Source organism: Felis catus, chromosome E2 (genome assembly GCF_018350175.1).
Source record: "Felis catus isolate Fca126 chromosome E2, F.catus_Fca126_mat1.0, whole genome shotgun sequence".
NCBI classification, from domain to species: Eukaryota; Metazoa; Chordata; class Mammalia; order Carnivora; family Felidae; genus Felis; species Felis catus.
The window spans coordinates 1539284-1820000 of record NC_058382.1 but is presented as its reverse complement, the minus strand read 5'-3'; the positions used below and the strand labels follow the sequence as shown (position 1 = coordinate 1820000).

Below are 280717 nucleotides of genomic sequence, written 5' to 3'. Positions count from 1 at the left end.
CCCTGAGCAGTGTGAGGTACAGAAGGTAACAGGTGAAGGCAGCAATGGCAGAAGGTCAGGTCAACATAGAAAGCACTTTGGATTTTATTAGGTAGCCCCAATAAGTATCAATATAGAGAATACTATTTGTAGTAAGCGTGTCTATCACTCAGTGATACACTGGATGTATGGAGGCGTCCATCTGGCTCAGAGTCCACGGGAGGGGAGGAACCATGCCATGTAGGGAGGAGGAATGGTTTACTTGGTGACTACCCTGGGCTGCGTGGCCCCAGTGCTGGGCCCCACCTCTAAGTGCACAAGACCAGAGCAAGATGATGCATCAGTTGGGGGGACCATCCTGGAAAGGGGTGCAGAGAGAGGCCCTGGGGGCCGGTTTGGTGTGGGTGCATCCTGGGCGGGGCTGTGAATACCAGAATCGGGAAGGGATCAAAGGTAGTGGTAGTCGTGATGGTAAGAATCATCACAAGGACGTGTTGCACCCAAGTGACCGGTTCCTCTGTGCTGTGTGACCTGTACATGCTGTGTGTCTTCCATTCACCCCTAACAGCCCTGAAAGATGGTTGCTACAGTTCCCTGTTGTACAGATGAGGTCCCCGAGGTGGGCGGAGGCCGTTAGCATCATGGTTAGATGTGGGAGCCCTAGAGTCAGATCTGCTCAGTTCGGATCCATCACGCCTTCTCTATAATCTCTTCAAGCCTCAGTTTCCTCATCTGGCTAGGGGAGCCCTTTCTGGCCATAGACAGCACTTTGGATTTTATTAATTAGCCTTTGTAAGTATAAATATACATCATGTTATTTATCAACTTTAATGGGGCTTATAAGAAAATTGGGGCTACGGGAACACCTGACAGGTTGCTCTGAGATTAAATTTCGTGTGCAAGTTTATGGTGCATATATAGTATGTGCTCAATAAACACAAGTGACATTTTCCGTAAGAGAAGTAGACTTTTCTTTCCTTTCTAAAGATCGGAATATGAGTAGGCAGGCCACAGGGCTTCAGCGTAGGGTTGCTCAGGCTGTTCACTGCACAAGGATGATAATGGAGGGGGCAAGCAAAAGAGTTGAAATCCCAACCTTCCTATCCCGCCATGCTGTGCATGGTAGTGCGAGGCTGCACCCTCCCAGAGAAAGGGCAGTCTTTGCTACTTCATGCAGAGGCCAGATCTGGGCAAGTTGTGGTCCTGGAGGCCATCACCTCACCTCACCAGGAATTTTGGGCACCAGATCAGGGTAGAACAGCCAGGATTCTTGGCAGGAAGCAGCGGAAGCCAGTATGACTGTAGCTGTGGAGAGAGGTATTGCGGGGATAGCGGGCCGGTCTTAGGAGATCCAGGAAGACCGTAGATCCCTATGTGAGGCTCCAGAGGCAGACTCCTAGAGGCTGGCCTCAAGACTGGTCTGGGAAGGACACAGGTGACACACTGCTCCCAGACTCCAGAATTCTCTGCTGTCCCAATACTGGTCCCCGACAGTAAATAAGGGGGTCTTTATTTGTGGCAAGAGGAGGAAGAGGAAGAGAGAGAGAGAGAGAATGAACATGGATTCTTTTTCAATCTGTTTCTGTACATGAATTTACAAACATACTCAGAAAGTAAGGTTTCACGGGGCACCCGGGTGGCTCAGCCGGTTGAGCATCCGACTTCGGCTCAGGTCATGATCTCATGGTCCATGAGTTTGAGCCTCACATCGGGCTCTGTGCTGACAGCTCGGAGCCTGGAGCCTGCTTCAGATTCTGTGTCTCCCTGTACTCTGTTTCTCCCCTGCTCACACTCTGTCTCTCTCTCAAAATAATAAATAAACATTAAAAAAAAAAACCAAGAAACTAAGGTTACAAAATCATAAAGACTTCTCAGTACATCCCAAGCATTTTACATATATGTCTCAGCTATTAGCATTATTCTCACGGATTTTTACTTTAATTTAATGTAATACAGAGTTTTAGAACTAAATGCTTGATGCCTACAGGGTCCCAATAAAGTCCCTCAGCACAGGAATTAAAGCCATGAGAAAATTAGAGTCAAGATTTTAACCCCAGAGGGGCGCCTAGCTAGTTTAGTCAGTGGAGTGTGTGACTCTTGATTTTGGGGTTGTGAGTTCAGACCCCACATTTGGGTATGAGATTGTTTAAAACTAAAATCTTCTTGAAAAAAAATTTTTAATGTTTATTTTTGAGAGAGAGAGAGCAGGGTAAGAGGGAGAGGGAGAGAGAGAGAATCCCAAGCAGGCTCCCTATTGTCAGCACAGAGACTGATGGGGAGCTCAAACCCACAAACCTATGAGATCATGACCTGAGCAGAAACCAAGAGTCAGACGCACAACCAACTGAGCCACCCAGGCGCCCCTTAAAAATAAAATCTTTTTGGGGAGCCTGGGTGGCGCAGTCGGTTAAGCGTCCGACTTCAGCCAGGTCACGATCTCGCGGTCCGTGAGTTCGAGCCCCGCATCAGGCTTTGGGCTGATGGCTCGGAGCCCGGAGCCTGTTTCCAATTCTGTGTCTCCCTCTCTCTCTGCCCCTCCCCCCGTTCATGCTCTGTCTCTCTCTGTCCCAAAAATAAATAAAAAATAAAAATAAAAATAAATAAATAAATAAATAAATAAAATCTTAAAAAAAAAAAAAAGATTTTAACCTCAACAAAGTAGAGAGAAATTCATTTGCAGCTGGCCCCTGATGTCCTGTGCACAACAAACCTCCAGTCTTCAACCCAGTACAGGACAGTGTGGGAATGAATGTCTCCAGAATACTGGCTACATTTTACTGTTTCCGAGAAAGCCGTTCCCTTTCTGAGTGAGAAGGCAATACATAGAGAGCTTGGGCTGCAGTCTGGCATTTAGTTCATTAATCAGGGGAAATTCTGACGTCGGTTGATTTATCTGGCACGTGGACTGAATGCTGACCTTCCCCGAGCCTCGTCCAAAGGGCCACGGGATTCCGGGACAGACTTCTCCACCACATGAACTACGTTTTCCGTTCAGTTCTGGCTCAGACTCCTCTGTGGGCAGCGAGAGACACGGTTTCTCCCAGGTGCACAGCACACGGTGGCCTCCGTTCCTCAGCTCCATATGCGACTGGACCTGTCAGTGCCCTCAGCGTCATGGATTGGTAAGAATGAGCGGACAGGTCGCAAAAGCATGGAAGCACAAGAACAAAGGCGTGTAAATCTGACCACATAAAACCAGTGAGATGCCGCCTCACCCATTAGGATGGTTTACTATTTAAGAAAAAAAAAAGTAGGTATCAAGTATCAGGGAGGGGGCCCCCGGGTGGCTCAGTCGGTTAAAGTGTCCGACTTCGGCTCAGGTCATGATCTCACAGTTTGTGGGTTCAATCCCCTCGTCGGGCTCTGTGCTGGCAGCTCAGAGCCTGGAGCCTGCTTCAGATTCTGTGTCTCCCTCTCTCTCTCTGTCCATCCCCTGCTCACACTCTGTCTCTCTCTGTCTCTCAAAAAATAAAATAAAACGTTAAAAAAAATTTTTTTTAAAGTATTGGGAAGGATGTGGAGAAAGGGCAACCCTCATGCTCTGCTCATGGGAACGTAACTTGGGCAGCCACTGTGGAGAACGGTACGGAGGTTCCTCGAAAAATGACAGACAGAACTACCATATGATCGCACGATCACGCTTCTGGGTATATACCCCAAAAGAACTGGAAACAGGGTCTTAAAGAAGTATTTGTACACCAGTGTGTGGGGCCGTGTTTCACCCACAGTGGCCGAAATGTGGAAGCAGCCCAGGTGTCCATCAGTGGATGAATAGGTGAACAAAATGTCGTCCTCCCTACAAGGGAATATTGGCTTAAAAAGAAAGGAAATTCTGGGGCGCCTGGGTGGCTCAGTGCATTAAGTTTCCGACTCTTGATTTCGGCTCGAGTCATGATCTCACAGTTCATGAGATCGAGTCCCACGTCAGGCTCTGCACCGACAGAGCGGAGCCTGCTTGGGATTCTCTGTCTCCCCGTCTCCCTGCCCCTCCCCCCTCAAATAATAATAATAATAATAATAATAATAATAATAATAATAAACCAGACGCCAAACCAAACTGAGGCTTAGTTTCCACCACATCAGCTGGGCAAAGATGAAAATATCAACAGTGTGCAGTGACGGGGGGGTGCTGGGGAAGCAGGCTTGTTTCTAGTGTGCGTGGTGGGCACGCGGGGGATACATCCTCTCTGTCCAGTATTTTCGGCAGTGTTTAAAATACGTTCACCCTCTGACCCAGCTCATTCTGCTCCCGGAATTCACAAGAGCACGAACACCCGCCCTGTGGTCATGGTGGTGACGTTTATGAGCCAATTAATTGAGACAAGCGATGTAGTGGCTTTGCGGTTAACGCGAGAAAGCTCTTTCCTCTAAAACAACGTGCCTTTCTGAAGAACAGTTAATGCCGTGCGTGCCGGGGTCCCCGAGACCCCTCGCAGTTTCCACGATTCACTAGTCTGGACTCCGAGGGCTCGGCATGAACTTGCACTCACGACTCGGTCCATGGCACCATCACGTTCTTGCCTCGCACGAGTGTCCAGCATCATTTCCTTCCTCTGTTTATCGAAGGCACTTAGTTCTTTATTCGAGTCTCACTCACCAAAATTCACTGAGCAAGGAACAATAGTAAGTGCAGCTCTCCGTGGAATCAAGTACCCATCACTTCTATTTTTCCCTCGCAAGAAGGACACATTTCTCACATGCCAGCTAGAACAGAGAGCGGGGCAGGACCGGAGGGGGTGGGGGCTGGTGAACGATTTTTGTTCTTTCCACAAACTTGTGTAGCATGTGTGCTAGGACGTTCTTAAATTCACATTTGCCTCTAGAGCCTGGATGTTTCCACGCCCTGAACCCGCCCCCCACCGTCTGCAATTCTGCAGCCTTCTCCCCTCACTAACACCCCCCCCCCCCCCCACACACACACACACACACACACACACACACACACACACACACACACACACGCAGTGGTTCCCATGGCAACAGGCAAGAGCGGCCTTTGTCCTGCAAAGGTCTTCAGGGAGAACAGCAAAGGACAGTGGACAACAAAATTAACAGGCGCAGGGAGGGCTCAAACCTGTGGGACGTCCAGCCCAGGCTGGACATATTCTTTCCTGCAATTAAAATGCACCGCTGGGCGTTTGTAGAATGTCACATAATCAGCCTTGCTGCCTTAGACCTGGCCCGTCTCCCACAAGCACCGTGATGCAAGCATTATCTACCGTACCTCTTCGTTCATGAGCTGTTGATTTTACACCACCAGCAATGACAGATCCTGTTCTAGGATATGGGGATGTGACAGTGGTTTTCAATGGGGGGCAGTTTTGCACGCCACACCTCACTCCACAAGGAGGCCTTTGGAAATATTTTATCTGCCACAAGTAAAGGGAGTGGGTGCTATGAGTATCCAATATGATTTGTATGCTCTAATAAAGAATGAGGGGGGGTTAGCGGAACAGATGGTGACTGGGGTCAGTGATGGAGTGGTCAGAGAAGGCCTTTTCTCAGGTTGTGAGAACTCAGCAGAGACATGAATAAAGTCAGGGATCAAGTCATGGGGAAAGAACGTTCCAGGGAGAGGGACGGCACATGCAAAGGCCCTGGGGTAGAAACACTTTGCACACATTCAAGGGCAGGCAATGAGAGCACAGTGGTTGAAGTGCTGCTAGGTGGGGTGAGGAAGAGAAGGAGGTGAAGGTGGATCAAGAAGGGTCTCGTCAATGGTAAGAACTTTGGGATTTGCAATTTAGCTCTTAAAGTTATCGATATTGTCAGTGTCGTCAGTATTTTTTTTTCATGTTTATTAATTTTTGAGAAAGAGAAACCAAGCACAAGCAGGGGAGGGACAGAGAGAGAGGGAGACACGGAGTCCGAAGCGGCTCCAGGCTCCGAGCCTCCAGCACAGAGCCCGAGGCGGGGCTCGAACCCACGAACCGTGAGATCATGACCTGAGCCGAAGTCGGACGCTCAACCGACTGAGCCACCCAGGTGCCCCCAGTGTCGTCAGTATTAATTGAACATTTACTGTTTGCCAGGCTTTCTCCGGGACACTGTAGATCACCCGGGCACAGAGGCAGACGTGACTACTGCCTTCTTATGGCTCTGAGGCCACTGGGAGAGAGATCAGCCACTCAAAGTAAACTGTGAGAAGAACAAATGTTTACTCAGTGACTCCTCTGGGCTGTGTGGCCACCGGGCTGGGGGCTGGGCCTGCAAATAATGGGGGCTTCGATCGGTGCAGTAGCCAAGAGAGAGGAAGCAATGCACATATTTTGGATGGTGGAGCAATTTCAGATTTGATACATCATCATCATCATCATCATCATCATTACAATGACTATCATTTTTATAAAATAGCATTTGTTATGCTCACTATTTGCCAGGCATGACACTAAGTGCTTTCCATTGAATTTCCATGATGTATCTGCAAGGTGGGTGGTGTTACCTTCCCGCTTTACAGGGGGAGAGGGTGGTCCTATCTCATTCTGTCCAGTTGCAGAGTTAGACCCCCTGGATGGAGTCTGTCACAACACAGCCCCTGAAACTCTCTGAGCCACTTTTCTCATTTAAAAAACAGAGGACCGGGCTGCCTAGGGGGCTCAGTCAGTTAAACGTCCGATGTTGACTCAGGTCGTGATCTCACAGTTTGTGGGTTCAAGCCCTGCCTCAGGCTCTGTGCTGACAGCTCGGAGCCTGGAGCCTGCTTCGGATTCTGTGTCTCCCTCTCTGTCTGCCCTCCCCAGCTCATGCTCTGTCTCTCTGTCTCTGTCTCTTTCTCTCTCTCTCTCTCAATACTAAATAAACATTAAACAATAAAATAAAAATACATATATAAGGGCTCACATTCTTCCTTTGCCTCAGGCTTCAATATGACTCAGCACACACTAGACTTCATTTAAATTTTTGACATTCTGTTCTTCCATCCCGGCTCTTTATTTTTTGCATTCGTTTTGATTTTTGAGCTTCACATGCCAATTTGACATTCATGGAGAGATGTCTTGGAGGCAGAAATTCAAGCAGAAAACCAAGGCTGGAGATAGAAATTAGCTTGGAGATGGTTTTTGTAAACGAGGCTGTGGGTGAGGTCAGCTCAGAGCGATTGGAGGGTGTGAACGCTAGCCGCCAAGGTGGGCCCTAGAGATTCACACTCTTGGTACTAAAGCCCCGTGCGGCCCCCTCCAGCAGAGGAGACGGCTGACCTGTGTGGCCTGTAGGGCATTATGGAACCATCCGTGCATGGTTTCCAAGGCGGGGGTATAAAAGGCCTACCAGCTTCGGGCATGCTCTCTCTCCCGGCTCACTGCTGTGGGGGAAACCATGTCACGTGGGTGCTCAGACCGTGCCCTGGAGAGCTACACTTGGCCAGGAACTGGGGCCTCTGCCGCCAGGCAGCATAGCTTGGCAGGAGTGTGAGGGAGCCACCTTGAACGTGGACCGCCGAGCCCCAGTCAAGCCTTCGGGTGGCCACAATCCTGCTCAACACCTTCCCAGCAACCTTGGGAAAGACTCTAAACCAGAACCACCCAGCTCAGCCACTCCCGATCCCCAGAATCATAGTCGCTAAAATTGGGGTAACTTGTGGGGCACCCGAGTGGCTCAGTTGGTTAAGCATCTGACTTCGGCTCGGGTCATGATCTCACAGTCCGTGAGTTGGAGCCCCACGTCGGGCTCTGTGCTGACAGCTCGGAGCCTGGAGCCTGCTTCAGATTCTGTGTTTGCCTCTCTCTCTGCCCCTCCCCCGCTCTCACTCTGTCTCTCAACAATAAGCAAACATTAAAAAAAATTGGGGTAACTTGCTATGCAACAGTAGGTGACAAATACAGGTGACAGAGGTGGCCCTGGACCCCTGCACCCTGGAGCCTCTGCTACTTAGAAGTGAGCAGAGGAGGTGAGCATCTAAGAGCACCTGGGGAGGGAAGACAAAGACCACGGGGAGGTTAGCGTCCCTAGAGATAACAGCAGGGGGTGAGCCGGTCAAGGTCCTGGAGCCCAGCGATGTGGCCATAGAACTTCGGATTTAGGGACGTGGAGGCTGCTGGCACCCAGGCCCCTGCTTGGAGGAATGGGGTGAGAGCCCGGCTGGTGTTGGGTGAAGAAGGACTGGGGAAGGAGGGGCGAGGTGGGGGCTGCCGCGAGCGTAGATGTCTACACGGGGAGTGCACAGGCTCAGCGCACATGTATGCGGCACCAGCCCACCGGTGCAGACTCCAATCCTCCGGAGGCCTGTGTGGGGAGTTCTGTCTGTCTGGAGTTTGCTGAGCACGTACTGTGGCTGTTCAGTGAGAGCGTGTGGAGGAGACCGCGGGCTCCAGGCACAAATCCAAGACGTGGCTGTTCACAAGTTCGGTGCAGGAAGGAAGGACGGGGCTCCGAGGCGGGGAGGCTGGGCGCCCCATACCCCACCCTCTAACACACCAGAAAGAGAGGCTTTCTTCTGTGTCTCCACTCACAGATGCCCCTTCACAGGCACACAGCCGGTGCCAGGAACCGCCACGCTCTTCGCAGGCCAGAGGGCGCCTCGAACTCCCAAATCAACAGACTTTGAAAGTATAAACTGAAAACGCACCCTGGAAGGGAGGCCGCGTGTACGTTTTGGAAACAAGAGACCCCATAGTATTTCTCTGTTTGCGAGACGAAAAGGGAGCGTAGCATGGAAGGAGGAGGGAGCTTCAAGGACGCGTTTGTTGGCTGAGGTTCCTTCCAGTGCGGGGCATGAGGCTTCGCTGGTGGTGAAGGGCAGGCCTCCTCCTCGGAGGGCGAGTTCTGAGAACAGGTCTGTCTGCGCCGCACAGTCTGAGGCATCCGTGCGTGTGGCCCCAGGTCACGCACACGTCAGTGGTTCTTAGTATTACGACAGGCAGTATTGCACGGGGGTCAAGGCATGGGTCTCAGGGGAACCCCTGGCCCTGTCTGTACCCAGGTCACCTCCCAGGTAGGTGTTCATCCCGTTAGCAGTGGGAAGGCACCTAGGCGGGACCCAAGCAGAAGCACAGGGCGTTCTGGGACCACCCAGAAGGCGGTGGCGACATTTGGAGATGAGCTGGGAGCCAGGGCGTGGTGGAGCGGGATCGGCCTTGGGGGACATCCAGAGCCCTTGTCATCGGGGGTTCCGCAATGGTTGATGTGGAGGGGAGGAGGTTCTGTCTTGCACAAGTGGGTCCTGAGACAGTTCTCCTGCCTGATTCTGCCCGAATGTGCTCACAGGGGCTGTGCTCAGAGAGGAGGGTCCAGAGTTTCCACGGAGGAGAGAAAGACCACCATGGCCAGCACAGGGCTGTGCCCTAACACTCTTCCTTTAGTCTTCATCGTCCCCTGTGGGGGTAGGTGCTGTTTTCACACCCACTTTACAGATGAGGAGACTCAAGTCCCGAGAAGTGAAAGTCCATGAAAACAGTATGGCGGCTCCTCAAGTCACTAAGCATAGAATTACCGTAGGGTCCAACGATCCGCCTCTGGGTGCACATCCAAGAGGACCGAAGGCAGGGTCTCAGATCTTTGCACAGCCCTGTTCACAGCAGCAGTACTCGCTAACCGAAAGCTGGAAGCAGCCCGTGTCTGCGGAAGGATGGATGGATGAGCAACGTGTGATGCACCCACACTCCGGAATGTCAGGCAGCCTTAAAAGGGGACAGAACCCTGGCCTGTGCTACAACGTGGACGAGCCCTGAGGACAAAAGGGCAAATGTCATATATTTTCATTTAAAGGAAGCGCCCGGCGCTGTCAGATGCACAGAGACAGAAGGTGGGAGGTGGATGGCAGAGCTGGGGAGGGGCGAGGAGGAGGGGGTTTATGAGGCCAGTTTCAGTTTGGGAAGAGGCTCTGGAGCGTGTGGGGGGATGTACACAGCGGTGTGAGTGCGTGCACTCAGCCCCACGGAGCCACATGCCTGAACATGGCGAGAATGGTACATTTTACAAGTCGTACGTTTTGCCACCGTGGAACACGTTTTGGATGTGCAGGAACCGTTGGTGACACGTTTGCGGCGTTAAGGGCCTCCTCCCCTCCCGCACGCCCTGGGCCGGTTGGGTGCCAGCTCCCATCCCTGCACCCCACCCCCCACCCCACCCCCACCCCCCACCCCCACCCCCCGCAGGAGCCTTTACCCGTCTCAGCATCAGGAGCTGGCTGAGGCTGTTGCCATGGAAACCACAGCCCAGGGAGGGAGGGGCTGCCAAGGAGTGAGAAAGCCTCGGAGCCTGGAATTTTCCAGGCTCTGAAGTCTCAATAAATGAGTCGATAAAAATGTGGGTCTTTGTCCCCAGTAAGACCGCTGCCCCTGCTTCCTCACTAGGCAGTGGACCCCGTCCCAGGCAGGTACCACCCATGGGTCCTCGTATGGAGATCGCAAGATCGACTCTCATTTTAAGGCAGATTCTCTCCAGTTCCTTTTTTTTTTAAGTAGAAATCTTTGGAAGAGATACAGAATCACGACCGCTCTCCTCCTTTGCACTTTGACTTCCGAAAACAGGTTTTGTGCCACTGAAACTCCAATCGGGAACAGTTCTTGGCCCATTTAACTGTGACCCTAGCTGTGGACCCTCGTTGACCCATTCAGTCTGCTGAGGTGTCTGTTATCGCTGCGTCACGAACCAGCACAAGCTGAGCCACTGGAAGCCACGCGTGCTGTCTGGGCTTGCGGGGTCTCTCGGGCTGTCTTCAGTTCCCTGGGGTCTGAGCCTGAGGTCCCTGCTGGTGCCACGTCGTTTCCTGCTACATGTCCCTGTCACCCACATGGCGGCTTACTTCTTCACAGGCCTTTGAAAAATCGTTCGTGGAGATTCTTTGAGGCTTAGGATAAAGCTGCCTTTTCATTTGCATTTATTTTCATATTTGCACTTCTAGGTGGGGACCACTCCCGACCAAATTCAGGGCTGAGTCTTCCTGGTCCCCTCAAGGTACCTCGTACGGCTCTGTTGTGTCCCCTGCAAAACTCACATGTTGAAGCCCTAACCCCCGACGTGTGCTGGTATTAGGACGTGGGCTTTGGGGAGGTGATTACTAAATTAGTAAGTTCCAAGTCTGCTGAGACATTACTTCAGAGGGGTCCTCCCTCCTCACCTGGACTGGGGAGCAGCTCGCTCCCCTCCCCCGAGCCCCTCCGTTCCCATCCTCCACCTTCACTCACCCCTGCCTCTCCAGGAAGGTATGGCCTCTGTCCCATCCTCACTTGGTTCCCGCATCCTGGGTGGAGTACAGCACCCAGCCCATAGTGGCCCCCCCCCAAATCCATGTTGCGGGAGTAGATGAATGAACGATCCTCCTGACTGCCAAAGGCCTAGGAAAGTCAATTAGGTACCCCTCATTACTTCCCTTTTTAGTCCCGGCCCAGCACACACCTGGACTCGGTCGGTGTTTGTTGACTGACTCAGTGAGCAGATGAGGAGGACAGGTAGCGTTCCTACACTGCTGGGGCTTGGGGCAGACTGGTGGTTCCTCAGGAAGGCTCACAGAGCTAGTGCAGCCCATCACTCCCCAACATCCCGTTACACTGTGACCTGCTTAGAAGATGGACATAACCTGTCTGTGCAGCCAGCAGCCTCCGGAGTTTATGATAATTCTCCCATCCCGGGGACCCTGGCTGGACGCCGTGGGTAAGCCAGCCTCTTCTTCTTGGCTGGCAGTGTCGGGGGCGGGGGTGAGAGGTGGCGGGGGGGGGGGGGGTTGCTGAGGCTGTTGCCATGGAAATAGCTGTCGTTCAGAGGAGGGGACTGAGGATAGATCCAGAGAAGCTCGGAGCCTGGAATATTCCAGGATGCAAGTAAAAACTGTGATTTAATAATTGTGGCCCAGCATACAGCAGGAAGTTAATAAATGTTTGTGAATGAAGGAATACCTGCACACCTCAAGGAGTCCCTCGCGGCGGGGGAGGGGTGTCACATACCATATTTCTTCTCGAACTTGGAATTTTCTTCTCACTTCGGGGGTGGGAATCTATATAGTTGGCATTTGAATTCATCCATCTACTTGCCCACCTGCCTGCTTGCCCATCGACCCATCGATCGACCTGCGTTCATTATGTTTTACTTTTGCTGTCTTGAGATGTTTTGGCATTTCTGGGTGGGTGGGGGTAGGAGGTACAGATCCAGGGACAGACTGTGCCCCCCTCCCCAGGGCGACCAATTCCAAAGGAGATTAGCAGCCTGCCTACAAGCACCTCTTTCCTGTGCAAACCGACTGACAGCCTCCCAAGCCATAGCCCCACCCATCTCCTTTCTTGGATGCTGAGCCCCCATTGCCCTGTCCCCAAGTCAGCGCGGGCAGGTTTGGAGGTCCCTGTAGCCAAAGGGCTCATCGCCAGCTTGCAGGTGAGAGGGCAGAAGATGCTACTTTTATTGGTGGCTTATTTTTGGTTTTTGGTTTTTGGTTTTGCACTTGGGATTTTTTTAGGAGTCCACAGAGACCCAAACAGTAAAATTTTGACCGTGCCCCAAAATGCATTTAAAAAAAAAAATGAGCTTATTGATGTATAATTTACATACAACAAAAGGCGTCTTTTTTTTTTTAATTTTTTTTTCAATGTTTATTTATTTTGGGGACAGAGAGAGACAGAGCATGAACGGGGGAGGGGCAGAGAGAGAGGGAGACACAGAATCGGAAACAGGCTCCAGGCTCTGAGCCATCAGCCCAGAGCCCGACGCGGGGCTCGAACTCACGGACCGCGAGATTGTGACCTGGCTGAAGTCGGACGCTTAACCGACTGCGCCACCTAGGCGCCCCAAAAGGCGTCTTTTGTAAGCATGCAACTAATGGGTTTTGACAAACGTGCAGACCTGTGTTGTCAGCACCGCAATCAAGATGTAGGATGTCCCAAGGATGCGTTTAATTTAATTTAAGGTTTATTTATTATTTTGAGAGAGAGAGAGCACGAGCAGGTGAGGCGCAGGGGTTGAGAGAGAGAGAGAGAGAGAGAGAGAGAGAGAATCCCAAGTAGGCTCCGTGCTGTCAGTGCAGAGCCCCATGTGGGGCTCGACCTCACCAACCATGAGACCATGACCTGAGCCGAAATCAAGAGTCAGACACTTAACCAACCGAGCCACTCAGGCACCCCCAAGGATGCATTTTAACAAAAAACAAAAAGTCTGTGAATCCCTGAAGAGGCACTGGCTACTGACTAAGGTTGACCCACCCGACATCTGTCATCTCGGGGTAGGGGGCTTGTGTTTCTCTTCTTGCTAACCTAGTCTCGCACAGGGTGGAGCGACAGTGACTATCTGTAAGGTACATTATCGAATGGAAGCATCCCCAAGTAGGCATCTGTAGAAAAAAAAACATTGCAGGGGAGGAAAAGTAATTTTTCCCCACCCTTCTGAGTTCTTGGCTGAGATCCTATAGTAAAGGACATATTAACAAAGGCAAAACATAAGTTACGAATTTGTACACCTCATGTATACACAGGAAGTGGCCTAGAATCCTGGAAGGACAGGGGACGGGGGGCCTTTCAGGGGAGAGGAAACGATTTTTAGGAGAGGTGGTGTGATGGTTCGTGATGGTCGGTCTGGGTGTGCTGTCTGCTTCTAGTCACCCATCCTGTGACAAGAGCCAATCTCTCCCGGTGGATGGAGCTCCCGGGATGGACTGATGACGTTGCGGTCTTGTCGTGACGTTGAGGACCTGGACGAGGGGGCTCAGGGAAAGCCCCTCCCAGCATTTGCTCCTTTCCAAAGCCTGCAGCTCAACAGAGCCCTGATCCCAAAGTGACTGGTTTTGAGTGGGCACTTTCCGCTGCCCATCGACACCATTTCTGTGTCCCTCTCATCATCGTGGTCCTGGGGTCTGGCACACTGACTTAGCAGAGCAGGCTCTCAGTAGACATTTGTTGAGTGAATAAGTAAAAGAACAGAGGAGAATACAGCGAGGACACTGGTTTATGTCACTGGCCACTTCAGGTGTGAAAACGTGGGGCTTAGACTCTGTGAGGCTCAGAGTGAATTTTGTGCCCTTGCACAAAAACAGTGTCAAAGGAAAAGCACAGAGGATGTGCGTGAACCGCTGGTGGGGGCACTGCAGGCTGAGACCCCCTCCCTGCTCCCCCCCACCCCAGGACTCCCCATCCCTCACCCAGACTGGCTGGAACCGGTCCCTCCTCAGGGCTCTTTGGTTCCATAGCAACCCAGACAAACTCAATCTGTTACCATGGAAACCATTGCTAGGCTGAGGAGGTGTAGGCGGCTGAAAATCAGCAGACTGAACCTCAGAGGACGGAATATTCTGGAATCTTGCATTAAACCGAGTGTACATTTAAAACCCCGGCCTGGAATCCCCTAGTTTCTCGTTCGTTATTTGTGAATAAGTAAAACCATGGGTCGTTCCCTTGTGCACTGCTGATGGGACTGCACCATGGTGCAGCCACTGTGGAAAACAGTATGGCGGTTCCTCAGAAAAATTGATGATCTAGAAATTCCACTTCTGGGTACTTTTCCCCAGGAATCGGAAGCAGGGATCCAAAGAGAAACTTCTACACCAGCGTTGTTGGCAGCCCAGTGTCCATCGACAGATGAGTGGATAAGCAAAATGTGGTGTATGCATTCAGTGGGATATTACTCAGCCTTAGAGAGGGGGAAATTCTGGCATGGGCCACACCGTGGACGGACCTGAGCCCATGATGCTCAATGAGATGAGCCAGTCGTGGGAAAGCCAAGTACTGTACGATTCCGCCTATCCGAGGTCCTTGGGGTGGTCAGACCCAGAGCGACTGTAGCTAAAACGGTGGGCCGCCCGGGGCCGGGGGAATGGCAATGGGGACTTGGTGTCTCATGGAGCACAATTTCAGTTTTGCAAGACGAAGAGAGTTCTTCGAACGGATGGCGGTGGCAGTCGCCTAGCACCAGCATGTACTTCCCTCCACGGAACTGCACGCTTAGAATGGTTAAGATGGTAAATTTTTACATCGTGTGCACTTGACCCCAAATTTAAAAAATAAACAAGATGCGGTTTCCTGGGCGGTATTTTCCATCTCTCTGAGACTTTGCTGGTCAAATTCCTTATTTGTAAAATCAGAATACGAATTGGTCGTACCTTGTAAGATTATAAAGGTTATAGAAATGGTATTGAGCACACGGTTCAGCATCTTATAAACTAGAATTGGACACAGGGTGGTTGGTGGACTAGCTACAGCGGGCTGACTTTGGGGAATCTTCTCTGAAAATGAAGATTCCACCCGTCACAGGTATCCCTTCCCCCAACTGCTTTCTTCATCGATGGCGTCCCCCTCCGCATTAGCACGTTGTCTCCTAACACTAGCATTGTGCAAAATGTTTGTGTGTATACGCTGGATGCACAGGCTCCTAATTTTGGACCACAACACGGTTGCAAGGAGCATTTTCACCAGGGGAGATCATGGGCTCCGGAAGCCACATGGCTCCCTCCCAAGCCCCAGCCCTGCCATTGACTAGCAGCATAACGTACGAGAGATTGTGCAACCCCTCTGCACCTCCATCCACTTGTGTCCAAATTTGAGATAATGACACCATCCACCTTATGAGGTTTGATGATTCTCTGTGGGTGCCCAGCCCAAACAGAGTCCACAAGCAGAGAAAAGGCTCTAATTGCATACTCGGTATTCTTGGAAGGTGTCTACTTTGTGATGATCTGATTAGTATCAGTATCTCCGAATAACTGAGCTCCTTGAAGACAGGAAGCATGTGTGTTTTGATGCCTCCGTGTACAGCCGGTGCCTGGCCCAGGGTCTGACCCATGGGAGAAACTCAATCAGTAGTACTAGGATTAATGTTAATAATTTTTAAAAAATGTAATGCTTATTTATTTTTTATTTTAGAGAGGTAGACAGAGAGTGTGAGTGGGGGGCCGAGGGGCAGAGAGAGAGGAAGACACAGAATCTGGAGCAGGCTCCAGGCTCTGAGCCCAACGTGGGGCTTGAACTCACAGACCATGAGATCATGACCTGAGCCAAAATCAGACACTTAACCGAACCCAGGCACTTCGACTGAGCCACCCAGGCATGCCAGTGTTAATAATTTGTTAACCAAGCCCAAAGTTTTATGAAGGCGCGCCTGATGTGGCTAGCATGGGCTCCCTTGCACGTGCCAGCACGTTTTTGCCACAGGACATTTGCACTTGATATTCCTTCTGCCTAGATTTCTCTTCCCCCAGAGAGTCTCACGTTTACTCTCCCTCCCTCCCGGCCCCCTGTTCAGCCTTCTGCTGGGGTATTACCAGGTCCCCTAGCACATAGCTAAGACAGTCCCTTTCACATCAATACCTTCCAATTCTCTGCTTTCTTTTTCTGCACAGTCCTAGCAAACTTCTGAGGCTGTAGTAACACTTCTGTTCCTCTCTGTCTCCCTTGCACCCTGCAGACTTTACAAGTGCAGGGGCTTAGCTCATCGTATACCCTGCTGCTACCCCAAGGTCTAGCATGGTACCGGCCTCCTAAGAGGCCGTCAACATCTTTCTTAAGCAAAGGACCCAGCTTTGGGAACAGACGAATGTGTCTCCCACTGGAACAAAGCCCAGGGCAGCAGAAGCCGGGCCCAGCTTGCCGGGCATTTGTTCTCTGCCTGTAGACAAGGCACAAGAAAAGCTCCATCAGTATTTACCAAACTACCTGAGGGATTCTGACTGGAGGCTGCAGATTTCTGTCTGACTCAGCAGAGGCCCTCGCATGTGTGTTTCTGTCTTCTGCAGGCCCCACTCGGAGGCACCCAGAGATGCACAAGGACCACCGCAGGGGCCATTTCGCACCTCTCCCCATCCCTCCCATGCGCACCACCCTGTCTCCTCAAGATTAGTCGACCTGCCTGCATAGCCTGCTCCCTCTAGAGATTGCTTATCTGCCCTTAGCAACAGGGGGAGGCTCAGACCGTCACCATGGAAACTGCAGCCGAATAGAAAAGGGGAGGGCTGGGGAAAGAGCCCAGAGAGCCCTGCAAGCTGGAATTTTCCGGTTTTCAGAGGCCCTCAGGAACTCTGAGCTGACACACAGTAGGTCTTCCTTAAATGGTTATTGACGGAATGAGGGAACCTCAAGGTGGCCTTGCCTGTTCATTTCTATCTCTAGCGAAGGTCTAACCACCTTTGCTGGGCAGATAGTCTTCCCTTTTCATCTTAGTGAAATCCAAAACCCTGATGGGTGAATGTTAACATTTCCCGAGCACTGACTCTGAGCTGAGAGCTTTCTAGGGACTGAATGGTTGTGTCCCCCACTATATTCCTATGTGGCAGGCCTGAGCTCCAGGGGGGTTGTATTTGGAGAGGAGACCTTTTGGGTGGGAGGGGGGTGTGATTCGGTTACAGCAGGAGATCAGTGCCCTCATAAGAAGAGACCGGAGAGATGATCTCTGTCCCCACCTTGTGAGGACACAGGGAGAGGGGAGCAAAATAGAGTCCTCGCTAGAATCAGACCGTCCTGGTACCCGATCTGGGACTTCCAGCCCCCAGAGGTGCAAGGATACCCCTCTGCTGTGGAGGCCCCCCAGCCTGTGGTATTCCATGATGGCAGCCCCCCACCTCCGCCCCGAACTCATTGGGGCAGAACCTGAGCGCCCGGCTCTTTCCCTCAATCCCCCAGCCCCCCAAGCCAAGCCCTTCTGTACCCACGGCGTGGCCGGCGGCGGCACAGAGAAGCAGAATGGTTGCCATGGACACAGCACAGTGAGGCCCGCGTCCCCGAGGCCCATCCATTTGCAAACCGTAGGCTATTTAAATGCTAGCCATCTGTTTGAATGAATCAGATGGGCACATTAAAGATCCCATTCATTTGTCGGGTTTTTTTTTTTTGTTGTTTTTTTTTTGAGGCTGTGGATTCTAAAGTACAGATTATTTCAGTCACCGTTCTACACAAAAATGCTGTCTCCTAAATTATGGCAAAAAGGTCAAAATCCGAAAAAAAAAATGTCTTAAATTAATGAGATCCTTTTTTTCTTTTTTTTCCCCTCACACTGTTTACTTCGTTCTTGTCTAGAATGTCACTGTCCGATTTCGATTTCGGGTGCCTTAGGTCGGCGTCGCCTGCCGGCCTGTCCTCAAAGCTCCCCGCCGTGCCTGGCGCATAGTAGGAAATCCATAGCTGAACAAATGAAGGAATGAATTTTGCTTCTGAAAAATGAGAATCATCATGTTTTACATTGTCTGGCTTTCTGTCTCGTCTCTCTGTCTCTCTCTCTTTTTTTTAAAACATGAATTATAACATAAACATGTCCCAGACTATGAGCTGGCCTGGTACACACATACCTTACCACATTGTATGTTGCTAAGGTGAACACGTAGATGTAGAACTTTACGGTAGCAAGATTCACGCAAGGATTTTTGTCAAAAGACCAGTGCCTAAAACCACAGGAATGTCCTCTCATTTGTTCTAAAGCACCTTCTTTCCACCGCTCCCCCCACCCCCAGATTTTAACATCTTTGCCATAACTTAGTAGATGGTAGTTTTCTTTTACGACGGTGCCTAAAATAATTTACAGCTTAAAAATCCATGGCCTCCAACAAATAAACAACACAACAAGGGAATTAACCTTTGCCAGCCTCTGCTGAAAGCCGACTTGGGCTCAGTCCTCAGAGAACAGGAATGAATACAGGGTTTCAGGATGAATACTACAAGGTGTAAATACATCGAGCAATTTTCTTTTCCAGAGTAACGGCATTTAAAAACCACACGTCAGTTTTAAAGGAACGATTGACCTAGATGCTACCTCAGTTACGACAGTTAGATAATTCTGTAATAAGCGAATGCGTAAATATTTTCTGAAAACAGAGGGCAGGTTTTTTTTTTTAATCACAGTAACTTTTTTAAGTATAAAAATATTTCTTTACGTTTCCCCACTGATGGCAATTAATACACTTTGTAATGAGCTAATTAAGACAAACAAACAAAACAAGGAATATCAGCTATGAATCAAACATGAGTTGTTTAGGAAAAAACCTGAAACCTGTATTGTGTTTTTACTTTTATAATTTTAAATTATAGTGAAAATCTTCTTGCATTTTTTTCACAGACGTCTTGTACATTCACAGTAGAAATCATCACTACATTTAGATAAACACAAAATATGAAATGCAGCACTTCCAAAACACAGAGACTAATGTTACATATCACCAAAAATATGAAATGTCATAAGCACACCTCTTTTTCAAACCCCAAGAGATCTGAGCAAGCACTTTTAGCTTCAGAATAACGAAGGACATGTGTCCCTTTCCTAAAATGTCACATAGCTGCAGAAGATCTCTTTTTTTTTTTTAAATGCAGTGCAATATTTCCAAGTTTACATTGTAAGGTTTGGAGTTTATTAACTATAACAGCACATCTGGAAACTAAATTGTAGAAACTGACATGTCACAGCTGGAAGCATTCAGGAAAAATTACGTTTGCTTCTTTTTAGTTGAAAGTGTTAAGATTCACAGGGATGGATGGACACATTGAACTAGTCTGGAGGTTGGCTTGCCTCAAGATGTGTCTTTATAAGCAGTTCTTGAAGATCCAAAAAAAAAAAAATGTTCCCTTAGAAAATGAGGTCCGTTATTTGTTTTTTCTTCTGACTAAAACTGCTACCCCCTCTATTTATAAACGTCTCTCCTACAGACCGGAAGCGTCTGCCCAAATGCCACCTCCCATCTTGCAGAATTCCTCTGCATCCAAGGAGGATCTCGGGTCCTCCTGTGCGTGGAAACGTGCGGGCTAGATGTGTCCCCATGGCCCTCCGCTGAAACGTAGCCCTACATGCAGGAGCCCACCTTGCCTCCTCCCCAAAAGAGGTTTCCTGCTGGAAGAGTAGAAACTGACCCTCTGCCCATCCCTGCCCCTCCAGGGTGAGAGTGCGTTGCAGGGAGGAAGAGAGAAGGGGCTGGGCTGACTCTTCCCTGCTGAATTTCCCCTACAGGGAGCCCAGAGAACCCCGCCTGTGTCAGCCAGGGACCCCCAGAGTGCTCTGGGAAGCTCTCCACTCCATTCATTCATTCATTCACTCATTCAGCTGATATTCTCTATGTTAAGCACTGGGAATACGGCAGTGGACAAGGCAGGGAAAAGTCCCCACTTTCATGGAGTTTATATCCCAGCGGACAGAAAGTCAATCAGAGAAACAAAGAAAAGTCATTTCTGACAGTGGTCCACGCCACAGAGAGGTGACGTCGTCTAGAGGGGCTACTTTAAGCTAAGATGGTCTGGGGGGGAGGGGGGCGGGGGGTGATTTCTCCACCTAACGCCCTGGAATCCCACGGGAAACTCCAGACAGAGTGAGGGAATGGAGGGAAACAGTGAGGGCCGTGTGTCAGAGGAAGGGAAGGGGCTTCTCAAGGGCAGTGAGAAGCCAGTGCACGCGGAGAGCAAAGTTTCACAGGGAAGTGTTGCAGGATGGGCTGGGGAAGTCAGCTGGAGCAGATCGGCCACCCTGCACACATTTATCGGATGCGTGAGTTTGAAAAAAAAAATTGTTCTCATGAAGATCTCGTCAGACAGATACAAGGGCTGTATTAACGTATTAATTTTCTAGGGCTGCCCTAACAAATCACTGCAGACGGGGGCCCACACAATAGGAAGTGTGTTCTCTCCAAGCCCCAGAGGCTGGAAGTGCCACATCAGGTGCCGTGCAGGCTGGGTGTCCCGAGTGCCCAGAGGAGGCCCCTCTGGGTACCGTCTTCCCTGCGTGTGGGTCTGTGTCCCCATCTCCTCTTCTTCTGGATCCCATGCCACCCATATGACCTTGTTTCAGCGTATTCACTTCTTTAAAAGTCCTGTCTGCCACTGCAACCTCTTTCTGATGTGCTGGTTGGGGGGTTCTTTCCCGGGGGACACAAGCCGGCCCATAACCAGGGCAGAGCGGACTTGCCTGTGACACTCACTGGGTTGTTCAGACCTTGAGGGGGTCCTGCAGGGGGTCCAGCCACATGTGCGGGATGCATGGGTGCATGGGGAGGATGGGCAGAGCCACAGCCACGGGCCCTGGGATGGGAGCATGGTTTCTGACCCCGACCTCGCCCTTCTGCAGATGTCGGCTCAAGTGGGCTCGGGCATCTCCTCAGGTCCTGCCTCCAGCCTGGCCATTGTCTTACAAGAGCTCCTCTGGGCTGGACCCTAGTGGGGGGAGGGGACTCAGGCTGTCGCCATGGAAACCGCAGCAGGATGAGGAAGGAGGGGACCTGGGAATGCAGAGAGAGAGCTCAAGACTGGACTTTTCCAGAATCGGGGTTCAGATCCTCAGCTGGGCACACAGGGAGCACTTCACTTAATTGATGCCCTTGAACAAGGACATGCGCCTCTCTCCAGGGGTCTACCGCTCCCAGAATGCATCCGAGCTGAGACAGCAGACCCTTCAGTGGGACCCCGGAGGCCCAGACGTGGTGGTGAGGACGGGGTTCTCACATCCTCTCTGCTTCTGCATGTTTGTTGGCCAAACCAGGACTTGAACATCTCAGAACTAAGCAGTTTCAATCTTGACCAGACGCCAGGCAGCTGTTTCAGACGACACGGATGCTTCTCACAGCAGCCAGGGGGGTGGGGGGTGGGGAAGCTTCTGGAAGCCTGAGCGGGGCAGTGGACTAGCTGGGAGAACACGGGAACACTGGCTGGCTCTAGGGAACCAGACTGTGTGGCGTCTCTAACCCGCACACGTGTGCACATAATAATAATAATAATGGGGCAGGAGGAATCCCGGGGAGGTGATGCATATGTTTTCGGCTGTGATGGTGGCGACGGTTTTACGCGTGTATACTTACCCCCAAACCCATCAAGTCGTACACGTTAAACATGTGCAAATTGTTATGAGTCAAGAAGAGGAGAGCGAAGGAAATGGTGACAGAGGCAGGCTAGCCGCCAGTGGCATCCCTCCCCAGCCACCTCCTTCCACACGGGCTGTCCTGTCTGAGCCTATTCCCACCTCCTCCGATGCCTGACGAGGTCCCGTCCTGTGCGTGTGAGGCCGAGATCACCCTGTGACAACGCATACTTCTGTGATCACGTCGTGTCGGAAAGCTCTCGGGACATCCACTCAGGCTTCCAGAACCCGCCCAAACCTCCAGACCACCCGCTCTTCCCCTCCTGTTCCTGCAGCCCCTCCATTCCATCCCGGACCCTCCCCCAGCTGCCCAGCCCCCCTGCATGGAGAAGGATTGGGGACCAGTCCTCCCAGGCACTAAGACCCTCTCGGTCCTGCTGCCAGCTGGCCTGGAGCAGAGGGCAGTGTCTCAGGTTACTAGAAACTGCCCCGCCCAGACTGAGGTCCTGTGTGAACAAACATCTTCCTCTGGGACCTGAGGTTTGTGCGATGGGGACCGCGGCTGAGGCCTCCCTGCGCAGGGCCATCCCAGAGGGTTCAGGCAAAGCTGCAGAGACCTGTGGTCAGCCTGCGCTGACTGGAGCTTTTCGAGATGATTAAGCACATTCTTCAAGAAGCATTAAATCACATACTTTTTTTTTTTTAATTTTTATTTTTTAATATTTATTCTTTTTTGAGGGGAGAGAGAGAGAGAGACAGAGCGTGAGCAGGGGAGGGAGAGAGAGAGAGAGTGGGAGACACAGAATCGGAAGCAGGCTCCAGGCTCTGAGCTGTGAGCACAGAGCCCGACAGACGCGGGGCTCGAACTCACGGACTGTGAGATCATGACCTGAGCTGAAGTCGGACGCTCAACCAACTGAGCCACCCAGGCGCCCTAAACCACATACTCTTAAAATGAAATAAATCACACCAAGAAACAGGGTAAGACTCCACATGCATCCTTTCCTGGTTATGTTACCAGTGTCCATGTTCTTGAGACTGCCGACAGGGATCTGTGTGGTGGGGACACGACATGATACGCACCCCGCTGTCCTACTGGGCCCCTCTCTCTACTGGCTTGCTCTGGAGCACAGAGGCAGCCTTAGCTCAGAAGCGGTGGGTGTCTGGGGTACAATAAGCACCGTGTTTGTCAAACCTGCACTTGGGGCGCCTGGGTGGCGCAGTCGGTTAAGCGTCGACTTCAGCCAGGTCACGATCTCACGGTCGGGAGTTCGAGCCCTGCATCGGGCTCTGGGCTGATGGCTCAGAGCCTGGAGCCTGTTTCCGAGTCTGTGTTTCCCTCTCTCTCTGCCCCTCCCCCGTTCATGCTCTGTCTCTCTCTGTCCCAAAAATAAATAAACGTTGAAAAAAAAAATTAAAAAAAAAAAAAAAAAAAAAACCTGCACTAGATGGTCAGCCACCTTGACCATAATGTTCAGGCTCCCAGTCTCCACCCACATTCTCCCTGAGGCCCGAACTGCAGAGTCCCTGGTCTCCCAGCTGGTCCCAAAGCAGGCAGGCGTGCAGCCTCAGGGCATTCCAGTGACTTGCTCCCTTCCTCTCCCCAGTCAGGTTCAAATAGCACCACCTCCAAGAAGCCCTCCTTGACCACCACCCTCTCTCAAATAGTGCTCTCTGTACCTTTCAACCCTGACTCACTGTCCCTCCTAGCACTCACCACCGCCTGAAATCTTAACTTTATGCTCAACATATGATCCCCCAACTAAAATATGAGCTCTGGGGAACCAGAGCCTTGTCCCCTTGGTCCTTTGTTGTGTCCACCACCGTTTGGGGTGCCCCCCGCAGTACTGTTGGAAGACATGGATGGGTGCATGAGGCATGGGGGCGTGGAGAGCCTCCTCTCCTGGGTGTCTCTGAGCTCCAGGAGGACAGACATTTTACTCCCCCTTGTTCTGGGGTGGGGGGAGCTTGTTCAACGTTTCTGATCAGTCAGTATTCTGGGAACACGAAACGCCGGTGTTTAGAAGGTACTCGGGAATTCTGCTCACGACCACAGAGGCCCCTGACGCCAGCCCTCCCCTTCTGCAGGGGCGCTGCGGATGGTGACGCATTTCCACGAAATACGCACTCCAGCCTCTGATGCAGACTCTGCTGTGCTCAGCAGGCCCTCCCCACCCTCTCCTCCTGCGTGTTGCCATGGAAACTGCAGCCTGAGTGGGAGGCGGGGGCCTGGGGGAGATGCCCAGAGGGCTGCAGAGGGTGCCTTGAGATCATGGGTTGGGGCCTCCGACCTCAGCCAGCGCTCTCTCCTCGCCCATCACCTTCAGACCTCCTCCTACTTTGGCCGCCCAGAGTTCTGGATCCTTCCCTCCCCTCACTCCCGTGGAAGCCCTCTCTGTCCCATGCACCCCACCCTCTCTTGTTCATACTCCTTAGGCATAAGGACACCCACCTTGGATGAGTCCACTGCTCATTCTACCAGCCCCCCTAGGTTTTTCTCCCCCAGTTTTCTTTCTTGTGGGAAAACACGCATACCATTTGCCCTCGTGGTCAATTTTAAGTGTGCAGCCCAGTGGTGATAAATATAGTCTCACTATTGGGCAGCGGTCCTCACCATTATCCTTGCGAAACTGAACTTCTGTCCTCCTCAGACGCCGTCTCCCCCTCCCCCTCCCTCTCCCCTGGCGCCCACCCTTCTTCTGCTTTGTGTCTCCGTGAGTTTGACTCCTCTAGGGGTCTCACACAGCGTGTGTCCTTCTGCGCCTGCTGTATCTCACTGAGCATAACGTCCTTAGGTCATTCACACCGTGGCCTGCGTCAGAATATCCTTCCTTTTTCAGGCTGAATAATGGTCCACCACGTGTATAGGCCACATTTTGTTATCAGTGAACCTTTAGGTTGCTTCCGCTTTTTTTGCTGTTGTGAAGAATGCTGCTGTGAACACGGTGTGCAGATATCATTTTGAGACCCTGCTTTCAGTGCTTTGGGGTATATACCCAGAGGTGAAATTACTGGGTCATATGATAATTCTGTTTTTGATTTTTTGAGCAGCTTTGTCACAGTGGCTGCGCCCCCTAGCTCCCCAGTTTTAGCCACAATGAGCAGTTTGAGATGGATTTCTAGGAGTACCTGTGGTACCTTTTAGGGAATCTTTACTGTGTGCCTCCTACTGTTCCTGTGGTTCCCAACGTTGGACCCATTCAGTAATCACAGAAATAAAGTGTTATGTTTAGTTTAATAAACAATACTACACCACTTACCCTATGCCCTCTAAATTCTCACTTCCTCAAAGCTCATTTGAGGTACGTTCTAATACTACCCCAATTTTACCCATAAGGATTTGGGGGGAGCATAGCAGTCAGTAAGTTGTGGAGAGTCACACAGCTAGTAAGTGACAAATCTCAGATTCGTATGACAGAGTCTGAACCCTTAACCTCAGGCTTTGCTCCTGCTTAGATGTCGAAGGGCTACGTGCAGAGATCCTTATTCATTCACCACTGCCATGTACATCTGTCCCAAAGTCATGACTCATGATCTTCACAGAGGAGTGGTGCAGACAGAAAACAGGGGGGAAGTCTCGAATTGAGAATTGACCTTGGACAAGCTTGTGGCATCCATCCAGTCAACCATTTATTCATCTAAATATCCATCCAGTCTCCACTCATCAGTCCTATATTCACCAATCCATTAACCATCCGTCTGCCCACCTGTCCATTTATGGATGCATCTAACCGCCATCCATCCACCCATCCCTGCATCCGTCCATTGATCCATAGATCCATCAATCCATCCCTCCATCCATACACCCATCTATCCATCCATCCATCCACTCATCCATCCATCCATCCCTCCATCCCTCCATCCACCCATCCCTCCCTCCCCTCCCTCCATTCACCCAGCCCTCCAGCCCTCCACCCATCCCTCCATCAATGCACCCATCCGTCCCTCCACCCATCCCTCCATCCATCCATCCACCCATCCCTCCATTCCTCCTCCCATCCCTCCATCCATGCACCCATCCATCCCTCCACCCACCCCTCTACCCATCACTCCACCCACCCATCCCTCCCTCCCTCCCTCCATCCATCCATTCACCCATCCCTCCATCCATGCACCCATCCATCCCTCCACCCACCCTCCACCCACCCCTCCACCCATCACTCCACCCACCCACCCAGCCCTCCCTCCCTCCATGCATCCATCCATCCATTCACCCATCTCTCTACCCACCAAGCCATCCATCCATCCACCCATCCCTCCCTCCCTCCCTCCCTCCATCCCTCCATCCATCCATCCATCTCTCCACCCATCCCTCCATCCGTGCACCCATCCATCCCTCCACCCATCCCTCCATCCATCCATCCCTCAACCCATCCTTCCATCCATCCATCCCTCCAACCATCCATTCCTCCATCCATCCACCAAACCCTCCATCCATGCATCCATTCATCCATCCATCCATCCATCCATCCTCCATCCATGTATCCATCAATCCATCTATCCACCCATCCCTCTCTCCCTCCATCCATCCATCCAACCATCTCTCCACCCATCCCTCAATCCCTCCACCCATGCCTCCATTCACCCATCCACCCATCCCTCCACCCATCCCTCCATCCATCCACCCATGCATCCATCCACCCATCCCTCCCTCCCTCCCTCCATTCACCCATCCCTCCATCCATGCACCCATCCATCCCTCCACCCACCCCTCCACCCATCACTCCATCCACCCACCCATCCCTCCCTCCCTCCCTCCACCCATCCATCTCTCCACCCATCCCTCCATCCCTCCATCCCTCCATCCCTCAACCCATCCTTCCATCCATCCATCCCTCCAACCATCCATTCCTCCATCCATCCACCAAACCCTCCATCCTTGCATCCATTCATCCATCCATCCATCCATCCATCCTCCATCCATGCATCCATCAATCCATCTATCCACCCATCCCTCCCTCCCTCCATCCATCCATCCACCCATCCATCTCTCCACCCATCCCTCCATCCATCCACCCATCCCTCTATCCCTCCACCAATGCCTCCATTCACCCATCCACCCATCCCTCCATCCATCCACCCATCATCCACCCATGCATCCATCCACCCATCCCTCCCTCCCTCCCTCCATTCACCCATCCCTCCCTCCCTCCATTCACCCATCCCTCCATCCATCCACCCATCCCCCTCCACCATCCTTCCAGCCAGCCAGCCAGCCAGTATCCAGCCATCCATCCACCCATCCACCCATCTCTACATCCATCTATCTACCCATCCACCTGCCTATCCATCCATCCACCCACCTCCCTCCCTCCATTCACCCATCCTTCCATCCATCTACCGATCCATCCACCCATCCATCCATCCCTATATCCCTCCATCCATCCATCACCCATCCCTGCACCCATCCATCCACCCACCCATCCATCCCTCCAACCATCCATCCATCCATCCATCCATCCATCCATCCATCCATCCACCTACCTACCCACCCACCCATCGCTCCCTCCATCCATCCGTCCATCCACCCACCCATCCCTCCCTCCATCCATCCATCCATCCACCCATCCAACTATCTCTCTACCCATCCCTCCATCCACCCACCCATCCATCCATCCACCCACCCATTCCTCCATCCATCCACCCACCTATTCCTCCATCCACCCACCCACCCACCCATCCATCCACCTATCCCCCATCCCTCCACCCATCCCTCCATCCATCCACCCATCACCCACCCATGCATCCATCCATCCATTCCCCTCCACCATCCTCCAGCCAGCCAGCCAGCATCCAGCCATCCATCTACCCATCCATCTTTCCCTCCATCCATCCATCCATCCATCCACCCACCCACCTCCCTCCCTCCATTCACCCATCTCTCCATCCCTCTAGCCTTCCCTCCATCAATCTACTCATCCATCCACCCATCCCTCCCTCCCTCCTTCCATCCATCCATCCACCCATCCCTCCATCCATCCCTCAATCCATCCACCCATCCCTCCATCCATCCATTCACCCATCCCTGCATCCATCCACCCATCGATCCACCCATCCACCCATCCCTCCGTCCCTCTATCCATCCATCCATTCACCCGTCCCTCCTTCCCTCCACCCATCCCCCAGCCAGCCAGCCAGCCATCTATTCACCCATCCCTCCATCCCTCTACCCATCCACCCATCCATCCATCCATCAATCCCTCCACCCATCCATCCATCCACCCATCCCTTCCTCCCTCTATTCACCCATCCCACCACCCGTCCCTCCATCCATCCACCCACTCACCCATCCCTCCCTCCATCCATTCATTCACCCATCCCTCCATTTCCCTGCCCATCCGCCCACCCATCCATCCATCCATCCATCCATCCATCCATCCATCCTTCCATCCATCCATGCATCCATCCACCCATCCCTCTCTCCTTCCATTTACCCATCCATACACCCATTGTTCCATCCCTCCACCCATTCCTCCATCCATACACCCTTCCAACCCACCCATCCATCCATCCACCCATCCTTCCTTCTGTCACCCCCTACATCGCCCCCTCCCTCCATTCATCCATCCATCCATCCATCCATCCATCCATCCCCACATCTATCCACCCACCCATCCATCCCTACACCCATCCATCCACCTATGCCTCTCTCCCTCCTTCCCTCCCTCCATTCACCCATCCCTCCACCCATCAATCTACCCACCCATCCCTCATTCGCTCCACCCATGCTTCCATCCATCCCTCAGCCAGCCAGCCAGCCACCCACTCACCCAACCATCCATCCCTCCATCTATCCATCCACCCATCATCCATCCATCCATCCCTCCAGCCATCCACCCAGCCTTCTATCCACCCATCCCCCTCTCTCTCCTTCCCTCCTTCTATTCACCCATCACTCCACCCAGCCATCCACTGACCCACCCATCCATCCATCCATCCATCCACCCTTCGCTCCACCAATCCCTCCATCCATCAATCCACACACCCACCCATTCCTCCCTCCCTCTATCCACCCATCCCTCCACCCATCCCTCCACCCATCTCCCCATCCATCCATCCATCCATCCATCCATCCATCCACCAACCCACTCATCCCTCTACCTCCCTCCATCCATCCATCCATCCACTCATCCCTTCATCCCTCCACCCATCTCTCCATCCATCCACCCATCCATCCACCCATCCTTCCATCCATCCACCCACCCACTCATCCCTCTCCTTCCCTCCATCCATCCATCCACCCACCCACTCATCCCTCTCCCTCCCTGTATCCATCCATCCACTCATCCCTCCATCCCTCCACCCATCCCTCCATCCATGCATCCATCCACCCACCTACCCATCCATCCATCCATCCACCCACCCACCCACTAATCCCTCTCCCTCCTTCCCTCCCTCCCTCCATCCATCCACTCATCCCTCTATCCCTCCACCCATCTCTCCATCCCTCCACCCACCCATCCATCCACCACCCACCCTTCCATCCATCCATCCACCCACCCCACCCATCCATCTCTCCACCTATCCCTCCATCCTTTCACCCACCCTTCCATCCACCCATCTTTCCATCCCTCCACCCATCCCTCCATCCATCCACCCATCCATCCATCCATCTACCTATCCCTCCTTCCCTCCATCAACCCATCCATCCACCATCCCTCCATTCATCCTCCATCCATCCACTCATCCACCCACCCATCCATCCATCCACCCATCCCTCCCTCCCCTCCATTCACCCCTCCCTCCATCCCTCCACCCATTTCTCTATCCCTCCACCCATTCCTCCATCCATCCACCCAACTATCCACCCCACCCATCCATCCATCCCTCCACCCATTCCTCCACCCATCCATCCACCTATTATTCCATCCCTCAACCCATCTCTCCATCCATCCATCCATCCACCCACCCATCCCTCTCTCTCTCCCTCTATTCACCCATCTCTCCATCCATCCACCCATTCCTCCATCCATCCGCCCATCCCTCCACCCATCTCTCCCTCCCTCCACGCATCTCTCCCTCCCTCCACGCATCTCTCCCTCCCTCCACGCAACCATCCATCCACCCCCCCCACCCATCATCCATCCATCCACCCACCCTTCCCTCCTTCACTACCTCCCTCAATCCATCCATTCACACATCCATCCATCTCTCCACCCATCCCTCCATCCATCCACCCATCCCTCCCTCCCTCCATTCACCCCTCCCTCCATCCCTCCACCCATTTCTCTATCCCTCCACCCATTCCTCCATCCATCCACCCATTCCTCCATCCATCCACCCAACTATCCACCCACCCATCCATCCATCCCTCCACCCATTCCTCCACCCATCCATCCACCTATTATTCCATCCCTCAACCCATCTCTCCATCCATCCATCCATCCACCCACCCATCCCTCTCTCTCCCTCTATTCACCCATCTCTCCATCCATCCACCCATTCCTCCATCCATCCGCCCATCCCTCCACCCATCTCTCCCTCCCTCCACGCATCTCTCCCTCCCTCCATGCAACCATCCATCCACCCCCCCCACCCATCATCCATCCATCCACCCACCCTTCCCTCCTTCACTACCTCCCTCAATCCATCCATTCACACATCCATCCATCTCTCCACCCATCCCTCCATCCATCCACCCATCCACCCATCCCTCCATCCCTCCATCCATTCATCCATCAACCCATCCCTCCATCCACCCATCTATCCACCCATCCCTCCATCCCTCCACCCAGCTGTCCATCGACCCATCTATCCCTCCCTCCCTCCATTCACCCATCCCTCATCCCTCCACCCATTCCTCGATCCATCCACCCAATCATCCACCTACCCATCCATCCATCCCTCCACCCATTCCTCCACCCATCCATCCACCTATCCATCCATATCTCCACCCATCTCTCCATCCCTCCACCCATTCCTCCATCCACCCACCCATCCCTCCCTCCCTCTATCCATCCATCCACCCACCCATCCCTCGCTCCCTCCCTCCCTCCCTCCATCCATCCATCCATTCACCCCTCCCTTCATCCCTCCACCCATCCCGCCATCCCTCCACCCATCCCTTCAGCCAGCCAGCATCCACCCATCCATCCATCCATCCATCCATCCACCCATCCATCCACCCATCCATCCATCCACCCACCTACCTACCCATCCATCCCTCCCTCCATCCCTCCATTCACCCATCCCTCCATTCGTCTACTCATCCCTCCATCCCTCCACCCATCCCTCAATCCACCCACCCATCCATCCATCTCTCCCTCCATCCATCCACCCATCGATCCATCCATCCACCCACCCACCCATCTCTCTCCCTCCCTCCATTCATTCACTCATCCCTCCATCCCTCCACCCATCCATCCACCCACCCATCCATCCACCCATCCTTCCCTTCCTCCATCCACCCATCCATCCACTCATCCCTCCATCCCTCCACCCATCCATCCACCCATCCCTTCCTCCCTCTGTCCAACCATCCATCCATTCACCCTTCCCCATCCCTCCACCAATCCCTCCATCCCTCCCTCCCTCCATCCACCTATCCATCCATCCCTCCATCCATCTGTCCACCCATCCATCCACCCATCCCTCCATGCATCCATGCATCCATCCATCCATCCATCCATCCATTCATTCACCCATCCCTCCACCCATCCACTCACCCATTCATCCATCCACCCACTCACCTACATACCCATCCATCCCTTCCTCCATTCCCCTACCTCTCCATCCCTCTATTCATCCCTCCATCCATCCACCCATCCCTCCCTCCATCAATCCCTCCATCCATCCACCCATCCCTCCACCACCCACCCACCCATCCATCCATCCACCCATCCCTCCCTCCATCTACCCATCCATCCACCCATCGTTCCATCCCTCCACCCATCCCTCTATCCCTCCACCCATCCATCCATCCCTCCATCCATCTATCCATCCCTCCATCCATTATTCCACCTATCCCTCTGTTCATCCATCCATCCATCCATCCATCCATCCATCCATCCATTCACCCATCCCTCCACCCGTTCCTCTAATCATCCTCCCAGCTATCCATCCACCCACTCATCCATTCATCTATCCATCCATTCATCCATTGACCCACCCACCCAGGCATCCATCCTTCCCTCCTCCCTCCATTCACTCATCCCTCCATCCCTGTACTCATCCTTCCATCCATCCACGCATCCCTCCCTCCTTCCATCCATCCATTCACCCATCCCTCCCTCCCTCCCTCCCTCCCTCCCTCCATCCTTCCATCCTTCCTCCACCCATCTCTCCACCCACTCACCCATCCATCCATCCACCCATCCCTCCCCTGCTTCTTCCATCCATCCACCCACCCATCCTTCCATCCCTCCACCCATCTCTCCATCCATCCACCCATCCACCAATCCACCCATCATTCTCTCTTTCCCTCCCTCCTTCCATTCACCCAATCCTCCATCCATCCATCCACCCATCCATCCACTCAACCACCCATCCTTCCCTCCCTCCCTCCATCCCTCCCTCTACCCACCCACCCACCGATCCCTCCCTCCCTCCCTCCACACACCCACCCACCCATCCCACCCTTCCTCCATCCATCCATCCATCCATTCACCCATCCCTCCATCCTTCCACCCATCCCTCCATCCCTCCACCCATTCATCAACCCATCCACCCATCTACCCGTCCATCCATCCATCCATCCATCCATCCATCCATCCATCTCTCCACCCATCCCTCCATCCATCCACCCACCCATCCATCCACCCATCCCTCCATTCCTCCATCCATCCACCCATCCACCCACCCATCCATCAATCCATTGACCCATCCCTCCACCCATCCTTCCCTCCCTCCACCCATCCCTCCATCCATCCACCTACCCATCCATCCATCCATCCATCCATCCATCCATCCATCCACCTATCCTTCCACCCACTCATCCATCCATCTATCCATCTACCTATCCATCCATTCCTCCACCCTTTCCTCCATCCATCTACCCATCCATCTATCCATTCACCCATCCTTCCATCCCTCCACCCATGTCTTCATCCATCCATCTATCCCTCCACCCATCCATCCATCTACCCACCCATCCATTCATCCCTCCACCCACCCACCCACCCATCCATCCATCCACCTATCCACCTATCCACCTATCCATCCACCCATCTATCCGTCCTTCCAACAAAGAATATGTATCTCTGAGAAAAAACAGTTGTGAATACCTCCATGACAAATTGAGTTATGTATTTATTCACCAAATGTAGAAGCACCGGGTGCCTCTTCCCAGCTCCAACCCTCCAGCCCTCTGTTTCCTCCCTTTCTTGCTCCTCATCACATGCCCTGGCTTCTTTGTTCTTCTTCCGCATGACACACTCCATCTTCAGATATTTCCAGGTGCTGTTCTCTCTGCCCATAACAATTGTTTCCCCAGTAAGCCAAAAGTCTGTGCCCTCTTTTCAGGCCTGCTCAAATACCACCACCTCCAGGAAGACCTCCTTGACCAGCTGATCTAAAGGAGCCCTCTCCTTCTCCATCCATCTCTTCACCCTGCTTGCACTTTATAGGACTCATCACCATCAGGGACTTCAGTTATACTTGTTAATTAATGTCCTCACTTAGATGAAAGACACATAAGGAGGAGGTTTGACTTGGTGTCTACTTTGTGCCTCGCATAAAGGCCCCACAGGGAGGCCTCAACAAATACTTGCAGAATGAACACAGTTATGGGGCAGAAGGAAGGAAGGAGAGAGGGAGGAAGGAAGGGTCTCCCAGAGGTCAGAAACCAGGCCTTCTCAGGATTCTATTTTCCAGAGCCTAGAACAGAGCAGGTAAAGCAGAAAGAGGCTCAGCGACTACCTGAAGTACCTATATTTGTGCACACACACGCACCAAGTAAGCGTGCGGTGAGAACGCAATCTGCCTTTGTCACTGCTGCTTAGGGCATACTGGGGAGGGAGGCTCTGACAGCTGCTTTCTCTCTGCATCTCTGCAAAGACCGTGCCAATGACGCAAGCGTGATGTGATGTGATGTGGTGCAAGCCCCTTCCTGGAGCTCGCCCCCAGGGTGCAGTCTGACGCCCACCCCTCTGCCCCCACCAGAGCTCCTGGAGACTCAGGCTGTTGTCATGGAAACTGTGGTGGTGGGGGTAGAGTGAGGAGAGGGCACACACAGAGCCCTGCGGGACCCCAATCCCAGCCTGGCACACAGCAGGCCTCAGCTCCTGCTGGAAAGCCAGTGTCCAGCCTCCCTAAAGCGCAGGGATCTGGTCCATCTTCCTAGGCAATTTCTGGCAGGGGGGCTGATGCGTTCAGTCTTCTCTGCAGCAAACTGTGTACCACGACTGATAGTAGGTCCCATTGCAAGCCCTTGGTGCCGTCCCCACTCCCCACGCCTTGTGACAGAGGGGGGACCCCACGCCCAGGGGTCAGGCGCGCAACTGAGCTCTGCAGGAGCTTAGGAGGAAAGGGATGGCAGGGAGCTGGAAACCGGGGTACTGGGGCAGGGGGGACAAGGGAGCCCTGTGCTGGGGGGTTAATTCTCTGCGGTCACCATCATGAGAGTCTTCATTTTATCTCTGAATTTATGTTCTGCAGTAGAGATTAGAGTGCATACCCCTGGGCACCAAGCCTTGCCTCCCAACACCGCCCAACCTTCCTGGGACACCTGAGCAGTCCCCTTCCCCACCCTGCCCATGAGCCCTAAGGGGGGGTCCTGGGCACAGAGTGGGGAGGGTCAGGGTCGCCTGTGAGGGTCTGCACTCACCCGCTAGTACCTATCCTCTTGACCTGAAGTAACAAACAAAAAGCACCATTCACCGATGGAGAGTAAGTCTGCAGAAGAAAGGAGAGAGCCTGTTCTTGCTTTCTGAACAAGGGGCCTGCATTTTCACGTTGCACTGGACCCTGCAAGTTATACTACCCATTGTGGCCGGAGGGGTCAGACCCCATATGGGCCCTGCTAGGGGAGGGTGTCTACTGTGGGAATGATCCACTAAACAGCAAAATAATGCAATTGAAAACCTCGTATTCGCTCTCAAGGGGAAAGGGGGCACTGAGGGGAGGCTGGGGCCCACAGCCAGGCAGGAGCCAGTGCTGCTGGGGCCAAGGGGGTGGCAGAGAGGAGGCGGCTTAGCAGAGGAGCAGGGAGGAAGCCAGCAGCGGAAATAAGTTGTCAAGAAGAGGGAGATGCGGGGGGGGGGGGGGGGGGGGGCAGCTTTCTTGTGCCTGAGGAGAAGCAGATGTGGAATTTGACCGTGGCCTCTGACCTCCAGCCACACACTGGATGCCCCGCCACGGACATGGCCTCCAAGCGGGGAGGAGACCGGTTCTCTCCGAAGCCACGAGCCCTGTTCAGAGCTCTGGAGATGTCTCTAAGCCATGTTTGTGCTGTAAACACCAGTGGTCTGTGCGGCCTGTCCCTCCCCATGTCCTCCAGATAAGCACATCTTCAGAGCAGCTCTCTGAGCCAGGCAGATGCGAAATGAGGAACTGATGCATATGGTGTGTACCCCAAAGTGCTCCTTGTGTCCATGAGGGGACTCCCACTGTAATTGCTTGGCACTTCCACTCTGAGGATGCATAAATGCACACCACCTGACATGTGGAATGTTCCAGCCCTGGGAGCTCTGAATCAGTGGGGAGTCCGGGTGAAAGACAGTTGTGGGCAGAGGGAGTGCAAAGACCCTGGGGCAGGAGCGAGCCTGAGGGTTCAAGAGTGAAAGGGGGGCAGTGGACCAGGAGGTGATAGGGGAAGCCTGTGGCCAGCAGATGAGTCAAAGCCTACCTCCATGGGGAGATTTAGTTCAAGAGCAGAAGGGAGCTCCTGGATCTCCCATGGGTTTCGTATTTTATTTTTGACCTCTAAAGTGAGGGCGGTCCTGTGCCCTCAGCCTGTGGAGTCTGTGCCCCACAGCTGCACCGCACAGCTGTCCTGTCCTCTCAACCCGCGGAAGAACCAAGGGTCCCTGAGTCTCCCAAACTCTTGTTTTATTTTTAAAATTAAAGCACAGTACAAATTACCTCTTTTGAGAGTGCAGTTCTGAGTTTTAACCCGGCCACAGATTCATGTAGCCAGGAGCACAATCCGGACATGGGACAGTTTCCTGTCTCCTAAGAAGCCCCTCATGGTGCCCATTTTCAGTTTCATGTCCCCTACCCCACCCCCTAGGAGCCACCATTGTGTTCTCTGTCGCCATAGTTTTGTCTTTTCAAGAAGTGATGTAAATGAAATCAGTGTGTAACCTTTTGAGTCTGGCTTCTTTCACTCAGCATAACACCCTGGAGATTGTTCCGATAATCTGCCAGGTTTTTTTATTGCCAAGTAGTGGTCCAGTGACACACTAAGGTTTAGCGACCAATTTACCAGTTATAGGGCATCTGGGTTGTTTTTTGGGCTATTATAAATAGAGCTGCTGTGTAGGCATTCATGTATAGGTTTGAAAACTTCTTTAAGTAATGATCTTTTTTTATAAAGCTTTTTTAAAATTTCTTTTTAAATGCACAAGCCGGGGAGGGGCAGAGAGAGGGAGATACAGAATCCAAAGCAGGCTCCAGGCTCCGAGCTGTCGGCACAGAGCCCCATGCGGGGCTCGAACCCACGAACCGTGAGATCATGACCTGAACCAAAGTCGGATGCTTAAGACGACTGAGCCACCCAGGCGCCCCAATAATATTCTTTATTTAACCCACTGTATACTAAATATTGTCCTTTTAATATCTGATCAATATGCAAAATTATGGGGTGCCTGGCTGGCTCAGTCAATAGAGCATGTGACTCTTTATCTCCAGGTCGTGAGTTTAAGCCCCACGTTGGGTGCAGTAGAGCTTACGTTAATATATTTAGATGTATATTTTACCACGATAGAAAATTTTTAAAAAGTTTTTTAATGTTTATTCATTTTTTGATGATGTGTTGCAATGTGATTTATTTATTTTTCTATTTATTTATTTATTTATTTATTTATTTATTTATTTATTTATTTATTTTGTTTATTCATTTTAGAGAGAGAGAGGGAGACACAGAATCCAAAGCAGGCTCCAGGCTCCGAGCTGTCAGCACAGAACCCGACGCAGGGCTCGAACTCACAAACTATGAGATCATGACCCGAGCCAAAGTTGGACACTTAACCAACTGAGCCACCCAGGCGCCCTTCAAAAATTTTTAATGTAAACAATAATGTGGAATTTCTCATTCATATGAATGAATGACTAGCATCTGGATGAATGAAATTCATATGGATGAATAAGAAATTCCACATTATTGTTTACATTTTTTATATTACATTTTTTTACATTTTACATTAAAATTAAATTTTATTTTATTTATTTATTTATTTATTTATTTTTAATTTTATTTATTTAAATTTTATTTATATTATTTAATTTATTTAAATTCACATTGAAATTATGAATTTTCTATTGTGGTAAAAGACACATCACAAAAGTTACCGTCTTAGCCAGTTTTTAAGCTTACACTGTAGCAGGTTAAGTACATTTGGGACATTGTGCAACCATCACTACTACCCATTTTCTTCTTTTTTATAATTTTTTAATGTTTATTTACTTATATTTTGAGAGAGAGATAGTGAATGCAGGAGGGGCAGGGAGAGAGAGAGAGAGAGAGAGAGAGAGAGAGAGAGAGAGAATCCCAAGCATGCTCCACGCTGTCAGCACAGAGCCCGATGCAGGCTCGAACTCACCAACCGTGAGACCCTGACCTGAGCTGAAATCAAGAGTTGGACGTTCAACCCGCCGAGCCACCCGGGTGCCCTGCTACTCTCCGTTTTCAAATTTTGCATCATCCCAAACAGAAGCAATGAGTCCCTATTTCCCGTTCCTGACTCCTGGTAACCACTGTTCATTTCCTGTCTCTGTGGACCTTCTTCCTGCTGTAGAGACCACGTGAAAGTCCACTGAGCCAACACGTGTCATTTTGTGCCTGGCCTGTTCACTAACAATGTTTTCAAGGTTCCTAGTGCCCTGTATCACTCCTCTTTTTTTTTTTTTTTTAATGTTTATTTATCTTTGAAGGAAAGAGAGACAGAGGATGAGTAGGGGAGGGGCAGAGAGAGAGAGAGAGAGAGAGAGACACAGAATCCGAAGCGGGCTCCAGGCTCCAGGCTCTGTCAACACAGAGCCTGATGCGGGGCTCAAACTCATGGGCTGTGAGATGATGACCTGAGCCAAAGTTGGACCCTTAACTGACTGAGCCACCCAGGCGCCCCAGAACCTCACTCCTTTGTACAGCCGAATAACATTGCTCTGTCTTGATGTGTCAGGGTTTTGTGGGCTCACCTGCTGATGGACGGCTGGGTCACTGCCCCCTCTGGCCCCTGTGGATACCGCTGCTTTGGCCACCGCCCCTCTGGCCCCCATCACCTCCGGTTACTACTCTGAACACGATGTGCAAACGTGGGCTCTAGCCCCTGCTTCCTGTTTCCTGTTCCCACCCGCCGTCCATGACATCTCTCTCGAAACAGCTCAGCAGCCCCACGAGGCAGAGACGGGTCCCATGAGCAACTCCAGGGCCCAGCACTGTGCCTGACACCCAGTAGGTGCTCAAGCAGATCCCTGGGGCTGGGGACCAGGCTGTGCCCCCACTCCCAAAATATGCCAGTTTGACACCAGCTGAAGGCATTTGAGTTTCTGACGGTCCCTGATCCGCCCAGAAACAGAGCCTCCAGAAGGTACTCATGTGTCCTTACCCATCCCCGGAGCGGCTGGACCTTGTGGGAGGCGGGAGGCGCCCCAACAAGGCTGCAGCGGTCACACCCCATCTCTTCTCCCCGGGGCCCGCTTCTCTGTCCAAGCACCGGGTGCTCCGCGGTCAGTCCCCGCTCCCTGCCCCAAGTGAGGTGTGGAGACCCTAGATTCTGACAGGTCTGAGCCGCTCGCTCCTCCCCTGCTTTCTCCCAGGAGTCCCACATGCGGGGCATGAGGTAGTAAACTAGGTCGGGGTGGGAGCTTGGGGTCTGCACTGCTGGCTATCCAAGTGGACTGGGGGTCACGCAGGGCCTCTCCTGGGCGGTGCTTCAGGGCGCGGTGTGCATGCAAGTCACGGCAAACCACAGGAGCAGGTGAGCCATGGGCGTCTGTCACTCCAGGCCCAGGACCGGCCAGGACAGGGGAGAGAGCCTTCTGGCTCAGGTGAAAGCTCCGGGTTTTATTATGTTGTCATTAGCCATCACTAATTCTGACCACCGGGGGCGAGGGAAGCATCTTTCCTCCCCTACCTCAGGTTCTCAGGGGCGTGGGCGTGAGATCAGGGCCCAGCACGCAGTAGGCCCTTCATAAATGCTGACTTCATGCCTGCACCCCAAAGAACGACCCTGATAAATTTCTACCACACGACATTATCAGAGCACAGAAAATCTGCCCCAGTCTCGGGGCAAAAAAGTGTAAGGTCGCTCGTCTGTACCAGAATAGAAACATCTTCATTTCTATTTATCAGAAGAATCCTGTCGGTGCAAGTCAGACGGCAGCCAAATGTGTTTTTCCGAGCGGCACCGTCAACCAGGATTATAAACTCCTGTGGGTTTTTCAAGCACATCTCAGTGAATCTCCAGGGCAACCTTGTGGGTACTGTTCTTCTCAAAGACTAATGAGTAAACTTGTGGCTCAGAGCTTAGGACACATCTGGACTGGATGGAGCCGGCCAGCTGTGGGGAGATGTCCAGAGGCCATTATCCAGGAAGGGGTGTTACAGCAAACACTCCGCGCCCAGGGCCCAGGAAGAGATAAGCCACACGCACTCAGGGAATCAGTCACCTCCAGAGGCTGAGCCCAGAACCTTGGCATCGGACTCCTTTTATGACTGGGAGGGTCAGGGGATGAGAGACAAAAAGGGAGGAGGCCCTTATCAGTGGTGCTATCAGGGCAGTTGGTGGACACAGCAGGCAAACAAGATTACAGAAGCCAAAAGTATGCAAGGGGATGCTAATCCGCCTTGGGCGTCTGGCTGGCCCCTTGTATCTTGTTTTTACTAGCTTTTCCTCTCAGGGGGAACAGCAGTGCAAAGGCCCTGGGGCAGATTGGTTTTTGTCCACTGTGTGGCGCAGGATAAGGGCAATAATAGAGAAAAGTGACAGCAGGGATCAGGACAGGATGTGGGGAGGCTGTCAGCAGGCGCCTAATGAGGCTTTTCATCCTGCTCTACCATTACGAAGGGCCTACTATGTGCTGGGCCCTGGTTTCAAGTCTCCCCACCCCCACTTTCCTTTCCTCTACCCCAGCTGTAGTCTCTAAAGTGACCCCTGAGCCTGCCGGGTCCCCACAGCCAGTGATCCCCTCCGAGGGGGAATGGGGAGGCAGGACCGAATTCAGACCAGCCACTCTCCAGGGAGAGTTACTCTCCCCTGCGCCCCGTCTCCACATCAGTGGTTCACACGGTATTTTCTGCAGCTTAAAATGCCTCGCGGGCCACATCTCTCCCTGCTGCAGCCTTTGCTGACATGGACGAAAATCTGAATCTCCTCTGAGCATCATTCTCATCTGCATTCAAGTCAGAACTAAGCGCGGAGGCCCTCCTATGTGCCCGAAGCTGTTCTAGGCTCGCAGAGTACAATGAGACCCCAAAAGGGTCCCACCTGTGTCCCCTCCTGGAGGCCGGGGCTGACGGCCGAGACCGCCTTCCCTCATTCGCTCATTCAAGAACTCATTCACATCCAGACAATGGGGTATTATGAAGCACTAAAAAGAAGTGAGCTTTCGAGCCTGAAAAGAGGAAACTTCCCGGGCGCGCATTACCAAGTGAAAGGAGCCTCTCTGAGAAGGCTGTGTGCCCACCCTCCGTGGTGGGACTCCAGCCCTAGGACGCCCGGGGAAAAGGAGAGCTCAGGAGGCCGTAAAAGGATGAGTGGTCCCAGCATGTGGGGAGGAGGGATGAACGGGGGTAGCACAGAGGACGTGAAAATACTCTCCGTGAGGCCGTAATGATGGATATGGATCCTTGCTGTACGTTTGTCCAAACCCACAGAATGTGTAGCACCAAAAGTGAACCTGATGGGGTTTTGGGGTGATGGGGGGGTGGTTGGGAGCTCACAGCCAAGAAAGAATTCTTGAAGACGTCTTGGGTGCAAAAGTGATTTTCTTAATGCACGAGGACAGGACCCGCGGCAGGAGGAGCTGCCCTGGGGTCGTGAGGGGTAACTCATTATATACCCTCAGGTTGGGAGGGGGTCAGGGATAGCGGAAGACTAAGGAATTTTGGAAGCAAGGTTTCCAGGACCTTGAGGCTGTTGCTAGGGAAATGCCATTTATTACCGTTTAGTAAAACCTCAGTCATGAGACCCTTCAGATGTATATCAGGGGCCATAAGCTTGGAGGATGATTGCCAGCATATACTTGGGGGGGGTTGTTATGCCCAGAATTCGTGATCCCCAAAGACCACTAGGGAGCCGAGTCCGATGCAAAAGCAAAGAGCCTTTATTCGAGCTAGCTCGAGCTCAATCCCCTACCTGCACCGACGCAGCGGTGAGATACCAGGGAAAGAGAGCGAGTTTCAAAAAGACAAAGGTTTTATTGGGGCCTGGGGGCAGTTGGTGAGGTAATGGCTATGGCCTCAGCCGATTGGCTGGGGAGGGGTCCTGGGGAAGGGTCCGGCAGGTGAGGGAGGGTTTACTCAAGGGGAGGAGGTGTGGTCAAGGTGAAGGACACAGAACAAGATGGAGTCAAGGGGAGGAGGTGTGGTCAAGGTGAAGGACACAGAACAAGATGGAGTCAAGGGGAAGAGGTGTGGTCAAGGTGAAGGACACAGAACAAGATGGAGTCGGCTGGCGTAGGCCCGCCCTTTCAGGGTAAAGGTAAAGGAGGTTTGCAAAGGAATTTTTATGTGTTTGAGGAGACTCACGGGATCCTGGGGGGAGGGGAGCTGTCAGGATAATGTTAAACCAAGATTCCCTTTTGCCCCCAGGAAAGTGTCACCATCGAGGCAGCTGAGCTCCTAGAGGGAGGTCACTCCTAGTTTCAAGGACTTGTCAGTGGGCTGTAGGCCCCCATTAAGGGAGTTTAATTTTTCATTTGCTTTCTTCCCCCATCACCATGACAAACACTGAAACCCCTTCCATCTTGGTGAGGGTGATACTAGGGCTCCAGGAAATGGAGTCTGTAGGTTTCTGGAGATTAGGCTGTGGATAAGATGGCCTTTTTTTTGCAGTTTACTGAGTTACCCATAAACTGAGGGAGACTCCTGTCCTGCATGGCTGTGGTCTCCATCAGCCAACCATGTGCTTTCTTTCCTTTCCCAGTTCTTGGGCAGCCGGGAGAGTCTGAAGACTATCACACACATCCCACGGGGGGGGGGGGGTGCTGTTAGCTTGTACCTGCCCCCAGCCTGCCCCACGCCGCCTCATCAAACCCACAGCCACACGGTCCCCCGGTGTTTACAGCACAGACATGGCTTAGAGACATCTCCAGAGCTCTGAACAGGGCTCGTGGCTTCGGAGAGAACCGGTCTCCTCCCCGCTTGGAGGCCGTGTCCGTGGCGGGGCATCCAGTGTGTGGCTGGAGGTCAGAGGCCACGGTCAAATTCCACATCTGCTTCTCCTCAGGCACAAGAAAGCTGCCCCCCTCCCCCCCCCCCCCCCCCCCCCCCCCCCCCCGCCAGCATCTCCCTCTTCTTGACAACTTATTTCCGCTGCTGGCTTCCTCCCTGCTCCTCTGCTAAGCCGCCTCCTCTCTGCCACCCCCTTGGCCCCAGCAGCACTGGCTCCTGCCTGGCTGTGGGCCCCAGCCTCCCCTCAGTGCCCCCTTTCCCCTTGAGAGCCAATAGGAGGTTTTCAATTGCATCGTTCTGCTGTTTAATGGATCCTTCCCACAATAGACACCCTCCCCTGGCAGGGCCCACATGGGGTCTGACCTTCTGGCCTGGGCTGACACCGCCCCCTCAGCCATGATCAGCACTCTGAGGGCCAGAGGGCAGAGGGCAGCAAGGGTTTGGGGACCGGGGGACAGGGGAACCTGTGGCCCAGAACCTGCCCCAGGGAGGCAGGACGGCTCTGGAGGTGATGCCCCAAGCAATGCTCCCTGCACTGTTGGACTCCACTTCTAAACAGAAATCCAGAGATAAAATGAAGACTCTTATGATGATGACTGCAGAGCAATAACCCCCCCCCCCCAGCACAGGGTCCCCTTGGGGGGCCCAGTCACCCTGGTTTTCAGCTCCCTGCTGTCCCCTTCCTCCCACGCGCTGCTCCAGGAGGGGCCTCCGGCCTTCGCTGCCTGTTTTGCTTTGCACATGCTGTTCCCTCTGCCGGGAACAGCCTCACTGAGGTGTTCACTGAGTCCTCAGACGCCTGGGTGCTGGGTCCCGGCAAGGGCCCCGGGTGAGATCAAAAAGTAACAGAAGTTGGGGCGCCTGGGTGGCTTAGTCATTTAAGCGTCTGACTCTCGATTTGGCTCAGGCCATGATCTCACGATTCGTGAGTTCGACCTCCCATCTGGCTCTGCACTAACTGCATGGAGCCTGCTGGAGATTCTGTCTCCTCCTCTCTCTGCCCCTCACTTGCTCCTGCTTTCTCAGTCTCTCAAAATAAATAAACTTTAAAAAAAAAAAAGGAATTTATGTTAAAAAAAATAAGAGAAAGTAATAGTGGAATTTGTATCATCGCTTATTTTGTGCACTCTGGCCACGGTTCCCAGCCTCGGATGGCTTCCCCCCACAGGGAGACAGGGGCAACATCTGGGAGTATTTTCTGTTGTCAGAGCTGCGGAGGGAGTCTGGGCTTCTGACAGCAAGCTGGGGGGAGACCAGGAACGCTGCAGGGCACAGGACAGCCCCCACAGCAAGGTAGGGTCCTGTGTGACGTGTCAACAGGGCTGAGGCTGAGAAAACCCATGTATGGCGTTTCCCTCACCCAGCACATCTCAGGGTAGGTCTGCAGCAGGGCACAGGTGAGGCCAGCTGCGTGCCAAGGCCCCTCCAGGCAGGTAGGACCAGAATCCTTGCCGTCTGATCCTGAGGACAAAAGACAGCTGACCCCAGGAAATCAGGGGCGAGGTGGCTGTGGACGGCCTCAGGGGACGCAGTCTGTGGGCAGACAGCTGCAGTTCGCCCTGGCCCTGACAGGTCCTCTGCCTGGCTGGCAGGCCTCTGCCTGGAGCTGTGGAAACGCAGACAGCCCCTGGCCCTCCGCCTCACTTGCAGCTCACGACCCTGGGAGAATCCAGTGGGGGGGGGGAGGGACGGGGAGGGGGCGGGGGAGGGATGCGGTCACCAAGCACAACCTTTGTCTTTGTCTGAGCCTGGGTGTTCTACCTTAGCATTCTGGGTCACAGAGCCTCAGGGCACCTGGGGGCTCGGGTCATGATCTCACCATTCGTGAGTTCAAGCCCCACAACAGGCTCGGTGCTGACAGCTCAGTGCCTGGAGCCTGCTTCGGATTCTGTGTCTCCCTCTCTCTCTGCTCCTCCCCTGCTCACGCTCTGTCTCTCAAAAACAAATGAATATTAAAAAATTAAAAAAAAAAAAAAGGAAGAAAAGAAAATGTATGTTCCAGATGAGGCGCAAGGGCAGGGAGGGACCCGCCATAATCAAGGCTGGTGGTGAGCTTTTCTCAAGGGCTGTCTGACCATGTGATCACCCAGCGCAAAACCCCCAGTGGATTCCCAATGTTCATGCAACAAAGAGGAAGATCGTGTCTTGTGGGTGGTGGGGGCTACAGAATTTCCTCTGGGGTGGGAGGACGTGGGGGAGGCCACATTTTGGAAGAAGTGGGGAGTTGGGAACATATCTTGATGTTTCATTTGCTTTACCTTCTCGACTCCTGCCGCGTTATTGTAAAAAAGCAAACGGATGATTTTATTACTGTGTGTGTATCTGTGAAAAATGAAATATTCCCATTGTTTTATCCTTTTCATTTAAGTGGGGGATATTTTTCAGGAAACCATAGCAAAGAACATGTAGGGATCACTAGTTACGTGCTGGACGTTGTCATTAGCGTCCAGGATCCCACGCCATTGCATTAAAAATGAAAGGGCAGATTTTCAGCCTCGGAAAAATTGAGGAATAATTACAGCCAGTGGTACCCATGGAAACAATCGGAAAAACAATCTTAATGAATTCGGACACCTTTCTCTCTTTCTTTTTTAACCATGATATGGTAAAAGGCATCTCTTGCATACAGAGTATATTGTGCCGTATCTGAGAAACCCACCTTGTTTTCCTGTTAATGAAATAGCAATGCATACGCATGGACAGACTGGGTCCCCCAACGGGCATTAGTCGTGAATTTGGGGAGCGTTTCATGTCACAGCTTGGGTCAAGGTCCCCTGTGTACACGCTTGACCTGGGGCAATGTTGTACTCAGGAAGGGATTTCAGCCCGCAAATTCTGCTTTATTTGGAACCTCTGTGATCCCGGATCATCTGTGTCTCACTGAAATCCACCAATGAGGGCTGTTTCCATGGCGACCCTGTGCAGTCTCAGGCCATCTTCTCTCTCCAGGCGACTTGCGTGGCCCCCGGGGCATCTCCCTCGTGGAATCCTGCCATGTCCCCTCCTCTGCACGCACACAGCAGCCTGTCAGCCGTGCCCCTGCCCTGCTCTCCGTCCTCAGACCCTGCCCTCAGCCCGCGTGTCTAGCCAACTAACAAAATGGACAATTTTCTCTTGCTTCTGATGGGGTCCCTCCTCTTAGGAGATCAACACATTTGCAGGACGTCTCTTGAATAGGAATCTCATTTCAGTTACTTCTTACTTAACAGAAGCAGGAGGTTTTTCTGTTGAAATAACTCATTTGCCCCACTCGGACCCACTGCCCTGGACTCCACACTGTCTTCACCGGGACTGGGCCGTAAGTGAAGCCGCAAAGCCCCTGGGGGTCTGTGAGGTGTGCGTTCAGTAAGCTGTGGTTCTTCCCTCTCTGGCTGTGTCATCTTCCTTCCTGGCTGTCCTGTCTCTTATCCTCCATGCGTGTGCTGACATCCAGACTTTCGATCTCCCCTCACCGTAACGTGACGTGCCTGGAGACAGCCAGCTCGGTCCCTTTCGCTGTTTCCCCCTCAGTTTTCATCGCAAAATTACTTTGAGCAAGTACGATCTAAAAGCCAAACAACACTGCTTTGTGCATGTGTGACATAAAAAAAGGGGGGGAAAGGAAAATCCTTTATTGTGGCAGAATGGAAGCAGTATTGTAAAGAATATTCTCAATATTTTCCCTAGAGGCCACTCTTTTGGAATCACTCGGGCAGGAGGAGCAGCTGGCTAACGCCACAGGAGGCCCATGGAGGCGGGACGTCCCTGGCTCGATGGCCCCCTTCCTCTCCTGTCCACGGTTCTCTTTCCCTTTGCCTCATTTCCTGACTTTCATTGCAGCCATCAGTGTCTGAATGCGTATTCATTCGCTTGTGTGTGTGCACTGGCCTCCTGTCAGGGCCCCAGGGACAGCATCAGGCCCTGGGCACCGAGATCCTTGCCTGTCCAGTTCACGTCTGCCTTTCCCAGACCCGCCCGAATGATGCTGATCTTCCCCGATGCTACTTCTAGACTAGATCTCGGATATATGCCAAATACTGTAACAGATGAAGTGATTTTCTGTGGCTTTTCTGGAACCAGAAAGCAGTGGAAAAAACTTCGTTGTCCATCGCAGGGGAACTGCTTACGTCAGTCTTGGTGTCTTCATACTGTGGGAGATTCTGCGACAGTCCAAAGAGAATGAAGGTGATCTTGACGTACGGATGGGGAACACGGCCCAAGGTGTTTTGTCACAGGAAGAGGACACGTGCCCAATTGCATAGACTATAATTTTGTATATTATGCAAATATGGGAATATAATCATGCATAACAACATGTGAGTGATAATTTTGCATAAATATATGCAAAACTTGGCTCTGAGGTGAGGCATAAGAAATTGGTCTTACGGGACTTGCCACCAGAGAGGCAGAGGTGGGAGAGGGATTTCTTTTTGTTCTGTCCATTTAGCATTTTCGCGCTTGCCTTCAAAATAAATTGTCAATAGCAGGCATAATTGAAGACATAACTGATGACCTCTGTTTTATAAGCTGGGCCAGAGGTTAACATTTATATGATATGTGCAGTAAGGCTTTCCAAACGATTGCAACAGAGCCAGGAAAGGAAAAAAAAAAAAAAAAAGATCAATAAATGGGGTGCCTGGGTGGCTCGGTTGGTTGAGCGTCTGACTTGGGCTCACGTCATGCTCTCGTGGTTCGCCAGTTTGAGCCCCATGTGGGGCTCTGTGCTGACAGTGTGGAACCTGCTTAGGATTCTTTCTCTCTCCCTCTCTCTTTCTGCCCCTCCCCTGCTTGCTCTGTCTCTCTCAAAATAAATAAATAAGCTTAATTTTTTTTTAATTTAAAAAAAATAAAATAACAAGGTAAAAATAAGCTTTTATTTATTTTTTTAATGTGATCTGTTTTTAAGGTTTTAAGTAATCTCTACACCCGATGTGGGGCTTGAACTTACAACCCTAAGATCAAGAGTCACATGCTCCAAGGACTGAACCAGTCAGGTGCCCCAAAAGTCACCTTTTATTTATTTTTAGATTACGTTAAAAAATTTTTTTAATGTTTATTCATTTTTATAAATTTTTTTTCAACGTTTATTTATTTTTGGGACAGAGAGAGACAGAGCATGAACGGGGGAGGGGCAGAGAGAGAGGGAGACACAGAATCGGAAACAGGCTCCAGGCTCTGAGCCATCAGCCCAGAGCCTGACGCGGGGCTCGAACTCACGGACCGCGAGATCGTGACCTGGCTGAAGTCGGACGCTTAACCGACTGCGCCACCCAGGCGCCCCTGTTTATTCATTTTTAGAGAGAGAGAGAGAGAGAGGGAGACACAGAATCCGAAACGGGCTCCAGGCTCTGAGCTGTCAGCACAGAGCCAGACTCGGGGCTCGAACTCATGAACCATGAGATCATGACCTGAGCCGATGTCAGTTGCTTAACCGACTGAACTACCCAGGCACCCCTTAAATTACATTTTTTTAAAGTCGCCTTTTAAAATAACATTGTTCCCTGCGATAAAGTAGTCACAGGGGCTGATATCCCTAATGTACAGAGAATCCTTAAAAACTGTGAAGCAGAAGACCAACCACTCAAAGACATGGACAGATAGTTCACCGAAAAACGTATGAAAATGATGTAAAAATAAACAAAACTAAAACTGAAAATAAAAGTAATGAATAAAATAAAAAATACATCAAAATGAATGTAAAATGCTCAAACTCTCAACGAGAAAAATGCAAATTGAAGCAATCCTGAGATACCTGTCCTCACCTATCAGACCAAAACCCCTTTATAACATATGGCTATATGGACAAAACAAATATATGGACAACCAAGCGTATAAATATATATGTGTGTTGGTGAGGAAACAGGTACTCTCTTTTTTTAAGTTTATTTATTTATTTTTGAGTTGGAGGGGAAAAGGGCAGAGAGAATCCCAAGCAGGCTGCACACTCAGCACAGAGCCCGACTCTGGACTCGATCCCACAACCGTGAGATCATGACCTGAGCCAACATCAAGGGTTGGACGTTCAACCAACTGAGCCATTCAGGCGTCCCGGAAACAGGTTCTCTTATCTGGTGGGAATGCAAAGCGGTACAATCCTTCAGAGCGTAAAGACACATGCGTGTTTTCCTTTCAACTCCGCCACTTCTGGAAACCTACCCTGAAGGGACAGCCCCAACAGCAAGAAAATGACATTGGCACAAAGTAATTCCTCGTAGGATAGTTTGCAATTGTAAATGATCAGAAACTCCTTAAACACCCCACTTTGGCGGGGGGCAAGGGAAGCAAACCCCCAAACTCAAAGGTGCTCCATTGATAAAGCCAGAATTATCCATTCTGCCCCATGGCAAATTATCTCAGAGCTACTGGCTCTAAGAGTGACCTATAAACACCCTCCTTGGCAGGGGGGAGGGGGACCTGACAGTCATTCAGTATCACAATATTCACAATATCATTTGTGAGATATTGATCTGTCTCCAACTATATGCCAGGCGCTGTTTATTGCCCACACCCCATGGGACAAATAGAGCCAATGGACTTTGCATTGTTGGACTGTCTAAATCTTAATTTTTTGAATAGTTAATACACTGAGTTAATACATAATAGGAAACCCGAATCATGTAAAAGGATAATTATTGCAAAGTTTCCTTCCCGTCCTTCATCCCCCAACTACCGAATCCCCCTCTTTTGAGGCTACCAGAGTTACCAGATTTTTGGTGTATCCTTACAGACATTCTATGTGTGCAAAACAAATGTTTTCTATTTTTTCCCTCCTTAACACAAAACATGATGTTATGTTTGTCAAGATTTGTGTTTTACTCCGCCCGCCCACAGTGATGCAGAGAAATTGACTTCCTTTCTTTTCACAGCTGTATAGTATTCCACCACTTCCTGTGCCACAATTTATTGGATTTGTCACCTGAGCCTGGACATTTAGGGTGTGTCTAATGTTGCTGCAAATTCTGCTGGTGTGAATAAGCTTGTTGGTGAAGGTTTAGGTGTGGTCATAGCTGTGCAGAGAGATGCTCGCCCACGGCATCCTGTGGCCTTGTCCCCGGAGAGTGTGGGCACCACATGCCCAGGCCATCTCAGGAATTCCTGGATATGTCTGGATCTCTGGTTTCTGCTTTCTGTCAATCTCTCAACTGCCCCTAAAGCTCCTCGACTCCCTTTTGAGATAATCTATCTGATCTGCTCAGGGCTACAACATTTTAGATCCAGAATGTGGCGAACATCGCCCTGATTCTGGACTGTTTATTTAAATAAATGAAAGCCTATTCAGTATATTGAGAATATATACTATTTGATAAGGCAGATGTTTGCAACCCCATGTACTGTTCCCATCCACCTCTTTCCTGATTTTGTAGGTGGTGGGCATTTTCCATCCCAGTAATTGTTTTACTGTGCCTTCCTGTCTCAGGGGCTGACATTTAAGTGATAAATGTCATGTCTCAAAATCCAGCATGAAAACACATTTCTGCAGCACGGCTAAGAGCTGTTTTCACTTGCAAATTTCCAACCTGAGCTGATCTCTCCCAGTGCTCTCATTACTCATACAATTTGGGAAATGACTCATCAGCAGGGAGTCGTGATTCTCTGCAGGGCGCGATCTGTAACGTTGCCGCAAAACAGAAGCTCTCTACATCTTTCCAACAAGGCAAATATTCACCTTTTTCATTTTCTTTCGGGTATTACAAGATTGTCTTTGCTTACAGCAAGGGACCACTCAGTAATTTTTAAAACTTTCCACAGTATTTTTCATGGTGAGGTACACAATACAGAAAAAAAGGTTCATCTAGTGCATTTGTACAGATTAACATATGATTGGAGCCATTTCCTGGGTTAATGAGGCAGAGCTGGCTTCCCAGAAACCCACCCCCCCCTCCAGAGATAACCACTATCCCTGCCTTTCCTAATAATAATTTCGTTGCTGTCCTTGATGGTTTCACTGCTTGGGTAACCCATTGCTTATTTCGTCTTTAAACTAGTAATCTTTTTATTTGTTAGGATTTGGGTGATTTTTGTTTCCTTTTCTTTCTTTTTTTCCCCCCCTACTTCTCCACATCTCCTCCCTCCCATTTATGGCCCGTGAAACTGGTTTGTTTTCCAGTCTTTTGTGGGGATTTGAGAGTTTCTCCTTCTCAATTTTTAAAAAAATTTAACTGCGGAGGCACCTGGGTGGCTCAGCCGGTTAAGCGTCCGACTTTGCTTAAGCTCAGGTCATGATCTCGTGGTCCATGAGTTCGAGCCCCGAGTCGGGCTCTGTCCTGACAGCTCAGAGCCTGGAGCCTGCTTCAGATTCCGTGTCTCCCTCTCTCTCTGCCCCTCCCCAACTCGTGTTTGCTCTCTCTCTCTCTCTCCCTCTCTCTCAAAAATAAATGAAAATAAACACTAAAAAAATAAAAGTTGAATTGTGGCAAAACACACATAAGTAGAATTTACCTTCACAAGCACTTCAAGGGTACGTTCTGGGGGCATTAAGTACATCCATATCGTGGTACAGCCATCCCCACGTGCATCCATAGTGCTCTTCACCTTCCCCAGCTGAAACTCTGTCCCCATTAAACACCATGTCCCCATCCCCCACCCCCAGTGCACGGCCCCACCATCTTTCTGTCTCTATGAATCCGACAACTCTAGGGACCTCATAGAAGTAGAACCATATCACGTCCTCAGGGTTCAGCCATGTTGGCATGCGTGTCTGTGTTAAGGCTGATAATACCCCGCCGCGCGGACACTCAGTTTGTTTATCTGGTCATCCGTTGACGGACACCGGGCTGCTTCCTCCTTTTGGCTACTGGGAACAAGGGGCCACTCGCAGCTGGTTCCTGGGACACATGAGTGCAGAGCCCACAGGAAGCCGTCAATCGATATTTGTATGATGACAGAAAGAATGAAGGAGTAGATCAGTGAAGGGCAGGGGACAATTGTCGAGCCTCGACACTCGTACAGCTGCCGGCGGCTGTGACCCTCGAGCCTGCGAGGCCAGACTGGCTCCAGTTCTGCCCTTCTATGAAGCTCTTGTCCAAAGACAGGATTCAACACGCAGGAAACACAAGCCCAAGCCAGCGATTGAAGTCCAAGTGAGTGCCTCTCCTCTGCCCGCGCCACCCCCCCCCTCACCGTCAGGCCACTTTGGGGGTCCCTTTTTCCAGCGCCCACATCCCTCCAGAGCTCTCAGAGCTGTCGGTGATGGGAGCAGACTCAGGTGGTTGCCATGGAAACTAGCATCCTAGGGAGCTGAAGTGTAAAAGCCAGGTCTTAAATAGTAGATGTGATGATGCTATTACTTGCTGTAGAAAGTACAAAGACGTGTGGTTGGAAATTCTCTCTTTCTCTCTCTCTCTACACAAAGAGCTCTGGAATGGCAGACAGACAAAAAATTGTCGGTGGGGATGAGTGGGAAGGAAGGCAGTAGAAGGAAAAGTGAGCAGGTGTGGGAGGTAGATTCGTTCCCACCCCTTCTCTCCCGTTAGCGTGCAAATGCACCATTTTCCCTGAACGCTAAAAATGACACAAGCAAGAACATCCAGAAAATTTTAGCCACTGACATGAAATCCAGTTACAGCCCAGTTTTCAGCTTACACCAACATTACTTCCAAATGAATTAAAGGCAGACACTGTGGTTATTAAAATAACAAATCAACCAAAACAAAACACAAACAAAAAGTTTTAATTCTTGGGGCACCTGGGTGGCTCAGTCGGTTGAGTGTCTGACTTTAGCTCAGGTAATGACCTCACCTCACAGTCTGTGGGTTCAAGCCCCATGTTAGGCTCTGTGCTGACAGCTCAGAGCCTGGAGCCTGCTTGGGATTCTGTGCCTCCCTCTCTCTCTGCCCTTCCCCCACTTGCACTCTGTCTCTCTCTCTCAAACAAAAATAAACATAAAAAAAAAAAACAAAAACAGGGGTGCCTGGGTGGTTCAGTCGGTTAAGTGGCTGACTTTGGCTGTCATGATCTCGCAGTTGGAGAGTTCCAACCCCGTGTCAGTCTCTGTGCTGACAGATCAGAGCCTGGAGCCTGCTTCAGATTCTGTGTCTCCCTCCCTCTCTGTCTTTCCCCTGCTCGTGCTCTGTCTCTCTCTCTCTCAAGAAAAAATAAATAAATAAATAAAAGTAAAAGTAAAATTAAAAAAAAAGTTTTAATTCTTGGAAAAAATAAACCAGGGAGAAACCTGATCAACATACTCAAAATATCCATTGTAAAACATGTAAGAAACAATTAATTGCCTTAATATATAAGGAACTCTAAAAAATCAACTATGTCCATATATCTGTCAAGAGAAGAAAGGGGTGCCTGGGTGGCTCAGTTGGTTAAGTGTCTGACTTCGGCTCAGGTCATGATCTCGCGGTCTGTGGGTTCGAGCCCCGCGTCAGGCTCTGGGCTGACAGCTCAGAGCCTGGAGTCTGTTTCAGATTGTATGTCTCCCTCTCCCTCTTCCTCTGACCCTCCCCTGTTCATGCTCTCTCTCTCTCTGTCTCAAAAATAAATAAATGTTAAAAAAAAAAATTCTTTTTTTTAAAAAGAGAAGAAAAAAACTATGTCCATATATCTGTCAACAAGTTAATCCTAGGAGAAATGCAAATACAGTGGAAACCCCCGTGAGCAATGGACATAATAAAAATGTGTGTGTTCTGTCCCCACCCCCGTGCCAAATTCATATGTTGAAACTCCAGAAACCCCAGTGTGATCGTTTTCAGAGGCGGGATCTTTGGGAGGAAATTAGGTTTAGATGACATCATTAGGATTGGGTCGCCATGATGGGATTAGTGTCCTTGTAAGTAGAGATGACAGAGAGCAAGCTTTCCTCCTCTCTCTCTCCACCTTGTGAGGACACACCAGAAGGAAGACAGTCTGCCAACACCTCGATCTTGGATGTCCAGCCTCAAAACCACAAGAAATACTTGTTTGAGCTGCCCAGCACGTGGTATCTGGTTACAGCAGCCCAAACTGGAGGGTCAGGGGAAACAAAACAGGGTGCTCATGCATTTCCATGGAGGTCCACTGGGGTAGCCCCCACTGAGCGGTGATTTAGTAGGTGGACCAACTGCGCCCAATGAGAAAATGATTTTGTGCAATGTGACTCAGCATTTTTTCCTCAGGAAAGAACCATCTGCGTGCACAAAGATGTTCGTTGTGTCTCCAGTAACATAGGAAGGAATTGGAAAGAACTCTGTGGCTGGCAGAACGACCACCCACACCGATGTCCACATCCTAATCTCTGAAACCTGGAAATACGGTGCCCCCCAGGGGAGAAGGGGTTCTGCAGGGTAGTTCAATTATTTGGAGGTGGGGACAGGATCCTGGATCATAAGGTCCCAGGGAGGCAAGAGGAGATGGGACACGGGATTGGAGGTTGGATGGACAGGGGGTCACAGCCCAGGGATGCGGTGCCTGCAGAAGCCGGAAAAGACAGGGACGGATCTCCCCTTGATCCTCCGGGAGGAACACAGCGTGGAACATGCTGATTTTAACCAAGAGACCCATTCAGACCGGTGACTTCTGGGGCTGTAAGATAATAAAGGTGTGTTTTAAAATTTTTTTTTTAACGTTTATTTATTTTTGAGACAGAGAAAGAGCATGAACGAGGGAGGGTCAGAGAGATGGAGACACAGAATCTGAAACAGGCTCCAGGCTCTGAGCTGTCAGCACAGAGCCCGACGCGGGGCTCGAACTCACGGACTGTGAGATCATGACCTGAGCTGAAGTCGGACACGTAACGGACTGAGCCACCCAGGCGCCCCAATAAAGGTGTGTTTTAGAGCCACTGAGTTTGTGGTACTCAGTGACAGCAGCCTCGGGACACTCGTACAAGCCCAAGTACCCGTAAATGGAGAAAAGGGTTACTACCTTCAGGGATGTTTTCCATGTATGTTTACTGATATGGAAGCAGGCCTGTGTATGCAACATAAGTTTGGAAACTGTGTGGAAATAAATAGGTAATATACACAGTTTGTTTTCAAGCCTCCTTGAGTGGTGGGGGTAGGGTGGGCTCAGCAGGTGCCATGGGAATGGCAACCAGGGGCAGGGAGGGGCTGAGGAAGGGGCAGAGAGAGCCCTGGTGGCGACCGGAAGATTCCGGGGGCTCCAAGGTCAGACAGGACACGGAGGGTTCATGTTGGGACTGCATGAGCAGACGCACGTGCATTGTGCATTCGTGCACGGCCTCTGGCCTCCTTTACTGCCGCGTCTCAGGTTGGGGGAGTGACCTTTTCTGGCTCGTTGTGTTGTTGCGAGAAATCCGATGCTGTGTGCAGAGCTTGTGGTCCTTTTATGGGATTTCCGTCGTGACAGGTAGAAGCACACAGCATGTGAGTCACCTGTGTGGGAGGAGGGCTGGGTAAAAGTGCAGATTCCTGGGGCTTAGCTCAATCCCGTGAAGAAAGTCTCTTAGTTAGAAACCTGCACATCCTCTCCCAACACAACAGGAATCTGTTGTAAGTGATGAATCAGTAAATTCTGCTCCTGAAAACCAAGATCACACTATATGTTAACTAACTAGAATTTAAATGAAAACTTGAAACATGAAAAAAAGAATAACAGGAATCTGTTAGTCTGCGCCTTCCTTCCTTCCTTCCTTCCTTTACACCCATCCCTCTATTATCTAGACATCCATCCATCCATCCCTCTTTCTATCATGTATCTTTCCATCCATCCATCCATCATCTATCCAGCTTCCTTCCTTCCTTCCTTCCTTCCTTCCTTCCTTCCTTCCTTCCTTCCTTCCTCCCTTTATGTCCATCCCTCTTTTATCTAGACATCCATCCATCCATCCATCCATCCATCCATCCATCATCTATCCAGCTTCCTTCCTTCCTTCCCTTCTTTTGCTTTCTTTTGCTTCCTTCCTTCCTTTCTTTCTTTCCATCCATCCCATTATCTAGCTAGCCATCCATTCATCCATCCATCCATCCCTCTTTCTATCCATCGTTCATCTTTCTTTTTTTCTTCCCTTCCTTTCCCTTTTCTTTTCTTTCTAGGTATCTATCTAGATATCTATGTATCTGTCTGAATATATACAGGGATTCTTTCATTCTCTATTATTAGCTGAATTACCTTTCTTCTCTCCTGTTAACTGCCACCCTCCATCTACTCCAACACGTCCCCTGAAAGCAGAGATCTTTCCATTGTCTACATTCCTTTAATTTATGGAAAATTGTTACTCTGGTTGAATTATATCTCCCCCCAAATGCACATACTGAAGCCCTAACCCCCAGAACCTCAGAATGTGATTATCTTCACAGACAGGGCCTTTAAAGAGGTGATGAGGGTAAACTGAGGTCATCGGGGTGGCCTTAATCCTATGTGACCGGTGTCCTCATTAGAAGAGGAGATCAGGACACAGACACGCACACAGGGAGGTCTACCTAAGGACATGGGGACAAGCGGAGGGAGAGAGGCCTCAGGAGGAACCAGCCTGCCCACACCAGATCTGAGACCTCCAACCTCCAGGACAGGGAGAGAGTAAGTGTCTGCTGTTCAAGCCGCCCAGGCGGGGGTGTTCTGTCATAGCAGCCCCAGCAAACTCACACAGTCACCTGTTTGGTTTTTGTTTTTGTTTTTGTTTTTTTACATTACATTTAAAAAGCAAGAAACAGTCTGGAAACATGTGCCTATGATCGTTACAAAATGACTAATTAGTTAACATATTAGAAACTCTTTAAAAAAGAATGAAAACAGACACCTGAAGTGATTAAATGTGACCCTGGAGAGCAGCAGGGAAACCCTGAAACACAAGCTAGGGAGTGCGTTCATCATTCTTGGTTTTTAGTGAAAATCTACCCCAAACTCCTGGGACATCCAGCTGTCCCTCGGGGGTGTGGGCAGAGACTCAGAAGAATGAAAGTGTGGGGCAACCTGGGTGGCTCAGTCACTTGAGGGTCCGACTTCGGCTCAGGTCATGATCTCACGGTTCATGAGTTCGAGCCCCACACCCAGCTCTGTGGTGACAGCTCAGAACCTGGAGCCTGCTTCGGATTCTGTGTTTCCCTCTCTCTCTGCCCCTCCCCTGCTTCTGCTCCGTCTCTCTCTGTCTCTCAAAAAATAAATAAATGTTAAAAAAAATTTTTTAAGTGGCACCTGGGTGGCTCAGTCAGTTAAGCGCCCGACTTCAGCCCAGGTCATGATCGAACACTCCGTGAGTTGGAGCCCCGCGTCGGGCTCTGTGCTGACAGCTCGGAGCCTGGAGCCTGCTTTGGATTGTGTGTCTCCCTCTCTCTCTGCCCCTCCCCCACTCTTTCTCTCTCTCAAAAAAAAAAAAAAATCATTAAAGAAGAAAAAGGAGGAGGAAAGTGTCTGGCACTGGGGGGTGGGTGGGAATCGCACCATCGCACCTGCCCCATTCCCCCCCTGCAGCACCTGAGCCTCCCTCGCTGCCCACAGGAGAGGGAGGGAGATTTTAAGTCGTCAGTCCCCTGCCACTGGACTTCCCAGTTCCCGGTGGCCTCCGCTGGACTCTGAACGAAATCCAAAATCTTCACGACAACCCCCAGGAGAAGGGATTTACAAACATCTAGAAAATTCACACACGGCAGCCCAATGCTTAACCCAAATGCGAACACACAACCTCGAATCTGCAGCGACACCCACCCAGTGCACCCACACGTGAGAGCAGGACTCAGGTGAAGTGACCCATGTGTGAGGACACCGCTCACCGCACCCACGGGCCCGACTGTTCTTACTGTGGAACAGAAACACAGCAGAAGCTCATCAGGGACCCGGTCTGTGAAATCGTGGGGAATCTGCACACCAGGGTCCTGTGACCACATCCATAAGAATGCGCGGTGTCTGTGTGCGTTAGTGTGGGGTCTTCAGCAGGCCGCGGTGTCTGGCAGAAAAGGCACAGCAAGAGACAATGGCGTGCGGGTGGAAGAGCAGACCCAGGCCGGCCGACTCCATCTCGTTCTGTGTCCTCCATATTGAGTGACTATGTCCCCGACATGGCGGCAGAAAGCAGTTCCCGCTCAAACCTCAGACCACGCCTCCTCCCCTTGAGTAACTTCCCGCTCACCCGTTCAACATGAGTTGGGGCCTAGGCCTAGATCTGTGGTCAGGGAGCCATCCTGAGGATGCACAGCAGGTGGAGGAAAGCCTTGAGTTTCCTTGTTTCACCTGGGGGTGGGCTGGGATGAGTCACTGGGGAAAGGAGAGCTCAGATGAAGGTGGAAAGACGGCAAGAGAACCCTACAACCCAGCACTTACTCTCTCTGCACCCCTGAGAAAGAGGCTGGGTGACCTGAGGGCCAGACTCTTCTGATTTGGGGGAGCAGGCCCAAGACCACTGACACTGTGAGAGCAGAAGCTCAAGGACAGGAGGGGGATGGGCTTTCCTCTTTGTAATCACTCCACTTTAAACCTTTCAAACCACGCCGGGCAACCTGCCTGATGGGACTCTGATCCTTCCCCAGCCAATCGGCTGAGGCCAGACCCTTCCCCAGCCAATCGGCTAGCAAGCCAATCGGCTAGCAAGCCAATCGGCTGAGGCCAGACCCTTCCCCAGCCAATCGGCTAGCAAGCCAATCGGCTGAGGCCATGACCCTTCCCCAGCCAATCGGCTAGCAAGCCAATCGGCTGAGGCCACGACCCTTCCCCAGCCAATCGGCTAGCAAGCCAATTGGCTGAGGCCACGACCCTTCCCCAGCCAAGGCTAAGGCCATGATCCCTATATAACCTTTGTGCTCTTGAAACCCGCTCTCTCTCTCCAGTATCTCACCGCTGCGTAGGTGCAGGTAGGGGACTGAGCTCGAGCTAGCTCGAATAAAGGCCCTTTGCTTTTGCATCGGACGCGGCTCCATGGTGGTCTTTGGGGATGACGAATTCTGGGCATAACACAGGCTACTCCTGTCTGTAAAAGGGACAGGAGTGGAGGGAAGGATGTGTATTGGGGCCGATCCACCTATCGAGTAGCTCTGCAAGGACCCAGAGGACTCGGGAATGGGTTTGCCTCTAGAGCCAGAGTAGGGAAAATGTTTCTCTACCCAGCCCTGCCAACCGGGGGATTGGAAGGAGCCTCAGACAGTTCGTGAGGAACGGGCATGGCTGTGTCCCAGCAGAGGTTCATTTATAAACACAGGCAAGCCGGAAGTGGCCAGTAGGGAGGACCGTTTTCTGATCCCTGCTCCACGGCGTGGATCTGGGGGATGAGGCTCAAGCCTGAGAAAGACTCATCGTCTCCGTTCCCTTTCGCAGATTTCATTGAGTCCTCCAACAACACCTATGTGAGAGCGACTGTTTTTATCCCAATCCACACATTTAGATGCCACTCTTCACAAAATCGCACGGGAAGCCAACCAGGACACGGAAGAGCCAAAATGCACACCCCCACGTCTAGTGGCTGCCGCGTGTTATCACACCACCTTCAGAGGGGGACTGTACCTTCTCTTTTACCCAGGAGGGGACCAAAGCACAGAGAGGTTGAGTAAGCATCTCTAGGAGGCACAACGAGTAGGGCGTCACACCCGGCTCTCCCTTCAAAACATGGACGTCAGCCACCGTGTTTTTCCTCTATTTCTGTCGATAGCACCTGGTTATGTCCTCAGGTATCCCCCCCCCCCCCGCCCATCTTGACTGACTTGTCCCTGTTAAGTCATTTTACACCCACCATCCGCCTGGGGCCAGACACAGCAGCATCCCCTGCAAACACAAGGACCTCACACGATGATCCTGCTCCGTGTCCCTCTCTGTCCCTCCTGCCACCACAGCCTGTGGGCTCCATCTCCAGAACACCCCAGATACATCGGTCCCTGGCCAGGCCTCCGTGGGCATACCACCATCTCTCATACCAGCCTCTTAACTATCTTCTTTTAAAAATCTAGGGGCACCTGGGTGGCTCAGTCGGTTAAGCGTCCGACTTCAGCTCAGGTCACGATCTCGCGGTCCGTGAGTTCAAGCCCCACGTCGGGCTCTGGGCTGATGGCTCAGAGCCTGGAGCCTGATTCCGATTCTGTGTCTCCCTCTCTCTCTGCCCCTCCCCCGTTCATGCTCTGTCTCTCTCTGTCTCAAAAATAAATAAAACGTTAAAAAAAATTAAAAAAAAAATCCATCTCACACCTTCATTTAACCGAAGACACCCAAATACGGTAAAACCTTGGTTTGCGAGCATAATGCGTTCCGGAAACTCGCTTGCCATCCAAAGCACTCGCATATCAAGGCGAATTTCAAGAGCCATTGGTTGTGTTGTGATCATGTGCCGTTGGGCGTCTCGCGTGACTGGTATCGCAAGACGTCACTCGTTGATCAAGTTAAAACGGATTAGAAATGTTGGCTCGTCTCGCGGAACCCTCCCTCTCCGAAGAGGTAACTCGCAATCCAAGGTTCTGCTGTATCACCTTTTCGAGACCTAATCCACGTCGTGGTGATGAACAGCAGAAATTACATTGTCTGCTTCCTTCTGTGTTTCCAAGCCTAGTGTGTGTTTCATGGCTGCAGCTCAGAGTTAATTTCACCAGATATGCTTGGCGTCCGTGAAGCTTTCGTGGGATGTATGGTTTCACACCTTGGAGCATCCCTGTAACCAGCCGAGTGTCCCCTGCGCTGGTGACCTCCTCTCTGCTCCCTGGGTGTTCGGACTCCTGCAGATTCCACACCCTGCTGGGACGATGCACCGGGTTCCCTGTGTGCCCGGCGTGCCCGCTGAGCAGCATGTCCTCTGGGTTCACCCCTGCCGCCTCGGAGGGAAGGATCCGCTTTGCAGCGGCTGAATCATATTCCCTAATACTGACACCCCACAGTTTTTTTATCTAGTTATCCGTCTGTGTGTAACCCTTGGGTTGTTCGAGTCTTTTGCCTGTTTCCTGACCGTGTCATTTGTCTTTACCGCGGGTGTTTAAGTTCCTATCCCACTGCTGATTCTACAAGGGGAGGTAGCAAAAGCACAGAGAGGTTAGGTGACTTTCCCAAGAATGCACAGCTGGTAACTGGAAGAGCCAGAAAACAGGAACCCAGGCCATCTCATTGGTGGAAAGGAAGAAGAGAGGCCCTCGCCCCTTTGGACTGATCTTTAAGCACCTACAGTCATTCTGGGTTCTGAGAAACAGCTCCAGACAGCGTTCCAGAATCCGATCATTTAAGGATCTCCAAGTGGCCTGGCTTGTACCCATCTCTGGGCCTCTGCACCCACTGTTGCCCCAAACAGGACAGTCCTTCCCCGAGACGAGGTCCCAGCCCTAAAATCCTCGCCTCAGAGGGCCATTTCCACAATCGCTCTCTGAAATCATGCCTGTGGTTTGCTAACTTGTTGGCTGCCTCTTCCTGCCAGGGGGATTTAAGCTCTGGGGATCAGCTGGCTTTTCTGTGCTGGCGTGGGCCTCCACCGCACCCCCCACGCCCAAGCCAGCCCCGGCTCCCACACCCGCCTGAGCCCTCTCTCTGGCCCCTGAACACTTCTCACGTCTGCAAACGTACCACTGTCCCTCTGTCACTGTACCGCCAGCACAAGGGATAAGCAACACACACTCACTGAAGGAAATAATGAAAACAGCAAAAGCAGGAATCTGGAAATGGACTGCTTTTTTAAAAAAAATTGGCAGCCAGCAGATTAGAATCACGGAAATAGTCTTCTCCTGAGAAAACAGATGTTCTTTCTTCTTGCTCACGTTCTTATTCTTCTCTGGTTCCAGGAAAAAATTCCCTGTACAATATCAGGTAAGTGAGAGGCTTCCTGCACCCCGACAAGGAGATGGGGTACAGGGACCAACCCCCAGGATGGTCCCCTAAGACCCTGGCCAACGGGTGCTCATGCCCTTATAGTTCCTCCCACATTGAAGGGGGGAGGTGCTGTGTGGCCAACAAAATGGCAGAAAGGACCACGTGTGACCCATCCTCTTTTGGGCCACCTGCTCAGAAGGAACCCAGCTGCCAAGCTGGGGAGCCTTCGCCTTACAGCCAGCAGTGACTCACCAGCCATGTGCGTGTGCCATCTTAGACATGGATCCTCCGTCACCAGGCGAGCTTTCAGATGACCACAGTCCCAGCGTACATCTTAACTGGAACCTTATGAGAGACCCTGAGCCGGAACCACCCAGCTGAGCCACTTCCGCATTGCTGATGCGCAGAAACTGAGATCACGTTTGTTGTTGTTCGAGCTGCTAAATTTTGAGGAGCTTGTTATTCGTGGCGGGCACCAACATGCTGGGCTACCTCAGTAACCTCCAGTATTGCTCTTCTAAGCCTCCAGCGAGTCTGCATCACTGGAATAAAAAGCAAAGTCCTTCTGTGGCCAGCAGGACCTCCCATGACCCCAATTCCTGCTACCTCTCCCCTTGCATAGTCTACCCTCCTCCCCACACCTGTGTGAACATCCAGGCATGCTCCCCTGAGAGGACTGGACTTTGCTGTGCTCTCAGCCTGGAGCACCATCCCTGAGATGGCCTCATTTCTAGCCCCTGACTCCCTTAAAGACTCTGCTCAAACTCCCCTTCCCCAGACAGACTTATCTCCCCCAGCCCCTCTGTCCCCCACCTCACTCTATTCCGCCTTCTTCCTGATCAGTACCCCATGTGGCACACACATTTGTTTACAAGCCAAAAAAAGGCATGAAAATTGCCTATGGGCTTCACTGCCAACACACAACAGCCTGAACAGTGCCTGGCACACTGAAAAATTATTGGCTGAATGTTGTGGAGGAAGAAAGGCCACACATTTCTGACTGCTCAAGGAGTGGCATCTGTTTACGTGGCCTTAAGATACCTTGCGGCTTCCTTTTTGCTCTTTGAGAGCCCCTGAGGCCGCCATGCAGTGAGGAAGCCGACCTACCCGCGGAGGAGGAGAACTAAGACCCCAGCAGAGAGCCAGCACTGTGGCCAAACACGAAGGGAAGCTGTCTGGGACCTCCTACCCCAGGGGATTCCCCAGCCAAACGAGGCCACACAGGTGCAAAACCCAACCACAGAACTCATGGAATTGTGAGAAACAATGAGCTGTTGTTTCTTTCTGCCCTTGCTTTCTTTTCTTCTTCCTTCCTTCCTTCCTTCCTTCCTTCCTTCCTTCCTTCCTTCCTTCCTTCCTTCCTCTCTCTCTCTCTCTCTCTCTCTCTCTCTCTCTCTCTCTCTCTTTTCTCTTTCCCTTGCAAACACAAGATCTCAAGAATTTGGGTAAATGCTCAGAATTGTTCCTCTCCATGGAAATCTTTATTTTAGTAAAAGGCAAAAAATGTATACAATCTGAAGAGAAACCAGAGGATTATAAACTGTTGTTTCTGTACAAGATTGGGGGCAGCTCGTTACACAGTGATAGGTAACTGATACACTCAGTAAAGCACCAGCTCCCTAGCAGACCCTCTTCCCTCTACCCTTGGCCCCTGTAGTCCCTCTGCACGCAGCAGCTGGAACCATATCCTGGAAAACACAGCTGCTAATGTCACCCCTCACCTCACTTAAAGCAATTCCCTGTCGCTTTTAGGATAAAGAGAAACAGCCAGAGATGATGAGGCTTTGCGGGCTCCAGCCTCTCCCATTGCATCCGACCTCATCACCTTCCACCGCACACTCCAGACCCTCTGGAGTGTAATTAGCATCCTAATTTTTTTTCACATGCCACTCCTGTGCCTAGAATGCCCTTCCTCATGCCCATCCCTGGTAACACCACTCATGCAATCTTGAGATACCGGCTCCAGCATCATTTGCACAGGAATGCCCTCCTTGATTTCTCCAAGACAGACCATCCTGCTCTAAGCTCTCAGAGCCCTTCCCTCTGTTAACACTTACCATAGGCTATAATTTTTTCTGATGCGCATATTAGTCAGGAGTCACCAGAGAAACAGTGATCACAGGATTATGGAGTCTGGCAGGTCCAAACTCTGCAGGATGGGGCCAGCAGGCTGAAGACTGAAGGTACAGCTCATGTTGTGGTTCGGGTCTGAGAATCATCTGCTGGCAGAACCCCTTCTTGCTTGGGGAAGGGAGGTTAGTCTTTGTTCAGGCCTTTAACTGATTGGGTGACGCCCAACCACATTAGGGAGGATGATGTGTTTGACTCAAAGTCCACCAATTTAAATACCAATCTCATACCAAAAACAACAACAACAACAACAAAAACCAAAAAAAAAAAAAACAACAATAACAACGAAAAAACACCCTCAGAGAAACATCCCGAACGAACAACGTTGGAGCAGATGGCCGGGCACTATGGCCCATCCAAGCTGACACATCAAGTTAACCATCACAACCTCTATCTCCCTTGCCAAGAGGTAAGTCCCATGAGGGCTGGACCGTATCTGTATTTTCTCTCTCTGCACCCCAGCACTGGAGGCCAGGATGGTGACTGACACATAGCAGGTACTCGGTCAATGCTTGTCATGTAAAACTGATGATACCCCTGCCACTTCCTCCTCTCAGGGTCTCAGCAACCTCTTCCCACACCCAGGATTCCTGTAGCATCTCCTTTGGGATCTCATAGCCGCCATATTCCTCTTTTCTAGTCTAACCTCCAAGGTGGTTTTCCAAAACATAAACGTCAGCAGCAGCAACAGTTGATCTGATCGTGAACATCTTTTACTTAAACACTCATGCCAGATCCCACACTGTCTACAGAATGAAGCTTAGCTCAGCCCAGAAATCGCTCTCATTCTGTGGATTCTACATTGGTCCCCAAAATTCTCACTCACTGCGTACACACCCTGTGTAATCCTCCTCAGTGGGGCCGTGAGATCTTGTTCCTGTGATTCCGTTATGTTCTACAGCAGTAGGGAGATCACCCTGGGTGGGCCTGACCTAATCAGGTGGGCCTTTAAAGGACAAGCAGAGGACGCCAGAAAGATATGTGACGTGTTGTGACTTGCCCACGGGAGGCATGGGGCAAGGAATGGGGGCAGCCTCTGGGAGCTGAAAGCGGACCCCCGCTGACAGCCCATGAGAAAATGGGGTGGTTTCAGCCATACCATCGAAAGGAAATGGGTCCTGCCAACAGTCTTGTGTGTGTGTGTGTGTGTGTGTGTGTGCGCGCACACACACACACACACACACACGCGAGTGCTTGGAAGAGTTCCCTGAGCCTCAGATAAGACCACAGACCTGGATAACACCTCGATTTCAGCCTGAGGAGACCCTAAGCAGAAGGTCGAGCCTGAATTTCTGACAAGAAAAACTGTGAGATAATAGGTTTAAGCTGCAGAGAAGTGGGGATTTGTTACACAGGAGCAGAAAACAAATACACCTTCCACCGGCGGCTCCACAAATGTGTCAGATGCTGGCACAGGCTGGGCCCAAGGACCACCACGCCATGATGGAAACGGAAGGTCCAGTGGTCTGGGACACAGCCCTCTCGCCCCCAGACCCTCGCAATGGAGGCTCCAGCTAGAACACCCATTCGGGGGCCTTCTAGCAATGTTGGTGTCCCAAGGACCTGCCAGGGCCGAGCTGTGCGTCTTCTGGCTGGTGTCAGAACCTCTCTGATCCCAAGCTATTCGACCGTAAAGTAGGGACGAGCACCCTATGAAGGTTTCAGAATTGAATGATTGGATTCCCACTTAAAGCACTCGGCACAGGACCTGGAAGCCGTGTGCACGAGCACTAGACAGGCTATCTGAACTCATCGTAGCCAGTCCGTGACCGTGTGCGTAAGGGCACACGCACACAGTGGGGCTCCCACACAGACAGAAGCCCTTCCTGTCCTCATACCTGTACCAGTGGAATTTGTTCAGTAAGCATTTAATTGACACCAACTGGCTTCACAGCACCACGAAGGGTCCCCAGGACAGAAAGCTGCTTCCTTAGAAAACAACGTTGCAAAACAACCAGTTCTCAGAATTGCAGAGGGGGAAGCTGGTTAGAGAGGGAACGCGGTGACAGCAGTTTGCCAAACAGATGGTCAGTATTACTCTTTCCTTCGTGTTTTGGAAAGGGGTGTCTCCCCTGTGCTGTCTGTACCGAGCGCGGTCCAAGACGGCCATTCCTGCCCTTAGTTACATGGACGTGTCTGCTGCTTGGAATCCAGCCTGGCCCTTAGCTCAATGGAAATTCCATGGGATTCTGGAAAGCGGAGGGTCCGTCTTGGCTACTCGGCCTCGTGTGAAAATTCTAACAGCCTCTCACCGGAAAGCATTTCTCGCATCTGTCCCCATTCACCAGGGCCAGGACTGAGGTGAAGCGGGGGTGGGGAGGCTCTCAGCTCCAGTACATAATCGAAGCGTGGGATTTCAGGGGGCGCCAACATCGCATTAAGCAAGAGAAACAATATTTTAATGCAACGTTTCTTTAAAATTCAAAGTTAATGCAGAACAATCGACCATGAACAAAAAAATATCAACATTTTAACTAAAGACAGGATCTGATGGGATCGGGAGGGGGGTCGAGGTGGGGTGAGGGAGCTGAGCCGCACAAAGTGCACAGTCAGGTCCTGTCTTGAGTAAGAATTTAGGTGTTGGATCCATCGTGGGTTATTTCTGCATTTTTATCTTAAAACATATTGCATTTTGGGGGCTCCTGGGTGTCTCAGTCTGCGAGGTGTCTGACTGTTGATTTTGGCTCAGATCATGACCTCAAAGTTTGTGGGATTGAACCCCACGTCGGGCTCTATGCTGACAGCTCAGAGCCTGCTTGGGATTCTCTCTCTCCCTCTCTCTGCCCCTCCCCTGCTCGCTCGCTCTCAAAACAAATAAACAAACATGAGAAAAATACCACCTTCACATTTTATCTTGATTATCAGGCCCCAGGTGGATGCCTCCCCTGGTTACTCTGCACTGTTTCCTTTGAAACTATTTTGGGGACACCTGGGTGGTTCTGTCAGTTATGCATCCAACTCTTGATTTCAGCTCAGGTCATGATCTTACAGTTTGTGGGACCGAGCCCCACATTGGGCTCTGTGCTGACAGCTCAGAGATTCTCTGTGCTTGGGATTCTCTCTCTCCCACTTTCTCTGTCCCTTCCCCATGTCGCTCACTCTCTCTCTCTCTCTCTCTCTCTCCCCCCTCTCTCAAATAAATAAGCATTTTTAAAAGATGAAACAATGTTTTAGTTTTAGTCATTTTATTGCCATACTTTTTTCACTTTTTAATGTAAATTTGTATTGACTCCAGAATAACATGATGTGACTGCAGTTGCCTTAAGACTGAACATTTCTGAAAGCTAAAAACACTGAGAATAAAAACAGGCAAACATAAAAAAAATACAAAAATAAATAAACGGCTCTCAAATCTTTCCCCCTTCCCAGTGCCACCACTCTTCGTCCTCACTGCCATCACATCAAGCTTGAACAAGCGTACCAACCTCCAAACCATCCTGTCCCGTTCTGGGGCTTGTCCACCTCTGAAATGTCACCATCACTTCCCAAGGCGCTCAAGCTAAAATTTGGGATTAAGTCTTCCTTCATGCCTTTCCCCCATCCACATTCCCTCCATCCACGAGTCCTGCTGATCCCACCTGTGTCCCCCACTGTCTAGAAATCTCTAAATGCTGCCCCCTGTCCCCACGCCATCACCTTTGGCTTGGGTTATGACAACTGACTTCGAACTATTTTCTCACCTGTCTTACTCTCCCCGCCCAGAGTCTCCCAGGATGTGGGATGGATTGCCCCTCTGTGATGTCATGTGATGTGATGATTCAGCTTCGGTCACGATTGAATTTCACCGTCAGTGCTGTGAACACAGCCTTGTGGTGGGACCGTCTTATGTACCATGCCCGGTCTCTGCCCACACCCCCCCCAGATGCCAGTCGTGTATCCCCTCTCTATGTTGTGACCATCGAGGTCGTCCCCAGGCAATGCCGGCTGTCCCGTGGTGGACAAAGTCACCCCTGGTTGAGAACCACTGGTTTAGCCACACTTATTCACATTGTTTTGTCGCCATTGTGTTTCCTTTAAAAAAACAAAACAAAAAAACCTTCCTTTTTGTAAACATTTTTTAACGTTTTATTTATTTTTGAGAGTAAGAGTGCTAGCGGGGGAGGGACAGGGGATCCCAAGCAGGCTCTGTGCTGAGAGCAGCAAGTCCGATGCAAGGCTTGAACTCATGAACTGTGAGATCATGACCTGAGCCGAAATCAAGAGTCAGACACTCAACCCACTGAGCCCCCCAGGTGCCCCTAAAAAACTTTCCTTTTTAAAGGACAGTTTCAGGCCACAGTAAGATTGAGAGGAAGGTACAGAGATTTCCCGTGTGCCCCCTGCCCCCACTCACGCACAGACTCCCCATCATCACATCCCCCATCTGAGGGCACGCCTGTTACTGCGGATGAGGCTGCATAGACACGTCATCACCACCTGGAGTCCACACGTCACATCGGGGCCACTCGTGCTGCCTCGTGCCTTCTCTGGGTTCGGACAGATGTATAGTGACCTGCGTCCCACCTTGGAGATCACATCAAGCATTTTCACTGCCCTAAAAGTCCTCTGTGCTCCGTCTCCACTGCCCCCCCACCCCGGCCTCTGTAACACCCCACACACATGGGACACAGACACGACACAGACCCTCGTGTGCTCACACACACCCACTCAGGCTCTCGCACACTTTGAGACCCAGAGCCGTGGGCTGTTTGCTGAGCACCTCCTGGTCCTCATTTAGCTCTGGAGGTGGGGACCACGCTTTCCTGTCTGAGGTGAAGACACGGGGGCCCCGAAAGTCAGCGAGCGTGGCTGAATTCCTCACGCGTGTTTCCGATGTGGCACACGGACATTTAGGCACGGATGGGACGTTAGCATGAATGGCGACTGGGGCACAGCGGCTGGAAGAACATGCAAAGAGAGAAAAATCTGTTCTTCCACCATGAGCCATTCTCGGTGCCGAACTCCTGTAGACTTTCGATCTTGTTTCTTTTGGACTTTTTTTTAAATTTGGTTTGAGAGAAAGAAAGAGCACGAGTAGGGGAGGTGCAAAGAGAGAGAAAGAGAAGCCCAAGCAGGCTCCACACTGTCAGCAAAGAGCCCAATGTGGGGCTTGAACCGACGGACCATGAGAGGAGCCGAAGTCAAGAGTCAGAGACCACTACTGAGCCACCCAGGTGCCCGCGGATTTTATTTCTTTTTTGTGTTCTGCTCAGACACCTTCGGTCCTGCAGAAAGGACACCTAGAGGCTTCAGTCGAGTCCTAGGACTCGCTATTCAGAACCTGAACCATGTCCCGTTTTAGGAAAACCCAGGTGTGTGCTGTAAAGCCATCGTGGCAGATGGGACAGTTGGGTACAGGGCACGTTGGAGGGCGATCAATGGCTCTCAAACTCTTGCTCCCCACGGGAGTGCCTCTCAGAGTCATGCGACAGGGTGTGTGGCCACCGCGTCCATCTGTGACCCACTCGGTGTAGCTCAAGGCTACAAACAGCAGCCCCTCGGCAGTTCGGCCGCAGCTGCCGGTGGTCAAGGCGGTCAGGCCGCCCTCGGCCTCCTCCGCTGGGCCCCACGTGCTGCTCAGAGTCAAGGGCCAGAGCAGCTGTCGGGGGGATTAGCTGTCAGGAAAGCCGATCCCATGACAAACGTTTCAGGTATGTCCGCCCCTGGGAGGCGCGAGCTCCAAGGTCTGTACTATAGAACTCGCTGGTGTCGGAAGACGGAGAACATGTTTGTTTTCTGAGTCCTCAGAGGCCCGTGATGGGGACATCCCTGAACATACCCAGAGGATCGGAACACGCAGGCTGCACACACCATAAAGAAGGGGCCGTTTGGGGGTCTCCGCATGGAGCCCCCTTTCGGTGGTTTGCTCAGAATATGTTGCTGTTGTTTTCTGAGATGTTATGTTTCTTGCTCCTGATTCCAAAGAGGGGCGCTTTGCGGTGAAAGGATTATAGGAGGGAGTGCCCTGTGCTCCTCACCGAGGGAAACATGGGGCCGGAGGCTTTATCAATATTTCATTTTCTCCCTGGGAACGGATAAGCCCCAAAGCCCTGGGTGTGGTGGGAATGAGGCAAAACTAAGAGTAAAGATTATTGGGGCGCCTGGGTGGCTCAGTCGGTTGACTGTCTGACTCTTTTTATTTTAAGCTTATTTACTTATTTTGAGGGACAGAGAGAGAGAAGAGGAGGGGCATGGAAGAGAGGAGAGAGAGAATCCCAAGCAGACTCAGCACTGTCAGTGTAGAGCCCCACACAGGGCCCCAACTCACAAGGTCATGAGACCATGAGATCCTGATCTGAGCTGAAAGCTGAAATCAAGAGTCAGATGCTCAATGGACCGAGCCCCCCGCCCCCTCCCCAGGCACCCCAAGTGCCCAACTCTTGGTGTCGGCTCAGGTCATGATCGCGTGTTTCATAGGATCAAGCCAAGCCTCAAGTCGGGCTCTGCATTGACAGCATGGAGCCTGCTTGGGACTCTCTTCCTCTCTCTGCCCCTCCCCTGCTTGTGCGTGCATGCTCCCTCTCAAAATAAACACATAAACATTAAAAAATAATTTTAAAAAGATAAAAGATTATTAGTCTGTAAAATTAAAGAGCACCTCTTTTCCGACTCTTTTCAGGAGGGCAGTGGGGTTGGAAACAGGACAGTGAAATGGTCAAATACGTGGTTCAGAAAGACCAGTTTGGCTCTGAGTTTGGGATGTGGCGGGGGGAGGGGGGTGCGGTGGGCAGCGTGTTGAAAAGCTTGAGAATAAACAAAAGTGGACAAAAGAGCACAGTGTTTCCTCTTATGCTCATGGTTTCATAGATGATCAGCTCACACCCCCAGCCTCCCATCACACTACCTGCAATACTTTTAAAGCAACTCCCAGACACGATATCATTTCACCCATAAATAGTTTAGTGTCTGGGTCCTCAGGAGAAGCCCTCCTGCATACAACTGACTTTTGAACCCACGCAGGGTGATTTTCACTAAATACGGGGAATGCGTTATACAGACGCGTGTTAAGGTTTGCATTTTCGTCGGGATAACTCCTGCTGGTCTCCATGGTTCACATTTCATTTGAGGGGTCTGGGGTTTTGTTTTTGTTTGGCTTTTTTTTTTTTTAGAGTTTCTTATATGTTAAATAATCAATTGTTTTCATATCAATTACTTTTTTAGTTTTTTTTAATGTTTATTTATTTTTGAGAGAGGGAGAGACAGAGCATGAGTGAGGGAGGGCCAGAGAGAGGGAGACACAGAATCTGAAGCAGGCTCCAGGCTCTGAGCTGTCAGCACAGAGCCCCACGCGGGGTCAGACTCATGAACCAGGAGATCATGACCTGAGCCAAAGCCGGACGCTTAACAAACTGAGCCAAACCCTGTTTTCACATCAATTATATAGGAGTGTTTCCAGAATGTATTTTTGCTTTAATTTTTTTTAAATTTTCCTTTTTATTTTTTTAAGAAAAAATATTTTTTTTAATTAAAAAAAATTTTTTTTAATTTTCCTTTTTATTTTTTTAAGAAAAAAATATTTTTTTTATTTTCAAGAAAGAGAGCGAGCGAGAGGACACACGTGTATGGGCGAGTGGGGAAAGGGCAGAGGGAGAGAGAGAACCTTAAGAGAGAGAATCTCTAGGTTCAGCATAGAGCCCGACTCAGGGCTCCATCCCATGACCCTGGGATCATGACCTGAGCTGAAATCAAGAGTCAGACACTCAACCAACTGACTGACTGAGCCACCCAGGCGCCCCTATTTTTGCTTTTTAAATGTAACTTTTTTTGGTTGAGTGAATGATTGTATGAGTTTGCTACGGCTGCCATAACAAAGCAGGACAGCCTGGGAAGCTTCCATGACAGACGATTATTTTCTGACGATTTCCCGGAGGCCTTTCTCCTTGGCTTGTACACGGCCGCCTACTCCCCGTGTCCTCACATGATTTCCTTCTGTGCATGTCTATGTCCTGATCTCTTCTTCTTCCTCTTCTCTTTTTTAAGATGTTACTTTAAGTAGGCTCTACACCCAACGTGGGGCTCGAACTCACGACCTCAAGATCAAGAGTCAGGCATGCTTTTCCGACTGAGCCATCCAGGACCCACCCTAACCCTTCATTTGAAGTTAATCACCTCTTTAAAGACCCTGTCCTCAAATACAGTCGCATTCTGAGGCCTTGGGAGTTAGGACTCCAGCACAGGAATTTTGGGAAGACACCACTTGGCCTATGAAAACTGGAGCCCAGGTGGACGGGCAGTGGGGAGACGGGCCTGGAGGGCTTGCTAAGGGCCAGATCTGGGGATGTGTTTTAGACCTAGGTCAGTGGCTTGGATTTCACACAGGTTTCAGGAGGGAGCCCCTGACAGACATCGGGCAAAGGAGGGCCACGGTCCGACGTGCATGTGAACAATATGACCCTGGCCGCCCGTGGGGCACCGGGGCTGGAGACCGTGGGGAGACCCAGGCAGAGAAACTGGACACCTCTGGGGTCGGGGGGCCGGACAGGCACGGGCAGAGGGAAGAGATTTGGATCCAGGTCATTAGGCATGAATGGTCTCAGCAGCTCCCACCTCCCCAGCAAGAGGAGACACAGACACAACGAAGGCCGAGGCCGGGCTTCTCCTCTCTGCTGCCTCTTCACCCTCCACAGAGGAGGGTTGACGGAGCCTGTGGCCAGAAGCCTCTTTCTTTCCCGGGCTCCGCCAATTCCTTCCATTTGGGTAGTTTTAAAGGGACTCCGTGATATTCTCGGACGCCCTCTGCTGCCCATTTTCCTCAGCACATGATAACGGTCTGCCCCGGGCAGTGCGACGGTGGGGGGGGAGGGGGGGTTACCAGCCATGGGTGACTACAGAGCGCTGGAGATGTGGCCAGAGCGAACCAGTGTGTAAAACCCACAGTGGATCGTGAAGATTATGTGTACGAGAAAAGGAGGGTGAAATACCTCGTTGACAATGTCTTCTACTGATTCCATGTTGATTATGCGATAATATTTTGAATATATTGCGTTAAATAGATACGATTTTAAAATTGATCTTAGGGGCGCCTGGGTGGCGCAGTCGGTTAAGCGTCCGACTTCAGCCAGGTCACGATCTCGCGGTCCGTGAGTTCGAGCCCCGCGTCGGGCTCTGGGCTGACGGCTCAGAGCCTGGAGCCCGCTTCCGATTCTGTGTCTCCCTCTCTCTCTGCCCCTCCCCCGTTCATGCTCTGTCTCTCTGTCCCAAAAATAAATAAACGTTGAAAAAAAAAATTTTAAATTGATCTTAGAAAAAATTGTTTCTTTTTCTGTCTTTTCAATGAGGATGCTATGAAGTTTTAAATTACATATGTGGTTTGTGTTCTATTTCTTTATTTCTCACTGGTGTGCACTGTTATGCATGTATGGGGATATCAAGCAGGTTTTCTCAGCCTTGGTACCACTGACATTTGGGGCTAGGTCATTCTTTGTGTGGGGGCCATCCTGTGCGCTGTAAAAGGTTGAGTGGCATCCCCGGCCCCCGCCGTCTAGATGGTGGTAGCAGCCCCTCCCAGCTGTGACAACCAAAAATGTCTCCAGACATTGCCAAATTGTACCCTGAGGGACAGACTCACCCTCAGTTAAGAACTATTTATATATGATTCCACATATATGTATGTGTATGTATATATCTGTATACGTAATCATTTAGAGAGAAATATGTTGATATTAATTACATTATTATATATGAACATATATGTATTTATGAAGTAAAAAGTATGTATGAAATTTACCTACCTGTGATACTTTCTGAGCCCCCATTATATGCAAACTTTGTGTGGAGCACTCACACACATTTTCCCTTTTGATCCTCACAATGACCCCACCAGACAGGCATTATTATTGTCCCCGTTTTTCAGGCGAAGAAGCTGAGGCACAGGATGGTTAAATGACTGCCCCTGAGGTGCACAGCTAATTAACCTGGATTCAAGTCCAGGCATACCATTGGTGGAAAGGAAGTAGGAGTGAGCCCCACACCCATGGGTTGACCTATAGGAATCCAGGATCTGCATCTGACATACAGCAACATGACTGTAGTTAGCAACGCTGAGTTGTATATTTGCTAAGAGGGTAGATCCTAAGTGTTCTCATCATACACAAAGAAAAGAAAAAAGAAGGAAGGGAAAGAAAGGGGGAAGGAAGGGAGGGAGGGAGGAAGGAAGGAAGAAAGGAAGGGAGGAAAAGAGAAGGAGGGAGGAAAGAAGTTAGAAAAGAGGAGGAGGGAGGAAGGGAAAGAAAAGAGAAGGAGAGAGGAAGGAAGGGAGGAAGGGAACTACGTGAGGAGGCAGATACTTGACGGTGACGATTGTTTCACCAGGTACATGTCTATCATATCAGCACATTGTACACCTTAAATGTATACAATTTTAACTCATCAATTATACTTCAACAAAACTGGAATGACAGCAAAAATAATTCTGGATCTGCATCCGGTGCTCCATGGGCCCCATCCCTGTCCTGGAATCAGTCCTCCCATTGGAGGGGGCGTTGAGGAGGTGAGAGCCAGGACTACCACATGCGCCCCCACCCTGCCCCAAGAGGCCAGAAGAATCCAGAACATAGGCTCCAACGCAGTCATCCCCATGAGACTGTGGTGTAACAAGACAGCACAGATTCACACATTCATCCATCGTCCAGGTGGGGTCACCTGAGCTGCAGGCCTACTATGCGCCCCCCCAAAGGCAGGGGGTCCGGAGGTAACTCACCGCCGGGGTGAGCTCACAGGGATGCACTCTTCTTGAGCGGCACAGGGACCACACAGTAGGAGCAGACAAAGAATAAGATTGCAGACGAAGGCGATATAGGGGAATAAGACAGGAAGATGATTGGGGCGAGGTCAGTGGGAGATTCTAGAAAGTGGTTTTCTAAGGTGGAGCCCACAGGCCTGCATGGGAAGCCCCCTAGGGAAACATCTGCCAGGACTCTGGCCAGGGTGGGAGTGGGTCTGAGGTGGTTCTCTCCTGCCCCTGACCCCAGGATCCTCTGCACCAGGCAAGGGGGTGCAGGCTGCAGGGAGAAGCCACCTGCCCGCCACCCCTCTCAGTGACCCCTCCACCAGCTCCACGGGGCCCCTCCTGGAGTCTGGGCTGGGATTTGAATGTGCGGGTGCCCACAGTCTAAGTCCCAAGCATGGAATTTTCCAGGCTCCGCATCCCTCCCTGGACCCCCGAGCAGCCTCCTCCTCGTGCCCAGCTGGTTGCCATTTCTACGTTTCTACGGTTCCACGTTTCCACGGCAGCAGTGGTCGTAGCGCCAGGTGGGAGGTGGGGTGCAGGCGCCAGCCTGCGGGGGGCCAGGTTCCCATTAGCAGTCAGCTAGCAACTTCTGTGTAATTAAAATGCATCCTCAGACTGGGTCTGTGCAGAAGGGGAAAAACAGGTCTCTGCAGCTCGGTGGGAAATCCCAAAGCGCCCCAAAGAGCAGGTGATATAAACCTTATCCGTCCTCCAACTCATTCATTGATTCACCAAACCACTAGTTTAGTTCACAAACATTTACTCCTTTAAATAGACGATGAACATAGATGACTCTATGAATATACTAAATCCACGCCTATTTTAAGCTCCAGGCTTTGTTCTAGAGATGAAGGAAAAGCCTAAAGGGCCTCCTTTCCTGATGCTTATTCTGTGCCCACACGGAAATAAGCATATAATATGATGGCAGGCACTGGTAAGTTTCGAAAGACAGAGCCATCAAAATTGCTTTCAATTTCATTTTCTCCCTTTTTAAACCGTAGCATATTTTGAGTGGTGGTTACATCTTTTTTTTTTTTAATTTTTTTTAACGTTTATTTATTTTTGGGACAGAGAGAGACAGAGCATGAACGGGGGAGGGGCAGAGAGAGAGAGAGACACAGAATCGGAAGCAGGCTCCAGGCTCTGAGCCGTCAGCCCAGAGCCCGACGCGGGGCTCAAACTCATGAACCGTGAGATCGTGACCTGAGCCGAAGTCAGACGCTCAACCGACTGAGCCATCCAGGCGCCCCCTGTGGTGGTTACATCTTAACTCCGTGAACATAATAATCGTATGGGGGATGTTGTGCAGTAAAAATTCCACCTTCACATCTGTTACACATTCTTTTTTTTTAATGTTTATTTTATATTTAGAGAGAGAGAGAGCACAGCAGGGGAGGGGCAAAGAGAGAGGGGGACAGAGGATCCAAAGGGGACTCTGAACTGTCAGCAAAGAGCCTGACATGGGGCTCAAACCCACAACACCATGAGATCATGACCTGAGCTGAGATCAAGAGTCGGATGCTTAACCGACTGAGCCACCCAGGCGCCCCACACGTTCTTTAATGTGTAATTCCAAGCACAAGGCATTGTCAACCCCCGCTTTTTTTTTAACAGAATAGTAATTTTTGCCATTTTTCTCCAACTTCCTATTTTCCGCTTCATGTGAAGACAGCATGGCATGGTGGGTAAAAGCGTGGATTGAACCCACGTATCCACTTGCTATCTCGGGGCTCTGCCTGGCTCCTCAGCTCTAAAGTGGGGATTGTCCCGGGGAGAGCATGGGTAGAGGGTGTCTACTAAGATACATGTCCAAGTTAAATAAAGTAGATAAATCACGGAGATCATTCCATACCGGTACGGAAGCAACTTACTCCTTATTCGTATAGATTCGGAGTATCCGGTGACACGGGTGTTTTCTGGCTGATTTAACACGTCCCCTCCTCATGGATACTGAGGTTGTGTCCAGTCCTTTGTGATAACCGATGCTGCCGTGAGATCCAGTGTGCACACATGTGTGGGATATAGTCCTCAAAGTGAGATTTCTGGCTCAGAGGGTGCAGCGTTCCGGTCTGACCTCGAGAATGCCCAGTAGCCGCCATAAAGGTTGTGTCAGTTTCCACACCCGCCAATAACGGATGAGCGCCGAAGAGGGTTCAACATGAAAATACGGTTTTCCAATTTCTCTGGGAAATCCGGAAGGGCTGAACAATGTTGGGCTCAACTTCACGCATGGGAGCCATTGCACGGGTCTGCAGGCCCTGTCCATTTCAGAAAAACACAGTCTCTCCTCTTTACCACACTCCCCACCATGCTCTATTACCCCAGCGTCCAGATGCCATCAGTGTCCAGTTTGCTTTGTGCTGGAGGCAGTGGTTCCCTTTCCAGAGGAGACATTCCTGGGTGCCCTTGAGGACCCTTGAGGGCACAGAGGCCAGACTGACAGGATCACTTATTTTTAAGAAAATGCCAGACCTTTTCCAAAGTGGTTGTGCTGTTTTACGCTCCCACCAACAGCACACGAACCTTTCCGTTCATTGTTCCACATCCTCACCCACACTTGATGTTGTCAGTCTCTTTCTTTTCCCCCATTCTGGCGAGTGTGAGGTAGTGGTCATGTTTTCGTTTTTGTTTTACGAGTCGGGGAAGGGAGGACTCATCTTTACAGAAAAGGAAGAGTATTCCAAGCTGCTAGATGTGCTCAAGCCACGTCTGCTTCCCTCCCTCTGTGGCCTGGAGAGCGTTTGACGTGGAGGCTGCACTGTGGACATCAGAGGTGCCTGAGAGCTCGGGAGGGAAGCACCAACCCGATATCCATGCTCTGTGGATTGGTCTCCCCGCTCCACCGCTCCCTTCTCTCATTCTCCTCCTGCCCCAATACTGAACGCCAGCCTCGCCCCCTCGCCCGGCCTGCCTTCCTCCATGGTGTTCCCTCCACAGAAGCATCCTCTGTCCCACCCCCCTCCATTTCCAGGTCATTCTGCCTCTCATAAACCTTTCCTCCCTCCAAACAAGTCACGGACGCTCCCACAGATTTACAAACATTCATGCGTGAAGCACCCACTATGTGCCAGGCCCTGAGTCGGGCTGGGGGTGCAGGAGGAGACCAAGAAAGGCAGAATCCCCCTTCTTCTGGAAGAGAACTTACTCCAAAGTGAGGGAAAGACAGTGGAAAAGAAACAGGGGTGCGGAAAATGGGGAGATGTTGGTCAAAGAGCACAAAGTTTCAGTCGTGCGGGTTGAGTGAGTTCTGGGATCTGATATGCAGCATGAGTGACTCCATTTAACAGTACTGTATTGTGTCCTTGACTTTTGCTACGTACACACACACTCATGCACGAATCATTATCACGTGAGCTGATTGGTATGCAGCAGTTAGCTTCATTGTGGTGATTGATTCACCGGGTATATGTGTGTCCAAACATTTATCGAAACACTGTAAATGGACATACAATTTTTATTTGTCAGTTGTACCTCAGGAAAGCCGGGAAGGGGGAGAAACAAGCTAATTTCCGGTGCTGAGATGACAGGCATTAAATAAAGCCAGTGGGGGTAGAGTAGAAGTGAGGGCGGAGAGAAGGGGGATGGGTTCTTCTGCTATTGCTGGTCTGCAGGGCAGCCCAGGACTCTGCATTTTTAATCATGTGCCCGTCCCCTACTCATACACACACACACACACACACACACACACACACACACACACACACACATGTATTCTGATGCAGAGCAAGTCTGCAACACAGTTTTTAAAAATCCCAGCCACATCATGACAGGCACGCTGCCACATAATTTACAAGCAGCCCCTGTTATAACCCTCAGCCCTGTCCAGGGCTCCGGGCAGGACAAAATTCCCCACTTTTAGAAGAGGAAACTGAGTCCCAGAAAGGCGAAGTCTCTTTCCCACAACCCTGTGTTTTCATCCAACCCCCCACCCCTCACAAATATTCACTGAGAGCCATTAGTATGGCAGGCTGGGATTCTAACCCACACACAGTCTAGAAAGTTCCATTCTCTGAGAGTCTTTTAGCCTCCTCCCCATCACCACTCTGGCTGCGGTTTCCATGGCGACAGGCAGAGCCTGCCCACATCGCATCATCGAGGCCTGGCGAATTCTCTTAAGGACCAGGGCAGAGCACTGGATGGCAGAAGAGTTGAGTTGGTGGGTTGGGGGGGCAGGTGGGCACAGACCTGAGGTACCCCCATCTGGGTACGTCTGGGATTGGAGCACGTCTTTGGGGCACATCACAATTTGAAAATGGGCACCTTTAAAATGGTGTCTTTGCAGAAGGGGGAAAAACGAATCTGGCTGTGTGTGCCTTTGCAGATAGAAATCACAGGTGTCTGTTCCCTGGCAGCTCCCGGCACTGATGTAAACGGCCTTTGTTCTTACCAATACTAATTCGTTATTTGACTGATTTGTTTATTCAACAAGAATTTAGATTTTCCGGGACCCAAAGTTGGCAAATCGGATGAGATCCAGGTTTAGCCAGCAGAAGAATGCCAGAAAAAAAGAGGCCCCTTTTTGTTGGAGGAAAACACCCCCACACACACCCCAGCTGATCAATGGAGGAGAGTTTTCTTCCTTGACTTTCTGTCAGGTATCAGCCCTCTTCCCAAACATCTACTTGATCTCTCAAGCAGTCATTAAACAGACACATATCGGGGGCTAGTTATGTGCATTTAATTGTCCTAAGCTCTGGGAATGCAGGATAAACAAGATAGAGAGAGAAGGTCTTTACTTTCATGGAATGTTCACCATCATGTGGGATGCAGAAAGCAAACGAGTAAGAAATAAATATAGCGAGACCATTTCGCACTCTGAAGCAGGTTCTAAAACCGTGCCATGGAAATATAACGTGAGACTTGAATGCACACCATGCATTTTTCACCTAAAATTTTCCAGGAGCCATGTTTAAAAAGGTAAGAAGACAGCGATGGAATTAATCTTAACAGGTTTTACTAATCTTTTTTTTTTTTTTCAACGTTTATTTATTTTTGGGACAGAGAGAGACAGAGCATGAACGGGGGAGGGGCAGAGAGAGAGAGGGAGACACAGAATCGGAAACAGGCTCCAGGCTCTGAGCCATCAGCCCAGAGCCCGACGCGGGGCTCGAACTCCCGGACCGCGAGATCGTGACCTGGCTGAAGTCGGACGCTTAACCGACTGCGCCACCCAGGCGCCCAACAGGTTTTACTAATCTTAACAGGTTTTATTTAACCCAGTGTATGCAAAATATTACTGTTTAAACCAATGATACCAATGCAATAAAGTGATCAATGAGATATCAATTTTTTATTAGATTTTCCAAATCTGGTGTTTAGGGGCGCCTGGGTGGCTCAGTCGGTTGAACGTCCAACTCTTGATTTCAGCTCGGGTCATGGTCCCAGGGCTGGGATCCTGGGATCCCATGATCCCCTGGGATCGAGCCCCATGTTGGGCTCTGTGCTGAGCATACAGCCTGCTTGAGATTCTCTCTCTCTCTCTCTCTCTCTCTCTCTCCCTCTGCCCCTCTCCTCTGCTTGCACTCTCACTTTCTCTATATATAAAAGAAAAGAAAAAATTTAACCTGGTGTTTATTTCACACGTGCAGCATTTCTCAATGAGATGAGCCACATTTCAAGCACTCGGTAGCCAGAGGTTGTGGCTACTGTATTGGAAGGCACAGATGTACACACCGCTGTGAGGAAGTCATCAGGGTAAAGAGGAAAAGAGTGATGGGTTTGAAGGCGGATGGATACTTTGGACAAAATCCTTCGCCTCAGGAAGTGTAGAGAGGAGCCCGGGAATTTGCAACTCCACACACCTGCACCTGCCCAGGTGATTCTGAGCCAGGTGGTCCCCAGGGCACACATGGGTAGGAAAGGCTGGGTAGGCCGGAAGTGACGGAATCCCGCCAACAACAGTCCTTAGGAGGTAAGAATGATGATTATACCCGTTTGTGAAGAACAGACTGAGGCTTCAGAGAGGTGAAGTTATTACCAAAGAGCCTGTATTTCCATGTCTTTCACAAATAGTAAATACGGATATCTATCGACCACCTGCTCTGTGCTGAGACCAGGATCTCGCATCCACACACCGTGTGTCTTGCAGGACCGGAAAATTCCAGTCTCCGAGTCCCTCACTGTATCTTGCTCACACCCCTGCCTCCCCTCCAACGGTGGTTTCCACGGCAACGGGCTGTGCCTAACATCAGCTAAGTACCCTTGAGGGAATGGGCGACATCTCAACAGCCTGGGCTGGGGATGGTGTGGCTGGTGGGGGGGGGGCAGGGGGCGGTTAAATCTCGCAATCCGTACCCCACCCCACATTACTGGTCACTCAAGCCTTTGGTGCTTATTAAAAGGTCTCTTTAGATGGGGTCACTGCAGAAAGAAAGAAAGAAAGAAAGAAAAGAAAGAAAGAAAGAAAGAAAGAAAGAAAGAAAGAAAGAAAGAAAGAAAGAAAGAAAGAAAGAAAGAAAGAAAAGCAAGAAAGAAAGAAAAGGAAGGAAGAAAGAAGAAAGAAAGAAGGAAAAGAAAGAAAGAAAGAAAGAAAGAAAGAAAGAAAGAAAGAAAGAAAGAAAGAAAGAAAGAAAGAAAGAAAGAAAGAGAAAGAAAGAAAGAAAGAAGGAAGGAAGGAAGGAAAGAAGGAAAAGAAGGAAAGAAAAAATTGGCCAAGCAAGTTGCTGCTTCGTCTTGAAGAGATCACAGGTCTGCAGCAGCTGTGGGTATTAGCAACATACCCATTACCTGTTCTCCCCGCTCAACAGCATCTCATTCTTCCTTCCACACGAGTTGATTGAGTGCCCGGAGCACTGTAGACACTTGAATATAGTTACTCACACAAAAAAGTAAGGAATGGAAACAGAGCTACAAAAGCTTCAAGGATCTTTCTCTCCTTGAGAGAAAGGGCGAGGGTTCCATTTATCCTCCTTTCAAAGGACGCTGGGCCCATTTTCTAGCACTGCCAGCACACAATCACCCCTGAGAAACAGTAGCTTGAATAAAACCGAAGAAGCAACCACAACTCAAAACCCAAATGACATTACTTTCAAGGTCAGTGGAAGGGGAGGGGGTGGGGGGCTTGCGATGGAGATTGTTTGGGGCAGGGCTTTCAGAAATTGGTTGCTCCTGAGGTGCCTGGCCGGCTCTGTCCGTGGAGCGTGTGACTCTTGATCTCAGGGTTGTAAGTTCGAGCCCCATGTTGGGTGTGGAGATTACTTAAAACTAAAACCTGTAAATTAAAAAAAATAATAATAAATAAATAATTGCTATTAATTTCAAGATGCTGCTCTTATGTTATAGGCATGATTTAAAATCTCAGGACAAAATGAAATAAAATAGAATAAAATCTCAGGACAGGGGCTTCGCAGTGGCGCTTTGGGCGGCTGGGAAATTCTCAGTAAATTCGTGCCTCAGGAAGGGAAGCAGACGGCTGAGGGACAAAGCCTTGAACATCTGCTTGAGCTAGTGTTGGCTTGTTTTTGGCCGTGAAACTATAGAAACTGCTAGTGTTTTCTTCTAATAATTATGGGTCTTTTCACAGATGTTGTTTGTTTCAAAAGCATGGCCATTCGGGCTCTGACGTATCATGGTCCTCAGTAAATGACGGCAGTTTAGAAGGAAGGATAAACTTAAAGTGTTTATCTTCATGATCCTAAGCAGAAGGGACAGAGAATGAAGAATTTGGAGATTATGACAAACACCCCTGCAGGCAGATATCCTGAAATACACAGAGAAAGAGGGAGTTGGTGTTAGCCAGAGACACTGAAGCATGTTAATTATTCCTGCGGGCATCCCTCTGCTTGGCCATCCACAAACTCAAGTTTTTACCAACTCCAGTTTGTGTTGTACCATAGCTGGTAATAACGCACTTTGGAAACAAACAAATTCAGTGTTCTTCAAGAAGGGACTGGCTAAATTCTCCTTCTTCTTTCTCCTCCTCCTCCTCCTTCTCCTTCTGTAGGCTCCACACCCAACACAGGGCTTGAACTCATGGCCCTGAGATCAAGACCTGCCATCAAGAGTTGGATCCTCCACGGGGGCCACCCAGGCACCCCCTGGCTAAATTGTAATGAACGCATTCAATGGAATTCTATGCAGCTGTGTAAAAGTCTAAGGATATTCTTTATGGACTAAAGAGCAAAATACACAGTGAAGGGAAAGCAAGGTGTGTGATAATGGGAAGGGTGGCCACCATTGTGTAGAAAAGGGGGAAAGGAACATATATAATATATATATATATATATATATATATATATATATATATAATGCAACACAATGTATTGAATAGGTATATGTATATGCATTGTATATGTATTGCAATACATAAAATATATGGAATAGAGATGCCTGGGTGGCTCAGTCAGTTGAGCATCCAACTCTTGATTTGGGCTCAGGTCATGATCTCACGGTTCAGGAGTTCTAGCCCCATGTCAGGTTCTACGCTGTCTCCCTTTCTCTCTGCCCCTCCCGTGCTGGTGCCTCTCTCTCTCTCTCTCTCTCTCTCTCTCTCTCTCTCTCTCAAAAATAAACAAACATTTATATAAAATATAAATAGAAAATAAAAATAAAATATATGTAATAAATAATATATAAAACATGCATTATATAATAATATATAAAATACATAAAAACAAGTATATGCATAGACTATGTTTGTCACACCATGTGGAAGGCACTGGGTAACTGGTGGACCGGGGTGATGTCCTCGGTTGATGGGATAGACTGAATGCTGTATCCTCCCAAAATTCATATGTTGAAAGCTAATCCCCAGTGTGATGGTATTTGGGGGTGGGCATTTGGGAGGTGATGAGGCTGTGAGGGTGGAGCCCTCACTAATGGGGTCAGTGCCCTTGTAAGAGGTGAGGATAGTTAATAACACCACATTACATATTTGAAAGTTATTAAGAGAATAGATCTTAAATGTTCTCATCACAAGGAAAAAAAAGTGGTGACCCTGTGTGGTGACAGATGTTAGCCAGACATATTGTGGTGATCTTCTCACAGCATGAGAAAATAGGAAAGCATTATGTTGTACACCTGAAAGTAATATAAGGTGATGTGTCAACTATACCTCAATGGAAAACAACCAAGAGGGGCGCCTGGGTGGCTCAGTCGGTTGGTTAAGTGTTCGACTCTTGGTTTCAGTTCAGGTCATGATCTCAAGGTTTGTGAGTTCAAGCCCCATGTTGGGCTCTGTGCTGACACCATTGAGCCTCTTGGGATTCTCTCTCTCTCTCCCTCTCTCTCTCTCTCCCCTTCCCCTGCTCACACTCATGTTCTCTCTCTCTCTCTGTCAAAATAAATAAATGAACTTTAAAAAGAAAACAACAGAGAAGTCCCAGAGAGCCTCCTCACGCCCTCTGTCATGTGATGGCGAGAAGATGGCCGACTGGGAGCCAGGACAAGGGCTCTCCCCAGACACCAAATCTGCTGGTGCCTTGATCTTGGACTTCCAGCCTCAGATAGTGAGAAACTAGTTACTGTTGTGTATAAGCCACCCCGTGTGTGTGGTTCTGACACAGCAGCCTAGATGGACCAAGACGGCTGGACTCCCCAGAAAGAGCTTCAGATTCTGAGAGAGGAAGAAGATGGATGCATCAAACTCTTTTTATTTTTCTTTTTTTCCTGTCTGGTAAGTCAGCTAGGACATGATGTGCATCCTTTTATATACTGTTGGGTATATAAATTTGTTTAGAACTTTTATGTATCTATTTATGATGAGACAGGCCTGCCATTTGCCACTCTAATGACGTCTCTGACAGAGCAAAACTATAGATTTTGTTTCTAATGGGATGATGCCCAAATGAATGATCTCGATGGGACCAAAAGAGACTGATTAACGCAAAAGTGGCCATGTTGGGAGGCCCGAAGCAAGGGTGCCAGCCTGGTTTCCAGGCCAGAGTTGCTGGCGATCTGGTCTAGGGGTGAGAAACACACTCACAGTACATTGATGGGGTGTGCAGGCAACGGGGGAGGGTGCCGGCTCAGGGGGGCCGGCCGGTGGCTTGGCCAAAGGGGTCCCGGAGAAGGGGACCAACGGGGGATTTCTTCTGGGTTTTCATCCTGAGAGGCTTGGTGGATCGCAATGGCTCTTGCCAAGGGGGGCCAGCCTGCAACACAGGAGGGAGAGATAGGGGTAGGTAGGCCAGTCATCGAGGATATAGGGAGGCTGGGGGCGGTGGGAATGGGGAGAGCATTGGAGGGACATTAGAGAGAGACAGCGGAAGAAGGATAAAGGCATTGAGGGCTCGCGCTCGGGGAGAAAAGATAGTGAGGACGTTTACTGCCTCTCCCACAGCCAGATGACAATCATCAACAGAATTTTCCATTGAGCTAAAGGCCAGGCGGGATTCCAAGAATTAAATGCATCCCATGTAATCAAGGATGGGGAAGGTTTCTCTTAGACACAAAACAGTGTGGACGGCATTCTGGAGACATCTGTTTAAAATCACATGTGTCTGAATACCCACTTTGTTGAGCAAATTACCCCCGGATTCCATCCTCCAGCAGTTTTCATCCAAATGTTAGGAACTGACAACACTGGGCTTTGTATTCTGAGCACTTTATTTATTTGGAAGAGTTTACCATGGTGTCTGGTACACAGTCAGTGCTGGATGAAGCTCTTCTGGAATCAATTTCTCCAACACAGTCAGAAAGAATGGAACGTTCCACGAGAACCTAACGTGTCCGCTCTTTTTAAAAACCTGGAGATATAATTTGTATTTACCCAAGTACATGTCTATATGGGCATATATAGAGGCATATCCATAAAGAAGATTGAATGGGTAAATTCAGGTGGAAGTTGACTCCACGGTTTGGGGTCTATACCCGAAGTGATGACAAATGCTTGATCCAGCGCAACTCACTTCCCTCCCAAAGAGCCCAAGGGGCGGCATGAGTGTAATCTCCACTTTAACAGGTGGGAAACTGAGGCACAGAGAGACATAGCTGTCACACAGCAGGAATGCTGCCAACCGCTTTGCCCCAACAGCGAACACCCAGACACCCCCCCGCTGGCCGTGGCCCCACCTCCTGCTTGTTAACCGCGCTCACTTCCTTCGCAAACATGCCGGTGACACCAGAATCCATATCTGGGTTAGAGATAACGGAACAGAGTTACCAGAGCTCACAGATGAAAATACGGGACACCCATTTAAATATGAATTTCGGACAAACAACAAGTAATTTTTTAATGTTTTATTTATTTTGAAGGAGAGAGAGACAGAGCATGAGCCGAGGAAGAACAGAGAGAGAGATGGACACAGAATCCGAAGCAGGCTCCAGGCTCCCAGCTGTCAGCACAGAGCCCGACGTGGGGTTTGAACTCACAACCCGTGAGATCGTGACCTGAGCCGAAGTTGGACGCTCAACCGACTGAGCCACCCAGGCGCCCCAACAAGTAGTCTTTAATACGTGTGTTTGTTTTAGAAAAGATTTAGATTGGGAGAAACGTTACAAGCTAGCACCAAGATTTCCCGTTATACCCCACACCTGTTTCCTCTATTCTTAGCCCCTTAAATTAGTGTGATTTGTCGCAATTAATGAACTAGTGGCAGTATCTTGTTGCTTGAACGAGGATCGGCCGTAATCTTCTGACTGGCTATGAGAAGTGAGAGGAGTCAGCATCCTCCCAGGTACTGGGGCCTGGGCAGCCGAGGAACGAGATGCCTTTCTGGGAATCCTGTGGGAGCGGCTGGCTGGGTGGGTGAGGGTGCATACCAGTGGCTTAGATTTTGGTTTGTTATTTTGAGATGCCTATTGGACGTCCAATATTGGGGACGTCAAAAATGCCTATAGATAAATGGGGCTGGGGCATGGTTGCCAAATGAAATGCAGGATTTCATTTAAGTTCGAATTCAGATAAACAACGTGTAACTTTTTCATGTAAGTTTGGCTCAGACATTACATAAAACATGCTTATACTTAAAAACAATTCTTAAATTTTTTTTAACATTTATTTATTTTTGAGACAGAGAGAGACAGAGCATGAACGGGGGAAGGTCAGAGAGAGGGAGACACAGAATCCGAAACAGGCTCCAGGCTCTGAGCCGTCAGCACAGAGCCCGACGAGGGGCTCGAACTCACGGAGTGCAAGATCATGATCTGAGGTGAAGTCGGCCGCTTAACCGACTGAGCCACCTAGGTGCCCCTACTTAAAAACAATTCTTAGTGGGGCGCCTGGCTGCCTCGGTCAGTAGAGCATGTGACTCTTGACCTTGGGGTCATGAGCTCAAGCCCCACGTTGGGCCTAGAGCTTCCTTAAAAAAATAAATAAATAAAATAAAACAATTATTAGTTTTGCAGGGGGAAACAAGAGAAATTTCCCACACAGAAAAGCTCCAAGCAATTTTTTTTAGATTCTCTGCCCTCAAGTAGCTGGAGCGTAACTTTACTCTCAGGTGTGGGCTGTGCCTGGTGGGCCCTGTCTATAGAGTACAGTGTGGGAAGGGGAAAAAAGAGTAATTTTATGGGAGAGAAACCTGATAAACAGTATCTCTCTCCCTCTCTCTCCCTCTCTCCCTCTGTCTCTCTCTCTGCACTTCCCACACAATCTCTCTCTCAAGTAAATAAACTTAAAATAGATATATATTCAGGGCACCTGGGTGGCTCAGTCAGTTAAGCATCTGACTCTTGGTTTCTGCTCGGGTCACGATCTCACGGTTTTGTGAGTCTGAGCCCCACGTTGGGCTCTGTGCTGGCAGCACAGAGCCTGCTTGGGATTCTCTGTCTCCCTCTCTCTCTGTGCCTCCCCCACTTGTGCTGTCTCTGTCTCTCTCAAAATAAATAAATAAAGTTAAAAAATACATATGAAACTTCAACAACCTCGCACCGTGCCCATGGTGCATGCCATCAACAGCCCTCAACGGAGTGATTGCGATCCGTTCGCCCAAGCCCCGTCCTTGCCCCCGAGACTAGTCTCCACACAGCACCATTATCCCTACCATCCTAAACGTAAATTAGAGCACGTCCTTCCTGGTTAAGATGTTCCCATGGTTCCCGTCTTGCTCACAGTGAAGGTTGCTGCCCTGAGGGTTGAGACCTCTGCGTTCCGTGCCCTCCCATGTGGGCTCTCCACACGCCGCCCTCTCCTCTCCACGGGCCTCCAGCAGGGTGGGCACCATCTTGCGCGCCTCCCCTTCCTCTCCCAGGAGCACAGCGAGGCTCCACGCCTTCCCTAGACTCCCACCTGCAGTGTCATCCCCTCTGCACCCCAGGTCCCCCTTCCGTGCTTTCCAGTCATTGCTCCTGGGGAGGAGGAATGCAGCCCTGGCTCCAGGAGGAGCCGGCCGGCCCGTCGTGAGCCCAGAAAGCCTAGCCTCCGCGTTCTGTCACATGTCAACCCTTAATAGTGTCCTCGCAGAACGTCCGCCTCTGAAGAGGCCACTCAGTGATCCCGACGGGTCAGGACAAGAACACACCCACTGCTGGAAGCTGAGCTATCCCAGCCTGAGTGGCAGGGCCCGGGCTGAGGACCAATTGGTGACTGCAGGGAGGCCCGCCGACAGTGAAGCTTCTTGTACTCCCGCTTTTAGGTAATTCAGCCTTAAAACTACCTGGGGTATTGTCTGTTGGGGAATTGCCCTCGGCAGACCCCCTGGGAAAAGAACCATTAGGGAAGAAAATAAGGCTCCGCAAGAAATTGAGCGGCCTTCCGTTTAGCCCTTGCCATCCCCTATGGAGACTCCTCTACTTACAGGAAGGATAGCCTCATGCCTTTGCCAGCAAAGAGGGCCTGTAAAGGAGAGACGTATGGATTTGAAAGCCTCACTCCGGCAACTAAGGAGTGTATCTCTGGGCACAGGTGACTTCAGCCCCTAGGCCCACCTGGCCCCCCGGAGGCATTCCAGATGATGACAGAACCTAGTCGGGTAAGCTACAGAATGGTTCATTGGTTCCTAGGTGCATGCACCTAGGAGAATGTGTCTCTCTGAGAATGTGTGAGGCATGGGTTTCTAAAGGCTTTTTCGGCCCCTTCCTCACACCTCGGACCGAGGCAGACACATTGTTCTTCTGGCCTCATGTGGTTAGGAGGTCATGTCCCTGTAACTCTCCCACTTGAGGCGTTGAGAAACGGAGGGCCTTTCACGAGAACAGCAAAGCAAATGCTTTGTAGGTTATAGATAAACGCAGATGCATAATGGAATAATGTAAGAAATTAATCTATAATCAAAGGGTATGCGGGAAAGTTAGGGGAAAATCACCATGTCATGTCTTAAAGGTCGTTTATACGTAGGAACATTTTCAAAATTAGATAATGTTAGAAAAACATAGATGACGTATGTTACAAGGAAATCACTAGCAAATATAATGCCACGTTTACTGCAATAAATCGGCCAGTTCAACACACTGCTGTTGTCTGTGTCCATTTTTATTTTAGTTTTAGTTTTTTATTTTAGTTTTATTTTATTTTCACCGACGCCGTTCTTCCTTCAGGAACCCCCGGACCTGCTGGAGCTGGACTCCGGCAACCCACTTTCTAATCACGTCCGAACCCAGACCGGAACGTCGCCCGAGACTCAAAAACGACCAAGAAGCCCTCTGTCCTGGCCAGCGCTCTTCGCCAGTCCCAGCTTCAGCCCTGCTCCTGCTCCGGACGATGGACAGGGACTCTCGGTCACCGCATCACCCTCCGTTCCTGGCCACATCCAACCTAGAACAAAGCCCAGCTTCCTGAGACTCTTCCCCAGAAACCCCCAGAGCGAATCCAGATTCTAGAATAGGTTTTTCCCAATGCCAGTTTCTTTTTTTTTTTATTTTTTTTTTAACGTTTATTTATTTTTGAGACAGAGAGAGACAGAGCATGAATGGGGGAGGGTCAGAGAGAGAGGGAGACACAGAATCGGAAACAGGCTCTAGGCTCTGAGCCATCAGCACAGAGCCCTACGCGGGGCCCGAACCCATGGACCGCGAGATCATGACCTGAGCCGAAGTCGGCCGCCCAACCGACTGAGCCACCCAGGCGCCCCTCCCAACGCCAGTTTCTACCGCACCTTCCTCCGCACTGGCCTCCTGCTGTGTATCTTCTCCCGCATTTCAAACCAAACCGTTCTATTTAACCCAAGGTGTCTTCCTGGACACTCCTTAGTATTTGACACTAACACCCTATATATTTTACCCTGTCACCATATTCACCGTCTGTCGCCCCATCAGAACGCAAATTCTTAGAGGGCGGAAATTCTGCCTGGCACAGTGACCGGCTTGACGAGCGCATCTGGGCAAGGGCTCACGGTCACTACGCGGTGGAGCCGGTTGTGGAGCGGACTTTGGGAGCCCTTGCTCCCGAGCCCGGCTGCTGGGTTGGGACCAGGACGCTGGGGCGTGGGTGCAGTTAGCTCCCCTGCCTTCCCCCTGTCCAAATTCACCCGTTTCCCCTCTGGGGAGGTAGTTCCCTCTTTGGGGAAAAAAGTGGATTGAAATGAATCTGAGGCAACAAGAGCCTTCGTTTTCTTCCCCGACTGAGGACGTTTTAGACAATATTCCAGTAGCGCCATCTGTTGGCAACTGGCCTCAATCGCTGGCGAGCTTCTGGCCCCGGTGTGCGAGGTCTTAACCCAAAGCAACTGAACCAAGAGATGGGGAGAGGGCAGTTCTGGCTGTGAGCTGCCAGCCCGGGCCTTTTGACACGTAGTTCCTGCCCCGCCCCCCAGAGGTAACCGAGAAGCCGTGAGCTCACCCCACAGAGGACGGCACCTCCCATGGTCCATCTCCCCACCTGCTGTCCCCACCCGGCTGGTTCCGGTTTGGATGGAGACATTCTGTCAACAGGAGGCTCCGTCCCCTCCCTCGTTGCTCTGCTGCAGATCTCCAGCCTCTCCACGCCTCCCCCTCCCCTCCTTTGACTTTGGCATCCCATGGATCTGCCCTCCTTAGAGGGACAGACCCGGAGAGAGCTCACACCACAGGGCAGACAGACCCAGAGAGAGCTCACACCACAGGGCAGAGGGGCAGATCATTAGCAGATTTTAAAAAATCATTACGGATATGGAAACACACACACACACACACACACACACACTCTGAAGAAAACGAGGCAGGGTGATGTTTCAGAGTGAACTGAAGTCCAAACGTTTTGCTTCCTTAGTTTTGGGGGTCCCAAGATTCTGTGTTTTTAACAAGACCCTCCGGCCGGGCACTCTGAGGCGTGCGGTCTCTGGGCCCCACCTTGAGAAATAGAGGCCGAAAGAAGTCAGATCTGGTGCTGAGCATTTTACAGGGTAATGTGCTTTACGTCCTCGCCAACCCTGTGGTCCAGGAGTGCTTATAACTGGTGTTCTAGAAGAGGACACTGGGGCGTGGAGAGGAGAGATCACCGGCCCAGTTTCCGTGTTTTTTCCTGTGCGGCTGGGTCGGAATCTGGATCCCACACACAGGCCGACTGCAAAGCCTGGGAGAGCTCGGCCTCTGGGCACCGTCCCTTCTCCAGCCACCCCCCCCCCCCCAGCCCTGCACACACCCCGCCCTGCCCCCCTCCGTTTCCATGGCAACAGCCTGAGCCGCCTCCTTCCTCACACAGGTGGGAGTCCCTGTGAAGGGAAGAAGGGAGAGGGTGTCTTTGTCACCGGGCTGCTGTCACAGAATTACACAGATGGGGCGGTTTGCATCTCGCAGTCTGGAGGCTGAAGTCCAAGAACAAGGCGCTGGCAGGTTTGGTGTTTAGTGAGAACCTGCTTTCCGGTTCACAGACTGCGTCTTCTCTGTGTTCTCGCGTGGGGGAGAGGGGGAGGGGGCCCCCTGGGGTCCCTTTAATGAGGGCACTGGTCCCCGTGTGAGGGCTCACCTTCGAGAGCCATCACCTGCGGGTTGGAGTTCAACAAATGAGCATGGGACACACAGACATTCTGTCCGTTGCAGGCACGGATGCCAGACCAGTGTGGCTGGCAAAGGAAGGGCTGAGCGAGGGCTCCAACCTCCAGTTGCCCCAAGAAGTCTGTCAGGTACGTTTTTGCCGGGATTAAAGTGGAAACTTGAGAGTCCCTATACAAGGACGAAGAAAGAGAATGGCTCTGTGGTCTCTTGCAGGTGCCTAAAGAAACCCCAGGTTCTAGTCAGCACTGTTGAAAGAGCCAGTGGCTGGAGGTATAATTATTTATATGATTAAAAATAAAGCGTATGATGGGATATTAGTCAGGAGAAAGGAGAGAGTCTTGCCATTTGTAGCAACGCAGAAGAACTTAGTGTTATGCTAAGTGAGAAAAGTCAGAGAAAGACAAATACCACAAAATCTCACTTATGTGGAATATTTAAAAAGAAGAAGCGGGGAGGAAGAGGAAGGGAAGGAAGGGGGGAGGAAGGAGAGGAGAGGCAGGAGGGAGAGGAGGGGGAGGAGGGGGAAGGAGAAGGAGAAGAAGGAGAAGAAAGAGTCAAACTCACAGAATGGTGGTTACCAGGGGCTGGAGGTGGGGGAAACGGGCAGACGTTGGTCAAAGGGTAAGAGCCTTCAGTCATAAGGTGAATAAGTTCTGGGGATCTAATGTACAGCATGGTGATATTGGGGAAGAAAATTTTTTTTCTACCCTTCAAGATTCTTCCAGCTAGTTTAAGAATGGAATTGACATGAGTCAAAGGAGGAAAAAACACGAAGTTTAATTATGTGCACACAGAGGAGGCCCAGTCATGAAACTGAGACCTCCCCCCAAAATGACCAAAACAAGCGGTTTTTATGCTTTTTTAGGCAAAGTGACAATAAATCTGTGGGGAATCGGCAGGACCGAGAAAACTTATGTTTGGGAGTTTCAATTAGTAAGGGATTCTAAACAGGATTTGAGCTGAGGTAGTAAATTAGTAAAAAGTAATAAGGGAGGTTTATATACAGACTTCTTGGCTCTACGTTTTCTAACTCTGGTGATAAGGATGTCTTTTTACCCCCTGGCAGATGGAGGGTACCTTTCACATGAGAGATTTATTTCCTGTTTTCTGGAGATAGAGGGAGGTCAGAGTGTTTGGGCTTTTTTTGTTTTTTACACCTGCTGTTGCTTAAGAACTTTTAACTTAGAATAATCAATATGCCGGGCACCTGGGCAGTCAGTCAATGAAGCGTCTGGCTTCGGCTCGGGTAATGATCTCATGGTGTGTAAGTTTCAGCGCTGCACTGGGCTCTCTGCTGACAGCCTGGGGCCTGCTTCGGACTCTGTGTGTGTGCGTATGTGTGTGTGTGTCTCTCTCTCTGCCCCTCCCTCACTCGCACTCTCTCGGTGTCTCAAAATAAATGAAAACATTAAAATAAAACAAAACTATAAATCTAGAGGGAAAATTACTATAAATCAGAGCATCTGATTGGCTCAGTCGGACGAGCATGTGACTCTCGGTCCTGGGGTTGTAAGTTCAAGCCCCACGTTGGGTATAGACGTCACAAAAAAATAAATAGATACACTTGAAACAACGACCATGATAAAATTATCAGCCTGAGACTGGCTCACAATTGAGTGAGAGCTGCAAAGGCCCGGGGGTTGGGCGTCTGGGCAGCAAGAGCTGATAGAGCAGCTGTACCAACCGCTCCCAGCTGGAGCCCAGGTCATTGGTCAGGGTCTCCTCGGGATTGGCCGGCGCCCTATCAGTTAAACACTCGGAATATCTACCGTGCCTGTCAGAGTTGGGCACAGGGAGCAGGAGCACAGGGACGAGTCAAGCTGGAGGAGGGAAGGGGTGGTCGGGGGGCAGTGGGGGAAATGCCAGACTGTAACGTGGGGTTTCTCAGCTTGGCCACAACTGGCATTTGAAGGTTGGTAATTCCTTGTTGTAGCCGGATGTTCTGTGTCCTGGCTTCTACCCACTAGATGCCAATAGCACCACCTCCTACCACGCACCCGCACCAGTCGTGACAACCAAAATGTCTCAGGACATCTGCAAACGTCCACTAGGAGGCAGAGTCACCTCTGGTTGAGAACCCCTGCTCTAAACGGAAGGACTCAGCCTTGAGCCTGCGACAGAATCCCAGGGAGGTGGTGGGGGAAAGGGGGGGTGGCGCGTCTGGGCCCTACCTCTCGAGTTTCTGGTTTAGGAGGTCTGGGAGCCATACCTGGAGAAGCCCCTGCTCTAAATAAGCAAGATTTCTCTGACTCTGCTTTGGCTTTTCTTCCCCTTCCCCTCCTCCCTCTCCTCCTTCCTCTCCTCCTCCCTCTCCTCCTCCTCCCCCTCCTCCTTCTCCTCCTCCCTCTCCTCCCCCTCCCCCCCTCCTCCCCCTCCTCTTTTTTTTTTTTTTTTTGACGTAAAGATTTATTTTACGTTGCAGGGAAATATTAACGCCATCAACACACATGGGAGTGAGTGGCGAGCCCAGCGGGACGTTTGCATTGTGTTAAGCCTTAAGGTACGTGCAGCCCATGAGGGAGCAATGACTCTGCATTCCTGGGGACACAAAGGCGTCCTTGGGTTTGTTTCGGGACTTTGCTGTGCACCTGCGAGCCTGTGCCTGTAAATTCCTGTGGCAGTTGCTACGTGTCGCCACTAGATGGCGCTGGAAGCCAAGTAATAAAATGGTCGCTCCCGCCCAATCTCCGCAGAAACTAGATTCTGGCTCTGGCGGGGGGGGGGGGGGGGGGGGGGGGGGGGGGGGGTGCCTTTTTAAGGAGACATTCCCCGTTTAAATCAAGAACACCCAGTACTGAGACACTCCAGTTCCGCCGCCGCAAGGTTTTCCACATTATCCAGCTCTGCCTGACAGCTTTTCTTTAAATAGATTTTTTAAAGACTTTATTTTTTAAGTAATCTCTACACTCAATGCGCGGCTTGAACTCACAACCCCGAGATCAAAGGTCACGACTGAGCCAGCCAGGCGCCCCTCTTTAAGTAGATTTCAATGCATTTTCAAATATAGGCATTTTAATGCAAGTTGTACATCACTTTCAGTGGGGAGCTGACAGCACCTCTGAGAAATACAAGATTAAAGCCAGAAAGAGGGGGTGAGGAAGGGAGGGGGAGAGGGAGGGGGAGGGGGAGGGGAGCATGCTATTAGAAGATTCCCAGAAAGGGGCCGTTTTCCTTCAGCACTGTCCTTGAAAGGGAATAATAACAAGTAAATGGAAAATAATACTAAGTGGGTAATTATTAGACATTTTAACAACATACTGACACCAACTTGAGCCTTCTTTTTGATGCAGTTAATATGATTTAATAATACTATATGGTTTGTCCGTATATGGCCTTAAGCTGGCTTTCATGCTGGGGCGCCTGAGTGGCTCAGTTGGTAGAGCGTCTGACTCTTCATTTCAGCTCGGGTCATGATCCCATGGTTCCTGGGTTTGAGCCTTATGTCAGGCTCTGCACCGACAGTGTGGAGCCTGCTTGGGATTCTCTCTCTCTCTCTCTCTCTCTCTCTCTCTCTCTCTCTCTCCCCCTCTCTCTCCCTCTCTCCCTCTCCTCCTCCTCCTCCTCCTCCCCTGCTTGTGCTCACGCTCTCTCTTTCTCTCTCAAATAAATAAACTTAAAAGGTCCATACAAGAGATGATCGGAACTTGGTAATGGAAAGCGAGAGGGGGTGACTAACGAGAGAGGAGCTTTGAGGGAGAATAACCAGGACTTTCTGGCAGTGAGGAAGTAGCGTGTGGGAGAAGTCAAGGTTAAGGAGCAGGGTCCCATCCCCGGCCTCGGGTACGATGGACAGAACGGGGACCCTGCAGGTTATAGGGTGTGCACTAGGGGTGTTCTGTGGTATCAGAACTAGTCTGCTTTTTTAATGTTCTGGAACATTTCTATTAACTACATGTTTCTCAAGTATTTGAAAATTTTACCCAAAGAACTCTGCTCAGCCTTTGCTAGAAAAGCACTCATCTGAGATTTTCAAATATATTACCATAAATTAGCATACACTGTCTTTTTACCCTGGGAACTTAATGGCTATATGTGGCTGCTTCTTGGTCATTCAAGACTCTGATCCTGTGTGTGTTCTGTCTTTTTTCCCTCGTTAGGCTTGCCGACTCTTGGACTACTTTCGAGGTTCAGTCTCTGATATTTGTATATCCATGCCTCTTCTTTTCTATCTTCTGCTTACCTGATTGCTGCTTTTATACTTATTGGTGATGTTTGCCTTATATTTTCTTCCTAGATTTAAAAAAATTTTTACGGGGCGCCTGGGTGGCGCAGTCGGTTGGGCGTCCGACTTCAGCCAGGTCACGATCTCGCGGTCCGTGGGTTCGAGCCCCGCGTCAGGCTCTGGGCTGATGGCTCAGAGCCTGGAGCCTGTTTCCGATTCTGTGTCTCCCTCTCTCTCTGCCCCTCCCCCGTTCATGCTCTGTCTCTCTCTGTCCCAAAAATAAATAAACGTTGGAAAAAAAATTTTTTTTTAAATTTTTACAACGTTAAAAAGTTGACCTACAATAGATGAGTCATACTTAAAGCAAACAATTTGATGCTTTGTGATAGATGTGTATACCTGTGAAACCGTCCCCACCATCAAGACAGTGAACCTATCCATCACTTCCAAAAGTTTCCTTCTGCCCCTTTTTATTTTTTTTTTCATTTTTTCAAATTTTTTTTCAACGTTTATTTATTTTTGGGACAGAGAGAGACAGAGCATGAACGGGCGAGGGGCAGAGAGAGACGGAGACACAGAATCGGAAACAGGCTCCAGGCTCTGAGCCATCGGCCCAGAGCCCGACGCGGGGCTCGAACTCACGGACCGCGAGATCGTGACCTGGCTGAAGTCGGACGCCCAACCGACTCCGCCACCCAGCCGCCCCACCTTCTGCCCCTTTTTAAAAGTCCCCCGCCACGTGCCCTGTTGCTACAGATTCATTTGCATTTTCTAAAGTATTATATAAGTGCGATCATACAATATTTACATTTTTGTGTCTGGCCTATGATTTTGAGATTCATCCATGTTGCTGTAAGTAACAGTGGTTCATTCCTTTTTTTGCTGAAGGAGTATTTCCTTGATGGCTATACCACAATTTATTTGTCCATTTGCCAGTTGATTGCCATTGGGTTTGTTTCCAGTTTCTTGTCACTGTTCGGAGTCTGTAAGGGGGAAAAGGTGGATGTAGTGAGACTTGTGTAAAATCCAAGGGAGAGAAAATGGTGGTTCAGATCAGGAGAGCAGTGTGGGAAAGTGATCAGATTCTGGATATTTTGAAAACGGAGCCACTGGATTGCTGACCAGTTCAAGGAGCATATAAGATTGCGCAAAATTTCCATTAGAACTCCTTTCTCTTTGGATAGGATAGAATTGGATAGAATTGACCCTACACCTAAGAATGTTCTTTTCTCTTTTTGATTTTTAAAAATTTATTTAAGTTCAAGTTAGTTAACATAAAGTGTAGTATTGGTTTCGGGAGTAGAACCCAGTGACTCATCTGTTACGTGTAACACCCAGTGCTCATCCCAACACGTGCCCTCCTTAACGCCCATCATCCATTTAGCGCATCCCCCCTCCACCTGCCCTCCAGCAACCCCCAGTTTTTTCTCTGCATTTAAGAGTCTCTTATGGTTTGCCTCCCTCTCTGATTAACTCTAAGGATGTTCTTGTGTCTAACTAGTCAGTGCACACACCCCCCATTGCAACCACCGAAGTTGGTACATATCCCACGCAGAGCCAGTGAGAACACAGGAGACATTTGCTAGGGTTTCTGGAAAATAGATGCTTGCTCTCCTGTCCCCTAGATAATGTGGTGTGTTGCTGCTCGGAAGATAGAGCCTGGGGCACGTGGGAGACCACCAGGTGGAGACTGAGGATCAAGTCAACATACTACAAGTAGCATGGACAGACAGAGAAACTGGGTTACTGTCAACATTATTCAAGCTGCTGGATAGAGCCTCGCCTGATTCCCACCTATCAGCCCTTCCTCTGACATCTCTATTACGTGCACCCATGAATTCCTATTATTGTGTAAGCCAGTCTGAGCTCACTTAGGAGACACTGAACAAAGGAGGTGGTGCTCTGGATGAGCAGTGTGTCCTGAGGTGATAGAGTTACAGGCCAGGCCAGCAGCTGTTCACGGGTGATGCGAGAGAATGGGGATCCATGAGAGTGCTCCCAGCTATCTGGTTTTACAACCCACTGAAGGGAGGAGGAGACAGGAGAGTCCTGCGGTAAATATTGGATTCTTGAAATTTAGGTGCCGCTCAAATAGCCGGAGAGATGTGGTATTTGAACGCATGGATGTGTATGTGTGTATTATGCGCTCAAATAGCACATCTCTCTGGCTATTGGGGGTATTTTGGCTTCAAATCTCTATCTATCTATGAGATATATTATATTATATATATATTATATATTATATATATTATATATATTATATATTATATATATATTATATATTATATATTATCTATATTATATATAAATGTGTATATATTGTATATATTATATATTATATATAAATATAAATTATATTATATATAATATATATATTACATATGTATATTATATATAAAATGTGACATTTTAATCACAGATATATATATATAGAATTTTATATACATAGGAGCACCTGAGTGGCTCAGTCTGTTGAGTGTCCGACTTTGGCTCAGGTCGTGATCTTGCAGTCGGTGAGCTTGAGCCCCACGTCAGGTTGTGTGCTCTCCGTGAAGAGCCTGCTTCAGATCCTGTCTCCCTCTTTCTGCCCCTCCTCCACTTGCACACTCTCTCTCCCAAAAATAAATAAACAGTAAAAGAACTTATTTATATATTATATATAAAATTATATATATAATATGCGATATATAAAATGTGCATGTGTGTATGTGTATGGGGGGCGTAAAAATGGCCAAAAGCTGTTTTCTTTTTTTTTTTTTAACGTTTTTATTTATTTTTGAGACAGAGAGAGACAGAGCATGAACGGGGGAGGGGCAGAGAGAGAGGGAGACACAGAATCGGAAACAGGCTCCAGGTTCCGAGCCATCAGCCCAGAGCCTGACGCGGGGCTCGAACTCACAGACCGCGAGATCGTGACCTGGCTGAAGTTGGACGCTTAACCGACTGCACCACCCAGGTGCGCCCCTCTTATTTTTTATTTTAAGAGAGAAAGCACAAGTGGGAGAGGGAGAGAGGGAAAGAATCCCAAGCAGGCCCCACACTATCAGTGCAGAACCCAGCCACTGGGCTTGAACTCACAAACCATGAGACGCTTAACCGACCGAGCCACCCAGGCGCCCCTGCAAAAGCTATTTTATGTAAAATAATATTGGTAAATATTTTATGATGTGCAAATCTTGTCTTCCCCACAAGAACCCAACTTTGTTCTTTTGCCCCTCTCTCTGCACTGAGCAGTGAACGGACGACCCGACAGTGATGGGCACAGGTGGCTGAACCACTGAAAGGTGCGTTCTTTCTGGGTCATGTCCTAACACGGGCTGCTAGGAAAATATTGAGGCCTAGGAAGCTTGAAAGCTCCAAGATGAAAAGAAATCCTCAATCTGGGAGCCAAGGTGGGATTTGGGTGAAGATAAGGAAGAGCCCTACTTACTGGGAAACCAGTGTGTCCAGAGCCCGTAAACCAAGCTGCTCCTGGGATTTAGAATAAATGTGTGCAAATTAGGGGAAAAGTACCTTCTGGTCAGACAGACCCAAAGATCCATGGCTGGGCTTATGGATGACACTTTTGTGGGAAGAAAAGGACATCCCTTCCTCCAGGCACAGTGAGCAGGAAAGTAGTGACCATGGCACGGTGAGCAGACAGAGGGCTGGATTTCCTACTTCTGTCCCGGGCAGGAGCTTTTGTGCAGTACACAGACTGCACAACTATACATGGCGGCCATACCAGAGAGGACTCATTTCTTCATTGTTAACAGCGTAGGCTCTGGAGTCCTATTGCCCGGTTTGAATCCCAGCTTTGCAGTGTGCTAGCTGTGTACTTGGGCACATTTACGACCTCCTGGTGCTTCAGTTTTCCCATCTGTGATATGGGGATAATTTTTCATCTTTACCTCATAGAACTACTGTGAGGATTCAGTGAGGTGACACATGTCAAGTGCTCAGAACAGGGCCTGGCACAGAGTAAATATTCAATAAGTGTTCCGTAGCATGCTGGGCAGAAACCAGAGATGGATGCCGAGATCCCTACTCCCTGGTGAATATGTTCCATAAAACCCCCAGGACTGTGAATGTGGCATTTTACTCCGTTGATCAGGTTACATTACGTGGCACATATAATTTTATGTTTTTAAAAGGGAGGGATTGTTCTCGGTCTAATCATGAAAGCCTTTAAGAGTGATGGAGCCCGAGGCGCCTGGGTGGCTCAGTTGGTTAAGCGCAGGACTTCGGCTCAGGTCACGATCTTGCGATTAGTGAGTTTGAGCCCCGCATCTGGCTCTCTGCTGTCAGCACAGAGCCTACTTTGGATTCTATGCCCCTCCTTGGCTCATTCTCTCTCTCCCTCCCTCTTTCTCAAAATAAATTAATAAACTTTAAAAAGTCATGGAGCCTATCCTGAAATCCAAGCGCTTCAAAGCATTAGGGGGATTTGACACAGTTTTCTATTGCTGGTTTTGAAAACTGAGGGGGCCATGTAGGAAGGTCTTAAGAGTGGTCTCTGGAAGTTGGGCGTGATCCCCGGCCACCATCCACCAAGGAACAGAATTCGGCCAACGACCACAATGAATCTGGAAGAGGTCCCTGTGCTCCAGAGGGAATGTAGCTCCAGCCAACGTCCTGATTTCAGCCTTGTGAGAACCAGCATTGGAAAAGTCAACCACACTGTCCCGGGGGCTTGTGACCTACTGAACTGTGGGCTAATAGATGAATGCTGTTTTTTCATTTAAAAAAGCTTCCTTAAGTTTTTTTTTTTTATTTTTTTTAACGTTTTTATTTATTTTTGAGACAGAGAGAGACAGAGCATGAATGGGGGAGGGGCAGAGAGAGAAGGAGACACAGAATCAGAAGCAGGCTCCAGGCTCTGAGCCATCAGCCCAGAGCCCGACGCGGGGCTCGAACTCACCGGACTGTGAGATCGTGACCTGAGCCGAAGTCGGACGCTTAACCGACTGAGCCACCCAGGCGCCCCATTCCTTAAGTTTTATTTATTCAAGGAATCTCTACACCCAGCGTGGGGCTCAAACTCACAACCCTGAGATCAAGAGTCACACGCCCTTCTGACTGAGCCAGCCGGGGGCTCCTGGGTGAGGGTTGTTTTCAGCTGCTAAGTCTGTGGTGATTTGCAATGCAGCAATAGAAAACTGATACCCCTAGTAATGCTACTACAGTAAGAGAGCTGATGGCTGTCGGGGTTCCTGCAGCCCCGATGACTGAACTCCCCAGACCCCGAACCTCATGACCAGCCAAAATAGATGAGCTAGGACACCAGACCAGATCGCCAGGGTTCAAATCTGGGCGTTGTATCTCAGCTCGGGTGTGACCTGGGGTAAATTACTTAACCTCCTTATCTGTAAAAGGGCTTAGGCATGAAATCTCTTTCGTGGGGTCTTGCAGTGATTCAATGAACTAATTCAGTCTGTGGAAAGTACTTAGAATAAGCTGAGAACGATGTAAGTATTCACCCTTACTGTTTACACGGACCGACCACCTCATGGGGAGTTGGGGAGGGGGGACAGTACCCAGGAGTTTCAGTAACCACGTGCATTGATTAATGCGTCCTTCCTAAGTCCAGATCTTCTCTGTTCCTCCTTCTGACTCCTGTGTCTCCCAGGACCCACCTGGGGTTGCTCGATCACTTCCGGGTGGCCGCGAGACCCTCCAATGTCCACATTCAGACGAGATCTGGATGTCTGTCTCCCACCAATTCCCGTACCTGGGGAAACCCTGTTCTCAGCCTTCCTTGGTGATAACAGTAATGCTGCTTGGTTTTCATCAACGTGTGTGTAAACCAGGTCATTAATCAGCAGTGCAAACAGTAAAGAACCAGACTTTAATTTCAGTGGTATTTGATAGAAACCTGTTAGTGTTAAAATGATGGGGGTTTCCCCCCATCATCTCTATAGCGTTTTTGTGAGCCTCTTTTTCTTCAGGTTCTTATTCACTTATTTCTAACATTATTTCAACCCAGGACACTGAAGTATTTACTGTCAGTTTTGCTCTGTCCGGTAATAAAGACACTGTTTATTTTTGGTTGCACTCACTTATTTCATTTTTTTTTTCAACGTTTATTTATTTTTGGGACAGAGAGAGACAGAGCATGAACGGGCGAGGGGCAGAGAGAGAGGGAGACACAGAATTGGAAACAGGCTCCAGGCTCTGAGCCATCAGCCCAGAGCCCGACGCGGGGCTCGAACTCACGGACCGCGAGATCGTGACCTGGCTGAAGTCGGACGCTTAACCGACTGCGCCACCCAGGCGCCCCAGGACTGAATAACTTTCAAGAGGCATTACCTTCAAATCATTTTTCCATAAATTTGGGTGCATTATAGCCACCTAATTTTCTGTATATAAGAATGAATTTTTTTTTTTTTAGCTTTTCATAAACTATGTTCAAATCTTTTCCAAATGGGTCCCATTCAAGGAGTCTGAGTCTTTTTAAAAAAATTTTTAATGTTTGTTTATTTTTTGAGAGAGAGAGACAGACAGACAGAATGTGAGCAGGGGAGGAGGAGAGACAGAGGGAGATGCAGAGTCTGAGGCAGGCTCCGGGCTCTGAGCTGTCAGCACTAAGCCCGATGCAGGGCTTGAATTCATGGATCATGAAATCATGACCTGAGATGAAATTGGACGCTTAACTGACTGAGGCACCCAGGTGACCCAAGGAGTCTGAGTCTTAAAGGAACATTGTCTGTACTCAGTAGAAATATTTCTTTAAATTCAACACTTTTCTTAAATTCAACGCTTTTTTGCTTTGTCAAGATTTCCTTGTTGGTTGATGCAACGCCCCTCTTGAGACTCTGCTCCACATGCTGGAATCTCCAAATCCTCTCTCCAATGTCCCAGTCTTTTTCTAAAGCAGAACATGAAGAAATGTCCTGCATGAATTATTCCACTCACATAATTGAAATGAAATGTCAGAAATAATCCACTGCAGTGATCATTCTGTGGGTAACTGAATGTAACCTAACCTTATTGAGTGATACTGAAGGAATAGAAGCCATTTCATGTGGTATTGATCAAGAAGGATCGAAAACAGGATGCCAGAGTGAGCTTAAGATAAAATGCTTCCTAAAAATACGATGCTGTGTAACAACTGTAGGTTTAATCTCAGATCAACAAGGCTTAACATCCACTGTAGATGTATAGTCATTTGGAGGTTACCTACAGTGTGTGTATTCTGGGGTTTTTTCTTTCCCCTAAATAATGTAGCTAATTCTATATTTATGAACTGGCATGTTCCTTTGGGTCTCCATTTCTTGTTTCCTCAAGCTATCCAAATATAAAAGAAATCCCAGGGCCAGGGGCTATGAGAGTAAAACTATTTCTGAAGAAATTGTGGGCTGGAAGCTTACATGTATGGGTACAAGTGACCAAAAACTACAAAAATACATTTTAGAAAAGAAAATTAAAACAAAAACAAAAACAAAAGAAAAAGAAAATCAACAAGAAGCAAGTGTCAAAGGAATTAAAGAAGAAACGTATGAAATTGACAGGAGAAGACTTCTAGGTGAACAGACACTGATGGAATGCGACCCTATCACCAATCAGATTAGGTTTCACTGCACCTCAGAGTTAAAGTGTTTGTGGGGCACCCGGGTGGCTCAGTCGGTTGAGCGTCTGGCTCTTGATTTGGGCTCAGCTCATGATCTCATGGTTGGGAAAATCCAGCCCCACGGTGGGCTCCATGCTGACAGTGCAGAGCCTGCTTGGGATTCTCTCTGCCCCTCCCACACTTACGTTTTGTCTCTCAAAATACATAAATAAACTTAAAAAAAAAAAATAAAGGGGGCGCCTGGGTGGCTCAGTCGGTTAAGCAGCCGACTTCGGCTCAGGTCATGATCTCGCAGTCTGTGAGTTCGAGCCCCGCGTCGGGCTCTGTGCTGACAGCTCAGAGCCCGGAGCCTGTTTCGGATTCTGTGTCTCCCTCTCTCTGCCCCTCCCCCATTCATGCTCTGTCTCTCTCTGTCTCAAAAATAAATAAACGTTAAAAAAAATTTTTTTTTAATAAATAAAAAAATAAAGGGTTCATGCTGACACGCGTGGAATGATCCTTAGCCACCCCTTATTGACGCTTTCCCTTCAGGTTGGCTCCCCGTATCCTGAAGCGACATTAAATTTCCTAAAACTCTAGTCCGTGCATGTTCTGATAAAGGGTCTTAGAACTTCTAGCCACCTCAACCTATCCGCACATGTGGCCAGTTATCACGTCCAGGCCGGCTGCTCTTGGCCAGTTTCATGGCCAGGATAACGGAGAGGCTCTGGGGCGAGACTGGGGATGTCAGATCTCTTACCATGAGGAGAAAGGATAACTGAAAGAAACGAGCCAATGCTTTTGGAAGACTGCTCTAGAAGCAGATCTAGTACACGCACACCTGGAGCAGGTGAGAGCCCCAGGACACTAGTGAGAGAGAGAAGAAAGAGAGTTTATCTGGAAAGGGAAATTCAGGTTAAACATAGAAAACTCTATAATATTATATATATATATATATATTTTTTTTTAATTTATGTAATTTATATATATAACTTACTGGCTTCCATGCGGCTTTGGGCCACCCACACTCTCCTGGGTCATGTACCTGGATTTGAGCTCCTCAACACCACTCCTTCCACCACCGTGGCTCCTCTCCTATCTCCAATCTCAAGATGACATCGGGTTCGAGGGTTTCTTCTCCTCCCGTTCGTGGAAACCACCATGGAGCTTGATGTCAGCGAGAGCTGTGTGTGTTTGCACGTGTGAGTGTGACTGTTGCATGTGGGTATTTGTGTGTTTCTGTATTCGCGTGTGGATATCCCTGTGAATGTGTGTGTGTTTATGAGTGTCGTGTGTGGGAGTGTGCATATACGCCCCTGCCTGAAGAGTGAATGGGGAATACCCAGCTTCGAGGATCGCCCAGAGCAGTCAATCCAAACACAACAAAGAAATGCTTTTTTTTTCCCTTAAAGGATCAAGCTTTTCAAGAGCCAAGATTAGGATGGAGGGAGGGCCTTCCCCCAGTACAATTTATTTTTTTTTTAATTTTTTTTTAACGTTTATTTATTTTTGAGACAGAGACAGAGCATGAACGGGGGAGGGTCAGAGAGAGGGAGACACAGAATCTGAAACAGGCTCCAGGCTCTGAGCTGTCAGCACAGAGCCCGACGCGGGGCTCGAACTCACGGACTGCGAGATCGTGACCTGAGCCGAAGTCGGACGCTTAACTGACTGAGCCACCCAGGCGCCCCATACAATTTAAAAATTTGTGCAGTATGTACACAACCCTGACACTGAGGGCTCCGTAAATTTAGCACATGTGCAGGCTCCTGGGTGGTGCAGTTGGTTGAGCATCTGACTTCGGCTCAGGTAATCATCTTGCAGTTTGCAAGTTCGAGCCCCCCGTCAGGCTCTGTGCAGAGATGTTTTCTCTTTCTTTGAAATGTTTTGGTTTTGATAGGAAGGGAAAAATCAGAGTGTGTCGTACCTTTTAATAAAGGTATGGAAGGAAGGCACGTAGGAGGAGAATATGGCAAAATGTTAGCAGAGGTTAATTCTGAGTGATGGGAATATGGGTGACATATTTTGTTTGTTACGATGATTTTAATTTTTTTTACCAAACACACCTGGAAATCGTTCATTTCCTGTCCATTTCGAGCCAAGACAGTCTTGGGAAGGAAGGTCTCAGGGGAAATGGAAAAGAGCCATGAAAAAGCGTAATTTCTCTGGAGCTGCCTGGTCATGCAGCATAGACAGTTCCGTGCACTCAATTTACCCAAGAGCCCACACTTCTACCTCGGTGGTCCCTACCTGAACAAATGCTGACTTTACTGCCCATGTCCCTGTATTCCATGCAGTGCTACACATGTATGGGGTTCCCGTGACTCTTCATAATTCCTGCAGCTCTTGGATCCTGCAATTCCACTTCTCACAATTTGCCTTAAATAATTACCAAAGTGTAAAAAAAAAAAAAAGTTTTTTTATAATCACGGGGTGAGGTTACATACATATTGACGGAAAGGGTGGGGAAACATGACTTTTCATGAGGAAAGATGGAGTGTGTATACCGAGCAAACATATACAGCACATACATCCCATGTTCATTTCTTAGTAAAGACTTAACACCGGAACGAAGCAAAACCCAGCACGTGATGTCAGGTGTATCTTAGGATAAGGGGAGGCAGCTGTGGGCATGCTCCAGGAGCTGGCATAAACTGGATGGGACTTTGGGCTCGTTTTCTTGAGTGAGGAACACAGGGCCTTGCTTGTTCCCAGGCTAGATCCATATCAGTTGACCCTGAGCCCAGGCTTCTGTAGAAACAACTAGTGATTTGTGAGCGGGGTCTGAAAAGGCTCAATAGCTGACCTGGGGGGGGGGGGGAAGTTCCCTAAAAACCAAAATTAACACTTTCTTCTAGTTTTAGCCTCCTTAACCCATGGGGCATGGTTTCAGTTTTGCTGTGATAAAGACAGTTTTACATTATTATACTTTCTAACCTACAATTCCGTCAAATAAATAGGTGCTACTTTTGGAGGAGCACATCTTTAGAGTTGAAAAGATGCGACCAATGTCATGTTGAGTGAAATAGGTAACAAAACACTTTCTAGATCTGCACCATTCAATAGGGTAACTGCTAGCCACATGTGACTATATACATTTGAATTAAAATAAATTAAATTTAAAAGGCAGTTCCTCTGGGGCACCTGGGTGGCTCAGTCAGTTGGGCGTCTGACTTCAGCTCAGGTCATGATCTCACGGTCCATGGGTTCGAGCCCCACATCGGGCTCTGTGCTGACAGCTCAGAGCCTGGAGACTCCTTCGGATTCTGTGTGTGTGTCTCTCCCTCCCCCTCCCCCACTCGTGCTCTGTCTCTGTCTCAAAAATAAGTAAACATTAAAAAAAATTTTTTAATGCAGTTCCTCTGTCGTATTGGCCATACCATATTTCTACTACTCAGTAGTCAACTGTGGCCTGCGGCTGTTATATTGGACAACACCAATGTAGAATATTTCCATCAGTGCAGAAATTTCTATTGGATTGTACTGACCTAGAACGTGAACTTATTTACAAATAAAGTACAGCCAGGGGCGCCTGGGTGGCTCAGTCAGTTAAGCGTCTGACTTCAGCTCAGGTCACGATCTCCTGGTCTGTGAGTTCGAGCCCCACGTCGGGCTCTGGGCTGATGGCTCAGAGCCTGGAGCCTGCTTCTGATTCTGTGCCTCCCTCTCTCTCTGTCCCTCCCCCATTCATGCTCTGTCTCTCTCTGTCTCAAAAATAAAATAAAAACGTTAAAAAAAATTAAAAAAAAAGTACAGCCAACATCTTCATGTGTATACATCAATTAAAGGTTTTCCATCTAGTATATAAGTTCTTTACTTTTAATTTTTATGGAATGCAACTATTAACTGGGCATGAAATTTTAGAATATTTAAAATTACCACACTCCTTGTAGAAATCCATACTTGGTCATAGTGTTTACTTTTAAAAATACTTGCTTCATAATATCTATTTAAAAATTCTTTAAATTTGGTCCAGCAATTCACTTCTGGATATATACCTCCAAAGAATTGAAAACAGAGGTTTTTTTTTTTTAATTCTTTTTAATGTTTGTTTATTTTTGAGAGAGAGAGGGACAGACCATGAGCAAGGAAGGGGCAGAGAGAGAGGGAGACACAGAATCCAAAGCAGGCTCCAGTCTCTGAGCTGTCAGCACAGAGCCCAATGCCGGGCTTGAACCCACAAACTGCGAGATCATGACCTGAGCTGAAGTCCAATGCTTAAATGACTGAGCCACCAGGTGCCCCCAAAATGGAGATTTAAACAGATATTTGTAAACCTATGTTTATAGCATCATTGTTCCCAATAGCCCAAAGATAGAAGTAACCTAAGTGTCTATCCTTGGATCAATGGTTAAACCAAATGTAGTATATACGTATAATAGAATACTATTCAGCCATTAAAAAGAATGAAATCTGGGGCACCTGACTGGCTCAGTTGGTTAAGTGTCCGACTTCGGCTCAGGTCATGATCTCGCAGTTTGTGAGTTTGAGCCTCACATGTGGCTCTGTGCTGACAGCTTAGAGCCTGGAAACTGCTTCGAATTCTGTGTCTCCCTCTCTCACTGTTCCTCCCCCACTCATGCTCTGTCTGTCTCTCTCTCTCCTTCAAAAATAAATAAAAACATTAAAAAACATTTAAAAAAAGAATGAAATCTTACCATTTACAACAACATGATGAATCTGGAGAGTATAATGCTAAGTATAATAAATCAAAGGGTGCCTGGCTGTCTCAATCAGTAGGGTATGCAACTCTTACTTACTTATTGATTCATTCATTCATTTATGAGAGAGCAGGAGAGGGGCAGAGAGAAATGGGGACAGAAGATCTGAAGCAGGCTCTGTGCAGACAACAGAGACCCCAACGTGGGGCTTGAACTCACGAACCTGAGCTGAAGGCAGCCACTTAAACAACTGAACCACCCAGACGCCCCATGTTGGTGCATCTCTTGATCTTGGGGTTGTGAGTTCCAAACCCATGTTGGGGGTAGAGACTCCTAAAATAAATTTTTAAAAAATCACATTCAGGGGTGCCTGGGGGGCTTAGTCAGTTAAGCACCCAACTTTGGCTCAGGTCATGATCTCACAGTTCTGGGTTCAAGCCCCGCGTGGGGCTCTGTGCTGACAGTTCAGAGCCTGGAGCCTGCTTTAGATTCTGTGTCTCCCTCTCTCTGCCCCTCCCCTGCTTGTGCTCTCTCTCTCTCTCTCTCTCTCTCTCAAAAATAAACATTAATTTTTTTTTAATCACATGTTAAAATGTGACTCAGTCAGTTGGGTGACTCAGTCAGTTGAGTGTCCGACTTCAGTTCAGGTCATGATCTCATGGTTCGTGGGTTCGAGCCCTGTGTCAGGCTCTGTGCTGACAGCTCAGAGCCTGGAGCCTGCTTCAGATTCTGTGTCTCCCTCTCTCTCTCTGTCCCTCCCCCAGTCTTGCTGTGTCTCTCTTGTTCCCAAAAATAAACATTAAAAAAATTAAAAATAAGTAAAAAATAAAGCAGAGAAAGACAAATCCCATGACTTCACTCATACGTAGAATTTAAGAAGCAAAACAAATGAACAAAGGGAAAAAGGCAAGCCAAGAAACAACAGACTCTTAAATATAGGGAACAAACTGTTTATTACCAGAGGGGAGGCAGTGGGGGGGGGGGGATGAAATAGGGGAAGGGGATTAAGAGCATACTTCTTATGAGCACTGAATAATGTAAAGAATTGATGAATCGCTGAATTGTACCCCTGAAACTAATAACACTGTATGTTAACTATAGTGGAATTAAAAAATAAATAAATCACTGGCCATTGGCAATTGACTCAACTTTCATCCCCTCTCTCCTTCTTAGAGGTTCAGGAGGATTGAAAATGCCAATCCTCTAATTTCTGTCATCACAGGAAACTCCAGAAGTTTCAGAAGCTCTGTGCTGGGAAGGGGGATGAAGACAAAGTAAATGTCTCTTATTAAAAAGCACAACTGGGACGCCCAGCTGGTTCCATTAGTGGAGCGTGCGACTCTTGATCTCGGAGTTGTGAGTTCAAGCCCCATGTTGAGTGTAGAGATTACTTAAAAACAAAATCTTTCTTAAAAATCACAATGACTACGATGCTTGAAAAATGATATTAATAAGTTTATTCTCGTTGTCCTCAAGATCCGCTGAACTCTGGATCCAGGATCAGTTGGTAGGGTGTGGCACCATGTGTCTGTCTCCGCCTCCTAAAGTCCTGTTGAGTGTCTCCGGCAGGTTCAGCTCTGGCAAAGCTGAGGTATATTTAGGAAAACATGTTTCCAAGACAAGTGAGAGAAATGTAGAGCCCAGACTGAAGATATCAAATACACTGAATGTCTCTATCTTGCTCTGGCTCTGGAGAAATAAGACAGCTGATAGAAAGACTGGGGCCATTTTGTGTAGCTTCTATGCCTAAGGAGGAAAGAAAAATGGAAGAAGCCAGTTTGTACATTCAAACATGGAAGTAAACTCGTTCCCGCCTTTCTAGTCTGGTGTGGAACTTACTACCTCCTGGGAAAGCCATGCGCTAGCCGGCCTTTGGCAGAACAAACCTAAGGACTGATTCCTCCATTGTTTCAACCATACCTTCCACAAAGTCAACAGATTGTTTACTATGTACCAGGTACCGGGAAGACATCGATTAAAAAGAGAGAGAGAGAGAGAATGTGAGTTTTGTTCGAGTAGTCTTCATGCCCAGCACAGAACCCAATGTGGGGCTTGAACTCATGACCCTGAGATCAAGACCTGAGCTGAGTTCAAGAGTTGGAGCCTCAACTGAGCCACTCAGACACCCCCCCCCCCACAAATTCACATTCTAATGGGGTTTATGGGCTCCAGCTAGAAAGTGGCCAGTGGAATTCTTTTGGGGGACCACTGACTTGGGAAGACTCTTCAGGAACTATAACTAATCCCCTTACTCCATGGAGCCTGATAAGGCACTTGAGTAGGAGGTATCCCAAGAGATGGCTGGAGTCGACTCCATCATGTGGAAGGACTGGGCACTCAGGAGGCTCTGCTCTGTGAGCCAACATGAGAACAACAGGGTGATTACCTTGAACTCCCTCATCTCAGAGATCCTGTTCCTGGTCTTGTCCCTGTTCTAAGTCTCCATCATCAGGTTCTCTTTTTCTCTGGACATGGAATCTGGATCTCCGATTTTGAAACCAAATCTAAGTGGGTAAAACATCAAGAATTAATTCAATCAAATGATGTCATGCAAGCTTCACCATTGCTTTCACAAGGCAAAAGGAAGAGAGAGGGGGTTGGTTCTAGGCCTAATTCCAAAATCACCAGCCTTCCATATGACAGCTAGGACGGTCTATCAAGTCTGAAGATAAAACCCAAAATTCAGAACCTCACACCTAGTGCCTTCACGATGGGTTTCATATCCTTAAGTCCCCACGGTCGCCTCATTACCAGTGCTGGTTTTCCCTAAAATGTCATGCCTATACTGACACTCTTCCCTCTGCCTGGAATTCTTTTCCCATCTTTTTTTTTCCTTCCTCTTTAAAATGCTTATGTTGGGGCACCTGGGTGGCGCAGTCGGTTAAGCGTCCGACTTCAGCCAGGTCACGATCTCGCGGTCCGTGAGTTCGAGCCCCGCGTCGGGCTCTGGGCTGATGGCTCGGAGCCTGGAGCCTGTTTCCGATTCTGTGTCTCCCTCTCTCTCTGCCCCTCCCCCGTTCATGCTCTGTCTCTCTCTGTCCCAAAAATAAATAAACATTAAAAAAAAAATTTAAAAAAAAAAATAAAAAATAAAAATAAAAAAAAAATGCTTATGTTTTTTCCATGACCCAGGATAGTATATTGTCTGTCTAGGGAGATATTTTTCATCCCACAAGACATAATTGTTACCCCTTGCCTCTGCCCATAAGTTACACACATACATGCACATTATATATACATATATCTAAAGTATATGTATATATTATAATAACATAACTTTAGAAAAACGTATATGTATTTATATACTACGTATACACACACACACACACACACACACACACACACACACTCACATTCCACAACTACTACTTTTGGTTTTCACAGAGGTTGCAAATAGAATAGGCACAGATCTGGAGTCCAAAAACCAGGCTTTGGAAAAGTCACGTAATACCATGAAAACTTTCATGTCCTTCCTGAAGGTATAGACCACTCTGCAGGTGAATGATTGTTTTGGAGGAACTGCACATATGCAACCCTGTGTTCAGTTTCTACACCTGAATCATAAATTTTCTCCATCTGCCTTGCTTGTGGTACCTATGAGAACCAGTGCCCTGTTGATAAAGTCATTCAGAGATTTCTCATTATTTCTGCACCTACCAAGATCTATTTTTTATAAATGTTTATTTTGAGAGAGAGAGAGCAGGGGAGGGGCAGAAAGAGAGGGAGAGAGAAAATCCTAAGCAGGCGCCCCTCTGTCAGTGCAGAGCCCTACACGGGGCTTGATCTCACAAACCACGAGATCATGACCTGAGCCAAAATCAAGAGTCGGACACTTAGCCGACTGAGGCACCCAGGTGCCCCACAATATCTTGAATTTAAGGAAAAATATATTCGGCTTTGAATTCTGAGGCGAAAACTAGCCCAAAGAATATTGGAATGGCTACATTAGGACAAGATTAGCTTCGTACTTCATCACCAGCTTCTGTTTTCTTCTCTCCCAACTCACACGCTCCTTCAGAATCACACCAAACCATTTACTCAAAAAAATCAGTCTTCCATTTATATCCATCTTCTCCATAGAATCTCCCAACCCTCACCGAGGCACATCCTCCTCTAGAACCCAATCCTCCTGCTGGATAACACCAAGATTAGCCATCCATCCAAGCTAGACCCACCATATCTTCCTCGTTATCTCATCTCTTTCCCTCTCCACGCCACCCCTGTCCTCCACACCCCATCTATGCATTGCTATCAGTCTGTGTCCGTGCTGTTTCTCACACAGCACTCATTTCCATGTCTCAGCCTCCTTGACTTTTCACTGATTGTCAAACTTACTTCCTGTTTCCATAGCGGAGTCCATTCTTCACTGGAGGAAGAGGAGCTATTTCAAACTGTAACTAGAGCATGCTTTCTCCTCTGTCTTAATTCTTTGAGCATGTCTCTACCACCCAGAGGATAAAATATAAACTCTTATAGCAAGTATTTTCAAGTGTCTTATCCACTTCAAGACTTTTGAGCTCTGCTCAGCATACAGGGGTTAATCAGAGATGGGCCCCCTATCACAGCTCACAGGCTAATGGAAGATGGTGTCCACAAACCCTGAACACAACAGCTTAATCAACTGGTCACAATTGGTCTAGACTTGAGGCCTCCTTAAGTATATTTATGTCACCCTAGTTCACCAGCCCATAGACAATTCACAATGTTCTGGAAGCCACAGGATTGCTGCTAGGAATCCAGTCTACCACAACTGCTGCCCTTATTAACCCCCTCTCTTCTGGTCTTCCCCCATGGGATCTCTCTCTGCTTTGCAAGCCCCAGATCAAGTTTTCCTCTGTGAAACTTTCTGACCAAACACCAAACACATTGTTTGCTCCTATTTGTCTAGGAGGTAAATTTGTGTGACATTTAATCCTACTATTGGAATTATCAGATTACTGGAAAGAACACTGTTTTTTTAAAACATTTATTTATTTTGAAAGAGAAAGAGAATGAGGGGGTGGGAGGAAGAGGGAGAGAGAGAATCCCAAGTAGGTTCCCTGCTTGTCAGCACAGAGCCAACCTAGGCTCGATCTCATGACCCAAGGCAAAATCAGGACTCAGATGCTTAACTGACTGAGCCACCCAGGCACCCAAGGAGCGCTGGTTTAAATACACACACACAACACACCACTCTGACAGAATTCTATTCCATCTGGATCCTACATTTCTCTGAGTTAAATGTTAAATCTCTATATTATAAATAATTCCAACCTCATGAGATAATTAGAAAGGCTGAAAACTGTGATAGATGTAAAGACTTTAGGCAAATGCCTGGCTCATATTGCATGTAAAGAAACATTCCTTCCTTCATTCAACAAATTATTATTCCTTGTGTCAGGAGGTATTCAGAAGACAAAGAGTAGAAAACAATCCCTTCCTCAGTCACTGCTCTCTAAATCCCACCGCAGCCATTGCCGCCATAATGCCAAAGCACAAGATGCAGAATCCCAAGCAACAGCTCCCCTTGCCAGAGCAGGAGGAAAGAGACCAGAAATGAGAAGGATGGGAGTCCCATTAGACCACCTGGCCTTCTGGCCAATGGAAAGCTTGATGACCCCAATCAGCTCTTCATGGAGGTCCTCCAGAATCAAGAAGACCAATGACTCCACAATGCTGAGTGCCCCACCTCCTCCCCTGGGCAGAGGCCCAATTCGGGGAGGCCCAGGACCCAGATGAGGCCCAAATAGTTGTGGTTGGTTGGGGGAGGGCGTGGGCAATACTGAACCTTGTTCTCCCAGACCAGGCCATGGGAGTCCCTCCAGGGGAGGCTTCCAACAAAGAGCAGAGAAACTCTTGAAGCTCAGAAGCTGGTCTCTTATCAAGAATACCTCCCTGCCCAAGGATGGACTCCAGGTTATGGAAGACAAATCCAACTGTCCTGTATGCAGACACTTTGCCAAAAAGGGCCAGTGTCAATATGAGGACCTCTGTGTCTTCTATCACCCTGGTATCAACAGACCATCCTGTGAGACTGTATCTTCCCATCCAGGCGGGGAGGAGCCTCCTGTGACCTGAAGGCCACATAGTCCCCTGTGGCTCTGTGATGGCTACTTTGAAGCTGTTCCACCCACTACCCTCAGTCAGGGACACCCACCCCCCCTTTTGGTCCAGAGTTGTGTGTCATCACTGGTGCCCAGTATGTGGTCTTTCTTCTGATCCAGCCTCCAGAGACTCATGTTCAGGACCCCATCTTTGTTCCCTTCATCTGCCTCCTGGGTCCTCGTCCCCTGTGCCAGCTGGCTGCTATACAGGAAACCTCTTTGGTGCTGCTGCTTGGGCACCTGTCCACCCAGCCCCCAGTGCTGCCCTCGATTCCCTGGAGCAGTTTCCTATCATTCCCTCCTTCCAGCTGCTTGTTTTAAGTCCTTTTTACGTGACACCCTCTGCCCCTAGTGTTGCCAGCAGCTCTGCGAAATTCACCAGGTTGTGTGACCTGGGGTCAAGTCTGAATGATAGGTGGAGTTACCCCTGAAAGGCCATTCTCCTTGCTTTTGGATTTTGTAGTTTCTGTGTGTCAGCAGCATGGTCCCCACCACTCTGGTCTGTGATCCCTGTGCTTATGAAACTGTGCATCCCTTTGTAGCCTTTTTCAATGTGGTTGGTCTCTTTTTGATGTCCTAATGCTAGAGTTGAGCTTTTCTGCCAAAATGAGTGAGGCTCTTGGTGACCTCTAGACTTCCTGTAACCTCCCAACATGGGAGAATTGTAGAACTTTCCACAAGACTGCCTCCCTGGTTCTCCCCATTCTTCTCCTGGTGTCAGTTCTTCAGGGTTTGACACAAGATTTTGAGGTGTTCTCTAAAGCCTCTGGTGGGCTACCCTATTCTCCTGTCCAGCCCACTTTACTTAGACTAAGTCACTGCAAGGCCACCAGACTTTTTGACTGAATTCTGTGACTCTCCACCCAGCCAACCTTAGGATGGAACCTGGACAGTACCGTTGCCTTCTTCCAACCTTCTTCCCTGACATCCCTGGCACTGGTTGCTTTCTGTGAAAATAATGGCAGACAGGTTCGGTTTTCAACCTGTCCTGAGAAAATGCATCAGGAGTGTGGGCAAGAAGGAGGGAAGAGGGCCATTGCAGAACTGAGAAAGAATTTTTTAAAATATTTTTAATATTAGTAATAAATTCAGTGAAAATAAAGAAAGAAAGAAAACAAAAATAAAACACTGGTTACAGCAAGAAAGAACTGAAGGGGGTGAGATAGCTGGCCCTAGGGCAACCAGATGGAGGGGCGCCTGGGTGGCTCAGGTGGTTACGCGTCTGACTCTCGGTTTCAGCTCAGGTCATGATCTCATGGTTTGTGGGATCAAGGCCCACATCAGGCTCTGTGCTGTCTGCAGGGAGCCTGCTTGGGATTCTCTCTCCCTCTCTCTCTGCCTCTTCTCTACTCGTGTTCACTCTCTCTCTAAATAAATAAGCCTCAAGAACCTACTAGATGGAGAGAATAGCTCATGAGAGGCCCTGGGGTGGGAATGTGCCTCACATGTCCATCCACAGGGCTCGCCATCTCCTACATCTCCATCCTAGGAGATGGGGCAAATTCTTTATCACTTACTTGGACTCTTGACTCGGGAACACCAATTTCTTTAGCAAGTTGCTCTCTGGAATCAAAGCCAGGATAAGGATTGTTCGAAAATGCCTCAATGAGGGCGTGTAATTGCAAGGATGTATAGTTGGTACGACTCCGTCTGTCTTCTCTACCTAGGATAGGTGTAAGACTGAGGGTCACGGAACATTTCAGAGGTCAGTTGACATATTCCCAAACAAGGAACCCAAACCTGTCCTACACTGTCTCCATCTAATACATTGCATCTCCTTAAGAGGGCCTTGCCCTGGCTTATTCCAGGCAGAAGGTTCTAGAAGAGACACAGTATATGGCTAGGTTGCTGGTTCTTTCCAGTGGAAAGAAGGTAAGCAGAGCAAAGTCTCAAAAGGTCCATGAACCATGCAGGAAAGAATTTCCAGGGGCCATATTGGACCCATTGCTACCAGAAGACCTTGAACAGGAGGCCCTGAGAGAAAGAACATTCCTCTCCCACTCAGAGTAGTAGTTAGCTCCAAGTAGAGAGGACCTTGTGTACCCAAGAAGCTCTGTTGTGGAAGGACTGGAACAGACTATTTACTTTGAATCTCCTCTTCAAGGTGATCTTGGTCTTGGCTTGATTCTAAGTCCTCATCGGGTTCTGATTTCTTCTGGTGCCTAGCTCTTCGATTCTGAAACCAAATCTTGAGTGAGGAAAAGAAAATGAGAGAATTAAGTATGTCTAGGTCATCTCACCCTATTACTGCCTGTCTTCAAAGGGTGTGATTCTTATAGGTCTAAGCTCAGTACTGTTACAGATACCTGTCACATCCGACTAAGTCTTAGGTCAAGGTTTGGCATTTAGCATCTTCACAATCTGGTCCCAACATGACTATAGTAATCTTTTTAAGTTAATAAATAGATGCTGCAATTATTATGCATTTATCAACCAGCTCAAGTATTTCCTCTTCTCTGAAGAAGCACCTGCACATGTCGTTGCCACTCCTAGACACTCTTTCACCCTCAGTACTCACATTTGTGAAGTGAGACAAAGAGCAGCATCCTTGTGACTTCATTCTGGGTGTCAAGTTACTTCACGCAAAGCCCTTAGCACACTGGCACATAATGTGCTCGATTAATAGTTTCCTTGCCTCCTTGTCTTTTAGTCTTGGAGATACAGAATTTGTAACTTACCTGGATTCGAGACTCTTCAGTATTGACTTCTAAAGCAAGTTTTTGTTTGGTAGCATAACCTGGGTAAGGGTTTTTATCAAATGCTTTGATGAGGATTTTCAATTGATCTTGTGTGAATTTGGTGCGGCTGCGTCTGTGATTCACTGGTGTGGTCTCTGTGGAAAGATTAGGAAAGACGAAGCATTTAATAGGCCAGCTTATAAATTTCAAACTTCAGGCTCAAGCTAGTGTTTGATTTCTTCTTTTCTTTGTAATCCACCAGAACCCAGTAGGAAAGAACTCTGACACAATTATAAATCCCTTAAATACACAAGGGTGATTCTTTTTTTTTTTAAACGTTTATTTATTTTTGAGACAGAGAGAGACAGAGCATGAATGGGAGAAGGTCAGAGAGAGAGGGAGACACAGAATCTGAAACAGGCTCCAGGTTCTGAGCTATCAGCACAGAGCCTGACATGGGGCTCGAACTCATGGACCACGAAATCATGGCCTGAGCCGAAGTTGGACGCTTAACCGACTGAGCCACCCAGGCGCCCCACACAAAGGTGATTCTTGAACTTCTCTATTTTATCTGAATCCCATGAGTGGGAGTCAAGGTCTTCTATTTTTCAAAAACCATGAAAAATTTATGTGTTCTGTTCATATGGATTAAGAAGAATGAGTCAAGAAAAGGCATGTAATAATAGGTCATTACAATCATGAATACTCGAAACCATAGAAATGAAGAGCAAATGAAGTACATTAAGTCCCTTTCAGTTTTTCTGGTTTAATTTCCGGGTAAAATCCATTGCCCTCAATAGCAGATAAACAGGATCACTTTCCAAAATGTTTTTAAAAACACTATGGGGAGGATCATTTGGTTCTTATAGCAACATGCAGAAGAATGAACCTGGACCACTTTCTTACACCATACACAAAAATACTCAAAGTGGATGAAAGACCTAAACATAAGACAGGAAACCATCAAAATCCTAGAGGAGAAAACAGGCAATAACCTCTTTGACCGTGGCTGCAGCAACTTCTTACTAGACATGTCTCCAGAGGCAAGAGAAACAAAAGCAAGAATGAACTATTGGGACCTCATCAAAATAAAAAAGTGTCTGTACAACAAAGGAAACAATCAACAAAACTAAAAGGCAACCGACAGAATGGGAGAAGATATTTGCAAGTAACATATCAGATAAAGGGTTAGTATCCAAAATCTATAAAGAACTTATCAAACTCAACACCCAAAAGACAAATAATCCAGTGAAGAAATGGGCAAAAGACATGAATAGATACTTTTCCAAAGAAGACATCCAGATGGCCAACAGACACATGAAAAGATGCTCAGCATCACTCATCACCAGGGAAATACAAATCAAAACCACATTGAGATACCGCCTCACACAGGTCAGAGTGACTAAAATTAACAACTAAGGGAACAACAAGACTCAAAAAAGTCAAACTCCACATTTATGCAAAAAAAAAAAAAAATCCAGTCAAAACTCTTAACTACAGCAAAATAAAGAATTCATTGAGATTCCCAGACCACAGGGATGCTTTTTTTTCTTTGATCCTTGAATGTTTGTCCCTCCTACAAGTTTAAATCTTCATTTGAATATCAGTCTACTACCTCCTGGTCTGTTGTACTTCATTGAAAGAAGGCTAAAATTTTATTTATTTATTTATTTATTTATTTATTTATTTAATAAATTTTTGGTTTTTTTTTTTAATGTTTATTTTTCAGAGAGAGAAAGAGAGAGTGTGTGCATGTGCCTGAGCAGCACAGGGACAGAGAGACAGAGGATCTAAAGCGGGCTTTGTGCTGACAGCAGCAAGCCTGATGTGAGGCTCAAACTCACGAACTGTGAGATTATGACCTGAGCCAAAGCCAGAAGCTTGACTGACTGAGCCACCCAGGTGTCCCTAGAGTTCTAAATTTTTTTAAGTCATCTCTACACCCAACTTGGAGTCCAGCTTACAACCCTGAGGTCAAGAGTCACATAATCTACCAACTGAGAGAGCCAGGCACCCCGAAAGGAGAAGGTTAACTTTACTATCATTCTCAAGTCCTCTTGAATCTTACCATGTTGATCAGGCCCTCACCAATATTTTTGACCTAGTCACATATAATGACTTCCTTGGCCTTATACCTTGGAATAAATGTGTCCCTCCAGCCACTACCACCAACTTTCTGTCCCACAACCAGGCCAACTTCCTTCTACTCCAGAACTTGGTACTTGTTCTTCTCTTCCTGCGATGCCCTTCATGTGATGAGGGACTAGCTTGCTCCTTTATGACAGGTTCCAGCTTGAGCACCACCTTCTCAGAGTCCTTCCCTGACCCTCCAGTCTAAGGCCCACACTCTGTGCTCCAAATAGTCATGATTGAATTTTTCTGATGGCAAAGTAATCTTCTCTGAGGTTGGCCTTAGGTTAAAAAACCCTCACAGGACCCTACCCATCTTATACCTTCAAGTAGGTTCTTCTCTGTGCACAGATCCTTGACTGTATACATTCTGAAAAGGAAAAATCCTTTACAGTAAAAAGCTCAAAGGAAAGCTTAATCCCTGAAATAGATATAGAGGAACTTCTAACTAACCCAGATCAACTCCCTAGGGAATGGGGGGTGGGGATAAGCAAATTAGGGCCTCCTGCCTAATTCCTACACTGACAGGTAGAGGGTGGGCAGGGAGGAACAGGAGATGAAGAGCTAAAGTAAGATGAAGGATAAGAAAAGAGGAAAGCAAAGAGAAAAATCTGAGGAAGATCTCTTATCAACCTAGGAGCATGTTATAGCCCAATAAGCTAACGGTTCCTAGAGATCAGTATCAAGATGGTTCATCTCTGACTCTGGGGGGCACAAAGCTCCAGACCGTTACAGCTTGGTAATTCCCTTCCTGAGTCTCTATCCTAGAGGAACGGACATGTGTACGTCTGGGTAACACACATGGGTATTCACTGCCATTGTGTTGGTAGTAGTGAACATTCTATTAACAGGGAATTGCATTTCCAAACAAAAATACCAACAGGATATTTGAAGTAAACCTTATTTTAGGATGTTCAGATTTACAGAGAAGTTACAAAGCTGGTATGAGGAGTTCCCATATCTTCCATTCCCAGTTTCCCCTATTATTCATTGTACTTTTTTCTAGGTAATCTCTACACCCAATGTGGGGCTCGAGCTCATGACCCAGAGATCAAGAATCACATGTTTGGGGCACCTGGGTGGCTCAGTCAGTTAAGCATCCACCTTTCAGCTCAGGTCATGATCTCACAGTTGCTGAATTAGAGCCCCACATCAGGCTCTGCACAGACAGTGTAGAGTCTGCTTAGGATTCTGTCTTTTTCCCACTCTCTGCCCCTCCCCACTTGTGCTCTCTCTCTCTCTCTCTCTCTCTCTCTCTCTCTCTCAAAATAAATAAGCTTAAAAAAAAGAGCCACATACTCAGGGGCGCCTGGGTGACTCAGTTGGTTGAGCGTTGTACTCTTGATTTCAGTTCAGGTCTTGATCATAGGGTCATGGGATTGAGCCCTACAGAGGGACCCGTGCCCCCGCCAAGGGGGAGTGGGGCATGGAGCACGGAGCCTGCTTAAGATTGCTCAATCTCTCACTTTCTCTCTATCCCTCAGCCCCTATCCCCAGTTCTCAGAAAAAAAAAAAAAGTCACATGCTCTCCCAACTGAGCCAACTAGGTACCCCTCCCCTATTATTAACATATTACCACAGTACATTTCTCACAATGAAGGAACTGATACTGTTGCATTGTTGGTAAGTAGAGTCCATACTTTATTCATCTTTTCCAAGTTTTTATCTAAAAGTTTTTATCTAGTATCCTTTTTCCGTTCTCAGATGCTATCTAAGGTACCATATTACAATGGGTCCTCAGATCTCCTTAGGCTCCCTTTGGCCCTGACAGTTTCTTAGACTTTAGTTTTTCACGATATAGACAGTTCTAAGGAGTACTGAGCAAGTGTTTTGTAGAACCTCATCGGAGTTTATCTGATGTTTTTCTCATGATGAGAATATGGCTGTTTTCTGAGAAGAGACCAAACAGGATTTTGAGGGCCACCTAAAACATACGGGGAGAATACAAGCCCACAAAGTAGATTATACATTTTGTTTAAAAAGGATAAAGATGATGCATTTAATTATCCAGATAAAATAGAGTAGTAAGAGCTTTTTCTTACAGTACTCATGCAGAAACAGACCAGTAGACAAATGGAACCCAACAGAAAGCCGAGGAACAGAAAGCCTGTTCTATATAGAACTTGGGACAGCCAGAGCCTCCAAAATCAGTGGGAAAGGGTAGTGTTGGGTAAAGAAAATGGCTTGCTGTATGAAGAAAAATGAAGTTGAGTCATGATACACAGTATATTTCAAAATGCCAAATTAAAGACCTGTGAAATGTAAAAGTAAATGGAAAATCATGTACGAAAGAATCCGTGTCACATTGAGATAGAAAAGAGTTAAATAAGCTATTTAATCTTCCCAAAACACAATGGGAAAAATTTCTGGAACCAAAGACATAACTGAAAACTGCAGTTCAAAAGTTAGAAAATCAGATAAAGTCAGATGCTTGCAATGATGGGGGTGGGGTGGGGAGATGGAAACCCTTCTGGAGAGCTGGTTGGAATGTACTTTAGATAGCGGGTGGGGCAATTGGGCTATGCTTGTTTAAATTATATGCAGTAATTGTAATGCCGTCATTTATTTCCCACTCAAATCTCCATGACATATTTTTCAGAATGCTGTTCGTATTAACAGTTGGAGCAACCTAAATGCCCATGGCTACACGAATGGGTAAGTAAAATGTGCTAATATCCCCGTGACGGAATTTTATGCCTTAAGACCAAAATAATGAGAAAAAAAAAAAAATGACAAGGGAAACAAGATCGATAGGTCTCAAAGGCACAGAATTAAGTCGAGAAAGGAAGGCACAAAATGGAGTTTATACAGAGCAATAATATTTCTGTGTAGCAATTATGTATATACCTACATAGGTGTACACATAAATTAAATCAAATTGTACACTTATGGTTTGCATTTTACCATGTGCAGTTGTACTTCAATAAAAAGCTGGAGAGAAACAAGTGATTCCAGTAAAGATCAACTAATTTAAATAAGTTACGTTCCACCAAAACAATGTTGTGTATTTGTGAAGGATATACACATATCACAAGACACCTATCTCTAAATGGCATGAAATGCACTGCATGGAACAGATGGACGCCTGTGCACGGGGAGGGGAAGCAAGTGTGTGTTGCTGAGGAGCAGTAACCTATCAATTGTGCGTTACTAAGAAGACAAGAAAAAGAAAAAAAAAAACTTGAAAATTATTGCACAATTTTTTTTCTCTAGAAAGTATTCCTAGATCACTAAATCCCAATGTTTTTGGCTTCAGGACCCATTTGCACTTTTAAAACTGAATATCCAAAGACCGTTTGTTTTACCTTATTAAAAATTAAAAGTGTGGGGCGCCTGGGTGGCTCAGTCGGTTGAGCATCCGACTTCGGCTCAGGTCACGATCTGATGGTCTGTGAGTTCAAGCCCCGCGTCGGGCTCTGTGCTGACAGCTCGGAGCCTGGAGCCTGTTTCAGATTCTGTGTCTCCCTCTCTCTGTGACCCTCCCCCGTTCATGCTCTGTCTCTCTGTCTCAAAAATAAATAATAAAACATTTTAAAAAATTAAAAAAAATTAAAAGTGAGAACATTGGTTAATCCATTTTATTTAAAATTTTTTGTTTATTTATTTTTGAGAGCGAGAGATAGCGAGTGTGAGCAGGGGAGGGGCAGAGAGAGAGGGAGACACAGATTCTGAAGCAGGCTCCAGGCTCTGAGCTGAGCTGTCAGCACAGAGCCTGACATGGGGCTCAAACCCACAAAACCCAAGATCATGACCTGAGCTGAAGTCAGATGCTTAACCGACTGAGCCACCTAGGCACCCCTTGATTAATCCATTTTCTTTTTTTTTTTTAATTTTTTTTTAATGTTTATTTATTTTTGAGACAGAGAGAGACAGAGCATGAACAGGGGAGGGGCAGAGAGAGGGAGACACAGAATCTGAAGCAGGCTCCAGGCTCTGAGCTGTCAGCACAGAGCCCGACGCGGGGCTTGAACTCACAGACCGTGAGATCATGACCTGAGCCGAAGTCGGACGCTTAACCGACTGAGCCACCCAGGCGCCCCAGATTAATCCATTTTCAAATGTCAACAAACCCATTACATTTTAACAAAAATAACATTTTTATTAAAAAAATTATCACCTTGGAATAAAAATGATCACTGAGGTAAGTGGCATTGCTTTACATTTATGGAAATTACTTTGATGTCTATACTTAGCCATATAGAAGAGAGCTGGATTCTTATAGCTGCATCTGATCTCTTGTGATATGTTCTTTTTAGCTCAATCATGACATATACAGCCTCAGACAGGTGTATATAGTTGGGCACAGAGTTGTACTTTAATAGCCTTTCAGATAATTAAAACTCCACCAAATTAAAAACCCGCTATAACAAGTGGCATAGCCTTTCAGATAATTAAAACTCCATCAAATTAAAAACCCGCTATAACAAGTGGCATAAACTTTCTTAGATATTAGCTGCCACGAGGAGTCTGAAACCATTTCAGTGAACTTTGTTGTATGCTGTATTATACTAAGATACACCTGTCAATTGGATTTTTTTAAACTTTTTAAAAAATGTTCATTTCTTTTTGAGAGAGAGGGCAGCAGTGGGGGAGAGGCAGAGAAGAGAGGGAGACAGAGAATCCGAAGGGGCTCTGTGCTAACAGCTCAGCTCAGAGCCTGGAGCCTGCTTCGGATTCTATGTCTGCCTCCCCCTCCCCCACTTACGTGCGCGTGGGCTCTCTCTCTCTCAAAAATACATAAACATAAAAATTTCTTTTTAATTTTTTTAATTAATGTTTTTTATTTATATTTGAGACAGAGAGAGACAGAGTGTGAGGGAGGGAAAGGCAGAGAGAGAGGGAGACACAGAATCGGAAGCAGGCTCCAGGCTCCGAGCTGACAGCACAGAGCCCGACGCGGGGCTCGAACTCATGAACCGAGATCATGACCTGAGCCGAAGTCGATGCTTAACCGACTGAGCCACCCAGGAGCCCCTAAACATAAAAAAAAAATTTTAGGGGCGCCTGGGTGGCGCAGTTGGTTAAGCGTCCGACTTCAGCCAGGTCACGATCTCGCGGTCCGGGAGTTCGAGCCCCGCGTCGGGCTCTGGGCTGATGGCTCAGAGCCTGGAGCCTGTTTCCGATTCTGTGTCTCCCTCTCTCTCTGCCCCTCCCCCGTTCATGCTCTGTCTCTCTCTGTCCCAAAAATAAATAAACGTGGAAAAAAAATTTAAAAATTAAAAAAAAAAAAAATTTTAAATAAAGGAGGAGGGAAAAGAAAGAATGCATGGGATGAAGTCACAATTTTAAGCCAAGTAATTAGGGAAGACTTCACTTAGAAAATGACTTGATTCGGGGCTCCTGGGTGGCTCAGTCGGTGGCGCTTCTGACTCTTGGTTTTCGGTTCAGGTCACGTTCTTGCAGTTCGTGAGTTCCAGCCCTGCATTGGGCTCTCTCTGTCAGCCTGTCAGCACAGAGCCAGCTTTGGATCCACTGTCCCCCTGTCTCTGACCCACCCACCCCCACTTGCACGGTCTCAAAAATAAACAAAACATTGAAAATGTTGAAATAAGAAAACAAATGACTTAAGCAAAGACTTGAAGCAAATGAGAGAGGGACCCATGCTGACATGTGGAGAACCACCTTGCAGGGACTGGGGATGGCAGTAGGAGCCTGCCTGGCCTCTTTAAGAGAGAGCAGAGGGCTACACAGTCTGGAACAAAGCAGAAACAGGTGAGGTCCTAGACCTTGGTGGGGGGGGTAGAAGACAGATTGTATAGGGCCTTGCAGGGCCGTGTGGGGATGGACCAAGAAATGGTCAGATTCCTAAAATATTTTAAAGTTAAAATCAACAGAACTGCCAGACTGATTAGACATAAGTCATGAGAGAAAAGTAGGTCAAGGATGTTCCCTAGAGTTTTTAGCATGAACAGCTGACATGTCCTCAGTGAGGATAAACTCTGTGGGGGAGAGTTTGGGTGTAAACATGGAGTCCAGTTTGGGACACGCTGAGTTTGGGACACTTGTTAGACAAACAAGTGAGACCGATGAATCCAAAGTTCAAGAGTAAAGTTCAGTCTTGAGAAAGAAGTCTGGAAGTTTCTTTGATTCCAAAGATATTCTGGTCTATGAAATTTCTCATGCCTCCCATTGTTTTTTTTTAAAACAATTTTTGTAAATGTGTATTCATTTTTGAGCAGGGGAGAGGCAGAGAGAGAGGGAGACACAGAATCAGAAGCAGGCTCCAGGCTCTGAGCCATCAGCACAGAGCCCAACATGGAGCTCGAACCCACGAACCATGAGATCATGACCTGAGCCGAAGTCAGACACTTAACCGACTAAACCACCCAGGTGCCCCAATTTGTTGTTGTTGTTGTTGTTTTTTAAGTTTATTTATTTATTTTGAGAGAGAAAGTGGGGCGCCTGGGTGGCTCAGTCGGTTAAGCGGCCGACTTCAGCTCAGGTCATGATCTCGCGGTCCGTGAGTTCAAGCCCCGAGTCGGGCTCTGTGCTGACAGCTCAGAGCCCGGAGCCTGTTTCAGATTCTGTGTCTCCCTCTCTCTGCCCCTCCCCTGTTCATGCTCTCTCACTGTCTCAAAAATAAATAAACGTTAAAAAATTAAAAAAAAAAAAAACAAGAGAGAGAAAGCACGTGGAGGAGGGGCAGAGAAGGAGAGTGAATCCCAAGCAGGCTCTGTACCAGCAGCTTGGAGCTCGATGTGGGGCTCAACCTCACCTACTGTGAGATCATGACCTGAGCTGAAATCAAGAATCAGATGCTTAACCAACTGAACCACTCAGGTGCCCCCCTCTTTTTTTTTTTTTACCAGTTTCTTTAAATGTATCTCTCTCCCTCTCCTTCCTGAAGCAAAAATCTTCTATTTTGTTTAATTCATGATTGCCTGTATCTTTCTGAAATTCCCAATGCACAATACACAGCATATTTTCATATCATATGAGAGAAAAATTTTCCCAATCCTAATACAGTTATTTTAAAATTTAAAAATGGGGCTCAGTCAGTTAAGCATCTGACTCCTGATTTCGGCTCAGGTCATGATCTCACAATTAGTAAGATTGAACCCCAAGTTGGGCTCTGTGCTGGCAGCCTGAAGCCTGCTTGCGATTCTCTCTCCTCCACCCCCCTCTTAAAAATAAATAAACGTTAAAAAAAAAAAAAGGTTTAAAATGGAACTCCCACAAGTTGTGGCAAGCCCATGAGTTTGTAGTCAATTTCCTCCCAAACCAACGAAACAGAAACCTCAGTCAGGTGTGTGGGGAACTTACTGTTTGGAGAATTATCTTGAGCCATGTTGGTGGAGTCCTGAGGTCTTAGGGTTAATTCGGGAAACAGTCCGCCTCAAGGACGGTTTTATATCATCAGCCTGGATGGCCCCACCTGTTTGTTTAATCTTTCGTGCTTCTGAAGTTTTATCTTTACCAATTGCATCACTTCTTACAAACAGACCCTCCTAATCTAGGAAGGGCTAGATAAACCGCCCATTCTTCCATTGATAGATTTAATAATTTCTACTAATCTCTACCGCAAAACCATCACAAGAGCACTTCTGAGTGCTACTGTATTCACACATCTTGTTTTCAGTGTTCATTCTATACCTATGTATTTTTTTAACTGCTTTTTTTTTAATGCTCTACACTTATCTTTTGAAGTGGTGACCTTTACTTATATTAAAAGGGTTCTTGGGAAGCACCTGGCTGGCTCAGTCGGTAGAGCGTGCGACTCTTCGGTGTTGTGAGTTCAAGCCCCATGTTGGGCATAGAGCTTACTTTAAACAACAAACAAACAAAAATCAAAAGAGTTCTTTTTTTTTTCAACGTTTTTTTTTTTAATTTTTTTCAACGTTTTTTATTTATTTTTGGGACAGAGAGAGACAGAGCATGAACGGGGGAGGGGCAGAGAGAGAGGGAGACACAGAATCGGAAACAGGCTCCGGGCTCTGAGCCATCAGCCCAGAGCCTGACGCGGGGCTCGAACTCACGGACCGCGAGATCGTGACCTGGCTGAAGTCGGACGCTTAACCGACTGCGCCACCCAGGCGCCCCCAAAAGAGTTCTTTTTAATTAGTTCCAGGATTAGGGTGAAGAAGATGTAGCTCTCACCACGGGAGCTATTTAAGGGGGTGCAAAAACTGCTGTGATCAAAATAATATTTGAATGCAATGTTTAAACAAATAAAAATTAACTGCAAAAAGTCCACATTTATAAGATACAAAAATGTAACTAAAAACAAGATCCTGCCCCCACACTGGCAGGAGCAGTTTCAGGTGACGTTTCACGTTCAGTGACTCTCGGGGTCTCTCCCTGGCAATTTCCTCTCCGGGTCATTAATCAGCCTTGATGGAAGTCGACAGATTCTTTTAATTGTTCACAGCTGTAATCCACAGTACTACAGGATAAAAATGAAAGTTTTGCTGCTTTTTGAGAAAGAGAGAGAGAGGAAGCGGGGGAGGATCAGAGAGAGGGAGACACAGAATCCGAAGCAGGCTCCACACTCTGAGCTATCAGCACAGAGGCCTACGTGGGGCTCAAACCTACGAACTGTGAGATCATGACCTCAGCCTAAGTGCCACGCTTAACCAACTGAGCCATTCAGGCGCCCCTAGGAAAGTTTTGTTTTGTTACCCATATATGTTTGTGTGATCTTAAAAGATTTTTAAGGAGGGGGGCGGGTACCTGGGTATGATTAGATTTAAATTCACTAAGGACTATATTTCCAGTAGTAAAGGGAGCAGATAGCCTATGGGGTGAACTGTTTAGTAGATATGCAAAACACTGGTTTTTGGTACTCAGTCACCTAGAGGAAGCAAGGAGCTAAGTGATCCTGCATATGATACTTCCAAACATTTTTGGAAAATTAAGGACCATGGTGATGTTGGTTGGCTGTTCCTAATGTTGCTTGACAAAGTGGTGGGAGAAAAGGGGGAGCTCAGGAATTTGATTTCCCAGCTCACACATCACATAAATGACCCGAGACCTTCCATGTGTGCCCTGTGGGAGACCCTTATCTCCTGTAGATACAGGGCTAAAATTGCCAAAAAATCAAATACAAAACCTCATCCTGTGATTGGCTGAGTTACAACACAAATTGAACTCCCAGCCTCACAGGGCGTCTTCTGTCAAACTGAGGGCACTGAGAGGGAAAGAATGGGATCCTGTAAGTTGGGATGGGATGTGTGGGAAGACCTTGATGAAAATGCTATCACTGAGATCCTAAATTCGGATGAGTCTTCTTTGCCAGTGGTAGAGGTCTTTTCTCCTCTAGAGGAAGTGGCAGGGGCAGTGGCATCCCCACCCCCAGTGGTATCCACCTCTGAGGGAATTAACAGCATTGCCTAAGGAAATTGTGATGGCCTTCCCTGAGGCCGTTGCCATGCGAGACAAGCTGACTCTCCTCAGGACCCACCTCTCTGCTTTTAGACTCATAATTAGACTCACATGTCAGCAGGCTCCTAAAGGCAAGATGACAAAATGTCATCTCAACAGATGAACAGAGAACTGTTTGAGTTTTCTAAATTACACAAGCGGAAATCAAGGGAACGTGTGTGGGAATGAAAACTAAGGGTGTGGAATAACGGTGGAGGGATCATAAATTTGTGTCAGGTAGAATTTTTAGATATGGGCCCAAAAAACAGAGATTCTACATCTAATTGCTTCTGAGTTGCATCTGTAACTCAAGGAGTTAGCCCTCTAACAATTTGGTTGGTTGGTTGGTTGGTTGGTTGGTGGCTGAACCACGGACCAAAAGGTGGCCTACCGGGAAAGAACTGGGAAAGCCCAACTTCCCATGGTTTACTGTAGAGCAAGGGATTCAAAAGCTTAGGGAGATTTGGATGTTAGAGAGTGTTTGTCATTTAAGATCTATTTACCCACACTAGGCAGAGGGGCCGTAAGATAACCTTTCACCAATACTTTGGGAAATACGGTTGTAAGAGAGGCCCCAGTATCCTTGAAGGGCTCCATGATCGTTCTTCTCTGTCGGCCACACCTTACAGGGGGAACTGTAGCCACTCAATTGGAAAACTTAAATGCAAGGAGAGTAATTGGATCTTGGGGCCAAGCCGAGCCGGGAGGAGCAGGAAGGGCTCAAGTAGAGCAGGGAAGTGAAAAATTACAATTTGTCAGGCCAGCTGTGTCTGAGAGCTGGCAGTTATCAAAGTTAGAATTCTGTCCTTCCACAGAGACTGGAAGACAGAGGCCCTAAGCTTCCTGAAGATGACATTTCAAAGAAATGGCTTTTATTTGATTTGTTTTAATATGTCAATATCATTACTTTTTTCTTTTTTTTAATGTTTAGTAATTTATTTTTGATAGAGAGAGCGAGCACAAGCAGGGGAGGGGCAGAGAAAGAGGGAGACACAGAATCCAAAGCAGACTCCAGGCTCTGAGCTGTCAGCACAGGGTCCAAAGAGGGGCTCGAACCCACAAACTGTGAGATCATGACCTGAGCTGAAGTCAATTAACCAACTGAGCCACCCAGGTGCCCCAAGAAATGGCTTTTAGATCCTTAAGAAAGACACCCCAGGGGCACCTGGGTGGCTCAGTCGGTTAAGCAGCCGACCTCAGTTCAGGTCATGATCTCACGGTTCGTGGGTTCGAGCCCCACATCAGGCTCTGTGCTGACCAGCTTGGAGCCTGGAGCTGCCTCAGATTCTGTGTCTCCTTCTCTCTCTGCCCCTACCCCACTTGTGCTCTGTCTCTCTCTGTCTCTCAAAAAATAAATAAATGTTAAAAAAAATTAAGAAAAAAAAAAGAAAGACACCCCAGAATTGTAGGAGATACATACACATCTCAAAGGGACAGAGGAAGAATTCAAAATTATAAGCCCTTTTTAGTAAATACTCAAAGAAAGGGAGGTTAGGGACCTGTCTCAGGTATTGGCTAGTAAGTTCTCCTAGGAGTGTTGACCTTTGCCAGGCAGGCATTTTAAGGGGGGAACTGGGATCATGCTGAGGACACAGGTCTTATCTACCAGAAGCTATGCTAAGAGTTTGGTCAAGTCTCTTGGTGCAAGGGTTTGTTTGCTGGGAGTTCTGTAGTTCTCACTAGATAGGTATATAGTTTGCTAAGCTATTTTTCATATATCAATATATTGAACACTCTTATTATCAATAAATATATGTACAATATTAATAGCTTTCTTACAATAATATATATGTATTTCTACAGTATTAATAGCTTTCTCATAAAACTAGCTCACAATATATCACATAAAAACAGATCCCATCCATATCAGTAATAAAGTTTTTTAAATCCTTGGAATTTAAAGATACAAATAAAATATTTTATAATTATGGGAAAATATTTGTAACACTAGGGAGACAATATAGTAAAGTGGTTATGAATATAGATCCTGGAGCCAGACACAAGGTTCTGAATATTAGCTTTACTACTTAAGTTCTGTATGACTTTGGAAAAATTACTGAACTTTTCTGATAGCCTTCTGAAAAGCATCACTGATTAAATGGTCAATTTGAATGCATTTAAAATTTTTTTAATGTTTATTTATTATTTTGAGAGGGAGAGAGAGAGGCAGAGAGAGGGAGACACAGAATCCGAAACAGGCTCCAGGCCCTGAGCCGTCGGCACAGAGCCCGAAGCGGGGCTCGAACTCACAAACCTTGAGATCATGACTGAGCCGACGTCAGACGCTTAATGCATTGAGCCACCCAGGTGCTCAGTATATTTTTAAAAAACACTTATTTTATTTTTTTATTTTAAAAACATGTTTATTTATTTTGAGAGAGAGAGAGAGAGCAGGCAAGGGTCAGAGAGAGAGAATCCCAGGCAGGCTCTGTACTCAGTGTATCATGTATCAATCAGATACATAATCAATGATTATGATTAATCAAATTCTATGTCCCTGTGGCTATATTAAAAGCATAATATTATTACTGCTTATAAGAAGGATTTCTTTCTTGCATTCTCATAGAATGCCTCTTTGCCAGTATTTTAACTTTTTATTGAAGTATAATGTAAATGTTGAAAAGTACACATAGTGTGAGTATAAAGCTTGATAAATTTTTACAAACTGAACCACCCTATCACCTGGCCCCAGATCAGTATATTTTTCTTTCAACAAATTGTCATATTCGTTGGTTTTAGATTTTAATTTAAATTTTTCCCATTTAATTTCAGGAAAATGTAATATGCAACTTCCATTTTGTTCACATTTTCTCTCTTTTTCTCATGCCTGCTCACATACTACGTTATCAGTCTTTCAATCACTGTAAATCTTAGAGTTGGAAACAACAGTATCTCGTTGATTTATTTGTAACTTGTTTGAGAACTAGTGTGTTTGAACACTTTTAACTAAATGTTTTGGCTCTATTTTTAATAAATTTTTATAAATTGGCCATATTTTTCTTTTTTTTCCTTGATGATCTTTTCAGATTCTTGGTTTATGCAGAAGAGGCAAAATTTTACCTTTACTCTCTCAGGAGCTCTGGCTGGGCTTGAGAATTAAATTGATATAAAACAGATTACCAGGATAGAAGTTTATAAATTTATTTAATGTAAGTTTTACCTGATACACGAAGCTTCATAAGGAAATGAAGACCCAAAAAAGTAGCAAAACCTAAGTGCTTATATGTTAGATTGAACGAAGAGAGGTGATTTTAGAAAAGTAACTAAAATACATGTGGAAACTAAAGGAAGATAAAAGTTTGCTTTAAAAGGTTTGCTTGCACAGAATTTTTTCTTAGTTTTGGCTCCTCATCTCTGGTGATAAGAATGTTTCTTTCCTCCTAGTGTAGAAAGGGCATCTTTGCTATGGGAGGGTTTTTTTTTTTTTTTTTAAGTTTATTATTTTCAGAGAGAGACAGAGTGTGAGTGTGGGAGGGGCAGAGAGAGAGAGAGGGAGACACAGAATCCAAAGCAGGCTCCAGGCTCTGAGCTGTCAGCACAGAGCCCCACATGGGGCTCGAACCCACGAACTGTGAGATCATGACCTGAGCTGAAGTTGGTTGGTTAACTGACTGAGCCCCCCAGGTGCCCTTTTCATATGGGAGTTTTACCTTCTATTTTCCGGGATTAAAAGGGGACGTCAGTGGGCCTTTCTTGTCCCTTTATCTCAAAACAATCCTTATGCCAAAGTGGCATATGGTGGTGGGGGGGGGGGGGGGGCCCTGTTCTGAGCTCCTTTGCATCTTAGGTACAACATTTTTTCTTAATAACTTGTACATTAAGCTACATTTGTCCTATGTCTTGCAAGTACATTTTCTGAATTCATTAAACTAATCCTTTTGTTTTATATCTATATACTGTTCTCAATTGGTTCTTTTTCCAGTTTAATTTTCTAACTGGTCAAGGTACTGGTCATGGTCAAGGTATTGATGCTGGTTAATGACAAGGAAGAAGTATAATTTTTGAAAATGGAGAAGAAGATGCAATGAGTTTTGTTTTATTTATTTATAAGATGCAATGAGTTTTAATCAAGAAACACCGTTATGATCCCATTTTCCACTATATATTGGGAATTCTTAATACTTATACCTAAAAATGTGGATTGAGTCGTGGGGCGCCTGGGTGGCGCAGTCAGTTGAGCGTCCGACTTCTGCTCAGGTCTTGATCTCATGTTTCATGGCTTCAGGCCCCATGTCGGGCACTGTGCTGACAGCTCAGACCCTGGTTCCTGTTTGGATTCTGTGTCTCCCTCTCTCTCTCTCTGCCCTTCTCTCCCCTCGTGCTCTGTCTCTCTCTCTCTTTCTCAAAAATAAAAAAATAAGCATTAAAAAAAATGTGGATTAAGCCGTGAGGAACGGCGTAGCACGTGAAAAGTGGTCACCTCCAGAGGCAGCAATCAGAAGGAATACATTTTTAAATTCCTGCTATCCATTTTCTGACATTCGTACAATTCACGAATATACCTGTGTTGGACAACTCAAGGATACAAACAAACTCTGCCGGTGTTCCCCGCCCCGGGATTTATTTATTTATTTTTTTTTATGCTTCCTCTTAATGAATAGCGGGATTCCGTTTTCTCACTTTCAACTTTTCAACACAGACGGTTTCCCGCGGTCTTTGCCCTCTTTCCCGCCTCTTCTCCAGGCCCCTCGGGGGCCCCCGCGCGGCAGTCGCCAGACACTCAGAGCGCAGCCTCCTCTGCGCACGCGTTCTGCGCCGCCGCCGTAGCCCCCGTTTTGCAAACTTCAGCGCTCGCCGGGGCGGATCCGACCTTGGAGCGGGCGCGGCGGCGCGTGCACAGTAGGGTGTACGAGGCAGACGCCTGGGCAGGGCCTTTCCGAAGGCCCGCGTTCCCCGTGGGCGTCCTGGGCGGGAGGGAACGCGTCCGAGATGCTTAAGGGGCAAGCTGGTGCTCAGGTTGGGGGGCCACGGACGTCGGGGACCTCCTCCCGTGGCTGTGACCCGTTTGTGCGGCATGGCCTGAAACTGGCCGGCAGGGCGGGAATAGCCGGGTCCCAGGTTGCCCCGGGCCGCGTGGTCGTCCCCTGGTGGTCTCCCGATGTTGATGCGGAGGAGGGCGCCGGCCTCCAGGGTCTGGTTCCGTGCCTTTCTCACGCCTTCAGTTTTTCTCCGCGTCTCCTCCCAATGAATCACAGAGCTCCAATCTTAGGCCCCTCAGTGGGTCATCTGGGTGGAGCCTGGTGCCCCAGGAAGGATCGCAGGGTAATTCTCTGGGCCAGAATCTGTCCATGACCCTGGTGCCCAAACACAGGAAGACTTCAGTGATGTCTCCATCTCCTGAGAGCATGAGCGACTGTGTAAGGATGGGGGGATTTGACCCAAATGTTGGTTGGGCTGAGTAAGGATAACGCAGGACTGGAGTAGGTAATGAGCACTGGTCCTTCCAGGAAAAAGAAGAGGCAACAGCCACAGCTAAGAAAATTTTCTGAACCCCCTCCATCACTGGGCCAGCTTTCCCCTTTACACATTTACCCTCCCATGTCTGATTCCTCCTTGTCCCCCTCCCTCTGTCAATGTGGCCAGGATAATAATAAAATACACATCCAGACTCTTACCCAAAACCGTGGCATGAAAAATATCCTGTAATCAAACATGTTAGTGTTTTCCTCAGGCCTTTGTATCTTCATGCTAGCCAGGTGAAGAGAGACCTTATGTAGCTTCTGGTTCATTCTACCAAAACCCTTTATTCCAAATTTATGAGGAAACTTTCAGCTCTCGCACCATTTTTCCTGTGGAATTGCAGGTAAATTGCCGTGGGTTCGTAATAGCTAACACTTATTGAGCCCTGATTATACCTTCGGAACTGAACTAAGTTATTAACTGTATATTCTCATTTTGTATTTGTTACAACTGAGTAGGGCAGGTACTAGTATTATTCCCAGATTTTTAACGTTTTAGGAAACAGACTCAGAAAGATAGGTAATTTGCACGAGGTCAGACAGTCAATAAATTGGAGTTTGGGGGGCCATGTTTTGAATTTAACAAACTTTATACCTATTCCAGAGTTTCAACAACAGCTCGGGAAACACACATTAATTTTTCCCTAGAATCATTATTATTTGGATTATTATTATTTAGATTTATTATTTAGATTTTGCCACGTTTAATTTTTAATCTCTTATCTGTGTGTGTTTGTATGTCTCTCAATTTTGGATTGTCTGATGTTTCCTCATTTGATTCTGGTTACACAGTTTGGCAGAAGCCCCATAGCAGTGATGTTGTGTCTTCCTATCAGGAGGCACCTGAATATCAGTTCTTCACATTTGGAGACTCTGAACTTGGCTTGGTTGAAGTGGTACCTGCCAGATCTCTCCACCTTTTCCTCTCTGCAGTTAATGTGGAGCCATTCTTTGAGATAGCTCAATAATACCCAGTTCCCCCACCACACTTCAACTACTGGCTTCAGCCTCCACTGAATTATAGATTCTTGCCTGAATCTACAATTAGTATGATGTGAACATTCTATTTCTGTCATTCTACTCCATTGCACATTTCTGAGTTGGTACTCTTTTGAAAAGAACTTTTCCCACCCTACCCTTTTGAAATTACTTAATTCACTTGGATGACACATGGACTCAAGAATCCATGTTTTATCTAATGTGTTATAATCCATTTCTGTCATCATTTTGGTGCTCATTATTCAGAGTTAGTCTCTCCAGGTTGAAGTGGGCTTGGCTATGGCAGCAGTAAGTCAGACCAGGCATTAAGGGGAGAAGAGGCATGAATAATAGGTAGAACACAGAGGGTTTTTTTTTTTTTTTTAGGGCAATGTAACTATTCTGTATGATATAATGGTGGATACATGTTATTAAACATTTATTAAATCCATGGAATGTACACCAAGAGTAAACCCTATTGTAAGCTGTGGACTTTGGATGATAATGATATGATGTATAGTCTTCAGTTATAACCTGTACCACCGTGGTGTGGGTATGTTAGTGGGAGAGGTTTTGAACGTGTGGGGATGGGGTACATGGGAATATTACTTTCCATTCATGCTGTGAACCCAACATTGCTCTAAAAAAACCAATTTGGCTAATTTTTTTAAAAAAGGACTTGAAGGTCTAGCAAAAAGAAAGATCATGGCAAATTGTAAAACCCAAAAGATATTTGCTGTTCACTTAAATGAACAATAATGGTCATGGTCTTTGTTTACCTGAGCAGTCTTTAGAGTCGTTTTTCATAGTGGCTGTGTACAGGTAGAACTCCCTGGATGCACTTCTGGCTAACAGATTGATTAAGGCTTTGGGTTTTCTATATAAGTTTTTTTTTTTTACATTTATTTATTTTTGAGAGACAGAGTGAGACAGAGCACCAGTGGGGGAGGGGCAGAAAGAGGAGACACAGAATCTGAAGCAGGCCCCAGGCTCTGAGCAAAACGTTCAGCTCAGAGCCTGATGTGGGGCTCAAACCCACAAACCGTGAGATTGTGACCTGAGCCAAAGCCAGTCTCTTTACCGACTGAGCCATCCAGGCACCCCAATGTATTAGGGCTTTATACCTATGAGAAAAGAAAAACAATTAAATACTGTTACCATAGCCATGCATATTAAATAGAGAAATCAATCAGAACAACAGACTTTTCAGAGGTCAGGCATTATTTTTCCAGTTCATATGTAACTCTTTTCTAAACATTTGCTTCTACAAAGTTAGCTATGACTACATCTGCTTCCCTTGCAGCTGCGGGAAACCAGAGAATATTGTCTGCTTCTGATCTTGCAGACTCCTTCTGCAGAAGTTTAAAGGGCTTATAGCTTTTAAGAACAATGTAGACACCCTTCATATACTGGTATGGAACTATCTCTGGGATATAGTGTTAGGCAAAAATACATAAAGCCCAAGACTGAATATGTCATGCTACCCTTTGGATAATAAATGGGGAAAACTCTGATGTACATTTGTCTTTGTTTAAAGCAAAGCCATTCAATTGCTTACCTGTGAATCAAGGAATAGGTAGGAATAAAGCTTCTCACTGCTAATCTTGTCCTATCATTTTGGTTTTGTGCCATATGCATCCATTTCCTATTCAAAAACAAATTTTAGTTTAAACAATCAACTGCATTGCTTTAAAAAACATAACTTTTCAAGATTATGATTCAATGTTCCATTATATCTTACTGAAACATCTATGATGTGTCTGCTTTGTGCTAGACATTTTTAGAAGTTGGGGGAGGGGATACAGCAGTGAGCAGTGAAGAAAACGAAGACCTTTGCACTCATGGAGCAACAGCTAGAGGGAAAAATAGGAAATAAACAATAGTTAAAATAAACAAAGTATCAGAAGTTAATCAGTGACACACAGAAAATATATACTTTTATTTGTAAATAATTTCAAAATTATAGAAAAGTTGCAAGAGTAGCATGAAGAAACTCTGTATACTCTTCACACAGAAATTACCAATTCCCATTTTTGTCACATTTGGTTTATCATTCATCCTTTTCCCTGCCCGCTATCCATCAATTTATACTTTTCTGAACCATTTGAGAACTTCATGTCTCATATTTGTATTTTCTGAGAACAAAGATATTATCTTACACAATCAGAAGACAATTTCTAATGTCAGAGAAGTTAATATTAGATCAATACAGGGGTACCTGGATGGCTCAGTTGGTTGAGCGTCTGACTCTTTGATTTTGATTCAGGTCATTGTCCCAGGGTTGTGGGTTCGAGCCCCATATTGGGCTCCACACTCAGTGTGGAGCCTGCTTAAGATTCTACCTCTCTCCCCCCCCCCAACCACCTCTCTCCCTCTGTCCCCTGCTCATGCTTTCTCTCCCCCCTACCTCTCATATACACAAACACACAAATTAGATCAATAGATTAATTTAGATATTACATTCATCATATAAAATCCAATGGACCAATACCAGATTTGATCTAGTTAGACAGAAGTAGTCTTTTTTTTTTTCACCATTTTTATTTGGAAATTATGTATGGTTTAAGGAGATGCATCTGAGTGCCAAGTTGACAAGAAGTAGAATGTGATGGCTAGTTTTATGTGTAAACTTAGCTAGGCTATACTAGCCAGTCATTATTGGATCAAACACTAATTTGGTGTTGCTGTAAAGGTATTTTATAGATGTGCTTGATATCTACAGCCAATTGGCTTATTTAAGCAAAGGATTTTATTTTCATAATGTGGGTGGGTCTTACCTGATCAGTGAAAAGGCCTTAAGGATTTAAGTAAGAGTTCCCTGAGGAAGAAGTTCAGCCTCCAGGAGCCTAGGTGGCTCAGTGGGTTGAGCATCCAACTCTTGATTTCAGCTCAGGTCGTGGTCCGAGGGTCATGGGATGGAGCCCTGCTGCTGGCTCTGCACTGGGTGTGGAGCCTGCTTGAGATTCTCTCTCTCCCTCGCTGGGCCCCTGCCCTGCTCTCATGTGTGCATAAGTGCTCTCTCGTTCTCTCTCAAAATAAATAAATAAATATGAAAAATTTTTAAAAGGAAAGAAATTAGCCTCAAGACTGCAGCATTAGCTCTGGCTGGAGAGTTTCCAGGCCACTCACTAGCTACCCTCTGCCCTCTGGATTTGAAACTTCCTATGCCCCACAATCACATAAGCAAATTTCTTGAAACAAATCTCATATATACATATTACAACTACATATGTATATGCAATACACACATATACACCATACACATAGTTATAAAAGATGTATACATGTCAATATTTATAAAACATATCTTACTAGTTCTCCATAGAACTCTTCATACGTTCTTCATTCCTTGACCTAATTAACTTATTGCTATGCTTTTGTCTCATCTTAGAAATATTAAATCTGAAGGGCATTTCTATACTCTCTGATTCCAGTTCTGAATCTGTACCCATCCTCAAATCATCAAAGATGCATTTGATTCTCTCAGCTCCACAGTTATGAAAAAAAAAGTCACCAATGGTGACTTCTTAGATTGCTTAATGTACCTCTAGGTGGACATTAGAACCCCTAATGTGAGTTTGTTGGTTTCTTGACATCAACAACTTAACAAAGTCAGGTTGGCCCAGGGTTCGTGCTCTGTCCATTCTCTTCTCCAATCTACACTCATTCCTCTGTTGGTCTTACCTAGTGTCATGACTTGGAATAGCAGTGTAAGCTAACAACTCTCAAATACATGGGAGTGTCCACAAAAATGAACAAACCTTTTTTAAAATTTTAAAGAGAAAGGAAGAGGGTTTTATTTGAGCTCATGTTAAGACAGCTACCTAGGATACATAGTCTTCACAAAGCAAAGAAGAGGGTGCTCTGGGGAAGGAACGGTTGGTACACTGCTACACACACACACACACACACACACACAATGAATTGTAACTCTTTATTAATTAACATTATGACCCAGGACATTCCAAAAATTCAGACTTTGTCTTACGTTTTTAGTATGTGCAAATACATATGACTAATCTTAGGGGAACCAGGGAAGTTTTTTTCTTTTTCTTATATTTATGTTTGGAATGCTACATTCTCGTTCTTTTTCTTTTCTAAGTTTATTTATTTATCTTGAGAGAAAGAGAGAGAGAGAGAGAACACGAGTGGGCAAGGGGCAGGGAGAGAGAATTCCCAAGCAGGCTCTGCACTGTTAGTGCAGAGCTGGATGTGGGACTCAAACCCACGAACCATGAGATCTTGACCTGAGCTGAAATCAAGAGTCAGGTGCTTAACCGATTGAGCCACCCAGGTGCCCCTGTTATTTTTATTTTTATTTTCAGTGAAGCAGATGTACAACATGTGCTTGGGGCAGAAACAGAGCCCATGCCAAGCCATTTTGACCTTGGTAAATGTTAAAGTATAATTTCCCCAGAAGCCCAAGAGCAAAGCCCACAAACGTGAAAAGCTGAAAATTTCCTTTATTTTATCAAAGCTGAACTCTTTTCCAATGTTGTCATTGAACTGCCTATGTAACACATGCCTCGTGGTCTCATGGACATTTCAAATTGACCATGCTGGAAACTGGAGTCCTAAGTTTCCCTCTAAGCCTCCTGTGTCTGCTCCTCTCCACCTCACAGGATGCCAAATCCATTCTTCCGTAATCTGGGCCAACTACACGACTCAGAAGTTCATTCATCTTATGAAAAAGGCCCTAGGCTAAATAAGTCCCTGGAGAGTGTGCAACTTGTGAAAGGGGACTTTCAGTGTCTCCTTGGGAGGGTTTGTGGTGGTGGTTTTTTCTTTTTTTGAGACAGCACGAGTGGGGACTGGGCAAAGAGCAAGGGAAAATCCTAAGCAGGCTCTACACTGTCAGCAGAGTGTGAAATCATCACCTGAGCCTACATCAAGAGTCAGATGGTTAACCAACTGAGCTGATCAGGCACCCCCTCCTTGGGAGGATTTTTAAGCTACTTTTTGGTCTTTTCCCCTAGAAGAGGATGGAGGAAGGTGGTACCGAAAGAAGGAAGTCACCAGGCCAGCTGGGGCAGAAGGTCAGTTCTTCGCCTTTTCATATGCCTCCACCCTGACAAATGTCCGTCTCCGGAGCCTCAACTTCCCAGGCACAGAATGGAGGCTTCACCCCTGCCCCTTGGTCCTCCGAGTTGTGGCCACTTAAAAAGGCAGATCGGTTGCTCGCTTGCTTGTGTTCCTTCCCCTCGGAGGAAGACGCCTGGTTAAGTCCATCCTGCCCGGTCGGATTCAGAGGAGGGAAACCACATTACCCAGAAGGCATCTGAGGCCAATGCCTGCCAAGAACAGGGGCGCTTCCTGCGGCTCACGTACGTGGGCGGGGCTTCCGGGGTTTTCACTGCCGCCGCCATTTGCCTCAGCCGTTTGCCCTGGGACGGCCTTGACCCGCCGCGGGCTGTGCCAGCGCCGCTCCTGAGGCCTTTCGTGGGGACCAAACAGGGAAGGAGGCCAGGCTTCACCTTCGCGCTTCGCAGGGGCCGCGACTCCCTGCAGCGGGTGTGCCCCCTGGCCGCTCGCCGGGCCGCGCGGCCTCTCGGCCGCCCTCATCCCCTCGGTCGCCGAGGGCGGCGCCCCGAGTCGTGGTGTCTTTTACGCCGAGGCCGCCCGGGCGCTCGCCTCTTTTCGCCTTGCTCGACCCGCGGGGCCCACGATGGCGGCGCCGCCGACCGGCCCGACCCAGGTCAGTGGACGTTGGCGTCGGAGTTGCTGCGTCTGTGCGAGGGCGGAGACGGGCCCCCCGTGGGCCGGGAGCCCCGACGTCCGCTGGACCGATCTCCGCACTCGCGGGGTGTGGAGGGTGGGGCTGGCTTGCGGCTTAACTGACCCCCGGTTCCGTGGAGTGCTTGGTCTCGGGCTCGCCAGTAAGTTGTGGAAAGAACGAATGATGCTTCCGCCTGGGACTCCCGTCAGTCTTAGGGTAAATCCCGCCCCCAACGGGACCTGGGAGGACCCACGCTGCCCCACCTGCCCTCTTCTAACAGGTGACCTTGGGCGTCGGGCGGAGGGGGCCCGCTTTCCGGGCAGAGACAAGTTCAGGGGGCCCGGGAGGGGCAGTGAGGTTGCGGTGGTCCCAGCTGCTGGGGCGGGGGGCGGGATGCTCCACCCCTCCTCCGCCAGCACCGGCTTGGCGGCCAGTCAGAGGCTCTTCTTCCCGTGGCCAAAGCCTGTGTTCTCCGTAGCCATTTGTGCTCCCTGGTCCCGAAGTGTCCTGGCCTCGGGGCAAGTGCTGTCAGAGCTCAGGAAGAAGGAGGCTCATGGTTCCTGGTGGAATCTCCCCGGGAGTGAGGTGGGGAGCGGGCGGCGCATGTCCGGTCCCTGCCGGTTACCCAGGGAGGCGCCAACCCTCCAGGTGCCGTTCTTGTGAGGTCAGTGCTGAGGGCTCTGCTCCTCTGCCCACGTTCACGAAAATAGTTTCAGGGTCGATGGAAATGTATTTAACGACAAAAGTTGGGGCACGTGCTTCCCAATGTCAGTACATTGTAATCACTGTGATTACGGAGGAATTCCCGATGCCCTCTCTTCCTCCCTGTACAAGAGTAAGCAGCGGTTAACATGTTGCCTCTGGTTTGTGAGAGGCAAGGCTTCAGGTGAATTTGGGGAACTCCCTTAGCCTTTCGGGGACTGGTTGGAGGTGGTGAGATGTTCCCCCCGCCCAGGGAGGGGGGGCTGTGGGAGAAACGAGAACCCAAAGAAGCTGAGCTGAGTCATTTCCATGTAAATCTCACGGCTGTGACCAGTGAAGCGGGAACTATTATTGTATTGATCCAGAAACAGACGCTCAGAGAAATGAAGTGATGTCTTCAAGGTTAACACAGCTGGCAAGTGTCGGCTTTCAAGAGTTTGGATTCCAGCCACAGGAGACTGACTTACGGACTGGGGACTTGTAGTCGCTTTAACCAGGATGTGCCCCTCAGCATGGGGCAGGCAGCGAGCAGGACCAGTGAGGCTCAGGTACTGCCGTTGTCACCAATGCTGTTATTGTCATTATTCACTCATTCCTCTGACGTCCTGGGGCCCATGGTGTCTGCATCTCCCAGTCCACCCGTCACTTCCATTGTCTTGTGTGACCTTCCGGTGGCTCCCTTGGAGGAGGCTTCTCCCTTACACTGCTGTGTCCACCCCCACCTTGAGCGCGGCACGGAGCTTGGCGCTCACGAGGTTCTTGGCGATTCGAGCCTTGATCACTCTGTACCTTTATCAGGGATGTAGGGATGAGGCCCGAGCCCATCCAACACCCCGACACCAACACGCTGCTACCTCTGTTTGACATCCAGGTGTCTGTGACCTTCGACGATGTGGCCGTGACTTTTACCCAGGAGGAGTGGGGGCAGCTGGACCCGGCCCAGAGGACCCTGTACCAGGAGGTGATGCTGGAAAACTGTGGACTTCTGGTATCTCTGGGTAAGTGCTCCCCACTCCACCCTAGGGGGGGACCTGCCACCTCGTTGTCAGAGGACCTTCTGTCTCCAGGCGTGGCCCCCAGATCCTGCACCTCTGCGTCTTTGCCTGTTTCTGTTGTTTCTCTTCCTTACTCTGCTGCGGGGCCGTGTGGGGTGTCCTTGAGGCAGAAATGGCGAGCTCCTCTGGACCTCTCGCCCCAGTGCCCGGGACAGACTGGTCTCCATCTGAGGTCCTCATTTCACGTTCCAGAGGGGGAGCTGACGGGCTGAGCCTGGTTGGCTCAAGTGTCCTCAGCAGGGCCAGCAGGACAGGAAGTGATGGGAAGTTCTCCGGGAAGGGAGGGAGTCAGGCCCCCCGGAGGCCTTTGCCCTCAGCACCGACAGGTATTGTTGTAAACGAGGTGATCCCAGTGACAGGGCTTCTCTGTGCTCACGTGCCCTCGTGGTTGTCACTTGTTTCCAGGGCCGGGATCGTCTGCCGGGACGAGAGAGGCGGTTAGAGTAGTGCTTCTCGGCGGGTGGCAGTGTTGCCCCCAGGAGCCATTTGGCAATGTCTGCGGGCACTCTGGGTTGTCGCGCCTTGGGTGTGGGTGGAACTGGCATCTGGTGGTTAGAGTCCGGAGACGCTGGAGACCTCCTTCGATGGACACGACGGGCCCCTCAACAAGAATTATCCCGCCTGCAGAATCCAGGGTGCCCAGTTGAGAAACGCCAGCTTAGATGTTTCTCTGCTTGAGGTTAGTCACCACGAGGCCATTCGATCTGAGACCCCAGAGCTTAGGGGAAGACGTGCCGATTTTTGGAGAACTGGAGTTAGGTCTCAGTGAGAAGAGGCAAAAACAAAATCAGAGAAGTTTGATAGATTAAATATTTTGTAACAAAACGTTTACAAATAGAAAGTGCATCTTGGCCCTGCTGGGCTCTTCTCTCCCCTTCCGTGCTCTCCCTGAGCTCCCCCTGCTCTGGCTGTGCGGGGCGTCTGTGGTTTCCTGCGCACACACCTGGCTCGGGCCTCAACTTGGCTGTTGTGTCTGCCTGGTGGGTGTTCGTGGACATTTCAGCCTCTCAGACGGTGACCCTTCTGCGCGCGGTCCCTGCCTCCTCGCCAGCAGTGTCCTGACCACCAGATCTTATGCGGGGCCCTCCCCCATCCCTGTCGCTTTCTCTCATCATCCCGGTTATGGCCTTCTAGGTTAGCGGTCTCAAGCAGGGACGATGTCGTCCCCGAGGGACACTGGGCAGTGTTTGTAGACATTTTGGTTGTCGCCCTGGGATGGGGCTGAGACAGGCACCTGGTGGGTGGAGACCTGGAGTGCTGCCAAACATTCTTGTAATGCACAGGACAGTTTCCTCCCTGTCTTCCCTGCAAAGAAGTGTCTTGACCTAAATAATCATGCCCGTAACCCACATAATTATGTCAGGTTGAGAAAACTTATTTCAGAGAGTGTAGGAACATGAACTGGCATTGAGAGACACCCTGATATGATGATTGCGTTATTTCTTCTCTTTTCCTGCCTCTGATTGCTTTTGATGGCAAGCTGGATTTAGTGCTGAATCTTTCTTTTTTTTTCAAGTGTTTACCCATTTATCTTGAGAGAGGGGGGTAGAAATAGCGGAGGAGAGAGAAAGAATACAAGCAGGGGAGGGGCAAAGAAAGAGGGAGAGAGAATCCCAAGCAGGCTTCCCACTGTCAGCACAGAGCCCATCCTGGGCTCAACCCCACGAACCCCAGGATGATGGCTTGAGCTGAAACCAAGAGTCGGATGCTTGACCCACTGAGCCACCCAGGTGCCCCTAGTGCTGAACCTTAATACATCTTCTTTACTACCCCCACCCTCCAGTTGTTGGCACTTTTCCCTTTAAAACAGAAGGAGCCTTGAGCCCACAGCCATGAATAGGCAGCATGAGCTTACTGGGACTTAACAGCATTTTGATGGCATTGCTGAGTTTTTGTGGTGATCTTCCACTAAGGGTAGACTCTAGGTTTCTCATTTACGAGAATGATGCAGGATTCTTTCTTTGAAGAAAATAAGAAAAATTCAAAATGGGTCATGTTTGGGGCGCCTGGGTGGCTCAGTCGGTTGAGCGTCTGACTTCGGCTCAGGTCATGATCTCGCGGTCTGTGAGTTCGAGTCCCGCGTCGGGCTCTGTGCTGATATCTCAGAGCCCGGAGCCTGCTTCGGATTCTGTGTCTCCCTCTCTCTCTGCCCTTCCCCTGGTCATGCTCTGTCTCTCTCTGTCTCATAAATAAAACATTAAAAAAAAAATTAAAAAAAATGGGTCATGTTCAAAAGTTCAAAAGCAGTTAATCACAGATCCCCTGAGCACTGACTGTGTGGGACTGTTCAGGCTTATTCATGCCCTACTCATGTAAATTGTCACAGCATTCCCCCCCCCCCCCCCCGTATGAATTTGCACCTGCAAGATTTGCATTTGTAGAGGTGACTTAGTGACAGACGATGTAGAGAGCTTAATGCTGTCATGTATTTTACATGTTTCTGTGTGTGCATTTACATACATATGTACACACCTGTGCACGTCTGTACATACTCACCCATGTGTGTGCTAGTTGTGTGTAAACGAAAAGAATCTCTTTTTCCTCTACTCAGTAACACTTCTGACATGAAAATCTTGTTTTCGACCCCACGCAATTCTGCCACACACTAACTGGAGTTCGCACAGATCCCGCAGGTTAAAACGGGCTCAGTCTCTTAGGACAGCCCCTCCCCCTCCCACACATCCACTTCAGATGCCAGTCACAAGTCCAGGTCATCACCTGTCTGGATCACCTGGCTATAAATCAGGTATGACCCCCTCCTCAGGTTTGATAATTTGCTAGGGTGGCTCACAGAACTTAGGAAAGCACCTTACTTAATATTACCCAGTTATTGTAAAGGATCAAATTCAGGAACAGCCAAATGGAAGAGACGCAGAGGATGAGGTGTGTAGGACAGGCCACTGAGCTCCCATGCCCCCTGTCTAGGCTTGCCACCCTTCCTGCACCTCGATGTGTTCACCAGCCTGGAAACTCACTGAACCACGTTAGTTAGGGCTGCTGATGAAAGCTTCATGACATTGGCATCATGGAGGAAATCACTGGCCATTGGTGTTTGAACTCCATCTCCAGCCCCTGTTGCCTGCCCAGAGGTTGGGGGATGGAACTGAACATTCCAGTGCTATAAGCATGTGTTTGGTTCCCCTGGCCCCTCCTTAGGAGTGTTCCAAAAAGTCACCTCAAGAACATAATAGAATTCCTAATAGAAGAAAGCAAAAAGGTTCTGTGTCTAATTTCGGTCTTAGGAGAGGCAGTCTGGACACATGCTGGGGTGAAGGTTTTAGTGTTGGCGTGGAGTTGTCATCGTTGGAGTGTTGGTCTGGGTCGGTGTTGTCCACGTGTGGGACTGGGGTATCCTTTGCGAGTGAATTCCCGCTCAAGTTGATGGGCGCCTCCTGTGTTTGCCGCGTTTGGTTGAAACAGAGGTGTTAGTGTGGGGTGTTAGGCCAAGAGGCCTTTTGTAAGGCAAGCTAGGGGCCCACTCGGGTTTATTTGTCACACTGGGATTTGAAAAGGAGTTATTCAAAGTGATAGTTATGTCTTTTACTTAAGCCAGCAATTTTGGGTATGTTTGGGCTGCGAAAGCTCTTGAATGTCTCTTCCCAGAGCCCAGCATTGTGTAATTGGAGAAGTGAGGTGTGTGTCCATTACTAGTATCGCCTGCAGCTCTGAAGGGAACGAGGAATGCCTGGCTATGCCTTGTATCGTGGCCCTTGTATGTGTAGAGATGCGTGGTTTTGACTTACTTTGGGGGTGTCTGTGAGATGGGAGGGTCTTGAAGTTCTTTCCCCTGAAGGAGTCCATTTTTGGGCAGTGGCCCAGCAGTTTATAATGAATGTGGAGATGGGACCGTTTGTTGATCAGGGCATCTGGTGTGAAAATGACCCCCTGAAGTTTGGCCAAGCGATGTTTCTTAGGTCCTGTTTTTATTTAGAACGTTCTGGCTAAGGGCTAGAAAGCAGCAACACTCCACTGAGCCCCCTCGGGTGTGATGGAAAGCAGTCTCTCTTTTACAATCCCCAAACTCCCCTAACTATTCCCTCTGTTACTCCCAGGGGTTTTCTGGGGGCCTGGGGACAGGTGACCTCCTCCAGCAGCAGAGCATGTGGCTGGGAACTGCAGACAGGAGAAGCCGCCCCACAAGGGGAGGATGCCACGGGGCCCAGGCTGGGCTCCAGCCTGTCTCAGGGAGTCGTCGTTGGCGGTGCCAAGCTTGTGCCGTGCTGTTTCTGTGACCCAGGGCACGGTGGGCAGCTGGGCGTGGAGGTTGCAGGCTCCTGTCTGTGAGAGCGGCTGTTTTCAGGAGGGCCTAGTGTGTGGTCAGTCACTGTGGTTTTAACAGTGTATTGCTCAAGGCTGGAACTGGGGACGGTTTGTCCCATCAGAAGCCCTTGTGGCCATCGTTGGTCATTCAGAGACTCCAGGAGGCTTGAGGAGAAAGAGGTTGTCCAAAGCCTCTGTAGTGAAGGGGTCTCTGAGGGCACCTACCAGAGCGTCTGTTAACAGTATTGTGAACAGATCTTGGAGTCTTGGTTGGATGAAGCCTCATTTAAGGTGGGCTGACCTGTAACTGTCAACACCAGTGAGGTTAAATAAAATGTGTAAATGAAGAATGTAGTAACCAGACCCCAGATAATGCTAAGTAGTGTTATTATCTAAAACTAATCCCCCAGGGGCGCCTGGGTGGCTCAGTCATTTGAGTGTCAGACTCTTGATTTCAGCTTAGGTCATGATCTCACAGTTTGTGTGGGTTTGAGCACCACATTGGGCTTCGAGCTGACAGCTCAGAACCTGCTTGGGATATTCTCTCTACCCCTCTCCCACTTACCTGTGCTTGCGTGCACGTGTGTGCGTGCTCTCTCTCTTTATAGTTACATAAATAAACTATAATATAAGATAACTAATCCCACAAAGGGACTAAAAGATGTTGGGTTGTGTTTATGTATCCATAACCGAGTGTGTCAGATGACCTTCCGTGGTCAAGGTCGTCCTCGATGTACCGTCACACGTGTGCTCCTGGAGAAAGTGGGGGCACTTAAAATCTCGTCTGCAGAGGTGGGTGCGGGTCAGAGTTGTTGAGCCACCCTCCTCGGCAGCCCAGGAGAGAAGAAGGGTTTCCCTGCGGGGGGAAAGGCAGGCTGGCGGAGAAGGGGCGGAGCAGGCACCGGGCAGCACGGTTAGCCAGAGCTCTCAGCCCAGAATCAGCGGGGTGTGGCTTGAATGATGTCCTTGATTTCTGTTGGATGTTGGGTGTGTGGATCGTGCGAGTCCGCTCTGGCTGCCACAGTGTGGCTGAAACAACAGCTTTATTTCCACATCATTCTGGAGGCTGGACGTTCCAGACCCGAGGTGCCGGCAGAGAGGTGTCTGATGGCAATCTCTTCCCAGCTGCCACTTCATGCTGTGTCCTCGGGCGTCCTTTCCTCGGGCTCAGAAAGGCTGTCTCTTCCTCTTCTTTAAAGGACACCAGTCCTACCAGATTGGGGCCCATCCCCTGACCTCATTTAACCTTAATTCCCTCCTTAAAGATCCTATCTGGAATTCCAGATACGATCACATTGGGAATTGGGGCATAATGACATTGAGGGGAGGACACGCTGCATTCCTAGCAGGGACCCTCAGTGGTGGACCAGAGTATTAAGATTGTAGTCACCCCCATGAGGTGCCCTTCATTTGTCCCGGGTTCAAGCACAGACACAACTGGGCTGTCAGGTGGAGCAGCAGTGGGACGGTCATTCCTTTATTGATCAGCTTTTATGTGATGAAAGGCTCCTTTTCAGCTTCCACTGGCCTGTATTAACTATTTTAATTGGGGTCTGTGGGCCCCATTTTACCAAGCCAGTTTGTAAGCGCCAAAAATGTATTTTAATTCTGTGATGTGTCAGGGCACCCATGCCCATAGGGCATAATTTAGGACAGTGGGCACTGGGACGCAGGGAGTTGTAGGCAAATCTGCAGTTAAAGTGAGACATACCTGTTCTTCCCCTGTATTAGCTACTGAAGTTTGGGCAGCGCTGTGTTTAAATTTAGAAGAATCTCCAGGTATAACTAGGATTTGAGCCCCAGTATTGGTTAAATTTAAGTTTTGTCAATGGTGCGTTTTAGCAAATCCTGAAGTTAATTCAGAACCTATATTGTAGAGTCAGAAAAACCAATCAGTGCCCGGTTTTGTTTTGGTAATATAATTTTTTTGGAATATAAATTTTGTTATGCTATACAGAATTATTATACAGAATAATTATGCTATACATTATTATTATAATTTGTTATCTTAACTTTTAGCATATAAATTTTGCATTTCTAATCGCACCAAACTGTAGGCAGTGTTTTAGTTGTATACTGTGCATTTAGTTATTTTTTATTTTCTTCCTGTGTATCTGGGGGTTTCTTTTTGTTACTGGTTTTAAATCAGTCAGTAGTTTAGGATGAGTGTTGTTTTCTAAGCCTGGTATTCACTTGGTACATAAGTTTTAAAGCACCCCTCCTACTCCTGCTTCATTTTCTTGGGCTTTTAGCTGCCTGCAGCCCCATATTGAACTTGTCTCCTGCTGGTGAGAGGGGTGGGGAGGGCATGGGGTCTCTGGGCAGCAGCCTCCGTGGGATGGCCCTGGTCCCCAGGATAATTGTTTATTGTCACCTCTCTGTCCCTGGTCATTTTCCTTTTCTTTGGGTATTTACCTGATGAGCTCCTGGCAGTCCCAGGTGGCCCCTGTTGAGTGGCAGTCTCGTCTGTAGGGTGCCCTGACAGCCGCAGAGGGCCGGGGCTTACGTCTAGGGCAGCATGGTGGCGCCATCGGCATTCTGATTGGGTCAGTGTGATTTTAACGAGGAGACTCTGGCATGCTGCTGGGCAGCTGCGGTCGGGGGAGCCCGGATGCACTGGCCGGTGCCCTGACATTGGTTGTGCAATCTGGCGTAAGGGGAGATGCGTCCTGAGGTGTCCTCGCAGGAACAAGATACCCCATACGCTTTTTTTTCTCCCTTATACATTGAACCATGGGTCTCCAAGAATGGGGTGTCCCATCCCTGCTGGGTTGGGGGATGGACTACAACAGTAAGGCCGGCAACAATGGCAGGATTTGCCCTCGAAGCAGTTGAAGCCTCTTGTGCCACATCATCTGAGGAGGGCGCCCCACGCCGCGTGGCCAGTAGATCCCTCATATCACACAGGGGACCAGTGCTGGGACTCCACCAGATGCGCCTTGAAAAGGGCGAGTTGTGCGATCAGTCCCTCGGGGAACCTAGCTGAGCAGCCCAGCACTGAGTGTTGCTGGCTCACTGGGCATACCTGCACCCCAGCGCGGTAGTCTGGGGGGACCTTGGCCTTGCACGACAGCCACTTACCCTAGTTGTCCCTGGGGCACCCACCCAGAGACTTGACCATGGAAAAACAGATGGATGAGATGGGTTTTTGCCGATACAGGGGCAACTAGGGAATTAGCCCTTGCAGACCTAGGTTATCACACCTGTAAACTACAGAAGGATTTTGCTTAGGATCTAAAAAAAGACTCAGGTCAGTAAAGATGCAAACTTTGTTTTGAATGGAGAGAGTCAGTGTTTTAAATATGTCAGTTCTTTAAATTATCCCATAAATTTATTTCCACTTTAAACATAATGTATTTGAGGGGCGCCTGGGTGGCTCAGTCTGTTGAGCGTCTGACTTAGGCTCAGGTCATGATCTCGCGGTTGATGAGTTGGAGCCCTGTGTCGGGCTCTGTGCTGACAGCTCAGAGCCTGGAGCCTTCTTCAGATTCTGAGTCTCCCTCTCTCTCTCTGCCCCTTCCCTGCTCATGCTCTGTCTCTCTCTGTCTCAAAAATAAATAAACATTAAAAAAAATTAAAAAAAAAAAAACCATAACGTATTTGAATTGCTTGCCGCAGTCCCTGGGATATGGTTATACCCTGTAAATGCTAGTTTTTCATTTGTTAGGATGAGAAACTCCACAACAATGTGGCAGATTAATGAAGCCATGCTTCAGCGAAGTCCTGTCTGGAAGTAACATGGGAGCCGAGACCGGAAGAGTTAGAGTTCTCTAGAGGCACAAGGTGGGAAGAGAACAGCCTGCTAGGTAGTAGGGCCAACACATGCAAAGGCCCTGGGGTCACAGGAGGCGTGGCTCCTGAGAGCTGAAGGGAAGTCTTACTCCCGTTTTGACACCCGAGCTGAGCCTGCAGCAGATGCAAGTGAGGTTTGTGTAGTGACAACTGATATTCTCCGGCTGTGGCTCTGTATCTGTCAGCACAGCCTTGCGTGGGTCCTGGTGCCTCTGCCATTGACTTCTCTGCAGTCCTGTGTCTTCTCCCTGCGTCTGTGAGTAGCTACATGACAGAGCAGCTCAGTCTTCACCCTGAGGGACGTTCATTCTCTCGTCTCGTAAGTTCAGAGGTGATCCCAGCTCCCCGCTTGGCGAGTGACAGCCCAGCTGTGTGTTTCTTTACCCCCTCTCTGGTCTAGGGCTTTGAGGCAGGTTCCCTCATAAAAGTCCCAGGATGCCACCCACTCAGCCGTCCTGGCTCCTACCAGGTTGTGTACTTATGTACCTCTAACGATTGGTGATGGGGCATAGCCACTTGCAGGTTGGTAGAGAGTGGTTTTTCGACCTTCCTTTGATGCCAGAATCCGCTGAGAAGGTTTTTAAATCTCCCAATACCCAGGCCTCACCTACAGAGGTTTGCGTTCGTTGGATGTGAGGCGGACGTGCCGGGAGGTGTGGATGCACACGTGGGTGAGACTCACTTGCTCGGAATAACGAGAAACACTCTCTGGAAGGAGGGGATCCTCTTCCCTGGGATGCTGTGAGCTGGAAGTCAAAGGAAACAGGTGCTGTCTACACAGCCAGCACTCCTGTCTCAAGTCTTTGGATCCCAGCAGTGGTGTTTGTGCCAGTTTCCAGATGACAAGTCAGTGTTCGTGTGGATGGGAGCAGCTTCGTTCTGAAGTCATATCCACATCCGGAAGTCCCACACTAGATTGAGAGGTTTAATTTGTTTTCCCAAAAATCCCAGTGTCTTCTTTCTTTCTCCGTGACCAGGGTGTCCCGTCCCCAGACCGGAGCTCATCTGCCAGCTGGAGCGCGGGCAGGAGCCGTGGACGGCGAAGAGAGGCCTCTCCCAGAACATCTATCCAGGTAGGAGCCAGGATGCGGGCGCGCGGGAGCCCCTGCAGGCTGGAGACCAGGAGGGGACCGCGGGCCCTGGTTCCCCGGGAAGCTTCTCGTTCTGGCCTCTCTGGTGGTTCGGAAGCCGGGGAACCCTTTGACCCAGAGTCCGCGTGCCCGGCCAGGGACCCGTAATGTCTCTCCCTCCGTCCACCTGCCAAGTTTCCAAGTTTCGGTGGCAGGTTGGGGACCGGACACGGCCTCAGAGAGCCGCTCAAGCCTCCCCCCGCCCTCAGTGCCTCTCTCTGGCCGGCGTCCCCAGGTCCTGTGCAGCCGTGTCCCGCCCGGTGCATCTCCCGACTCGGTTCCTTATGCCACCACCTCCATCAGCCCCGCCCCCACGCTCCCTGCTCACTCCCATCATCTTCCCTGGGGGGGCCGCTGGCCTCCCCACCGCTCTCCACATCTGCGTGGTGCCTCTGGTCGGCTCGGCTCCAGGTCCTGCCTGCGCTTCCCCAGGTGCTCAGACTCTGTTCCAGACGGCTAGCACTTCCCCAGCCACGGACGTGTCCCCTTGCGACCGCGGCGTTGACAGTGCATTGCGCCTCCTTCCCCGCTTGAGCCTCGACCCTTCCACACCCACTCAGGCTCTTGAGTCTGCAGCTGTGCCTTCCGTCCAGCGGAGGGGGTCTTGCCCTTGGCCCCAGGGCCGCTTCCTGAACCGGAGTCCAGAGCACCTTTTCAGGGAAATTATTTCCTCCTGCGTTTTGTTTGTTGTGTAGCGTAACTTCATCTTTTTTGTACTCAACATAAAAATATGCTCAAGGGGCGCCTGGGTGGCTCAGTCAGTTGAGTTTCCAACTTCAGTTCAGGTCATGATCTCACAGGTCATGATCTCAAGCCCCGCATCAGGCTCTGTGCTGACCGCTCGGAGCCTGGAGCCTGTTTCAGATTCTGTGTCTCCCTCTCCCTCTCTCTGCCCCTCCCCTGCTCACGCTCATAGTCTGTCTCTTTCTCAAAAATAAATAAACATAAAAAATATATATATCAAGCTCCTTATGGTTAAAGAAGGTCAGTAAGTTCCCGGCTCACGTAGCCCCCATCCGCTCCCCGTGCACTCACATACTCACTGCTCAGGCCAGGCGCTGCCCGGAGCCGCCCCGAAGGTCATCCTGCATGTGGTTACAGCGTCTTTGATGTTTCTTGGAGTGAGGTAGATGGATTCCAGGCTATGCAAACTTTCAAGTTTTTTACTGGATAGTTGCCACTGTGTTTTTTTTTATTTAAAAATATTTTTTTGGGGCGCCTGGGTGGCTCAGTCGGTTGAGCGTCCGATTTCGGCTCAGGTCATGATCTCACAGCTGGTGAGTTCGAGTCCCACGTCGGGCTCTGTGCTGACAGTTCAGAGCCTGCAGCCTGCTTCTGCTTCTGTGTCTCCTTCTCTCTGCCCTAAACCACTCGCAGTCTGTCTCTGTCAAAAATAAATAAACATGAAAAAAAAAAAATTTTTTTTTTTATTTTTTTTTTTGTTTTTATAAAAAAAAAATTTTTTTTTAACGTTTATTTATTTTTGAGACAGAGAGAGACAGAGCATGAACGGGGGAGGGTCAGAGAGAGGGAGACACAGAATCGGAAACAGGCTCCAGGCTCTGAGCTGTCAGCACAGAGCCCGATGCAGGGCTTGAACTCAGGGACCGCCAGATCATGACCTGAGCCGAAGTCAGACGCTTAACCGACTGAGCCACCCAGGTGCCCCTGAAAAAATGTTTTTAATGTTTGTTGCTTATTTTGAGAGAGAGACATTTGACATTTAACCTTTCGATCCGAAGTGGAACTGGAGTCTGTTGTGAGATATGAGTACAGTTTTGCATTTCCAGTGCGACACCAGTCTTTCTGGCTCCATTTACTGTGTTTCCCCTTCTTCAGCCCCGCAGCTTTTCTGCCCTCTCTGCTGTCCGCCAAAGCTCCCTGCGTGTGTTTCCCAAAGTCTCTTCTTTTTCCATTGCTCGTTTGTCTTCTCTGTGTGCCGGTACCACAGTGTGTGAGCCTGTGATTCTGTGGCAGTACTGTCATCTGAGATGGTGGGTGTCCTTCTCTTTATTGTTGCCTGTTTGACCCTTCATACAAGTCCTACCATCAGACTGTGAAGTTCCTTGATGGCCCAGTTGGCATTTTATGGGGAATTGTATTGAAATTTTTTTTTTACTCGTTTGGGTAGAATTGTCAGTTTTATGTGATTAAGTTTTATTCCCCTGGTTTTGTCAAGTAATAATGGACCCACATCACCGTACGGGTTTCCCCACCATGTGAAAGTAGAGTGTTCCTGTGAAACTTTTCATTAGCCAAAACAGCATTTATTTATATGGATTTTTTTTTTTTTTTTTTTTTTTACTATTTCTATACTTAAAAATCATCTCTCTCAGGGTTTTCTGATGCCCTAGGATGCATCTTGCTGACAGATGCCCGAAATAAGTGGAGAGAAAGCACAGGTGCTCACAGACACAGTTCAGAGCTGTGGCGGCTCAATGTCAGGGACTGTTCTGGTGAAGGAGCTTGGTGGGCCCCCTCTGCCACCCAGGGGGCCCACTGCCTCTGTGACGGCTCGATGCGACAGACGCTGAACACCATTTTTGCTTTTTGTGGTTTTCGTACGAGTGAAAATTTTTGAATTTCTTTCAGTTAGTGGAAACAGGTCCTGATGTCAGTGTAAGTAAAGGAAGGAGGCAAATTAAAAAGGAAAAAAGGTTTCTTCTTGTGGTGAGAACTGTTGCAATTTACTCTCTCATCTCTGCTCTGTGTCACGGCAGGCAGGAGTAGCTAGGGCCCTCGTGTGGTACATCCTGTTCCTAGCCCTTAACCTTGGAACTAGAAGTTTGTCCCTTTCAACACACCTTCCTCTGACTCTTCTGACCCCCACATCGTACTCTTCATTGACCCAGCTCTTTCTTCATGTCTTCAAGTAAAGTATTATCATTTTCTCCTCTAGATCCATGTGTATTTTGCTGGTCTCTTCCCCAGACTCAGTACATGCAGCCCAGTCCTGCTTACCTCCTGCCGTGTCCTGGGAGTCTTCACTGTCCCCTTCCCGCCCGCTCCCCCCCCACCCCAAGAACCTTGGGAATCCTGTTCCCTTGTCTCCTTTCTGTCCCTGAGTTCTCATCAACATGATCCTCAAACTCTTGGTCCCCTGTACATTCTGTCCCCTGAGGTTACTGTACCCTCGGTACTTCCTCTCTGGGGCGACTCCTGTGCTGCCAGTGGGACCCCCATCGTGGGCACCTCCTACTGGAAAACTCTCTTGATGTCTTTCTGAACATAGCCAAGCTCAAGGCTAAGAACACAGAACTCCCGAGAATGCCAAGTCTTCCCAGGTCATCCGAAACCAGTGGGAGTTCAGAGATTTCCCACAACTATCCTTAGATATGACACATTGTTAGAAAAACTAGAAAAACTTCCTAAAATCTGTTCTTACTCTGCCCTCAGTGTTTTTTTGTTTGTTTAGGTTTTTGTTGTTGTTTTAATTTACATCTAAGCTAGCATATAGTGCAACAATGATTTCAGGAGTAGATTCCTTAATGCCTCTTACCCATTTAGCCCATCCCCCCTCCCATAACCCCTCCAGCAACCCTTAGTTTGTTCTCCATATTTATGAGTCTCTTCTGTTTTGTCCCCCTCCCTGTTTTTATATTATTTTTGTTTCCCTTCCCTTATGTTCATCTGTTTTGTCTCTTAAAGTCCTCATATGAGTGAAGTCATAGGATATTTGTCTTTCTCTGACTAATTTTGCTTAGCATAATACCCTTGAGTTCCATCCACGTAGTTGCACATGGCAAGATTTCATTCTTTTTGATTGCCATGTAATACTCTGTTATAGATTGTGTGTGTGTACATATACACACATGTATATACATATATATATGTACACACACGTACATATATACATATACACATTACATATACATACATCACATCTTCTTTATCCATTCATCAGTCGATGGACATTTGGGCTCTTTCCATACTTTGGCTATTGTTGATAGTGCTGCTACAAATATGGGATTACATGTGTCCCTTTGAAACAGCACACCTGTATCCTGTGGATAAATGCCTAGTAGTGCAATTGCTGGGTCATAGGATAGTTCTATTTTTAGTTTTTTGAGGAACCACCATATTGTTTTCCAGAGTGGCTGCACCAGTTTGCATTGCCACCAGCAGTGCAAAAGAGATCCTCTCTCTCTGCATCCTCGCCAATATCTGTTGTTGCCTGTTTTGTTTTGTTTTTTTTTTTAATTTTTTTTAAAGTTTATTTTTGAGAGAGAGGGAGAGAGAGAGAGAGAGTTTGAGCAGGGGAGGGGCAGAAAGGGAGGGGGACAGAATCCACAGCAGGCTCCTGGTTCTGAGCTGTCAGCACAGAGCCCTACGCGGGGCTTGAACTCACAAACCTCAAGATCATGACCTGAGCCAAAGTCGGGAGCTTAACCGACTGAGCCACCCAGGCGCCCCTGCCTTCAGTATTTGTTACAGATTAAGGATGCAGTTTACAAGCAGGGCCAGAGGTGTTCGGACACAAAACTTACATGTCTTCAGTGACTTGTTCCCTCCTGGCATCCGTGTATGACAATAACGTGCACAGATATGGCCAACTTGGGAGATTGGCCAGAGCGTCACTATTTCTATTTTTATTGAGTCTTCATTACATACGCGCAATTGAGTTACTCTCCGTGGGACTCAGTCTCTAGCTCTTTTTCCTTTTCCAGAGGTCCAGCTGGTATCTTGTGGCTCAAAGTCCCAACTTTCTAATTTCATGGTAGGTTTTTCTTATGTGGCTGGACCTTGCCTCGAGTTACCTCTTTAGTACAAACTGGAGGCCTGTAATGAGTTACCTGCCGTCCCAAACTAAGGGATACATTCCTAGGTGCCCATGCGGGATGTCCACGCATAGAGGTATCTTGAAGCACACAGCACCATAATTAGACTGCAGACGCATGCACAATGGGATTGTGGTAGTATTTCCCCTCAGATCTCCTGTCCCCTTGCCTGGCTTCTCCTGGGTCTCCCTTTCAAGAAGTCAACAGTCCAAGATCCAGGGGTAAAAATCCTGAGATTCAGAGGTGGTAAAACATAACAGAGATGGGCCCTGTTTTCATCTTCATTTCTTTCGCTCAAACGCTAGTTTTATTTTTCCCATGTCTTCATTATTCACAGGGCTTTTTGTGTATTGGGTTTCTTTCAGGTGACAAGGACAAACCCAAGACCATGGAACCCACCACTTGTGATCCAGCCCTGCCTAAGGAGGCCTCGTTCCAGGAACTAAGACGTGGTGACCCAGGGAACTGTCAGCTGGGCCAAACCAAGGATCAGCGTGGACCGTCAGAAATGCAGGAAGGACACTCGAGACCAGGGTTCGGAGCCCAGAGGGAGAAGCTCCCTGAGAAAATGACCCCTGAACATGGTGGTTTAGGGACAGCTGATGGAGTGTGTTCGCGGATTGCACAGGACCTGGTCCCCCTAGGTGGTGCCATCCGTGACCGTGACTCATGTGGATCAGGTAAAGATCCCATGATTCAAGAAGAGGAAAATGCCTTTAAGTGCAATGAATGCGGGAAAACTTTTAATAAGAAGCACCTTCTTGCTGGACATGAAAAGATTCACTCTGGAGTGAAGCCCTATGAATGCACTGAGTGCGGGAAAACCTTCATTAAGAGCACACACCTCCTCCAGCACCACATGATCCACACAGGGGAGAGGCCCTACGAGTGCATGGAGTGCGGGAAGGCCTTCAACCGCAAGTCCTACCTTACACAGCACCAGCGGATTCACAGCGGGGAGAAGCCTTATAAGTGCAACGAGTGTGGAAAGGCCTTCACCCACCGCTCCAATTTTGTCCTGCATAAGAGGAGACACACTGGTGAGAAATCCTTTGTGTGCAAAGAGTGTGGGCAGGTCTTTCGACACAGGCCGGGTTTCCTTCGACATCACATCATCCACACTGGCGAGAATCCCTACGAATGCTTCGAGTGTGGCAAGGTCTTCAAACACAGGTCCTACCTCATGTGGCACCAGCAGACTCACACTGGGGAGAAGCCCTACGAGTGCAGCGAGTGCGGGAAGGCCTTCTGTGAGAGCGCGGCCCTCATTCACCACTACGTCATCCACACGGGGGAGAAGCCCTTCGAGTGCCTGGAGTGCGGGAAGGCCTTCAACCACAGGTCCTACCTCAAGAGGCACCAGAGGATCCACACCGGGGAGAAGCCTTTCGTGTGTACCGAGTGTGGAAGGGCCTTCACCCACTGTTCCACTTTCATCTTGCACAAAAGGGCCCACACTGGAGAAAAACCTTTTGAGTGCAAAGAATGTGGGAAAGCCTTTAGCACTAGGAAGGACCTCATCCGACACTTCAGCATCCACACCGGGGAGAAGCCCTTCGAGTGCTCTGAGTGTGGGAAGGCCTTCAACCGCCGCTCGGGGCTCACGAGGCACCAGCGGATTCACAGTGGAGAGAAGCCCTATGAGTGCATGGAGTGTGGGAAATCCTTCTGCTGGAGCACAAACCTCATCAGGCACGCCATCATCCACACCGGGGAGAAACCCTATAAGTGCAGCGAGTGTGGAAAGGCCTTCAGTCGTAGCTCCTCCCTCACTCAGCATCAGAGGATTCATACTGGGAGACACCCCGTCAGGGGCAGCGCAACAGAAGTGGGGAGACCCTTCACGAGCGGGCAGTCCTCGGTCACCCTGCGAGAACTCCTTCTGGGGAAAGACTTCTTGAATGTAACCACCGAGGAAAACCTTTTGCCAGAGAAAACATCTACCATGGCATCTGATCGAACATACCAAAGAGAGACCCCCCAGGTATCTTCGCTGTGAGAAAATCATCCATCCCAGGCCATCAGGAGTCGCGTAGAGATGCAGTTAGAGATTGACCCGGCCCAGAGCCTTACTGTGCATCTGAGAGTTCATCCGGGAGAGACCGGTGTTGATTATGCAGGAAGTAAAATGTTCAGCTACTTTTTTCTTAGTTTACACTGCAGCGTTATCTCAGGAATTTTTATAAAAAGAAGGTGGAGATTAGAAGGGCAAATGAAATGAAAAGTTTGTGAGACTTCTCTGTCAAGCTTTGTCAAGCACTTTGTCATGGATTCCTTTGTTTACTTGGGGCGGGGGGGGGGGGGGGTGTTTCAGAGGCCACGGGCCTTGACCCTTTATGTGTCTTGTATATACATTCATTACTGTTCAGTGGCAGGAGAGTTAGACAGATGAGAGGGCAGGTATTCAAAGCGGTAAATACACACATAAGAATGGGCACATTGTCTTGCACCAGTTAAGACGTTAAGACTTAACAGTTTTAGAAAACAAACTTTTTTATTTGGTTTTAAACCCCAAACACCCAGACTTTTTCTTGATCCCATCTATTTACTTAGTTTCCGTAGCTATACGGTAAACCTCAAAATTAGGTAAAAGTGATTTCTATTACTTAAATTGATTTAGTTTTCCTAGTTCCTTTCACTTTTCATTTAAATCTTAGGGCGCAGAAAATCGTGTTTGCATTTTATAGGAATTGGTTTGTAGATCTGTTTGTTGAAAAGCAGCATCATGAACATCGTACATCCTATGATACTTCATTTGTTTAATTCTTGGTATTTCATTACCGTTTTATAATTTTCAATACAGGCTCTGTATATTTTCGTTAAGATTTGTAACTAGGTGTTTTGTTTTTTGAGTGTAAATGGCGTTGATTTTTACACTTTGATTTTCCATATGATCTTCAGTAGTATGCAGAATGATCATTGGTTTGGGGGATGATATTTTGGTAACCTGCACCCTTGGTGAACTCACATTATTTCTAGCCATTTCTCTGGGTAGAATCCTTAGGATTTTCTGCAAAGGTACATCAGCTGCAGATAGAGTTTTATTTCTTTCTTCCCATCTGTTTATCTATGACTTAATTTTCTTACTGCTCTAGGTGTACTTCCAATGTGATATCAGATAGGAGTAGTAAGAAAGGATGCCCTTGACTGATTCCTCAAATGAGGCGGGAAACTTTCAGTTTTTCATCAAATACAATGTTAAAAGTTCTTTTTGGAGTTTTCTTATCAAGTTTAGAAAATTTCCATCTATTCCTAATTTACTGAGTTGTTTTTTTTTTTTTAATTATGAATAAGCGTTGGATTTTGCCAAATGCTTTGCCTCCATCAATTGATGTGATTATCTGATTTTTCTTTTATAGTTTATGGATATATTGTGTATTAACTGATTAGTTTTGAATATTGAACCAGTCTTGCATCCTTGGAATAAATCCCACTTAGTTGTGGAGTATAACTTTTTTTTACGTATTATGTATTGAAACATTCCATTTGATTATATTTTGTTGAGGAAATTTTCCTCTAATTTCTTGAATTCAGAATAATTTTTATATTGGATACATTGGATAGTTTTAAGATTGGCATTTTCAAGGAATTGTTCCGTTTTATCTAAATTTTCTAACTTGTAGACTTGTAGTATTTCCTTATTACCATTTTAATGGCAGCAAGATCTATACTTCTGTCCCATTTGATACCTGATTTTGGAAATAGGTCCACTCTCTCTCTATCTTTGTCCATCTTCTTAGGTATTTATCAGTTTTATTGATCATTTTGAAGAACCATCACTTAATTTCATTTGTTTCTATTGTTTATATAATTTCACTAACATCTAATCTTTATTATATCCTTTCTTCTACTTGCTTTGGTTGTCTTTTGCTCCTCATTTCTTTTCTGATTTAAGCACTTAGTACTATAAAGTTCCCTTATAGCATTGTGACAGCTTCATCCCACAAGTGTTTTTTTTTAGTTTATTTTTTAGTTTATTTATTTATTTTGTGTGAGGGATAGAGAACACGCATATGTGTGCCCAGGAGAGGGGCAGAGAGAGAGGGAGAGAGAGAGAGAGAGAGCATTCCAATTCTGCTGTCAGTGCAGAGCCCAATGTGGGGCTTGAACTCACCAACCATGAGATTATGACCTGAGCTGAAATCAAGAGTTGGATGCTTAACTGACTGAGCTGCCCAGGCATCCCCCACCGCAGCTAATTTTAATTCCAGTTTATTCAGCTCCTTAAGAGACTACTGGGTTCATGGATTATTGTTTAGTTTTCTAGTAGAGTATTTTCTTTATCTTTTGTTATTGGATTTCTAGTTTGTTTCACATTTGGCCTGTTTAAATTTGTTGTGTGTTTATGACCCAGTCTGTCTTCTTGAATGTTCTAAAAGGCCGCTTGAAAAGAATGTGTTCTGTCATCGGGTGGAATTTCTGTGAATGCCTGCACAATCCTCTTGGTTGGTAGTAGTATTCAAATTTTCTGTATCCTTACTGACCTTCTGTTTAGTGTTTCTGTCAGTTGCACAGAGAGGATGGTGAAGTCCTAAAGCATTATTGTCTGTTCATCTTTAAATTCTATTATTTTCTGCTTCAGGTATTTTAAAGCTCTTTTGTTTGGTGCATTCACATTTAGTATTGATATGTTATCTTGGTTATTGACCCTTTCATTATTTAATGTCCCTTTTTGCCCATGTTCATTTTCTTGACTTTGTTTTTTTTTTTTTATTTTTTTTTATATGAAATTTATTGACAAATTGGTTTCCATACAACACCCAGTGCTCATCCCAAAAGGTGCCCTCCTCAATACCTATCACCCACCCTCTCCCCCCTCCCACCCCATTTTCTTGACTTTGAAGCATACTTCAGTAATATTAATATAGTCCCTACTGCATGTTTTTTTTTAATGTTTATTTTTAAGAGAGAGTGGGGAAGGGGCAGAAAGAAGACAGAGGATCCCAGGCAGGCTCTGCACTGACAGTGCAGAGGCCAACACAGGGAACTCACGAACCTTGAGATCATGACCTGAGCCAAAGTCAGACAACTGAGCCCACCAGGCGTTCCTCCCTATTGCATGTTTTGATTAATGTTTGCATGGTTTATATTTTTCCATAGTTTTATTTTGAACCTTATCTGTGTCACTACATTTGAAAGAAGTTTCTTATAACAGCATATAGTTGGGTCATGCTTTTTTATCCCTTCTACCTTCTGTCTTTTAATTGGTAGAGTCACATCACTTAAATTGAAAGTAATTACTGGTGTGTTAGGGCTTAAGTGTTCCATTTTTTTATTTTTTGCTGTGTTCCCTTCACATTGTTTCTCGTTTTCTGGTTGTTTTTGTTATTTTCTTGTTCTGTTTTGTGTTGTTTTGCATTCCTGTGGGTTACTCCCAACAGTTTTTAGAATTCCATTTGATATACCTATGATGTTTTGAGTGTTGTCTTAATTTTTGTACTGTAGGCATTGTATATACATAACTTATCAGTCTGATATTATCAGCATTTTAAGCACTTTGATGTATAGAAACCTTAATTCCATTAGGTTCCTTTGCATTTTCCATTTTAAATCTAATTAAGTATTTCCCTTCTTACACCAAGCACTATGTTGGATGTTGTAATTTGTGCCTCAGCTGTCAAACATTTTTTTAAACAAAACTCATGAAAAGAGTGGTCTGTTTATCTCTACTTTTACTCATTCCATCTCCATTGTTCTTTCTCCTTTCTTGAAGTTCCAGACCTTATGTTAACATTTGCCTTCTGTTTGGTAAAGTTCCTGTAGTCTTTCTTCTGGGGTAGGTGTGCTGTTGACAAATGATTTTGGTTTCCTTCATCTAAAAATGTTTCTCTGTCCCCTTCATTCCTGAAGGATGTTCTCATGGGATAAAAGATTTGAGGTTTACGGTTCTTTTAGTACAAGAAAAACATATACCTCTTTGTGTCCTCCATGGTTCCAGATGAGAAACCTACTTACTGCCGTTCAACCCATTGTTGCCCTGTCTGTAGTTTTTCCTTTCCGTGAAGGGTGTTTTTATCTATGGTATTTGTAAGTTTGGTTACAGTGTGTCCTGGCACAGAATTTTTGGAGTTTTCCTGTTTGGTATTTGTTTAACTTTTTAAAGACCTACGTCTTTTGCCAAATCTGGGGATTTAGTAATTATGTTCTCAAATAGTTTTTCAGTCCTACTCTTTCTCATATCATTCAGGACTCGAATTAAATGAGTTCCTCAGATTTTTTTGTTTATCTAGTCTGTATTCTCTCTGTTACTCAGATTTATCAATTTCTGTTGATCTTTGAGCTCACTGATTGTTTTGTCTCTCATCTCATCTCCTGTTGAGCTTACTCAGTGAGTTATCGCTTTGGCTTTTGTGGTGTTGGGGTTTTGGGGTTGTTTTGTGTTTTTCCAGTTTAATTTCTACTGGCTCCTTTTTTACGTTTTCTAATTCCTTGCCTAGTTTACAATACCAAAGAAGGACTCTTAGAAATAAAACAGGCAAAACTATGTAGTCCAAAGTCCTGGTACTCTGGTGGCTTATCTTGGTATTGGAATAAAAAGCCTAAAGTATCTAGAGAAATGGAAGTCCTGTTATCCACAGATATTTCTAAAAATGGATCTTAAAACTGAAGATCTGCAGATTATTCAGGGTTATAGTCTCCAAGATTCATGTGTAAAATTTCCCAGCTCTGTAAGCCTTGTTAGATAGAGCCCCAGAGGAGAAGGGGTCCCTCCTCTCCAGGGGTCACTCTTGCTCTTCGTGGTTGGACACATCCCCCAATCCCCGGCTTGTCTAGGACCTGTTCGAATTTAAAAAAATTTTTTTTTCAACTTTTTTTTATTTATTTTTGGGACAGAGACAGAGCATGAACGGGGGAGGGGCAGAGAGAGAGGGAGACACAGAATCGGAAACAGGCTCCAGGCTCCGAGCCATCAGCCCAGAGCCCGACGCAGGGCTGGAACTCACGGAGTGCGAGATCGTGACCTGGCTGAAGTCGGACGCTTAACCGACTACACCACCCAGGCGCCCCGGACCTGTTCGAATTTAGACCCTCACCGCTTGGTCTTTAACTTCTCCCTCTTAATCCCTTTCTATCCTCTTAATCCATGCCTGTGTTCCAGTCTCTAGTCTCACCCCCCGACACACACACTTCCTGCCCCACGTGCCTGGTGAGCTCTGCCCTTCTCTCTCCCAGACACACCCTGTGCAACAGTTCTGTCCGCTCTCTGGCCTCCACCACTGGCACCTGACTGAAGCAAGTCTCACAGAGTTCCCTCTTGTGCTCCCACGCTTCCCCCGCCCCCAGTCTGTTATTGGGCCTTTTACTGCTGCCCACCTCTTTGACTTGAAGGCACTTTCCTGGTTTCTGTGACTTCCTGCCCTTCTTCAGAGGCCCTTTGTCTTCTTCCGTCTGTTAAACAGTTGTGCTTCTCAGGATCCGTGCGTCGCCATTGCTTTCTCATTTGTGAGGGGATCCCTGAGTGAGTTAACCCCCCGCCCCCGAGGCATTTTACTCTCAGTGATCACAGAGTTCCCCCACGTCCTTGTCTCCAGGTTGAATGTTTCTCTCTGGTCATCGTTCCACACCTTGTCGGTCTTCCTACCTACTGAGCCTGTGTGCATGTGTCATGCGGCTGTGACCGTCACCACGAGGATGCGCCCATAATGATCCTGACGGCAAGCAGACATGGTGTGTTCCCGTGTATCAGTCATCGTTTGCAGTGTTTGACACACAGCAACTCTTAGCCTTTGCAACAGGTCCGTGGTAGGTGACGTTCTCCCCATTTTACAGATGAGAAAACTGAGGCACAGAAGGGTTAAAACATCTGCCCAAGGCTTCACAGTTGATCAGGAAGTGCGGGACTGGGGATTGGAGCCAGGTGGGCTGGCTGCAGAAGCCATGCCCTGAGCACCTCGCCGCCTTCCATAGGCTGGTCTGTGCACCACTGCGCCATAGAGCGGGCCATTACCATTTGTCTGCAAGTTACCTTCTCATGTGACAGTACCGGAGACAAACCACACTCACTTTTTAACGGCTGTATAATCTGTTGAAACTGTACGGAGAGTACAGACGAGGGGTTTGAGGTGGCGCAGAGGTAGACAACGGCTAAGGCAGGGGTTGGGGTTTGGGGTTGTGTGTGTGAGGTGCCCCACATCTCCCTGAAGGTCACTGTCGTCTGCCTTCCTGCCCACGTCAGACACCTTGCAGCCATTTTGTTCATTTCTCCTTTCTCTCCCCCTTACAGATCCTCAGTATATGTGTGTCTTCTAGTTCGGGTCCCTCTCAGAGTGCTCACACAGAGCTGTTTATGCGGGGGGACACAGTGTGTGGCATGTGGCTCTTGAAGAGAATCTGCACAGGCCTGTATGGCCAGATGGTTAAGGGCGTCAGGACCATCCTGTTTCAGTGTTTTGCTAGCAAGACTCACAGGACTCCACATTTTGTCATACTCGGGGGCAGGCTGTGATTGATCACAGGAAACGCAGTCGAGGAGAGGCACCAGGAATGGAGAAAGCCAGAGGCCATCAGAGACAAGCTTCAAGAGTCCTGTTTCTGGGAACGCACACGGGACACATTTAACTTAAGCTCCGTTAAGGAGTTAAGACCATGATTTTAAAAGTTTACTAGGGGACGCCTGGGTGGCTCCGTTGGTTAAGCGTCCGACCCTTGATTTCGGTCAGGTCATGATTTCCCGATTCCTGAGTTCAAGCCCCACACTGGGCTCTGCACTGACAGCACAGACTGCTTGGGATTCTCTCCCTCTCTCTGTCCTACCCCCACTTGCTCGCTCTCTCAAAATAAGTAAATAAACACATTTTAGACAATCCTAGGGAAGTTCATCAGAGACCCTTGGTCTTTTGGAGAGAGAATATGTATGTGCAAAAGCACACACCAAGTTCTAGATTTCCAGAAGGATAGCAGGTTCAGTGTGAGCCACATTGTTTACACAAGAAACTTAGGCACTCTGAGCCATTAGTTCCTGGAAGTGGTGGGAAACCTGCCATCATCCGAGGTCACAAACCCCGGCCAAGGGCAAACCCTGCAAGCTCAAAGGATGGGAGTTCCCAGGCCTGCTGTGTAACTTCCTTGCAGTGATTGAAAGGTACTAAAATGCTGGTTAAATTTCTGTACATAAAGCAAATACAGTTACTTCAAGAGTCACAACTTTGAAGGCTTATATAAGCAGAACCACTGTAACCAAAAAAAATCACCAAGTCACAGTAGAACTTAGAAACTAGCCAGGATTTGGGGCGCCTGGGTGGCTCAGTTGGTTAAGCGTCTGACTTCGGCTCAGGTCATGATCTCACAGTTCGTGGGTTCGAGCCCCGCATCAGGCTCTGTGCTGACAGCTCGGAGCCTGGAGCCTGCTTTGGATTCTGTGTCTCCCTCTCTCTCTGCCCCTCCCCTGCTCATGCTCTGCCTCTCAAAAATGAATAAACGTTAAAAAAAAATAAGAAGAAACTAGCCAGGATTTAATTTAGTGATGACAAGGTTCAGAGATGCTGGTGAGAAAGGACTTTGCTTCTTCCAAACACTGGTGTTTTGTGTGTGTGTATGCGTACATGTACACATCACTTAGGACTCTCCACATGTATGTATATGCCTAATAGAGGTACGTGTATTACCTATACATGTGGGTCAGGATATATGCCTTCCAGTGGTCTGAGTTGCAAATGTACCACACTTAACTTTATAAAAATGTGAGGGCCAGATTGACACGGTGTGTTTCTGCAGTACACATCAACAGTTTTTAATCTCTTTATTCCTGCTGTTCATACCTCTGGCTTCAACAAACAGAAAACTAAGCGCATCATTCAGTGCACTTAACTTGAAATTAGTGGCTTCGTCAAGGTGACGTATGTGTGTGTCCGTGTGAGTGGGAGGCAGTGGGAGCCTTGGGCTCCAGCTGGGAGGGCGCCCTACAGGCGTGATGCTGGAGACCTTGGGAAGCTGGCCTCGGGGGCGTGTGCGGCTCCCTCTGTTCTCACAGGCGGCCTTTCCTGTCTCCGCTGTGGGATGCGGGGCGGGGGTGCCTCTGGAACGCTCCACGATGTCACCCTTGAGTTGTGAGGGCTAACGACCTGCTTGCTCACAGGTAGGTTACACGTGTCACAACTGAAGGGTCTGCGCTAGACTGTAAACGGGCGAGTCGTTTTGTCCTCTTGGAGCGGAGTCCAGAGCCTGGGCCCTCTAGTAGGGCTGCCTGCTGCGCCTCCTGACCTCACTCTTAGCGCTGGGTGACTAGTTTCGAGTCCCTATTTATTCCGCTTCCGTTTCTGGTATCCATGTGTCAAGCGCGTGTCTGCGCTGTGAAGTTTTCCCGCCGGGGAGCTCGTGGCTCTGCGGTCCGCTGCCTGCTGCCTGCTCCCTGCAGACGTCACTTGACACCTCGGCTCCTGCTTTTCCGGCTGGGTCCACCTGTGTCCTCGGCGATCCGTTGTCCACACTGACGCCAGAGATCCGGCTCCGATTTCGTCACGGGCTGCTCCCCCGCCCCCTCCCCCTAAAACGTTCCACGACTCCCCTCCACTCCTGGGGTAAACCCCGAATCCTTCACGCGGCCCATCCACGGGGCCTTCCCTGGTGGGGGACGGGCCTCATTTACTACCTCTTGCACGACGCTGGCCTCTTTTCACTCCCTGTCTCCCTTCACTCCTCCGCCTGCCATGGGCTCTTCCTCCCCACTTTGCTCAGTGAGGGCACGCTTATCCCTCACCTCTCATCTCAAATGGCATTTCCTCGGCGAGCCTTGCCCGGAACATGCTTCTAGATCATGGCACGGGTCCGTACTGTTCTCTGCTCCCCAGAGCCACCTTCAGGCTTGATGGTGTGCTAGGAGGATGCGCTTCACTCAGAACAGCTGTAACACGGTTCCTGCCTGTGACAGCGCGGACACAGGCCAAGGTCACTAAAGGTAAGGTCCAGGGAGACTGAGCACCAGCGTTCAGGTGTCCCGTCCCGGCACAGTCACACAAGGCTTAATTCTTTCGGCAAAGGTGTGACAGTATGTTCAGGCATCGCCAATGAGGGAAGCTCACCGAAGCTTTAATGCCGGGGTTTCTTACTGAGGCACGCCGCACCTTCGCGACTGACCGTGGGTACTCCGGGGGTCCGCAGAAGGCAGAGATACAGTGTGTCCCAGAGCCTCAGGCCTACAAAAGCCACCATTCCCCGTGAGTCGCACCATCCGCGTCAATCGTCTGGTCAAACAGATGCAGCGAGCGGGGCCTGCAGATTCGGGCGTAAGATCACTTCCCAGGCCAGATGTTAAGCTGGTCAGGGGCCAGTCCTTTGGGATGTGTAGCACTTGAGCAGCCAAAGGCTGTTCAGTTGGTGCATTTCTGCTCAGTCCGTCCGGCTGGCCCCTGGCCTAGGCTCTGTGACCAAAACGTTGCTATCAGCCTGAGCATCTCTATGTAGTGAAGTATTTGTGTGACAGGAAAACGGTAGTGTCATCAGAAATGTGCTAACCTCTTAAGGGGCGCCTGGGTGGCTCAGTTAAGCGTCCCACTTTGGCTCAGGTCATTATTTCACAGTTCGTGGTTTCGGGCCCCGCCTCAGACTCTGTGCTGACAGCTTAGAGCCTGGAACCTGCTTCAGATTCTGTGTCTTCCTCTCTCTCTCCGTCTACCTCTCAAAAAAAAAAAAAAATCTGGTTACCATTTAAATGAGGCAGAGTGGGTTATGAGTTGATTAAAATAACAACTCATATTGTGAAACCATTATATTCATGTTCAGATTTTTGTGCTAATTTGATTACTGTCCCTTCTGATCAACTCTTTGTACTTTGTGATAAACCACTTCCCTCTGTCACTAACTTAATTTAAGTCCGTGTCCTCCGCCATCTGGAAAACAGTCGAATAGATCTTCTGTCTTGCCCCTCCTATAGTCTGATTTCCACACACTACTCAGATTGATCCTTTTAATTCACAAATCAGATTATATTACCATTCACCTGAAAACCTCCCCAGGTGGTCATCTATTTCACAGTTTACTAACTACATATTTTTAATTTTCTGTGTCCTGGCATTTGGAGTCTTGCTGACTGGGGAGATTCTGCCCCTCCCAGGACCAGCCAGTTATTAGAGACCACTAACAACTTCCCGGGGACCTCGCTTTTCACATGCAAACGACCCACCTGTCTGTCTCCTTAAAACTCTAGGGCCCAGTACTAGAAGGGAGTGACACTTAATGCTCCAAAGCCCTACCATATTATTCAAACCAGTCAATCCTAAACTGTTTACCTGTTCCGCCTTGCCTTTTCCTGCCGAAGACACGACACGTGGTGGGCGGCGCTTTCTCCGTCACTGCTGCCTCCGACCCACCCTGGTGCTTCCCCCGCTCCTCCGCTCCGCCGTGTACGTCTGGTAGAACAGGCAGTTCGGAGCTGGAGGTTAGGGTGCTGATAAGTAGGTTACACATTAGAAGCCTGGGGTCACACATGCTGACCGCCTTCCAACACGCCAGGGCCGACAGACCAGGAGCCCCGGTGCGGAACACGCACGCTCCCGCCTGTGCCGCAGGGCCATCCGTGCCCAAGGTCATGCCTGTGCGCTGCAGCGTTGCCCCCTCCCCCGTGGGAAGGCTGCCAAGATGGTTCCGGTAGGAACACGGTGGGCTTGATCAGAGACCCCCTCCCTACCAGTGACTGGAAGCAGCCTCTATGAGAGACCATCCCGTCTATGACCCATAAAGAGAAAAGAGCCCTGTAGCTTCAGGGCAGTGCCTCGCTTTCCCACCTTGAGAACGGCCTGTCCTTAAAGGGCTTTGTGCTTTGCTACCTTCCTTCTGGCTGCCTTTCCCCGAGAGCCGGTCCTCACGTAAACCTTCTGTGGGGAGTCCGAGAACCGAGACCTCCATCCACACGGCGCAGAGTCTCCCACGGGTAACATGCCGTAACTCCCATTTGCCAGGGATGTGAGCATAAACTTCTTCCTTTGTGACAGTCCCTTCCAGATCTGTTGCCTTACCACACCTGAGGAAACAAATCCCAGGTACATTTTAGAACAAGTGCTGGAGCCAATTACAGCCTCCTTACAAAGGCTGACAGGGTTCTACGCAATTTGTCTCCATTTATCTAACTCCCCTGGTCCCACTTGAACCCCTGCCACACAGTTCTAGCTCCACTAGCCTTCTCCTCAGGCCCCCGGTGCGCTCCGACCCCCCCCCCCGAATGTCTTAAAAGACTCAGGAGCCATCTCTTTGAAATGCAGAAATCAAGGGAGACGTTGTCTCTATCACTCAGCTTCTCTGGGAAGACAGCCTCTCTGGTGGGCATCTGGCTCCAAGTTGCAAAAGGGAAGATTCACGAAGGAAGCCTCGTTAATTTACAACAGAGTTGGGAGGCCAGAAGGCAGAACTCTCACGAAACCACTCCAAGGAAGAATCGTGAATTCCAGGCCCCAACTGGAAAAGATGGACCCTGCATCTCCTGCAAGAAATCATCCATCCCTGCAACTCAACCAATGAGAGACTTCCATCATCTTGAACTGTTGCTTTCCTCCAATGGAATTTGTTCAAAACGACCCTTCCAACTCCCTCCTCCTCCATAAAATAACTTTTGTTTGTTGGATTTGCCTGTGGCTTTATTGTAGTTTGCGTGTCTCCATGGCAATTCTGTGCTATTTCCAAATAACACTTTTTTGTGGGTAAAATAAGTGACTTTTATTTTTAAGGTTAACACCGCTTTCTATCCTCAAGAAATGAGACATTTGTTTTCCCTTATGGAAAGCCAATGTAGGAGCAGACAGCCACCCCAATTACCAGGTAGATTTAGGATGACTCTGTGTAACAAATGGTGCTGTTATGTTTTCTTATGTGAGGACTAATTATTGTTTGTGATGAAGCTATGTAATGGGAGACACTGGGAAAGCTAGTGTCTGCGTGGCTTTACGAAATGGCATCTTTCTCACTTTCCATCTCTTAGCAATTATCTGTGGTACGGCATCGCATTCAGTTTAAGGTTTATTCAGTAATAAACTTTTATTTATGTTTTTACTATCTTTGTGAGGAGGTTTTCTGGGTTGGGAGAAGATTTTTTCTTTCTAAATTACATTCCTCCAAGAATTTATATTGTTACTGTGGTAGGGTCCCCTCCATAAGGAATGGAAAAAAAAAAAAAACCCAAAAACCTCAACCAACCTGGCTATACATGTGACGACATCCCTCTCGACCTTGTAACATGAGACCGCTTAATCAGACTCCATGTTTGTGTGTTATCATTATATGGGAGACAAAGAAATAGAAAATGTATTAGAAACTATGCCATGTGGCATTTGTTCAGGGCTCAATTCTTCAGGTAGGAACCCAACTGAGCCGTGCTGGCAAGAATAAAGTTGCTTCCTGGAAAGAAAAGCCTCATTGTCAGACTCTCTGCAAGAATCCTGCTATGTTACCTGTCTAAAAGAATGCAATTTAAATTTTTGGTAACGCCTGTATATGCCACACAAACAGACATGTGGGCTGATTTTACTATTTGAGACCCCCAAATGCAAACTGCAGACAGTGTCTGTGAAAATTAATTAAAGGAAGCTTCAGTAAAATGGAGCCAGGAGGCCAGACGGGGGCTGTCACATCCTGACTAGGGATGTCAATTGCAGACGCCGGCAGAAGAATCCTCAACAGTAAAGAATCATCAATTATAGGCCCCAAGGAGAAAAGATATACATTGCATTTCCTACAAGAAATTGACCACCCCGGCAACTCAACCAATGAGAAGGTGTCTTTTACTAAACTGTTCCTTTTCTCCAATGGACTTTCCTTCAAAACAAGCCCCCCCAAACTTCCTTCTCCATAAAACAGCGTTTTGCTGCATCTTCCTTGTCCCTATATTGTAATTCTGTATTTCCAAATAAGCCCTTTTTTCTTTTTTCTTTTTTGCTGGTTAAAAATAACCGAATGTTAAATACAATGAATGTGTTATTGTATTTTTAAGGTCAAGAGTCCAGCAAATACACAGCTCATGGAGGCAAAGGGCGAGCAGTCTGTGCCATTGCGCCGAATGGGCCTACAGTCCCAGGCTGGGGGAGGCTCCAAGGGCTGTGGGGTGGAGTGGGGAGAGCAGGGGCTGTAGGACACCCCAGGACAGAGGCAGATACTTCGGGAAGCAAGACGAAGGACACCCCTGGGGAGTGGCCTGAACGAGACACGATCTCCCAGCGGGGGCCGGTTTGGTGCATAGCTTGGGAGTTTGCCGACCTTAGAGCCACCCCCACCCCCCGCAGCTTCCTGTGGTTGGTGTCTCATCATTCACAAGCACACGGTGTCAGTTCATTAATGCATTCGCGCACTCTCGGAGACTCACGCAGGAATTGGTTCACCGAGACCCTTTGCTTCGCCTCCCATTCCCCCAGGTTCCCCCAGCTCATGGGGCCCCCCCTTAGTCTGCCCCGCCGCAGCGCCCAGGTCTCCGCGCCCTGCCACCTCATTGGCTCAGCGTGGGCGGAAGCTCCCATTTCTGTCTTTTCTATTGGACACGCTGCCTGCGCGCCCAGAAGATCCAACCAATGGGAGCCGGTCAGGAACTGTGGCTCATCCAACGAGGGGGCGCAGACATAAAGGCCCCAGCTCTGGCTACCCGGGAGTTCCTTGATCTTCGGAGGTGCAGCTCCGCGCGCTGCGCTGAGGGTTCGTGGGGGGCCGTCGGCGTCCGAAGCGCTTCAGCCTGGTTGTTGCCTACCCTCACCCCTTTTGAGGACAGTTCCAAAGGGCTCGGGAAGGCGTCCCGTCGCCGCCGTGCCGTCTCCTGGGGAGCCACCCAAACGCTGCGATGCAGTCGGGCAGCGTGCAGCCCGCAGCTGAAGAAGAGGAGCAGACCCGAGACCAGGGAACAGGTGGAGAAGGACTGGTGTCAGTTGTTGGGGGCGGGGGTGGGGTGCAAGAAGCGCGTGTTGACCTCTGCCTGTCTGTCTAAGAAGCCGCAGCAGGCCTCGTGGAGCTCGGCATGCCCCCCGTGTGAGTGTCTCTGGAAGGAAGCGGAGCGGGACGAGAAATGAAGACCAGCTGCACGTGGGAAGTGTTGGCTCGTGGGCCAACAAAACAGCCTGGCTGCGCCCTTGACAAGGGGAAGGGGCACGGGGGCGGGAGACGAGAGGTGAAGGAGGTTCGAGTCCGTCATCTTCTTCCCCAAACTGAGGCTCTGTTCTAACTTTCAGGCGGCGCCTCACGATTGAGGACTTTGAAATCGGGCGTCCTCTGGGCAAGGGAAAATTTGGCAACGTGTACCTGGCTCGGCTCAAGGAAAGCCATTTCCTTGTGGCCCTGAAAGTCATCTTCAAGTCCCAGATAGAAAAGGAAGGACTGGAGCACCAGCTGCGCCGGGAAATTGAGATCCAGGCGCATCTACAGTAAGGACGGGCTGCAGGGGAATCCAGCGCCAGCTTCTTCCTCTTCATCTGTTTCCTCTTCCACCTCTGGCATCTGAACCCAGCACTCCCCCCAAATGACCCTCCAACAGGCCACCTTGAGTCCACCTTGAAGACTTTTTCTGCAGTTCACTCCACTTACACCGTGTAAACCTCTTCCCTGTTTCAGACCCCCAAATCCTGATGCCTCCTCTTGCTCTCCCCTCACACACTCCAGTATCAGACCATTATTCTGGTCCCAGCGCAATTTGTCCTTTGTCCGACCAATCACTTTTAGTAGCATCGGGAGTTGGGTCTCATGAGTCTGACCCTTCCTCCATCTTTTCTCCAGGCACCCCAATATCCTACGCCTATACAACTACTTCCATGATGCACGCCGGGTGTACCTGATTCTGGAATATGCTCCAAGGGGTGAGCTCTACAAGGAGCTGCAAAAGAGCAACACGCTGGATGAACAGCACACAGCCACGGTGAGGTGGGAGGGCTGGCGGCTTTGGGCCTGTGAGTTTACTCTGGGCTGGTGGGGATCACTGCTTGTGGCTATCATTAGTGTCCAGCTTCTTTTTTTTTTTTTTTTTTCTTTATTTCTGAATTCTGTTACCTTTTACGTAGTAACACATACATCCTATAACTTCACATTTTGATACCCTAGTTACCCAGAATATTAATAATTAGTGTGTATGAATTTGGATTCTTTGGTTGTAAGCAACAGAATCTCCACTACCTTATGTGAAGAAGCATGTTGAAAGCCTATGAGTAGAACTGGCTTAGAAATAGAAAGCAAGAGATTTCTTCAGAGCCTCAGTTATCCCAGCAGGAAGGGCTGGGTCATCTTGCTGTCAGAATGAGTGATCTTCCAATTTTCCTCCTATTTTTGTATCATTTCTTCAGGACTCCAGTCCTGTGGGCGATCCTCTGATTGGCTCAGCATGGGCCCTGGTCCAGCTCCTTGCTGTGCTAGGGCAAAAGAGAGGCTCCGTCCACTTTAGCATCCCTCCTTTAAGACCACATAAAATGGGGAGAGGAATTCCTCCCCCACCAGTAATTAATTGTGCCATTAAGGAAGTAATGGGGTTGGTAACTAGGACATAAAAGATTCCACTACAGGGGCGCCTGGGTAGCTCAGTCAGTTAAGCGTCCTACTCTTGGTTTCGGCTCAGATCATGATCTCTCCGTTTGTGAGTTGGAGCCCTGCATCGAGCTCTGCACTGACAGTACAGAGCCTGCTTGGGATTCTCTCCTTTTTCTCTGCCCCTCTCCTGCTTGTGTGCTCTCTCTTTCAAATTAAAAAAAAAAAAGATTCCACTACAATGATAAAAATGTATGAGGAGTATTTTATCTCACACGGAAAACTGGCTGGCTTTATTTCCAGACTGCTTTTTCTTTGCTCACTCAGATAATGGAGGAATTAGCAGATGCTCTGACCTACTGCCATGAGAAAAAGGTGATTCACAGGGATATCAAGCCAGAGAATCTGCTGCTGGGGTTCAGGGGTGAGGTGAAGATTGCAGACTTTGGCTGGTCTGTGCACACCCCATCTCTGAGGTAGGTCACGTGGTGGTGGCATGGGCCCTGGGTGCCAGTAAGGAATGATCCAATTTAACCCATTGCACGTGTAAGACTGGGATAAAACCCCGGGTTTGTATTTGAGCACTGTCTTTTTTCATATGTATATATTTAATGTGCATTTGTAGATGGAAAGAATGGCTGAACCACATCTTTTATCTTTTGATCTCTGTTAACATATAACTTTCCCCAGTAAGTTTCCATGTAAATAAGAATCATTGCTCCATAATTCCGGAAATTTTACTTGGTCTCTGTTGACGCACCTTCAGTTTGTTCCAAATCTCTATTGATGCCCAGAATATTATGAAAACATCCTGGATCGTGAGCTAAATGTATAAGTAATTCCAAAGTATGGAATTGGTGGGTCCCAGGACTTGCCTTCCCTAAACCTCGATCCTTATTAAAACTTGGTGTTCCCAGACTTCCAGGCTTGGGAGGGGACTGCTCAGGCCTTTCTAGCATCTCTCATCTCACTGGAATCTAGAAAAGGAGGGTTGCCCTGTGTGGGGCCTCTACACAGGCCTCCCTTCTCTGCTGTCCTCTAGGAGAAAGACCATGTGTGGGACTCTGGACTACTTGCCCCCAGAAATGATAGAAAGGAGAACATATAATGAGACGGTTGATCTGTGGTGCATTGGAGTGCTCTGCTATGAGCTGCTGGTGGGGAATCCACCCTTTGAGAGCCATTCCCATAATGAGACGTACAGACGTATCCTCAAGGTGGGATGGTCACATTCTGGGAATTCGTGGGGGCGGGGTGCTACAGAGCCTGGGCTGCACATAAAGGTTGTCGAATAAGATCCAGAAGAGTGGCTGGAAGGGACTCAAGGAACAGAAAACATGGAGCACAGAAATTAACCATCCTTTTCTTTTTTCTTGTCTGGCCTCATCAGGTGGACATCAGGTTTCCTCCGTCAATACCTTTGGGGGCCCGGGACTTGATCTCCAAACTTCTCAGATACCAGCCTTTGGAGCGGCTGCCTTTGTCGCAGATCCTGGAGCACCCCTGGGTCCGGGCCCACTCTCGGAGGGTGGTGCCTCCATCTGTTCAGATGGATTCTTGAGCCCTGTCCGCACCTGTTTCATTGCATTTGTCCAGGGAGCTCTCCTGGCTCTACTAACTTGTCTGTCTTTTGTTTCTTCTAAGATGCAAGATACTAATGAATAAAAGCTGAGTCATTTTTTTTACCAGGTCTTTATGGTTCTGTGAGTTGGTGTCTGATGGGATAGAATCTTTATTTCTTGTAGAAACTCTTTCCCATGAGAGCGTCCCAAGATGATGTCCCTCCGGGTCCCCAGGGTGGTGACTCAACCACTCACCGTCAAAACAAGTTCCTATTTTCATTCAGATAACCGCCTTGGTGCATACCCTATCCCCCATCACAGTTGCTTCTAGACTCAATTTACTATTTCCCATCTTCTCAGGAGCATGGATCTATAAAACAGGACACGGGTCAACCCAGAGGTCCACAGTCTTTATACTGACACGAGCATGCTACCGTCTGATAACATGTCTCACTGAACATCAACTGCCGCTCAATTCTCAAATGGATTCACCAGTATCTCTGTGATGTGTCATATTCTGATTGCATCAACTAAATCACCCCTAATAATAGACGGACCGTCACCTCTTCTGAAATCACATCCTCCACTTGGAGCAATTTAGGGCTCTTCCAACCTTCCCCTGTATCCTTCTGTCCCACTGTCATGTGTCAGCCACTCCCTCTATCCACAATAAGCTGACTGTCCCAGAATAAACATCTAGACACAGCTGGGAGCTCAAAACCTGGTTTTTGCTCATTTTTGCAGGCATCGCTTTCCCCGCTGCGTCACCTGACTTACAAACACTGCGTATGGAGCTTGCCTTGTTCATGTTACTCCCTTCACCGTATTCTATGCAGTCTCCTCATGTGAAATGTCCTGCACGTGTAGGACCACGGCTCCATGTGTGACCAGACCCTTTATACAAGGAACTCGGCTACTCAGACGGACAGCCCCCAACCCCTGCTGCAGATGTATGATTTAAAGGCTCCAAGATACTGGCTTGTGGCTTTTCATCTGCACCTCCAGTGCCCACATCTCTGTGCTTTCTAGCTTTGTCCTCTCTATCAGTGCTCTTGAAGTAATACTTCAGTTAAACACCTTGAAATTCCTAATAAACTAACTGGTTTGTACATAGGAACTCTGCAATATTACTCGGTTCTGGTGCTAGACAAATTCACATCACCGGGTGCATTTTGGGGGAAGTAGGTAAGATAAGCATAGGAAAGGAAACTAGGGCTTCCACGTTGACTACCCGGTGATATGTGTCTAAATCATGCAAACTCTCTGACATGCTTTACAGCAGGGACTTCCAATAGCTATATAGCTTTCCCCACCACTGATTCCAGACATTCTGCCTCTCGTGACAAAGAGAATATAAAAATCTTTAATATCTGACTTACATTCTAGCCTCAAATCACTTCATTTAACTGTGTCAACTACATGTGAAGAGAAATATGCTGTTTCCAATTTGGTCAAGTTATTATGGCCAATGATGGACCACACACTAATTTAGTCATATTTCTCCACAATCTTTTTTTAATTTAAAAAAAATTTTTTTCCTTAGTTTTGGGAGAGCACAAGCAGCGAGGGGCAGCAGGAGAGGACAGAGGATCTGAAGCAGGCTCTGTGCTGACAGGCTGACAGCAGTGAGCCTGATGTGGGGCTTAAACTCAGGAACCATGATATCATGACCTGAGCTGAAGGTGGACACTCAACCAACTGAACCACTCAGGTGCCCCCGCCCTTTTTTTTTTAATATGAATTTTTATTTATTTTGTTTCAGAGAGAGGGAAAGGGGCAGAGGGATCCCAAGCAGTATCCCCTGCTCAGCATGGAGCATGACGTGGGGCTTGATCCCAGGATCCTGGGACCATGATCTGGGCCAAAATCAAGAGTCGATGCTCAACCAGCTGAGCCACCCAAGCACCCTTCCACAACCTTTTATAAAAACCATCTTCCTCTAGAAAATTAACTCCACCTTAATCCTTGATTCCATTAACATCCTGTTGCTATGCTTTTCTCCACTTTTAAAATTAAATCTTTTTCTTTTTAGTTTTTATTTAAACCCCAGTCAACATATCATGTAATAATATTAGTTTCAGGTGTACAATACAGTGATTCAACACTTCATACAACACCTGGTGCTTATCACAAGTGATCCCTTATTTAACGCCCCCCTCCACCTTCCCTCTGGTAACCATAAGTGTGTTCTCCATAGTTAAGAGTCTGTTTCTTAGTTTTCTTCTCCCCCCACCCCCGCACAATCATTTGTTTTGTTTCTTCAATTCCACATATGAGTTAAATCATATAGTATTTGTGTTTTTTTCTGACTGACTTATTTTGCTTAGGATAATACTCTCTAGCTCCATCCGAATTGTTGCAGGTGGCAAGATTTCATTCTTTTTTATGGCTGAGTAATATACCATAAAACTAAATCTTTTGAGGGCATTTTCTGCACACTACATTCCCATTTGCATAACCATATGTATTCTGAACTCATTAGAAACGAGATCTTATTCTCTCACACTCACAGTTATGAGAAGAAAACAAAAGTCACTGATGGTGACTTGTGAGACTTTATGTAATAGAATTCTAAAAAGATTGTGAGGATTCTAAATATGACTGTTGGTTTCTTGTCTGCACCTATTTTATTTAAAGGTTTATTTATTTTTGAAAGAGAGAGACCAGAGATAGAGCGAGGGGTGGGGCAGAGAAAGGCAGACACAGAATCCGAAGCAGGCTCTAGGCTCTGAGCTGTCGGCACAGAGCCCGATGTGGGGCTTGAACTCACGAACCTCGAGATCATGACCTGAGCCGAAGTTGCCCCTTTAACCAACAGAGCCACCCAGGTGCCCCTTGTCTGCACCTATTTAACGCCGGGTTGTTCAGGGTTCGCCCCTGCCCATTCCTTTCTCCATCTATTCTCAGGCTTCTCTTCAGACTGGAGATAACCCCGTTCGCTAACAACTCCCCAACATGCAGATCCACGCAGGACCCCTAGTCCGGCAATCAGACACAGGATGCAGCGCCCGTGCTCCACCCCGGAGTCCCGACCTCCCCCAGCCTCGCTCACCAGCGGGCGTCAAGGCCTGGCAGCACGTGCAGCTGATGCTGGACTAGAGCCCGCGAGGGGCCGGGCGGTGCGCATGCGCCGCGTGGGAGGGAGGGCTTCCGGCGTCCGTGTCCTGGCGCTCGCTTTTCCTACCGCTCGTGTGCCCAGCTCCCTCCAGGAAGGTCGCGAGGAGGTGAGACGCACGGGGAAGTCGCGAGCCCAGCCTAGGGCCTGACCCTAGGCGGACAGGTGACACGTGCCCTGACTAGGCGGACGCTCCCGCCTTCGGAGCCTGGATTTCCCGGGGCATGTGATGGGCATCCATTCTCCTCGGCCCCCCTGGGTTGTGTTCACGGTGAAGAGGCGGGCCTGACTGGGGTATCTGGGCCTAATCAGTGTTTTACCACGAGGAAGACTGGCTCTGGAACGCGTTCTTCTGGGAGTCGTTTTTAGAGCAAAAACTACATTACCCAGAAGGCTGTGCACGGGGGGTCCGCGGCAGTACCGGGGCCACTGAGTGACAGGACAGGGGCATTTCCTGCGGCTTGTTGACATGGGGGCGGGGCTTCCGGCCTCCTGGAGGCATACGTCATTTGTGTGCGACGATTCCGTCCACGCCAGCTGTGGGGAGGGGTCGCTGTTCTGTGGCCGCTTCCAGTGCAGCTCATCCAAAAAGAGGCGAAGGGGGGTTGCGACTCACCTCCGCGCATTTGAACGGGCCGTGAGCCGCGCGGTGACCGGGGAGTGCGAAAGTCAGCCGAGGTCACCCCTCCCAGGACAGAGAAGAGGTGGCGGTCGGCCGAGCCCGCGGGACCCGCCTCTGTCCACGGGGTCCCATGATGGCGGCGGCGTGGATGGACCCGGCGCAGGTGAGTGGACGATGTTTTGGGCATTGCTGCCTCTCTGCTGCGGAGAGGGCTCCTGGGCAGCTGGAAGTGGAGGGAGAACTCGATTTCTCTTTGCAGCTGTGTTTGTGTAGGACGAGTGGAGAGGGCTTGTCACTCACTTGATCTCCAGCCTTGTAACATGGGAGACTGAATATACAGAGGAACAAGTGGCAGAACGTACGTAAAAGTAGAACTTTGACCCAAACTTGCAGCCACCTGCCCAGGGAACTGTATCCATCGTAAACAACCCAGGAAACCGGCCCGCTCCAAGTCACACTCGCGGGAAGCCAGATTACTAGCTCTAGTGACCATCCAGGAAGCTGAACAATGACTTCTGTAATTGTCGGCCCTAAATGGCCAGGATGTGATTAATAAGTGACGCTCTCTAATTTTTTCTGCATTTCCAACTTCAGACCGACCAGAAAAACCATGTATTTGCCTCTCACCAACCATATACGTACGATGTTATGTGATTGCATGTCGGAAAGTTTTCATAACTCACGCATATATCACCTGGGGCTCAATGTGGAGGCCGTAGTTAAACCTTCTGTGCGTGTCTACCTGCCCAACATGCTCCCAGTGATGTGAGTTTATCCAGCACCAGAACCGAGTCATGATGCAGGGTTCCTGTGTACCAACCAATTAGTTTATTAGGACTTTCCAGATGTTTAATTGAAATATTAATTCAAGAGCACTGATAGAGTGGACAAAGCTAGAAAGCACAGAGATGTGGGCTCTGGAGGTGCAGATGGAAAACCATAAGCCAAGGTCTTAGAGCGTTTAAATTACAGACCTACAGCGGTGGGGCTGTCCATCTGAGAGTGGAGTAGCTGTGTTACTTATATTTAATTCGTGGATCTGATCTGGTCACACGCAGAAAGGTGGTCTTGTATGTGTTGAATGTCTCAGAAGACTGTAGAATATGGTGATGGAAGTAACATTAACAAGGCAAACTACATATGCAGTGTTTTTTGTTTCTTTTTTTTTAGATTTATTTATTTTTGAGCGACAGAGCACTAGTGGGGGAGGGGCAGAGAGAGAGAGAAAGAGACAGAATCCAAAGCAGGCTCCAGGCTCTGAGCTGTCAGCACGGAGACCTACGCGGGGCTTGAACTCATAAACTGTGAGATCATAACCTGAGCTGAAGTTGGACACTTTAACTGACTGAGCTACCCAGGCGTCCCTCCATATACAGTGCTTTTAAGTCACAAGACCACATTAGTGGAAACAAGGTGAGTTAAGAACTGGGGACTTGAAAAAAAAATTTTTTTAAAAGGTGGGGCAGTTGGGTGGCTTAGTAGGTTAAGTGTCTGACTCCTGATATCAGCTGTGAACTCACAGTCGTGGAATTGAGCCCAGTGTTGGGCTCCTCGCTCAACAGAAAACCAGCTTGGAATATTCTTTCTCTCTTTGCCACTCCCCCCCCCCCAATAAATAAACATTAAAAAAAAGAACTGGGTACTTACAGTCACTTTAACGAAGATGTGAAGCCCTCAGCATGGGGCAGGCAGCGAGCAGGACCAGTGAGGCTCAGGTGCTGCCGTTGTCACCAATGCTGTTATTGTCATTATTCACTCATTCCTCTGACGTCCTGGGGCCCATGGTGTCTGCATCTCCCAGTCCACCCGTCACTTCCATTGTCTTGTGTGACCTTCCGGTGGCTCCCGTGGAGGAGGCTTCTCCCTTACACTGCTGTGTCCACCCCCACCTTGAGCCCGGCACGGAGCTTGGCGCTCACGAGGTTCTTGGCGATTGAGCCTTGATCACTCTGTACCTCTATCAGGGATGTAGGGATGAGGCCCGATCCCATCCAACACCCCGACACCAACACGCTGCTACCTCTGTTTGACATCCAGGTGTCTGTGACCTTCGACGATGTGGCCGTGACTTTTACCCAGGAGGAGTGGGGGCAGCTGGACCCGGCCCAGAGGACCCTGTACCAGGAGGTGATGCTGGAAAACTGTGGACTTCTGGTGTCTCTGGGTAAGTGCTCCCCACTCCACCCTAGGGGGGGACCTGCCACCTCGTTGTCAGAGGACCTTCTGTCTCCAGGCATGACCCCCAGATTCCGCACCTCTGCGTCTTTGCCTGTTTCTGTTGTTTCTCTTCCTTACTCTGCTGCGGGGCCATGTGGGGTGTCCTTGAGGCAGAAATGGCCACCTGAGCCCGAGCTCCTCTGGACCTCTCGCCCCAGTGCCCGGGACAGACTGATCTCCATCTGAGGTCCTCATTTCACGTTCCAGAGGGGGAGCTGACGAGCTGAGCCTGGTTGGCTCAAGTGTCCTCAGCAGGGCCAGCAGGGCAGGGAGTGATGGGAAGTTCTCCGGGAAGGGAGGGAGTCAGGCCCCCCGGAGGCCTTTGCCTTCAGCACCGACAGGTATTGTTGTAAATGAGGTGATCCCAGTGACGGGGCTTCTCTGTGCTCACGTGCCCTCGTGGTTGTCACTTGTTTCCAGGGCCGGGATCGTCTGCCGGGACGAGAGAGGCGGTTAGAGTAGTGCTTCTCGGCGGGTGGCAGTGTTGCCCCCAGGAGCCATTTGGTATCGTCTGCGGGCACTCTGGGTTGTCGCGCCTTGGGTGTGGGTGGAACTGGCATCTGGTGGTTAGAGTCCGGAGACGCTGGAGACCTCCTTCGATGGACACGACGGGCCCCTCAACAAGAATTATCCCGCCTGCAGAATCCAGGGTGCCCAGTTGAGAAACGCCAGCTTAGATGTTTCTCTGCTTGAGGTTAGTCACCACGAGGCCATTCGATCTGAGACCCCAGAGCTTAGGGGAAGACGTGCCGATTTTTGGAGAACTGGAGTTAGGTCTCAGTGAGAAGAGGCAAAAACAAAATTAGAGAAGTTTGATAGATTAAATATTTTGTAACAAAACGTTTACAAATAGAAAGTGCATCTTGGCCCTGCTGGGCTCTTCTCTCCCCTTCCGTGCTCTCCCTGAGCTCCCCCTGCTCTGGCTGTGCGGGGCGTCTGTGGTTTCCTGCGCACACACCTGGCTCGGGCCTCAACTTGCTGTTGTGTCTGCCTGGTGGGTGTTCGTGGACATTTCAGCCTCTCAGACGGTGACCCTTCTGTGTGCGGTCCCCGCCTCCTCGCCAGCAGTGTCCTGACCACCAGATCTTATGCGGGGCCCTCCCCCATCCCTGTCGCTTTCTCTCATCATCCCGGTTATGGCCTTCTAGGTTAGCGGTCTCAAGCAGGGACGATGTCGTCCCCGAGGGACACTGGGCAGTGTTTGTAGACATTTTGGTTGTCGCCCTGGGATGGGGCTGAGACAGGCACCTGGTGGGTGGAGACCTGGAGTGCTGCCAAACATTCTTGTAACGCACAGGACAGTTTCCTCCCTGTCTTCCCTGCAAAGAAGTGTCTTGACCTGGGGTGCCTGAGTGGCTCAGTTGATTAAGTAGCCAACTCTTGGTTCCGGCTCAGGTCATGATCTCGCAGTTCATGAGTTCGAGCCCCACATCGGGCTCTGCGCTGACAGTGCAGAGCCTGTTTGGGATTCTCTCTCTCTCTGACTCTCCCTCCCTGTCTCATATTCATGCTTTCTCTCTCAAAATAAAAAAAAAAAAAAAAAAAAAAAGTATCTTGACCTAAATGTCCATTGTATAGAGGTTGAAAACCCTGTGGTCACAGGGTGCATGGACACTTCATCAGCTGACATTGAGGGACACCCTGACATAATCATTTCATGGAATGATTAATGCCTCCTGATTATTGTTGAAGAAAAATCTGGGTTCAGTGCTGAATCTTAATACCTTACCTGCAATTGTTGCTCATTTCCCTTTTCTTTTTTTTTTTATTTAAAACAAATTTTTTTTCAACTTTTTTTATTTATTTTTGGGACAGAGAGAGACAGAGCATGAATGGGGGAGGGGCAGAGAGAGAGGGAGACACAGAATCGGAAACAGGCTCCAGGCTCTGAGCCATCAGCCCAGAGCCCGACGCGGGGCTGACCGCGAGATCGTGACCTGGCTGAAGTCGGACGCTTAACCGACTGCGCCACCCAGGCGCCCCAAACTCATTTCCCTTTTCAACAGAGTGAGCATGCAGCCTCGAGTAGGCAGCATGAGCTCACTGGGAATTAAGATGGTTTTGGTTTCATTGCTGCGTCTTCAGGGTGACCTGCCTTCAAGGCCAGTGACTCCGGTTTCCCACTTACTAGAGTGATACAGATTCCCTTGTTGAAGGAATCTAAGCAAAATAAAAAGTGGGTCACTTTTAGAAAAAGTGAATAATAATAGTCACAGCCTGTTCAGGTCCTTGGAGCGCTGCCCCAGGCACTGTTCCTGCTTCACCCACACAATCTCATGGCATCGCAGTCCTCCGGAAGTCTTGGCCACTACAATGAGTCCCTCAGACAGCTTAATTTACTCAGTCTGGAACGAACTTCATTTTATGAAGCTGTTCTCTATTTTTTTTTTTAATTTCTTAAAATTTACATCCAAATTAGTTAGCATATAGTGCAACAATGATTTCAGGAGTAGATTCCTTAATGCCCCTCACCCATTTAGCCCATCTCCCCTCCCACAACCCCTCCAGTAGCCCTCAGTTTGTTCTCCATATTTATGAGTCTCTTATGTTTTTGCCCCCCTCCTTTTTTTATATTATTTTTGCTTCCTTTCCCTTATGTTCATCTGTTGTGTGTCTTAAAGTCCTCATATGAGTGAAGTCATACAATATTTGTCTTTGTTTGACTAATTTCGCTTAGCATAATACCCTCCAATTCCATCCACGTAGTTGCAAATGGCAAGATTTCATTCTTTTTGATTGCCGAGTAATACTCCATTGTGTGTGTGTATGTGTGTATATATATATATATATATATATATATATATATATATACACCACATTTTCTTTATCCATTCATCCATCGATGGACATTTGGGCTCTTTCCATACTTTGGCTATTGTTGATAGTGCTGCTATAAACATGGGGGTGCATGTGTCCCTTCGAAACAGCACACCTGTATCCCTTGGATAAGTACCTAGTAGTGCAATTGCTGGGTTGTAGGACAGTTCTATTTTTAGTTTTTTAAGGAACCGCCATACTGTTTTCCAGAGTGGCGGCACCAGTTTGCATTCCCACCAACAATGCAAAAGAGATCCTCTTTCTCTGCATCCTCGCCACATCTGTTGTTGCCTGAGTTGTTAATGTTAGTCATTCTGACAGTTGTGAGGTGGTGTCTCATGGTGGTTTTGATTTGTGTTTCCCTGATGATGAGTGATGTTGAGCATTTTTTCATGTGTCGGTTGGCCATCTGGATGTCTTCTTGGAGAAGTGTCTGTACATGTCTTTTGCCCATTTCTTCCCTGGATTATTTGTTTTTCGGGTGTTGAGTTTGATAAGTTCTTTATAGATTTTGGATACTGACCCTTTATCTGTTATGTCATTTGCAAATATCTTCTCCCATTCTGTCGGTTGCCCTTTAGTTTTGCTGATTGTTTCCTTCGCTGTGCAGAAGCTTTTTATTTTGATGGGGTCCCAGTAGTTGATTTTTGAGCTGTTCTCCATTTGTTGTTGTTGTTGTTTTTTCTGTAGTAAAAATCCTTTTTGTGTTTAATGTCGATGACAGTGTATATTTGATGTCGCTGTAAAGGTCATATGTGATAGTATCACTGGATAGGATTTTCAGTTTTATTATTTTTGAGTAGTTCATGTAATGTTGAAGTCTAGAGTCCCTGAGTCTGTCCTTCCCTTGGCCCCAGTTCTCTGAGGACGACCTCACCTCCACCCCCCAGTTGGTCTGGGGCTGCTGGCCACACACAGGGGTGTTGCCGTTTCCTCCTTAGTGTTGTGTTTAGGAGACAAAGGCCCAGAACCAGACCCCTGATGTTCAATCCTAGCTCTGCCCCTCAAAGCTGTGGCTGCAGGCACATTACTGCACCTGGGTGTGCTCTCTGGTAACATGTATGTACTTCCCCGGACTGTAGCAAGGATGAATGGGTAACTTTTGAACAGAGCTCAGAACAATGCCTGGTGTGAGCAGGTGGTGTGCCGGTTAGCAGTTAAGAACCCCTCTGACAGTGTCATATCTCTCGTTGTGATCCTCATCATCCTCACACGGGGACTCAGCACTTCCGGAACAGTGTTGTGTAGCTTTGTGGTAAAACGGCATAGAAAGCGGATATGGCTGGACTTGGGTGTCCGTTTTGGCCCAGCCATTCACCAGGTCTGTGCGCTCTGGCAAATCCCATGATTTGCCTGAGCGTTAGTTTCTTCATCTACAAAGTGGTGCTGGTTGCAATTTGTACTTGCTGAGAATGCTGTGAGGAAATCCTGAGATAGAATCCTCATTTGGTCCATGGCCTATAGGAAGAACAATACCAAACTTTGCTTAGGATTTAGAAAAAGACCTAGATCAATGAAGACAAATAGCTTGTTTTGAACGAATAAGTCAATATTTTAAATATGTCAGTTGTTTCAATTACTCCGTAAATTTATTTCAGTTTTGAAATGACATAATGCATTTGAGATGCTTGACACAGACCCTTATGATTATGTTTATCTATGATTACACTTTATATTTTGACATTTATGATTAAACTCTATATATTGGTTTTTGACTTACTGTGAGGGAAAGAAATCTCCCTGGCAGTATGGCCTGCTTTTGGTTTCTGGGTTTGCATGTTAGCGTTTTGTGTGGATGGAAGGAGCTTTATTCTAAGGTCTTCTTTACAGACTAGATTGAGAGGTTTAATTTGTTTTCCCAAAAATCCCAGTGTCTTCTTTCTTTCTCCGTGACCAGGGTGTCCCGTCCCCAGACCGGAGCTCATCTGCCAGCTGGAGCGCGGGCAGGAGCCGTGGACGGCGAAGAGAGGCCTCTCCCAGAACATCTATCCAGGTAGGAGCCAGGATGCGGGCGCGCGGGAGCCCCTGCAGGCTGGAGACCAGGAGGGGACCGCGGGCCCTGGTTCCCCGGGAAGCTTCTCGTTCTGGCCTCTCTGGTGGTTCGGAAGCCGGGGAACCCTTTGACCCAGAGTCCGCGTGCCCGGCCAGGGACCCGTAATGTCTCTCCCTCCGTCCACCTGCCAAGTTTCCAAGTTTCGGTGGCAGGTTGGGGACCGGACACGGCCTCAGAGAGCCGCTCAAGCCTCCCCCCGCCCTCAGTGCCTCTCTCTGGCCGGCGTCCCCAGGTCCTGTGCAGCCGTGTCCCGCCCGGTGCATCTCCCGACTCGGTTCCTTATGCCACCACCTCCATCAGCCCCACCCCCACGCTCCCTGCTCACTCCCATCATCTTCCCTGGGGGGGGCGCTGGCCTCCCCACCGCTCTCCACATCTGCGTGGTGCCTCTGGTCGGCTCGGCTCCAGGTCCTGCCTGCGCTTCCCCAGGTGCTCAGACTCTGTTCCAGACGGCTAGCACTTCCCCAGCCACGGACGTGTCCCCTTGCGACCGCGGCGTTGACAGTGCATTGCGCCTCCTCCCCCGCTTGAGCCTCGACCCTTCCACACCCACTCGGGCTCTCGAGTCTGCAGCTGTGCCTTCCGTCCAGCGGAGGGGGTCTTGCCCTTGGCCCCGGGGCCGCTTCCTGAACCGGAGTCCAGAGCACCTTTTCAGGGAAATTATTTCCTCCTTCGTTTTGTTTGTTGTGTAGCGTAACTTCATCCTTTCTGTACTCCGTGTAAAAATAGACCCAAGCTCCTTACCGTTGAAGAAGGTCAGTAAGTTCCCGGCTCACTTGGCTCCCGTCCGCTCCCCGCACGCTCACGTGCTCACTGCTCACACAGGCGCTGTCCAGAGCCGTCCAGGTTCCCGGAGTCGTCCCCGCAGTGGTCCTCCTGCCTGTGGTTACGGCATCTTTGATGTCTGCTGGAGTGAGGTTGATGGATTCCGGGCTATGCGACTTCCACGTTTTTCCTGGATAATTGCCAGTGTGTTCTAAAGGGCACTTCCACCGGGAACGCATGGAAGCTCCTTCCACCCATACCTTGCCCAGGACCCGATTCTCTAAGGCTCCTCAATTTTTGACACTCAGATGAGTGCAAAACTGTGTCTCCCGTGGTCTCCATTTATTTCTCTTTCATTGCGGAGGAACTTTAGCACCTGATCATAGGATTATTGGTCAATCTGTATTTTTTTTGAAATGTCCTTTCATGATAAATACCTATTTTTCTATTAACTTGTTTGCATTTTCTTTTTGATTTGTAGGGATTTTTTGTATATTTCTCATTTTATCCTTTTTTTGTAGTAAAATATCCATAGCATAAAACTTAACATTTTATCATTTTTAAATACACAGTGGTGGCATCAAGCACATTCATAATGCGGTGCAACATCACCACCTCTATCTCCAAAGCTCTTCGTTGTGTAAAATTGAAAGTCCTTCCCCATCACACAATAACCGCCCCCAATCTCTCTGCCCTAGACCCCGGCAACCACAATTTTACTTTCTGTCTCTGATTTTGACTACTGTAGATACTTCATATTAGTGGAATGGTAGTGTGTGTGTGTCTTTATGACTGGTTTATTTCACTTAGCGTAATGTCCTCAAATCTCATCCATGTTGTAGCGTGTGTCAAAATTTCCTTCCTTTCTAAGGCTCGGTGACATTCCACATCCCACACTTTGGTTATCCGTTTATCACTCGTTGGACACTTGGTGGCTTCCATATTTTAGTTATTGTGAATAATTCTGCTGTGACATGGGTGTACAAGTATCTTTGAGAACCTGATTTTAATTCTTTTGGCAGATGTCAAGAAAAATTGCTGGATTGTCTCGTAATTCCACCGTTTAACTTTTTGAGGAGCTACCATACTGTTTCCACAGAAACTATGTTATTTTACATTTCCACCAACATTGCGCAAGAGTTCCCATGGCCCTACATGCTCTAGTATTTGTTATTTTCTGATTTTTTGATAACCATCCTAATGAAGTCGAGATAATAACTTATTGTAGTTTTGATTTGCATTTCTCTAATGATTAGTGATGTTGAACATCTTTTGTGCTTACTGACCGTGTGTGTATCTTCTTTGGGGAAATGTCTAGTTCAGGTCCTTTGCCCATTTCTGTCATTGGGATTTTTTTGTTTTTGAGTTTTAGTTCTCTGTATATTCTGGATATTAATCCCTTATCAGATATATGATGAGCAAATATGTTCTCTCATTCTTTGGGTTATCTTGCTCTGTTGATAATATCTTGATGCAGTTTTTTAATTTTTATGAGCTCGAATTTGTTTCTTCTTTTGTTGCCTACGCCTTTGGTGTCATATCTAAGAAATCATTGCCAAATCTAGTGCCATGGGGGTTTTGCTCTATGTTCTCTAAGAATTTTATAGTTGTAGGTCTCACATTTAAGTCTCTGATCGATTTTGAGTTCATTTTTGTATATGATGTTAGATAAGGGTTCAATTTCATTCTTTTGCATGTAGATACTTAGTTTTCCAAGCACCATTTGTTGTAAACAGTGTCTTTTTCTCCATTGAATGGTTTTGACACCCTTAATCAAAAATGATTTGATGATATATACTAGAGTTCGTTACTGGGATCTTGATCCTGTTCTCTTGGTCTATGTCTGTCTTCATGCCAGTACCATACTGTTTTCATTACTGTAGTTTTGTAGTAAGTTTTCAAATCAGGAATTTAGAGTCCTTCAGGTTTGTTCTTTTTCAAGATTGTTTTGGCTATTCAGGGTCCATTCTGATACTATATAGATGTTATGATGGATTTTTCTGTTTCTGCCAAAAATGCCTGGGATTTTGGTAGGGATTGCATTGAATCTGTAGATCACTTTGGATTATATCAATATCTTTAAAAAATTTTTTTTTAATATTTATTTTTGAGAGAGAGAGAGGGAGACAGTGTGAGCAGGGGAAGGGAGAGAGGGAAACACAGAATCTAAAGCAGGTTCCAAGCTCTGAGTTGTCAGCACAGAACCTGACGTGAGGCTGAAACCCACGGACTGTGAGATCATGACCTGAGCCGAGTCAGACACTTATATCCATATCTTAACAATACTAAGACTTCCAGTCCAAGAATATGGTATGCGTTTCCATTTATTTACATCTTTAATTCATTTTAGCAACATTTTGTAGTTTTCATTGTATCTCTTTTACTTTGTCGTTTAGATTAACTCCTAAGTATTTCATTCTTTTTGACGCGGTTGTAAGCAGGCCTTTTTTGTAATTTCGTTTTCAGATAGTTTATTATTAGTATATAAAAATGCAACTGATTTTTCTGTGTTGACTTTGTATCCTGCTACTTTGGTGAGCTCATTCTAACAGTTACTGTGTGTGGCATCTTTATAGTTTTCTACATATAAGATCATATTATTTGCAAACAAAGATAATTTTGCTTTTTCCTTTCCAATTTTGCTGCCTTTTATTTCTCTTTCTTGACTAATTCCTCTGCCTAGAACTTCCAGTGTTACGTTGAATAGAAGTGGTGATAGCGTACATCCTTGCCCTGTTCTTGATCTTAGTAGAGGAAAAGCTTTCAGTCTTTCACCATTGTGTATCATGTTTGCTATGAGTCTTTCATTTATGACTTTCATTGTATTGAGAAAGTTTCCTTGTATTCCTAGTTTGTTGAGTGTTTTTATCATGAAAGGATGTTGAATTTGTCAAAGGCTTTTCAGCATCGAGATGATTGTGTGGGCTTTTCCCTTCATTATATTAATGTGGTGTACTCACATTTATCAGTTTTCATATGTCAGATTGCTCTTGCATCACAGGAATAAACCCCACTTGGTCATGGTGTGCAGTCCTCTTAATATACTGCAGTTTGCTGATATTTTGTTGAGGAATTTTTGCATCATTGTTCATAAGGGATATTAGTTTGTAGTTTTCTTGTAATGTCTTTGGCTTTGGTGTCAGGGTACTAATGGCCTTAATGAGTTAAGAAGTGTTTCTTTCTCTTTAATATTTTCGAGGAGTTTGAGGATTGCTATTCATTCTTCTTTTAAAATGTTTGGTAGAATTCATCAGTGTAGCCATCAGGGCCAGGGTTTTTCTTTGTTGGTAAAATTTTTTTACTACTAATTCAGCCTCCTTACTAGTTATAGGTTTATTCAGATCTTATGTTTCTTCCTGATTTAGTCTTCATGGCTTTTGTGTTTCTAGGAACTTGTCCATTTCATGTAGGTTAAACAGTTTGTTGATGCACAGTTCATAGTACTCTCTTGGGCACCTCAGTGGCTCAGTCAGTTAAGCATCCGACTTTGGCTCAGGTCATGATCTCAAGGTTTGCGGGTTCAAGCTCCACATTGGGCTCTGTGCTGACAGCTCAGAACCTGGGTCCCACTTCAGATTCTCTATCTCCCTCTCTCTCTGCCCCTCCCATGCTCTCTTTGTGTCTCAAAAATAAATAAACATTAAAAAAAACTAAACATTTCTGCAGAATTGATAGTAATGTCCCCACTTCCATTTCTGATTTAGTACTCTGAATCTTTTTTTTTTTTCAGTAGCCAAAAGTTTGCCAATTTTGTTATCTTTTCAAAGAACCAACTTTTTGTTTCATAGATTTTCTCTATTTTCCTATTCCCTATATCAGTTCTCTTTAATCTTTACTATTTCCTTCCTTCCCCTAGCTATGGTTTCAGTTTGTTCTTTTCCGACATCCTTAAGTTGTCTTTAGTTTGATTTGAGATCTCTTTTGTTATTTAGCATTTATAAGCTATCAATTTGTAAGCATTTATGGCTATAAATTTCCCAGCTAATGCTGCTTTCATTGCATCCCACAAGTTTTGATATGTTAAATTTTCATTTTCATTAGAAATGAATCATAGTTTATGTGTTATCTTTTTAAATCTATTGAGACTTAATTTGTGGCCTAACATGGTCTGTCCTGGAAAATGTTCCATGTACACTTGAGAAGAATGTGTATGCTATTGTTGTGGGGTAGAATATTCTGTATATGTCTGTTAGCTCTAGTTAGCTTATTATGTTAAGTCCTCTATTTCCTTACTTCTAGTTTGTCTGGTTGTGCTATCCGTTATTGAGAATGGGGTATTGAAGTTTCCATGTATTACCGTAGGCTTGTCTTTCTTCCTTCATTGTGTCGCTTTTTGCTTCATACGTTTTGATGGTTTGACATTACGTATATGTCTACAATTGTTATAGCTTCTTGCTGTATTATACTTTTTATTAAAATATAATGTCCTTTATTGTCTTTTGTAATCTTTTCTGATTTAAAGTCTATTTTGTTTGATAATAATATAGCCACTTCTGCTTGCTTTTGGTTTGTATTTCCATGTAATATCGTTTTCCATTCTTTCACTTTTAATCTATTTGTGTCTTTAGATCTAAAGTAAGTCTCTTGTAGACACATATACTTGGATCACGTGTTTTATCAATTCTGCCAATCTCTGTTTTTTATTATTATTTAAAAACTTTTTTAAATGTTTAATTTTTTTGAGAGAGTGCATGAGCGCGGAAGGGGTAGATTGGGGGGGACAGAGGATCTGAAGCAAGCTCTGCCCTGACAGCAGCGAGCCTGATGTGGGGCACAGACTCACAAACTGTGAGATCATGACCTGAGTTGAAGTTGGACGCTCAACTGACTGAGCCACCCAGGCACCCCCAATCTCTGTTTTTTAATTGGAGAGTTTAATGCATTTACATTTAAAGTAATTACTAATACAGAGAGACTTCTGTCATTTTGATATTGGCTTTTTATATGCATTATAGATTTTTTTTGTTTCTCATTACTGTCTTGTGTTCAGTTGACTTTCTGTAGTGAAATGTTTAAATTCCTTTCTCATTTCCTTTGTGTATATTATCCCTAGCTGATTATTTGTGGTTTCCATGGGGATTACATTTAATATCTTAAATTTATAACACTAATTTGATTTTATATCAGGAGAAGAAGTTCTCCTTTATAGTTCTGTTCTCACCTCTTTTAGTTGGTCATGTTACCACATTACATCTTTATATATTGTATGCCCTCAATCTTAATAACTCTTTTAAACCCATTAGTCTCTTGAATTATGTAGGAAACTAAATGTGGAGTTATAAACTGAAGTTATAGTAACACTACCTTTTAGATTAATACAGTTTTTTTAAACTAGTCTCCTAAATCATGTAAAAAACAAAAAGTGTAGTTATAAACCCTTGTTAAAATAATAGTAGCTTTTATAATTGTTCATATATTTACCTTTATTGAGATCTTTATTTTTTAATATGGCTTTGAATTGCTGTCTAGTGTCCTTTCATTTCTTTTTTTTTTTTTTTTTTTAACGTTTATTTATTTTTGAGACAGGGAGAGACAGCATGAACAGGGGAGGGTCAGAGAGAGAGGGAGACACACAGAATTTGAAACAGGCTCCAGGCTCTGAGCTGTCAGCACAGAGCCTGATGCGGGGCTTGAACTCATGGACCGCAAGATCATGACCTGAGCCGAAGTCATATGCTTAACCGACTGAGCCACCCAGGCGCCCTGTAGTGTCCTTTCATTTCACCCTGCAGGATTTCCTTGAGAATTTCTTGCAAGACAGATCTGGTGATAACAGACTTCCTCAGATTTTATATATGGGAATGACTTAATTTCTTTCATCACTGTTAAAAGAGTTTTGCCAGATATATGATTTTTTTTTAAGTTCATTTATTCATTTCGAGAGAGAGGGAGAGCAGGGAAAGGTCAGAGGGAGAGAAGGAGAATGAGCATTCCCAAGTAGGCTTCATGAGATCATGACCTGAGCTGAAATCAAGAGTTGGTTGCTTAACTGGCTGAGCCATACAGGTGCCCCTGGATATAGGATTCTCGGTTGACAGATTTTTTTCTGTTTTCTGGCCTCCCGAGTTTCTGATGAGAACTCTGCTGATAATCTTATTGAGAATTTCTTGTATGTGACAAGTTTCTTCAAGCTTGCTATCAAGATACTCTGTCTTTGGCTTTCACAAGTTTGATTATAAGTTTTATTGGTGTGAGTCTATTTTAGTTCATTTTTCTTGGAGTGCATTGATCTTTTTGGATATTTAAATTGATGTCTTTCATCAAATTTGGGACATTTTCAGCCATTTATTCAAATATTTTCTTTCACTATTTTCTGGGAATCCCACAGTGAGTGTATTGGTTCCCTTAGTGGTTTATCACAGTTCCATTAGGGTATTTTCACTTTTCTTAAATGTTTTTCTTTTTTTTTTTTCTGTGTTTGGACATAATTTCCATTGTCCTATATGCTGATTCTTTCTTCATCCTACTGTAATCTTCCTTTGAATCCCTGTAGTGAAGTTTTCATTTCAGTTATTGTACGTTTTGGTTTCTATTTAGGTTTCTTGCTCTTTGCTGATACTTCCATTTTGTTTATATATGGTTTTCTTGACTTTCTCTATATCTTACTTTAGCTCTTTGAGCTTCTTTAACATAGTTGTTGTAAATCATGTCCAGTACATCTGCATCAGGTGTATTTTAGGATCAGTTTTGGGAGGGGTTCCAAACATGAGCTACTATGTCCTCGGGGACTTGTTACCCTTCTGGCATTGATGTAGGGCAATACATGCATGAAGAATTTCACTTGGCTTGAGGGTCCAGAGTTTTATTCACTGCCGTTACATAAACATAATTGATTGGATCATTTCCTACCTGACTCCTGCCCTCCCCATCTCTTTCCAGAGGCCTAGTTGCTATCTTCTAGCCCAAAACACAAATCCTCTAATTACATGGTTGGACTTTTCTCGTGTGGTCAAGCATTGCCCTGAATCATCTCTTAAGTGAACTGTCTGAGGTCCTATATAAGTTATCCATTTGCATAAATATCCAATCTGGAATTGACTGTGTCTCCCCTCCAGCACTTTGTCTTCTAATCCAGCCATTCCCCTGGGTCTCTCTCCCTTTCATGGTGTCAACAGTCCGAGGACCAGGAAAGAAATTGTTATCCTGGGATTCAGAGGTGGCAAGACACAGAGACACTATTTTCATCTTCTTTTTTTTCTGTTCATTTCACTGAAATGCTCGTTTTTCTCCTATGTTGGCATTACCAGCAGACCTATTTGTGTATTGGATTTCTTTCAGGTGACAAAGGAAAACCCAAGGCCACAGTATCTGCTATTGGTGAGCCAGCCCTGTCTGAGGGCGTCCCCGTCCAGGAACAACTAATACAAGGAGTTGCAGGAGACTCCCAGAAGCGCCAAACCCAGGATCAGGATGGGTCATTGGAAATGCAAGAAGGACATTTGAGACCAGAGATAGGTCCCCAGAAGGAGAAACTGCCTGGGAAATCAAGCTCTGAAGATGGCAACATAGGGACAGCTGATAATGTGTGTTCAAGAATTGTACAGGAGCCAGTCCCTCTGCGAGGTGCTGTCCATGACCATGACTCGTGTGGATCAGGTAAAGATCCCATGATTCAAGAAGAAGAAAATATCTTTAAATGCAACGAATGTGGGAAAATTTTTAACAAGAAACGCCTCCTTGCTCGACACGAGAGAATTCACTCTGGAGTGAAGCCCTATGAATGCACTGAGTGTGGGAAAACCTTTAGTAAAAGCACTTACCTCCTCCAGCACCACATGGTCCACACCGGGGAGAAGCCCTATAAGTGCATGGAGTGCGGGAAGGCCTTCAACCGCAAGTCACACCTTACACAGCACCAGCGGATTCACAGCGGGGAGAAGCCTTATAAGTGCAACGAGTGTGGAAAGGCCTTCACCCACCGCTCCACTTTTGTCTTGCATAACAGGAGCCACACTGGAGAGAAACCCTTTGTGTGCAAAGAGTGTGGAAAAGCCTTCCGAGATAGGCCAGGTTTCATACGTCACTACATAATCCACAGTGGTGAGAATCCCTACGAATGCTTCGAGTGTGGCAAGGTCTTCAAACACAGGTCCTACCTCATGTGGCACCAGCAGACTCACACTGGGGAGAAGCCCTACGAGTGCAGCGAGTGCGGGAAGGCCTTCTGTGAGAGCGCGGCCCTCATTCACCACTACGTCATCCACACGGGGGAGAAGCCCTTCGAGTGCCTGGAGTGCGGGAAGGCCTTCAACCACAGGTCCTACCTCAAGAGGCACCAGAGGATCCACACCGGGGAGAAGCCCTATGTGTGCACTGAGTGTGGAAAGGCCTTCACCCACTGTTCCACTTTCATCTTGCACAAAAGGGCCCACACTGGAGAAAAACCTTTTGAGTGCAAAGAATGTGGGAAAGCCTTTAGCAATCGTGCAGATCTCATCCGACACTTCAGCATCCACACCGGGGAGAAGCCCTATGAGTGCATGGAGTGCGGGAAGGCCTTCAACCGCCGCTCGGGGCTCACGAGGCACCAGCGGATTCACAGTGGAGAGAAGCCCTATGAATGTGTCGAGTGTGGGAAAACCTTCTGCTGGAGCACAAACCTTATTCGACACTCCATCATCCACACCGGGGAGAAGCCCTATGAATGCAGCGAGTGTGGAAAGGCCTTCAGTCGTAGCTCCTCCCTCACTCAGCATCAGAGGATTCATACTGGGAGACACCCCGTCAGTGGCAGCGCAGCAGAAGTGGGGAGACCCTTCACGAGCGGGCAGTCCTCGGTCAACCTCCAAGAGCTCCTGTTGGGGAAAGACTTTTTGAATGTAGCCACTGAGGAAACCTCTTACTCAGAATCTGATCATTCATACCAAAGAGAAACCCCTCAGTTTTCTTCCCTGTGAGAAACCCTTCTGTTGCAGGATATCTGTTGTCATCTAATGAGTCATACTGGAAATTCATCCAGCCTAGAGCCTTATTCTACAACTGAGAACTCATCCAGGGAGAGACCCAGCGGTTATATGCATGTAGGAAAACCTTCAGCTGTATCTTTTCCTTAATTTACACTGCAGTGTTATCTCAGGAATTTTTTTTTCCTTTTTCTTTTTTTTAAGGAGACTTAGACAATGAACTGCAAACACATTTTCTTTCAGACTTCCTTGCCAAGCCTTTGGCACTTTGTCGTGGATTCCTTAGTTTACTTGGCAGGAGGAGGGTTTTGTTGAGAGGGAAAGGACTTAGACTTTTTATATGTCTTGTATATACATTCATTGCTGTCCAGTGTCAAGAGAGTCAGTTGAGGGCAGGTTTGGAAACTTTCATGAATGTCTTCTCTGTTCTAAAACATTGTCTCTGTTCATAAGGAGCTTAATTTTTGTGAGAAATGTAATGGCTAAAGCCATCAAACACTTTTATATTTGAGGAGATAAGACTACACCTATGAATGGGCACATTTTATTTTACCAGTTAAGACTGTTTAAGGCTTTGATTTTTAAAAAACAAACATTTTCTTCATGCGGCTTTAAGGAGCTGATACTCAGACATTTTCTTGGTCCTGTACTATTAGTTTACTTGATTGCTGTAATTAGGTGGTAAATATTTTAGTTGCATAAAATGATCTCTCTTTATTCTTCTTATTTAAAACTGATTTAGCACTCTCATTACTCTGATTTTCCACATAAAGTTTTGGAGAAGCTTGTCTATTTATGAAAAAAAGTATCAAATTTCGATAGAAATTGAGTTAAATTGTCAGATTAGTTTGTTAAGAATTGTCTTCTTTATGGTGTTGTATCTTCCAGTTTATGAACATGGTATGTCTGTACACTTATTTAAGTATTGCTTGATTTATTTCATCACTGTTTTATAAATTTCAGTAATAGGTCCTGAATGATTTTTATAAAGTTTATATCTAGGTGGTCTTTTTTCTTTATGATAAATGGATTGATTTTTAACTTTAAGTTTCCACCCAAGTTTTGGTAGTATACAGAATTGTAATTAATTTTCAGATGTCAGTTTGGTATCCTACAATCTTTCTGAACTGTAGGCATTTATTTGTTTTGATAGACTGCTTGGGTTTTCTTACATAGAAATACCATCTGCAAATAGAGGTAGTTTTATTTCTTCCTTACCATCTGTCTACTTCATTTTCTTTTCCTGGACTAGCTAGGGTTTCCAATACAATATTGAATAGTAGTAGTAAGAAAGGCTATCCTTGTCTGGTTTCTGATATTAGGGGGGAAACATTCAGTATTTTGTCAAGTATGATGTTAGTATAAGGTTTTCTTCATAGAAGTTTCTTAATCAAGTTTAGAAATTTTCCCATATTCCTAATTTGCTGTGGGTTTTTTTTGTTGTTGTTATTGTGAATGGGTGTTGAATTTTGTCATACGCTTTTTCTCTGCCAATTGATACAATCATGTTTTTTCTTCAGCTTGTTGATATGATGTATTACATTGATTTGAGTTTTGAATGTTGAAGCAGCTTTGTATTCTTGAAACAAGTCCTACTTGATTGTAGAGTGTAATTATTTTTATATATTGTATTACAGTATTCAATATGCTAGTATGTTGAGAAAGTTTTCCTCTAATTTCATGAGTGATAATGATATGTAGTTTTCTTTCTTTTGTTCATTTTTGTTTCTTTGGTTTTTGTCTGTGTTTGGTACTGTCATTGGTTTTGGTGTCTAGATGATAGTGGCTTCCCAGTATGTATTGGGAGTGTTCTTTCTTCTGTTATGTGGAAGATAGTGCATAGAATTGGTTTTATTTCTTCCTTTAATGTTTGGTAGCATTCTCCAGTGAACCATTTATGCCTGGAGATTTTTCTTTTGGATGCTTTTTAATTATGTATTTATTTTATTTAATATGTATAGAATTGTTCAGAATATCTATTTCACATTGGATGAATTTTTGTAGTTGTCTTTTCTAGGAATTGTTCCATTTCATCTAAATTTTCTTTTTTGTTTCAAGTATTCCTTTATTATGTTGTTTATGATGGAAGAATCTGTACTTATATCTCCTGTTATATTCCTGATATTGAAAATGTGCCGGTTATTTTTATTTTTGTGAATCTCAGATGTTTATCAAATTTTTTGAATCTTTTTAAAGAAGCAGCACTTTATACCACTGTTTTTTCTCTATTATCTTTTTGTTCCTAATTTCACTGATATGTCTGTATCGATCTTTATTATATCTGTTCTTCCACCTGCTTTGGTGGTATTTTCCTCTGTAGTTTCTTGAGACGGATGTTTTGAATACTGATTTGAGATTTTTTACTTTTCTAATGTAAGCATTACATTCTATAAAGTTCCCTCACAGCACTTTCCTTACAAGTTTTAATATATTTTAATATCATTTCATTTGGTTCTAAGAATTTCTTTAGTCAAGACTTCCTCTCTAACCCATAAATAATTTAGAAGTATGTTGTTTAATTTCCTAGCGTTTGCAGTATTCCATGCTCTCTTTGTTAATCACATCTAGTTTGTTTTCTATTTGATTGGCTGTTTAAATTTGTTGAGGTTTGCTTTATGACCCAAAATATGGTTTATCTTGGTGAATGTTATATAAGTTGGCTTGAAAAGAATGTGTATTCTACTGTTGTTAGGTGGAGTTTGTATAAATGTCCATATGATCCTGTTGGTTGCTGATGTTATTCAGATTTTCTAGGTCCCCGCTGGTTTCTGTTTAGTATTTCTATCAAGAGCTGAAAGAGGGATGTTGGAAGTCCTGCAGTATAATTCTGGAATTGTCTTTCTCCTTTTAAGTTCTATCAGTTTTTGCTGTATTTGAAAGGTCTGTTGTAGGTGCATACACATTTAGGGTTGCTAAATCATCTTAGTGTATTGACCCTTTTATCATTATGTAATGTCTCTTTTTGCCCCTTTAACTTTTCTTTGGAATATACTTTATCTGATTTAATATAGTCACTGTTGCATTTTTGGGTTAATATTTTGCATTTTTTGGTTTATATTTTTCCATAATTTTATTTTCAACCTTGTCTATATCATTACATTTGAAGTGGGCCTCTGTGAATAGCACGTATTTGGGTAACGCTTTCTTTTTACCCATTTTCCTGACTTCTTTTTTTAATTGCTATATTTAGACCATTTAAATTTAAAATGATTATTGATATGTTAGGGCATAAGTCGGCTAGTTTATGATTTGGTTTTTCTTTGTTGCCTGTTTACTGTTCCTCAGTTGTTTTGGGGTTATTTTTTGTTTTGTTTTTTGCTTTGCCTTCCTGTGGGTTACTTTAATTTTTAGAATTCTAATAGATATGTCTGTGATGACTTTAAGTCTTTGTATTTTACTGTTTTTTTTAGGTATTGTTTCATATATATGTAATTTATCACAGCCTACAGTATCAACATCTTAGCATTTTGATTGTAGAAACCTTAACTTTCATTGGGTCCTTTTACAGAAGTATTTCCTCTTCAAACACTGAGCATCATATTGGATGATGTTCGTTTTTGCTTCAACTATCAAACAATTTTTACACAACCCATGAGAAGTGTAACGTGTTTACCTATATTTTTATCCATTCCATTGTTCTTCTTGAAATCTCAAGATATTTTATGTTACATTTCTTTTTTTGCAAACTCCTATACAGATCTTCCTTGACTTATGATGGAGTTACATGTCAGTAAACCCATCGTAAGTTGAAAATACCATGGTTAAAAATGCATTTAGTACACCTAATCCACTAAGCATCACAGTTTAGCCCAGCCTTTGTTAAATATACTCAGAATGCTTACGTTGGCCTACAGCTGGGCAAATCATTTCACACAAAACCTATTTTATACTAAAGTGTTGAATATCTCATGTAATTTATTGAATACTATACTGAAAGTGAAAAACAGTGATTGTATGGGTACTTAACATACACAGCCCAAAGTACACCAGGCCTAAAGAATGTGTGAAATGAGGAACTAAAATTAATTGCTGGGTAATGGGGGTGCTAAGGTGACGGGATCATCAGTCTCTTTTTCTTATGAAAGAGAGTAGCTGGTAGAAGGCACCAGGGCATCAACGTTTGTTGATGGTGTAGCCAGTATCGTGTTCCTTAGGAAGATAGCAGGTTTTGACTGTGCAGTTTGTTTCTTTTCATTATATATTTCTCTGCAGCAAGCAAGAGTACCCTGTATCAGCCTGTCAGCTCTTGTTAATGTCTTGTAACTGACATCCATTTCTTCTAATATCCCTACCCACTGCTGATAGTAGCAGTTACCTCTAACTGTTTGTTTGCTGTGAACTTTCTTGGTGCTTCATGCGTAACTTATTCTGCCTAAATTTCTTTCTTTCTTCCCCCAGTCTGATTAGCTTCTCAATAGAAAGCTTTTCAGCCTTGAGGCGCCTGGGTGGCTCGTTAGTTAAGCGTCTGACTTCATCTCAGGTCATGATCTCACCTTGCATGAGTTCGAGCCCCACGTCGGGCTCTGTGCTGACACCTCAGAGCCTGGAGCCTTCTTCAGATTCTGTGTCTCCCTCCTCCCCTGCCCCTCCCCTGCTCACACTCTTCTTCAAAAATAAATAAACATTAAAAAATTTAAAAAAAGAATAGAAAGCTTTTCAGCCTCAATGCCAACAAGCTCAGGAATATCCTCATTTTCAGTGTCCAATTCTGGCTGTTACCCAAGCACTAATACCTTGTTACTTATTATTTCTTCAACAGCAGAATCTTTAAAGTCTTTGAATGTGTTCACATATCTTCAAAACTTTCTTCTTTCGTGCATTGCTATGTGACTCTTCCTGTAGTGATGTTCTGGATAGCATTTAGAATGTGAAAAACCTTCCCAAAACTTGGCTAGATTCAGTCACTCAACAGCCAGCATAAATGACATAAATAGTATACTTTGAACATAGCTGTTTAACCTTGGTTCATTGATTGACTGCAGTTGTGTTTGGTGGCAGATACACAATCTTTATACCAGGATGCATGTCCCTGAAATACCGGGGATGACCTCAAGTATTAGATCAGAAGAATCTTGAATGGGTGCGATGTTGTCTTGCCTACAGTATTCTCTTGACTGTGGAATAAAGCAGTTCAAAAACCAGTCTTTAAACACTGCTAATGTGATCCAGGCTTTCTTGTTATGGTGATAATAAATGGGAAGCATATACTTGCTCACATTCTTGAATACTCTAGGGTTCTCTGAGTGGTAGAGTAGAAAAGGCTTTTAATTTGAAATCTGCAACATTAACACCCAAAAGCAGCATTACATGGCCTTGTAGTGCCTTGAATCCTGGCACTGTCTCGGGCTTTTGACGGATGTATGTGTGCCCCAGCATATACTTCCAGAACAAGCTCGTTTTACTGACATCAAATATTTGTTCTGGCAAGTATTTCTTATCCACAAGTATCTTATGCAGCTCTTTCTTAAAAGCTTCAGCACCGTGAGTAGTGGCGCTTGCTGCCTCACTGCTGACCTAAATATCATGAAAATTATGGTGACTCTTGAAGCATTGGAACTCTTATGACTTTCTGAGAACATTTGCATGTGTAGGACCATTAGCATGCTCTTCTAGTGGATTGAAAAGACTTCTTGCATTAGCCTGGATGGGCAATGTCAGCAGTATGCGCTTCTGTATTTGGTCTTCTATCCATGTGACAAGTAATTTCTCCATGTTACCAGTTGGCCTCTCTCTTTTCTTTGTGATGACAATGGATTTAACCAATACTGACCATTAACATGGCTGACTGTTGATTGAGAAAGTCCTAACACATACGAAGACTTGCTTCATGCTAGGCAATTATATTGAGTTTCATCTCAAGAGTAATTGCCTTCCTCTTCTCGTAGAGTAATTGCCTCCCAGAAGCGGGAGACACAGATAGGTGTTTTGTAGACATGATGGGATGCAAAAACACAAAACACAATGTCCCCAAACGCCAGCAACACAGTATGATGTAGAGTTTCAGTAGTTTACCCTTGTGATTGCAGGGCTGACTGGGAGATGTGGCTGCTCCCAGCATCAAAAGAAAGTATCACACTGCATTTTGTTAATCGGAGAAAAAAATCAAAATTTGGATTTGGAAGTACAGTTTCTGCTGAATGCGTATTACTTTCACAATATCATAAGGTCAAAAAATCATGAAACCATTGTAAGTCAGGGATCATCTGTAATCAGGTAGGTCTTCTAATGACAAATGTTTTTGTTTTCCTTTTTCTATAAATGTCTCAGTCTCCTTCATTCTAGTAGGATATTTTTGTGGGATATAGTATTTGGAGTCAGCACTTTTTTAGTACTTGAAAAGCATGTTATTTCCTTCTGTTCTTGGTTGCAGATGAGAAGTCTGCCATTTTGACCCATTGTTCTGTCTGTAATGCATCTTTCTGTCAAGCTGTTTTCAGAGTGGTTTTTTATTGCATATAGAGTTCAGAAGTTTGATTATGATATAACCTGGCATGAAATTTTGAGGGGTTTATTCTGTTTGGTGTTTGCTTAGCTCTTTGAATCCAATGACATATATGCCCTTTGCCAGTTGGCAAGATTTTTAGGTATTAATTCTTCAAACATTTTTTCAGCCACACACTTTCTCCTCTCTTTCAGGACTCTAATAACATGAGTGGTAGATCTTTTATTCTTGTCCCAGAAGGTCCTCGGACTCCTACTCCCTCACCCCACTCTGCTTTCTCCTTGTTGCTTAGGTTGATTAATTTCCATTGATCTCTTTGAGCTCACTGAATCTTTCCTCTCTCCTATCTAATGTAGTATTGAGCTCACCCAGTGAATTTTCATTTTGGTTTTTGAATTTTTCAATTGTTTTCATTTCTCTTTGTTTCTTTTATACGTCTTCTATTTCTCTGCCTAGTTTGTAGTACCAAAGAAGGACTCTGAGAAAATAGGCAAAATTGTGTAGTCCAAAGTCATATTTTCTGGTGGTTTATCTTGAGTTGGAATAGAAATCCCGAACTGTATGGAGGAAGGAAAGGCCTGCAGTCTTCTGTGCTGGTTTCCATAAATATTTCTGAGAACAGACACTGAAACATAAGAGTGAGTGATCTGTATATGTGAAGAAGCAATTGCCATTAATTTATATGGAAAAACATTTTTAGCATTCCCAGACCCCAAAAATAACTCCTCTTAGGCTTTTCTTAGGACATCTTGGTCACAGATGCACAAAATAAATCGAGATAAAGCCGGAATGCTCACAGACACAGTTCACAGCTATGGTGGCTGAATGCTGAGATGGCATAGTTCCTGGGGAAGGAGGTTGGTGGTTCCAGTCTTGCTGCTCGGGGTGTGTGCTGTCTCTACAAAACGAATGCTTTTCACCTTTTCCGGTAAAAGTGAAAATCCTTGTTGGGTTTCTTTCGCTTAGTGAAAACAGGTTGCTAATGTAGGTCTTTTGTAAAAGCAATGCAGTGTAAGTGAACTTCTGAAAAGCAGGAGATACCTGCATAGCCTCAAAGGGGAAAGAGGTCTCTTCTCTCCAAGGATCACTCTTCCTCTTCGTGGTTGGACACATCCCCCAATCCCCAGCTTGTCTAGGACCTGTTCGAATTTAGACCCTCACCGCTTGGTCTTTAACTTCTCCCTCTTAATCCCTTTCTATCCTCTTAATCCATGCCTGTGTTCCAGTCTCTAGTCTCACCCCCCGACACACACACTTCCTGCCCCACGTGCCTGGTGAGCTCTGCCCTTCTCTCTCCCAGACACACCCTGTGCAACAGTTCTGTCCACTCTCTGGCCTCCACCACTGGCACCTGACTGAAGCAAGTCTCACAGAGTTCCCTCTTGTGCTCCCACGCTTCCCCCCGCCCCCAGTCTGTTATTGGGCCTTTTACTGCTGCCCACCTCTTTGACTTGAAGGCACTTTCCTGGTTTCTGTGACTTCCTGCCCTTCTTCAGAGGCCCTTTGTCTTCTTCCGTCTATTAAACAGTTGTGCTTCTCAGGATCCGTGCGTCGCCATTGCTTTCTCATTTGTGAGGGGATCCCTGAGTGAGTTAACCCCCCGCCCCCGAGGCATTTTACTCTCAGTGATCACAGAGTTCCCCCACGTCCTTGTCTCCAGGTTGAATGTTTCTCTCTGGTCATCGTTCCACACCTTGTCGGTCTTCCTACCTACTGAGCCTGTGTGCGTGTGTCATGCGGCCGTGACCGTCACCACGAGGATGCGCCCATAATGATCCTGACGGCAAGCAGACATGGTGTGTTCCCGTGTATCAGTCATCGTTTGCAGTGTTTGACACACAGCAACTCTTAGCCTTTGCAACAGGTCCGTGGTAGGTGACGTTCTCCCCATTTTACAGATCAGAAAACTAAGGCACAGAAAGGTGAAGGAATTTACCCAGAGTTCTACATTCAGGTAGGAAGTATGAGAATAGAGATTTGAGGTCAGTTTGGGTGTCTGTAGGGTCCATGTCCATATCCTTTCCTATATTCCTTCTTACAGGATAAGTCTTTGTTTTCCTGGTCATCATTTTTACTAAATGGATCAAATTATGCTCAAAATCCCCTTATCTCTTTTGACTGTACACCTTGGCCATCCTTCAGGTTGAGTGAGATAAACCAAACTTATTCTTATTGGCTGCATAGCCTATTATAGGGAATGACGGAAAACCTCTGGGTTTGAGGTGGCAGGGAGGTAGAAACGAGGGCTACGGGAGGCACTTAGTTTTGCACATCGTGTTTCAGGTGCCTGAGAAATATCTCTGTGAATCCCACTGTGTTCTGTCCTCTTTCCCGAGCTGCTTACATTGTAGCCATTTTCCTTTCATCATCCCGGTGTCCAGCCAGTGTCTCATTTTGTTGTCTTTACCTTTTATTTTCCTTAGTAGACACTTAATGTACGGGTGTCTAGTGAATGGGCACACACAGCAATGTATCTTTATTACAGTGTTTGGGTCCCTCACACAGTGTTTATACAAAGCTATGTGTATAGTTGGCACAATATATAGCATACGTTGACCTCGGAGAGAACCCACATGGGCCTTTATGGCCAGATCTCTAAGACTTGAAAAGTCTGAACGAATGGTGGTGTTGAAAGTCCTGTGGGCTACCCCGGGTGTAATGATTTATTAGGAAGGACTCGGCATATACTCAACGGCTACAGTTTATTACAGCAAAAGGATATACAGCAAACTCAGACAAGGGAGAAGGACTAAAATTCCTCGGGAGTTCCAGTGCACTCACGTTCATTCCATCAATGAGTTATGACAGCATCTGTGAAATGTCTACTAGGGAAGCACATTAGAAAGTCCATGCCTAGGGTTTTCATTGGGCACTCTTTCTCTAAAATGTAGCCCGAATTCTAGACCTGCAGAAGGATAGCAGTTCACCAGCATAAGCCACATTGTTTACACCAACCACAGGCACACTGAGCCACCTGTCATTTCTGCGAATTCTAGGAAACCTCCTGAAATACAAGGTCCCAAGCTCCAGTCAAGGGCAAACTTTGGCAAAGTTGTCCTTTGACAAAGTTTTCCTTTGACTAAAGGACAGTGGCCTTGGGCCTGTTCTACTAACTCTTCTTCACAGTGACATGAATGGTACTAAAAAGCTGAGTAAACTCAAATACCTTTTATAAGCATTAAACAAATACAATGTGCTGCAATGAAGTCCTAGCTTTGAGTTGAAGGCTTATATACATATAAACGAAGTCACAGTGGATATTCTCACAAAGGAGGGTTTAATTTAGTGATTACAAAGTACAGAGACTGGTGAGAAAGGCTCTTGTCTCCGTATAGATATGGCCTCAGGTGATATGACTTACAAATATTCCCTCTTTTGCCTTGATTTCAACAAAGACCTAATGGCCAGGTCAATGCTATGTATTTCCATTGCACATATGTCAGTGATTTCATATTTATTCTTTGTTCCCGCTGTTGAAACTTGTAGCCTTTGGCTTCAAAAAGCAAATCAACTATGTGGTCATGATCTCTGCATCATTAAATGCGCATAACTTGAGATTAAAGACTGTGGTGTTGGCAGGCTTCGTCAAGGTGACCTATGTGTCCCTGTGAGTGGGAGGCGGTGGGAGCCTCGGGCTCCAGCTGGGAGGGCGCCCTACAGGTGTGATGCTGGAGACCTTGGGAGGCTGGCCTCGGGAGCGTGTGCGGCTCCCTCTGTTCTCACAGGCGGCCTTTCCTGTCTCCGCTGTGGGATGCGGGGCGGGGGTGCCTCTGGAACGCTCCACGATGTCACCCTTGAGTTGTGAGGGCTAACGACCTGCTTGCTCACAGGTAGGTTACACGTGTCACAACTGAAGGGTCTGCGCTAGACTGTAAACGGGCGAGTCGTTTTGTCCTCTTGGAGCGGAGTCCAGAGCCTGGGCCCTCTAGTAGGGCTGCCTGCTGCGCCTCCTGACCTCACTCTTAGCGCTGGGTGACTAGTTTCGAGTCCCTATTTATTCCGCTTCCGTTTCTGGTATCCATGTGTCAAGCGCGTGTCTGCGCTGTGAAGTTTTCCCGCCGGGGAGCTCGTGGCTCTGCGGTCCTCTGCCTGCTGCCTGCTCCCTGCAGACGTCACTTGACACCTCGGCTCCTGCTTTTCCGGCTGGGTCCACCTGTGTCCTCGGCGATCCGTTGTCCACACTGACGCCAGAGATCCGGCTCCGATTTCGTCACGGGCTGCTCCCCCGCCCCCTCCCCCTAAAACGTTCCACGACTCCCCTCCACTCCTGGGGTAAACCCCGAATCCTTCACGCGGCCCATCCACGGGGCCTTCCCTGGTGGGGGACGGGCCTCATTTACTACCTCTTGCACGACGCTGGCCTCTTTTCACTCCCTGTCTCCCTTCACTCCTCCGCCTGCCATGGGCTCTTCCTCCCCACTTTGCCCAGCGAGGGCACGCTTATCCCTCACCTCTCATCTCAAATAGCATTTCCTCGGCGAGCCTTGCCCGGAACATGCTTCTAGATCATGGCACGGGTCCGTACTGTTCTCTGCTCCCCAGAGCCACCTTCAGGCTTGATGGTGTGCTAGGAGGATGTGCTTCACTCAGAACAGCTGTAACATGGTTCCTGCCTGTGACAGCGCGGGACACAGGCCAAGGTCACTAAAGGGTAAGGTCCAGGGAGACTGAGCACCAGCGTTCAGGTGTCCCGTCCAGGCACAGTCACACAAGGCTTAATTCTTTCGGCAAAGGTGTGACAGTATGTTCAGGCATCGCCAATGAGGGAAGCTCACCGAAGCTTTAATGTCGGGGTTTCTTACTGAGGCACGCCGCACCTTCATGACTGACCGTGGGTACGTACTCCGGGGGTCCGCAGAAGGCAGAGATACAGTGTGTCCCAGAGCCTCAGGCCTACAAAAGCCACCATTCCCCGTGAGTCGCACCGTCCGCGTCAATCATCTGGTCAAACGGATGCAGCGAGCGGGGCCTGCAGATTCAGGCGTAAGATCACTTCCCAGGCCAGATGTTAAGCACTTAGATTGTCTTCCCAGAGCTGGTCAGGGGCCGGTCCTTTGGGATGTGTAGCACTTGAGCATCCAAAGCCTGTTCAGTTGGCCCATTTCTGCTCAGTCCGCCCTGCTGGCCCCTGGCCTAGGCTCTGTGACAGCAAAACGGTGCTATCAGCCTGAGCATCTCTATGTAGTGAAGTATTTCTGTGACAGGAAAACGGTAGTGTCATCAGAAATGTGCTAATAACCATTTGAAGGAGGCAGTGTAGGGTATGGATGGATTAAAATAACAATCCATACTGTGAAACCATTATGTTCATGTCCCTATTTTAAAAAAAGTTTTTTTAATTTACATCCAAATTAGCATATAGTGCAACAGTTATTTCAGGAGTAGGTTCCTTAATGCTCCTTACCTATTTAGCCCATCACCCTTCCCACAACCCCTCCAGTAACCCTCTGTTTGTTCTCCATACTTAAGAGTCTTTTATGTTTTGTCCCCTCCCTGTTTTTATATTATCTTTTCTTCCCTTGTGTTCATCTGTTCTGTGTCTTAAAGTCCTCATATGAGTGAAGTCATATATTTGTCTTTTTCTGACTAATTTCGCTTAGCATAATACCCTTTAGTTCCATCCATGTAGTAGCAAATGGCAAGATTTCATTCCTTTTGATTGCCAGGTAATACTCCATTGTATATATATACCACATCTTCTTTATCCATTCACTCATCGATGGACATTTGGGCTCTTTCCATACTTGGGCTATTGTTGATAGTGCTGCTATAAACATTGGGGTGCATGTGTCTCTTTGAAACAGCATACATGTGTCCTTTGAATAAATACCTAGTAGTGCAATTGCTGGGTCATATGGTGGTTCTATTTTTCATTTTTTGAGGAACTCCATACCGTTTTCCATAGTGGCTGCACCAGTTTGCATTCCCACCAGCAGTACAAAAGAGATCTGCTCTGTCCGCGTCTTTGCCAACATCTATTGTTTCCTGGATTGTTAATGTTAGCCATTCTGACGGATGTGAGGTGGTGTCTCGTTGTGGTTTTGATTTGTATTTCCCTGATGAGTGATGTTGAGCATTTTTTCATGTGTCAGTTGGCCATCTGGATGTCTTCGTTGGAGAAGTGTCTGTTCATGTCTTTTGCCCATTTCTTCCCTGGATTTTTTGTTTTTTGGGTGTTTGATACATTCCTTATAGATTTTGGATATTAACCCTTTATCTGATATGTCATTTGCAAATATCTTTTCTCATTCTGTCGGTTGCCTTTTAGTTTTGTTGATTGTTTCCTTCGCTGTGCAGAAGCTTTTTATTTTGATGAGGTCTCAATAGTTCATTTTTGCTTTTGTTTCCCTTGCCTCCAGAGATGTGTTGAGTAAGAAGTTGCTGTGGCCAAGATCCAAGAGGTTTTTGCCTGCTTTCTCCTTGAGGATTTTTATGGCTTCCTGTCTTCCATTTAGGTCTTTCATCCATTTTGAGTTTATTTTTTCTGTATGGTGTAAGAAAGTGGTTCAGTCTCATTCTTCTGCATGTTGCTGTCCAGTTTTCCCAGCACCACTTGCTGAAGAGACTGTCTTTATTCCATTGGATATTCTTTCCTGCTTTGTCAAAGATGAGTTGCCCATATGTTTGTGAGTCCATTTTTGGATTCTCTATTCAGTTCCATTAATCTGAGTGTCTGTTTTTGTGCCAGTACCATACTATCTTGATGATTACAGCTTTGTAATACATCTTGAAGTCCAGGATTGTGATGACTCCTGCTTTGGTTTTCTTTCTCAAGATTGCTTTGGCTATTCGGGGTCTTTTCTGTTTCCATACAAATTTTAGGATTGTTTGTTCTAGCTCTGTGAAGAATGCTGGTGTTATTTTGATAGGGATTGCATTGAATATGTAGATTGTTTTGGGTAGTTTTGTCATGTCCATATTTTTGTACTAATTTGGTTACTTTTCCTTTCTGATCAAGTGTGTGTGATAAACAACCCCCGCTGTCACTACCTTACATCATCATCCTTACCCACGGGGAATGCAGTGAGAACTTTCCAACAGATCTTCCCCCTCTCCTCCCCTTTCCATAGCCTAACTCCCATGCAGCACCCAGAGTAATCTTTTTGCAACATGAATCAGATGACATCAATACTTTACTTAAAACCCTGCCATAACTACCCATTTCACAGAGGGGATTTGCTTGTCTGTATTCTTGATGCTCTAAATTTGGGGCCTTGCTCATGGCAGGCAGGCGGCCTCCTCCCAGGATAACCAGTCCTCAGAGGTAGCAAACTACTGGTGTGGACTTGCCTTTCATATGCAAATTAGACAATACAAAGACACTAAGGGGAACCACTGCCTCCTTCTGGCTCTTTCACTTCAGGAAACAGTATTCTGTGCAGATCATCCCAGATCCTGGGACCAGACAAATCAGGACAGCCCTCCTGCTCTAAAGCCTGCTAATAGTATTCAAACTAGCCAATCCTAAGCTGTCTCCCCTGCCCTGCCTTGCCTTTCCTTCGTGCAAAATACAAAAGCTCGGAACCACATTTTGTCTTCCACTTCTGCCTCCTGACCCATCCTGGTCTCCAGGAGACCCTGAATCATGTGCCCTGCATCCTGAGCCTATGGATCTGTAGGAATAAACTTCCTTCATGATAATCATTTTCAGGTCTGTGTATGCTACTGCACGAGATCAACCAGTCCCTGGGTACATTGTAGAGCAAGCAGGAAGTGTATTCCAACCTCCTGTGTAGTCCAAGGCACCACAGCGTCTCCATTTCTCTCTCTGGCTCCTCTCCTCTCACTCGAACCCCTGCAGGTACAGCTCTGGCCACATTCTTGCCCCTCTTCAGGCTCCCAGGGCTCTCCCCCTTCAATTTCCTTGTTGTAGGTGTTCTCTGTGTGACACCCTGTTTCTTCAGATAAGGGCTCCTTCCCTCCTCAGAGTCTGTGCTTAGATGATAAATGTCTCATTAGACTTGTCCCAACCATGTTACTTAGTGCTGCAAAACTGCTTTCATTCTACTCTCCCACGATTTCTCATCTGCTCTACACTTTCCTGTTTCCACAGCACTCCCCCCGTCCAACCTATATTGTTTAGGTTTTTCATTGTTCTTGTTTTTAAATTATTAGTTGTTACGATGAAAGATCCTCTAGAACAGGAATGCATTATTTTTTGGTTTATATGTGTCCCCATTGTGTAGGGCAGTGCCTGTCCAAAAAATGGGCACTCAATAAATATTGATCAAATATATGTCTCTCTATATATTTTTTTCAAATCGTTATGAGGGACAAGAGAGAAGAGTGATGTTGGGGTGGAGGACTAATTTAAAATTGAGAGATAAGGTGAAACCTCTGTGAGGAGGTAATGGTTGACATGAACTGAGTCTCATCACCCTGGACCATCTGTCGACAATCCAGGTGTGAGTGACTCAACACTATATCCTTCACAGCATTTTGCAAAGTGCCTTCTCTCAGCTTCTCTTGGAAGTATCTGTAGAGCAAATGTTGAGTGGATTTTACCATTAGGCTACTAAATGCTCCTGGTCCCTTGGCACCATTGTTAGGACTATGGGTTGTTGATCTACTCGTTCCCTTTCTATGCTCCCAGGAACTAGCCTGTGACTCACAGGGAACTGTAGTCCCTGGGTAAGAGTCATTGTTTGAGAGTAAGATATGTTTGTGCTCCTGGGGCACCTAGCTGGCTCAGTCAGTTAAGCGTCCAACTTCAGCTCAGGTCATGATCTCGCAGTTTGTGAGTTCAAGCCCCACATTGGGCTCTGCCGACAGCTCAGAGCCTGGAGCCTGCTTTGGATTCTGTGTCTCCCTCTCTCTCTGTCCCTCTCTCAAAAATAAATAAACATTGGGGGAAAAAAAGATATGTTTGTGCTCCTGGTTTCAAGAGAACAGGAGAGATTCTACAAGGAATGGAAGGAAGAGCTGACTGGAGTGGACACCTGTTAGAGGACTATTCCCCCTAAAATGACAGGGGACAAACACGATGCAGATTACAGAATTCCAGCGTCATGGCACATAACACATTCCTGGCCAGGAAAAATCTGGGAGTTGGTGAGTTTTCCCACCGACAGAGAGCTACAGAGACCATTCACGGGGTTCAAGGACAGAGTTCCAGAACTGCTTTCAGCAAAGTTCTGGGGGAGATTGCTCTACAGCCTGAACCAAAAGTATTCAAGCTTCTTGGGTTCCTATGTTGTTGGATATTTGTTCTTCCCCAGGCTGGCTACTCCCAAATTTCTCTTCCCAGGTTCTCTGCTTCCCCAGAGCAAAATGACTGAGTCAGCACTCTTGAACTGGGAGTGGGGACAATGTCCCACTTCTGTCTGACACCCCCATTTGAGGTGGGGTGAGTGGGAAGTGGCCTCAACTCTTTTCAGCTGCCGTCTCGGAGTGTGGAAATCCTTCCATTCAGCTGGCACAAAAATGAGAGTGGACCAGTATTCTCAGAAGCGTGGTGCCCAAGGCGGAACCTCCAGCCTAGAAGTGGCGACCTGCTAAAAGAGACCTCTGGGGACCATACTGGCCAGGAACTTCACCTTAACAACAAGTAGCCGGGGGCAGGATGAGAGATGCTGACCTCCTGGCCCTCCTGGAAGATAACTCTCCGAGTGGGAGTTGGGAGTGAGGGATCCCTGCGCTCTCATCTGCGCCACTGTAGTGGATTTTCTATCTCCCTGAACTGGGAAGGTTGAAGGAGATTAAATGTCTCGGTTCAAAAACCGCAGACTCGCACTGTTTTTACAGAATTACAGATCATCTTGAATAAATGTTCTTCATTCGTTGTATAACCTTGTTGTTGTACATCCATTTCCAGAGATATTAAATCTTGTATGTTTTGGGTTTTGTTCGCTTAAAATTTTTCCACCAGTTTCACTAGGGAATGAGTCCACATAACTACTCCTGTTGTCAAGCTAGAAATCCCTCCTTGCTCTTTTTTATTTTTAAATTTTTATTTTTAAATAATTTTAGATTTACTGTAAAGTGGCATGTATTTCCCATTATATATAACTTCCACCCCAGCTTCACCTCATGTATTATGCAGATACATGGTACATTTGTCAAAGCTAAGAAATTGACATTGATATAACATTGTTTACAAATTATTTGGATTTTACCATTTTTTTTTCCTCCACTAATGTCCTTGTGTTGCAATATCCCATTCCAGGACACCAGGTTGCACTTAATCAAGTTACTTTGTTACACTTGTTTTTCACCATCCCAACACTTTTGATGAGTTTTCATTGGATATTTTATACAATGTTCCTCAATTTGCACTTATCTGATTTTTTTATGAGTAAAGTGGTGAGTCTGGGGGAAGGACATCACAGTAGTGAACAGTTTTGTTGCATCATACTATGTGGTACATGGTGTCAACAGGACATCACTAATGCTGCTAACCTTGCTCACTCGGTAAGGGTGGTGTCTACCCATTTCCTCTGCTGTCAACTTACCCTTTTCTTCTTTTCATCCTTAGTCACTAAGTCCAGCCAATTCAAGGGAATCAAACTCCACCATCTGAAATAAGGCGATCTATATGTTACTCGGAATTCTGTAGGAAGGTTTCTCGTATCTCCCTGTACCCATTTATGTAAGAGCACTACTGATTCTTGTTTCTTTAAAAAACAAATAAACATAAGTACTTACAAGAAATATGTGTGTTGGGGTGCCGGGGTAGCTCAGTCGGTTAAGTCTCTGGCTGGATTTCGGCTCAGGTCACGATCTCTTGGTTCGTGAGATCAAGCCCCGCACTGGGCTAACAGCACAGAGGGTGCTTGGGATTCTCTCTCTCTCTTTCTGCCCCTCCCTTTCTGGCTCTGTCTCTCTCTCTCTCTCAAAAGTAAACAAGCATTTAAAAAGAAAGAAATCTGTGTGTTGTGATTCCCTTTTTTACACATGGGGGAAAAATAATGTGGAGGTCTACTCCTTGGTGATGTGTTTAGTAATTGTGACAGAACAGCAGGGTCAAATACACACCCTGTTTCCATTTTTATAACTGTGTGTATATTCATTGGAAGCTGACTTTTCTCACCTTGTCACGAGAAAGAAAACACACACATACACAAATAAGTAACCAACGATGACTTTTAAGTTTTTTGTAATATATTCTCGAAGGATTGTTAGCATTCCTAACATGACTGTTGGTTTCTTGTCTGCACCTATTTAATGCCGGGTTGGTTCTGGGTTCGCCCCTGCCCATTCCTTTCTCTATTCTCAGGCTTTTCTTGAGACTGGAGATAACCCTGTTCGCTAACAACTCCCGAATTTGCAGATCCATGCACGACCCCTGGGCCAGCGATGAGACACAGGTGAAAGTGCCGGTGCTCGACCCCTGCGTCCACCTCCGGCCTCGCTCACCAGCGGGCGTCAAGGCCCCACAGCACGTGCAGCTGGTGCTGAACAGAGCCCGCGAGGGGCCAGGCGATGCGCATGCGCCGCGTGGGAGGGAGGGCTTCTGGCGTCCGCGTCCTGGCGCTCGCTACTCTTAAGGCTTGTGTGCCCGGCTCCCTCCAGGAGGATCGCGAGGAGGTGAGGAGCACGGGGAAGTCCCGAGCTGAGCCGAAGACCTCGGTCCCCGACGTGTCCCGTGCCCCGACCCCGGGCGGACGTCCCGGCCCCCGGAGCCTCGATTTCCCCGGGCACGTGAGGGACCGTTTCGCGCCCGTCCCTCGGCCCCACTGTGAAGATGCAGGTCTGAGGCGGTACTCGGCCTCGCGCACTCTTCCACTGGAGGAGACAGGCTCGGGAAGCTCCCCACAGCCGCTGCTTTCAGGGACAAAACCACAATTCCCAGAAGGCTGTACACCGCGTGTCCGCGCGCGCGCTGGGCCAATGACAGCCCAGGACACGGGCGTTTCCTGCGGCCCGCCCCGGCGGGGGCGGGACTTCCTGCTCCGTGGAGGCGAACGTCATCCGCCGGTGCCGGGTGGGTCGTACAGGTCTGTGCGGCTTCGAGCAGTGGTGGGCAGGGCGCCTTTATGAGGCGCGAGCGGAGAAGGCGGTGTGGAGCGTGGGTCTTACCTCTGCGTCCTTGTACGAGCCTGATACCCGCCCCTCATTCTCTATAACGGGGTGTCACGTGAGCGCCTGCTGTCCCTGCAGCCCTGGGCCTCGAGCGCGCTTCACAGCGGGGAAACTGAGGCTGGGAGTGAGACCGTCAGCCGAGGTCGCCCCGCTCTGGGGGCCCTCGGCCGCCACCCCCTCCCCGGGCCCCGCTCTGTGCACAGGGTCCCACGATGGCGGCGGCGTGGATGGCCCCTGCGCGGGTGAGTGGACGACGCTGTGGGTATTGCAGCCTGTCTGCTGCGGAGAGGGCTCCTGGGCAGCCGGAGGCTAGGAAGCCGTTCGCTTGCCTTTTCTCCCTGTCGTTTGTGTACAGCGCGCGTCGCTAGCTTGTCGTTTTATTGTCCGTAGTCCTGCGGCAGTGCCGGAGTTCCGACAAGTGTTTGGTCAGTGCCTGGAAGGTGAAAGTGATGCTTCCTTCCGCGGGCGTCCGTCACTCACAGATCCAGCCCGCCCGGGGACCTGCAGGTGCCCACCCGGCCCTCCCGCCGACCTCCTCGACCTTGCCTTCTTCCCCGGGGGCGCGGTTCTCCGGACACACCAGCCTGACCATGCTGAGTTCATCCCCCAGCCCTTGTCCTTGCCCTGCCCTGTGCCCGCGATTCTGCCCCTTTGACTCTGGCGGGAGGGAGGAGGTGGGGGGTCTTCCTCTCACATCCTTCTGGCCTCTGCCCAGATGTCACGCATTTGGACGGAACTGTCCCAGCAGTTCAGGCCGAAGTGGCCCCTTCCCTGCTTGCCCATCATCTGGCATTTTTGTGTAGGAAACCTGGCAAAATTAAATAAGGGTTCCTGGTTGAATATGTCTGGGATGTTGTGGGAGCAAAGAGAAAACAGTGGCAGAGGAACCATAGTCCCTGGCCTTGGTTAATTTTTGCTGTGGGTTGAAGGGCAGACCTAACATTTCACCTCTTTTAATCCTCACCTCCTCTGAGTTAAGTTCTGCTATTATTGCTGTTTTGCATGAAAACAACTTGAGGCTTAGAGAGTTCAGTTATTTGCCCAAATTCACTGCAGCTCTTTTTTCTTTTTAATGTTTTACTTATGTTTGAGAGAGAGAGAGAGAGAGTGAGCCAGGGAGGGGCAGAGAGGGGGACAGAGGATTCGAAGTGGGGTCCACGCTGACAGCAGCAAGCCAGATGTGGGGCTCAAACTCACAAACCTGGAGATCATGACCTGAGTTGAAGTCAGACACTCAACCGGCAGACATCCAGGCGCCCCTCACTGCTGCTCTTAAGTAGCAGAAACAATCAGTGTGTCAGCCACCACAGCCTGTATTTGTACCCCCTTCTGTACAAAACGCATATAGGGATACCTGGCAGTGACACGGAAACATTGCAAGCCAAGCAGGCTTCCTTGGAGTAGGCAGTTTGGGCGGAAGGTGGGAATATGGCATTTCAGCAGGTGGAAGCGTGTGGACAAAAAAAGGTATATTTGTTTCAGGAGTCCCCAGAAGACCTGTGTGATTTCCATGGCCCCCCGTCCCCATCTGTCGAGACCTACCCTGGGAGGGCCAGCCTCTGTGATCATTTGCTGACCGTTCCATCATACACTCTGCCAGGACAGACAGTGGTAAATCGGAGGCTGTTCTCATGGCCGCAGCCTGCTTGCATCGTCCTCAGCAGCTTCCGTTCTCTGGGCCGGAAGTAGTCTTTCCTCAGCGATGGGTGCCGTGAGGACCCAGGCAGGCGGGTTTGAGTTCCGGCAGAGTCGCCAAAGGAAAGGAAAGAAGACTCCAGTAGGAAAAAGAAACAATGGCTCATTGTGGATTCTCCCTGGCAGTCTGAGGAGCAGAAGGCATTGGCACCTGATCCAGGCCCTGCCACTTCCCAAGCAGGTGCCACCACCTCAGGTGACTGTCCTGTAAGGTGGCTGATGATGAGCTCGCTCCTCTGCCCTTGTCCACAGAAATTATGTTCAATGTTTGCCGAAATGAGTGTGACTGGGTATTTATGTGAAATGCTTCACGTCTGCATTAACTCCTTTGCTAATGGAGGAGTGTCAAGATTGTGCAGTTAGACCATAGACCAGAGGGACCTCAGTTCAAATCCTGCCTCTGCTCATACCACGTGTAAACTTAGGGCCCTGACTGGCATGAGGGTGATAATGATACGACCTCGGGCTGTGGTCAGTCGTCCAGTGCTTCTTTTACGAATATCTTTTTTTCATTAATTTTCAAAACTACTACCACCGAGTGATAATTACTGTATTGACCCAGTAATTGAGGCTCCCAAGTTCACATGCCAGGCAAGTGTTGATTTTAAGAGGATTTACACCTCAGGAGTATGACTTTTGTTCCCTTTAAGGAGACAGGCAGAGCGTCTGCACGAGGCAGGCACACTGTGGAGACCAGTGAGTCTCGGGGATTATTCTGTAATTATCATTGCTGCTGTTTTCAATGCTCTCTCCCATTCGTCTGGCGTCTCGGAGCCCTTGCCATGCTGTGTCTCACAGTCCACACAGGAAGGTCCTGACCTTGCGTCATTCTCCCTGGGCTCCCACGTGGGAGGCTCCTGGCTCCCGCGCTGCTGTAATCAAGGCAAAGCAGCATCTCGGAGTCCTTGAGGCCAGCACAGAGCTCAACCCTCAGCGGCCGTTTGGTCTCTCTGCTCCCTTGCCATCAAGAGATGGGCTCTGGTTCCCGTCAGCAGCCCTAGGACAAACACAGCTGCCTCTATTTGACTTTTCAGATGCTGGTGACCTTCGATGATGTGGCCGTGACTTTTACCCAGGAGGAGTGGGGGCAGCTGGACGCGGCCCAGAGGACCCTGTACCAGGAGGTGATGCTGGAAACCTGCAGGCTCCTGGTCTCTCTGGGTGAGGCCTCCCTCCTCCTACCGTGTGGGAGACCCGTCACCTCCTTCCCTCCACTCTCTGGCTCCAGGCCTGGCTGGTCGAGAAGGCCTCTGTAGCCTGCCTCCCTCCTCCCCACAGCTTCGGTGATTTTCTAGACTCCCCTCTTCCTGCCTGCTCTTCTGTGTGGGAGGGAGGGTGAGGCGAGAACATAGTTGGCTTTTGGTCACAGCCAAAGAAGGGTGTGTTGGGAGGAAATGGGGGTGTCTCACGGAACCCACAGGAAGGAATGTCAGCAGGGCCCCTTGAGGGACTGATCCAGCAACCTCGAGAAGCACGATTATGCCCTGGCTTCTGGGGCTTTCGTCCTGACCTCTCCGTGGGTCTGCTTGTGTCTCTGTCTTCTCACAGTGGTTTTTTCTGCCACAGGTGTTTGGCAGCCCAGTCCTTGCGGTGTGAGGCCCCGTGTTCTGTGTCTCTGCTCTTCTTGTATGCGGATACTGTTCCTCTTCATTCGTTTAATTCTCCCGACATGCCATCTTCGGCAAGTGAGGAAAATAGGGCCACTGCAATGAGTCCCTCTAAAGCTTAATCTGTTCAGTTTAAAAGACCCCTCTTTGTTGCGAAAAGCTCTCCTGCAGTTTTTGGTGGCACAGGTTCTTTCTTTTGTGAAATGTTGAGGAGAATAGATGCCGTTTATGTCTGTGCAAGCGTCCCTATTTGACCACACGACTGAGTGGGAGTCCCAATTTTTTGTTTTTAGTGGTTCCTGAAGCGCTGTCGAGCGTCATCAAGTCTGTCTGTCTCTCTGGCCCGTGTTTCCTGAGGATCGAGGCCTCTTGCTCACATCCCCCTGTCACTGTTTCAGCCTCCTTGGGCTGAGGTTGCTGGCCCCACACGGCTGCTTCCTTCTTCGTATAGTGCTTAGAAGACCGGGGTCTGGTGCCAGACCCTTACTGTTCAGTCCCCGCTCTGTGGCTTATGAGCTCTGTGTTTCTGGGCCGGGTACTGAACCGCTCTGTGCCTCGTAATCTCAGCTAAAATGAAGTAATATAGCACCTCTGCTTCACAGGGCTGTCGTGAAGGTCAAATGGCTCACAACAGTGTCTGGTGATATCTTGCGATGTGCGGCTTTAGCGATTGTGACCCTCGCTGCCGCCAGTACTGTTCTCATGTCATCATCGTTCTCATTGTCTGGTCTTCACCCTCATACTTGGACTCAGCATCTTCTGGAACAGTGTTGTATAGCTTTGTAGTCAAAGAGGCCAGATGCCAGACACGACTACACAGACCCTGATCCACCTTGGCTCAGCCATTTACCAGTTCCACGGTTTCAGCAAATCTGCCTGATCTCGGTTTCTTCATCTATAAATGGTGCCAGTCACAGTGTTTACTTCGTGTGGAGGCTGTAAGGAAATCCTAAATTAGAATTTTTTATGTTCGCTGGAAGAACAACAGAATCCTTTGCTTAGGACCTAAAAAAGACTTCGCTCAATGAAGACACTTTTGAGTGAAAAGCCTCAATATTTTATTTTATCTTTTTGTGAAGTTTATTCATTTATTTTGAGAAAGAGAGCACAGGAGGGGCAGAGAGAGAGGGAGAGAGAGAGAATCCTAAGCAGGTTCCACCCCGTCAGCATGGAGCCCGACGTGGAGCTCAAACTCATGAATGGTGAGATCATGACCTGAGCCGAAATCAAGAATCAGATATCCAACTGACTGAGCCACCCAGGGACCCAAGGCTCAATATTTTAAATATGTCATTTATTTTCTAAGTTAGTACATAAATTTAATTCTATGTTTTAAGAATATACTGCATTTAAATTGTTTGGCACAGTCCCTTGGGATATGGTTACATCCTATAAATATTAGTGTTTTGTTTTGTTTTTAAGTTTATTTTTGAGAGAGTTGGGGAGGGGCAGAGAGAGGGAGAGAGAGAGAATCCCAAGCAGGCTTCACACTGTCAGCATGGAGCATGATTTGGGGCTCAAACTTGAAAACCGTGAGATCATGACCTGAGCCAAAATCCAGAGTCAGACACTTAACTGACTGAGCCACCCAGGTGCCCCTAGTTGGTTTTTTTTGTTTTTTGTTTTTTGTTTTTTGTTTTTTTTTGAAGACTTTTTAAAGAGCAATATCAGGTTCATAGCAAAATTGAGAGATTCCCCATAAACCCCCTTCCTCCACACCTGCACAGCCTCCCACATTATCAACATTTCTCCCAGAGTGGTGCTTTTGTTATAGTCAATGAACCTACACTGACCTCATAGTCCCCAAAAGTCCATAGTTTACATTAGGGGTCACTCCTTGTGTTGTGCATTCTGTGGGTTTGGACAAATGTGTAATGACACGTTTCCATCATTATAGTATCATGCAGAGTATTTTCACTGCTAAAAATCCTCTTTGCTCTGCCTATTCGTCCCTTCTCCTGCTCCCCTTCATTAACCCCTGATCTTTTTACTATCCCCATTTGTGTTTTCCAGAATGTCTTGTAGTTGGAATCATACAGTATGTAGCCTTTTCAGATTGACTTCTTTCATTTAGTAATGTGCATTTAAGGTTTCTCAGTGTCTTTCTATGGCTTGATAGCTCATTTATTTTTAGTGCTGCGTACTCCATTTTCTAGATGTACCACAGTGTATCCATTTACCTGCTGGAGAAAGTCTCAGTTGCTTCCAAATTTTGGCAATTAACTATAAAGCTGTTGTAAATATCCATGTGTAAGCTTTTATGTGGACTTTTGGGGAAATACCAAGGAGTGCAATTGCTGGATCTTATGGTAAAGTTATGTGTACCTTTTTTTTGTCTTATTACATTTTCTTGTCACATTACCTAATACTTCCAGTATTTTTGTAGATGTTTATCAAGTTCAGGAAATTTCCCTCCATTTCGCTTTTGCTTAGAGTTCTTTTTTTTTCTTGTGTATTTTTTAAATTTATTCATTTCGAGAGAAAGAGAGAGAGAGAGAGCACGAGTGGGGGAGAGAGACAGAGAATCCCAAGCAGACTCTGTGTTGTCAGCACAGAGCCAGATGCAGGGCTCGATCCCACTAACTGAGATCATGATCTGAGCCAAAGTCAGGAGTCAGACACTTAACCAGCTGAGTCACACAGCCTCCCCAGAGGTTTGTTTTTTTTTGTTTTTTTTTTTTAACTCTGAAACATGAATGGATGTGGGATTTTATCAAATGCTTTTCTGCATTATCAATATGATTGTGTGATTTTTCTTCTTTAGCCTGTTGCTGTGATGGATTATGTTAATTGATTTTTAAATTTTGAGTCGGGTTTGTATATCTGGGATAAATCCCACTTGGTTGTGATATATCATCTCTTTATACACTGTTGGGTTTGATTTGTTAATATTTTGTGGAGGATTTTTTTTTTCATCTATGTTCATGAGACATATTGTGTATACTTTTCTGTGATGTCTTTATTTGATATTAGGTAATGCTGGCCTTACATATTGAATTAGGAAATATTCCCTCTGCTTCTGTCTCTGGGAGAGATTGTAGGGAATTGGTATAATTTCTTCTTTCAGGTTTTGGTAGAAGTCACCAGTCAACCCAACTGGGCCTCGTGCTTTGTTTTTTGGAAGGTTATTAACTTTTGATTCAATTTCCTTAATAGATATACACCTACTCGGATTGTCTGTTTCTTCTTGTGTGAGTTTTAGCAGATTGTGTCTTTCAAGTGATTGGTGCATTCATCTCAGTTATTGAATTTGTGAGCATAGAGTGGTTGATGGTATTCTTTTAAAGTCCTTTAAAAAAAATTTTTTTTTCATGTTTATTTTTGAGAGACAGAGACAGAGCATAAGCAGGGGAGGGACAGAGAGAGAGGGAGACACAGAATCTGAAGCAGGCTCCAGGCTCCAAGCTGTTAGCAGAGCCCAACGTGGGGCTCGAACTCACAAAGCACAAGATCATGACCTGAACTAAAGTCAGACACTTAACTAACTGAGCCACCCAGGCACCCCTTTTAATATCCTATTAATGTCCATAGGATCTGTAATTTGTGTTCTCTCTCATTTTTTTTTTTTTTCAGTTAGCCTGGCTAGAGGCTTATCCATTTTAATGATCTTTTTAGAGAACCAGATTTTTGTTTTGTTGATTTTCTCTATTTTCTGTTTTCAGTTTCATTAATTTCCGCTCTAATTCTTATTTCTTTTGTAGTGTTTACTTAGCACTTAATTTGTTCTTCTAGTTTCCTAAGGTGGAAATTTATATAATTAACTTTAGATCTTTCTTTTAAAAAGATATTTCTATGTTATAAATTTACTGCTAAGCACTGCATTGCTACGTTCCACAATTTTGCTAAGTTGTATTTTTCATTTTTTTATGTTTATTTGGTTTGAAGTTTTTTGTTGTTTTTTTTTCTTCAGTAATCTCTACACTCAACATGGGGCTCAAATTCATGACCCCAAGATCAAGAGTCACATGCTCTTCCAACTGAGCTACAGAGGCATCCTCTATTTTGGTTTTCATTTAGTTCAAAATATTTTTTACTTTCTTGAGATTGCTTCTTAGACCCACGTGTTATTTAAAAATGTGCTGTTTGATCTTTACCTATTTGGGGATTTTCCAGTTATCTTTCTGTTATTAATTTCTAGTTAATTACTTTGTGGTCTGAGAGCAGACATTATATGATTTCTGTTCTTTTTAAATTTTGGTTAAGGTGTGTTTTATGGCCCACAATATGATCTGTTATGGTGAATGTCCCATGTGAGAGAAGAATGTGTATTCTATTTTGGGATGCAGTAGTCTACCGATGTCAGTTATATCCAGGTAATTGATGGGATTGTTCAGTTCAACTATGGCATTATTAATTGTCTGCCTGTTGGATCTATTACTTTTTTTTTTTTTTTTTAAGTTTATGTATTATTTACTTTGGGAGAGAGACAGCGGGGCAGAGAGAGAGAATCTCAAGCAGGCTTCACACTGGCAACGCAGAGCCTGACACGGGGCTCAAAATCATGAAACTGCGAGATCATGACCTGAGCAGAAACCAAGAGTCAGACGCTCAACTAACTAAGTCACCCAGGCTCCCCGGATCTGTCCATTTCTGGTAGAGGAGTAGTGTAGTCTCCAACTTTGATAGGGGATTCATCTATTTCTCCTTGTCATTCTATCAGTTTTTGCCTCATATAGTTTGATGGCAGACACATACAGATTAAGGAATTTTATGTCTTCTTAGCAAACTAACCCGTTTATCATTACATAATGCTTTCTTCATCCCTGGTAATTTTCCTTGCTTTGAGGTCAGCCCTGTCTGAAATTAATACAGGTCTGCCTGCTTTCTTTTGACTAGTGTTAGCGTATTCTGATAACGTATTAGTTTATTTTCCTCCATCCATTTACTTTCAACATGTATCTTTTTATTTACAGTGGGTTTTTTATAGATGATCTATAGTTGGGTCTTATTTTTTTATCCATTCTGACCATCTCTGTCTTATAATTGGAGCATTTAGAAAAAAAACAGACGTTCCAAGTGATATTGATACAGAGCGGTTAATATTTACCATATTTGTCACTGTATTGTTCCTGTATTTGCATTCTAGTCTTTCTGCCTGGAATAACCTATCTCTCTGCTCAGAGTACCCAGCCACTCTGCCTACCTGACTGTCTATGATCAGAGATGCCACTGGTGAAATGAACCTACTAGGTGGGGTGCCATCATCCTGGGAAGTGTTTAAAATCTCCTGATGCCCAGGCCTCACCCCAGATATTTTGTGTAAATTAGGCAGTAGTAGCAGCGAAGCTCACCAGGTATTGGCTGATGCACAGGGAGGTCGAGGCCCCTGACTGGATTAATTAGAAAGCACCTTCAGGAGATAGGTCTAAACAGCGTTGCGATTCTACAGGATGGGGATCAAAGGGAATTGGTGCATTCTGTGGAGCCGATGCTAATGTCTACAGTCTTTGGGGCCCAATGACAGTGTTTTATGCAGCTGGTTTCCAGGTCACATCATTTTATTTGCATGGATGGGAGCAGCTTCATTCTGAGGCCTTCTCCAAATTCTGATGTCCCAGTCTAGATTTATTTCTTCTCACCAGAATCTCCACGTCCTCTTTCTTTCTCCGTAAACAGGCTGTTCTCTACCCAAACCAGAGCAGATCTACCCACTGGAGCGGAGCCCAGAGTTATGGACACTGCAGAGAGGCCTCTCCTCTAGCAACTGCCCAGGTGGGTGCCAACAGCTGGCCAGGTGGGGGTCCTGGCAGCTTGTAGACGGCAGAGTAGACTGTCCCTGGAGTTTGTGGAAGTTTTACTGTCGTGGCCTCTCTCAAGGCTTAGGATGCACGGAGCCTTGTAACCTGAGGTCTTTCCACCCGTTCCTGGCACCCCATCACAATGTCCAGCACTCCTGGGGAGGTGTGGGGCCTATTAGGTAAGAAGTTCGGGCTCTTGGCTCTGGTTGCTTGGGCTTAAAAACTAGCTGTGACATGCCACAACCCTGTGGCCGCAAGAAAGGAGCATCATCTCACAATGCCTTCATGTAAGTTCAGCCACTGTAACCCAGCTGCTCTAACAGGTGTATTCCAGAATCTTGGGGGCTCAGCATATGAAAAGTACTTTTCTCACCGAAGGACTGTGTGGGTCCACCTGCAGCTGTGTGCCACACAGTTACTCAGAGACCCAACTACCTCCTGTCGTCAACATGAGACTTTCGGGTTGTCTTGACTCCTTCCAGCTAGCAGAGGGGAAATCAGAGAAGAAAGGGAGGTGTCATACCCACTATTTCTCCTCACATTCGATCTGGCTGCACTTCGGTGCCTGGCTCTGGGAAATGAGGCTGAACTGTGTGTCTGTGGAGAGGAGCCAATGGTTTGGTGAGTGTAGTCTGCTCCTGAAAACTGCTAGCAATAATAGTTTCTATATCACTGGATTGTTTGAGGACGTACCAGATTGCATGTGATGCTGGTTTACACTGGCCCTGACCTACAGGGCACGAATGGCTCAGCAAAGGTAAGCTGTTAGTGCTACTTACGTCACAGTATGAGTCCTCGTGAATAATGATAGTAGTTCAAGTTGCCTTCTGAAGTGCAAGGAGACTAGCTGTCCTCTGTGTCTCACCCTTTCCCACCTTCTCCACCATTCTCCAAGGGTCCGTTAGACACTCAGAAGCACTCCTGGGCTCCATATCTTAGCACCCCTCCTGTTTGCTTAAGCTTCAAGGTAACACTTCACCAACACTTCACCTTCTCTTCCCCAAATGTGGGCCGCTGAGGCCCTCGGGACATCAGGTGTGCTGACTGGTGCCACCGCAGAGCCAGGCTCTCCCCTCTCGTGGTCCCTTGGTCTATTCAGCCCTTCAGAGTCTGTTCCACACCTTCGCCTTTGTCCCCGGTCTCACGTCTGCGAATGTGCAAAAGACACTTCAGCTCACCATGCCTGAGAGGGAGCTCGTGATTTTTCCCTCTCCTCCCACCTCCCGTGCAGGTCAGAAGGCTGGGTGCCACTTTAAGTCACTCCTCAACCCTTCCGTCTCCACCAGCCCCCATATCCAGACATCCTGTCCATTTCACGCACGCGTCTCCACTGCCTCCCCTGCTACCCCTGACCTGTCCCCACACACCTAAGTCCAGCCGGTCTCCCTGCGTCTGCTGCATGCCTCTGATCTGTGCTGCCTCCCACACTGGCTCCCCCAGCCGCTTGGACCTTGTTCTAGACCTTCGCCGGCCCCCCCACCCACCAGTGATGTCTCAGCACATTTTCATGGTGAAAGTCGTCTGTGTTCTTCTGTTGCTTGATCTCCAACCCTTATACATGGATAGAAATCTCTGTGTGAACCTCCCCATCCTGCCCCCTCGTGGAGCTCGACCTTAGTTCCTGCACTAAGTCCAGATCACACCTTTTTAGGGCACTTGCTTCTTCACGTATTTTCTGCCTCTTCAACTTTATCTAATCTCTGCTCAACATAAAAATATGCTCGGTTGCCTCACACTTAGGGAAAGTAAATTACAAAGGCTTATGCCTCTCCCGTGTCTGCACACTGGCATCAACTCCACTTTCCCTGTATAACCAATCTTGGAAAAGTTGTCTCATTCTTTTTTTTTTTTTTTTTTAATATTTATTCATTTTTTGAGAGAGAGAGAGAGAGACAGAGCACGAGCAGGGGAAGGGGCAGAGAGAGAGGGAGACACAGAGTCTGAAGCAGATTCCAGGCTCTGAGCTGTCAGCACAGAGCCTGACATGGGGCTCGAACCCATGAACAGTGAGATTGTGACCTGAGCCAAAGTCGGATGCTTAACCAACTGAGCCACCCAGGTGGCCCAAAGTTGTCTCATTCTTGCGAGAGATGTCTACATTTTTGTTCCATACCTCCCATTAATGATTATTTTCTTGAACTCTTTGAATGAGATATAACTCATATGCTGTGTTGCTTAAAAGCCTTAAGAGGTCAGCTTGACGAATCTTTGTATACGTATAAACCCACATCACCACCGTTATGCTAATATATACCACAGTGCCCCTGATCTGTGGTTTCGCTTTCTGCGGTTTCAGTTACCCGTGGGCAACCACGGTCCAAAAGCAGGTGATGGTCCTTCTGATATATCAGCAGAAGGTCAATAGTAGCCTAATGCTGTGTCACACGCCTGCGTCATTCTCCTCCCTTCGTCTCCTCATGTGGGCGTTTTATCATCTCACAGCACCACAAGAAGGGTGAGTGGCGTACAATAAGATATTTTCGGATAGAGACCACATTCGTGTAACTTTTATTCCAGCGTTTGTTAAAATTGTTCTATTTTATTATTAGTTTTTTTGTTAATCTCTTATGTGCCAAATGTATAAATTAAACTTTACAGGGACAAAACATAGTATATACAGGATTGATACTACCCGTCATTTCAGGGACCCACGGGGAGTCTTGGTACAAATCCCCCGCAGATAAGGGGGGCCACTGTAGAATATCTCCAGCACCTTATCAGGGTCTCATGCCCTCGACAGCCCCTTCCTTGAGGTAGCCCCTGTTTAGACCATCAGCATAGATTTGAGTGTTGAACCCACTGTGTACTGTCGGTATATCTATCTCTTGATCATCATTATGTCTGTGACATTCTTTTCATGTGGTTGCATATAGTTGGAGTTTTTCACAGTCGATACAGTGTGATGTCTCATTGTGTGAAAAACTGCCCTTTATCCCTTCCCCTCTTGACAGCCATTGCTGTTGTTTTCAACTTCCTGCTGCCGAGGATATTCTTGTCATGTGTTTCGGTGCCGAGAGGCACTGATTTCTGTGAGGAACGGACTCTGGTATGTTTCTGGGTCAGGTTGGCTCAATTGGAAACTGCCAGGCAGTTCTGCAGAATGGTGCCCCCTTTCACATTCCCGCCATTCGCTTATGAAAGTGCCGACATTGTCCTCTTCGCTCTTTGAGGCCCCGTGGGGGGTTCCTCTGAACCACAGCACAGGAAAATGTTCCTTAGGAAAATATTCCTTACATGGTCACTGCTTTGCTCCCAGTTTCCAAATACGGCAGCGACCATCAGGATAATGGGTAACGGCCCGCAGTTTACTGAACGCCCCGCAGGGGCCGGCATTGTGCCCGGCGTTTTACAGGTCTTGTCTCAAGTCAGCCTTCAGGGCGGCCTTTGAGGCAGAGCTGAGCCTGTCAGTGCTTTAGACGAGATTGAGATGGGAGCAGCTAAGTAACTTGTGCCATATCTGCTCACTTGGTGCAGGCAGGACGTGAGCCAGGATGTGGGCCAGGCGTTCCGGCTCCAGAGCAGACACTTAAACTCCGTACCGTGTGAGCTCGTCGTGTGGCACGCTTTTCTGATTGTGTCGTGGGCATCCGGCCTTCTTGGGGTCTCTGCCCCTGATCTCCCGGGACCTATCTTGTCTCCTTACTCTGGTGGCCCCTTTAATGTTGGCTCATTACGCCTCTCATGGACCGTGCTCCCCGCACCCCCAAGTGGGGAAGGGACAGAGAGAGAGGGGGACAGAGATCTAAAGCAGGCTCTGTGCTGATAGCAGAGGGCCCAGTGCAGGGCTCGAACTCACAAACAAGATCATGACCTGGGCCCAAGTCAGACACTTAACTGACTGAGCCACCCGGGTGACCCGTGGACCGTTCTTTTTATTCTTCAATACCCTCCAGGGTTAATATGTACATTCTTACACTGCCAGTTTACATACTTCCTAATTAGGTCCCAGATGTGTGTTATGGGACTGACCCCTGACAAACAATTAGAGCTAACGGGGGTTACGTTTTGCTCAGTGTCTGGCACCAGACTGAACATGGTCCACATAGCAAACATGGCAAATGCAGGATTTCACTCCATCCTCATGGAGTCCTACAGTCCAGGCTCTTTTTTTAGCTTTATTCTTGAGAAGACAAAATGAGGGCTGAAGGAATTTGAGTGCCGTGGGAGGTGCCACGGAGCTAATACTGAGTTCCTGTGGGGCTTGGGCCTAGGGTTTCTGTGGTCCAAGACCATGATCTTTTTTTTTTTTTTTTTTTTTTTTTATTTATTTTTGAGAGAGAGAGACAGGGCATGAGCGAGGGGTGGGGGGGCAGAGAGAGAGAGAGAGAGAGAGAGAGAGAGAGGGAGACAGAATCCGAAGTAGGCTCCAGGCTCTCTGAGCTGTCAGCACACAGCCCAATGTGGGGCTGGAACCCACGAACTGAGATCATGACCTGAGCCGAACAAAGTCAGATGCCCAACCGACTGAGCCACCCAGGCACCCCCCCCAAGACCATGATCTTAACCGTAATACTGCTGTGATCTCTAATTTTTGCTAAAGTGGACCTCAGGTACAAATTGCAATTAATCCTAAACCTTGGCTTATGACACACTGTCCTCACTGATTCATGAATGACCTTGATTAATTGATGTATTACCCAAGATATTTGCTCATTCATTTCTTTTTGAAAATAACGTACTTAACATCACTGAACTGAAGAACGAGAACATTGCTCACACCTGCTGTCTAGGCGGTCTGCACTGCTGTAACGAGAATGCCACAGACTGGCAGCTTTAACAACAAACGTTTGTTATCCACGGTTCTGGAGGCCGGAAGTTTAAGATCCGGGTGCTGGCAGATCTGATGTGTGGTGAGGGCCCTCTTCCTGGTTTGCAGATGGCGGTCTCTCTGTCCTCACACGGTAGACGCTCCTGTGTCTCCCCTTGCGAGGACACCAATCCCGTGTCGGGGGCTGTCCTCTCACAGGCCCATCTCCGGCGTGCTGCACTCCCTGAGTCTCAGAACACTCTGCCTTTGTTCATTCTGTTAACCGAGGCTGAAACGGTGTTCCCACTCTCTCTGTCCGGCAGCTTCTAGCTCTCCCTGTGCGGGAAGCTTCCCTGACCTCTTCCTGGATGCTGCATGGGCTGCCTCAGGTGCTCCTATCCTGGCCTCTTATAGCACCTGCAGACGTTCTTGCTTGGAGCAAACCCAGCACACACGCGACATTCCTCTGTCTGCCCGTCCCTAGTCTCCAGACGCTCTGTCCCCCATCGGTTCTCTTCCTCTGGATTTCCTCTCAAAGGTTTCAAGAGTTCAGGATCCAAAAAGAAAGAAATTGTAAACGGGGTTTCCGAGATTGGAAAACATGGGAGGTGCTGAGCCACTGTTTCCATTTTCTTATTCCCACTGAAATGGCAATTTTGCTTTTCTGTGTTGCTATCTCTAATAGGCCCTTCTGTGTCTTGTATTCCCTTAGGTGACAATATAAAACCTGAGACCACCGAGCCTTCCCCTTCTCACCTTGCCTTGTCTGAGGAAACCTCACCACGGGAGCAAATGACTTCACGAGCCCCAGGGTACTTCCAGCTTGGGCAAGGCAAGAGTCAGGATAGGCCATCAGAAATGCTGGAAGGCCAGTTGGAACCAGGATCAGACCCCCTGATGGAAAAGCTCCCTGGAAACATGAAGCCCGAACATGATGGTTTAGGGACAGATGATAGTCTACACTCAAGGATTGTACAGGAGCTGATCCCTGCGGGACATGTCCTCCATGAACATGACTCACGGGGACCACTGAAAGATCCCTTGATTCGTGAAGGGAGACGTCCCTATAAGTGTGCAGAATGCGGGAAAGTGTTTACCAAGAACTGCTTTCTTGTTCGACATGAGCAGGTTCACACTGGAGTGAAGCCCTATGAATGCACCGAGTGCGGGAAAACTTTTAGCAAGAGCACACACCTCCTCCAGCACCACATGATCCACACGGGGGAGAGGCCCTACGAGTGCATGGAGTGCGGGAAGGCCTTCAACCGCAGGTCGCACCTCACGAGGCACCAGCGGATTCACACTGGGGAGAAGCCTTATAAGTGCAGTGAGTGTGGAAAGGCCTTCACCCACCGCTCCAATTTAGTCTTGCATAACAGGAGCCACACTGGAGAGAAACCCTTTGTGTGCAAAGAATGTGGAAAAGCCTTCCGAGATAAGACAGGTTTCCTTCGACACTACATCATCCACACAGGAGAGAAGCCCTTCGAGTGCCTGGAGTGTGGGAAGGCCTTCAACCGCCGCTCACATCTCACGTGGCACCAGCAGATTCACAGTGGAGTGAGACCCTTTGAATGCAACGAATGTGGGAAAGCCTTTTGCGACAGCACAGACCTCATTCAGCACTATGTCATCCACACGGGGGAGAAGCCCTACAAGTGCCTGGAGTGTGGGAAGGCCTTCTACCGCCGGTCACACCTCAAGCAGCACCAGCGGAGTCACACCGGCGAGAAGCCCTATGTGTGCAGTGAGTGCGGAAAGGCCTTCACCCACTGCTCCACTTTCATCTTGCACAAAAGGGCCCACACCGGAGAAAAACCCTACGAGTGCAAAGAATGTGGGAAAGCCTTTAGCAATCGGTCAGACCTCATCCGACACTTCAGCATCCACACTGAGGAGAAGCCCTATGAGTGCATGGAGTGCGGGAAGGCCTTCAACCGCCGCTCATACCTCACGAGGCACCAGCGGATTCACAGTGGAGAGAAGCCCTATGAGTGCGTGCAGTGTGGCAAAGCCTTTTGCCAGAGGGCAAACCTCATTCGACACGCCATCATCCACACCGGGGAGAAGCCCTATGAGTGCAGTGAGTGTGGAAAGGCCTTCACGTACTGCTACACTTTCATCTTGCACAAAAGGGCCCACATTGGAGAAAAACCTTTTGAGTGCAAACAATGTGGGAAAGCCTTTAGCACTAGGAAGGACCTCATCCGACATGTCAGCATTCACGCTGGGGAGAAGCCCTTCGAGTGCTCTGAGTGTGGGAAGGCCTTCAACCGCCGCTCGGGGCTCACGAGGCACCAGCGGATTCACAGTGGAGAGAAACCCTATGAATGTGTCGAGTGTGGGAAATCCTTCTGCTGGAGCACAAGCCTCATCCGACACTCCGTCATCCACACCGGGGAGAAGCCCTATGAATGCAGCGAGTGTGGAAAGGCCTTCAGTCGTAGCTCCTCCCTCACTCAGCATCAGAGGATTCATACTGGGAGACACCCCGTCAGTGGCAGCGCAGCAGAAGTGGGGAGACCCTTCACGAGTGGGCAGTCCTTGGTCACCCTCTAAGCACTCCACAGGGGAAAGACTTTTGAATGTAGCCACTGAGGAAACCTCTTATTCAGAATCCGATCGTTCATACCAAAGAGAAACCCTTCTGTTGGAGGATATCGGTTGTCATCTGAGGAGTCATACTGGAAATTCACCCAGCCTAGAGCCTTATTCTACATCTGAGAACTCCTCCAAGAGCATGATCCAGTCATTCTCGTGCACTTAGCATAACCGTCGGCCCCATCTTCTCAGTTTACACTGCAAAATTATCTCAGGGATATTTAAACAAAGGAGGAGGAGATACAAGAGAAACACAAGCACAGTTTCTTTCATATTTCTGTGACAAGCCTATGGCAGTTTCTTGTTCCTTATCTTATTTGGGGGGGGGGGGGCGGTGTTTCAGAGATCAGAGAGCCTTGTCCCCTTTGCCTTGTATATACCTTCACTGCTGTCCATTGTCAGGACAGTTGGGACAGTTGAGGGTGTGTTGAAAGCCTTTATTTATTTTTATGTTTATGTTTTTTCACACTCACAGATGGCTTTATTCAGCCGTCGCCCATAGGACAGGGTGCCTCCCAGACCCCACAGTCCCTTGAAAACCTTTATTGAAGGCCTTTGTTCTACAGCATCATCCCTACCTTTGAGTAGCATAAGTCTTAACAAGAAATATGAAAACTTGAGTTATGAAAGACTCATATTTCAGGAGATAAAAATGTACATATGAATGGGCCCACTGTAGCACATTCTTAAGACTTTGATTTTTTAAAAAGCAAAAAATTTTTTTCAGGTGTACTTAACCATCCGTTTATACGTGCTCTTGATCTACTTGTCTCTTGTTTTTTTGTATTTTTCTGTACGACGAGGATGGCAGTGTAGCTGCGTTACCTTCTCAGATGAATCCTCTGATTGTGGTTCCTGAGCTTCTCCAATCCTATTTAGAGACGCTTCTCCCAAGTCCACCTCACTTGTTTTCTATGGGTCAAAGTAGAGCCAAAACAAAACACATAACTAAATTAAGCTAAAAAAATAAAGAGAAACTCCAAAAAGCAGAGAGAAAGAATCCCATTTTTAATCCTACGAAAGGTGCTGTGAGGATTCACTGTTGAGGAAATTGACTAGAATATTAATAGATGAAATAGGCATGTGCACATGCAGGGTGTGTGAGTTTCACTGTTGTTTCCATGGCCTTGGTTTCCAGTGTAGTAAGTAACAGTACCTTTATCAGCATCTTTTGGAATTCCTTCTTTGTTTTTTTGTGGGTTTTTTTTTTTTTGTTTTGCTTTGCTTTGCTTTGACCTACCTGTGATAGTATTACCTCACATTAAGAAATATGCTGTACAGAAAGATGTAAAAATAATCACGCATTCACTTTGAACCCTCCTCAGGGCCTCCTAAATCACCGCAGGTGTACTTTTCTATTGCCATCATAGACCAAGCCATTTTTGTTACATTGATTCATGGCATTATTGTGAAGGCACCTCTTAATCCTTTTCGGGTCATGTCTAAGAAGTCTTAAGGAAGCTCTGTCCTGAATACTTTCTCCTGTGTTTTCTCCTAGAAGTGTTATTTTTGCATATAAATCTCTGATCCACGTCAAGTTAATTTTTGTATTACCATGTGAGGTTTAGGTTGAGTTTCTTTCTTGTATTTTTGCTTAAGGATGTTCAGTTGACTGGCACCATTGGTTGAAAACTAGACTACAGTACTATGCCTCCACTGAATTATGTTTATTCCTTAATCAAAAACCTGTTGGGCATATTTGTGTTGGTCTATTTCTGAGTCTCTGTGTTATCCCACTGATTTGTACATCTAAACTTCTGCCAGTACCAAACTATCTTGATTACTGCAGCTTTTAGTAAATCTTAAAATTGGGTGAAGTGATTTCTCCTTTATTCTTTTTTAAAATTGATTTAGCTTTCCATATCAAATTTTTTCCCTTGGCTTTCTGTAAACACTTTATCATGTGCTTGTCTGTATGTAGGAAACATCTTGTTGGGAATTTGATACACACTACATTAGTCTATGGATCATTTCTGTGAGATTTGGCATCTTTATTATTTTGACTGTCACACCACGAACATGGTATGTCTCTTCATTTATTTAGATCTTTTTTGGTTTATTTCACTAGCGTTTTGTAATTTTCCACTTGTAAATCCTGAACATATTTTGTTAGATTTTTACTTTGGCACTTTTTTTGGAGTCACTGTATGTTATATGGAGGTTTTAATTCCAGTTTGTACATGATCATTACTGTTACAGAGAAATATGATTAATTTTGATGTGTTGACCTTGCCTCCTGCAACCTTGCTGAATACTTATTCTAGCAGAATTTTGTGTAGATTCCTCAGGATTTTCTTCATAAACAATAATGTTATCAGCAAATTGCAAATATCTTTTGTCTTCTTCCCAATCTGTATCCCTTCCATTTCCTTTTCTGTCTTTATTGTACTAGCTAGAACTTGCAGTACAATGTCAAATAAAAGGGTGAAAGAGGACATACTTGCCTAGTTTGTAATGTTAAGAAGAAAACATTCACTGTTGATTATTAAATATGATGGCTGTGGGTTTTTTGTTGTTTTACTTTTTTAAAAATTTTAATTCCAGTGCAGTTAACAAACAGCATTATATTGGGGCGCCTGGGTGGCTCAGTCAGTTGAGCGTCCAACTTCGCCTCAGGTCATGATCTCACGGCTTGTAAGTTCAAGCCCCACGTTGGGCTCTGTGTTGACAGCTCGGAGACTGGAGCCTGCTTCGGATTCTGCTTCAGATCCCACTCTCTGCTCCTAACCCACTCACATTCTGTCTCTGTCTCTCTTGAAAATAAATAAACATTAAAAAAAAAAACAGCATTTTATTAGTTTCAGGCGTACAATATAGTGACTCACCAGTTCCGTATATTACTCATTCCTGGAGATAAGTGTACTCTTAATTCCCTTCACCTAATACATCCTTCCCAACCACCTTCCCTCTGTTAACTGTTGTCTATAATTAAGAGTCTATTTTTTGGTTTGTCTCTTTTATATATATGTATACGTATATGTATATGTATACATATGTGTGTGTGTGTGTGTGTGTGTGTGTGTGTGTTCTCTGCCTAGTTTGGAAAGACATCCTCTTAATTTACTAAGAGCTTTCATTGAAAGGGTATTGAATTTTGCCAAATGTTTTTTCTCCTTTGGCTGATGTGACCATGTGATTTTTCTTCTGTAGCCTGTTGATATGACAGATTGCTTTGACTGGTTTTGAATGTTGAACTGGCCTTGCCTCCTTGCTTCCTTGCAGTAAACTGCACCAGGTCACGGAATATAAATATAGTGTAGCAGCATTCTGTTTGCTAATCTTTTATTGGGGAATTTTGTGTCTAAAATCATAAGTATATTGGTGTATAATTTTTTTGTACTAATATCGGTGTCTGCGGATTACATGCCTCCCAAAATGAACTAGGAAGTGTTCCTCCTCTTCTTTTCTTTTCTTTCTTTTCTTTCCTGGATGAGATTTCATAAAATTGGTGCTATTTCTTACTTAAATATCTGGTAGAATTCTCCAGTGAAATCATTTGGGCCTGGAGATTTCTCTTTGGGATACTTTTTTTTTTAAAGAATTTTTTTTAAATGTTTATTTATTTTTGAGAGAGAGAGAGACAGAGACAGAGCATGAGCAGGGGAGGGGCAAAGAGAGAGGGAGACACAGAATCCGAAGCAGGGCTCCAGGCTCCGAGCTGTCAGCACAGAGCCCGACACGGGGCTCGAACCCACAAGCTGTGAGAGTATGACCCGAGTCGATGTGGGATGCTCAACCAACTGAGCCACCCAGGTGCCCCATCTTTGGGATACTTTTAATAACACATTCATTCAACTTAATTGGTAGAGGACTATTGAGAGTTGTTATTTTTTATATCAGGTGGGTTTTGATAGAACTCTGGAGGAGTTGTTCCATTTCATCTAAGTCTTCTAACTAAATTGTGGAATTGTTTGAAGTATTCCTTTATTATTATTTTCATGATAGGAAGACCTATGATTATATCTCCTGTTTTATTCCTGATATTAGAAATGGATATTTGTTCTTCTTATCTTCTTAGATTTTATCAATTTTATTGACTATTTCAAAAAACTAGCTTTTTATATCACTGATTTTTTTCTATTCCTATTCTCAGTTTCTTCTCTGGTGTTTACTATTCTACTCTTTCTGGTTTTATTTAGCTCTATGTAGTTTTTTGAGATGGTAGGGTTTGTTTTTTTCTTTTTTAATGTAAGAAGCCTTTGGTTCTGTGAATTTCCTGCATCACTGTTGGGAGTTCCAGCCCAGAAATTTTCATATGTTTTGAATTCACTTTCATTCAGTTTAAATAATTCTTGATTCTATTGGATACTTCCTCTGTGACCCATGGATTATTTAGAACGGTGCTCGTTAATACCCAAGTGTTTGGAATATTTTATTATTTTTCTGTTATTTCTAGTTTCATATGTGGTCTGAGTGATTTCAGAACATTTACATTTGTTGAGGTGTATTTTATGACCCACAAACAGATGAGCCATAAACAACATTCTTGTTAAATGTTCCATGGGTGCTTGAAAAAGATGTTCCATGGGTGCTTGAAAAAGATAGGTAGCTATAGATATAGATACAGATATAGATATATTCTGCTGTTGTTGGGTGGAGTGTTCTATAAATGTGAGATTCTGCTGGTTATTGGTGTTACTCAGATTTTCCATATCCTTGCTGATTTTGTGCCTTGCTGATTTTGTTCAGTCACTGAACAAGGAGCATTGAAATCCTCAACTATAATTGTGGAATTGTCTCTTTCTTTCTGTTCTGTTACCTTTTGCTTTGTGTGTTGGAATGTTTTCTTGTTTGGTGCATACACATTTATGATGGCTGTATCTTTTTTGGTATGTTGACCCTTGTATCATTATGTAACTAATATCCCTCTTTGTCCCTGTTAATTTTCATGGCTGTGAAGTATACTTTATCTGGTATTAACATAGCCACTGCTGGACTTTTATTACTATTTATATGGTTTATATTTGTGCATCTCTTTTATTTTAACGTACCTATATTGTTACATTTGAGGTAAATTTTTTGTGGGTAGCATACGAGGGATCCTGCATTTTTTCCCCTACCACTTTGACAGTGTGTCTTTTAATTGGCATGTTAGACCATTTATACTTGAAGTCGTTACTGACATGTTGGGACTAAATGTCATTTTTCTTCTTCGATTTTTAATTTTTCCCGTTTCTTGTTCTTGTTTTGCTGTTTTGGTATTTGTGGGGGTGGGCAAAGGGTTCCTTGCCTTTTTTTAGGTCCCTGGGCATATTTTAGAATTCAGCTTTGATTCACATATAGTGGTTTGGGGGTATATTTCTTTTTTCCTTTTTATTTTTAAGTCGTTGCTCTAGGTATTAAAATGTACATGTGCAATTTATCACAGTCTCCTCTCAACAACATTTACCAGTTAAGTGCAATGTAGAAACCTTAGTTCTATTAGGTCCCTTTACGCTCACTATTCTTTTAGTTGTCTTGGGTGTTTACTCTTCCCATGTTGAGGACCATATTGAATGATGTTACAATTTTTGTTTCAGTTGTCAAACATTTTTATTTTTTTAATATTTTTAGTTTTTCAGTTAATTCATTTATTATTTCTGTGAGAGAGAGAACGCATACGCGCACACAAGTGGAGGGGGAGGGGGGGAGAGAGACAGACAGAATCTGAAGCAGGCTCCAGGCTCTGAGCTGTCAGCACAAAGCCCCACACGGGGCTTGAACTCAAAAACCGCGAGATCATGACCTGAACCCAAGTCCAATGCTCAACTGACAGCCACCCAGGGGCACCTGTCAAACATTTTTAAAAGCTCATGAGAAGGGTAGTCAGTTTACCTGTTTCTTACTCTTTTGTTAAAGTTTCATTTCCTTTCTGTTCGGAGAATTTCCTGTAGCCATTCTTTCAGGGTAGGTCTCCTGGTGACACACGTTCTTTGTTTTCTTTCATCTGAGAATGGCTTTATTTCCTCATCCTTGACAGAAATTTTGATGTAATATAGGGTTCATGGTTGGCAATTCTTAGTACTTGAAAAATGTTACTTCACTACCTTCAGACCTCCTGTGGTTTCGGGTGAGAAATCTGCCATTCTGTTCCCCTACAGATAATATGTCATTTCCCTCTAGCTGCTTTTAAAATGTTTGTCTGTCTTTAGTTTTGAGAAATTTAATTATTTTGTGTCCTGGTGTAGAAATTTTTTGTTCATCCTGTTTGGGGTTTCTTTAGGTTTTTGAAATTGCCTTTTGCCAATTTGGGGGGATTTTCAACCTTTATTTATTCCAGTATTTAGCTCCACACTCTTTCTGCTTCCTTTCTGGGACATCAGCAATATGAATGTTACTTTTTTTCATTATCCCCACAGGTCCCTGAGGCTCTGTTGTTTTTAAATTTGTTTTATCCAGTCATTTTATGTCTGTTGGGCTTGAGTAATTTGTCGACCCATCTTTGGGGAAGGGGCAGGGAATGAAGTGCCAGCCACCCTCATTGCTTCCGGATGCAGTTGGAAGATTAGCTCCTCCCCTGGGTTTGCATGACACTATCCTGGATGTGGAAGCAGAACCCCACCTCGGATCACCTCCTTGGGCTTTGGTACTAGGTGAGGGTGCACATTTAGCTCTCCCCGCTGCACAAAGGGAAGGAGCCTATGGGTTTTTTTATCAGGTTCCCCAAATTGGGGGGGGGGGGCGGGGGTGCAGAAGGGGACAGTGGGGATCAAAAGTGGGCAACAACCAAACATCAAAAGTGGAACTAGACTCTTGCCCCTTTGGTTGGCTAGTTGATTAGGAAAAGCCCAGGCCTTGGTTACAGATGGATCTCCTTCCTCTTTGGGGGCGAGTGGGAGGTCGGCTGCAAAGGAACTGGTGATACATCACATCTCACTTAGAGTGGCCCCGAAGGATACTGGTGTGGAGAAGTCCTCTCTGTGGCCAGATCTTGGACCAGGACAATTGGGTATCACTTTTGCATTAGGACAGGTGGCCTGAAGTAAGGCAATATGTGTACTTTTGTGGCAGATGGCTTGTCTGGTTGTTGAGCAGCACTGAAGAATCAAGAGTAGCAGACAAGTGATATGTTTGTATGGAACAGGAGCACGCAGTTACTAGAGGGGGTGCGGTGAAGGGATACGTGTGTTCCCCATCAGCGCCTGCAGGCACCCATTGCAGAGTAGTCGAGGTTAGCCAGGCTCAGCCGTCAGCCTTCCCCGTCTTGGCACCTTGGGGTGGCGGAAATGGAGCTTTTAGGTGAGCCTTGCAGCATGGCGTCCGCCTCCCCACAACTGGAATAGCCACTTCACTAACTGAACCTCTGACGTGCCAGTTACAAAGACCGACGCTAAGATCATGATACGATACATTCTCTAGGAGACCAAACTGCCACTTGGTGGCAGATTGCTTACATCAGGTCTGTTTCTTACTGTGGGGAAGTGATTCGTCTTTACTGGGATTGATAGTTATTTCTGGGTATGGTATTAACTTCTCTGCCAAAAGGGCCTCTGCAGATACCGTTATAAAGGTGTATTGATTACTTGATCTGCCAACGCCAGCTGGCCATCACACTGAAGATGCGATCCCAGTGTAGACACAAATGGACTGAGGTCTTGCAAGGGAGTTTCTGTAGCCAACACTGTTGGTTCCCCCGTTCCCTATATAACCCACTTTCCCACAAGTCTTACCAGAGGGTCCCCAGCAGGAAGGAGCCACACTTGCCCGTGACGTCAGCCCCCTCACTAATGGAAATCGTAGGGCCTTCCCCCTTGTCCGTCTCCCTGCCTGCCCTCACTCCTGTGCATTCCAAGCTCATGTCTCAGGTATACCCCCAGGCCCCAGTAATCCTCTCACGGTTTTCTGCCATAAAATATCTAAAGGAACAAGTTCTGTTTCCACATTTGCTGTCCTCCCCCAGTTTTCGTTTTCCCACTCTCACGTGTAGACACTACTCCACACTCCCCCAAAAGCCCCCTGCTTGCCCCATTCTGTGGCAGCAGCCATACCAGACCCTAGACCCAGGGTAATTGTAAGCCCCACATTTTGAGCTGCTTCAGGCTGTGGGGGAATTCTGGAAAAGCCTGGATCCCCATATCCCCCACCCCACAAACCTCTGCCTACTCCTCACTTCCAAGTGTGTTCATGTTTTTCAGCATCATTTTAGCCTTCTCTCGGGGTTCCAATTTTTATATTTACTGCTTGAACATACTTGCTTTCTCCACCAAATACCTGCCCTTATCATCATCTTTTCTGACCCATTTTCTTCAAGCAGCTCTTCTCTACACGGGTGAAATCCTAGATGTTCGTAAAGTAAGCTAAAATATCTGAAGAATTCAGCTATTCAGATGAACACTATTTTCTGGCTTTGTTATCACCATTTCTGGACCTCCACTCCACTGCTTCTCACTGATGAAAGGAACCTCAGGTGAAATTTTGTGTTATTCTTCCTACAACATGGCAACCCCAGTGTGCATTTCCCCGTGGGTTCTGTGCTACCTGCCCCCACACCATGGCTCTCTGCAGCTTTCCCCTTGTGATGTTAATATGTTCAGCCTATAAAATGATATGCCATTTTCTTTTCTTTTTTTTTTTTTTTTTGCCATTCTCTTTTCTAAGTCTTTCTCCCAAAATTTTCACGTACCATAGAACAAAATTTGTACTGCTTTCTTGCATACTTTCTTTACATTCTTTCCTTGTTCTTTTGGACAAGTCTAGGGAAGTATCTGAACTGAATCACGTTATCTTAAACTTTAAATATCCCTTATTTATTTAAAAAATGTATTGAAGTGTAATTTGCATTTAATCATCTCACTTTTAAGAATATATCTTGGGGCGCCTGGGTGGCTCAGTTGGTTAAGCATCCGTGTCTTGGTTTTGGCTCAGGTCATGATCTCACAGTTTGTGGTTGGAGCCCCACGTCAGGCTCTCTGCTGACAGCTCAGAGCCTGGAGCCTGCTTTGGATTCTGTGTCTTCCTCTTTATCTCTCTGCCCCTCCTCCACTTGCTCTCTGTGTGTCTCTCTCAAAAAATCAATAAACATTAAAAAAATTTTTAAAGAATATATCTTGATTAATTTTGAAAAATATATATACAGTTTTGTGACCATCATCACCATCAAGATGTGAAATACTTGCATTACTCCCAAGCGTTCCTTCATGTAGTCCAATCCCTCTCCAAAACCCCAGCCTTAGGAGCCACTGATCTGGTTTTTTTTAGAATACCAAATGAATGGAATCACTTAATATGTGGTCTTTTTTTTTTTCAGGTATTTTAAGATTCAGCCATGTTGTTTCTATTTCTTTTACATAAAACCAAGTAGTCTCTTGTTTTCTGTATGTGCTATAATTTCTTCATCCATTTCCAGTTTATGGAAAACATTTCCATGTTTTGGACTATTGTGAACAAAACTTCCCTGAATATTTCAATAGATGTTTGGTAGGAGACATTTTCACTTGCATAACTGGAGGAGTGCAGTGTCCTGTAGCACATGTACAGCTGCCTGTGTAGGGAACTGCCAGTCGTTCTCTGAAATGGCCGTCCCAGTTGGCGTTCTCGCCAACAGTGTATGGGAATGCTAGCTGTTCTGCATCCTCAGCAGCACTTGGTATTGTTGGTCTTTTTAATTTTAGCAATTCTAGCAGGTGCTTCATTACTGTAGTATAGTTTTAGGTGGCATTGCCAGAATGACTCATGATACTGAGCACCTGTTCAATGGTCATTCATAGATCTTTGGTTGCTTGATCAAATCCTTTCTTTGCCCATTAGAAAATTTTTTCCAGGGGCGCCTGGGTGGCTCAGTCGGTTAATCATCCGACTTTGGCTCAGGTCACGGTCTCACGGTTCATGGGTTCAAGCCCCACATCAGGCTGTGTGCTGACAGCTCGGAGTGTGGAGCCTGCTTCTGATTCTATGTCTCCCTCTCTCTCTGCCCCTCCCCTGCTCAGGCGCGCGCTCTCTCTCTCTCTCTCTCTCTCTCTCTCTCTCTCTCTCTCTCTCTCTCAAAAATAAATAAATGTAAAAAAAATTTTTTTTAATAAAATTTTTTCCAGGGCACCTGGATGGCTCAGTCAGTTACGCGTCCAACTTCGGCTCAGGTCACGATCTCATGGTTCATGGGTTCAAGCCCCACATCAGGCTCTGTGCTGACAGCTCAGAGCCTGGAGCCTGCTTCAGATTTTGTGTCTCTCTCTCTGTCTCTGCCCCTCCCCTACTTGTGCTCTGTTGCTCTCTGTCTCTCAAAAGTAAGTAAACGTTAAAAATTTTTTTTTTATTTTTTTCTAACATGGTTTGTCAGAATTTGTTTTAATATTCTGGATGCTACTCCTTTATCAGATGTGTGTTTTGCAAGTAGTTTCTCTCAATTGTTGGCTTATCTCTTTGTTTTAGTGGTGTCTTTTGATGAACAGATGTTTTTAACCTTAATGTAATCAATAATTCATTGTTTTTTGTTTGTTTGATGTGTCCTTTTTGTGTCAAACTCTCTAATTTTGGGAGCTTGTCCAATGCAAGGTTGCAAAACTTTGAGTTATACTTTCTTCTAGACATTTTATGGTTTTCATAATTACGTTATGGTCTAGGCCCATTTTGAGTTAATACTTATATATGGTCTGAGGTAAAGATTTTACAGTACTTTTAAACATTTTATAACCAAGCTAATCACTTTGGGGCATACCTATTAGGAACAAGCGCTTTTTACACCAAAATGTCTATACACAAAAGTTTGTAACAATTTCATAATAATCATGAACTGGAAATAATTCGGATGATAGTTATCTCTAAGGAGCTTAATTTCTTCCATTCATTCATTGGAGGGAAGCACAGAGATTAAGACTGCTGCATCCACGCAACAACGCTCGGAGGGGAGATGTACATTGGACACAAGGTAGTAATCCTGCAGAATTCTGTAGATGGGTTCATGACCAGGAAAACCTAATCCGCGGTGATAACATACTAGCGGTCATGTTTGTGCAGTCTTAGGTGAGGCCAATACGTGCTGAGAAGTTACGAGGCATGCTTTCTCTGCACACCAGGGGCTGCACATGAAACACAAATGAGACTTCAAACTACACTTTTAAGGTTTGCCCATTTAATCTCATTGAATTACACATGTATGAAAAAGAGGAAAAAATATCAATGCAATAAATTAATACTAATGCGTCCCCTCCCCCCAGTGAAAAATGGAACATGGCAATCATAGCATGCCAGGTATGAACCCACGAGATTGCAAATCCTGTCCTTCATTTCAGAGAACACCATCCGGAATTTTGCTTTACTCATTCTCTTTTCTTTGAGTTTAACAACTTAAATGTGTATTGCAAATGGTGTTTATTTTTGTCTGATTTTGAAATGTATATGAATGGAATAATGCTTTACAGATGCTTTTTTGTATTACCTGGATATATTATTCTTTTATTTTTAAAGATTTGGGGGATGAATGTATATCTGTCTCATCATCCTTTAATTATACACATTAAATGGTGCTCCTTTTAATGGAATTCATTAATTTCACCTCACGAGAACATGTAGGGATGTCATCATTTTTGGTATACTGTAAAGTAAAGCTTCAAGTTGAATATTCTATAATAATTGTATATTTTTTAATTATTTTTGAGAGAGTGCAAGTGGGGGAGGGGCAGAGAGCAAGAATCTCAAACAGGCTCTTTTGCTGTCAGTGCAGAGCCCAATGTGGGGCTTGATCTCATAAACCTGAGCCAAAACCAAGAGTTGGATGCTTAACTGACTGAGCCATCCAGGTGCCCTCTGTTCTATAATAATTTTAAAACAAAAGTATGCTTTGAATAATAGACATTGAGCATTTTAAAGAACCACAGAGACCCCTTCCATGTGATAAGAAAACTTAAGTGCAGAGAAGTCCACTGACTAACCCAAACCCATACTCAAGGGTAGACCCCATCTATTTCTCCTAACTTGTCTGAATACTGTTCATCAGACTACTTACAAAAGTTCTGTCAAGATGGCACTGGGGATGTCCTTATTTTCAAAAAATATAGTTCTATTTGTATTATCTTTGCACTCTTTAGGCAGGGGTTATTTAGTATTTTGGAACTTAATTTTCCAAGCACATGTTTAAATTTTTTCAGATATTTTCTACCCTGATTGCATTCTTTATTTCATTCCATGCAAGTTGAAGAGATTTTTTTTTTAATTATGCTATATAGTCAGTTGGTTTTTCTCTTAATTTGCAATAGAGAGTGTGTGCACAAGTGGGGAAGGGGCAGAGGGAGAGAGAATCTCCCAGTGTAGGGCCCCACGTGGGGATCAATCTCACGACTGTGAGATCATCACCTGAGCCTAAATCAAGAGTTGGGTGCTTAACCAACTGAGCTACCCAGGGGCCCCTGTATCGTCAGTTTTATACACCCTTTGTGCTAAAAAGCAAACATCCTGTAGTCTATGTCTGCAGTTCTTTATGTATCCATCAGGCCAGATTTGTCCACCTTGGTGTGTGAATCTAAGGCAACCTTACAATGTTACGCCTGCCTTTTAAAAATCAGTTACTGAGATAACGTAGGAGAATATCCAAGATTTAACTCTATTCTTACAGTACGATTGTTGTTTCAAACTATGTGGTTTGAAATGATGTTAAGAATTGTATACAGGGGTGCCTGGGTGGCTCAGTCAGTTAAGCATCCAACTTCAGCTCAGGTCATGATCTCATAGTTCATGAGTTCGAGCCCCACATCAGGCTCTATGTTGACAGTGCAGAGCCTGCTTGGGATTCTCTCTCTCTCTCCCTCACTGTCTGCCCCTCCCCCCCCCACTTGTGCTCTCAAAAATAAACTTAATAAGAAAAATTTTAAATAATTTAAAGTATGTCTCCCAGTTGACGTTTTTTTCTTTGTATCTATTTTTCAGATACAAACACATTTTTGTGTGTTTTTAACTTAATAATTGTAAGGTATATATTTCCAAACTTATTTCACCTATCTCTATAACATCTTATCTTACAAGTATGACTTATAAACTGAATATTGCCAGATATTTTTCAACCCACCAAAAATTACTAATTCAAACATTTATTCCATACTCATTTCATGTGATAGCTGGTATGTTTGGGTTCAAATTCATCTTCCAGTTTTGTGCTTATCTTTGCTTCAGTTCTGTTACTTATACTTTCTTTTAAAAATTTGTACAGACTGGGGCGCCTGGGTGGCGCAGTCGGTTGAGCGTCCGACTTCAGCCAGGTCACGATCTCGCGGTCCGTGAGTTCGAGCCCCGCGTCGGGCTCTGGGCTGATGGCTCAGAGCCTGGAGCCTGTTTCCGATTCTGTGTCTCCCTCTCTCTCTGCCCCTCCCCCGTTCATGCTCTGTCTCTCTCTGTCCCAAAAATAAATAAAACGTTGAAAAAAAAATTAAAAAAAAAAATTTGTACAGACTATTTGCATTCTAAACTTTGCTTTAAAAATTTTTTTAATGTTTATTTATTTTTGAAGGAGAGAGAGTGAATGGGGGAGGGGCAGAGAAAGAGGGAGACACAGAATCCAAAGCAGGCTCCAGGCTCTGAGCTGTCAGCATAGAGCCTGACGCAGGGCTCGAACTCACAGACTGTGAGATCATGACCTGAGCCGAAGGTGGACACTCAACCGACTGAGCCACCCAGGTGCCCCTAAACTTTGCTGTCAGTTGGGAATGTATCTGGTCCTATTTTATTCGTCTTTAAGCTAAAAATTATAAAACATGTCTAACAACAGAATATAGCATTAATACATTTCCCCTTCTCTTGCACAATATAAAGGATATTATTGAGGATTGCATTGTCATTCTATCATTTTACTCAAAAAGGAGATGTTGTTCATGTGTTATACAGTTAGTGAGTAATTGTATTAATTCACAGATCATCTTTCTCCTGGATCTTCATTCCTTTGTCAGTGCACACCTTTCACCTGGCATCACTTTCCTTTGATCAAGCTTTAATGTTTCTTTTTTTTTAAGAGTTTATTTTGAGACAGAGAACAAGAAAGCAGGGAGAGGGCAGAGAGAGAAGGGGGCTCTGAAGCAGATTTCGCACTGTCAGTGAGAGCCAGATGCAGGGCTCGAACTCAAGAACTGTGAGATCATTCTTGGTTGGGATTCTCTTTCTCCCTCCCTCCGTTCCTCTCTCTCTCTGCCCCTCCCCACCTTGTGTGCCATCTCTCTCTCTCAAAATAATAAACTTTAACGGAAAAAAAAAAAAACCTGTGAGATCATGACCTGAGCCAAAACCAAGATTTGGATGCTTAACTGATTGAGCCACTCACGTGCCCCCTTTGATCAAATTTTAAATGTAAACTTCAAGATTCATTTTGTGTGGGTTAGTTTTCTATTAAATTTTTCATTTTAGGCCTCATACAGTCTTATTTCAGGCTCTTTCTTGAAAAACACAATTGGGAGTATAAAAATCTATGTGGGGGCGCCTGGGTGGCTTGGTCGGTTAAGCGTCTGACCTCGGCTCAGGTCATGATCTCACGGTCTGTGAGTTCAAGCCCCGCGTCGGGCTCTGGGCTGATGGCTCAGAGCCTGGAGCCTGTTTCAGATTCTGTGTCTCCCTCTCTCTCTGCTCCTCCCCTGTTCATACTCTGTCTCTGTCTCAAAAATAAATAAAACGTTAAAAAAAATAATTAAAAAAAAAATCTATGTGGATGATTGTTTTTGGCACCTTCACTGTGTCTTTCCATGTGTTCCTGACCCACCATACACTGGATGTGAGTGGAAGTAATTTACTTTGTGTTGATAGTTTCCTGGTGTTAAGGAATAATGTTTGAAACTGATGCAAAGAACAACACACAGTAGAGAGTGTATCAGTGAGATGGTTTCAGTATTTAGATGGGGTTTGAGTTGTTGGAATAATAAAAGAGTGACAGTATAGAATGCATAGGAGCAATATAAAAATATGTATCTGGTGACCAAATTGATGGATTGTGACAGAAGGCGGTTGGATGCTTACTAATCCCATTTTCTCTGCCTGGACACCTGGGATGTATCTCAGCTTTCCTTACACTTATGTTGAGACCATGTGAATGAGCTGTGACCAACTGAATATACACAGAAGCAACTGTGAAATCGTTTTCACATTTGTGCACAATTCTGGGGATATCCTCAGGGGTCTTATATTTCACACCCCCCCAGGATTTAGTGCTTCTTTGGGAACTGCAAGTTCAGGTGATGGGCTGCTGGTGAGGATGTTTTGATAAGGACCTGAAGCCCCTGAGCTTCATAATCATATCTGTACCTGGGCCTACCTGCCCTGAGTGTCGGAAGGGCACAACGGGGGAGAGACAGCGGTCCTGGGTACTGTGAACTAGATGAAAGTCACGCCACAAACGTGAGACCATGTCAACTCCGCCCTCCACTTAGGCCTGACAGCAGTGGGTCATGATGTTCCCTAGATCTGAATCATGAGACCTGTAATAATGCGCGTCTTGGGCAACGTGCCTCCCTGTAGTTTACGAAACCCTCCTGCCGCGTTCTTTAAAAAATAACGAAATAAGCCAAATAGTTCAAATCTGTGCTTTTATGTAAAATTTGTCATCAAGACCTGTGAGGCTGCTTTGCGAGTCAAGAAGTCCTTGTATTTTCTGTTTCCATGAGCAATGCCAAGGATCCTACGAAGAGGCGACCCCGACCGCGCCTCCCTCTGCAGCGTGTTAATGGTAACGACAATGACAATACTAGGTACTTACTGAGCACTAACCGCGTGACAGGCACTTCAAGTTCCGAGAGACTTAGTGCCCAATCTCGTCACGGTAGAGCTGTGGTTCTCAAACCTGGGCACCGCGGCAGGATCCTTAAGACAGCGCTGATCCCCGTTCGCAGTTTCTGACACATCGGGTCGCGGCGGGCCACGGAGAGGTCCCCTGGTCCCGCGACGCCAGTTCCTGGGGACGAGGCCTCGCCCCTCGCCCACAGGAATTGGGGCGCTTTTCTTTACTGGGAAACCTGGGGCTCTATTCCCGGCGCGTTCCTGCAGGCCCTTGTCGTTGCCGTGGGGACAGGAAGTGGCGCGCGCGCGCAAACTACGTTACCCAGAAATGGGTGCTGCGCGCTTCCGCCCTGGGGAAGGGGCCGCAGACGCCCGGGAGGGGCGTTTCCTGCGGGGTCGGGGCGGGACTTCCGGTCGCGCCGCAGGAGCGCATCCCTCAGTGAGCGGCGGCTGGTCGGCCCACGACCACGTGGACTGGGGCGCACGCCGGGCCACTCGGGGCCGCGCCGGGCGGTAGAGTGACGTTGCGGGGACCGCCCCCGCGCCCTGTGCAAGTCGTGACGCCCGGGCATCGGCTCCATCTCCCCTAGACTGTGCCCGGCTGTGGGACGGGCGCCGCAGGGACTGCGCCTTCTCCGGCCCCCGCCCCCGCGCTCCGTCGCCGAGGTCCCCGAAGGCGGCGGCCCGAGCCTTGCGAGCACTTACACCGTCGTCTAGCGAGGCTCGGAGCGCGACAAGCAGCTGCAGGCGACCCCGCCCAGGCTAAGCCTTCGGGACCCGCACTGGTCACCCCCCTCTCAGGGTCCCGCTTGGCCCACCCGGTCCCCCGGTGGTGGCAGGGGCGGCAGCACGGATGAATCCGGCGCAGGTGAGTGAAGGGTCACCCTCACGGTCACCGCTCCTCCTTGTGGCCGATGGTGGCGGTGAGGCTCTGCCTTATCTCCCCCGGTTCTCGGTCGTGGAGTCCCTGGAGGAGGGCCCTCTGGCCCAGGATCCTGATCTAGGGCGCGTGTGTTCCGGTTACGGACGGCCCAGGGAATAACACTGGAAGGGCGACCCAGTCACGGGAGCAGGCGCAAGGGAATGGGGAACTTGGACGTGGGGTTGAGCTGGGAGTGAACAGAGCCTCCGTTGTGTCTTTTGGGAGCAGAGAGCAGTGGAATGGCAGGCCGGGAGGCTGCGCCTCTCTGCTGCAAGTTTGGAGCTGAGGAGAGGGGGGCTGACGCAGACGTCACTCGATGGTGGAGACTGGAAGCGAGAGAAGAAATGAACTGAGAGTCCTGAGGCCCTAGTAGTGGGGGCTTCTGGGAGAAGGCTGAGCCCAAGTTTGGTTGTGTCTGGGAGGCATGGTCTGGAGGACACCAGGAGAACTGGCCAGCACGAGTGTTTGGCGTCCAGAGCTTACCCAGTACCCACCTGTCCACCTGCCTGGCTCTCTGCACACATTGATCAGAGGGACGTGAGAAGAGAGCAGGCACTAGTGGCGCCAAGACCTGGTGTCTCCTCTGAGTCGGGAGCTGGGAGGAGAGGGACCGGGGTGGTCGTGTGAGTGGATTGACTGGGGAGTCCTCTTGCCTGTGGCTCAACTGTCCCCCCATCACGACAGGGCTGTGTGACCTTTGAGGATGTGTTCGTGTACTTCTCCCGGGAGGAGTGGGAGCTCCTTGAGGAGGCTCAGAGACTCCTGTACCGTGATGTGATGCTGGAGAACTTTGCACTTGTGTCCTCACTGGGTAAGGCCCTGCTGTGGTTATCTGTTGCTATGTGGCAAATTATCCCAGAGGTTAGTGGGATGATGACAAACGTGTATTATCTCCCAGTTTCTGTGAGTCAGAAATCAGGCATATCTCACGTGGGTATCTTTAGCTCAAGGTCTTTCATAACCTTGTTGTCAGACTCTCCAGGGCTGCTGTCTCATCTGAAGGCTCAACTGGAGATGAACCTCCTGTCAAGGTCATGCATACGAGCAGGAGGCTGTTGGACTAATTAGTCATGTTCTTGTTGGCTTTTGTCCCGAACCCTCCCTCAGTCTCTTGCTATGATGTCTTCTCCATAAGTAGATCACCACAGAGCAGCTGATTCCCATGAGCAAAAGACAGCATCCAATATAGAGGCTGGTATTTTTGTAACTTATTCTCAGAAGTGACATCCTATCATTTTTGCCATAATCTGTTCATTAAAAAGGAATTTTTAGGTTCAGCCCATGCTCGGCTGGAAAGACCTAACAGGGACATGGATACCTGGGGGTAGGTATGATTCCCAATTTCCTGGGCTGAGTTTTGCTCTTCCCTTTTTCCCCAGAGGGCAGCTTTCTGTCTGACAGTACCATCATGGCATGATCCCTTTCCTTAGCTCCCTGGACTAGGTGGTATGGGTACCAGAGCTGGGCAATGAACACTGTTTCCTCTTCTCTTAGAGCAGCCCTAGCCTCTTCTGTCCTAAAGCTTTGAAATGAAGGGTTTGGGGGTGAGGAGTCTTGTATTCTGCCCAACAAATAAGGCCTGGCCACACCTTGGCCGGGTGATTACCCAAATCCCTGATCTCTCAGAGTCTGCCCAGAGTCTGCCCGCTTCCTCTAATTGACATTTCCTGGGGCCTGACTCTTCAAGAATCGCAGGCACTGTGTGGTCACTCCTTGTGAAGAACAGTGAGCTGTTCCTGCAAGACTGTGTCAAAGATTGTTTTTTAAATACTTAATTTTCTTCCTTCTGGAGAGGGTCACCGTGGGTACTGCTAGCCACTCAACCAGCTCTTCTTTCCCCGTAGGACTTGCAGTTTCCAGGACCCATGTTGTTTCCCAAATGCAGCCAGAGGGGAATGCAGGGTGCCTGAGAAGGTAGACGCAGTGGCAACTACAGCAGAGAAGACCTGAAGGAGGCCCGGCCCCGGTGAGTGGAAGCCACGGGAATGGTCGCATCAGGGCTGGCTTCGCCTTCTACCAGCAACCTGTGCTGTCTCTCCTAGCGTTCTGATGCCACAACCAGCGGCTGACCTCATCCCGCTTTTTCTTCCCCGTTTTTGACACTTTGCCCACTTATCGCTTTTACTCTGTCCTCAGTCACCTGTTGGTCCCCCGCCCTTCCCATCTCCACACCTTTTCCCCTCTTGGTGCTCCATGCAGTGCTTTGCGGCATTGGCTCTTTTTTAACGGGTCGTGAGTTGTGCTCATATCTTTCAGTTTTCCTTGAAAACAAAGTATTCCATTCCAACCAGAATTTTCTGGCCTGGGACAGACCCTTTTGCACAGCACTCACCGTCACAAGGAACAAGGCCTTGCCGGACGACCACTGGCAGGGGAGTGGTTTGGAGCCCCTGCCTCTCCTTATCCTATACTCCATCCATCCTTGTCCCCTCTCCCTGTGTGGTCTCTTTCATTCTCTGACCTTTAGAGACCCGCGGCACACAGCTGCCCTTCCTCATCCTGATTCTGGCTCCCCTGTCGTGCCAGCGGCCCCATGGACTACTTCCTGGTTGCATCAGACACACATTTGTTATGGGGTGCCACAGGCCACCAATTAAACCTGCACTTCACCGGCATTTATCTTCCATCAGGCTGTCGGCATGCAGTGAAGGATGAGGCTGCACCTTCTGATGCTCCCCATCAGTCGGTGTCACAGATGAGAACTCCCCAGGCAGGTCCTTCCCCCCGAAAGGCTCACCCCTGTGACACATGTGGCCCATTCTTGACAGACATCTTTGCACCTGGCTGAGCCACAGGGAACACCGTCTGGGCAACACGGCAACACCAGCGCAAGACTCCCTGTAGGAGAGACTTCTGGGTAGTATAAGTCTTGACCAGATGCAGAAGCAGTGGAGTGGAGAAAATTTTTTTAGAAAGTAAGGAGCCTGGCCTGATTTGTGAAGGTCAGCAGATGCCATGGGGCGAAGAAGGCCCTTACCTGCAGGGAGGGTGGGAGGAACTCTGTGGTCAGCTGTGGACTTGTCCAGCACCAGGCCCTTCACGGTGGGGAGAAACCACACTGGGCCCTGAGCGTGGGGGGCCTTTTGTGTATCCGATTTCCTTTAGGCAAGAAAGCACAACCTGAGACCATAAAGCCTTCCGCTTGTGGGAGGCAGCCTCACTCCAGGCTTGGTTGACTCAGAGCATCTCATGGGGCTCATGGTTGGGGTGAACGGGGAACAACGAGGGCCAGCGGAGAGGTACTTGAGCCACATGGAGAGTCTCCCGGGGAAGGTGAGCTCCGAGCACAGCTAATCTGCCTTCGAGGCTTTCACGGGAGCAAGTCTCAGTGGGGCGCCTTCCGTGAACCACTCACACTGTCCACGCAAACCATCGGTGGTCTATGGGAAGAATCTACGAGAGGAAGGTTCAACAGATGGTGGCGTGTTGTTTGGCAACAGCAGTTATGCTGAAGGGAAGCCCGGGACTGCACTGAACGTGAGAAAGCCTTTCTCGAGAAGGCAGGCCTCAGTGAGCACTTGAGGGTTTACCTCAAGTGAAGCCATGGGAGAGTTTCCAAGTGCAGTAGGGCTTTCAGCTGCGGGCCAGACCTCCCGTGGCACAGGCAGATTCACTCTGGGAGAAGCCTTAAGAATGCCAGGAACGGAAGAGAATCGGGGACAGCTCCACTTTTGTCCAGAATAGTTTAGCCCACCCAAGAGAAAGTGTCTTCAAGTACAAAGTGAGGGGGTAAGCCTCTTGTGACCGCTGTTCTCTTGCTGATCACATAAGTGTTTTCCCAGGAGAGAAGCCCTGAATGCAGTGCTGTGGAAAGGCCTCCAGTCACCACTTTTATTTCTGGCATGATAGAGTCCACACTGCAGGAGAACCCTTGGAGTGTGAAGATCAGAGAGCCTTCTGTGCCCTCTTTTCCCGAAGTCAGCACAAGGAGTCACAGTGGGGAAAACCTTGTGAACACAGTGAATGTGGATGTACGCTCAGCCTTCATTCATCGCTCCCCCCGCCCCCTAAATATTCGTATTGGGGAGAAACCCTGTGAGCGTCAGACATGTGGGAAAGCCTTTTGCAAATGGACTTCCCTCAGTCAGCACCAGAGAACTCATACTGAGGAGAAGCCTTTTGAATGTAAGTCCTGAGGAAACTCTTTGCCAGAGGAAACCTCCTGCCAAGCATCTGAAAAATTATACCAAAGAGAAACCCCGTAAGTGTCATCGTTGTGAGAAGGTCTTCTGAAGCGGTTCATCACTTACTGTTGTATGATCCACCCGGCTAGGACCATACTCTATGAATAAGAACTTATAAAGGCGAGAAAACCAGCAGTTGCTGTGTAATTACAAAGCCTTCAGCCCTAGCTTGGTTTCAGTATGCCCTGAAGAGTGATTCCAGAGTATTTTAAAAAAGAGAGCAAAGGCATAAGGGAAGAGAAAGAAAAGAGGTAGATGTGACAGAAAAAGGAGTACATGTGGTTTCTTTCAGGTTTCCCTGCCAAACCCATGACAATTTGTTAGCAGTTTTAGGGGGGGCAGGTGGGAGCAGTATGGGCGAGGTGAAGGGGCCTCCCCCCACCACCTGACTTAATACACTCCCGGCCATTCCGTGTCAGGAGAGCTGGACACTTGGTGCAGCTCTGCAAATATTTACTGAAATCCTTTTTTGTTAAAAAAAAAAAAAACCCTACTTAATCATTAAGGGTCATAAGTCTTTGTGATAAATGTGAAGTCTTGATTTATGAAGCACTTAAAAACTTAAAAGAAATTAGAATACTAAAAATATTGTTACCTAAAATTATCTCATATCTAAGGAGCGAAGAACAAATATATGAATGGGTACATTTTACTGCACCATTTAAGACCATTTAAAGTTATTTTTTCATTTATTCTGTATTGAGATATAATTGACAGATCACATAATTGGCATATAACATGTAAGTTTAAGGTGTTCAACATTGATCTTGTTGAATTTATATTGCGACGTGATTGCCATTGTAACATTAACCTCTGTATCCTGGTGGTATCCTGTATCCTGTGTTCCTAGTGGTGGGAGCAGTTCACATCTAGTCTCTTGCCAAGTTTAATGTTTGTAATACAGTTTTGTTCCTTGTAACCCCTGTACCGTGTGTTAAATCTCCAGGAGTTACTTAGTAGCTGCAATTATGTGCCCTTAAACAACATCTCCCTGTCCCCTGCCAAGCCTTTGGTAACCCATCATTCCACTCTCTTATTTGAGTTCAGAGTTTTTTGTTTTTCTTTTAAGAATCTTCGTATAAAAAATACAGTATTTGTCTTCCTGTGTTTGACTTATCTCACCTAGCGTAATGTCCCCAAGGCCCATCTGTATTGTCAGAAATGGCAGCATTTCCTTTTTTCTAATGGCTGAATAACATTCCACTGTGAATATATACCACATATTCATCCTTTGATGGACACTTAAGCTGTCACTACATCTTGTCTCTCGTGTACAATGTTAATAAACATGGGAGTACAGATATCTCTGAGATCTTGTTTTCATTTCCCTTGGTTATGTATATACCCAGAAGTGGGACTGTTGGACCCTATGGTGGTTCTATTTTTAAAGTTTTGAAGAAGCTTCATACTGTTCTTCAAAGTGACCAGACCAGTTTACAGTCCCACCAACAGTGCACAAATGTTCCCTTCTCTCCACATCTTTGCTGACATTTAATCTCTTGTCCTCGTGATACTAGCCATTCTGACAGGTGTGAGGTGATACCACATTCTGGTTTTGATTTGCGTTTCCCTGATTAGTGATAATAGGCACCTTTTCCTGTGCCTTTTGGCCATTTGGATGTCTTTGCAAAAATGTCTGTGTGGTTCCTCTGCCCGTGGTTTAATCAGATTTTTTTTGTTACTGAGTTGTAGGAGTTCTTTTTTTTAATGTGTTTATTTTTGAGAGAGAGACAGATACAGAGCACAAGCAGGAGAGGGCCAGAGAGAGACACACACAGGATCTGAAGCAGACTCCAGGCTCTGAGCTATCAGTACAGAGCCCGACATGAGGCTCAAACCCACTAACTGTGAGATCATGACCTGAGCCTAAGTCAGACGCTTAACCAACTGAGCCATCCAGGTGCCCCAAGTTATATGAATTCTTTATAAAATTTTGGATATTAACCCCTTGTCTGTACATGGTTTGCAAATATTCTCTCCCATTCCATAGGTTGTCTTTTTTTATTTTTTTAGTTCTTTTGCGATGTAGAAGCTTTTAAATTTGATGTAGTCCCACTTGTTGCTTTTTTCTTTTCTTTGTGCTTTTGGTGTCATAGCCAAAAAAATCACTGCCAGAACCACCGTTTTGGAGCTTCCTTTTTCTTCTCAGAATCTTGTAGCATCAGGTCTTATGTTTAGGTCTTTGATCCATTTCAAGTTAATTTTTGTGAGTGGGGTAAGGAGTCCAATTTCATTTTTCTGCATGCAGTTATCCAGTTTTCCAATACCATTTGTTGGAAAGACTCTCTTTTCCCTATTGGATGTTCTTGGCTCTCATCAAATATTAGTTGACCATATCTGTGGGATTTTGAATCTCTTCTGTTCCATTGGGGTGGGTCTGTTTTTAATGCCAATTCCATACTGTTTTGGTTACTATAGCTTTGTAGTATAGTTTGAAATCAGGAAATGTGATGCTACCTGCTCTTTCTCATGATTGCCTTGGTTATTAGGAACTTTTGTGGTTCCATACAAATTTTAAGGTTGTTTCTTCTGTTCCTGGGAAAAGTGCCATTGGAATTTTGATAGGGATTGAGTTAAATCTATAGATAGCTTTTGGGTGACATGGACATTTTTACCAGTATTCTTCCAGTCTCTGAACACTGTGTCTTTCCATTGGGTCTTACTTCTTCCAATAGAATCTCATAGTTTTCATTGTACAGATCTTTCATTTACATGGTTAAACTTATTCCTAGGTATTTTATTGTTTTTGATGCCATTTAGAATGAGACAGCTTTTTATTTCCCCAGATGTTTCACTGTTATCGTATAAAAAATGCAACTGATCTGTATGTGTTGATCACATCCTGCAACTTTATACTGATTAGATCCAACAGTTTTTAGTTGAGTCTCTGGGATTTTCAGTGTATAAGAATCTATCATCTGGGGGCGTGAGTCGGTTAAGTGTTGGTCTTGATCCCATTATATATATATATATATATATATATATATATACACACACACACACCCTAGTTAGAGCAATTATATATATATAAATGTATATGATGACAGTTTTATTTTCTTTTCATTTGGATACCTGTTAATTTCTTTGTGTTGCCTAATTGCTCTAACTAGGATGTTCAGTACTATGTTGAGTAAGAGTGGTGAGAGAAGATTCAGTTTAAAGAAAAAAAAGCCTTTTCTTCATGTCATTTTATTTTTTTTATTTTTATTTTTTTTAGTGATTTATTTTTGACAGAGAGAGAGACAGAGAGAGAGAGAGAGAGAGAGAGAATGAGTGGGGGAGGGGCAGAGAGAGAGGGAGACACAGAATCCGAAGCAGGTTCCAGGCACCGAGCTGTCAGCACAGAGCCCAATGTGGGGCTCGACCTCACAGACTGCAAGATCATGACCTGAGCCGAAGTCATACGCTCAACCGACTGAGCCACCCAGGCGCCCCTTCTTCATGTCATTTTAGACATCTATTCTGCTCACTTCCCTTGATCCTGATCTGTTTTACTTTATTTTCTCTGAGGCACGATGGGGATCATACAGCTGTGCTGTCTTCCCAGGTGAGTCTTAATTGTTTCCTCTGACTGGGTTTTTCACTTTTTTAAATCTCTTTGAGGGCCTTCTCCAGGTCCACCTCAGCAGTTTTCTAAGGGTTGACTTAGGTCTAAAACAAACAGTAAAGCCACACATTCAAGTTAAGCTCATGACAAACTGAAAAAACAAACATGGTTAAGGAATCTTACTGTTTAATGTTAGGAGAATGTGTCCAGCGTTGTTATAAAGAAAAGTGGGTGGAATTTACCAAAGGGATGAAGATGTATTCATGCAGGCACGTGTAATTTCACATCCTGCCAGTGGACTGACTACAACTGTGCTCTCATCAGGTGGGGCACTTTGGACAATCTCCTTCCTTCGGGATTGTCCTTGAGGACAAATGTTGAACTATAGGAGATAATCATTGCTACCTCATAAAAAATTATTCAGTTTTTAATACAAATACAACCATATTCTCCCTTTGAGCCCTCCTCAAAACCTCTGCAATGACCACAGGCCTAAGTTTGCATCTCCACTGAGGGCTGAAACCATTACGCCATGCTTTACCGCGTTTCATCAGTCGTGCACTTTGCAATGAGTCAGCCGTCACAATGCTTACAATTTTTTTAAATGCTTATTTTTGAGAAAGAGAGACCGTGAGCAGGAAAAGAGAAGAGAGAAAGGGGGATAGAGGATCCGAAGCAGGCTCTGCTGACAGCAGTGAGCCTGATGTGGGGCTCGAGCTCATGGACTGTGACATCATGACCCAAGCTGAAGCCAGATCCCCAACTGACCGAGCCACTGAGGTGCCTCAATAGTTATAATTTTTTTTTTAATGTTTATTTTTGAGAGAGAGAGAGTGTGAGTGGGGAAGGGAAGAGAGAGAAAGAGACACAGAATCTGAACCAGGCTCTGAGCTGTCAGCACAGAGCCCAACACGGGGCTGGAACTCACAAACCATGAGATCATGACCTGAGCTGAAGTCAGACACTTAACCGACTGAGTCACCCAGGTTCTCTAGTTATAATTTTGTAATGACAGCATGTATAGTTTTCTATGACTTGGGAAAGAGAGTTGCCTCCCAAGGGCGCCTTCCTCCTCTAGCCTCTCTTAGGGGAGCTTATCTGCACAGTGGCTGTGGCTATGTCTATAGCTGAGCTCCTGGGTCTGTAAGGGTCGACGAAATACTCTACAGAGAATTTGTTCTCCACCCCCCCCCCGCCCCGGAAGCTCTGGTACCATGCAGTACATTCAGACACCTGGGCCCACGTTCGTCCCAAAGCTGTTGTGACTTGCTGTCTCAGTGATGGACTGAGGTTTATCCCCTCATCTCCCATTTCTTCCCATCTGGCCTTCACTTCCGCGCTCCATCAGCCCAGCTGCAACCTTACTACCATGTGGACAAGAATGACGGGACCGCATGCTTCAGTTGTGGCACGTCCTGTGGAGTTAGGACACGTGGGTGACTGAGACATGGACCCTTCCCTTGAGCTCAGGTGGAAAGTATATTAAACAGGTGGAGTAAAGTAACTCTGGCTGTGACACCAAAGTGTCTGGGAGCCCCGGAAGCATGAGAGAGGGATTGAAACATGGGGGTGAGAGGACAGGTGTGGAGGGGCAGGGTGGCACACGGGCTCAGAGCTTAGAGTTGTAATGGTTGGGATTCCAGCCTGTCTGCACCGTGACCATCGCCAGCCACATGACTTTGGTCCCGTTCCTTGTCCCTGGAGTTCCTTGTCTTTGTGTATAAAATGCGAAGGTGGACGTCGAACTAAAGTGCACAGAGCCGAGCAGGCCCTGGAACAATGCAGGACCCTCAGGCGGGGCTGGAGTTGGAGGGCGTCTACAGAGGTGACAGCGTGTGTCAAGGCGCAAGACTGAGAGGTGTGGTCTGGAGGAGGGCTGCTGTGGCTGCGGTGGGAAGGGTGTTGGTCAGTGAGGTGGAGTGGGCGGGGCGACATGAGGCACTGGCTTTGTGCCCACTCATTTTGAACTGTCCATCAGACATCTAAGCGGGGACATCGGTATCTCACTGGATGTGCGCGCCTGGAGCTCAGGGGAGCATTTGGTCTACGGATACGTGGTGCCGGTACTTGTCGGCACCGGAAGTGCCCACAGTGAGGCCTACTGGTGCGCTGCCACATGGGCTGTTGCATGCTGGGAAATGTGCGACACTCAGGAAGTGGGTTGGGGGGATGTTTTCTGCGCTCTGGGCGTGTGCTCAGTGATTTGTAGGAGGTTTAAGAAAGTGGAAATTTGCTCTGAATTGGATGTTATCAGGAAATGGGGTTGGTCCTATGATTGGATATCCTGAAATTTAAAAAAAAATTTTAAAAATATTTATTTAAATATTTTTGAGAGACAGAGAGTGCAAGCAGGGGAGGGGCAAAGACAGAGGGAGACACAGAATCGGAAGCAGGCTCCAGTCTTGGAGCTGTCAGCACAGACCCCCAGGCAGGGCTCGAACCCATGAACTGCAAGATCATGACCTAAGCAAACGGAGGACGCTTAACCAACTGAGCCATCCAGGCACCACCCCACTACAATTTTTTTAATGCTTATTTATTTTGAGAGAATGTGAGCAAGGGAGGAGCAGGGAGAGAGGGAGAGAAAGTCCCAAGTAGGCTCCAAGCTGTCAGCACAGAGCCGGGCGCAGGGCTGGAACTCACGAACCATGAGATCATGACCTGAGCCAAAATCAAGAGTTTGGATGCTTAACTGAGTGAGCCAGCCAGGCGCCCCTGAAATATTGTATCTTCAAGGCGGGGGACGGGAGTGGCACTACAGCAGCTGGTGGACAGTGTAGCTGTCACTCAGGTCACACAGGAGAAGGTGGGCACCTGGTCATTTCCATTGTTTGCACAGGGTTCTTGTATTGTCCATGCTCTGACATGGTGACGGCGTGGTTTTTGACCTTATATCAGTCTGTCATGGTCACTGAGGTCAGTGTTCGGTGAACTTGCTCATGTCCAACAGGAGAATCCCAGAGTCTAGAGCGGAATGCCAGACCAGCTACTGAGAACACCATAGCCTGGCCCCCAGGCCTATCCCTTTCCAATCATGACCCCTCCTGCGGCCAATTTCAACCTGTAATACAGATAGAAATTAGCCCCACACAGAGAGATCTAGGCAGAGGGAACATTACACACAAAGCTGTGAGCGTGTGAGGATCCTGGGCACTGGAGAGAGTGGAAGTTCAGGGTGGGAGATCTGAGGCCAGGGCCTGGGGACTGGCCCCCCTGAGGGGCTGGTCAGAGAGGCCTCGCACAGGAGGGAAGTTCTGAATGGGAACAGGCTGAGGGCACAGATATCCCGGTGGGGACATTGTTCTCAAGAGCCCGGCTGCTGGTGGGGCCTTAGTGGCACTCAGAGGGCCCCTTAGACGTGACTGGGCTAGAGTGGAGCAAGGGACTTGGGGCCGGTGTGGGCGGTTGGTCAGGGGCACCCAGAGGCAGATGCAGGCAGGGCGCTCACACCACAGAACCTACACAGTTTGAGCAGACTCCACAGCATCATCGCACACACTACCCAAAAGTGTATTGACAGATGTGCACACCCAGGGACACACACGCAGGACACAACATCCTGTGCAGGTGCACACACAGATACCCACCAGGACACAGACACAGGCATATACCCAAAGGTAGACTTATTTATACAGCCACATTGATAGACACACGTGTCCAAATGGTCACACATGTACAGATGTAGCCATCCAGACAGGCACGCGCACACAATCTCACTCACTCACACAGACACACAGTCGCACAGACCTTCCCTAATGATAATCAGATCCACATCCATAGGGACGTGGTCATAAATGTGTAACATCTGCTTCTGTGATAAAAGGGCATTTGGACTACATAAGTTCATTACAGACTTTACTGATATAAAGGATGTGCGATTTACAGATGATAATATATACAGTGGTCTCTATTGTAAGCCTCACATAGCCAATGGATTCTCAAAGAATGCTTCTGTTAATTTTTGCTTTAACTCCTTGATGTGTCAAGATCTGTACAAAGCTTCAACATATTTATGTATTGTAACCAAGCAAATCCAATTCTGCGTGTATACCCAATAGAAATGAGGGCATTTTTCCTCCAAAATATACACAGTTGACATTGAACGCCACAGATTTGAATTACATGGGTCCATTTATACACGGGGTTGTTGTTGTATGAAACAGTACTGTACTATGAATGTATTTTCTCTTCTTTATGATTTTCTTAATATCATTTTCATTTCTCTAGCCATATAAAATATGTGCTAACCAACTGTTTATGTTCTCAGTAAGGCTTCCTGTCCGTAGCAGACTATTATTTTAGTTAAGTTTTTGGAGAGTCCAAAGTTATATGCGGATTTTCAACGGACCAAGTGTCAGCACACCCAGCCCCCGTGCCGTTCAAGGGTCAGCTGTAGGATTATAGGCTTATAAGCCACTTGATTGATCATAACCAAGAACCCAAAACAACCCACAGAGCTATCAATGGGGACATGCCTAAATAAATTATACGGTCACAGAATGGAAGAAAACACAGCAATGAAAACTACTGCTTCATGCAACGTGGATGAATCTCTTAGAAAAAGAAGTGGGTGACACTGATACAAGTCAGAGACAAATCAGTATGGGCTGTAACCTCAGCTAGAAGGGTTAAAAAAAATACAACAGTGAACCTAATATATAGTGAAAAAGGACAGTAATGGTCACCTTTGTGCAGGGCTTTGTTCTACGACATGTATAGGTGAGGTTTAATGGATGTTGACAGGCAAATACTCATGAAGCCATGCTCCTAACATTTGTCCACTTCATCTTATTGAAATTACACATATAGAAAAAAGGTAAATAAAATAAGTACCAGTGCACACCCCACAGAATAAAAAAGCACAGCAAAATTAGAATTCCTATATGAACCTCACAGATTGCAAATCCCAGTTTACACCTCAGAGGAATCCTTTATCCAGAAATTTTGCTTTGCTAATTCTCTTTCTTTTTAATTCATGGTTTGACACCTTACAAATGTCACTAATCACAGATACATTTTATGCTTGTTGTGAAATCCATATGAATGAAATCATTAGTGTGCTTTTCTCTACTATGGATTTTTTTTTCTTTTAGTATTTGCAAGATGAATGTATCACTTGTGAATCATCCGAATGTATCACTTGTTAATTATCCTTTATTTATAATATATGTATTTTAAACTATTAATGTACCTATAGAATTTTATTAAACACATCGCTCAAGAATATGTGGGGATGTCATTTAGTCAAAATATTTACACTTTTTATTATCTTTATTTTATATTACATGGTTATTTAGTATTTTATAACTTAATTTCCAAACACACCTTTTAATATTTTCCATTTACCTCTGTTGTTGATTGATGTCTTGATTGTTTCCTTGTCTTGTTTCACTCCATACAAATCAAAGATACTTTTCATGGTTGTTTATACTGTAAACATTCAGTTTGTACTAAATATAAACATCCTTTACTTGTATGTAAATGTATGTGTCAGGCCAGATTTGTCACTCTTGATGTGTGGATCCATGAGAACCTTAACAATTTTATATCGGCTGTTTCTACTAATTTCTGAGATGGCTGATATAAAAATGCCTGATACATTTGTGGACTGGTATCTTTATCCTTGCTATTCTCAAACTGACTTTATGTAATTTAAGTCAGTATCATAAGTTACATACATATTCTGTTATATCTTCTTGGTGATGCTTTCTTGCTGTAAATTATTTCTTTCCGATATAAATACATGTTAAGCATGTGTTCGTGTCTTATTATGTAATAATTATAACAGGTATATTTTTCAAAACCTGTTTCATATATTTACATTTTAGATGTATCCCTTGTATCCATGTTATTGTTGAATATTTTTAATATATCAAAAATTACTGGCTGATGATCTGAGCATTTACTCCATACTCATTTCATGAGATGGCTCATATATATTTAGGTTTAAATACATTCTCCGTGGATATGTGTGTGCTTTTCTTTGCCTCACTTGTTCTGTACATTTCCTTTTAAAAACTTTCTGTTGAGGGGCACCTGGGTGGCTCCATCAGCTAAGCCTCCAACTTTGGCTCAGGTCATGATCTCACAGTTTGTGAGTTCAAGCCCTACATCAAGCCCTCCCTGCTTGGGAATCTCTCTCTCTCTGCCCTGGCCCACTTGCACGCATGCATGTGCGTGCACTCTCTCTTTCTCTCTCAAAATAAATTAATTAAAAAATAAAAACTTGCTATTGGTTATTTCTGTACATTTCAATTTTTCCTTCTTCATATTTGTGGGGTGTATACAGTGATTCTGTTTATTAGTATTTAAGCTGAAAATGACAATGCACTTATTTAACACAATAAAATAGAGATAAAATCTTTGCTCTCCTGAAAAATATAAGATTTAAATATTAATTTGCTTATCTCAGTTTATGTGCTATTGAGTCTATACATGGCAATCCATCACTCTGTCTTCAAAAAGGAAATGTTAATGTCTTATACAGATAATGTTTGTATTAATCTACAAACACACCCCTCTCATAGATCCTCATTCCTTCTACCATCACAGACCATTCATCGGGGATCACTTTCCTTCAACCTTAAATAGAATCTTAAAAGTGTTCTTTATGTCAGTTTTTTTTTTTTATTAAATTTCTCATGTTTGGTCTCAAATAGTCTTATACTGTTTCTTTGAAGATGCATTTGTTGTATATAGAAACTTGGTGGTGGTTATCTCTCCCACGGTTTCAGTATGTCCTTCTATTGTGTTCTGGACACTAATATACTGGGTGTAAGTGGAAACATTGTGTGTATAAGCCATATATAAACATATATAGCTCTGAGAGACAGTATTTGGACGTGAGTTGCATAAGACTTCACCCAACAATCCTAACATTGAGATGCAATCAGTGAATGGATGAGGTTTTAATTTTGGTTGTCACATTAACAAGGGCGTAAGAGGGTAAAATGTAGATGATGGATAATAAAATGGTCATCGGTGATCGAATTGATGGGTTGTGCTAGAAATGGTCTAGGTGTTCACCAATACTATTCTTTTGGGCTCCTGAGAGGAAAAGTATGTCCTCGCTTCCCTTACACTTAACTTAGGACCATGTTAGTGCTAGGTATGCCATTCAACTTGTTTTGAAGTCAATGAGGAAGCACCTTCACCTTTGGCTACTTGAGCTCAACAGGCCAGCTGTTCTGTTTATTATTAAGCTTCCTGGACATTCCGGACTCAACTCCCTGGAGGCCAAAGTAATCCACCTCACGATATTTCTGCCAAATGGTTCTCTCAAGGAGACCCAAGAGCCAAACCTCTGTCATCGTCGAAAAGAATGTTCTCACACATGATAATTTGGAAGAATTGACCAGAGACACCCAACAATTGACCTCCCAAAAGTAAAAGCAACATTGGAAATTTAATAATTGTTGATCTGATAAAAACAGAGAATTCTTATTTGGACTAAATGACAATATGGCCCTACCAGAAATTCTAAAATTCCCACCATTTACCAATGTACAACTATTGGTCTACTGACAAAATGATAGTGTTTATGAACCAATATTGGTGAGGAAAATATTAATGAGGCCACAAAAGTGCCTACTTCACTTGTCCTGTTTCTCCAGTGGTACAAGGAAACGTGTTCATACTGCTCCCAGACACTTTGAACTGCCCAATGGAACATTTGAGGTTTGGCAAATGAATTTCATACAGCTTTCACTGTCTCATGGATGTAAATGTGTTTTAGTCATGGTTTATATGTTGTTTCACTGGACCAAAGCTTTCCCTTGTAGACAGGCCACTGCTTCTTCTGTGGCTAAAACTCTGTTAGAAAAGATTATCCCTACCTGAGAAACACCTCTCAAACATCATGGTGGTTGGGTAACCCATTTTACCCATAACATGCTTCAACAGTTCTGTTTGGCTGGTTTTATACTTTGATTGTGTGTGTCATCCTCAGTCCTCAGGGTTAGTTGAACACACTAATGGCACTGGTAAGACTCAATAGGCAAAATGTGTAGAGATCTTCTATATACATTGTTCAAAAATATTGCCATCAGTCCTAATTCTCAGATCTCCCACTGTCCATAGATTCTCACCCTTTGAGATAGTCACGGGACTTCTAGTGCACTTGGCCCTGCCTCCTCCGACCCACAGTTGATAAAGTAGATATCCTTCAAAATTGTAAAGGCCTAATTACTCAGTAAAGGCACCGAGGGACAAAAGGCCACTGAATTAAGAAAAAACTGACTCTTGATCAGCAATGCTTTCCAAGAAGGATCCTGATCAAAAGGGAGGAATGGGAAAATGAATAAAGGACAACCTCACTAAAATGGAGTTGGGAGGCCAAAAGGAGGAACTCTCACCCAGTACTACTGGAAATCAAGAATTTCCAATTACCAAGACCAACAGAAGAATCAACAGGGAAGAATCATTAACTACAGACCCTAACAGGAAAAGATGTGCACTGCATTTCCTACAAGAAATTGACCACCCCAGCAACTCAAACAAAGAGAAACCACATTCACCCTGAACTCTTGCTTTTCTCCAGTGGACTTGCGTTCAAAACAATCCTTCCCAACTTCCTCTTTCTTCTCCATAAATAAGTTCCTTACTTTTGTTTGCTGAACTAGTCTATGGTTTTTGCAATAGATTACTTGTCCTGAATTCTCTGCTCTTTCAGAAGAAACCCATTTTTGCTAGCAAAATAACTGATTTGTTTTTAAGGTCTGCCATATGAAACCATGTTAAGTCCACACCTACTTAAGCCTAAGAGCAATTAGTCTTGATAGTCCTAACTTTTGAATCATATGGCCTGTAGGAATGTGTCCCTTGCACAACAGACCTACCTGTGCTTTGTGAAACCTTCCTATATAAGATTTGTTTTTTTAATAAAATGCACCTCAGGGCACCTGGATTGCTCAGTCGGTTAAGCGTTGGACTTCGGCTCAGGTCATGATCTCCTGGTTCATGAATTCAAGCCCCATGTTGGGCTCTGTACCGACAGCTTAGAGCCTGGAGCCTGCTTCAGATCTGTGTCTCCCTCTCTCTCTGCCCCTCCCCTACTCGTACTCTGTCTCTCTCAAGAATAAATAAGCATTAAATTTTTTTTTTAATTTAAAAATTAAATGCACCTAATGGTATACACATGTGCTTTATGCAAAAATTGTCACCGTTATTTATGATGCTGCTTGCTGACTCAGAGTGGTTGTATTTTGTGTTTGAAAACAAATCACCAGTGATTCTGCAAAGAGGGGTCCCTGACACCCTCCTACATCAGTATATGTACCAACCTTGTGATGATAACAATAGTAACAATAAGAGCCTGTATTTAACGCTAGGCCCTGTGTTAAGCACTTATCATCTCATTTTCCATGAAGTAGGTTGTAGTACTTTCCCATTTTAGTTATTAAATCTTGGGGGAAGGAGGGAGGTCATAAAAAGAGTTCTACTTCTCCAGGTTACGCTAGGGCCCCTCCCCCAGGTATTATATATCAGAAGGTGTCTTTTGGGTCCGATAACTTTGATTTTTCAGTAAATTCACAGGTGATGATGTCAGTAAGTTCACAGGTGATGATGTCACCGCCGTCTCAGGGATTTAAATTTGGGAATTAACGAATTGGAGTAACATTTAATGGTACTACACAAAGTCCCCAACAGCGGGACATATTCACTGTTCAATTTAAATCTCAGTCCCCAAAGCTGAGAGGTGAAACAGCTCCCCCAGTATTAAAGACTGGATCACGCGCTGGAGACCTCTGAGGACATGACTTTGCCCCAGGTGACCACAGAAATATGGGTGCGTCGCCTTTAAGAGGAGCTTTAGCACTCCAGGACCCTCTTTCCCCCCCGCATCTTTCTCCTCCTCGAGGCCTCCGCCCCCGGCGGCCAGGCGGTTGCCAGGAAGACCGGGAAAGATGCCCACTGCCCGGTTGGATGCAGGGCTCCAACTACATTACCCAGAAGTCTGTGCCGCCGCATCGGCGTTGTGCTCAAGACAGCCCAGGAGATGGGCGTTTCCCACCGCCCGGAGAGGCTGAGGCGGGACTTCCGGCGTCGCCAGCGTGACGTCTTTTGCCTGTGCCGGGACTCTCCACACGGGCCGTTGAGGCCCCGAGTCTGGGGCGGGGCGAGCTTCCCGCGCGGCTCTTCGGAACCGAGCCCGGAAGGACGGTACCGTACGCGCCTTTGTTACTCTCCATGAGCCCCGTCGTGGGACCGGCGGCCTTGCGCGGAGGTGTCGGCTGGAGCTGCGCCCTCCCCGGGGCCTTCCCACACGCGCGCTGCCCTCGGACGCCCCGGCCGCGGTACCCTGAGCTGTGCGCGTTTGTACCCGGGGGAGACGGGCTGGGAGCGCGACAGTCGGCCCGCGGGCACCGTGCCTAGTGGAGCTTTGGGGTTCCGGCTGAGCCCGCAGGGCCTGCCCGCTTTGCCCGCTTCTCACCACCCGGTTCTGCTCACGGGATTCCATGGAGGCTGCGGCGCGGACGGACGGGGCTCAGGTGAGCGGAGGGGCGGCTTGTTCTAGGACCTTCCTCACTTGGCCTTCATCGCTCCCTCTGAGTGCAAAGGCGGCGGAGGGCACTCACTCCCCGCGGGTATGTGCCGAGGTTCCGGGTATCAGTATCGGTGGGATGAGGTGCGCAAGGGTTTCCAAGGCGCTGGCACAAATACTTGGAGGTGGAAATGAGTTAGGAGTGTCCCGGGAACCGTAGGTCCCTCTTAATCGGGTCAGAGCAGACGGCAGGTGGTCAGGGATCGGGCCTGGAGTGGCCGCCTGAGGAGCTGGGCCTCTGTTCCAAGGGTGGTGAAAGACGTGGCAGATTTGGAGCAGGAGAGGTGACCCGACCCAGATCTTAACGGGCTCCCTTTGGCTGCTCTCTGGCTGAGAACAGAGCACGGGCATGAGTGGGGAGCCTACCAGTAGTCTGTGAGTGTTGACGGCAGCTGGCCCAGAGAGGCGGCTGTGGAAGTGAGAGATGGTGGTGGATTTTGTATCTGGGCGTTTTGTTTTAGGTAATTATATATTTTTGAGAGAGAGATTGAATGCACAAGCAGGGGAGGGACAGAGAGAGAATCCCAAGGAGGAGCAGGCTCCTTGGTCTCTGTGGTCTCAGCACAGAGCCCGATCTCACAAACCGTGAGATAGTGACCTGAGCCTAAATCGGGAGTCTGTCACTTAACTGCCTGAGCCACCCAGGCACCCGTTATATCTGTTTTTTTAACCAGAGTGACCAGATTTTCTTGTGTGAAGGGTGAATAAGAGAAAGGAACGAATTGTGGATTACTCTAAGGTTTTTGTTTTTGTTTTGTGCTTTCTTTACCTGGTAGAATGACGGAGATGCCATCAACTGAGATAGGGAAGCTGATAGCAGGAGTAATTTTCAGTGGTAATATTGGGAGTTAGGCTGTTGTCATGTTTAGCTTAAGAAGTCCCAGAAACTCCTTAGTTGAGACATCGAGCTGGATGTGGGTTTTAGTTCTGGGGAAGGGTACTGGTTGAAGAAGTTCAAAAGGTGGTGGCCGGTATGTTGAATGCGGTGGAGCTACGGGTTAAGTTTAGGAGGGAGTATCTTCAGGTCATGGTGGCAATGCAGTTAATGACAAGAAAAGTTGAAACTTGGGACTGAGGACTGGGTCTCTCGCTTAGGCACTGGGTGACAGTGTACCTGTCCCAAAGATACATGAGCACTTCCTGGACACCACGTGCAGAGCAGCATGGGGTGGGAGGTGTTTTGCCCTGTGGGTGCTTATGGTGTGATCCAGAAAGTTGGTAGTGGAAGTGGCAGTCCCAGATGGGGAGAAGGGGTGGTTCAAAGAGTGGTGTACATGTGAGGAGAAGTGTGAAGTGATGGCATTAAGGTTGTGTCTGGGAGGCATGGTCTGAAGGACACCGGGAGAACCGGCCAGCACGAGTGTTTGGCGCCCTTCGTGCCGGACCCAGAGCTTACCCAGTACCCACCTGCCCACCTGCCTGGCTCTGCTCTGCACCCAGTGCTCAGAGGGACGTGAGAAGAGAGCAGGCACTAGTGGCGCCAAGACCTGGTGTCTCCTCTGAGTCGGGAGCTGGGAGGAGAGGGACCGGGGTGGTCGTGTGAGTGGATAGACTGGGGAGTCCTCTTGCCTGTGGCTCAACTGTCCCCCCCCCCATCACGACAGGGCTGTGTGACCTTTGAGGATGTGTTCGTGTACTTCTCGCGGGAGGAGTGGGAGCTCCTTGAGGAGGCTCAGAGACTCCTGTACCGTGATGTGATGCTGGAGAACTTGGCACTTGTGGCCTCATTGGGTAAGTCCCTGTTTTACCTGTGAGTATGTAGCAAATTACCCCAAAACTTAGTGTCTTAAAACAGTAAAAATTCACTATTTCAGTTTCAGTGCATCAGGAATCTGGTCACAGCTTTCCTGGATGCTTTTTGCTTAGGCTCTCTTACGAGGTTTCAGTGAAGGAGTCAGCCAGGGCTGTGTTCTCATCCGAAAGCCACTTTCTCGAAGAATCCACTTACAGGCTCACTCATGTGATTGTTCCCAAGAATTAGTTTCTTGTGGCTTATTGAACGTGGGAATTAGTTCCTCTCTGGCTGTTGACCTACAGCCTCCCTCAGTTCTCTGTCCTGGTAGCCTTTCTGTGCTGTGCCTCGTAACATGGAAGCTGCCTCCTCTCTGAGCAAGTGAGCAGAGAGTACCCAAGATGGAATCCAGCCTTTTTCCAACCTGACCTTGAAAGTGACATCCCCTTATCCTGTTCCTTAGAAAATGGGTCGGTCAGTCTAACCTACAGTCCAAGGAAGAGGCTCACACAGGAGGCAGGCATTCTTAGGGCCATCTTAGAGGCTGACTTCCACAGGCCCTCACATTCACTCCAGTGTCCCTGGGGTTTGGTTCCCCTGTTTCCTAGAGGCATCTCTTTCTGTCCAGCCACCTCAGTGACTCCCTCCCCTGTTTGGGTCCCAGAATAGGTGCTGTGGGTGCCGGGGCTGGGCCATGTGCAGTGTCCCCTCCCCTGCTGAACACTTCCAACACTTTTTGCTCAAAGTTTTGCAGGAACAGGTTAGAGGTTCAGGGCCTTTTTAGTCTGCTCAACAGATTCAACGTGGCTGTGCGCTTCCTGGCCAGGTATCTGTCCAGATCGATGGTACCTTGGTGTCCCAGGTGCTGCCCTCGCCATCCAGCTGACATTTCCTGGGGCCTGAGTATGCCAGGAATTACAGGCACTGACATGGTCACCGCTCATGAATGTCTCAGGGCTGCTCTGGCAAATCTTTCTTCAAGGATTTCCATTTTTAACATTCCATTTTCTTTCTTTTTTTTCTTTTTTTTTAAAGTTTATTTTTATTTTTTGAGAGAGAGATAGAGAACAGGCAGGGGAGGGGCAGAGAGAAAGAGAGGGAGACAGAATCCCAAGCAGGGTCTATACTGTCAGCACAGAGCCCAATGCAGGGCTCGAACTCATGAACCACGAGATCGTGACCCTAGCTGAAATCAAGAGTCAAAGGCTCAACTGACTGAGCCACCCAGGCACCCCTAACGTTTCATTTTCTCCTCTGTGAGGTGGGTCTACCTGGGCCACTCACGTGACCTGGGTTTTCTTTACAACTTCATCTTCCAGATCCCATGTAGTTGCCCATGGGGAGAGGGGGAGAAAGCCCTGGTGTCTGACGGGGCTGACCTGACTCTAGCCACAGTGAGCGAGACCCACAGAGGGCCTGGCCCTGCAGACTGAGGACCGGAGGAGAGCCATGTCAGTGCTGGGTTCAGGTCAGACTTGCAGCCTACTTCGTGTTCACCAGTGTTTTCTTGCCAGGGCCTATAGCGCTACCTCCTTTCTGCCTTGCCTTCCCCACTCCTGGCACTTTGTGCACTTGTCTCTTCTCTTCTGTCTTCCAGCCCTGACTGTTTCCTCCTTTCTCTGGTGTCCGTGTCTCATTCTTCTCTGTTCCCTCTGCCACACTCGGCAACACTGGCTGCTTTAATGTGCAGTGAGTTGCGCACATCTCCTTAAACAGTCCTTAAGAAGCAGCTACTCGTTTCCAATTCTGTGTCTCCCTCTCTCTCTGCCCCTCCCCCGTTCATGCTCTGTCTCTCTCTGTCCCAAAAATAAATAAACGTTGAAAAAAAAAATTTTTTTTTGAAAAGAAGCAGCTACTCACCGCAGTCAGATTTTCCTGGGTCTGGACCCAGCCTTCTGCGCAGAGCCCTCCTGGCACCAGCCGCCAAGGCCCTGCTCCGTGGAGGAGTGAGCTGGAGACCTCTCCTCTGCTCCCTTTACCATGCACCACCGTCATGCCTGCTACCCATTCTTTCTCCTTACTGTGACTGCTAGAGGCCCAGGACCGACACTGGGCCTGCTGGCTCCAGCGGCAAGTCAGGGCACTCGTTCTTTGGTGCGTCACACACATGGATGTGATGCGGCCGCTGCTGTCCACCAAAGCCCACGTGTACCTCACCGGCCTCTTTTCGCTTTCAGATTGTTGGCGTGAAGCAGACAATGAGGAGACGCCTGAGCAGAACGTTTTTGTCGGCGTGTCGCAGCTCAGGACTCCCGAGTCAGGTCCGTTCATCCAGAAAGCCCACCCGTGTGAGGTGTGTGATCCGCTCTTAAGAGACATTTTGAACTTGGTGGAACGCCAGGGATCACCCCCCTTGCAGAAGCCATACACACGTGGCCCGTGTGGGAGAGGATTCTTACTCAGTGAGGACTTTTACCGGCACCAGAAGCGATGCAGTGGAGAGGACCTCTTCGGCGGGGACGCTGATGGGGCCTCATACGTGAAGAGCTATGCAGTCCACGTGCCAGGGAAACCCTGTACTTGCAGGGAGGAGGGGATGGACTTTCTGGGCAGCTCTGGCCTCTTCCAGTGCCCTACCACCAGCAATGGGATGATTCCGTACAAAAGGACTGAGTGCATGGAATCTTTCCCAGCCGGCTCCAGTGTCGGCAGGCAGCAGACAGACCATGATGGACTGGTGCTCTTCAGTTGCACCGACAGCGAGAAAGCCTTCCTGAACACCTTTACTCTCCTCGGCAGCCAGGTAAGTCAGACTGAAGTAAGACCCTTTCGATGCCCGCCATGTGGAAATATGTCCAAGGAGAAATCAGCTCTTATCAATCACAGAAAAATTCACAGCGGAGAAGCATCGCATGTGTGTAAAGAGTGTGGAAAGGCCTTCATTCACCTGTCTCACCTAAAGATGCACCAGAAATTTCACACTGGAAAAAGACATTACACATGCAGTGAATGCGGGAAGGCCTTCAGCCGCAAAGACACACTTGTTCAGCACCAGAGAGTCCACACTGGAGAAAGGTCTTACGACTGCAGTGAGTGTGGAAAAGCCTATAGCAGAAGCTCCCACCTTGTTCAGCACCAGCGAATTCACACCGGAGAAAGACCTTACAAGTGCAGTGAGTGTGGAAAAGCCTTCAGCCGGAAAGACACACTTGTGCAACACCAGAGGTTTCACACTGGAGAGAGGCCTTACGAGTGCAGTGAGTGTGGGAAGTTCTTTAGCCAAAGCTCCCACCTTATCGAGCACTGGAGAATTCACACTGGGGCAAGGCCTTATGAATGCATTGAATGTGGAAAGTTTTTTAGCCATAACTCAAGCCTCATCAAACATCGGAGAGTCCACACAGGAGCAAGGTCTTACGTGTGCAGCAAATGTGGGAAAGCTTTCAGCTGCAAAGACACGCTTGTTCAGCACCAGATAATTCACACTGGAGCCAGGCCTTATGAGTGCAGCGAGTGTGGGAAAGCCTTTAGCCGTAAAGACACACTTGTGCAGCACCAGAAAATCCACACCGGAGAAAGGCCTTATGAGTGCGGTGAATGTGGGAAATTTTTTAGCCATAGCTCCAACCTTATTGTACACCAGAGAATCCACACTGGAGCGAAGCCTTATGAGTGCACAGAATGTGGAAAATGCTTCAGCCACAATTCCAGCCTCATTCTACACCAGAGAGTTCACACCGGCGCAAGGCCTTACGTGTGCAGCGAATGTGGAAAAGCCTACATCAGCAGCTCCCACCTTGTTCAGCACAAGAAAGTTCACACTGGAGCCAGACCTTACGAGTGCAGCGAATGTGGGAAATTCTTCAGCCGAAACTCTAGCCTCATTCTCCACCAGAGGGTTCACACTGGAGAAAAGCCTTACGTGTGCAGCGAATGCGGGAAAGCCTACAGCAGAAGTTCCCATCTTGTCCGGCACCAGAGGGTTCACACTGGAGAAAAGCCTCACGAATGCAACAGTTTCGGTGCTCCTTCAGCTACACCTCTTAAACTTGTTTAGCATGAGAAAGTTCACACTGGAGAAAGGCCTTATGAATGCAGAAAATGTGCTGTCTCCTTGTTCGACCTAATAGGACTCACACCAGAGAAAATCTCTGTGAGTACCCTTTGGGAGGGAACCATCAGCCATCATTCGTACATGTATCATGAGGACGTTCCCGATGAGCATGTAGGTGGGAAGCTTTCATGAGGTACACTGCACTTTGTAGACTACCCAGGGCTCTTGACAGAGTTCTGTCACTGCCAGTGCCTGTGGCGGAAGCCATCTCTTTGCTGCCAGCTGTCAAGGTCCCACAGCGAGTGTCAGTCACTCTGATATGTTCAGGGAACGCAGACCCCTGGGCTCTCTCTCCTGTTCCCTGGAGGGAATCATGAGTGTTCTGAGCCCTGTGAGGTGCTCACTTCCTCCCGCATGGCTGGATTCTGAGTGGACGTGATCCAGCTCTGGCGAAAAGGATTTGAACTGGAGTCTGCTGGGGATTTCCAGACAGGATTTCTCTTCATGAACAATGTTGACTGTAAACCCAATAACCAGGACTCCTTCGTCTTGCTTCCACATCACCTGACTTTAGAACTGCTTGCCTCACGCTGCGCTCATCTGCAGTGATACTCATATGTGTGTGTGTGTTGGGGGAGGGGGGTCTCTTTACTGTGTGCAATGGATTGAGAAAAAGTTGGGTTCTTCCAACATGAAGGGAGGAACACCTTTTGTCGGCACCAACTTTATGTGCCTCAGAAGGGTCAACAGGATGGCAGAGAAAAATCTCAGTCTCGGCCTAATTTCCATTGTTGCCCAAGGCTTTGCTAGAAAAGAGTGAAGAGCTTTGGGTGCCTCATCTTGTGGCCTGGAAGGCAAGTTTCCTGTGAGCCCGGAGTTCATTTTGAGGAGGGCATAGTTGGTGTGATAATCCCCAGGGCTTCTGGAAACCATATGAAGTGGGTCTCTTGTTTCTAGGGAATTTCGCATATTCCCCAGGACTTTTCAGGGATTTCTGTCTCCTGGATCAGCCAGTCCCTGATGTCCCTGATATCCAGAATCCCGCAGGCAAAGTGTTCTTGCGTGGAAGGCCCACAGGGCAAGGCGGGGATCAAAACAGGTACAGAAACACTGAGATAATGGAGTGGAGGTGAATGTGGCAAATGAGAGGATATGTATCTCTTCTCCAGGAGGCATCTACAGATGCCCATATGATTGTTGAGGGATGAGAGTGTATAGAACTTCTTAGGATCTTCAGACGTCTGTATCTCCTGTGGCCAAGGCTACTGTCAGTGTCTAAAGGTTTGTGGATTCCTGTACCTCCCTGGGCTGTTGAGGTTGTGGCCATCAGTACACAGGCAGGAACCTCAGCACTGACAAAGGAGAGCTCCAAGGATAGGGCTTCTCTGACTCAGCTGGCACTCCTAGTGCCTGAAGTGGGACATGGATTTCACTGCTCTCCAGTTTTTGCTGACATTGAGGCAGGGCTCATCCTCCTAAACTGGGGAGAGGGATGTGGTAGAACCAAAATAGTTGGCAGATGTGACTTTCCGAGAGGGACAGTAAATATGAACTTTATGGGGGAACACTTAATTCTCAAAAACTTTGTTGAGGTATGATTGACATGAAATAAACTGCACATATTAAAGTATGAAATGTGTTTCAGCATGTGTATATACCTATGAAACCATCACCACAGTCAAGATAATGAACATACTCAACACAACCCCAACATCCCTTGTATCCCTTTATAATCCTTTTATCGCAGTCTTTTTAATACCCTTTTCCACAATTCATAGGGAACAGCAAGCATTTTCTAGAATTTTATCCTATCCTATGGTATATACTTCCTGGGAGTGGGGACTCTAGCCCTTGTCACTATCCATAACTATTTTGGGATTAATCCATCTCATTGTGTGTATCAATAGTTCATTCATTTGTATTCAGTATTATTCCACTGTATGCATATACCACAGTTGGTTTTTATCCATTCAGCTAGTAATGGGTGTTTGGGTTGTTTCCAGTTTGGGGCCGTTACAAATAAAGCTGCTCTAAGATGTGTACAAGTTATCGGTTAATAACATTTCATTAGATAGATACAGCACAGTTTACTCACCTACTGAAGGACTTCCTTGTTGCTTCCAAGTTTGACAATTATGAGAAGCCTGCAATATGTATTTGTGTGTAGGTTTTGTGTGGATGTAAGTTTCCAGTTCTTGGGTTCAAGCCAAGGAGTGTGATTTCCTGGATCATACAATAAGAGTATGTTTAGATTTGTAAGAAACAGTCTTCCAAAGTGGCTGCCCCATTTTGCACCCCCACCAGCAGTGAATGAGAGTTTCTGTTGCTCCGTGTCCTCATCAGCATCTGGTGGTGTCAGTGTTTTGGAATTCATCCATTCTAGCAGGTGTGTAATGGTGTGGCGTTGTTGCTTTCATGTGGAATTCCTTAATGACGTGTAAGTATCATTTTCATATTCCTCTAACACTGTTTTTTGCCGAGCAGAATTTTAATTTTAATCAAGTCCAAATCACCCAGTTTTTCTTTCAAGGATTGTCTTTTTAGTGTTGTATAAAAAGGCATTGCCAAATCCAAGATTCAGTGTCCAGTGTTATCATCCTATAGGTGTTCTGTGGTTTTGTGTTTTGCATTTAGGTCTGTTATCCATTTTGAGAAAATATTTGTGCAAGTATAAATTCTATATCTCGATCATTTTCTTAAACATCAGGATGTCTAGGGGCTCCTGGGTGGCTCGGTCGGTTAAGCATCCCACTTTGGCTCGGGTCATGATTTCACGGTTCATGGGTTCAGGCCCTGCGTCGGGCTCTGTGCTGACAGCTCAGAGCCTGGAGCCTGCTTCCTATTCTGTGTCTCTGTCTCTTTCTCTGCCCCTCTCCCGCTCATGCGCGTGCTTTCTTTCTCTCTCTCTCAAAAATAAACAAACGTTAAAAAAATGAAGATATCTAGTAGTTCCAGCACCATTTGGTGAAAAGACTACCCTTTTTCTACTGAATTGCCTTTGTTCCTCTTTCAACAATCAATTGACTGTGTTTCTGCTGATCTGTTTCTAGACTCTCTTCCAATTTTTTTCCATCCATTAGAATCATGTGGGCATGGGGTGGGTTCTTTGGGGGAAGGGTCTTGTTCATATGGTATAATCCATTCATTGATATTCAGATGTCAAACTAACCTTGCATTTCCTGGGACAAATCCCACCTGGTCATGATGTACAGTCCTTTGTATTCATTACCACATCAGTTTTCTGATACTTTGTTAATGTATTTTGCATCTATATTGATGAGAGATAAAGTTTGGAGATTTCTTGTCATAGCTCTGTGTGACTTTGCTATCAGAGGAATCCTGATCTCGTAGAAAAATATGGGAATGTTGTCTCCTTTATTTTCTGGAAGAATGGAAGAGTTTTTGAAAGATTAGGGATATTTCTTTAACTATTTGCTAGAACTCCTTAGTGAAGGCACTTGAGCCTGCAGTTTTCTTTTGGGAAGACTTTCAATCGATTTCAGTCAAAATTTACTTAGTATAGTCCTATATAGATTTTCTACTTGTGTCAGTTTGGGATAATTGGTGTCCTTTTAGGAATTCTTCCATTTCAACTAAATTGTCATAATTTGGGAGGATAATGGTTTTTATAATATTCCCTTAGGATACTTTTAATGTCTGTAGGGTCAGTAGTGTCTTCAGTCCCACTGTAGTTAATTTTTTTCTTTGCCTATCTAAAGTTTTGTCAATTTCATTGATCTTTTGAACCAATTTTTTGTTTCATTAAAAAAAAATTTTTTTTAACGTTTTATTTATTTTTGAGACAGAGCATGAACAGGGGAGGGTCAGAGAGAGGGAGACACAGAATCTGAAACAGGCTCCAGGCTCTGAGCTGTCAGCACAGAGCCTGACGCAGGGCTCGAACTCACGGACCGCGAGATCATGACCTGAGCTGAAGTCAGCCGCTTAACCGACTGAGCCACCCAGGCGCCCTAAAAAAATTTTTTTTAAATGTTTATTTATTTTTGAGAGACACACAGTGTGAGCTGGAGAGGGGCGGAGAGAGAGGGAGACACAGAATTTGCAGCAGGTTCCAGGCTCTGAGCTGTCAGCACAGAGCCTGATGTGGGGCTCGAACTCACAGACCGTGAGATCATGACCTGAGCCAAAGTAGGACACTTAACTAACTGAGCCACTCAGGCGCCCCTCATTTATTTTTTAATTGAAGAGTAATTGACATACAATATATTAGTTTCAGGTGTACAATATACTTATTCAGTATTCATATACATTACAAAATGGTCACCACAAGTGTAGTTACAAACGTCATTGTACAATGTTGTTAAAATGTTACTGACTGTATTCCCTATGCTCTAGATTGCATCCTGTGTTTATTTATTTTATAACAGGAAGAAGATTGTACCTCTTAATCCTCTTGCCTGTTTCATCTGTCCTCACCCCCCTTCTGTCTGACAGCCATCTATGAGTCTCTTTCTGTTTTGTTTGTTCATTTGTTTTGATTTTTAGATTCCACATATAAGTGCAATCATACGGTATTTTTCTTTGTGTGACTTTTGTCACTTAGCATAGTACTGTCTAGGTCCATCGTGTCACAGATGGCAAGATTTCATTCTTTTTTATGGCTGAGTAATATTGTATTTCTCTCCATATAGATAGGTGGATAGATAGCTATAGATATTCATATAGGGAGATCATTAGATAGATAGTGATAGATAGATGTATATCTTCACACACATACCACATCTTTATCCATTCGTCCATCAGTGGACATCCAGTGTGCCTCCATACCTTGGCTATTGTAAACAATGTTGTGATGAACGTAGGGAAGCATATGTCTTTGAAGTCGTGCTTTCACTTTCTTCAGATAACCTAGAAGAGGAATTGCCAGACTATATGGTATTTCTGTTTATGATTTTTTAAGGAAGTTTCATACAGTTTTCCGTAGTGGCTGTACCAATTTACATTCCCAGTAGTGCACGAGTGTTCCCTTTTCTCCACATCCTTGCCAATACTTCTTTCTTATCTTTTTGATAATAGGTATCCTGACAGGTGTGAGCTGATCTCATTGTGGTTTTGATTTGCATTTCCCGGGTGGTTAGTGGTGTTGAGCATCTTTTTATATGCCTGTTGTCTGTCATCTTTGGAAAAACATCTTCAGGTCCTCTGCCCATTTGTAAATCAGGTTGTTGTTGTTGTTTGATAGTGAATTTTATGAGTTCTTCATGTGTTTTGGATGTTAACCCCTTATTAGATATATAATTTGTAAATATCTTCTCCCACTCCGTAGGTTACCTTTTTGTTGTTGATGGTTTCCTTTGCTGTGCAAAAGCTTTTTAGTTTGGTCTCTCTCTTTTTTTTATATTTTTTAATGTTTATTTATTTTTGAGAGAGACAAAGCCAAAGCGCGAGCTGGGAGAGGCAGAGAGCACAGGAGACACAGAATCCAAAGGACGCTCCAGGCTCTGAGCTGTCAGCACAGACCCCGACCCGGGCTCACAAACCGTGAGATCATGACCTGAGCTAAACTCAGATGCTTAACTGACTGAGCCACCCAGGTGCCCCAAGTTTGGTGTCTTATTGATATTTGCTTTTGTTGTCCTTGCTTGAGGAGACCATTGAAAAACATACCGCTAAGACCAGTGTCAGCAAGCTCACTGCCTATGTTTTCTTCAAAGAGTTTCATAGTTTCAGGTCTTATATTTAAGTCTTTAGCCCATTTTGAGTTTAGTTTTGTATACAGTATAATAAGGTGGTCCAATTTCATTCTTTTTCATGTAGCTGTCCAGTTTTCCCAACACCATTTATTAAATAGGCTGTCTTGTCTTCATTCTCTGTTCTTGTCTTCTTTGTCATAGATTAATTGACTATATAAGTGTGGGTTTATTTCTGTGGTCTCTATTCTGTTTCATTGACCTATGTGTCTGTTGTTGTGTCAGTACCGTATTATTTTGACCACTTTAGCTTTGTACTATAGTTTGAAGTTTGGGAACATCGTATCTCCAGCTTGGGTCTTTTTCAAGATTGCTTGGCTATTTGGGGTCTTTTATGGTTCCATGCCAAGTTTGAGGATTATTCTGTGAAAAATACCATTGGTATTTTCATATGGATTGCATTGAATCTGTAGATTGCTTTGAGTAGTATGGACATTTTGACAATGTTAATTCTTCTAACCCATGAGCATGGATTATATTTCCATTTATTTGTATTGTCTTTAACTTCTTTTATCGGTGTCTTGATAGTTTTTAGAGTATAGGCTTTTCATCTCCTTGGTTAAATTTATTATTTTATTCTTTTTGATGCAATTGTAAATGAGATTATTTTCTTTCTGATAGTTTTTATTAGTGTATACAAATGCAACATATTTCCGTATATTGATTATGTATCTTGCAAGTTTACCGATTTCATTTATTAGTTTACTAGTTTTCAGGTGGAGGTTTTGTGGTTTTCTGTATGCAGTTTGCCATCTGACATACTGACAGATTTACTTTCTTTCCAATTTGCATGCCTCTTATTTCTTTTTCTTGTGCAATTGCTGTGGCTAGGACTTCCAATACTACTTGACTAAAAGTGGCAAGAGTGGACATCCTTGTCTAGTGCCTGATCTTAGAGAAAAAGCTTTCAACTTTTTACTGTTCAGTATGATGTTAGCTGTGGGTGTGTCATCTATAGCTTTTAATATGTTGAGGTACATTTCCTCTACATTTACTTAGTTGAGAGTTTTTGTCATAAATAGATGCTGAACTTTGTCAAAAGCTTTTTCTGCACCTATGAGATGATCATAGGATTTCTGTCCCTTATTTTGTTAATGTGGTGTATCATGTTGATTGATTTGCTGATACTAAACCCTCCTTGCATCCCACTTGATCATGGTGCATGATCCTTTTAAGTTATTGTTGAATTTGGTTTGTTAATATTTTGTTGAGGACTTTTGCATGTATGATCATCAGGGATATTGGCCTATAATTGTCTTTTTTGTAGTGTTTTTGTCTATTTTAGTTATCAGGGTTTTGTGTGTCTGTGTTTCTATTTTCTAATTTCAGTGAATTTTGTTCTAATCTTTATTATTTTCTTTTTTATCCTTGGTTTGGGGTTAGTTTGGTCTTATTTTCTTATTTTTTTTTTTAACATAGAAGCTTAGGTTATTGACATCTTCTTTTGTAATAAGCTGCTTAAAGTTACACATTTACCTCTAATTTACTTTAGCTGTGTCACATTGATTTTTATATGTAGCATTTTTACCTTTATCTAGCTCAGGATATTTATGTCTTTTAAAAATCCCTTGTAATTTCTCCATTTACTGATAGGATATTTGATAATATATGGTTTAAGAAGTTCCTATTAAATTTGCAGGGCTGCTATCACAGAGCAGGAAGAATGCTTTTAATTTTTCAGTCAAGGGCCCAAGTGTTATAATTAAGGTTTGAAATGGGGGAAATCTATTGGCTATTGTAGATATCTTACATTCTGAGGAAGAGACCAAGCAAAGCTGTCAGTGTTTAATGTAGAAGGAGTAACCCCCGTTATCAGTCAGGAATTGGTGAGGATGACCATTGGTATGAGCGCTTAAGGCAGGCTCTCAGGCACTTTTTCCTTCCTCAGAGCACCCTCATTGACAGTGCTGACTTGAGGGTATTTTCTTTGTCTTGGGTTTTGTTTCATAAGATAGGACAACCTTTTTTTTCCAGTGTTCATTCTATTTACGGTATCTACAAGTGACTTTGTCAGTAGATGGTTGATTGGGAAGTGGGCCATCAGCTGTTTGACCCACAGAGACACGATTTACATCAGGTCCTGTCTTGTTTTTATTCTAAAGCCCTTTCAAAATGGACTGTTGTAGTTCAGCTAAAGGGACTATCTATTATTCTAATTTCTGTTTTCAGATTAGGTCTCTAACTTTAAGTTTAATGCCATTGATAAAATGACATCGTTTTACATTAGCTGTTACGTCACCACCGTAACTCCCAAATGTTGTAAGAAGGTATTTTTCTAGTCTGTATTGAAAATCTATAGCTTCATCTTTTTCAAATAATTTTGGCCCGATGATTAAATTACTGTATCGTCGACTTTTGTTATAAATACTTCAGGTATGGGTTTTAGGAGACTTGGACCTCCTTTTCTGGCCATTTCATGACCCTTTGAAACAGGACTCCTGTTACTCCTTATACACCGTATAAGTTAGGTGACCTTGGTTTCTAAGCACTGTAAAGAATTCTAAGTTCTAAAAAAAAAAAAAAAAAAAAAAAAGCTAAATTCTTTTATGAATAGTTGGTGGTCTTATTTGGGTCAGAGGGAATCTTTAGTTTTACCTCTTAATTCCGCTCAAGTCCAAGGCTTAAATTTTATAGTTTCCTGCACGCCTGACTCATGGGAAGGGTGGATGTTTAGCAGTAGCTGGCATTTGGGGTTTTCAGGGAGTTGTTGGGAAAATGTGTGGGCCCTGGACAAAGGGGACAGGAGGGGGAAGAGGTGCCAAAGGAGAGAAATGAGAAGGATAAGGGGGAAGGGAGAGCTGGATATGGGGAAGCAACTGGAGGACAAGGAGGGAGGATTTACAAAGGGAATGAGTCTCCTTTGCTACTGCTGAAGTTCGTCAAATTGCTCATTAGTTTTGCCCAAAGAATCTTTTAGTGATGCAACTTTTGAGTCAGATTTTATTTGGAGGCATCTGCATACTCATAAAAACAACACAGTCCGTTGGGCCTAAGAAGTCTTCTTAACACATCAAATGTCCCCCCACAGTGACCACTGAAGGCCCAAATTCCCCATGGTGCAGTTACAGTATTTAGAAAGATAGGCTCAAGAATTAGGATTGGAATAGGAGTGCATATAAAATGCAGGGGGTTTTGATGGGAGAGGAGAGGATTTAGACCTAGAGCACCCTATGAGAGCAGACAATGGCTGGTAGGAGTAGAATACTTGTGGACCTCTAACCCTCAACCTAATGATTGGCTGCTTTAAACCACAGGCTCACGATCTGTGCCCCTGGCATGTAGATAACCAGAGAGAATTCTTTCTCTAGATTATAGTCCAGCTCTCCATACCAAAAAAAAAAAAAAAAAAAAAAAAAAAAGGTGTAAGGAGACCACACTTGCTTGCTTTATTGGTTACCCGCAGCAAAGTTTGTCTAGATAGTTGCCAGTACAATGGGGTCTGCAAACACACTGCACGCTGGTCTGTGAGGCTGGCTTGAACCGCAGGCTTGCCAACAATATGGCAATGCCTGTGTTCTACCCTATGATTCAACTTATTAAGACAACAAACTTTTAGCACAGAATTTAAAAAATCGCTCAAAAGACAGCAAAAAGGTATGAAGAGGAATGGCCTGATCCACCAAGGATCCCAAACCGCTGGGAACTAACAACAAAACCCAGGTATCAAACAGAATGAAAAGCCCAGAAACTCAACCCAAAGAGAGCAGATTTCCCAAATCTTCAAGGATTTGACTTGCCCTTAACAAGGTGCAAGGGACAAATACGTGGTATGGCACTGGGTAGGAGGCTGGGATCTGCTAGGACCAGCAACGCAGAGCAGATCTCAGCAGGACTTTCATGATAAACATCCTAGATGAAACAGCTTCTGCAGTGAGCACATCCAGTTTACCCTCTTCCTCTGTCCATCAAATATTGACCAGTGAGACACATGTTCCGCAGAAGTGTGAGCTGGGGGACTAATCACTATATACGATGTGGAAGCTCTTACAACCTCTCCTGTAATTGTTTTCTTAATCTGAATTTCTCTGAAAATTTTTTCACTCACTTTGATATTAGTCGAACTCATACACCCCTCATGCTTAACTGTGAATAATGTTGATTTACATCTATCCATTTTCCGTATTAAATGAACAATTGCATATCATACAAAGACCTTGAAGAGGCTTCTCACCACATTTAATACATATCTGCTCTTCAGGAAATTCATCACAAAATTTATGCTTGCATTTGGGCATTTTTGTATTCAGTATACACCCAAAAGTGGGTAATAGCAACTTGGGCAAGAATAGAAAACCTTGCCTTCTCAATCTCAAAGTCCGTGCCAACTTGTTTGTCGTTCATAAGTCCAAACTCATAACTAAGTGTATGTTACAAACAGGCTGAACCCTTGAAAGGTTTGCAAACCTGTGAATTAACAATGAATTTCACTCGGTATGCAATGCAAAAAAAGAAAAAAGAAAAAGAATTTTCTATGTGCCTGCAAGGGAGAGCTTCTAGTCACCTCAAAGAAAACCAGAGCTGCTCTCATCTAGTTTTTGGTAAGTCTGGCATTCAGGAATTGGTAGACTTTCAGAAACAGGCGTGTTTAAGAACTGATGGGCTCTTCAGTTGTGACTGTGGTACCTACTGTTGACCAACTTTCAGAAGCAGGGTCACTGAAGGGAGGCCCTTGCTGATGGTCTGCTGCCCGTGCCGGGGGCTGTCACTGATTGGCTGTCTTTCAGGACTGGGGCTTGAACGGATTGACTGAATTTTGGAAGCTCAGAATGATCAATGAGCTACTAATTTTCAGAAGCTGAGTTGCTGGGGTGAGGCTGTTGTTGACTGGCTGGCATTCAGAGATCATCTGAAGTTATTTCTAATAAACTTTGGTTTCTTGTTCACGACTTTGGAATTTGGCCAAAGAACACTCTTTTCCTTCCCTGAATATGAAAAATAAGCACTCCAAGTCTTAAGTCCCCTCTTTGGTTCTTCCTCAGCTAAACCAGCAGGAGAGACCATAAGGCATTTTCCAGAAGGTCACTTACGGGGCTTTGATTTTGAGCTAAGGTTGCCACTGAGTAATTTAACTGCCAATTACAGTGCGAAAAATAGCTATAACTGCTGACTTTTTGTAACGTATTGTAAAAAAGCTAAGTACGGAATATGTATGGCATCCTGACAGCATTGACACAGGACAAAGGACGTGTGCTGTATACACAGCCACAGGCAATTCTATCCCTTTTGTGTGCCACACACTATTGTACCTGCAA

General features: G+C 47.0%; 6 protein-coding genes, 7 long non-coding RNA genes, 1 other non-coding gene and 1 pseudogene across 22 annotated transcripts; 9 read left to right on the top strand and 6 right to left on the bottom strand.

Annotated features, from left to right (window-relative positions):
• Positions 1–43889: 43889 nt before the first annotated feature.
• On the top strand, positions 43890–46608 carry LOC123382379. The gene is made up of 2 exons (XR_006590675.1): positions 43890–45434; positions 45803–46608. It is a non-coding gene; the product is annotated as an uncharacterized LOC123382379 (long non-coding RNA).
• Positions 46609–52738: 6130 nt separating this feature from the next.
• LOC123382376 lies at positions 52739–57642 on the bottom strand. Of its 2 annotated transcripts, none has more exons than XR_006590670.1 (3): positions 57123–57642; positions 56794–56939; positions 52739–53620 (listed from the first exon to the last, which is right to left on the bottom strand). It is a non-coding gene; the product is annotated as an uncharacterized LOC123382376 (long non-coding RNA). The 2 variants fall into 2 exon arrangements; XR_006590669.1 differs by lacking the exon at positions 52739–53620 and adding an exon at positions 53774–54577.
• Positions 57643–60602: 2960 nt separating this feature from the next.
• Positions 60603–63255, bottom strand: LOC123382380. The gene is made up of 2 exons (XR_006590676.1): positions 62815–63255; positions 60603–61299 (listed from the first exon to the last, which is right to left on the bottom strand). It is a non-coding gene; the product is annotated as an uncharacterized LOC123382380 (long non-coding RNA).
• On the bottom strand, positions 62171–62291 carry LOC111558168. The gene has a single exon (XR_002738755.1). It is a non-coding gene; the product is annotated as a U5 spliceosomal RNA (small nuclear RNA).
• A 26751-nt stretch (positions 63256–90006) lies between the features above and the next one.
• LOC109494710 lies at positions 90007–96755 on the top strand. 2 transcript variants are annotated; one of them, XR_002738707.2, is made up of 4 exons: positions 90007–90221; positions 90429–90511; positions 92806–92883; positions 96171–96755. It is a non-coding gene; the product is annotated as an uncharacterized LOC109494710 (long non-coding RNA). The 2 variants fall into 2 exon arrangements; XR_006590673.1 differs by lacking the exon at positions 96171–96755 and adding an exon at positions 95074–95099.
• A 10961-nt stretch (positions 96756–107716) lies between these two features.
• Positions 107717–124933, bottom strand: DUXA (double homeobox A). The gene is made up of 6 exons (XM_019818844.2): positions 124889–124933; positions 115496–115650; positions 114903–115005; positions 114335–114480; positions 109121–109238; positions 107717–108480 (listed from the first exon to the last, which is right to left on the bottom strand). Exons 1-5 carry the CDS (start codon positions 124911–124913, stop codon positions 109137–109139), a joined length of 531 nt encoding a protein of 176 aa, XP_019674403.1. The 5' UTR covers positions 124914–124933; the 3' UTR covers positions 107717–108480; positions 109121–109136.
• On the top strand, positions 112199–112925 carry LOC109494650 (annotated as a pseudogene).
• A 9950-nt stretch (positions 124934–134883) lies between the features above and the next one.
• LOC109494707 lies at positions 134884–138769 on the bottom strand. Its single transcript, XR_002149714.2, has 3 exons — positions 138422–138769; positions 135164–135275; positions 134884–135067 (listed from the first exon to the last, which is right to left on the bottom strand). It is a non-coding gene; the product is annotated as an uncharacterized LOC109494707 (long non-coding RNA).
• A 30-nt stretch (positions 138770–138799) lies between these two features.
• Positions 138800–157678, top strand: LOC101099850 (zinc finger protein 264). Of its 2 annotated transcripts, XM_019819067.3 has the most exons (5): positions 138800–139117; positions 140206–140388; positions 140712–140838; positions 149925–150020; positions 155221–157678. In XM_019819067.3, the coding sequence occupies exons 2-5, from the start codon at positions 140353–140355 to the stop codon at positions 156852–156854; spliced, it is 1893 nt and encodes a 630-aa protein (XP_019674626.1). In that variant the 5' UTR covers positions 138800–139117; positions 140206–140352; the 3' UTR covers positions 156855–157678. The 2 variants fall into 2 exon arrangements, with proteins under 2 accessions (XP_019674626.1, XP_011287794.1); XM_011289492.4 differs by lacking the exon at positions 140206–140388.
• Positions 157679–161214: 3536 nt separating this feature from the next.
• LOC109494708 lies at positions 161215–162114 on the bottom strand. Its single transcript, XR_002149715.3, has 2 exons — positions 161868–162114; positions 161215–161632 (listed from the first exon to the last, which is right to left on the bottom strand). It is a non-coding gene; the product is annotated as an uncharacterized LOC109494708 (long non-coding RNA).
• Positions 162115–170385: 8271 nt separating this feature from the next.
• On the top strand, positions 170386–173952 carry AURKC (aurora kinase C). 3 transcript variants are annotated; one of them, XM_006940800.5, is made up of 7 exons: positions 170386–170667; positions 170752–170788; positions 170989–171180; positions 171530–171668; positions 172595–172743; positions 173310–173484; positions 173658–173952. In XM_006940800.5, the coding sequence occupies exons 1-7, from the start codon at positions 170604–170606 to the stop codon at positions 173826–173828; spliced, it is 927 nt and encodes a 308-aa protein (XP_006940862.2). In that variant the 5' UTR covers positions 170386–170603; the 3' UTR covers positions 173829–173952. The 3 variants fall into 3 exon arrangements, with proteins under 3 accessions (XP_006940862.2, XP_019674638.1, XP_044902742.1); XM_019819079.3 differs by having other exon boundaries at positions 170749–170788; XM_045046807.1 differs by lacking the exon at positions 170386–170667 and having other exon boundaries at positions 170750–170845.
• Positions 173953–177465: 3513 nt separating this feature from the next.
• LOC102900013 (zinc finger protein 805) lies at positions 177466–204318 on the top strand. 3 transcript variants are annotated; one of them, XM_011289494.4, is made up of 4 exons: positions 177466–177729; positions 179604–179730; positions 184498–184593; positions 192697–204318. In XM_011289494.4, exons 1-4 carry the CDS (start codon positions 177697–177699, stop codon positions 194313–194315), a joined length of 1875 nt encoding a protein of 624 aa, XP_011287796.3. In that variant the 5' UTR covers positions 177466–177696; the 3' UTR covers positions 194316–204318. The 3 variants fall into 3 exon arrangements, with proteins under 3 accessions (XP_011287796.3, XP_044902687.1, XP_044902686.1); XM_045046752.1 differs by lacking the exon at positions 177466–177729 and adding an exon at positions 178833–178979; XM_045046751.1 differs by lacking the exon at positions 177466–177729 and adding an exon at positions 179222–179281.
• An 8325-nt stretch (positions 204319–212643) lies between these two features.
• Positions 212644–229273, top strand: LOC101095625 (zinc finger protein 543). Its single transcript, XM_045046741.1, has 6 exons — positions 212644–213026; positions 213175–213291; positions 214267–214675; positions 215514–215640; positions 221703–221798; positions 227284–229273. The coding sequence occupies exons 3-6, from the start codon at positions 214487–214489 to the stop codon at positions 229128–229130; spliced, it is 2259 nt and encodes a 752-aa protein (XP_044902676.1). The 5' UTR covers positions 212644–213026; positions 213175–213291; positions 214267–214486; the 3' UTR covers positions 229131–229273.
• A 16088-nt stretch (positions 229274–245361) lies between these two features.
• On the top strand, positions 245362–251241 carry LOC109494706. 2 transcript variants are annotated; one of them, XR_006590654.1, is made up of 4 exons: positions 245362–245700; positions 246439–246565; positions 247599–247720; positions 248385–251241. It is a non-coding gene; the product is annotated as an uncharacterized LOC109494706 (long non-coding RNA). The 2 variants fall into 2 exon arrangements; XR_002149705.3 differs by having other exon boundaries at positions 245365–245700; positions 247599–251241.
• Positions 251242–263535: 12294 nt separating this feature from the next.
• ZNF304 (zinc finger protein 304) lies at positions 263536–271384 on the top strand. Its single transcript, XM_045046742.1, has 3 exons — positions 263536–264071; positions 265633–265759; positions 267938–271384. The coding sequence occupies exons 1-3, from the start codon at positions 263943–263945 to the stop codon at positions 269755–269757; spliced, it is 2076 nt and encodes a 691-aa protein (XP_044902677.1). The 5' UTR covers positions 263536–263942; the 3' UTR covers positions 269758–271384.
• Positions 271385–280717: the final 9333 nt, after the last annotated feature.

Excerpts from the sequence above, each read along its gene's own strand:
- DUXA (XM_019818844.2), bottom strand. The coding sequence starts at position 124,913 with ATGGCTCAAGATAATTCTCCAAACA. Across the intron at positions 115,651-124,888 it reads TCAAGATAATTCTCCAAACA|AGACCACACCAGTGAATCAC; the intron begins GTAAGTTCCCCA and ends ATCTTTCCACAG. Across the intron at positions 109,239-114,334 it reads TTCCCGAGTCAAGAGTCCAA|ATTTGGTTTCAAAATCGGAG; the intron begins GTAAGTGATAAA and ends TTACCCACTTAG.
- LOC101099850 (XM_019819067.3), top strand. The coding sequence starts at position 140,353 with ATGGGGCAGGCAGCGAGCAGGACCAGTGAGGCTCAG. Across the intron at positions 140,389-140,711 it reads GCAGGACCAGTGAGGCTCAG|GTGTCTGTGACCTTCGACGA; the intron begins GTACTGCCGTTG and ends TTTGACATCCAG. Across the intron at positions 140,839-149,924 it reads TGGACTTCTGGTATCTCTGG|GGTGTCCCGTCCCCAGACCG; the intron begins GTAAGTGCTCCC and ends CTCCGTGACCAG.
- AURKC (XM_019819079.3), top strand. The coding sequence starts at position 170,604 with ATGCAGTCGGGCAGCGTGCAGCCCGCAGCTGAAGAAGAGGAGCAGACC. Across the intron at positions 170,668-170,748 it reads GACCCGAGACCAGGGAACAG|AAGCCGCAGCAGGCCTCGTG; the intron begins GTGGAGAAGGAC and ends TGTCTGTCTAAG. Across the intron at positions 170,789-170,988 it reads GAGCTCGGCATGCCCCCCGT|GCGGCGCCTCACGATTGAGG; the intron begins GTGAGTGTCTCT and ends TCTAACTTTCAG.
- LOC102900013 (XM_045046751.1), top strand. The coding sequence starts at position 179,246 with ATGGGGCAGGCAGCGAGCAGGACCAGTGAGGCTCAG. Across the intron at positions 179,282-179,603 it reads GCAGGACCAGTGAGGCTCAG|GTGTCTGTGACCTTCGACGA; the intron begins GTGCTGCCGTTG and ends TTTGACATCCAG. Across the intron at positions 179,731-184,497 it reads TGGACTTCTGGTGTCTCTGG|GGTGTCCCGTCCCCAGACCG; the intron begins GTAAGTGCTCCC and ends CTCCGTGACCAG.
- LOC101095625 (XM_045046741.1), top strand. The coding sequence starts at position 214,487 with ATGGGTGCCGTGAGGACCCAGGCAGGCGGGTTTGAGTTCCGGCAGAGT. Across the intron at positions 214,676-215,513 it reads AGCAGGTGCCACCACCTCAG|ATGCTGGTGACCTTCGATGA; the intron begins GTGACTGTCCTG and ends TTGACTTTTCAG. Across the intron at positions 221,799-227,283 it reads CTCCTCTAGCAACTGCCCAG|GTGACAATATAAAACCTGAG; the intron begins GTGGGTGCCAAC and ends GTATTCCCTTAG.
- ZNF304 (XM_045046742.1), top strand. The coding sequence starts at position 263,943 with ATGGAGGCTGCGGCGCGGACGGACGGGGCTCAGGTGAGCGGAGGGGCG. Across the intron at positions 264,072-265,632 it reads AGGGCACTCACTCCCCGCGG|GGCTGTGTGACCTTTGAGGA; the intron begins GTATGTGCCGAG and ends CCATCACGACAG. Across the intron at positions 265,760-267,937 it reads GGCACTTGTGGCCTCATTGG|ATTGTTGGCGTGAAGCAGAC; the intron begins GTAAGTCCCTGT and ends TTTCGCTTTCAG.